The sequence below is a fragment of the Triplophysa dalaica genome, chromosome 17, assembly GCF_015846415.1.
Source record: "Triplophysa dalaica isolate WHDGS20190420 chromosome 17, ASM1584641v1, whole genome shotgun sequence".
NCBI classification, from domain to species: domain Eukaryota; kingdom Metazoa; phylum Chordata; class Actinopteri; order Cypriniformes; family Nemacheilidae; genus Triplophysa; species Triplophysa dalaica.
In genome coordinates, this window is record NC_079558.1 from 11,540,442 (window position 1) to 11,802,463 (window position 262,022).

Below are 262,022 nucleotides of genomic sequence, written 5' to 3' on the forward strand. Positions count from 1 at the left end.
ACGCCATTTTTAACTTGCATGTTATAAATGCTAAATAAATGTATTTACTCATTATTTATTTGCAAAATAAGTTGTCAGACTTGAGACTGTAGGGTATTTTGTTGGTTGAGTTTTTCAAAATCTTGTACTCTGAGGCCAGCTTGATGGCCCATTGGAACATTGTTAAGACCCCCTGGTATGTCTTTTAGATTCGGCCAGTGAAGTGCTCGTAAAGTTAGGTTATTTTGACCAATGATCTACAGCTATCTGTGCTAGTGACAGGACAGGCATGTCGGAGGCCAATCAGATTGTACTGTACACTGACCCAGCCCCTGTACCTCCCCGTTCCCTGTGTAACCGAATAGGCTACCTTCATTAAAATCAGCTGGAGCTTTAGAATAAACTCTTGATGTTGTTGTTCATCGCACAGATGACAAAAACAGACAGCATGAAAGGCTTTAAATACTAACCCTTACTATCACAACAATAAGCTGCAGTATTGACACAAGAAAAGATGAATTTGTAGGAAATCTCAATTAGCCTGTGGAGCTTCTTCCAAGGTTGATCCTTATCGAGCTGAACCGTCTTATCAGTGGGAAGTAGGAAGTGATTTGTTATAAAAGATGATTTAAAACGTTTGTGTCGAAATTCAATTATGACGATGCCCTGAAGATTATACAAGCTTTGATTAATGCAATGTTGCTACAAATGGGACATACACCAAGCCATGGCAAATCACTTTTGAACCACAATTAACTGCCTAAAGTAATGGCGACAAGCACGTCCTTTGCATACAAATGAACACAATCCAACAAAGATTAGCCTGCAAGCATTTGTCCACAAGTGGTTTTAATCAGCCATGGTCCAGTGTTGTTTTCCAAGTGTTTTTACTTGCATTTGCCATGTATATTCCATTAACGAGGTCCAGCAGCTGTTACATCAAAAAGCGATCAGCCCCCTACTGTAACCCGGCCTGTGACATGCCGCTGGTGGACACATGCCAGCCGTCAACTACAACAGCCTCTGTGTGTTACTGTGGAAGCAGCAGCGTATCCAGCGGCATTTAGACAGGCCTGGAGAACAGCTCTATCGGTTCATTCGCTAGTGTCTTACCTCATGGTCTTTCTTCTGATGCAGGATGCTAATGAGAGTTAAATAGATTGTCTTCCCCTGCCTTTGTCCGTCCAGGAAACTGACAGCTTATGAATCTCTATGGCTCTGATGAGTTAGTGACCATAGTTAATGGTAATTAATAAAACTTACTTAAACTAACAATGAGATAGTCATTGTTAAATGTAGTTCACTCAAATACAGTTCATAGGGTACTAGCAGCTTTGAAAGTCAGTGGGTGATTTTTTTCTTCTCTAAAATGTGATAGTTTTTTTGGCAGGTGACAGGCAGCCTATCAATATAATATTACAGGGTCACATGTCATGAAGTTCACTGATTTCTGAGCATTTTATTAACATTGATCGGTTGATGGCAAAGTTCAAAAGACGTTTATTTGGTACAATGCGCACAGCCATGACCATACTGAGAAATTGTGCCCAAAATAAACCATATCACAATCTTCAATATCTCTTCAATATTTAAACATCAATATTGTATTATTGGTCCTGTGTTTTGTATTATTGGTCCTGATTGACATATTGCTTATGGCTCCCAGAACTCTCTGCAAGTCGCTTTGGATAAAAGTGTCTGCTAAATGACTAAATGTAAATGTAAACAAGCAATGAGTTCCAGCAAGTCATAGGAGTGTTAAATACTACTTATAAAAAGCTTTTAAAAAATGATTATTTCTTGTCAATTCAGTTTGTAACATTCTATAATTTAGTTAGTGTATTCAGTAGGTTGCTTCTCAGGCATAGCATTGTAAGTATTACCTACAACAAGGCAACAACAATAAAACAATGCATCGAGCAATTGATTCTTAGTCCTTTTAAAAGCAAGCTTCTTTACTTAAGTAAAAATCTATCTTTTCCACTTTTATCTGTGATATGGTAAAATTGGACCAGTAGTATTTGTATATGATGTATTTGAATTGATGTATGTTAGCCATAACTAATGTTACTAAATGGAAGCTTATTCTTAACCTAAATCATACTCAAAATATGTGACCCATCTGTAAAATCCATAAACTAGTCGCACAATCCAATTATGACCTTATAAGCTTCACAGAAGTCAAAGCTATAAAATTACATAATGTTCTCGCTGCAGCAAATGATACAGTAGAGTATTTATTATATTGCAATATGCATGACTCAAATTGTCATTTGTAATATGATAAATAATAAAATTAATGATTTTATTGACACCATGTTTTATTATTTGCACAAAAAGGAGGCTGAAATATGGCTTTCTAAACTTTTCTAAACATTTATTTCAAAACATATGTTATAAGTACTGCGTGGTTTCTAAATTTGGTGGTCTGGATGAGAGCAGTCAAATTCTGTAAAATTTTGAGTGAACATTTTAACTGTGTATATCAATAATACAGATTATTATCACCATTATTCTTAATTAATTGCAACAACCCCACTAAACTGTTGTCACAACTTTTTCTCAATGCCAAAACCTGTTTTATTTACTAACTGTCAATAATCCAGTTGAACTATGTGTCGTGCATGCGTCATTGTATTCAAATTACGTGATTCTTAATGGTACAAATGAGACTTCTTTATCTGCAAATTAGGCATATTTTAGTATGTATGTTATTCACCAAAATCAGCACTCTTTGCCTGACTCAATTACCATTTTGCTGCCCACATTAATTCATGATGGAGAAGAGTGTTCTAGACAGACAGCACATACTAGCAGCGCACAATTCATTCATAGTGAATTCCCTCTGTGGATAATTTGTATTCATGCAGGAATGGGCCAAAACACATATGTGTTAACGGCTTACTCTTCCTTTTTAATTTATATATTATTATATATATCTAAAGTCAATGCCCCATATTTTTTGTTATTCAAAGAACACGTTAGTAATATGCGGATATACAGTAGGTGGGTGCACAGCATGCATACATTCTGCTAATTACACACAGAGGGTTCACGCAAACATGCCAGACATTAAAAAAATAATTGGATTACAATGTAAAGGATTACTAGTAAAATGAAAAGACCTGGCTTGTCCTTCTGATTTTCTCTCTGAAAAGGCGTCCAGTCTTTGAGCTTGCAATGTAAATTGCAAATCCACCATAGCTCGAACGCAACTTGCTCTTAAAGGGACTGGAAGATGAGACTCTGATTGGTTTCGCACTTGCCCCCTTTTAACCATGCACTTAAATTGTTAAAATTGGGTCCAATGTCATGGTAATTTTTAACTATTGCTTGTACGATTTGCTTTAGTGCCAGTGACTTTAGGTTTAGGGGTGGGGGTAAGGGGAGGGTCTTATAGCTTTTTTCTAATAACCGTACATTTTTGTACGACTTACATAGTAAGAATTCATACAAATTTACCATTTCGTAAAATAGTCATGTTCCTGTGAGATCAGGCTGGCTTATATCTATATTAGTGCAGTCCTAAAGGTTGTCAAAGTTAACCCTTAACAAACATACAGTATGCAATTAAAATGTACCTTAATCATTGGTTTAAGTCATTATTTTAAACACAAATATGCCTCCTTTTTGTCATATAGGAACTTAAACCCCTGCATTATGTTCCAATGTATCGTGCTGTATCGTACTCTTTTAGAAAGCGGTGTCCAGTGTGTGAATGCTTCCAAAGCAATAAATAGTATCATTGTACCTCATTTTTTTAAACCCATTATTGTTTAGGTGCATAAACAGTACTCAAACACCTATAAAGGTAGGCAATACAGTATATAATTTAAGGATTGCATTAAATCAGTTCACCAGTGACTCCAATGCTTTTGCATAGCAAACCAAATGATAGATATCTGCTTGTGAATGAGACAGTTGGGCAGAAAAACAGCTCTTAAGGGTGAATATGAGAGTTTCCAAACCCGCAACACATTCATTAGAGACTAGCAAACCTCCCCATTAGCATCCACAGGCAGGAGGGAGATGAGCTGGGCTATGAATGGATGCCACATTTTACACAGTCTTTAATAACGCTCTTTCACTGTTGCAGTGAGTGCCTGTCTTCTTTCGTGTCTTTTAAATATACGCCAATGCATCATTCTCTTAGAAAGGCTGGCCTATTAACCCTCATTAAAGGACACCCTTTGTACATTCCATATTCGTACAAAAAGCTTTCCTGTTGCTCTTTTTAGTAGTAGACATGTGTGAACCCTCTGAAAAAATGCCTGTTATTAAAGGTGCAGTATTTTTGGACATGAATGCGGTGATTCATAGCTGACATCAAACATAGTAATATAAACAATAATATGTTGATATTTACTAAGCGAGGCATTTCATATTGATATCTTTTACATGGATATACAGACCTTCAGATGTTTTTCAGTATTATGAAAGTAGGAAACAGGAAACGAAAAATAACACAATCTTTCATCCCTGAAAACAACCTTGATGAACATCAAGTTGTTCCCTTTCTGTCGGTCTCTCGACGTTGTGTCGAACCGACTGATGGGGATCGCCCTTGAGAACCTATCACTTCGACCGGTTTTGAAACAGGCCAAAGAAATTGGCAAATTAAATTTGCATGCCGGACTCCGCCACCTGATATCCGGGTAAAAAAGGGAGATGGCGTGCTGCATTCATTCACCTTTTGTTCTTCTGAGCCTTCGCTTATGACTCAACAACAGATCTTCTAGCAAAATACTGCTGGATTCTCTGACGTGATGCAGCAGACTGTCCCTCCCTGCAGCGACTTCCCCTGGGCGTCTCGGCAGTTCCAGAAGTGTTCCAAAAGAGCAAATTTCTCCAGCGTGGCATGTCCCGCTGTTCTCATGGGTGCAATACACTCATCGAGGAGTGGGGACACACACGCTGGGGCAGTTGTTGTGGATCAGTTCTGCCCGCACTGCGGGCGGTTCTCGATTCAGACGTTGCGTCACAGGCGGCTGTGTTCCCACGGGACTCATCCGTCACCTCGTCTGCTTCCCGTTCTGTGACAGCAGTAGCTACGGCCCTGCCGTCCACTCGGCGAGCAGCGAGGGTGATGTGAGGATTACTGTGAGCGCTAATCCGTCAGCCACTGGCTCGCGGACCGTTCGCACCTCGTCTCGTCTGACCGTCTCGCTCTTCAACCACGTATTGGAAACGGTGCGTGATGATGAGGTGTCCCTTGCAGCATCGGGGGGTTACTTACTGGCATCTGACTCCTAAGATTCCTTGCAGCTCCCTTCTCCGGGAACGAGCTCAGGAAGAAAAGGATGTCGAAATGTCAGCCATGTTTTCCCGGGCCGCCGTGAGCATTGGGCTGCAGTGCACCTCACTGCCTCTACCAGTGCTCGTGGCCGGATACCTCGGGGTTGAGGTACCGTCCCTGGTGCCGTGTTTCCCGGAAGTGCATGAGGAACCCCTCATCCTGGATGGGATGAGGAGATCCTGAGTGGCCTACCCCCAGCGCAGGTTGAGACCATTACTCAGGCTAGGGCCCCGGCCAATAGGCGGCTATACGCCTATAAGTGGCGCCTCTTCTTATCCTGGTAATCTTCTCGCAGAGAAGACCCACGGAGTTGCTCAATAGGGAATGTGTTGTCCTTTCTACAAGAGAGACTCGAGACTAACTTCTCCCCTTCCACACTAAGTGTATGTAGCCGCGATTGCCAGTCATCACGACTCAGTTCCTGGAAAGTCTCTGGGACAACACGACCTGATCATCAGGTTCCTAAGTGGCGCGAGGAGGCAGAATCCGCCTCGCCCGCGCTCCATACCCTCTTGTGGTCCTTGTTGGCCTTAAGAGGCCCCCCTTTGAGCCCCTCATAGGCGCAGCTCTTCCTCAGTTAACGATGAAAACCGTTCTTTCTTTTCTTTTGCTTCACGACATGGCTGTGGCAGCGACGATACAATTTCTTACATCTTATAACACACATAAGAACAAAGAAAAACACGTATTCGCGCCATATGACCCCTTTAACACAAGCCCTTAGCAGTTAACTCTACAATTATCCTATAACAAGATTGGTTGACAGGAAAGCTGATTTAGGAATATGTCCGACTTGGAGAAACAACTTTCACCATCTTTATATGATTATATATTTTCTTTTCTGAGATATCTTATTATATCACCAAGTATTTTGGCTATTCCGGCTGTCTCACAGGCCTAGAGAAAGAAAATAGTTGTCCTCTAACACACACAGAAAGAATGTGTAAAATGTTTTCAACTTGAACGTGTAGCAACTCTGACTCATTCTGAAAACCGTTTCTCATTTATAAGAATTGAATGATGTACGTACAAAGACACTTCCAAACCAGTAAAGTATGTTTCCCCCAAAATCCTTTAGAAAAAGAAATAAATAAATGCGGTGTTGTTGCAACAGCAGATGCACAATGCAGCACAGCTAGTGGGCTGAAGTTAGTCCTGGGATTTAGAAGCCCTCCCCTCTTTGAATCACTCTGCTATCTCTCAGTAGATATCTGTATGCTAGGCCTTGATAAATGGCTGAATCCCTGTAATCTATTTTCATTTATTCCCTTTTTTTCTTTCCAGTGCCTGTTCCCTGCCCTGCATCCATGAGTCCATGTAAGGAACAACCTGATGAAAGTCTGCTCGCTTCAAAACTCTCCTGTGAGTATAGTCATTTACCAATATATTATCCCAGGACAGGTGGAAATTGCTGTTTACCTCTCGAGGGCGCTCCAAAGAGTTTAGGTTTAACATGTTGGACGTTTAGAACCTGATATTTTTCATATTGACATTTTTCATCTATCTTCTCATATTCCGAGCGTGTCTCCCCTTAAGGAAACATTATCTGGTGCCTCACTGTCTGACAGCAAAGTTGTACAACAACCTGAGTTTTTATTATTTATTTTTCATTTGGTATGATAGGCCAGTAAATGGTGCTTTGAAGGCTACAGGATCCTAAAAATACATGAATTCTGCGGATGATGTTGAATTTACTAAATATCATTTAACACAATAACACCCATCACAAGCAAAATCAACATTATGAAATTAAGATTTCCAGGTATATAAGTCAAGAAAAGTTTCACAGACCTTGAAAAAGTCAGAGTAACTCCGGCTGGCTGAGCAATTCCAGGTTATGGATGTGACATTTTCTCAAAAAAATATATATCTCAAAGAATGTACTTTTTACCATCTGTTTAAATTACTCATCAAACATCAGACAAATATCAGTCTATGCACTAGTTTTCTATTAACAAAAATACGGGAAAAATGATGTTATGGATGTGACAAAAATGGTGCACTTTTTGAGTGACAACATACTTTGTAGGATTTATTTGAATTAAAATGTGGAAACCAAAAGCAAAAAATGAGTGTTACCTGACCGGGTTGTACATCCTGACCAGATCCTCGACAGACCGTCTGCGTGGAGGTCCTGGAGCGCAAGGAACCACCTTGTCACCCTGGCGTTGGTATTCTTAGCCTTGGCCATCCACTGGAGTGGTGCGTGATCAGTCACGAGTTTTTAAGGTCCTTCCCAGGAGATAATAGCGCAGCTCCAGGACTGCCCAGTTTTTGGCCAGGGCCTCCCTTTCCACCGTGGCATATCGGCTTTCTGCTGGGGTGAGTTTACGGCTGATATAGACCACGGGCTGCTCTGCTCCATCCCAGGTTTGGGATAATACTGCTCCTAGTCTGGTCTTGGAAGTATCCGTCTGGAGGACGAAGGGGCAGCTGAAGTCCGGGGCATGTAGCACTAGGGAAGAAGATAGTGTCTTCTTCAGGGTCTGGAATGCCTGTTCCGCTTATTCACTCCATTTCACCCTCTCTGGCTGCCCCTTGCTGGTCAGTTCGGTCAGGGGGTTGGCTATGGACGAGAAGTTGTGGATAAAGCACCTATAGTACCCTGCTAGCCCTGGGAAGGCGCGTACCTGGGATTTGTTGAGGGGTCGATGGGCTTCTTGAACAGCTTCCAACTTCTTTGCCTAGAGTTGGATAAGGCCTACTCCGACACTGTACCCCAGGTACTGGGCTTCGGCAACTCCAAGGTGGCACTTCTGTGGGTTTGCCGTTAAGCCTGTCTTCCGTAGGTCCACCAGCACTCTCAGCAATCTTTCCAGGTGTTTGTCCCAGGTCCCCTTGCGGATGATGAGGTCATCAATGTAGGCCGTGGCGTAGGCTTGATGTGGCCGTAGTAGAATGTCCATCATTCGCTGGAAGGTAGCAGGTGCCCCATGGAGTCTGAAGGGCAGCACCCGGTACTACCAGTGTACTGGGCTTCGGCAACTCCAAGGTTCAATTCAATTCAATTCAAGTTTATTTATATAGACTGGAGGGCCAGATCCCCTCTGACGTGTCATAGCTGCACTCAGACTGCTGACGTGTGGTTTAGGTTTAGCATTTAAAACCAAATATTGTAACTTCAGCATTAATAAGACAAATAGTCCGTCTTTGCTCTTGGTTGGGGATGTAGTGGTCTGAGCTGGGATGGTCCGATGGTCATATTTCTCTTGGCAGCTGGTGGAATTGCCTTAGATGGAGCTGGGATGGTCAGTCAGTCTGCAGCTGTATCTTGTGTAATCTCAAATTGGGGATGGGCATCTGTCGGTCGTCTGGACATGGTGGAACTTCTTCCTACCTCGGGATGGGCATCCCGAGGCAGAGGCGGAAAGAGAATAAAGAGAATAATTAGCGTAGCTGCTGTTCATTAACTATGCATTAAGTGAAAGCTTGGCTGAAAAGATGTGTCTTTAATCTAGATTTAAATTGGGAGAGTGTGTCTGACCCTCGAATAGTATCAGGAAGGGTATTCCAGAGTTTAGGTGCTACGTATGAGAAAGCTCGTCCACCTTTGGTGGATTTTGTTATTCTAGGTGTTGTCAAAAGTCCTAAGTTTTGAGATCTCAGCGAGCGTGATGGGTTGTAACGTGATAAAAGCTTGGTTAAGTAAGTAGGTGCTAAACCGTTCAGGGCTTTGTAAGTAATTAAAATAATTTTAAAATCAATGCGATACTTAATGGGTAGCCAGTGAAGCGATGATAAAACTGGGGTTATGTGATCGTATTTTCTTGACCTAGTAAGAACTCTGGCAGCTGCATTCTGAACTAACTGTAGTTTGTTTATCGATGATACAGGACAACCACTAAGTAGAGCATTACAATAGTCAAGCCGTGAGGTCACAAATGCATGAATAAGCTTTTCTGCATCTGCAACACATAAACTATTTCGTAATTTGGCAACATTTCTAAGGTGGAAGAAGGCTGTTTTTGTGATATTTGAGATGTGATTTTTAAATGACAGGTTGCCGTCTAATATAACGCCTAGGTCTTTAACTGTATTTGTTGGAGTAACAGTGCAGCTTTCAATTTGCAGGCTGTAATCGGAGATATTCTGTTTACTTAATTTTGGTGCTATAAGTAATATTTCTTTTTTGCTAGAGTTTAAAAGGAGGAAATTACTAGTCATCCAATGTTTTATGTCCTCGATGCACTCTGCCAGTTTGGATAGCTTAAAGGAATCATCTGGTCTTGATGAGATATATAGCTGAGTATCATCTGCATAACAGTGGAAGCTAATTCCATGCTTTCTAATAATGTTGCCGAGGGGCAGCATGTATATGGAGAAAAGCAAGGGTCCTAAAACCGATCCCTGAGGTAATCCATAATTAACTTGCGTAAGATTTGACGATTTCCCATTTAAATGGACGTATTGTTATCGGTCTGTTAAGTAAGATCTGAACCATTGCAGTGCCTGTCCCTGAATACCGATATAATGGTGTAAACGATCTAGTAGTATTTTATGGTCTACAGTATCGAAAGCAGCACTAAGGTCAAGCAGGACTAATAGTGAGATGTTACCTTTATCTGAAGCAATAAGAAGGTCATTTGTAATTCTAACGAGCGCAGTTTCAGTGCTGTGATGCGGTCTAAAGCCAGACTGAAACTTTTCGTGCATGTCATTATTTTGTAGGAAGGTACACAGTTGAGTTGACACTACTTTTTCTAGTATTTTAGACAAGTACGGGAGATTTGAAATCGGTCTATAGCTTCCAAGTTCATTTGGGTCTAAATTTGTTTTTTTGATAAGAGGCTTAATTACAGCCAGCTTAAAGGGTCCTGGGACATGTCCTAGATTAATAGAAGAGTTGATTATGTTACAAATGGGCTCAATTACAGCAGGTAGTAATTCTTTTAATAAAGTAGTCGGAATGGGGTCTAATAAGCATGTCGTCGGTTTGGATGTTGCAATAATTTTAATTAAATCTTCCTGATTTATAGGAGAAAAACACTCTAGCTTTTCTTTTTGGGTGACGGTTGAAACTAATTCTTCCGACAAACTTGGAGGTTTGGTTTTAGCTATGTTGTCTCGTATTATTTCGATTTTCTCGCTAAAAAATTTCATGAATTCATTGCTACCAAGGTGCGGTGGAGTCTGTTTGTTTGTTAATTTAGCAATTGTACTAAATAAAAACCTTGGATTGTTTTTGTTATTTTCTATGAGGTTACGGAAGTGCTCGGCTTTTGCTGCTTTTAGTGCCTTTTTGTAACAGCTTGCACTCTCTTTCCATGCAATTTTAAAGACCTCTAATTGGGTTTGTTTCCATTTTCGCTCCAGTTTACGCGTTTCTCTTTTTAGGGCGCGAGTGGTGTTATTATACCATGGTGCTATGTTCTTTTCATTTATCCTTTTTGACTTCATAGGTGCAACCGCTTCTAATGTATTAGAGAAAATAGTGCCCATGTTGCTGGTCATGTCATCGAGCAATTTTATATTCGTTGGAAAGGTTATTAGAGAAGTCAGATCTGGCAAGTTCTTTACGAAACTATCTTTAGTAGTTGAGGTGATTGTTCTACCTTGTCGATAACGAGATATACAACTGATTTCTGCAGTGCGCAGTGTACATGTTATAAGATGGTGATCGGAAACATCGTCGCTTTGAGGTATAATATCGATATTGGTTAGATCGGCTCCGTGAGATATAATCAAGTCTAGGGTATGATTAAGGCGATGAGTAGGTCTATTGATGTATTGTGTTACACCACAAGAGTCTAGTAGTTCTTTAAACGCCACAGCTAATGGATCGTTAGCACTGTCTACGTGGATATTAAAATCTCCAACAATCAGTACTTTATCGACGTTAACCAATAGATCCGATAAGAAGTCTGCAAACTCTATCAGAAAATGAGTGTAAGGCCCAGGGGGTCTATACACAGTAACCAATGTAAGAGAGACCAATGATTTTTTACTTTTGTTTGGAACTGTTATGTTCAACGCAAGCATTTCAAATGATTTAAATGTATGCATTGTTCTCTGAGTAACGGTAAGAAAGTCTCTAAAGATTGTTGCGACACCACCACCTCGACCAACCGGACGTGGCTCATGAATATAACCGTAGCTTGGAGGAGTAGACTCATTTAGACCAAAATAATCATTTGGCTTAAGCCTGGTTTCAGTGAGGCAAAGTATATCAAAACTGTTGTCTGTGATCATTTCATTTACAATAACTGCTTTTGGATTTAGTGATCTAATATAAAGTAGCCCAAACTTTAGGCGTTGGTTTTGCTCATTAAATATATTGTCTTTTGGTTTAATCATGATAAGATTTTTTCTCTGACTTTTAAATAAATTATTATTTGGTTGTATTATTCGGGGGACAGACACAGTCTCTATGCATTTGAAAGCAGTAACATTCTTAACAGTTGGGTGAGAAGAACACAGACTGTAGTTAAAATTTGTACTTACTAGTCAAATGGTGCGTAGCGTCTTTGAGATGTTGTCAGACAGAATTTCCGCTCCAATGCTGCTGGGGTGCAGCCCGTCGGGGCGGAAAAGCCTAGGTCGCTCCCAGAACAGATCAAAATTATTTACAAAGAGCAGCTTCTGTTCAATACACCATGACATTAACCAATTATTAAGCGTAAATAGTCTACTGAACTTTTCGTTCCCTCGTCGGTAAGTAGGAAGCGGCCCTGATACGATGATCCTCGCCGTGGGCGATGCGTTGCGAACAGTATCGACCAGACTCCTGAAGTCCCTCTTCAGGATCTCCGACTGCCGCATTCTCACATCCGCGTGCAGAACTACGGCTCCTACTCTTGCATCCTCCTTCAGAATCGCAGTTACCTGCGCAGACACATCGAGAACACGGAGGCCAGGAAAACAGTGAGTGCGCACCTTACCTTCATTGAAGGAGGCGCGTACGTTCCGGACGATTGAGTCTCCGATGACCACAGCGTTGGATTTCGTCTCGCAGAGGGCGGCAAAGCGATTTCTCGTAGAAATCTCGAAGACCGGTCGCGGCGGTGGGGGAGAGGTCATCGCTCCGGTCCTGGATTTCGCCCTTCCGCCGTGTGTGTGCAGGTGCAGGAGTGAAGTTCATTTCGGCTCGTCGTGATCTTGAAGCCTGGGCTCTGTGCATAGAAACACACGGAGTAGAAGTGATAGGAGTATTACAATCACGTCGAACACTTACCGCAGCTTTGCGAGCGTCAGCCCGGGATGTTTCCATCGCCGTTTTACGTTCTCGCAGACGTGTTTGCCTCTCGAGTAGATCGTGGATCTGCTTCTCCAATACTTCCAGTTCTGACTGAAGTGCGAAGAAAGATTCATCATCTGCACTCAAAGGTAACGTTAAACACATATCTGAATCATGAGCCATTAGTGGTGTCATAATGAGAACAGTGAGTTAAGCAGTAAAGGCAATATTCAGAAACTAAAGGCTGGGAATGCTAACAGCCTGAGTGCTAATAGCGAATGATCGTATAAAACAAATCTATCTGTGCGTTATATGACGATATTTGGTATGGGATACACTTAAGGATAGGTTTAACCCTCTGTGAGTTATCAATTACAATATAAATATTAAGAAATAACAGGAATAAACGATATATTTAGAAAAAGTTTGACGGAGCTCTGTCTCAAACCACGCTCTCTCAGCAAACAGGAAGTGATGAGGTGGCACTTCTGTGGGTTTGCCGTTAAGCCTGTCTTCCGTAGGTCCACCAGCACTCTCCGCAATCATTCCAGGTGTTTGTCCCAGGTCCCCTTGTGGATGATGAGGTCATCAATGTAGGCCGCGGCGTAGGCTTGATGTGGCCGTAGTAGAATGTCCATCATTCGCTGGAAGGTAGCAGGTGCCCCATGGAGTCCGAAGGGCAGCACCCGGTACTACCAGTGTACTGGGCTTCGGCAACTCCAAGGTGGCACTTCTGTGGGTTTGCCGTTAAGCCTGTCTTCCGTAGGTCCACCAGCACTCTCCGAAATCGTTCCAGGTGTTTGTCCCAGATCCCCTTGTGGATGATGAGGTCATCAATGTAGGCCGCGGCGTAGGCTTGATGTGGCCGTAGTAGAATGTCCATCATTCGCTGGAAGGTAGCAGGTGCCCCATGGAGTCCGAAGGGCAGCACCCGGTACTACCAGTGTCCAGTCGGGGAAGCTCGAGACGGCACGGCCTGATGCACCGTACAGCCCGCCAACCAAGCAGGAGATCCGGCAGAGGGTCGGCTTGCTGGGCATCGGTTCGTCCGGGGATATGGTGGCTTGGGGTCTTTGTACTGGTCTCGAAGTACCCTCCTGCGGTCGCCAATTGGGGTTTCCCCTCCGGGGCCATGCTGGGGCTCTCTCTGCCGAGGCCTCAGCCAATTCCACCGCCTCCTCAATCTCGCGGAGAGTAGAGGGACCTCGCATGCTGACGGGCATTCGGTAGCGCAGGGGCAGAGCTCTAAGCAGCCGGTCCACGACTACCCGCTCGGCCACTTGAGAGGCTGAGGGCTCTCCGACTAACATCCACAGGTGTCCCAGCCAGGATAGCTGGGCGACTTGGGCTCTCACCGGCACCTGCTCTTGATACGTCCACTGTTGGAATTGTTGTGCTGATGTGTCTCTAATCGCCGCGTATCTACGTCACTAGATATAGTCCCCGCCTACTTTTTGCTGGGACTGCCGCGAAAACTTCACTGTCTCCTCCCCCAAAACAATGTCGCAAGTTCGTGATGCGTGTGCCTTCTGAAAGCTTTGTTCTACGTGACGAAACTAAGTGAGTCTTATTTAAACTACCAAAGGAAGAACTTCTGAGGAAACAATGGTTACAATTCATTTTCAAATGATACAAAATGAGTATAACCCCAGGGTTTTAGCGCGCGTCATTTCACGGAAGATTGCTTCAATAATCTTGGCACGTCCACTGCAGGATATGTTAAAAGACTATCCTTGAAAGGGGGAAATACCAAGCTTATTTGGACCTGTTAGCTCCACCGAATCACAACCTGTAAGTGTGACTATTATTTTTGTCTGAACTTCAATAAATTTTATTTGTGTACCTTGTGTCTGTGATTAGCTAATGTATATAACGCTAACATTAACATGTACTGTTATTTCCGGGGTATTACAATTTACTCGGTATTACAATCAACTCGGCTAATTTAAGTGTTCAATCTATTATCGTCTATCTATTATCTACTATCATCTCCGGATTTTTCTTCGTCAGACTCAGGCTCAAACTGGTAAGGTAAAATCCCGCCATCCCTATTTATAATATATAATATATAACCTGTAAACCGTAATCCAGCAATGATGGTAGGCGTTCAATTTGCGAACACGCCTGTAACAAATTCAAGGAATGGGAAGAAGGAGGCGGGAACTGACGAATGTTCAACAACTTATAATTCGTTTTCATCCCGCCCTGCTCGTTACAAATGCATTTGACCAATCACAGCAGACTACACCATCTGACAAATCACAGGCCATTGGCTAACAGATAGAGAGTCATTTGAGAGTCAGTCAAGGAGTAAGATAAGAATAATTACCTATTATTACGACATAATAGTGTTTTTACAACTTCTATGTACATAAACATGTTGTTGGACAATCCATAAACCAGAGTAGGACCTTAAAAATCATATGCTACTTACTCTTTAAAAACTTTGCGACTTTACATGGGTATATAATCCACCACATATTTAAGTTTCAAGATTGATTATTGTCACTATATAAGTACAGCGAAATTTTATGCATTTATATCTGACGTACGGTGGTATAAGTATGGTGAAAACCTTTGGTATAAACTAAAATTTTTCATCTTAAGGTTGACAATTGCATTGAATTGCATGGCTAAATACTGTATGCTTTTTTTACCAAACAATGTTTTACTTGTATGGTTTAAACTCATTGTAACACGGTTCAATAAAAGGAAGGAAGGAGGCGGGAACCGGCGAACATTTAAACAAACTATAATCAATATAAACAAACAATAACACGGAATTAAAAGACCGGCAGCCACCTCACGGTCGACTGCCGGCCACAAGAACATAAACATAAACTAAACACATGTCCGGGCCCGGTCCTCTCTCATCAGCAGACCGGTCGCTCGTCCTCCATGAGATATGCGGAACCGGTGTGCGCACAGGTGATTCCAACTATCACTAATGCCACCGGCCCCGCCTCCCGGCTCCCGTCCCGCCTTCCTCACCACGCTCACATAGTTAAAATCTCTTAGGACTACTTAGTCCTGTTTTTGTGTCCAAACCAGTGCACGTTTTTATTTACGCTACTTTGATACACCATCTGTCCAACATCAGAAGCTTGATTATCCTAACAGCATAACTCTTACATGCGTATGGGATAATATACAGTCATCCACTCAGTATTGCAAAATAAAACCTAAAAAGATTTCAGAATCAGAATCAAGTCATCCAGAAAAGTGTGAAATAAACTTTCAGGTGAATATCTCTGTGAACTCCTATATACAGTATATCAATATAATATTTCTGAAACTGCTTGGCAGTCAAAGAGTCAATTTCATTCAGATAATTTCTGTAAGCCAAATTTCTCAGATTTGTTCGGGAGGAAAAAAGCTTATCACAAAAGTAATTTTTCATGGAATTTTCTCATAGGCCACAAAGTATGACTAGACACTGGGTAGTAGAAATTCGTGTCAGCACACAATGTACTAGAAACAACATTCTGTGTTATCGGTCAATTATTATACCAATAGTCATGAGGATATTTATTTGTCCAGTTTTGTCACATTAGTTATTTTTGATCAATTGGTAAAGCATTGCATTATGCACAAAGGTCATGGGTTCGAAACCCATGGAAGGCACTGCTATAATGGAAAAAATCCATAAAAGTGAAATGTAAATGTAGATCTTTACAGCATATCTGTAGCTCGAATAAAAGAGCATCATGCACACTGCCATGGGTTCAATTTAAAGAGGATGCACATGCTAATGAAAAGCATAGCTTGAATGATCTGTAGGTTGGTTTGCAAAGTGTCTGCCAAATGAATAAGATTTATATATCAATTCAATTTAAACTCATCAACTTCACATATTCAAACAATATAAAACCCACAATTACACCACAGCTGTTCGACTTTGAAGTGCCCCATAGCTCTGTATTTATGCTGTTATCATTACTGACTCACAATAGGAATATATAATGACTTATTTTCACTGTAAATTGAATAATGACTTGCGCATGTAGCATATCGATGTGTCTGTTGACCACAGTTTGTCTTGAACGCTTCAGAAGAATTTTAAAGTGTTGCCGAACTGTTTTAATGAATGAGCTTTATTGCTATGGAAATAAGTCCTGCTACATACTGATTGTTGACTCGGCTAAACTGAAAAAAATTATGTCAGGAGACGGTGCTTGGCAGCCTACCAGCTTTATGGCTAAGCGGTGTAACTTAGCCTCCTTGAGAACTTAGCCATACCCAGGCGCAAGGTCAAAATGAAAATGATCCAGTGTTCACATTTTACCAGCATTCCCTACTGCTTGCCTCAGGCTAACCCGCTACTTCTCACAAATGTAATTTTGGTGTAACTAAACCAAAGTACATCATGTCTTCCCTATCCAGCATTAAATTACTTAGCACTCTCTTCACACCTCAAAAGCTGCGAGGACAAAGCATCTCATCGTTTGCACAGCGGTGTGTGACGTGTCTTACCTAATGCTCATTCAGCTTTTTTTTACTCTTGTGTAACAATGAGATGAGACAGGTCAGGCTAATGTCACTCTATTTCCATTTGGGAAATGTAATGTTTCCACTCCAAGCCCACCCACTTCACACTCCTCTCTGTAATCCTCTCGGCTCAAATGGGAATGTCCCTGTGAGAATGAGATGGAAGAAGAAAATGGCACATTAGTTTTGTTCCTGGTTGTTTATTACAGATAAGCTGTCGCATGGCACCTTCTTCTCTTTCGTTTGCCTTGCAGCATCTCTACGGCTTTGTAGTTGGCAACCACTTTATTGAAAACTCCTCCCATTCTATCGTGAACTCTGGCTGTTTAATCTCATTTAGATTTTTACTTACCATTTTGTTCTCCTCAGTGTCTTGGATAATTTATTATAGTTTGTTTTGCAGCTCTTCTGTAATAATTCATGCCTATTTTTCTAAGAAAGACCTAATCTGTCACCCTCGAAGCGAATCACTGGTAGAGAAACACTCTTCAAAGATAGGGACATCAGGATTGTTCACAGATTTAAGAATGAAAGGGAATGACTAAGTTCCAGCACTGTTTTTAAACTACAGTGCAGTTCAAATGTTGTTGGACAATCCATAAACCAGAAAAGGACCTTAAAAATCATTTGCTACTTACTCTTTAAAAACTTTGCGACTTCACATGGGTATATAATCCACCACATATTCAAGTTTCAAGATTGATTATTGTCACTATATAAGTACAGAGAAATTTTATGCATTTATATCTGACGTACGGTGGTATAAGTATGGTGAAAACCTTTGGTATAAACTAGATTTCTTCATCTTAAGGTTGACAATTGCATTGAATTACATGGCTAAATACTGTATGCTTTTTTTACCAAACAGTGTTTTATTTGTATGGTTTAAACTCATTGTAACACGGTTCAATAAAAGGAAGGAAGGAAGGAGGCGGGAACCGGCGAACATTTAAACAAACTATATTCAATATAAACAAACAATAACACGGAATTAAAAGACCGTCAGCCACCTCACGGTCGACTGCCGGCCACAAGAACATAAACACAAACTAAACACATGTCCGGGCCCGATCCTCTCTCATCAGCAGACCCGTCGCTTGTCCTCCATGAGATATGCGGAACTGGTGTGCGCACAGGTGATTCCAACTATCAGTTCAAAAAGTTGCTTTGGAAAGTTCTTCTTTTGTTTTAAAGCGTATAGATTTTATGTCACAATAGCACAATGCATCGTAGGAAAATCATTCTTTCCCTCTCCACGCACATGAGCTAAAAGTGTCGAACGGTGCACACGTTGTTTAATCAAACTCCTGTCCTAACCTGAGTTAACAAAATTGGCACGAAAGTCAATTTCTTTGCCACAAAGAGTGCACATGCTTTGACAGCTCACAGATTTCCTCAAACCTTTACAGAAACGGAGGATTGTTTCTCAGTACATTGGACTGTGCTTTAATAAATCATATCTATCAAGCGGGAGAGAATCTCAGGAGAAAGGCTATGTAAGTAATGAGAAGAGAAGCCAATCATCCATACAACACCGTACCTCCAGTTAGAAGGCTGAAATTAAAGAACCAAATCATGCGTGCACTAAATTTTCCCTAAATCTCCAGGGCTGTCCTGTGTTGACTGGAATCAAACTTCTTTCCGATTAGCCCATCTGCCTAAGATGTGCTTAACATCTCGGCTACAAGAGGAAACTTTTATTTTAGAGTTGCACTCAACTTTATTGCTTTCAAACAGCTCGAGCTGTCTGGACTCATTTGAGGAGGATGAGAAGAGGGAGAAATTACCCTGAACCACCCTTCACAAAACTTTGACAGCCCGGTAAAGCTTCTACAACGCTTCTGTTTTAAAGAGCGGCCCCACTGCTGGCCATCACACAACAGTGGGTTGAGAATCAGACTGTGATAACTGACATCTAAACCCAGAGGAGCATGTCATCATGCATTTTCCTAGACAGTAGGAATAGTCCTCCGTTGGGTTTTAGCCAGGAAGAATCTAAAGTATAAGAATGGGTTGTGAATCTAATTAAATGATCCAATAATATGTTTAGACAATAACAATTACTAGAACTTTCTAGAAGTTAAAGGTGCTGTGTGTAATTTGTTTTACAGAAATACATTATAATATATATAGCTATGTCTTCAGAGGTGTAAAAAGACCTTACATAATGAAGAGTTCTGTTTTTATTACCTTAGAATGAACTATTTCTATCCACGTAAACCACGGGTCCCATTTTATGGAATTCACCATGTTGTTTCTACAGTAGCCCTAAACAGACAAACTGATCTACAGAGTGCATTTCGTAAAAACGTTATCTCCTTTGACAAAGAAGCGAAAACCCGATTACATCTTTGTCCTGTGTCAGTCACTGTAGTGCTTGAAAAGGGAGGAGGAAGGCTTTGGAGTGAGTTGTTGGTTGCAATTCGCAACTTTAGCAATAGATGCATACAATTAATGCACTGGATGTTTAACTAGAATTTAAGTAAATCCTTTCATCTAAACTTAAACCTTAACAAAAATCATAATTTTTAGATTCTGTATATTTCCATCCAAGCGTGATGTCAATAAAGTTTGCAATAACACAAGGAAAACCTCATTCGAAATTTGTGCGTTTTCATGAAGTTTCTCAAGCGGACATGGTGGTTTGCTAACCTAGTAACCAAAAAAAGCTCTGGAATCCAGAAAGACACCATCAGTGTTAGTCTCATAGGTTTATTGTTCGCTACATCAGAATTTATTTGGCAAATGCGTTTCCATCTTTCGTTATTTGCATCAAATGTTTTTGTAAAACAGAAAAAAACATCTCAAGCGAGCCATCCATCCATCCATCCATCCATCCATTTTCTTCCGCTTTATTTATTGTTATACTATTACTAATTATACAAAAAATATTTAAATTCTTGTTGTGTCATCGACATGACACATCAGATTATTCATTGCTTTCCGACAAGTAATCGTCATTGAGAAGGTAGAACCATCATCTGACTTGGACAAACATTGAAGCAGCCATTTTTGTATTGCCTGTCTCATGGTCAGATTGAATGATTTACTAGATTTACTGGAATGATTTACACAGTGCTGGTTGTTGCCGTTTGACAAACTACAAGGGACAAAATGATTGAGTCTTGCATCCCAAAAAATATATATATTTATATGGAGTTTATGTTGGGATTCAAATCATTCACTTATGAGGCCCTGGCATCAGCACTTCGAAGGCAGACAGAAAGCAAGGCACCTGTTTTTGGAACAGATCATAACTGTTTTCATTAGATGTGTTGCAGCCATAAATTCAACTGAACCTGGAAGGAAATTCCAAAGTAGGAAAGCTGTTAGTTTAATCACATGGCTCTAGTTTTGCAAGTATTCAAATAATTTCTTCAGTTCATTTCATGTGCCAAATACCTGTCCCTGTAACAGTTCAATGTCTGCACATCCTCATCACCGGACTACACTTCCCATAATCCCTTGCACCTGTCTCACCTGATCCTCATCACTGAACATTAGTTGTTAATCCCCATCACCTGTGTATCACTCATCATGTGTTGTATTTAAGTTCTCCCCTTCCTAGTGTTCTTTGGTCAGTATTTTAAATGTATTGTTATGGTTTGGTGCTTACCCCCCAGGTTCTATGTGGATTAAAATAAACACACTTTGATACTTGCTTGTTGTGAGTATTCCCTGCACATCCCCTGAAGGTCCCCCAGCAAAATACTTAATAAACTGTTGTTTTGTTTTACTCAAAGTTTTAACCAATAGCAAAGTGTTTGCTAAATTTTTTGCATGAATTCTGGAATATATACAGGTGAAACAGCAATGCTCTAATAACTTAACAATCATATACATTTCAAATCATACAAATTAACATATTACATGAAATTATAAATTTATTGAGTATTTAGATTATACTTGACAAAAGTGTAAAATAACTACCAGGCCAGTAATAACTGCACTGAAAATGGTAAATATATAAAATATTAGGGTAAAATTATTATAAAAAAATCATTAAGGACAATGAAATTATCCTCAACATAAAACATATATATATATACAGTTGAAAGAAAAAGTATGTGAACCCTTTGGGCTCACTTGGATTTCTTCATAAATTGGTCATAAAATGTGTTCTGATCTTCATCTAAGTCACAACAATAGGTTAAACACAGTCTGCTTAAACTAATACCGCACAAACGTTATACGTTTTCATGGTTTTATTGAACACAACATGTAAAAATTCATAGTACAGGGTGGAAAAAGTATGTGAACCTTTGGGTTTAATAACTGGTTGACTTTCCTTTGGCAGCAATAACCTCAACCAAACGTTTCCTATAGTTGCAGATCAGACCTGCACAACGGTCAGGAGAAATTTTGGACCATTCCTCTTTACAAAAGTGTTTCAGTTCAGCAATATTCTTGGGATGTCTGTTGTGAATCGCTCTCTTGAGGTCATGCCACAGCATCTCAATCGGGTTGAGGTCAGCACTCTGACTGGGCCACTCCAGAAGCCGTATTTTCTTCTGTTGAAGACATTCTGTTGTTGATTTACTTCTATGGTTTGGTTCGCTGTCCTGTTGCATCGTCCATCCTCTGTTAAGCTTCAATCGGCGGACAGATGGTCTTAAGTTTTCCTGCAAAATGTCTTGATAAACTTTGGAATTCATTTTTCAATCAATGACAGTAATCCGTCCAGGGCCTGAGGCAGCAAAGCAGCCCCAAACCATGATGCCCCCTCCACCATATTTCACAGTTGGGATGAGGTTTTGATGTTGGTGTGCTGTGCCTTTTGTTCTCCACACATAGCGTTGTGTGTTCTTTCCAAACAACTCAATTTTGGTTTCATCTGTCGAAAGAATGTTTTGCCAGTAGTGCTGTGGAACAACCAGGTGCTCTTTTGCAAACTTCAAACGTGCTGCAATGTTTTTTTTTGGACAGCAGTGGCTTCCTCCGTGGTGTCCTCCCATGAAGTCCATTCTTGTTTAATGTTTTCCTTATTGTAGATTTGTCAACAAAAATGTTAGAATGTGCCAGAGATTTCTGTAAGTGTTTAGCTGACACTCTAGGATTCTTCTTCACCTCATTGAGCATTCTGCGCTGTGCTCTTGCAGTCATCTTTACAGGACGACCACGCCTAGGGAGTGTAGCAACAGTGCTGAACTTTCTCCATTTGTAGACAATCTATCTTACCGTGGACACATGGACATCAAGGCTTTTAGATATACTTTTGTAGCCCTTTCCACCTTTCTGTAAGTCAACAATTCTTGATCGTAGGTCTTCTGAGAGCTCTTTTGTGCGAGGCATGGTTCACATCAGACAACGCTTCTTCAGAACAGCAAACTCAAAACTGGTGTGTGTTTTTCATTGGACAGGCCAGCTTTAATCAACACATCCAATGACATCACATTGATTGGACCCCAGGTTGGCTGACTCCTGGCTCCAATTAGCTCTTGGAGAAGTCATTAGCCTAGGGTTTCACATACTTTTTCCACCCTGCACTATGAATGTTTACATGTTGTGTTCAATGAAAACATGAAAACGTATAATGTATGTGCGGTATTAGTTTAAGTAGACTGTGTTTCTCTATTGTTGTGACTTAGATGAAGTTCAGAACACATTTTATGACCAATTTATGAAGAAATCCAAGTAAAACCCAAAGGGTTCACATACTTTTTCTTTCAACTGTATAATAATATAGAAGACAGCTGCCTATGTAGACAGCAAGCAAGGCAACTGTTTTTGGAACAGATCATAAGTGTGGGTGTTGAGAAAAACTATTGGTAAATATGACGGATATACTAAAGGAGAGAGGTTTTTAAAATGTTATTCATATGTATTTTTTAAAGGCAAGAGAGTGAGATAGCGCAGAGACAGAGGAGTTTTCAAATCATAGCCAATTAAATTGTTTATCATATCACCACCTGTTTAAAGGCGTCTTGTGTGTAGGCAGTGTTTGCACTTCCTCCACTGGATAAAAGGCAAGATCTGCATAAGTTAAGAAGGTTTCATCATTTCTGAGTTAAGTGTCATTTCACATTATGTAAAATCTCAGTTGCATCATCCATCCTTTAAAAACGATTTTGGTATACATACTATTTTGTTGCTGTACTGTATACTGTACTCCATACTGTACTTCAACCAAATCCAATGGTTACCTTTGCTAACAAGTGCCACAGTCTTCACTGAACGTTTTATTTGTTCTGAGAAACAATGCCAGGCATTGCATAAAAAACACAGTTTTGTGTTTGACTGGACCCAACAACACTGGCTGAGTAACAAAAATATGAACACCACACAACGGTTAACATGAGCCTTGAAATAGCTGAATGTGGACAAATTTCTGCTCCTCCAACGAACAAAATATTTCATTATATTTTCGATTTTTATTATTCATTTGTACAATTATCATAATGATTTTTGTACATTTCTGCACTACACTACATATTCACGTAGCATGTAGTGTGCACAACGTCTTAAATGATCACATTGAATTACAGACTATTTTACCACATGGCCTGATGCTGATGTTGCTATAGTACAGCAGGACAAATGTAATATTAAAGTGTTATGAAACTGTGTTCATGAATAATACAGTGCTGGGAGCTCTGCTGACACACAGTTGTATTAGCATAGTCAGCACCAGTCAGCTCGAAAGTTTGCATAAGGGAAATAAAAATATGTCATGGTTACATAGTCATAGCCTTGTTTGGAGTGAAAGAGCATATTTATGAACTAGACATCCATTTGAAATCCAGGGAGTATTGATGTAATAAAAAATATATCGCTCTATTTTTACAAGTTCATCTACAGCATTCCTGAAGCTTAGTTGGTTGCTAGCAATACCAAGATAATGGGTTTGATCCCAAAGGAGCAAATATAAAATGTATACCTTGAAACCAAAATCCTTCAAATAATAATGAATTGGGAATATTTTTGCTAAAGATACACACTAGATTCTTGTTGTTTCTTATGCTTCCCGTGAGCAGATCCACAGCTTCGTTCAATGTCGAAGAAACGCACAAGGTGACTGATGCTCAAAAAAAAACTTTGATATGCATCAATGAGAAAAGCAATAAGCATCTTCAATCTAACAAGAAAAAAGCATTAGTACCTGCCGTGCCAAGACGTTAAAGCGAGGCATTGGGCTTGTGTGTTTTGTCCAACAAAAACAGATGGTTGGATTTGGCAGTCAAGTAAGGTGGCTAATAAATTCCTCCTCGATTGATTTGCCTATTTTTCACATATTGTCTATGAACCTTGTGAAGGGGAACCAAAACGTATGGAGAAAACGCCAAACTGTGCTTTACTGTGGCAATTTGTTTCAAGCCATCTGTTTTTATTACATGTGTTGCAGCCATAAGTTCAACTGAACCTGGAAGGAAAGTAGGAATTCCAAAGTAGGAAAGCTATTAGTTTAATCACATGGCTCTAGTTTTGCAAGTATTCAAATAATTTCTTCAGTTCATTTCATGTGCCAAATGACTGTCCCTGTAACAGTTCAACGTCTGCACATCCTCATCACCGGATTACACTTCGCATAGTTCCTAGCACCCGTCTCACCTGATCCTCATCACTGAACATAACTTTTTAATCCCCATCACATGTGTATCACTCATTATCTGTTGTATTTAAGTTCTCCCCTACCTAGTGTTCTTTGGTCAGTATTGTAAATGTATGGTTATGGTTTGGTGCGTACCCCTGTTTCTGTGTGAATTAAAATAAAGACGTTTTGATTACCTTCTTGTTGTGAGTATTCCCTGCACATCCCCTGACAGTCCCCAGCAAAATACTTAATAAACTGTTGTTTTGTTTTACTCAAAGTTTTTAACCAATAGCAAAGTGTTTGCTAAATTAATGTATTTTTTGCATGAATTCTGGAACATATACAGATGAAACAGCAATGCTCTAATAACTTAATCATATTTATTTCAAATCATACAAAATAACATTCCATTCCATTTTCTACCGCTTATCCGAACTACCTCGGGTCACGGGGAGCCTGCGCCTATCTCAGGAGTCATCGGGCATCAAGGCAGGATACACCCTGGATGGAGTGCCAACCCATCGCAGGGCACACACACTCACTCACTCACTCACACACTCACGCACTCACGCACAAAATAACATAATATATGAAATTATAAGCTTATTGAGTATTTAGATTATACTTGACAAAAGTATAAAATAACTACCAGGCAGTAATAACTGCACTGAAAATGGTAAATATATAAAATATTAGGGTAAAATTATTATAAAGAAATCATTAAGTACAATGAAAATATCCTCAACATAAAACATATGTATCATAATAATACACTAATTGTAAATGATACTAATACAAATAGCAATGTTTTTATGTTAATTCTTGATTGTGTTTTTAGTACTTTACAGTCATTATGTTTTGTTATAATGTGCTTAATTTTGACAAATTAGTAATAAAAAGATGTGTCATGTGAATTTCCAATTGTCATACTAATCTTTGAAATGAACGCATTTCAATCACTATCTACATACAATAATGCAAACAATGCCGTGAGATTTGAATGCGTCTCAGAGTGTCGAATCAGCTGGTTGGGCCGCTGCGCACCCCTATAGGAAGAGCTCTTGCTCCTCTCACAACAAACGCTTTACAGTTATCGTCTGTCAGTATTCACCACTCAATGGTGCCATCTCTGGGTATTTATATCATCCCCTGGCATTTTAAGTTCGTCCGTATGGAAGTGAACAAGCATGAAGCGGAAGAGGTGTATCGATATCTGAAGATTTCAAGGTCCATAGTAACATGACACCCTGTTTTAATGAAGGCACAGCAATCACATACCTTGAGTATCTGTGACAAGGCATCTGTTAAAGGTGCCTTTACTTTTACCATTAGTTCTTTGATTAAAAGTGACAATGCAGATTTAGGTGCAATGGTCAAGTGATTGATCCGTATAGTGGATGGCCACTTTTGTTCAAATTAGTCACAAACAAAGGATGAACATTGAAAAAGAAGGAGCTAGGGTTTTTAGAACCACCTCAACAGGTTAGGATTTGTCAGATGACAGTCACCTGCAGGGTCAACCTTATCTCCAAGCAAAGGCTCATTTATTTACCAATGAAATGAATTGTATATAAATAGAAAATTTTTAGAAATTAATACAAACTATAGCCATGCTGTAAAATGGTAACAAAATGCCACGAGATTGTGTTAATAACGACTCCACCTAATAAAGTTTCTGTCTATGTGCTTATATTTTATGCAGTATTGAATTTAACTATATTTATGTAACTTAATGATTTAGAATTAAACTTCCTGATGCTGAAACAAATGCTGTAATTTGGGTAAATTTAAAAAGATTTACATTTATTTTAAGTTGGGACTGGGTCATTGTGCTTTGCAGGCCGAAAACATAGTACAGCACATTAAGTTGTTTTGTAGTGCCCGTTTTTTCCGAAAAATTGTTGATTTGACAAATGAAATTGACAATTTGCCTGAATATTAAAACAAAACTAAACAATTTTGAATTAATTCTCAGTCTGGTATGTCTTGATTTATCATAAAAAAATCATGTTTAAAACAGGGACCAGATCAGTATAAAACGAAAAATATTTCTGCGATTAGTGCACCATTTTAATGACATGACATTTTCAGCTGCATGAATGCCGCAGGTAACATCATATGTTTGAGTAATTTAAAAACCGAGGTATACACGGTTTACTATAATCACTGCATTGTTGTTTGACCCCAGATATTTCATTCACTCCCCACTGGCTGGTGAGAGAAAACATGCCCTGAGTGATCCTTGAGCGAAAGAGTTAAGCAGAAAACAAAGCAAAGCACCCTATCTTGACCTGATCAGAATGAAAGTTCGTCAGGCACACTTCATTGATAGCAGATGCATGTCTTAAAACCAAGCATTCACATCTAAAGCTTGATTATAGCCAGCGTGGGCTATGATGCCTAGAGAAATATGTGTTATTTATGTAGTAATGACATTTATGAACAGAGGTACAACATGCCAGTCAGTCAAACCCTGCCGTTATTATTCCACATTTATCTGTAAATCCTTATACCTTTATTTTATGTATCCTTAAATGAAATTGACAGACAACAATGAATTTGGAATGTTGTCAGTCCTGTTTATAGCGCAACGATTTTCCACTATACATAGGCGAGACATTGACGTTTCCGAGGACAGTGCACAGTCAGCATTTTGCACAATAATGCAGGACAAAATGTGAGATTTGATGTTTTGCATTCCATATTTGTTTGTTTTTTAGAGAATTCTTTTCCCATCTCAAACAAGAAGCAACTCTTTCTCCTGTGCAAGAGTTTTTCCAACTCTTTTTTTCACACTAAATCCCAAACTTCTCTTGTGTCACTGTCTGTTCTTATAACAAGCACATATGGTGGAGTGTTGATTATAGCGCTTATGTTAAATCTGATAGAAATGATCCATTTTCAATCGTTGAACAACTGGCACACATAGTTTTGCATGGATGCGCATGAAGTACCGCATCAATATAATACGTGGCTTGGATGTGACAGATTTACTGCAGGTGAGAAGTGGTGTGCAGTATGTTTTAGCATAAGCGATGTCTCGGTTGGACCACTTATTTAATGGCTTTACTGTGACAGGCTTTTTTTCTGGCAGAGTTAAAAAGGTCAAAACTTGGTAGTACGTCTCTTGTGTGTTGCTGACACAAGGCCCAGCTGTGTGGGGTAAATGAAAATGTGTCTTCATGCGGAAGAGGTTGGTCATTGGCCTTGCTGTTGGCCAGAATCTCTGATCTTCCATCCATCATGAAGGTTTCGAGCCATGATGTTTGGGACCCAGCTTTTTAACACTTATGCTGCAAAAATGCAGCATTGCTATCTGATGTACAGGTCCCAGCAGGGCAATAATTGCACTTTTTGAATAAATAGCATCTGTAGATGTTGCTGCCTGTTATGTGTTGTATTTAATATGATATAATGTACAGACTTTTAAGTTTAGGTGTAGGGGTTCGGTCGGGTTACGTGCTAAAATGCGTCTAAAGTGTGCGCACAAAGTAATGAATGTACACAAAAAGTAATAAACGTACACAAAATACCATGTACCTTGCAGTACATTCTTACTTCAAAATAGACATTTGCACAGCCACAGACACTTTATAAATCTGGCCCTAAATCTGTCATTTGAATTTGAAAAATTGTAGAATGAAACGGTAAAATTAATTAAAAAAAAATTTGCATTCCAAAATGAGAGATACACTCAAAATTTGTTGCGTTAAAGACAACACATTTTATGCTAGTTTTAACTCAACCTTGTGTTGTTCCTTTTATTCAATAAACACAAAACCAACATATTGTGTTGAAATGACATTAAAAAAAAATATGGTATTATTAAACGCATCCTTTTCAAAGTGTATATATAAAATATTCAAACTTTCACTTTTTTGTTAATTGATTGACTGATTATTGAAAGCCGCAATCCATAACTTGTGCCTCTCTGTCAGCAAGTCTGGCTGAAATGTAAAACTGAAGCTTACTTTACGTCTGTTGTTAAAGTGGCAGTCTGCAAGTTATTTTAAGTAAAAATTTGCTAAAACCAATTATTGACCAAGTACATTAAAGAACGGTGTATAAAACTATGTCAACCCTTGCGGGATTCACCACGGAAAGCTTGTAATAATGGTTTGTCGTCTTTCCGATCCTTATTTGGTGTATTTCGTCTATGCATCATTTCGTCACATTCATACACAGAATTAATATTGGCAAGGTATTTCAAAGGTGGCGTGAACTCTGTGATCTGAAAGGATTTGAAACGGATGCAGACATCGCTTTATTTCTTCTGATCTGGTAAGACATTTTAATATTTCAATAGATAACACAAATCCGTAGCTCCCTTGTTTTTTAATAGAGAAGGGTACAGTTTCATCGGTTGTTCTTTCTCTCTTTGTTATGTTCATTATAATAAATGTAATTTAAGACATATTCGCACTGGATTAGCATTATCCGCGGACCTCGTGTGATTTAGAAATTACCGCCCCACATCTTTATTTCATGTGACGCGAATTAGCACGGACAAGTGAAGCATGTGATTTTACTCAATTTACAGACTTATATCCCAGATATGATGGCAAGGCTTTTCATATAGTATATATAGTAGTATGGTGTTTAATGATTTTTGACCATGCCTGTCAGCATTTGAGACCAGCGTTGAGATGCGCTTACTGATGTACAGTGAAGATTCTCACCGCTGCACTGTCACAGGCCACGACTCATAATACCAAACTCATCGGCGCAGTTGAGCAGTGCCGAATCGCAACTCACGTGAAGAAATACCTCCGTACATCACCTGCAGTAGCAATTACAAACTGAGATGGCGACAAAGAGGCCAATCCTATGGACTGCCGCTTTAAGTCAAATGTGGCAGGAATGTGGCAGGGAAGAACCCAGATGCAGGCAGCGGTTATTAACAAACAAGACTTTAATTAATGAATAAAAATTTAATCTCACGAAGGGGAAACACGATAACAAAACAAGAATTCAAAGCAAAGTATTTCCCATGAGGAAAAAATTAACTAAATACAAAGAATGACACAACGTCTTACAAGGCAAGGCAAGGCAAGGCATGCAGGGCAAAGGTAGGTTTAGGCAAGGCAAGGCAAGTGCATGGTAACAATGCAAAGCAAACGAGCAAAGACAATAGACACAATAAAGACAATAGAATGACGTTTGAATGTTATTATAAGCTCACTAAAGCAGGGTAAGCAAGGACAATTTCAAACAATGATTTTTTTAAGTACTTGCTCAATGACTTAGTATTTTCCTTTTAATATTTTTTTTTATTATTTAGAAAAAGAAAGGATTAAGTAAAAGCAACTTGCGACAAATTCAAGCTATGCATTTAGAATGCTTCTGTTATCTGGGATTCAAGTCTGTAAGTTCCCAGTTTTTCAGTTGAGGTACCTTAATAAAAGATTAAATCACCTTTTGTCATTCTCTCTAGGCCTTAGTCTGAACCCGAGTTGGCATAGATATCTTCAGTTGATCCCTCCCAAAAGAAGCTATAGGCAACATGAAAGAAGCTAGAGGCAACATGAAAGCATTGTGTCCTGTTGGGTAAATAAATGATTTAACGATCTGCCCCGAGTTTCTAGCTCTTTTTACAAAGATGTAAAGCCGTAAGGCTAATATGCGTTTTCTGTTCTTTGGCCAGCCGTAGAAAAAACACACAGAAGCTGAAATATGTGCTCGTCTTAGCAGCTGTGACCCACTTAATTCATTCATCCCACAACCAACGTCAGGAAAGAGGAAAACAGTGGCAGCTGTAAAAGTATTCCACAGAGACGCACATGATTCATGTTCGCCTGTAGCTATTCCTATAACTCTAATGCTATGTGGTGCTTTAAATTTCTTTGGCTCTCCGTCACTCTTGGTATAGAGGGAAATGATGGGTGCTGTGAAAGCCTGGCCAAAAGGCTTTAAATAAAGACGGATTGATATAGAAAGGGAGTGTTATCTGTCAAAGGTAAGCTAAGATATTAGCAAACTGTCTTGAGTCATAAAGGGACAAATGTGGACACATCTTTCTTATATAAATACATTGCTGTTTAAAGTGACCCTAACACACAGGGTTTCTGCAAATCTCATATTAATCTTGAGTACCTATAGAGTAATATTGCATACGTTGTATCTTTGAAGAGAATTTAGTTTGATCAAATTTATAAAAGATAGATACAGCTGTACGATTACTTCTGAAATCAGACGGCGCATGCGGGGGGAGGGGTAGGCTGAACTAAAGCACATTGTCAACAAAACACAGACATCAGTTTTGCATGTTGTTCATGTCCGGCATCTTCTAGCACTGGGACGGCTCCATATATCAGTTTCAAACGATCACCAAACCCAGCGTTATATCCACCGTTTATGTAACATTCATCAAATAAATGTTGTGAACAAACAAACACCTGAACTTCGCGAACGTATGATGTCTCTCTCTCCTGCTTACAAGTGAAATTGACGTCTGTGTATGCTCCTTCTCCTGCTCTCCTTCTCGTGCTCTGGGCGTGCCGCGTGCTTTTCTGGGAGAATTGGCCAATATAGCACTAAAAACATTTGTTACAAAACAGTTTTATATGTTCGAAAAAACTTTCCTAGACCTGTATGATCACCGGGGGAGTGTATTGAGCACAGAAATACTACGTAATACCCCCAACTCGTTTTTTGAGAAGTTGACCATGTTAAGCATGTTCAACATTGTAAAGAAGTCAGAATGCATGACAAATCATTGCAGAACCCCTATAAAATCATCAAAGCACTTTGTATTGGTTAATCTGCATGGTCTATTTTTCTTTTTGTTTTATTTTCATAATTTATATTAATGTGATATTTAGAGAAAATATATTATGCAACAGCTCTGTATATTACTTAAGGTCTACACGATGTCTTAAGATATATAGCATTATGTTAAGTCCGCAGTGTTTAATAATATGGTGGTGTTTAGGTTGTATTGCATTGAGATTCGAGAGATACGTTCCCATACAACAGACATTTTCTGAAAAGTCTCTGTTTTGTTCACATATAGCAAACTTTAGGTATGATTCTTTCTCAGTGAAAACACTTTTAAAGAGGCTGAACCTGTCAAAGGTCATTTGAATTGGTGACATCTTGACAGTTTCTTCTCTTTCAACCATAGAACTGTAAAAGCCTGTCAGCACTTAGCTGGCCTCTTGCTCACTTCTCTGAAAATTACCCTTCTTCTCTGGTCACTCAATTTGGTAGGTGGGTCATATTGTTGTACTGTCTTTGTTGAGTGTTGCCATCATTTTGTTACAATAGTATAGACATCTGTTCTAGTAAGGTATCATGCTTCGTCAAACATTCTTTGTACTGAAAACTTGATTTTGATGTCGGTTGTCATGACATCAGGGCTGATCTGATATGGAGTTTCAATCCTCATTAAGTCAATAAAATGTTTTAAATCGAATGATTATACATTATTTTTATGAAGTTTCTGCTTGAAAACATATTTATTGTTCTAAAAAATTAACAAAAATGTATACTCCAAATTAGACTTTTAAATCAAATGGCATGAATGTATAAAATATATACAGTCCAGTATTTTTTCCAATGTTTATTTAAAGAGTAAAATGTATTCCAAAAGTATTCTGTTCACATGTATATTCATAGTGCAATAAACAGTAAATTGTAGTGTAAGTAAAAGGTTTTGGGAGTAAGAGAAGAAACTTACGTCCTAAATAAACATTGTTAAATCATATTTTATACTTCGCATTATTTGATGCAGCTTGATTGAAAATGATGCAAAATAAAATATTCTGTTCACAAGCAATATTTGTCTTGATGTCTCATATTTTATATCAAGCATGCTCATCATTAGCACTGTATTCTTCTTAGTAAACAAGTAAGTAACTTTTAAAAACAACTTTTATGAAGCGTACAATTTTTTGTTTGTGGTAGAAATTATGCCTGTGGGACAATTGCTGCTGTGGAAAAATGAAAGTTTTCGCATTAAAATAACAATTCTTTTAAAATGGATTTTCATTGTAATGAAAGACTGGGCTTAGAAACAGAGCCATTTGTTATTTTCAACATTTATTATCTCCGTCATATCCTGTTCATAAAGCCTGGTCATGTGAAACTAAAACACTGTAGATAAGTGGTTCTCAAAAGGGGGGACGTGGCCCACAAGGGGGCCCAAGCTGACTTCAACCCTCTTAAAAAAGTGCTTCAGAGGTTATTCGATGCCATAGAAGTACCTTTTGGTTCCATAAAGAAGATTTAACATCATAAGAACCTTTTTGTTTCACAAAAGGTTCTTTGAGGTGAAAAAGGGTTCTTTAGATCATAAAAGTAAGAAAGAGATGGTACTTTGTGAAACCAAAAATATTTCTTCTATGGCATCGCTGTGAAGAATCTTTTAAGCTTGAGAACCCCTGCTGTAGATAGAAGTACCAGAAATGAGTAATATTTGCTGGGGCTTTCCCTTAAATAACACTTTTAGCCCTGCGATTAACCCAAATGTTAAGTCACTCAGGCAAGACACAAAGCTAAAAATTATGTGCACAGCTGAGGCCAGGTTGCCTTGACAACACCTGTGACTAAGAAAGATCTCACTTGACTGTTAGAGAAGATTAAGCAAGGTTTATTGGTTAAGGCTTGCCAAGAAAAAACAATACATAAGTACATAAAATATGATAGATTTTTGTTGACCATCAAAGCATTATTAATATTGTATATTTTCTAACACATGAAGTACTGTGAGGTGTTTTCTTGCATGCATATCCTGAGCATATCACTTGATGTTATTTTAACACCTATATATCTGTGAACTGTCACAAGAAACACAAACCTGTCAGGGGGTGTAGACTGACACCATGTCTTTTTCGAGATGTTTGGAGAAACATTTTTGTTTAAAAAATGTTCTCATAAATCTAATATATTGCAGGAAACATCATAAACAATAGGTTTTTTGACTATTGGTTGACAATCTGCATTTTTTGTCCCCTTCATTTTTAGTCATGCTGCCTATGATTTCAGATTTTTTTCAGTCTTTCATACCCAATATGTAAGAAATAAGACAGTGGAGAGATTTGTGGCATTTCAACCTTGACATTTGCCACAGAAACTATTTAGCAGAAAATATATTTCAAACCCACAAAGACAGGAGTGTTTCAGGAGAAGTATAAAGTGTGATGTTATTTTGTCTGTATTGTCATTTGAAGGCAGGCTTGATGATTTTATTATTGGTTTACAGTTCAGTGATGAGCAAATTATATCAATAAATCTATTAAAAAAAAACACATTCATCAAAAACAAATATTGTACATAAAAATACACAATATATCTTACTGTACGGTACTTCATAAGCATCAAAACTTAAAAACAGAACCATATAGCATAAATTCAATTTTATAAGAAATAGACAAACTGTAAGGGCAGATTGAATTTGTTCTAACATCTTACTAAGAATAGTTTAATTCTACAAAACAGGCAGTTTTCAAACCTGAAACCTTATATAATATGACGATTTACATTTAGTGAACCTGACACGACTTGGCTTGTGATTTCTCCTTCCTGCCTCCGGCATTCAAGAAATACAGTTTGAAATTCTTGACAAAGCACTTTTGCTATCAGAGACACATGCAGAAACAGAGGGGGACAGTTCACTTTAAAGTGCTTCTTGAACATGCACACGTGCCGTAATCTGGAAACAGTGTTTTCAAAGGAAATTGGGTCATGGTAATGACAGAGGGATGTGAAACATTAAAAGGACTGCAACCCTTCAAGAGAAACACATAAAGACACAAGCCCATGAGAAACCTTCAAAAGAGATCCGGAACATTCATTTTCGTCAGTTGTAATAGCAAAGTCACATAGTGCCGAAATATTTTATGAGGTTCTGTTCTTCAGATGACAATAGTTTTCCATGTAATGCAGCGCTTAAAAATCTAATTTTAAGAACTATTTATAAGCCACTATACTTGAAGCACATAAGATACTCATGAACTCTCTGTATATAAATATCACAGTAGTATATCTGAAGTGCTGTTTAAAATAGACCTTTGAGGTACCTTTAGATTCTTAACTCTTTACTTAATGCAATGAATAAACTCAGTTAATTTGACACAGTATGAATAGCCCGTGGGCTTCAGTATATTAAAGTTCACAAAAAGCTTAAGAAATGCAGATACAGGATCTGCAGATACAGGTTTCAAGCAAGAAGACAATTGGCTGGACAGTTGTATTTCTACACTGTGCTACAACAAGATTTTCATGCTGCCAAGTTTTTGATGTTTTTTATTTCCGTATCAAGCAATAACACAAATGCAGAGCATAGAGCCAACATCCATAAAAATCAACATTTAACAAAGTCCATAAGTATTCAAAGTCTGTCCACAGATGATTGCCAGTGCTAATTTGATGTCCACAAAGGAAACAGATATTGTTCATGAATATAATCCACTTATGATGCAATAGCATTTTTAACGTTTGCGTTTGTTTTCCCATTCATATGTTGATTTCCTTTTTTAATCTAGTTTACATCCCAAAGCATGATATTTGTAACATGAGTGCAATCCACATTTAAAGGATGCAATTCTAAAAGCTCAATATATCTCTTAAAGTCCAGGGGAGAACTTCACAAGATAGGTTTAAATATTTCATTAGAGAAACTATGGATGGCATCATAAAAAAGGAAAAAGAAAAAATAGAACAACTATGAAGCTGTAACTTAGCAACTGCTTCCCGGCATCATAATCAGATGATTGTGTAGGATGTTCAAGAACTTAAAAAAATCTTCTGAAAATCACAAATATTTTAGTTGTCCAATGTTATCCCTTCTTATTACTTTTTGATAATTGAAAAACAATATGCTTGAGTTTCTTTTTGCATAGTCATAAAGTGCACAACAGAATGAATCAACTGTTAAATGACTGGGAAATTAAATTATTTTATCGAACTACATTAAAAGCTCTAATGAAAGCAAAGGTTTGCAGTAGATTTCAACATCTATTCAGACATTTTAAATATTAACTATACCTAGCCGAAAAGCCACTAAGCTCTTTTAATAAATCTTAATTAGTTTGATACCTGCATTACTATCACTCTACGTCAGTCAAAACCTGTGTACAGAGTAAAATGTAGTAATGAATGTTTCATAATGTGTTTAGCTCTAAATCTAGCTGTATGTTTTATCTAACCATAAAGCTATTTAAGGGATGCATGGAGTAATCCATGGTATGAGAAACAGCTCAATACTCTGCATAAAGGCTGGAGCATGGTTGGGGATTTGTTGGGGCAGGTATGGCTGACATTGTTCCAGGGCAAGTCATAGCTTCTTATTCCTTTCTTGCTGGAGCAGAGGCAGACAAATTGTCACATAACAACCTTTAATGCTATAAGTGATTTCCTATGACAGCTGTTTCCGAGTACTTGCAAAAAGTCTGCAGGAACTGAAATCAATGAAACAGTGAAAGAGAGAGCGAGAGAGGGGTATGCAGAGATAGAAAGAGGAGTAGCCGATAAAGGCTGTTATTGGAAATCTATTCAATGCTGTTTGCGGATTTGGTTCGGCTCTTTCCTCACACTGAATGAGGTCTGACTAAATGGCAGTAAAAATCTATACTGTCGCATATTTAATACCTTCAAAAGCCGTTGGAAACAACATTGGATTTGATTGATGTTATGGTATGTTTAATAAAATTACATAAAATAATGAAAAGGTGTGGTAATCTGGGCAGGAAGGAAATGAATACCATATTGCCAGAGGGAGATGTATGAATCGGAGCTGCACATAGACGGACTGTGACGCCAGCATTTGATGTAAGAGAGAAAGACGGTAGGCGGACCGTTCCACGGGTTTGTTTCGGGATGGGATACTGACTGTCACTTCACCTTGGCACATCCAACACAGCCGATTAAACCGTTAAAGTGAAGGTAAGTGCTGACTAAAACGAACTGGTCTATTTTTAATTAAATTAAATGTAACGACAAATTGGCAAGCACGTTGTAAATGTAGACTTTATAAAGGCTAAACACATTCAATTGTGTTCGATGGAGCATAAAAAAGCTTTTATTAGATGTGTGTGGGTTGCACTTAGATGTATTTTTTATGTAAAGTGAATTCATTGTATGGGTGCAACGTGTGTCTGTGAAGCACCGCATGAACATGGAATTGTAATTTAAGGAGATTTATTTTTGAGAATAGATCATGTGCGACATTGTTTGGAAATGTGGGTTAGCCATCAGGATGATCAATTTCTGGAGAAATGCGACATTTCTTTTTTTTCTTTTGTTTTTATTTCTGTTTAATCTGTATTTGCATCACTAATGCACGTTTGAGCTTTGCTTTTGAACCATTGTCAAGGTTAAGTCGCTAAACATTCTATTGACGATAAAGTCTTTACTTTTTCCAAGAACAAAATGGGAAGGGAGATGTAAAGCCTCGTTTAACAGGAGTTCGTCGGAATCCCAACAGTGACGACCGATTGACTCAAAGAGAGCCAGCGATGTTTTCCTAACAAGCATCTGCCTCACACAAACACGATGGGGCCAACATATTTCAATTAAACGAATGGCGTTTGTCATCATCATCTCTACATCATTAGAGATGCGGGGAACAGCTGATCTCAGAACTGCAGCGACTTTATAGCCTCCAGAGCGCCGAAATCACAGAGAGCTGTCAGGGGTCCTGAAGACGCGAGCGAGCATGGGTATACAACACTTTCTGCTGCTTTTGATTTTCCTGGATCCGCTGAACGTGCTTTGTACGTTGACCGCCAAACGAACCAAACTTGCGCCCAAAAGGACTCAGAAGCCCAAAGAACTGAACAGCACCACGGTCGCTCCCACGGCGGTCACGCAGCTGAGAACGCAGGTGCGTCCATCGCATACCCATGAGACCTGCCTGGGTTACTACGACGTGAGCGGACAGTTTGATAAGGAGTTCGAGTGCAATAACACCGACCATCGCTACTGCTGCGGGTCGTGTTACTTGCGATTCTGCTGCCAGTTTGAAGGCCACCACTTGGACCAGAGCACATGCAAGAATTACCACAAACCCGACTGGGTGAAAACTGTGCCAACGTCTCCTATTCCAACAGGTGATACTTATGATCCCAGCATGGACCAAACGAACACCGCGGTTTACATTACCTGTGGTGTCATTGCTTTTATTATAGTTCTTGGGGTTTCAACAAAAGTCGCGTACGACAAAGCGACTCAACCGCCTCAGGAAATGAACATTCACAGGTAAGCAGCGCGCTGACAACCTCACATCGTCCCACACTTTTAATTGTTATTGATAGTAATAAGGCTTTCTTAAACATGATGTAAGGGTAATTTGTGTCTGATATCAAATGAGAACGTATATATGACGCTTTCCAATTAAAATAATTGCTGTTGGCTTGAAACTTTGTAATTCAGAAGTTTAATGCAGTGATCTCAATGATTGATAACATTGCAATGGGTTTGAAAACAAGTCCTCTACCCAGATGCAATATCTGCAGCTCTTTTTATTTTGCCTGTGGCCCATGTGGAATATTAAACGTGGTAACAGTGGGTTGTGATCAAAATCCCAAGCAGAATTTGAATACTGGTGCACAACAAACGCTCCTCATTTTTGTGTTTAGGCGAAAGTGTTTATGGTTGGTTACAGACGCTTCAAATTTACCCTTTATTTGATGTGCACAATAAGTGCAAATTTCATAACAGTGTCCTGTCTGGACACAGTATTATATACACACCATTTGTGCAGGACAAAATGATCTTTCTGATGGGGGTTCGGAACAACGTAAGACAACAGTTGCAATTATCAATTGTTTGATATAGTAGTTGTTGTGCAACCTGCCCAATATTTTCCTTCATTTTCTCAGTTTATCTCACAGCATACCCATAAACCAGCACTTTACCTCTCAGCCCTGCAAATTCTTTTTGCATTCCTCTCACCACCCAGTCTCCACCTCTTCTCTTCATCATACTGCCTAGGCACCTAAGATCAGACCTGAAGTGTTCTTTTATGGACAGCAAACTGTCTGCCCTTTTCCAGAAACTTTATCTTACAGAATATGAACATGTGAGTTTATTATAAAATATTTACCCAGACTTGCTCCTGCTCTGTTGGTGGAACAAATATCTGCTGCAACTGGCTGTCTATTGACTTCACTTTACGGTGCAGATAAACACCAACAAACTGGAATGCGTGTAATAGTAAAGCACACTGTTGACTTTCTTTGTAAATTCAGGTATTGCAGGGTAATTAATGCAAAAATAATTCAATTTCACAGGTAAACATTTACAGAGCTACCAGTAACACCAGGCTTACATAACACATAGTTCTGAACTTTGATCCCCTGGGCCACCTATATAAACCAGGTGTAACTGTAGGAACATTGAAATGAGGTTCACTGGTGATTAAACATTTATATATATAGACCTTCTTTCTTTCTTTCTTTCTTTCTTTCTTTTTTTTCCTTCCTTCCTTACTTTCTTCTTTTGTTCGTTCGTTCTTTCTTTCTTTCTTTCTTTCTTTCTTTCTTTACAAATCCAGTCAAAGTTAGAACAAGTAACTGGAATAAATCTTGAGTTGTTGTTGCTTTTTCATATTGGACATCAAGGTTATGGGTTTGAATCCCTGTCAACACACAAGTTGATCAGATGTGTACTGTGTTACCTTAAATGCTGCGAGTGTAAAAGCAATTCTCATATTTTATCCACAGAGCCCTAGCAGATATTCTCAGACAGCAAGGACCAATTCCTATATCGCAGTATGACTGTGAGAACTTTGCGGCGATGAACAGCTCATCCAAAGACGACACGCCACAGCGAACAGGCTCGAAAAACCACTACACCCCTGTTCACAGCTCAAAGTCAAATCACGGTAAGCAGTCTAAAATTTTTGAAATAACGTTTTAAAATGTTGTGTTTTGATCTTGTAACGTTCCAATATATGCCATTGATATTGATAGTAGGCCAAGGCGTGTCAGAAGACTGTCAGTCAGGTGGCTCATAATACATGTTGATGTAGTAATGTCTAATTTCACAATGTGTGTCAGACATGTGTTTCTGCCCGTCGCTGTGTGATCTGCCAGGTTAACGCTTAGTAGTCATTGACTTACATGCTGCATTTAAATGGGAGTCAATTACAGTTGAGCCATAAAGCTTCACCTCCCCCCTCTGCCGGTTGGGAAATGGAAGGCTGTGCTGAATTTCATTATATTCAAGGTCAGGAGCGACTTTGGAGCATTGTTGAAGGCTCTCATGAGTTATTATCGCACGTAATGACGTTTTTGACTTGAAGGGAGATAAATGTCACTCATATGGCAACAGCGTCCAAAATATGATGCATGAGAGAAGTATATTTAACACATATTGCTGTGTAAGGTATGTCGTTCTTGAGTCTTACCCTTCGTGTGATGCTTTAAGACCTGCACAATCAAGACTGCTGTGTGCAGAGCTGTGCTGTGTGACTTTGTCAGCCATCACAGAGACTAAGCACATCTCAGTGCTATACTAGGTCAACACTGAGGTACCCTGACAGCCTCTGTAGAAGATGTGTAATTGGCATACAAATTGGTGTGATATGTGCTGATAGCATCTACTGAACCAACTCAAAGAGCAAATGTTTATTCACATGCCTTGATTTACATGGGTGTTTAGTTTTCATCATGGAGGGAAAGACATTGGTCTACAATGATGTTTCTGTTTGTGACGTATAAACTACTGGTTTTCACAGTCTGACAGAGAGTGATCAGGGGTGATTTCATAGTATGAAACAAGATTGGACTCATATAGTTTTATGACGGAAAGATAGAGGGTATTGCCAAACGGCACCCTTGACATTAATGGATAAAAGGGATAGTTCACCCAAAAATGAAAATTCTGTCATCATTTGCTCACCCTCTTGTCATTTCAAACATAACTTTCTTTCTTCTGCAGAACATAAAATAAAATTATTTGATGAGATGAGGGTGAGTAATGGATGAATTATATAACAAATAGCATTAAAGCATTTTTGGTTTAATATATTTTTTATCGGCAAGTCATAATAATTTTACAGCAACATTTAGCAAAAACATATGGCAGTAGTGTCTAAACTCTCTAGAAGATAATATCATCAAATATCACATGAAATATTATGAAATACTTTTTTGATAAGGCATAAAAACAGTTATTCACTCTCGTGGCATATTGACCCCCCTGTTGACACACTGTATGTAAGGCATTTTTTTGTCAATTTACGCTGTATTTTTCCCAAATTCTCTGCTTAATTTCTGATGTTGTTCACATATAACTCAGAAATTATAAGACACTAGGCTAAGTACATGCATAAAACAAGTCAAGAGTTGAATTATGATTTGACAGATGAAAAAATAATAATAGACAATTTCTCCCAAAACAATGTTCATGTGATGCAAAAAGACATTTTAAAGGGATAGTTCATCCAAAAAGGAAAATTCTGTCATCATTTACTCACGCTCATGTAATTTCATACCTGTATAAATGACTTTGTTTCGATCAAACAAAGTAAGATATTTGGAAAAATGTTAGTCATTTTCAGTTTCGGTACATCATTGACTTCCACAATAGGAAGAATTAAATGGTAGTCAAAGGTGCCCGAGAAAAAGATAATCAATAATCTTTTTCCTACTATGGTAGTGGATAATGTCCCAGAATTGAAAATTGCTAACATTCTTCCAAATATCTTTCTCTGTGTTCATTGGAATAAAAAAAATATTAAGGGTTTGAAACAACCTGAGGGTGAGTAAATGATGACAGATTTTTCATTTTTTGATGAACTATTCTTTTAAGTAACTATCCTTTTAAGTAATGAACATTGTTTATTGCCATGTGTGTGCATTTGTTCAGAAATCCCTTCAAGAGATCAGTGTTGGATGCATTTGTCTGGGTTATTAGACTATGATGTAATTAGTTTAATTATGATGTTGAATGCCAATGGGCAATTTCATAATGCTACAGCACAACACAATTATTTATTTGTATTGCCTCTACATTTTAGACCAAGAGATTAAGTTGGGCAGGCTATAAAATCCTATTCAAGTAATGACTAAGATCCTCCCTTCTGTCGGAAAAGTCTTAGTTAATTCTTCATCTGAGAACAATCAGAGCTAACCGTACTAGCATTTTCCCGCCTTAATACTGTATGTGTCAAAACGCAGCATCACCCTGACTCTCTTTACTGGTCTCTGAAGTTATCATCATATAAATGCACTTCATGACTAAGTTTAACAGCTTTTTGGGGATGTCCTGAGGTGGCCAATATAACAGGCTGTTAATTTCAGGTACATTTTCAGGTAACAACACATCATAATCATAATGAGACTATTTAACAGACACAGAACCGTGTCTGATCTTGCACTCACCTGCACGCTGTTTCGGCATGAGTTGCCCTTTTATTTATTTTTTAGCTCTTTCTAGTGATCCAAAAAAGCATTTTTGAGGTTGGAACGAGCAGGCTCTCAGTATGAGAAACTGGCAGTGTGTAAAGCCTCAGTAAACAATGTATTAACATAGCAATCCCTGCTGCTCAACCTTTTGATTCGCTGCCCGCAGAGCTTTTGAAGCAGGGGACCGTGTGCTTGTATGTAAAAAATGTAGTAGAAAAAAAACAGGTGCATTTCAAAATGTGGTAAAAGAAAAGAAAATATAACGTGTTCATCTTAATATGAGATTTGTTTTCTCCAAATTATTAAACTAAATGTTTTATTTTTATTACTAACTCCGTTTCTTTTTGCAGTAACAACCGACAACTGAGTGTACATTATTCTTTACATAATAAATGGGGTAAATTGCAACTTGTTAAATGTTATAATATTACTGGAACATATCGTGCCGTCCATCTCCATATTTCATGATTACATTTTTTGTCATAAATCATTATTATTAGTCATCCGTTAAGTTTGTCACTGGGTTTTGCAAATATCTAACCAATAAAATATCTTAAAAAGTGCTTGACAACTTAATCATATACAAAGTACAATGTTTTTTTCTATTTCCTGAAAATCAACAAATTTGGACATCCAAGGTATGAAACGTCCCTCAATTAAGGTGACAGGAAGCACCTTTCCTGGGGTTGCCAATATGGCCACCAATAGAAATTTCCCTAAATGGACATTTAATTTCTTTTTATGTGGAGTATTTACTTTCAGATATTAGAATTTTAATTCTTAAATGGTGACACGACCAGATTCTTTTTATGTAGGTTAGTGCCTGAATCGGCTTTTGAGCCAAGGAACTTCAATTTTAGCCCTATATTTGAGTTTAAACTCCCAGATGGTGTTCAAGGTGATTTGGTCTAACGTCGACATGTACACGCTGGTATTTCACTGATAATTAGAACGTCAAGAATAAATATAACACCTCCGACACTTGCAGCATCTAATATTCAAACAACAGGAAACAGTGCATGTTGTCAAGACAAGGTGACTTTAGTTTGGAATCATGGAAAGTCATAACTCTTGAAATAGGTTGGGAATTTTACTTGTTATGCTGATGGCTGTCTACTTCGGAGGCAAAGTGCTATACAGGAAGCTGAGTGATATTCCTCTGTCGCTCACATGTAATCTTCTGGTGTCCATTTCCAGGAGCACATTACTCGAAGGACAGCAGTCGCGGTGGCGGCCATGACCTTCACAACTTCATATCTTCTGGCTTTGTGACGCTTGGCCGAAGCCACGCAAAAGGTAACATGATTCTTTGTCTCTGCTTCGTGATACTTAAAACCCTTCATCCATGACACGAGGTGCAGAAAAGAAATCAACCATCAATCTTACGTTTTACAGCTCACCAAACTAGCTAGAAATTCATAATGCAGTGTGCTCATCGGCCAAGATTTTTTTTTGCTTTAAAGTCCTTCATCTAAAATAAACCTTGTTTTTCTTTTTTGTTATTCACTACTACTCCAACACGAGGTTCATTTAAAATTCAAAGCACTCTACCACTGACATGAGAGTCTCTTAACTGGTTAGAGAGGCGGGTAGCAAAACACATTTCCGTTATGTTTCAACAGATCTATTGGCATCTCAGTCTATATTCCAACATAACAACACAACATAAAGTATGTTCTATAAAAAGATTGTGGAGAGTTTGCATCTGCAGTGTGATTTTCATGAATTTGATTGTCTCAGGTACACTCCTAAAAAAAATGTGGGTTCAAAAAAGAACCTTTAACATCTTCAGATTATAAAAAAGCTTAAAAAAGATGGTCCTTTAAAGAACCTTCGACTGAATGGTTCTTTGTGGAACCAAAAATGGTTCTTCTTTGGCTTTGCTGTGAAGCCCTTTATTTTTAAGAGTGTAAAGGTCTGGGTGGAGACGTCTCCTCCCAGAGATTTACAGAGTTTCAGAAAAAAATGTCAACAGGGTCACAAATTTTGTTCAGATTTGAAAAAAATCCAGTCAAAAGGCAATATTATTGAAGATTTCATCATCAACAAACATTTCCTATCAAATTTGTTGGATTATTTTAACTGTAAATTTATCTAAATAAATATGCAGCCATAGCATATTTACATGTATTTCAATAATGTCTCTTTTGTATACTGTTTTTATCTCTTCATAGCAATTTTACATGAAATGTTGAGACAAAGGTGGAAAAACATTCCAGTACATATCCTGAGCTTTCTGAGAAACTCTGAGAAATAGCTTCTGGGTAATCATTTATAAATCTTTCTTGTGTCAGTTCTCACAAGTGATGCAACCATTAATATCCATGTGCCGACTCATAACAATGATTCTACTCAATCATACATATAAACAATACATTGTTGTATATTAATTAAAATTTTCTCTTTCAAGAACACAAAAAGGTAAGGAGCATGTGTTTTGGCAGCACACAACTGTCAAAGTATCATCATCACAATATTTCACAAATAGAGATCACAAAAAGAAAATTTATATTTTCAATAGCAGTGATATTAAAAAGTTGATACAAAAAATTAAATGTAACGGAAAACACAGTCTCTTTAAAATATTTGAATAAAAAAATTCACTGAGTCGTTATCTGTATATCTGTCATACTGCCATCTTGGTCGGAACTGCACCCACATTTTTCACCTACTGTTGCACTTGTGTATATGGTTGAGTGAAGGGATTTTGATACTTGACTGAAAAAATGCCACGATAAACATGTCACCAACTATTCGTTCCTTTTTCTGTCCAGAAATATTTTTGACAGAAGCATTTGTGTAAGTCTGAGCCTATACACCCAACAACTCCCTGTAAAACATCCCAGGTCAGGGTAATTCTGAGAGGACGGAACATCGAATATGTACTGTGGCCAATCTCCATTAGGCCTGCATTCTTTCTGCCTCCCTGAATTTCATTTCCTCAGATACAACGCTTTGACCTAAAATCCATTCTTTTTTATGCCTGCCTCTAACCTGCATAAGACACTTGTTTCTTTCTTTTTTTTGTTTTGTGTCTTTAGTGCCCTTTTCTCGATAACCTATTCAGCCATCTAGTCATGGCGGAAGGGTCAGCTATTTTTGTAAGCGGCTCATGAAATATGAGCAGAAGGAATCTAGGCACTGCTGCAGGATAAATGTTTTCCAGACTGTTGCATTCAAACATGACAAAACACCTTTCCTTTTATTAGAGGGGTGCTGAAATATGTACATTTGTGATATTTTTTTTATTTTTATTGTATTGTTTTACTGTTAACACTCAATAGATGCATTTCTTATGAAATTAAGCTTTCTGTCCTTTTTTGGACTGTTTTCCCTGACAGACTTTTGATGAGTTTATCTCATTGATTTAAGTTTATTTGATCAACTTTAGGAGGACCTCAGCATATTAACTCATAGACATAGGCTACAAAACATAGGGTCTGTTAGGGATGAGATGCCACAATCTCCCCAGAGAGCACACTTTGTGAAAAGGGCACGATCTATAATGTGCCTCATTTACACATAAAGGAGGCATGTTTTCACCAATTTACAGTGACTTAATTCAAATACTCATGGCAGGGCGTAAGTTCCACTGGGGACAGGGGGGACATGTCCCCCTCACTTTTCAAAATCCTGTTCGTGTCTCCCTCACTTTCCAATTTGTTTGCTATGATTTTTTAACCACACGCTGTCATCGCCACTGAGAAGTACTAGGATCGAGCAGTACACAGAGAGTCTTCCTGTGTCTATGCGAGTGTCACATGCACAATAGATCATGGTTCAATCAATTTAAACAATCAAAAACAATGCCCAAAACATGGGTATTTTTAATTTGTGATAGGATTCAAATCATTTTGTGTGTACCCCACTTCTCAAACCGAAGTTACATCCTTGACTCATGGTATGTAGCTATTTCATCCCATTATTTACCAAAATAAAGTAAATTGCGAGTGGGGGGGAATAAATGTACCACAACACAAAGTTATGTTTTAGTGAATTTGAAACTAAAGCATAAAGAGCAGTTCAACACTGACTACATTCGCAATATTGTTGAAAATGGCGGGTCATTTCGGAAAAACCTTAGCCTCATCAGCCCAAGAATAATAGTATTTAACTCGCATAACAGAGGACATATTTCTTGTTTCTTTTGCCACCACAATCAGACAAGGAGCATCAGTTCAATCCTCTCAATAGCCTTTCACACCTGCTACAAATTGTCTTGGATTACCTTTTGCTGTGAATGTACCTCATCATCTACACACACTCGCAATGGCTTTCCGTCTTTTATCAGTATTTCTACCATTCACACATCAGCACCGAAATGTCTTGAAAACTTAGATGTCATTTGGTGGAAATATTTCTGAGGGGGGAAAAATTTTTATGTGGGAGAATTTCATACAGTATATACTGTAAGCGAATCTCACTGTTCCAATAATCTGTTGACTAATTTCTTTATCCGTTCTCATAGAGAGTAGCACTTTTGTTGTAGTGTCTGACAGCATTTTCCACAACACAGATAATCGCAGTGTTCAACACCCACATCATAGGTTCAGCAGCTCCTTCAGAACGTTGTAATTGGCTCAAACAATCTGACAGCACTTCTCAGACATCTGACATTAGGACATCCTCACCACACACAAACTCATTCTTTAACTTAACGTTTTTTTTATAGCTGCAGTCTGTTACTTTGGCCTCTATAGCGCCATCTCTTTTTAACCTAAAACTGCTATGTTACTGTTATATTTTGTACTTTTTGTCAGTTTAAGTCAAATGACCCAAAATCATACACTGGATGCTCAGATCATAATTAATTACAGGCTTACAGTTGTAATACAGGGTAAGGAGAATGTTTTAAACTTTTACTGTTTTACTCAATAATTAAGTTTTGTTTATTTTCATGCAAAAAAAGTTTGTAAAAAAATACAGTACATTAATAATTTTCTGCCACTGTTATTGCTCGAGAGTTTTGACAATTGTCCAGTTCACATTTGAACATTCAATCAATTACATTTATGGAAAAGTGCCTTACTGTGTGGTCACAGAAAACACAAAGCATTGTGTTCCTTGCTCTATTACTTGGAGGATTACTTGTTTTTTCATCACTCATACCTCACGAGATGTGTCAATAAGTTTGTTGCGCGAATATTCAGCACGAGTTGACATTTTCAGTTTAAAGTGAATGTTGTGCATGCCCAGATATTGGGATGCTCAACTTGTGCCATTTGCAACACCCAGTGCAAATGTACGTCTATTGGCATCTTTACATTGATTTTGTATGTGATTTACTCGCACAAATAGTTCAATTCTTGAACACACCATTAGATCAAAAGTGTACGAGTTTTAGTGAAGTATTATTCATCCAGTATTATTAGTATTATCAGTGATAAATTGTGGATTTATGCACTATTCTTTGCCATATTGTAGTATAAATAGTGTTTCCCATTAAAATTAAAAAATATATATTATTATATATATATATATATATATATTTTAAGTACCCTGATGATGCACTTATTTAACCCAAAATATGAAGTATGACACTTTATTCACTCAACGCTTGGAGTTTAACTTAAGTAGCTGAAGTGAGGCGGGGATATCAGACAACACATAAACAAAGTTCTTTGGTGGAATGATTATGCTTCAATTTTAGGTAAAAAGTATATTAATAAAATAAAAATGTAGAAATTGACTTAACCGTTAGGTGTTCAATTTGGGGAAAAAGCGACCCTTCTTAAATTTTTACACTAGAATGTATAGTGGTTAGTTTAAATGCTTTGTGAAAAGTATGTGATTTAAGACAAAATTTGTGTCTTTCATACCTCCAGTACACTGTAAAACATCTGTAAAAAAAAGGGAACATTATACTATATAATTATGGTATTATTATTTTTAACAGTGTACCCAACTTTATATTTCAGAATATTCTGCAATTAGATTCACCGTGGTGATTTAAAGGGTCACTGGAAACGCAAGTGTTTTCTCGTTGGTGCGACATGTTGACCGTCGAGTAATCAACCATCCATGCTGGTGTATAATTAAAGAGACTATTTCTATTATAAGTCATGGGGAATACCAGTTGATGTACTGAAGCTCTACGCTTCACATATGGCTGATCAACCAATCTTCCTCTTCTCACAGGTTTAGTCTTTCATTATAGCATGTATCTTTATATAATCCCAGTTCTTCATGTTTTTAGCCCCTTAGGGCTCTACTAAGAAAGAAATGTTTAAATTGAGTTTCTAAAGTTTGTGCTAGGTAAACTTGCATTACAATTTCTTATAAATTAGAAGTCAAACAGTATTACCCATCGGAACTGAAATGCCCGAGACAAACAATCCAGCAGATATTATTATTCATAAATGTATGTAAAAGAGATGAACTCCTGCATACCGTTATATCTTATTTCAATTTCAGATGAAACCCCAAAGTCATTGTTCATTCACAAGTCTCATTCTTGTACTGGTTTGCACGGACTGCTCTAAGAAAGAGAAAAGGCAGCTATATGTGATTGGTTTTCAAGGCTCTGACCTTTGGTTTTACTCCACTTGAATATAGAGCAGTTCCCCAAAGAAATGCAGACAATCTTTTCACATAAACCTCTCAATGAGTATAAAAAAAAGATGCCCCCATAGTTACATACTGCCAGCTTCGGAAATTCAACAATTCACCCTTGTGGGTTTCCCAATTGTCCTGCTTCGTCCTTAAAAAGCAGCACAGTGTAATTCAGGGGCTGACTGTCACAGTTCACGGTAATAGACAGAAATCCCTGAAGTGCAGACAGGTTAGATTCAATAAAGAACTTCCATTTGTTGTATGAGGTCTACTGGAGCATCTGGACTAACATTTCCTATATTTCAGTCTCTGAGTGAAGTGGTGCATCACATTTTGCATCACATTTTAACCATCCATAAATGTTTAAGTAATATTCCAGCTCAGCTGTGTTTTTCCCTTATAGGTTAATAAACTGTCTTGAAATTTCTGTTGCAGTGAAAAGCAGTCTTTCTCATATTAAAACATTCATATGGAAATTCTCTTGCTGAGAGCTCATTGGCATTTTCTCCCCTGATATGTTATTATAGTTTTGACATATTATTGCTTTGAAGAACCAACTGACTGCAATCTTTGATTGACAGCATCCGTATGAAATGGAACAGTCTATTTTAATATATAACCAGAATTAAAATTCAACCTGAAATCACCAAAAGTCTCTTCTAATTGTCCTTTTTGTCTGAGTCCAAAGGCAGGGAATGATTTCATCTGAATACATGCCCCTGTTTGATTGACATGACAACATAACTGGTAGGTGGACAGATTGGATATTAAGCGAATTATCCGTGACTGAGAAGTTATTTTCATGCGTCTAGTCGCTCATATGAGCAACGTCAAATCGAACTGACTGATGCCTGATTGCAGTTTATTTTGCCGTGCCATTTCATTCCAGATCAAACCACACCTGTAGAATGTGTTGTCTCTTGAGGTAAATGTTTTCTCCCAAAACAAGCAGACTTGTCAAGGATTTAGAATCTGGTAGTGAGACAGAATGGAAGTCGCATAACAGCAATAAATAGATTTGGAGCTTACGATTATGTAAATAGAAGTTAGACTTGGAAAATAGAAATAAAAAGAAAAGGTCGGACTTCTTTGCGTTTCCATGGCATCTTTAGCTCCCTATTGTTATATAAAGGTGAGTCTGTGGTAGTGATTAAGATCTGTGGGCAGGTGACCTGCCTGAACCCTCAGAATCCTTTCCAGCAAATTCATTAGTGTGACAACAAACAGGAAGTGCCTCCCACTGTGTCCATAAACAGCAAACGTCGCTAAATGTCAGCCCCGTCATCCACCAGCTCCTCTGGTCCAGCTGTCGCACTCAATATTCCCCAGGTACTGTGGGCCCTGTCTCTGAGGCCGAGGAGGAAGAAGCAAACTAAAGTAATTTCCAATATCCATCCAGCTCTGTTTTGTTCCTCATCGTGTCCTCTCGCAAAGAAAGGAGGGTACAAATTGAGGATATTACAATTGTGGCAAGCAATTATCTAGCATGAAGGAAAGAGAAGTTGAAATGAAAGTTTAGATTGTGTGTGCTCTATAAATGAACATGAAATTGAGGGCCAGAGGACAGTAGTTGAATTATTAAAGGAAACATGATAATGTCATGATCGTGTCTATGCTTTGGAGAAGTTGTCTTTCTTAGACCAGGGAGAGAATGTCTTTATTTTGGATTGGTGGTGTTTATCTTGATCTATGCATGGCGCTTCAAAATTCTTCTTATGGAATGTGCTGAAGTAGTTCTGAGCGAACCCCTTAAATTTATATTAGTCGGGTCAACATGTCTCAGAATGTAAATGAGATAAAAGTCCAAACTCAACATTTTTCTTCAGTAGGTGTAAAAGAACAATATGAGGGTTAATATGTCTAGACGTTCATTCAATAAAATCAATAGTCAGAAAAGGGGGACATTTGTGCAATCATGGTTCCTTTATATGCAAAAGGACATTTATGTTAATTTACAGATCTTTCAATGAAGTTTAGGTTAAAATTAATTTTAATAAATTAAAGTCTTCATTGGTTCCTTTATTATGCATGCAAAAAGAGGATTTCTGATCATATATGGGGCACTCAATATGAAACTTTATCAAAAGCTTTTTTTATAGCCCATAAGTGACATAATAAGGGATTTTGTGTAGTTTATTAACCTCAAGTGCACCACAATGGAGATGTAAAGCTGTATCTTTACAACGTTTAGGCATATTGGCATGAAACTTGGGCTGTGTCACCATAACCACAACATGATGTTACACGCATTGTATTGAGATTAAAAGTGACTTTAATAACTTTTGATTAGTTCAGTAAAAATCACAAGGCTCGATGAAATACAATAGTTAACATATGCAGTGATGTCTCATGAACGTTGGTATGGTTTATTTGCACCATGTCTTGAGGGTTTGGGGTCACTAGCTGTGTCTCATTACAAAGGCTGCATTCTCCGAAGTCAGCATTTTTTTTTGCCGCATACTTCATCAAGGATATTTTATTTAGTTAAAAAACAGAAGATCAACATTTATTCCCCATAAGACGTAACCGCAGTATTTTTATTCATACCTGTAAATGTAATGGTTGCTTTTCTGAAATAAAACCTGATATAAAAAACCTTGATGACATATGAAGCAGACAATTGCAAAAAAGCTTATAACTTTGGCTGAGATTTTGATGAGATCATCATGTGACTGCAGTCTTCAATATTTATGGGTTCATGGTGAATAAAGCGGTAGACCAAATTATTCTTAAATTTGGATGATAAAGTAGTTGTTAAGTTGTTTAGCTGTATCATTATATTTGGTGTATTATACATATTTAAATGTGTGTAATTGTTTAATTTGTTGGCAGCTCTTTGTATGGTGAGATAAGTCTTTATTTATCATTTTGGAACCGTTTTTCTCAAAAATCTCATTTGTGATATCCAAAACTACAGATTTTGTCTTTTGGACATTGGTATGCTTTGATATTTTCCATCTGTGGATACTAATTATTTATTACTTTGTTGATTTGATGTCATTTAACATTTTGATTCAGTTACACAGTTGATTCTGTTGGTTGTATTTTGTTCATTGTATATCATTGTATCGTTGTATATTGTTTCCAAAGTGGTCTACAAGAAACCTGTTTTGTCCATTTTTGTCTGTGATTCCTGTGAAATCTAGGCAGTGTAGACACTTTATCAAAATATCATTGGTGTTTGTAAGACCTTTCCAAATCATTTAAGTTCCCAAGCTATTTTTCTCTCCATTGTGTGTACTTCCACTTTCAGGAAAAAACAAATACACGTTGTTCTCACTAATGAGCTAAAAAATAAAGCAAGATAAATGGAGAACAAAGGAAAGAGGGAACTTGATGAAACTTGATGGGTGTGATACTCGCTAATATACAATATCAATCAGCCCACTTTCCCCAATTGGTGAAGAATTTTTATATCAGAGCTCATTATAGTAAGTGCTAATATTTTATGCATCACTTGAAATGCCAAGAGTTCCCTTTCTGTCGGTCTCTTGACGTTGTGCCGACGAATACCCCTCGGGTTGATGCACATGAGACCGCTTCAACACTGGCTACAGAGTCGAGTTCCGAGGACAGCGTGGCACACCGGCAGCAGGCCCATGGTGATGACGCCCTTCTGCCGACGCACTCTAAACCCTTGGTCTTCCATGACTTTTCTCCGAGCGGGGGACCCCCTTGGGCAGGTTGCGAGGCATGCCTTGGTGACGACGGACGCCTCCCTGCAGGGGTACGTTGCAGTGTGTAACGGGCACGCAGTAGCGGGGCGTTGGACGAACCCCCGCCTGCGTTGGCATATCAATTGCCAAGAGTTGGGCTGTGCTACTTGCACTGAGAAGGCTGTGGCCTCTCGTGCGGGAAAAGCACATGCTGGTCCAAGGACAGCACTACAGCTGTGGCGTACATTAATTGTCATGGTGGTGTACGCTCACGGCGGCTAACAAGACTTGCTCGACGCCTCCTCCTGTGGAGTCAACAGGTGATCTGCTCCCTGCGGGCCACACACATCCCGGGCAAACTGAACCAGACAGCCAACGCGCTTTCTCGTCAGTATATGCCTCTCGGAAAGTGGCGACTCCACCCCCGCAGTCTAGCTCATTTGGATGCTGTTCGGACAGGCCCAGGTAAACCTGTTCGCCTCCCGCAACATCACCATTACCCGCTTTGGTACTCCCTGTCCGAGGCCCCCCTCGGCACGGATGCCCTTGCGCACTGCTGATCGTGGGACGGGTGGAAACACACCTTCCACCCCCCTGGAGCCTCCTTGCACAGACACTGTGCAAGGTCAGGGAAGATGAGCACCAAGTGTTATTGGTTACACCGCACTGGTCTAACCGCACTTGGCTTCAGAGTTGATTCTCTGGACAGCGACTCCCCCTGACCCATTCCCCTGACAGAGGACCTGCTCTCTCAGGGGGAGGACACGTTCAGGCATCCCAGATCAGACCTCTGGAACCTCCATGTCTGGTCTCTAGATGGGACGAGAAGATCCTGATATGGCCACTTCCCCTCTATGCCGGAGACCATCACCCAGGGTAGGGCCCCATCTACTAGGTGGTTATACGCCTCTAGATGGCGCCTCTTCTCGTCTTGGTGTCTCTCTCAACGAGAAGACCCACTGAGGTGCTCTATCGGGATCGTGTTGTCCTTCCTAAGAGATTGGAGACTAACATCTCCCCTCCACACTGAATGTGTATGTAGTCACTATCGCCACTCATCACGACTCAGTTTATGGAAAGTTTCTAGGGCAGGCGGAATCCACCTCATCTCCGCTCCATACCCTCTTGGTACCCTAACGTGGGTCCTGGGGGGGCCTCTCTGGGCCCCCAAAGAGCCCCTCGGAGGTTCCGATCTTCCTCACCTGACGAGCAAGATGGCCCTCCTGATGGTGCTCGCTTCCTTCAAGAGGGTAGGGGATCTCCAAGCATTCTCTGTGTCCCCGGATTGCCTTAAATTCGGCCCTGGCAACTCTCAATTTATCTTGAGACCCAGGCCCGGATACGTGCCCAAACTTCCCACTTCTCCCTTCTGGGACCAAGTGGTGGACTTGCAGGCGCTCCCCATGGGGGAGGAAGACCCAACCCCATCCATGTTGTGTCCTGGACCGCACGCAGAGCTTCAGTTGCTCTGACTAGCTCCTTGTCTGTGTTGGAGGACAGCAGAAGGGAAAGGCTGTCTCCAAGCAGAGGCTTGCGCAATAGGTTGTGGATCTTAATACCGATCTTAGAATCTCCCATGCCCATTGGCAGTGAGGGCTTACTCCACACGGGGTATAGCCACCTCCTGGGCACTGGCCAGAAGCGCCTCTCTAGCAGACATCTGTAGAGCTGCGGGTTGGGCTTTGCCCAAACACCTTCGCAAGGGTTAACAACCTTCACGTAAACCCGGTGTCAGCCCACGTCCTGCGTGGCGACATGTAGGACTGGCATCCGGGGGGCGTATGCCTGCGAAAGCACCTTTCCACCCTCCAGTAGGTTGGGTCAGTGGCTATCTACCTCTCCTCTTACCCAAACATATGGCTAAGAACAGGTATCTCACCAACCTTCCTTCTTACCCAAACACTGGTTAGAACAGGCATTACATCCATCACTAAGCAAGCACCCCCTGGGGGTTGGCTGGGCAGTGCAGCCTTCCCCCTTAGGCCGGGATACCATATGAACTATCACAGATAGCTCTAACCGGACCTATTGCTACCGGACGTCTGTAACACCCCCTCCGTGGGCTGTTCCGTCTGATGTATCCTCATGAGAATGGTTCCCACTCCTGGTAACCCATGAGCTTCCCCAGGTGGACCTCCACCTTGCGGTTAATTACTCAGTCCACACGTTCCATGCATTCTCCTCCAAGGACGAGACCATACCTATGTCCACCATATTCCACCCCACGGGTAGGAGTCCTCTACTGTGCATCCCTAATTAAGGAAGCTGCGCTTACCCGGTGTAAACCCAAGCCGGACGGCCTCTCGCCAGTAGAGAGCTAAGGCCTCTGTCCGTGAAAGGTTACCGGTCAGGGCTGTACCCATCTTTCTCCAAGAAAGCTCTGGAACCCTCCGACCACCACACTGGAAGGTTATAGTTTCGCGAAAGCTTCGAGCTGAAACGCCCAGGCCAGTTACCGTCGCTTCGCTAGAGATTGTGACGCGATACAGCGTTGTGGCGTTTTCCATTGGTAACCCCATCTGTCGTTCTCGACACAACGTCGAGAGACCGACAGAAAGGGAACGTCTTGGTTACGTCTGTAACCTCAGTTCCCTGATGGAGGGAACGAGACGTTGTGTCCCTAATGCCACAAACACGTATCGTATTCTGCTGCAGTCGTGAGAGGCTCTCAGGCTCTTCAGAACAAGAGGTAAATGAATGCTGCACGCCGGCTTCCTTTTATACTGGACATCCGGGGGCGGAGACCGGCATGCAAATTTCATTCGCCAAATTTCATTGGCCTTTTCTATAGTAGTCAGAGTTGATAGGTTCTCAAGGGCGAACCCCCTCTGTCGTTCTCGACACAACGTCTCGTTCTTTCCATCAGGGAACTGAGGTTACAGACGTAACCAAGACGTTTTTCACGCAAATGCCCTCCTTTTAGATATTTATTATATTTGAAGAATCTGTATAAGAAAGAGAGTCTATTGTCGGGAATTGGCATGTAACGTTGAGTTGAAGCAACTTGGCATGCCGATGGACCCAAGCGAGAAACCTCAGAGGGCAGATTTTTCAAACGCCATGGAAAAAATTTCACGCTGTGCCATGCTGATTAATTCCTGCGTGTCGCAATTGATTACTGCCTCTTTGTGCTCTGTAAATACAACATAATGAAGCTGCTTGATTGTAAACCCTCATGGGTAAATTGGTGAATTATTTTTTTATAGTATGGTACAAAGAAGATGTGTTCATTCCAAACCTGAATGCTGATTGGTCAATGTACTCCTCCAGAGACATAAAAATCCACAATATAGAAAAAGCAACTACTGTATAATGCAATATTTTTAGTGATCCACAATGCATATGTGACCCTGGACCACAGAACCAGTCATAAGTAGCACAGGTATATTTATATAGCCAACAATACATTGTATGGGTCAAAATTATATATACATATATATAGTATATATATATATATATATTATGGCAAAAATCACAAGGATATTAAGTAAATATCATGTTCAATGAAGATATTTTGTAAATTTCATACCATAAATATATAAAAACCTTATTTTTGTGGGTGGATGCAGCAAAATCTCTCTCTGCTGCCCGCTCTTTGGGTATTACCCCCTTAAGTTTGGTGTCTATGTAAAGCTTGAATTTCTGGTTTCGGGTCGACAACATCATATCACTGGTAAGCCAACAGAGAGCATTAAAACTAACCCTGTTTCTTCTTAGCAACGGCCTGCTACAGCACCTTCGATGGTAAACTTGAAAAGCAATTTTCTCAATATTTTGATTTTTACGTACCATCAGATTCCAGAATAGTTGTATCTCGGCCAAATATTGTCCTTTCCTAACAAACCGTAGCTACATCTATGGGAAGCCTATTTATTCACATTTCAGATGATGTATAAATCTCAATTTCAAAAAAGTTACCCTATAGGTCGCAGATAAAAGAGCTCAGATTAACTATATGCTAACTTCATTATGTATTGTGTCAGTTCACAATGACTTTTTCTTTCAGTGGTTTAAAATACTAAAGATATACGTTACTATTAACCCCATTGTGGTTATAGGTTTTAGGATTTTACAAGTCGCATGCCGGTTGACAAGTGTGTTGGTTACTTCTCCCAGCACTAATCTCAGCATGAAACACGCACATCCGAGATTAACCAGCATGCCTCTGTGTTTGACAAGAAATATGAATTTACAAACCCCTACTAACATCGCTTTCATGAATACATTACAAGATAAAAGGCTAAGCAAAGAATGAGACAGGAATTACAATACTGTTTGCAAATGGAATGTTTTGTGTGCGGATGGACGGGTTTATGTTCTCTCTTTGAACCGGTCAGACCCTGAGATAAAGTAAAGCACCTCACATAAAATAACTCCTTTTGCTGGATTCATGTAGTTTACATGCAGGATTTAATGAGCTCACTCCACATTGAATAACTATCGGATACGCAAGGTGACCTATATACCGTTTTATTACCCCTTCGCTCATGCAGCGTATAATTTCACACCGAACGGCTTGATGAAGCAAACGTAAGTCGGTAATTTTCAAATTCGAAAATATAAACACTAACCACCCCCCTTACCGTGCTTTCATGGTCGTTTTTGCATATTCTTGACACCTGCGATGCAAACGCTGGTTTTCATTTATAATCTATTATTCATATGGAAGCTGCAGGGATGAAGACGGTGGAAGTCAGAGTAAACCTGCCCCCCAAACCCTCCACCCAAGTCCTTCCATATCCTATTCTCGTTCGGCATTGTAAAGTTTCTTTTTTTTTTAAGGTGGAATGAAACGTTCAGGTTGTAAAACACTTTGAGTGCACAATATATGTCTTTCAGTTATGTTTTGGTATGGTAGAATCACATTTCCTTTGAACCCCGAGGTTGCAGTAATAATGTCAGTTGTCTCAAGCAGTATATAAGCACTGCACTGCACTCACATGCAGTTCTGTGTTATATTTTTCAGCTGTGTGAGGGAAGAGGCTGATGAGATTCAATAAAAAAGGCTGACACAAACAGTGTAAGGAATATATGGGTATAAATTCCTGCTTCTGTGTGGCAGATTGTTCTGTGAAGCAGAAAGGAAAACACTGTTTGTGTATGAGAGCAGCGCAGTGTGTCCGTGAGCCTCTTCCGTGCCAGCTGTGTATGGATAATTACCTCATTACTGTTTTCGATGGTGCCCATTTAGAAATTGCACAAAACGTGTGAAAGACCTGGGAAGGACAATGTGCAACGTGGAAAAAATCACTTACACGCCAATGTTATGATAATAAGGGCAGCTAGTTTTTAAACGTACTTTTCGCAGGTTGCACATCTGCAAATGTTGTGTAATATCCCTCATGTTCTGTTGAGGTGACGTTCTTTGTCTGAAGTCCCAGAGACTCCAATGCTCTTGGTGTTACAGCCAGTCTGCTGTTCAGACTCCCGCTGTGAGCCACTCAGTAGAGTATATGTAGGCTAATGGATAGAGGGTCCTTTATGTCATTCTACAGTAGAATGAATGCTTACAGATGAGACACTCAAAATAACCCAGATTTTGAGAGGTTAAGTGCAATTAAATGGATCTGAAAGATCAACACTGTCGTCACTTTGGATAAAGTTTACCAGATGTTCAGAAATTTGCTTTGGTCTGGCTCAGGCATTTAATATTACAGGGATGTAATTTTTCCGTATAAATATGGATTTCCATATTTTTGACTGCTGGGATCACCCGCGTAAATTGCAAATACTTGATTTATTTTCATTTGTTACGGTATTGAGGGGTGTGGGTTTGGGGATGTGCGCATAGTCATCATACACACGGCCAACATGATCCTTTCTACGCTCTCTACGTCACACACATGCTTGTTATAAATCCAGAGCGACCGCTCCATTCGGAATTGTAAGAATGTAAACTTCTTACGTCCCCTTGTCTAAACAATATTCTACGGTTAAAGAATGTAGTCGACGGAAAACAAAGAGTTTGCAGATCTGGAGACAAAGTTTGACACAGACACCAGGTGCTTGTTCAATCAGAGTCCAATGTTTATTGTTAATGACTAATATTTATAAGCTTGCATCAGGAGGCGTCATATAAAACCACCAAAACAGTGGAAAATCACCAGACTTTCTGTTTAGTCTCATTCCTCCTGAACAATCAGATATGATTACAAAGTACATATTCAATATTGCAGTATCAAAACAATTTGTCCCTAGATATCATTAGGAACCTTGAGATGGAGACGAACAGCTACTCATCAGCATGACACAAGGTTAAACAACAGGAAAGTAAGGAGCAAATAATATGCATAGAAGTGAATAATAAAATAAAGGAATGAATACATATGATGAATATTGTAATAAACACAGATGCAGTATTTGTGGAGGACGAAATCCAGATTCTCACAGGAATATACTGCGAGCTATCTTTATGTACCCAGAGGGTCCGTGAAATATATAGACGCCAAACACAGTTGTTTTGGTAGTCAAAAAGGCTATCTTTCTCTCCAACGACTCTCTGCTGGAAATTATCTCCATAGATATCTATGAACATCTCTGCTTATAGCCTTTGTAACACGGATCGTAACGTTTCTCTGCTGGAAAGTCTTAGATTAGCACAGGTCCTAGCTCCTGCTTGACTTTTATCCCACTTTTAATACTTAAAATCCAAAGACCTTTTATTTTATGTAATAAATAAGACATCGCTCTTTCTACAATGTTTCTAATGAGCGCATAATCTCTTCCTTGCATCAACATGAGATCGACATCTTTTTTTACTAAGGTGGCCACCGACGAATTTGGAGAGAGCAATTCGTTGCAAATCTATAATACAACGCTAGTGGCCGCTGTAAATCAAAAACTGCGCCTTTAAGTGTGGGAACTGAACACCATTTTGTAAAGTTGGCCTAAACAGAAAATCCCGTGTCTGGAAGTTGAGACGCCCATACGATATGCTTCAACATATAAAATAATATATACATTATCTATATACAGAGACTAAAACAGGCCTGTAACGAGGTTCATTAAAAGGAAGGAGGCGGGAACCGGCAGACATTTAAATAAAGTTTTAATAAAATAAACAAACAAAAACTGCTCCTCCCTTTTATACGGGGGACGGCAGTAGGCTCCGGCACATGGCAGACGGCCACTCCTCCGCTCCCTCACCTTCAAATGCAGCCATCCCACCTCGGCCCAGGAGCGCGGCAGCGAGCTCTCCGTCCCAACTGAATCTTTACTCCAGCACCACCGCCTCGGTCAGCCGCTGGCGGACGTCCTTCGTCCGTGCTGACCGAACTCCTCAGCACCCCGAGAACCGTCTGCAGTGGGGAACTCAGACAGCATGTCTCTCCTTCCTCCCGGGTTTCCGCACCAATGTAACGAGGTTCATTAAAAGGAAGGAAGGAGGTGGGAACCGGCAGACATTTAAATAAAGTTTTATTAAAATAAACAAACAAAAACACGGAAGTAAAATGCCGGCATAAATAAATACAAATAAATACAAACGTAAAACATGTCCAGGCCTGGTCCTCTCTCGTCAACAGTCCCGTCGCTCGTCCTCCTATGCTCCCAATCTCCCCCGTGAGATGCGGGACCGGTGTGCCCACAGCTGATTCGTGCCCCGCCTCACGGTTCTCGTCACGTCTTCCTGACCACAAGGCCATTCTGCAATTTAATGGCTTGAAACTATGGTAGATCTAGTCACTGTCTAATATATAAACGCGTTGAAGTCTCCACTGAATGCATACATTTAAATGAACTAAAACCGCAACATGCAGCATTTGCAAATACCTTTATTACATGCGGAATAATACTTCATGAATGATGTAGTTGCGGAATCTATTGGCTGTGTATGGAAGTCTGTTGCATGAATAATTCCTAATTACAATTAAAAAAAAACTTCTAATATAAACTAATCAAGGGGTGCCATTTGTTAATGCCATGTTATTTGACATTAGCATTAGATATTTATACAAAGCATCAAGCTATTTTATTAAATGTTGTTTAGGTGACTGTTAAACTGATAAAAATTTGAACAGATATTTCCAAAATTGCCAGTCAGAATTGGGTAATTATAATAGTTTGTTTTTGTGTTGCTAGGTGAAAAATATATATTTTTGGCAAACAGTTGTTAATAATGTAATGAATTGAATTTTTGTAATTTTGTCATTCAAGATTGGCAGTTTTATAGTGGGACAGACAAGGTAGTTTTATAAATCTTAACATATAATCATGAAGTCTATTATTCTCCAAACTTCATGAACTAATTCTTGTTAAAGGCTTATTATGAGAAAATCGTCGTAACATTTTTACTTTATTCTCAAAATCTCATTTTTAGTAAATGTAATTATGGCACTAAAATGGTGTCGTAAAATCTTTGAACAGTGTGAGTTTAATATTTTATCCAGTATATAAAAGCCGTATATTATGGGGGCATACCCTTATTGTACGTGCAAACAGTTACAGTGCGAGTGAGCGAGTACGTGAGACGTGTAACCTCAATGTGAAACACGATTGTTAAACAAGACACAAGTGAACTGTGGAAGCTCTCAGTCTAATTTGAATCTTTTGGCAGAGCCCTTGAGTTATGCTACGATAGTCTCATAGAAAATGAAGATTTACTATATTAATATTGAGTTGGTGGCACAGGATAGAAAGACTCAGTATACAGATCTGAGAAAACGCATAAAGAAGCTGAGTAATGAAAGGAGTGGGGATTTTGTAAGAGGAAGTCCTGATGAACCGCACAATACAGCTGAGAGAGAGCTTCATGTCAAAGCTGGAAGCCTCTCAGTGGCTACATGTTACTGATGCGTCTGGTCTACAGAGAATTGTGGTGCAGTGTGGACATGATAGCTGAATTTTATTCTACGGCATCTTTACAGAATCAGAAGTTGGATTTTATTGCAAATGTTGTGTGTAAGTAAATGTTAAAGCTGTTGGTCCGAGAAGTGAAAATAAGGGTCACCAAATGGGCATTTTGTTCGTGCAGGATTTGTGTGTCTAAACCCAACTGGCTTTTTGTTTTACTCAAATATTGAAAATAACAACAATATGAAGAATAAAAACACAAAACTTAAACACTTTTTTTACAATGTGCAAAAGCTGAATATTATTCTACCAAGTAACAGCTGTGGCGAGCAAAGCACGAAACAGACACACAGGTCGATGCAAAATCCCTGTAGCACAGTTTATTATGTAGTGCAGTGGGGATAAGTGTGCAAAACAGTCAGTCAGAGGTTTCCTGGTGTAGGTCCTGTGTGGGGGGAGTGAAAGGTTTCGTGTCGGTTCCTCTGCCGGTCGTCCTCCGCTAGTGCTTGTTCAAAAACAGAGAGAGACAGGTTGTATACACGTGTTAAACATGTGGAGTGGTAGCTCACCGTCCTCTTCCCCTCTCCCGCCTTTATATGGCCCGGGAACGAGCTGCAGGTGCTGACGACCGGCAGGTGTGAAGGGTTGGTTGCTCCTGTTACCCTGGCGACGCTGATAAGGTAATGGGTGTCTCGCCACACAGGTCACAGTTACCATGGAATTCAGATACTTGGTCATTGTCAAAATGTATCTCTTTAAATCTAAATGGAATGTATTTAATGTACATAATACGCATTCTATATCGCACACTTATACAACATTGTCCCTGAAAGACAGTTTTACTTTTCACATATCTAAATATTACCTCTATACGTGAAACCGCACTGAATCCAGAAGCTTTTTTCACCACACATCTTTAATGTTAAACTTGTGTTGTAATCTTCCAAACAAAATGGAGAACAATGCAGACGTCTCAGAGCTGTCTGTGGGTGAGTGTTTTTATATCAGCTTGCATCCCTCGAGTGCTTTCCTCCTCTCCCAAATACAGTGACCTCAGGGGCCTAGAGAAGTAGAGAATCGAAGAAAGAGACGCTCACAGCCACATTCACACTGTGCTTTCCATTTTCCGAGTCTCTTCTACAGAACATGGACCAGAGTGCCTGACACAATTACACTTTTAAAGATGTAAAATGTTGAGGTGAAGTAGTGATGTAATATAAGGTTTTAAACGGATATAGTTGAGTTGAAATGAAAGTCATGATTGTAATACGAACGATAAGGGAAAATGTATTTCTGTGTTAGAAAATGGCCACCATTTTCTTTTTATTTTAAATCGTCCCGCAAAAATGAATACATTTTTCATGCCATAAAATATTCAATTTAATGTGAAGTCGTAAAAGATGAAACAAATGTACAATGTCACACCACAGTTCAAAATGTTTCATGTCAACATCATGTGATATGTCTATGGATTAAATTAACATTAGTGGGTTAACTTTTTATGTGACCATTCATTTCAATGCTTTACAATATTATGTAAATTGTCTCAGAAGACACGGCACTGATTAGCTAGATGTGAATTTTATATCTTTGTTCTATTAATACTGCGTCTAACTCAATTAAAATCCTTTGGAAAGCATCCTACCACCCTCTGAGAGAGGTAACAGCACACAGAAAATGTGTAATCACAGGTACAGACATCAAAATGTTGCGAAACTCCTCTATAATCTGTTGCTTGATAGGAACAACATTTGATAATCTACGCGAGAGTAAAGTAAAAGTCATTTAAAAAATGATCAATATAGTAATAATAACAACAACAACTTGGGGCAGTATACTGTAGCAGTTTTTACAATTACTGTGGTATTAATCAACAACAACATGATTATCAATACCGTTTTAATTCTACACAATTCTCTCTCTAATACCTACTCTCTGTTTTAAAGTGTGTTAATATTGTTGCTACACAGCCAAATCGCCAGTGTTAAAAAAGGTAAAATTAACTCTAACAGTGTATATATAACTCACAGTTTGGATTATATATACAATGTGAGAGTTAATTTGACCTTTTGTAACACTGACAAATTTGATGTGTATGAATTATTTTGGTCACAATAACCATGAAGTGAACATAAATAATGAACAACAAAAACAATAATAATAATGATAAACAACAACAACAATAATCATTATAATGCGGTGCATCCACTCCTTCAGTGCTCACCTGTGGTTAAAAGGCTTTTTAGATTTGTTTTGCCTTTGCACCCAATAACCACAAATATACTGAGGCACAATTTTGAAGATAACACAGTAGCAAACTTGAGAGCATGTAGATTTTAGGTTGGGAACTTGTACAGTTAGTATTTGTACCCGTTCACTAAAATGTACACTAACAGCCCGAATGTGAAAACTTGTAAAATAAAAAACTTAAGTTGAATGTTCAGATTTCCACTCGTGATAAACATTCACAAATCTGTCTTCTGAATTGAAGTTGCTGAAAAATAGTCACAAATGTGCAAACTAGCATTTACAAAATAAATTGGAAGATACAAATGCATAGCACATATCTACACGTTTTCTTAGATTCAGAATTGAATTGCAATCACAAATAGGCATCCAAAACCTCTCAAATCTGTCAATGCAGTTGCAAATCTTCCTGCCTTGACATTTGCTACTACTTTCGCGATAAACTTGTTGCAAAACTAACTTGTGCACTTGAAAGCTCAGAGGTAGAGAAAAAGCGGCATTTGAAGACATAATGCGGCTGAGCCACAACGCCCCTAATGGCTGGAAAAATCACACTGAAAAGAGTTTTAAAAATCAATAATACAGTATTTAATTTAAGGTGAAACTCTATATCAATAGATACATCTACCACTTGTTTTACTATAAATTCACTTTTTTATTTTATATTTACTATAGTATATATTTTTCTGTGACTATCTTTCTGCAACTTCGAATTTGTGAGTTTTGTCCAAGAGTGCAAATCTCAACATTCAAAATTCAACTTCAGTTTTTTCTTTTTCAAGTTTTCACTTTAGTAGTAATAAGCAAAATGTAAACAATGCACACGCAAGGCGAACATGCAAACAAGCAAAACAAACGAGCACAGGACAATAGACACGAGGATATTATATAGGGGGACTAACAAGGGATAATTAACAAGGGACAGGTGTAGGGGATGAAACACTGATGGAAAGCTAACGAGGAACGAGAGGGCGGGAACAGAGACCGGGGAGAGCATATGGAAGGCCAATTGGCCAAACTGTCTCTCTCCACATAAAATCTAAGACTTTGCAAAGACTCTGCCACAAGACCAAGAAAGACAGGACATGAAGTCATGACAATTTTAGTGTACAGGTGCAAAGACTTACTTTAGAAGTTCCAAAATTAAAATCTACATGCGCTGAAGTTTTGCTACTGATTTATCTTCATACAGAATGGGCATGTCTGCCATGTTTATATAAATGATTTATGTCTGGCCACTGGATTTTTATAAAGTCCCGCCCTCAACTGTGGGTCATTACTCTTTATTGTTTGTTAAAATAAAAATCCTATAGCTGCATCCCTTATAATAATAAAAAATGATATTAAATAGCATTTAGAACACCAGTAAAGCAACATAGGATTCAATTATAAGTCTCAAGAATGGAAAAGTTAACTAATGCAATCTTAATGCAATCATCTGCATATTAAGCATTATGCGTATAGGTTTAGATCTTAACAGCTTGTGCCAAGTATATGTTAATGCCAAACACGTATCTGAGACTCATCTCCCGTAGACAGAACAGTACAAGTGCAATTATCATTTAATGTAATTATATTAACCTTCTGATGAACAGCTCAAAGCTCGAGATCCAGCTGTCTCACAGTGCGCTGCGATCGCTTTGTCAGCTCGCAAGAAAAATCCAGGCGACACTTAACTTTTACCAATCCAGATTTCTGTAAGAGAGACAGCAGTGAAGTCAAGCATGAAAACATTTAATTAAATTTAGCAGAGTCAGCCACGCATCAGTTATCAGGAGCTCTGGGAAGAGGTGAGCACTAGATGATAGCTGTGGCTTGTTTGTCACTTCTTTTTGGACCCTGAAGCGATACTGAAATTTTCTGTATAGATACCATGTCTTCCAAAAGTACTATGTATCATTGATGGTGCGTGAGCTGAATTGAGATTACATGACTACATGGTTATGAACTTATTTTCAGCTTTGGTGGAAATATTATGCTGATGACAAAATAACCATGAAATTTAATCAAACATATTGTATGTAGTATAGAAAGGGGTTTTAGGGGTTTACGGTTTAGAGCGGCAGTCCATAGGATAGGCCTCTTTGTCGCCATCTTAGTTTGTAATTGCTACTGCAGGTCATGTGCGGAGGTATTTCTTACGTGAGTTGCGATTTGGCACTGCTCAACTGCACGGATGAGTCTGATGTTTTGAGTTGTGGCCTGTAATAGTGCAGCGGTGAGAATCTTCACTGTACATCAGCAGTGCAAAATACTAATCCCATGCGAATAGGTATTTAGTTACATTTATCATAATGACCATAACAAAGAGAGAAAGAACAACCAATGAAACTGTACCCTTCTATATTAACACAACAAGTGCACAATGGTTTTGTGTTATCTATTGAAATATTGAAATGTTATAACTGTTCAGAAGAAATAAAGCGATGTCGGCATTCGTTTACAATCCAATCAGATCACCTTGTTCACTCCACCTTTGAAATCCCTTGCCAATATTAATTCTCGTTTTCACATGAGTCCATTTTCGACTGTAAAACAGACAGTGTTTAATACAAGCGCAGACTTACTAATAAGACTCAGAAAGACTTTTGTCAAAAATTCTTACATAATAATTGTTTAAAATGGCTGAATTAACAGAGTATAATTAAAGTAGCCTTCGATTTTTATATAATGTGAATCAATGGTTTGCATTCTATAAAGCAGATACATCCTTCTCAATCTGTTTCGAAAGGGTGATATTTAATCACAGTCTATTTAGTAAATTACTCAATCCTTTTAAATAAAATGAATGTATCGGCTTCAATGAATGAAAATACACCTAGGACTATACAATACATTGATCAAATACTGGAAACAGCATAATGTATTTATGGGAAATATGGGAAACTAAATATGAAAACTATGAGGCTGATAATCCCAGATGCTAAACCTTTTTTGAGTAAATAAATTAATTTTAATTTTAAATTACAATCATTTTAATAAATGAATTGGTTTTATTGCTGTAATTTAACTAAGCAAACAGAGAAGCGGTTACGCTCATTCAAATTAAACTCTCTTTGACTCCTCAAATTAAATTGCAATACTAATATTACAAGGGTGGAAATCTGACTGTGAAAAACATGAGCCCTGAATCTGTTTCGTATATTCTATATATATATAGATACTGTTTCTGTCTTTATACATTTGCATAACATATACATTTTCCCTCACAAGCTTCCAGAGGTCTTAAATGCTTTGTGATACAAAGATCTTTATAGAAGCTCAAACTATCGCATGAATTCAAAGCTCAATCCCCCAATATTTTGTGATGTTTGATTTGTATAAATGCATGTGGCGTGTAGGAGGTATGTCACTGAAACAGTAGGTGGTCACTTTTCTGCCCTCGAGGATCTGCACAAGAGGATGGAGGGCTTTTCATCCTTTTTTACTCGTCAACTTTTTTCATGTCCCTGTGCTTGTCCAGATGTATTTATTAACCACTTATCAAGCATGCTGCACACTGTTGTCATTTTTAATATTATTATGCGTTGTGTTCCGCTCACCGATTTAAACTGTGCCTTTCAAGACAAATTACCTCTACTGTCTCCAAGATTAATTTTATAGATTTTCACTGTCTTGCTTTTGGCCTTTGAGCTCATTATGATTTACTTGGAGATTTTCTTCCGGAAATGATATCTCAAGTCGCTTCGTCGTCACCCCCCGTCAAGACGTGAGAAGATAATGATATTGTCAAAGAATCCTGCTGTTCTGTGCATTGCAATATGTACATTATTATCTGCATGCTAGTGTTGTGACATCAGTTGCTATAAATGTGCCCTGAAAACATTAATTGGTATGTGTCGGCAGGTGCATTGACATAGATGTCAATAGGAGTCTCTTGCAGGATATTGGTTTCCATGGAGCCTATATGGATATTTTCAGGCACTATATTGATTGACATGCTTCCTCTCCATTACAAGGCATGAACAATAATGGCTATCAGATCATTGGGACAGTGTTCAATACCATGCACTGATCTTTAAGACACTTGCCTAGCGGATTCACTGAATATGAATTACACACTCTGACAGTGTGGTTTATTTGCACATGCACATGGTGTCTGCATAGTTTTGTACAATATTCACTAAAGGCATTATGCAAATAAGGTAATGCTGCAAAAAAGGCCCAAAATGTATCACTGAATGCAATTTGCACAACATAATTCCCCAGTTTGCAGAGTGCTAGGTTATTCTGAATACTGCATATTATCTGGGACTGTTCATCACGCCACCACTGTGATCCAAGCACCAGGAACTGGCTCTGTTATATGCAAAACATCCATTTGTGCCTTTGATCTATATGGTATGACGAACAAACATGTACAAATATTACAATGTCCTATTTGAAATTTCTGTGCCATATTGCTACTACACTCCTAAAAATAAAGGTGTTTCACGATGCCATAGAAGATCCTTTTTTCTAAATGGTTCCATAAAGAACCTTTAACATCCGAAGAACATTTGTTGCAAAAAGGTTCTTCAGATTTTGAAAAGGTAGGAAAGAGATGAACCTTTGACTAAATAGTTCACTGTTGAACCAAACATGGTTCTCCTTTGACATTACTATGAAGCACCTTTATTCTTAAGAGGGCATTTATGGTTTGAAGGGATTCACCCAAAAATAAAAATTCCAAACCCGTATAAATGTCTTTGTTCTCACAGAAAGATATTTGGAAGACAGTTTATAACCAAACAATTCTCTGTTCCTATTGACTACCATGATAGGAAAAAAATTGTTCTGTTGGACAAAAAAGAGGGTATTTTAAAGAATGTAGGACAGCAAACAGTTCCTGGGCACTTTTGACTACCGTTGTAATTTTTCCTACTATGGTAGTCAATGGGGTACAACAATGGTTTGGTTACCAGCATTCTTCCAAATATCTTCTCTGTGTTGAACCAAACAACTGGATGTTCGGTAAATAAAACACCAATTATTGCACTGAAAGGCCACACACAAATTTTAAGCTTGCATCAGTGCTAGTGCTATTTCATCTTATCTGGTATTGACCGTCTCATTGCAAGTGGCTTAGTGACACAATGTTTGACTTTTATGAGCGGCGTACTCTGTGTATTTTGATTGACTCAGTTGTGGCATTTGTAAACACATTGCCTATGTGCGCTGTACGCTGATTTCACAGGCGCTGTGGGATGTTGTGAGCCCTCATGTTTTTGTCAGACTTCAAAATGGCTTCATGTGCCCAGGGAAAGTGCATTATAGCCTCTGGGATTGATTGGGATGCAGGGAACTTTGTGCACAAACATCAGAGGTCAACACTACATTCTCTACATTATAGATCCAATGCCCCTGCTGTGAGCGAAATATTTTTTGACTGAAGAAAGACACTCTTGATGAAATTAATTATTTCATATTTATCAAAAGTATTACTAAAATGCCCTAAATAAATCAAAACTGTTATTGCTGTTATAGCATTGGCATTTGGTTTGTAAACAGTTTTAAAGGAGTTTCCATCTCTCATTGGCTTCGTTTTCTCCATAATTTGGTCCAAGCCATGCATTTGATTTTTTTTCAAATTAAATGTTGTTTTACATCAAATTAATTTAATGGCACAATTTTGTCAGACAAAAAAGAGAGAGATACAAAAAGCTTGCACACCCATGATACGTTCTTGATCTCAGCTGTTTTGAATTCGTTTTCTGAGCAACCAGGCACTAGACGGACATCTGGTCAAGACACAGTTTTTTTTGTGTATCGCACCAGACTAGCAGGGCAGTGTTGGCTTGCTCACTGGGAGACTGCATTATTTATTTATTAATTAGATATTATTTATTAGAATGATCTTGCTTGTTCTATAAACACCATGCACTGTACTGTGTTTTACCTTTTCTGTTTTTCCTGTTTGCCCCTGTAAAGCTGCTTTGGAACAATGCACATTGTGAAAAGAAATAAATAAACTTGAATTTAATTGACTGCACGCCACTCTGATAAGATGTAGTTCAATTTTTGAAAGCGTGCTTCATGACATATGCGTTCTGTTTCATTCCATTGCACTTCCAAGCTCCCCTGTAAAGAGTGAACGCATTTTATATATTTAACTTTATAGATCCTAATTATTGCTAAATACAAATGTTTTTTTCCTTTAATTTTCCCCTTAAAGTCAGCTTCTCTATCATGGCTGTTTATGTCGGCGTGCTAGTTCCATTCATGGTTTGGATGTTTTTATTGGTTTTGTTATTATCTAAATTACACTGTTTGACTAATCTTTTCTTCGCTTCCTATTGCTTTTGTAGTCACTGTTTCTATTTACTGCTCCACTTCTGCTTTTCGACTTCTGGTCTTGTGGTTTTAGCTAGATAAAGCAACATGTGCTGTTTCATTAACTCTGATTTTAACGTATTGGTTTAATGACTGTGTTCATACACAGATATTGTTAATAGAAGAATATAAAGGTATGAAACATGTTTTTTTCATTTACACTCTTGAATTTGGAAGACGCTTTTATCCAAAGTGACCTACACACATTGTACACATTTTAATAAAGTTGTATATATTTTCTAGGAGTTGAACCCATGATGCTTGCACTTTGCTGCACTGTTTTAGCTCTAAATGTTCAAGGTGATACACTAACAAAAGCTGAGGTTGAAAGCTGTATACCCCTGACAGGCAAAACTGCAACAAAACGAAATTCGGTTTTATCAAAGCTGTAAAGCAACGACAAAAACCAACAGGCAAAACTCACAAATTAAAAATATTTAGCCACGTCTTTTGTGTTGTTTCTTTTGTTCATGAAAAGGCGATCTGAGAATTGAATCTCCCAGTGAGTATGTCAAGATTCTAATTTGATGTTCCCCTCTTTTGTGGAAACAAATTCTAATTCATGAACTCGTTTCTAGCGAAACGTGACATCTCATGCTTAAATCTTTTATTTGAGCCCAATTCGGAGGTTTGAATTAAATTAGTTAGGTTATCTTGACCTTCTTTGGGAGTCAAGTCCCTTTTGAATTTGAAACCATAAAAACCATTATATCCTACTTGATGACAAGGGACAGTAACAGAACTGAATCTGACCTGATTTTTTACATCATGGGAACTTTACATAACACGTCAATATTTTCTTAGTTTTGCATAGCAACATTACTTACTGGATACAAAGGAAGTTTGGAAAATTCTAGACCCTTAAGGATTTTTTTTAAAGATATACATGCATTAGGGTTTCTTTGGGTGCTCTTGGACAAGACGCTCTCATATTACAATCACATGCCCGTTTCGTAACTGCTGATGGCTAAGGGGAACGAATTTGGAGAGGTCAGACATGTTTTTGTTCATTTTGTTCACATGCAATCGTGACTTGCCTTGAGAAATATTTTTGTGCTTCATCACGGTGCACAAAGAAAAAAACACTGGTATACATCAGCAGGCCCAAACGTAGATACAGCAATGACTTTTATGATCAGTGGTGTCGTTTCATCTTGCCTCCCAGGGCACTTTTTCCTCTATAATGAGCTTGTCAGCAAGCAAAAAGCTGTCATTTTTAGAATTAAAACCACCTTTTAACATTTGGTCATGTAGCTCAGTGGAAAGTGCAGAAATAACATTTGCCATAGCACATTACGCCATACCTGTCAACATACCTGAGAAAAACGTGAGACTCCCATGAAAAACGGGAGTGTAGACAGGAATGCATTACACCTCTTTTTCTGTTACTTCAGCTTCCTTCTTTTTCTCTTCTCTTCTTTATCTTTTCTCACTCCTTTACTTATTCCCTGGTTCTCTGGTTTTGTTCACACATCAGTAAAACATTGTCACTTCTGTTTGGAATGCTGTCATTAGTTGAATACATTATTCACAGTTATTTTGATAATATTTACCTTTGGTTATTTACCTGTATAAACATAACAAATTTGAGTAACACCTTGTAGTGAATAGGATTGTAAATTCCCAACCCTATGTGACTATAGCTGTTAGTTGTCATCGCAGATTGTTTTTCAGAATATTAATGTTATCAGTATTTACGGAGGCATAGCATGTATGGTTTTTCAGTCAAACTTATCACACTTCTTGACATGCACACATTCATTACAGAGAAAAGCATACATAATTCTGCAAATAAAATTAGTATGGTAAATAAGCACTATACCCAGAATATGCCACCAAACAACCATGCCCAATTAAACTGCTCATGTTTAGTATGCAGAATACTACGGATTCACACAGTGCTTTCTTTACTACAATGAATCATCACAAGCTGTGTGCCCTAATATAATATAATTAACTTGATTAAATTCCTGAAAGCAGACTTCTTGTTTTATCTGTTGTGTGGAAACTACCATGTGCAAAGGTTTACAGTTTCCATAAACCGCTGGATTGTGTGTTGAGGGTTTTGTGTACCACATACCTCAATGACTGACTTTTCAACCTTGTCCATTCTTGTTATACCAGTACATCATCAGAACTCTAGGTGTGATTCTTGCTTCAGTGTAATAGGTCTAGGATTCAGATCTTGGATGTGCTTCCAATCATTATAACCTTCCTATAGTCTAGGAAAGAAGCTTGCATAATTTTTGATGTTTTATTATATTTATAAACCTTGGCAAACATGACAAGAAATACTCCCCCATTCACTTGTACGTGTTTATTGAGCAGGCTTGCAATTCCTAATTTTGTGGCGCCCTTGACCCATCACAGCAACAGGCCAAAGAGCTTAACACAGCACCTATGTATTGTTATTTCCAAAATTGCTCCTTCACTATTCCCTATATAGGGAATGACATTTGAGTCCACTATATGGGAAAAAGGTCAAACATGAGGATTAAGTGATTTCAGACACGGATGCATTGGACAGTACTGTAGCGGACATTCGGTAAATAAGAGTGAAGAGTAGAGATTTCAGACACCACTCCTAAATGTTGGACACACAATATAGTGCACTACATAGGAGAGAGGGAGCGGTTTTGGACACGGGTTATGTCTGTGATTGCTAGTACTCAGCCTCCCGCTGACCAGACGGGAAAGAGGAGTCATCAGTGATGTTTATTGATCACACCTGTTGTTAATCAACAGAACCGGTGGAAAGTGGGAGGAGTAACACAAAACGAGGATAGAGAGTAGGATGTAAAATTAAAAATAACATGCGTGGATCTTATAATACTAACATTAACATCCACAGTCACATTTCCAACAACGGTCACACCAGCTTCTCCTCCACTTTACAGGTACAGTCACATGTGCATACAGACCCGGATGGCAATTGATTTGGTTTGTTAATATGCTAATGTCAGTGAGGCTCTGTGCTCGGGAACAAAAGGCCCCCTGTGAGTGAGCCGCTGTGCGGGATGTTTAATTAATGTGAGTTATTACTCCACCCGAGTGCTTATCGCAGCAAGTGTTGATTTTAGATACTTAGGACGGCGATGCATAGACAAACGAAGCTCGTAAATAACAAGCTGTGTTTTTAACTTACTGCAGTGAGACTGGCTGGGCTCCGGTCGCTGGCACGTTCACTGTACCGCTGAGGGGGTGTCAGGAAATTGAGACAGAAGTGGTTTGTGCATTTTTCCTGGAGTTGTCTGTATGCTAGCAGAGAAAGTGGTGCTTCTATTATTTCGAATTGAAGTTGCTAAAAAAATGCCATGCTGTGTTCTTTGTGAATGAGTTGTTTGTATGTTTAAACAATATGTTTTTTACCTTCAGAGTAAACAGAGTGCTATTATATTGTTTCAAGAGATGTTACGTGACCCTCTAAGAATAAAAAACAATCATTTTCAAATTGTTTAGCCTTAAAGGTCTAGTGTATGAAATTCAGCTGCATATTAATACTAAAAACATTTATTTATAATCTTAAATGTGTTACATAGTTCTATAAAATAAAATAAACATTTTACTAGATGTCTGTCTTCCCCACCATTAAAAATCATCCTGCTTTTTAATTACATTAGTTGTATTTATAACTCACAATAAATAGTTTTCAGTAAATTTTAAATGTACATAATTGAACTGCATATAAATAAATTTCTATGAAATACAAAAGCTAGATCAACTTAGAAATTAAATTCAAACACTTCTTATTGGATAACCACAAACAGAAAAAATCAAGAAAATGTTGCAGTCAAAATTGATTTTAAGGAGTAAAAGTAACATCAAATGAAAGCAGAGTTCTGTTTACCTAGGGTCACAATCTAAATGAAAATCTCTGTGAACATTAACTGCTGTGAATGAATCTGGTGGGCAGTTGGAGCACACAGTGTTCTGTCAGCACCTCAGTGACATCTTTGTGTTGCCTTGCCTCATTGGGTGTCTGCATCTCTATTGCAATTCTTGCCAAACGGTTCTCCGATTCAGACAGGCACTGCCCTCCACAATTGTCAGGCAGGTGTCATTCCACAGCCCGCAGCATCTGGCATTCCGTCTGTGCGGGGTCAGGTGGGACACCATCAAACGTGCTTTTGGAGTTTATTATTTTTAGATTGAATGGCCCATACGGGTGACTTTAATCTTACCAGGGAAAAATGCTGCTGTATCATAAAATCACAACTTTTCACAAAACCACATAAGCTCTGTTACAGAAAGAGTAAAATTACAAGGTGCTATTGCAGTGGAGATGTGGCTTAACGGGTCGTGCACATGTTCTGATACATTGTTAGGTGTGACTTGTCATCATATTGGGGATTTACCCTGTTATTTTTCACATGTACTGTGACATATTAAGCGGGGGTGCTCACATGGAAGCATGATTTTAAATCTGGCTTGCAACATAAAAGATTCCCCCTCTGCAATAGATTCTCTCCTTTTTGTGTTTTAAATAAATAAAAACAGTCTATAATGAAACTTCAAACAATCAAATCCAAAAGGATTTCTGTTGCAATAAGTTGTTAATATGCATCATATGGCTTTATAGTACTGGGACTCACAGATTGTACTTTTACACTTAACAGAGCATTAAACTCATCTAATTCTGGTGTATGTCAAAAATGGTTCTAAAAAACCAAGCCAGATGTTTTATGAGGAATGCAATACATCAACATCACTTTCTCCATCTAACAATCTAACACTGTGACCTGTTCTTGAGCAAAACTCAACACCTTAAAAGAGATTTCCGGTTTTAACCTCCTGTAGAACATTGTCCGCTTACAGCAGGACAAAGTCAACCGGAGTGGGTTGCCGGACAACGCCATGCCTCTGCAGTTTGAATCTCACCGAGAAATTCAAACCCCTTTTTTCTGTGCTTGTGAGGGTTGTGGGTTAAAAAAGGCTGATATTTAATCAATAATGATGGATCAAAGCGCTACACATCTGCTAGCCTGTGGTAACAGCGCACTACTGTTTGCTACATCGCTGTAGCTTTTCATCTGATTCCTTTTTTTTTTTTTTACATTTTTTCACCTCATTTTTGATCACTGTAAGGACAGCGTTAACCAAAACCTAAAGCTTTTGAAAAAACTCATGAAGCCAAGTAGGAGCTTTGGAAAGATATAGTTAGCTGAATGGGAGCTTCACTTTGATAAAATCAGTTATATCGTATGTATGGCCACACGATAGGTGACTTGCCGGATATTGATAATGGAAAGAAAAAGGGGGTTTAGACCATGATTCAGGGTGTTGTACTGGTGAAATTGAATTTTCCTGCCACCTCAGATTTGATGTGAATGCTGAAGTCAACTATTATCCTGCCATAAGCTAGGAGCAGATTACAGGCCTTTCCAACTCTGACAGTCATTCTGTGCCACAAAGATGGGAATAGACATGTTACAAAGAGAAACTGAACAATACTCAGAATATGAGACGTCAATCCAAATATTTACAAAATATAAGGTGAAAACTTTCAAAGCATTGACATTTCTGTTATTTTGGATGTAAATGTTGTCCGATACCTTCCTTGTCTAATATGAACACATGATTGTATGAATTTTTGTGCAAAAATGTACATTCACTGAATGGAAAAAAATGTATATTCACTAAAAGTGACACGTGTCCATTGATAGCACGTTTTTTTGCGTTTACGCTGTTTAAGGGCCCACCAAATTTGTGCTTAAAGTGGAGGTAACATGCCATTTCATGCATTCTGACATCTTGCACTGTTAAACGAGTTGAACGTCTGACATCGATTCAGTCTGCCAGAGTTTGTACAGGTTTCGGAAAGCTTTTTTCCAATGTATATTCCCATATTGTAACAAGGGTTCTAAGTCCCTTGTTGGAAATTCTCCCGGAGCGTGAGAGAAAATACCATATAGAAATAACCGCACAGTATCTGTCTTTTATAAATTTGATCAAGTTTCAGCATCTGTAGTGCCTGGTTAAAATGGATTACGAGTTTCGCAAATGAGAAGTGGCGCCGCCGTTAAGTGAATTCACCCCTTTGTGTTCTAATGTTTATTCAAATGCATACTGTTTCATGCTCGCAGAAATAAATACAGCATTTTTCAGAACGCATTCATTTAAATGACGCATTTCTTTCACCACGACTTCAATCCCTCTTGCGTAGCTGCACAGTGATTCATTCTTTCCTAATTAATTTTGTCTAAAGCCATTGTTTGCCAAGCGGAAGGACAACTTAGACATTAATCTCTTCTCGGAGTGACAATTCTTAAAATAAATGGTACCCTCCCCTTCCCAGAGATCACATTATTATGGATATTTCACTCCCTCACAACAAAGTGTGCTTGTATTTAGTGCCACAGTCTCTTCTCATTCATTCACTCACTCACACCTTCACTCTGCCTGGTTGTGTCTTCTAGGGGAAAAGCAATGGCCGGTCCGCTCTCAAAGTCATCATGGTAGGAATGCCAATTTTGTGTAGTTGACTGTTTCTTTCCTTCGGCCTCTGTCTACGCCCTTTGTCTGTGTTTGTGGTGGATGTGTAAGTCTGTGTAAAACTCACTCCTCACCATGTAGCTCTGTGGAAAATGGTTGATTAGAGCTTTGTTCTGTAACGTCTCTCATTGAAAGCCAAGCATTCTTTTCCTGCTTAATCTGCACCCCTGCAGTGTCTTTGTTCCTCTGGACTTTGCTTCTTTCTCCATTGCTTCGGCTTCTGAGCGCCTCTGGCTTCGTCACACAGAGGAGCACACATGCTAGCGCAGGGATAAAGACAGTTTTGAATGATGTTACTTCTTATTAATTAAAGGAGACATCAGGAAAATCTGTGCTTATCCCTGTGGGCAACGTGATGATGCTCATTGCAAAAGAAGACTTCGGCTGGCATCAACGAACCTGGTATGTGCAAGAGAAAAAAGGATCTCTTTATAATTTTGTATATGTATTTTGTTTTTGTTTTTAGAATATGGACATTTTTTTGAAGTGAACTGTTGTTATTACATGCTTGCTACATGTTGTTACAAGGTGACTACAAAACACACATATTATAAAATGTATGCTTCTGTGAAATAAAACCAATGTATCACTCTCACCAAAATTAAAACACATGTAAAATTTCTGTAATTTATTATCATTATCAGTTGCTCACAGACTCTTTAACGTGGTGTTTAGCATCGACTGCACGCTTCTGGGTATGGGTCAATGTCCGTGAAATTGCTGGATGTCTGTGGTTTTGCTATATGAGTCAGTGGAGTACTTTTCATTCAGATCCCAATAAAGAAATTGTATAATCGCTTGGAGAGCCAAATCAGTATGCATTTGTCAATGTACAAAAAACTTTTAATGCCAAATACAGCTTTGCTTGAGGAAGTCTGTTCATGAGTAAATATAATTTAAATGATAAAGAACTCTTTCTTGCAGATGATGTTACTGGTTTGCTATTATATGTCTCAATGACAGAACAGACCTGCATCATACATTTTTGTCAGGATAGCTCAAACCTTGGACAAAAATGACAAATTACCTTAAAATATCTATAGGGCAAATTTCCACACATGTAGAGCTGTGATGGCATTTAACATTTCACAATTAAATGTTAACCGTTTTTGTCAGTGGTTAAATGCCAAACCCTAGTGGCATTGCGTTTGTCAAAAACAGAGAGGAAGGGCAAGCCATTTGGATTCAAACTGTCAGCAGGTCCGTTGGGGCAAACCTTGTACTCCCACAAGACCATTAGTGCCCGAGCAGCTCTTCATGCACTGCTTTGGTAATAAAATACCATTTAAGTGCATTTAGAGCAGGTTCATAAGCAGACACAACTTCTGGAAGGGAACGTTGCGTTCTTGTTCTCAAGCCCTCCCACCTTCTCACGTCGACTCTGTCTCAATCCCTTCCAGGCCTCTCATTAGTCTGAACAGCATCACCTCTTGAGAGCAGAGGGGAGTTGAGTGTCTTCCAGAATATGCGTCATTCTCGTTGTTTTTGTGTTTAATATGATTGGGGGTTTTGTGACGATTTGTGTGTTTTTCTTTGATATTTCTAATGTGTAAGGCCAGCTCTTGTGACAAAACAAAATATGTACTCAAACAAGCAAATGTATTTGTTTTTGCTGTATGATGTGCTTGGCATGCCGAATACTTACTGACCTTACTGTGAGATATTGTATTCACGAAGGATGCTGTTAATTCTTGACAACATGAGGCTGGACTGAGACATGAGGGAACATTGCACTGGAGGCAACACAGCTGTTCATGCAAATGTTCTCACATGACCTTGTTTCCTCTTTTCTTGTTTTTTTTCTAACAACTTTTGATGTTATTTAAACTTCAATTAGAAAAACGAGTATGCTTTGTTCATAAATGAACTACATTGAACTTGTATATCTGTAGGTTTTGTCTAATTTTACATACTTTTTTTGTATTGCTGTTTTTATTGTTGATTTTCAGATTTGTTTTAAAGCTCACAGAATAATGCTGATATCTCAAACTATTTTTTAACACAAGCTCAGTTAGAATTTGTAATTTTATGCTAGTGATGTGTGAAAACGTTTCAGGAATGTGTGTAAAACGATGACAAAAGCTACCACCGTCGATGATGTTTAAACATTTCATTCCCTAGTAAAAATGCAACAGAAATGTCAAATTACTGAATCATTGCTGGGCCATCTGGACATTACTATTCATACTGGAATGAGTGTTGTTGTCAGGTTATATCAGATGTGAAACAGGAGTATGTGCAATGTGACGATTTATCGACTGTAGGCATTGGGATCAGTTTGCCAGCCGTACTGATTTTGTTGCAAAAGACCACATCAACATTTGTGGTGTCTGATTCATCCAAAGTGCATTTCTTCACAGAACGGGGTGGATGTTAAAATGATATACAGTTAACAGCTTTTTAAACCAACACACACTCGCAGCTCTGGATAACAATTATATCATCATCTTTAAAGGTAGCTGATTTTATACACCAAACAAAGCTAACATTACATCATATTACCTTGTTCAGAGAAATTAACCCAAATTTTCTACCGATGAAGACCACAAACGATATCCTCTCCTCAAGCTATTTATATTCACCATTAACCTCGCGCCATGTTATAAGCAATCCACTCCAGCCCCATCTTGTTGACTAAATTACTTTAGAGATTCAGGCCGAGAAAGCCCAAATTGCACATATGCTGAGAGGGAGAGTCTGACAGAATACCGGTTTGTGATTGGCTGAGAGAGCAGACCTCCTGGCCGGACTTCAACTAACCGTCTCCTCAAAACCTACTAATTGGTCCCCAGATTAAAGCAGGATCATTGAACTGGACGATGCTTCTTATTAATTAGAGCTCACGGCTGAGCTTTGAGCTCTGGCTTTTCATATGTGCCGCCGTGAACGCAGTGGACCTGAGACGATTTTGGACAATGTAACCCCATAAATGGTCCTTAACTTTTACTTTGTCAGTTTTAATCAGGAATTTGAGATTTAAAGTGTAAAATTCGGAGTATGGATTAGGTTTAGCCTTTTTTTCTTAAACATGTGTTTTTTGTACCTCAGGGAGTCCTTAAAATGACTTTACTTTGCTGAGCAAATAAAACTGAAGTGGTGAGTTACGAATTAACATTTGTTTACATTCGGTAAACTAGTATTAAATGAGTTTTAAGTAACACCGTTCTTGAGGCTTTAAAGGAATGTCAGGTTAGGGAATGTACTAATGGACCCTGCTCTTGCTCTTTTGTTATATATACTCATAAATAAATGTTTTTCAAACGTTTTTGGTAGGGCTGTCAAACGATTTTTTTTAATCTAATTTATCAGAAGGTTTCTTGAATTCATTTTGATTAATCACAATCCTAAAAATAAATGAAAAATTCACATTTTCTGTGTACTGTTCTCAGAACAGAAAGATAAATGACAAGAAGCGGAAACATTTGTTTTTTTGTTTTTATTAATGACAAATCCAAAAAATAATTTTAATTCTAAACAATGTTGGCAACTTAGCCATTGCTCTTAGCAAATATAGGAATGGTGTATGGAACGTTTTTGTTTTTGAACAAACAACTCGACTTTCACACAATTGCATGTGGCCCTTTTATCTTTAATTTATTCATCTTTTAGCCAGTTGCTAAGGCAATCTAACTGGTTAATGCCCTGCATTCGGTGAGGGTGGTCTGCCACATGGTGACGCATGCCAGGCTTAACACCTGAAGTTGAAGCCCCAACAAATGAATGCTTGGCGTTAAGATGATACTTAAGGCTCGAGTTGCTTTGGTGAAACGAAAAGTCCTTCCTGCAGTGTGAGCAAACCACAAAATGTTTGTTTACTGTTCCATCTTTGTTTTTTTTATACTCTAACTGTCCATCCAGAGGGCCAACGGGTTCTTCGGACACCTCCATCTCGCTCGTGTCAGCCATAATGTTTATGCGACGAGGAATGAACTCTGCAGGGTTTGAATTGTGGGTAAAACATGGTGGTAATGCGTTTATGCGTTAATTCCAGAAATTAATCATCTCGTGTTAACGTGTTTATTTTGACAGCCCTAGTTTTAGATAATTTCTATTTAATGTTATCAATACTAGTTGCAAAGTTTTACACAAAGTATATTTGTTATTTCGACATCCTTGGGACTTGAAATCCATTGAAAGGTTAATATAATTTAACACCCTGTCTTCAAATCTATACATAATGCACAAACTACAGGGAAGCGCAAACATCCTCATCACATAGAAAAACAGAAGCAATTGACTCCGATTCTATTGAAACGGGGGTCCTCAGTCATCAGAGCTGCTTGACAGATGTAAATGGATGTTAAACTAGTCACTCTAATGCATTTTTAAACAGGCACAACAGCAGATATCCAGACGAGCATGACGCTGTGCTCCCTCTAGTATTCATCCATTTATCACGCCGCTTCATGAGCACATCTTTTCCAGCTCGGAATAGCTGTCATTCATCATTGTTCGCCACACCGCGGTCCTCACGCTGGATGCTGCGGTAGTCTGTCTCAGCATCCTTATGAGCACCCCATCCCTTTGGCTGAGCTGAATACTTTCAGCAGCGTTAAAACATGGCTCTTGCGGATTCACACTCTTGTGGCAGACTTGATGACAGATGACAGAGCTACTTTGGTCCTGCAATTCAGAAAGGAGGGAAAATATAAATGTCGACTGGTGACCCTGCGTCAACGTGAACTTTAAATTACATGCTTGATGATGATAATCACTTGTGTTTTGAATATGTGGAACTAATATATTAGTTACTAACTAACTAACTAGTGTTTTCCACATTCTCATTACTGCGGCAAGATTCCACCAATAATAATGCATTCTGATTCCCGTAACTCTTTTGGTTGTAAAATGAGTTGTTTGTTGCTGATGCATATTTCCACATATGGTTTATTTACACTACATGGCCAAATGTGTGGGGAACTAATTATCAGGTTTGTCTACGTCAGACGAAACAGGTGCGTTAAATGAAGCACATAGCGCTGCAATTCTCTTAGCCAATTTCTGTTCCAACAATACCGTTCTATGCTCATTAGGGGAAAAGTTCACCCAAAAATAACAATTCTATCATCACCTGTTTCTTCTTTGAGAAACAAAATAATGTATTTTGAGAAAGAACAGTACAAATATAAATACAAATAAACAAATTCTAAATATATTTACTTGACAAGAAAAGTGACATTATAATTGATATTATAAAATATAGTGAGTTCATGCCTCAGGCTCCCCGTGACCCGAGGTAATTCGGATAAGCGGTAGAAAATGGAATGGAATGGAATGGAGTTCATGCCTAAAAAAAGGAAAAATTTCTGACGATTGAAAGAAAAATAAATTTAAGTACTCAATAAAGAGATTTAAACTTAAAACAATTCTTCGCCCACTGGAAAAAAAATGAGTTTATGCTTGTTACGTTTAAGCATAAACTCGCTTAACACAAAAAAGAAAATTCTGTCATCATTTACTCACCTTCGAATTGTTCCAAATCTGTATACATTTCTTTGTTCTGATGAACACAGAGAAAGATATTTGGACAGATTTTGCCCCCGATTGACTCCCATAGTAGGAGAAAACAATGGTAGTCAAAAGTGCCCCAGAACTGTTCGCTGTGCTACATTTAAAAAAAAAATCCTACTATTGGAGTCAATGGGGGCGGGGGGTTATAAGCATTCATCCAATATATTTCTCTGTGTTCATCAGAACAAATATATTTATACAGATTTGGAACAATCGAAGGTAAGTTAATGATGACAGAAAAAATACTAAATATGTTATGTCGTTTCGCTTTTTGACAAAATGTAGTTTATTTCAAGAATTGTTAGATATTTGATCTATAAAACAAGACATTAAAACAAAAAAAGCAAGAATTTTTGTTTTTTGCTGTGAAGTCAATGGGAGTCCATGTTTGTGGTTACTAACTATCGTGTTCTGCAGAAGAAAGTCATTCCAGTTTAGAAGGACACAATGGTGATTAAATAATGAAAAATTTCAATTTGAGGGGAAACTATCTCTTCCAGTCCATAAAATAACTATTTTATTAGGTTCGAATTTAAATTCTCAAACATCATTGAACCCCAGGTGTGAACCAAACACCATCACCTGACATCAGTACCTCACCTTTCTGATGTTCCTGCACTTGAATGGAAGTAAATAACCAAAACATCCGTTTCAAAACCTTCTCAGAATAGTAAAAACTCGTAAGGCAGCAAATGGAAGAATGCATTTGGTTTTATACTAAGATTACTTTTTGGCCATGTAGTGTATTTTGTGACATTTCGCTTATTTCGCTATTAATGTGTACTCTTTCTGCTAAAGGTCATTTCTTCCATTTGGGCATTCACACTCTGGTTTAAAGCACATAGTCGGCCATGATTATGTTTACTTTGCCACCAAATCAGACATGTCATTGCTTTTTCTGCAGGAGCCCATCAACATAACCATCTTGGTCTTTCTAGCCCAACTCGAACGCCTAAAAATGGTAAGGACCATGTTTCTCATTTATCAGCACCATATCACACAATCCTGTTGTAGGATTATTGAAGCTTTCACTGTCATGAAGTATTCACGTGCCTACAATAGTGATTGGTCCTTTACACAGATCAATGGCATTGATCATTTTCATCACTATGAACACTGAGAAAAGATGAGAACCTTCGGTTTGACTTAAAGAAAGATGAGCGATACTGATTGTTCATGCCCTTATATGGTTTATTAACCTTCCAGATGCTGATGGTGTAATGTGGGGGGCTGTAAAGGTTCTCAGTAGTCAGCAGCAACCGCTCGGCTCGTTAACAATGATTAAATCATTGCTTTGGTGAACCAACTGGGATGGGGGAGGATGAGAGTCGAAATATGTATAGCTCTTTCTCCCAACAAGCTTTAAACCTTCCTTTTGGATCAGTATTTAAATGACAAAACCTGTTAATGCATTCACACAGAGAAGCTAATTCACCGCATGAAAAGAGATTCTCTTCCTACATATTGTCATTTATAATGACTTATGTAGCTTATGCATGTTTCTCTGGTCTGAAGCATTACAGGGTCAGCTCAGCCTGCAGCCGGGTTTTGTCACCAAGTCTGAATCTCTTAGCATCCAAGCAGGGATCCAGTCACTGGAGCGCGTACCAACAAAAACCCCTTGTGCCCTTATACTGCCATACACTAAAAAACCCTGTAATTTTACAGTTAAAAAATAGATTTTTCATGTATTCATGTACCTGTAATTTTATAGAATTTTACTGTTATTTTATAAAAAATGTTCATGTATAATGTAAAAACCTGTAATTTGTAAAAAAATCTGTAGAAATCTTTATTGGTAATACTGTCAAAACCCGTCACATCACAGATTTTTTTTTTTACAGTGATAATTTTACAGTTATTGTAACCTATCTATTTCTGGCATCACAGCTGCAGGAAAATTTCATTTTACTATTATAGATTTATTTTTTTGGCAGATATACAAGAAGTGTTGCATACATTTTTAGTAAAGCATGATGTCTATCAAGACAAAACGAAGAACATAAGTTAACACAACACCGAAAACCTGTCACCCTCCCCTAAAGGCCACCATAAAAATGAATGAAAATGAAATTTGTAAATAATAATAAAAAAGTAAATAAAATAAACATACACATTTATAAATTAAAGTATCAAATCACAAAAATAAGTAAAAAATGGATACTAAAAAAAATTCATTTTTTAACAGGATTTTTATACATTTTTATTTTGAAATGCTTCAAAAATGTGAAAACGATTGCAAATTTACTAGGACAAAATGGAAAATCTATAATTTTACAGGAAATACTGTATTTTATGTTATATTTAGCTGCCCCGTCTGCCAAATTTTTCCTGTATTTTTCCTGTATAATCAGTGATTGTTTTTAGTTTTGAATACTGTCCTTTAGAACCAAAATGTTGAGTCAAAACCTATGGTTCTAGATAACACAAAGCACCTCCCCCATTTCCATTGAATTTTCAACACAATGATGTTATTGAATTGGATTTGTTTTTCCTTGAATTGACCAGCTCACAGATCCCTAAGACACGGTAAGTCATATTCACGATCGTTATTGATTTGCTTTCTTTTCTGTTTATCCTTTTTCTTCCAATTTATGTTTTTCACCTCACACACCTCAAAACAACTAAATCCCATGGCATGTACAGAGCAACTGCAAAATGGAGTAAGAGCTGTATAAACATTGCTTGTCCTTCGTATTTACCCCACTGCAAGCACGCCACAAAACCACCCTCTCACTCACCAGCTCCCTGGAGTTTTTGTTTCATCCTAGCTCCTCTATTGCAGTGGTACTCACAGCCCTATTTTTAACCAGGGCTTGATCCCTGCCCTCTGTTCCCCCTGGTCCGATCAGGCTCACACTGGCGTGATGGGCACGTAGCCGCAGGGACAGGGGACAGGGAGCCATAGCACTACTCCCACGTCCACATCATATCACATCAGTCACTGAACCAGGGTCCTCCATTATCAATGAGACAGCTGATAGAATGTGATCGGTCAGGCCATGACCCAGCCCCTGTGACACTGTGACGTCGATTAATAACCACTAAACCCCTGTACAAATGTTCCCTAATTCTACACACTAGTGTCCTGATGACGTTAAAAATTGCAGTGTCCACAAATGTTACATACTATTACAGGGGTCATATCGTTTATCACATTGACCTTGAATTCTTAAATGGAAACGCTTGGTAAATATGCACAATAGCTTCTTATATAAGAAATTATTTATTCCACTTTGTTCCCCCCCCATATTGTCAATGTCATTCAAATCTGATGTTTGAAGTCACTTCCGGAACATTTAAGGGATATGTTCTCAGTATGTATATCCCCTCAGACTTCCACCCATGAGCTCCAGGATCAAAGAAAAGAAAACTATAAAAGATTAAAATGAGGCAATTTTTACTGATCCTGGTTACGTGTAGCACCTGCAAAGGCTTGGGCTGTTTGATCCCTGATCATTTTCAAACCAAAATGCATTAGTTTTAACACCTGTAACAAAGTGATGCATTGCAAAAAGCGTGATATTTTATGACAGTTAGAGACTGACAAAGTTACAGATCATGTCTAAGCAGCTCATCACTGTCTGGGAAAGGTGCATGTCTTAAAAGCCCAGCAGCCAAAACAGGATCAGAGACAGGGTGGAAAATGGTTATAAAATACTTATTTTGCCTCAGTTTTGAAGACATTATAAATCTAGGGAAGAAGTTTAAGCTGAAGTGTGAGATTATGGCACATTAAAGTACCAATGGCTCACTAATAGTTGCATATAATATCTTAATATCTTTAATTATTATCTGCATATCATCACTGACCGTCCGAAACCTCAGATGTCCAAACTCGCTGCTTTTCAGGAAATGGAAAAACGCTTTACTTTTATAATGATTAAATGCTGTGTTGTCAAAGTTGACAAGCACTTGTTAAAACTTTAAGGGCTGTCAAATAATTAATTGCGACTAATCGCATCCAGAATAAAAGTTTGTGTATACATATATCTGTGTGTGGTGCATATAATTTTTTTATTTTTAAACGAAATAACATTCACATATGTATACATATTTAGGAACTATAAACTTGCATTTATTTATATTTACAAATCATTTACAAGATATATAAATGTTTGTTCATTTTTATATTTATATTATTTAAATATGTGCATGTATTTGTTTTATAAAAACAAACTCAATATGCACAGGACACAGACATATATTATGTAAATCCAAACCGGGTGTGATTTATCGCGATTAATCGTTTGTCAGCCCTATTTTTATTGGTTAGACATTTGCAAAACTCAGTAAAACTGACAAACATACTCATGACTTATAATAATGATTTACAATATGGAGATATGGACAGGTTTCATAAGGACAGCAGCAATATTTATAAAATAAAACTTCAGCTTTAACTAGTAATATACAGTTGAAAGAAAAAGTATGTGAACCTTTGGGCTTACTTGGATTTCTTCATAAATTGGTCATAAAATGTGTTCTGATCTTAATCTAAGTCACAACAATAGAGAAACACAGTCTGCTTAAACTAATACCGCACAAACATTATACGTTTTCATGTTTTTATTGAACACAACATGTAAACATTCATAGTGCAGGGTGGAAAAAGTATGTGAACCTTTGGGTTTAATAACTGGTTGACCCTCCTTTGGCAGCAATAACTTCAACCAAATGTTTCCTTTAGTTGCAGATCAGACCTGCACAACGGTCAGGAGAAATTTTGGACGATTCCTCTTTACAAAAGTGTTTCAGTTCAGCAATATTCTTGGGATGTCTGGTGTGAATCGCTCTCTTGAGGTCATGCCACAGCATCTCAATCGGGTTGAGGTCAGGACTCTGACTGGGCCACTCCAGAAGGCGTATTTTCTTCTGTTGAAGCCATTCTGTTGTTGATTTACTTCTATGCTTTGGGTCGTTGTCCTGTTGCATCGTCCATCCTCTGTTAAGCTTCAGTTGGCGGACAGATGGTCTTAAGTTTTCCTGCAAAATGTCTTGACAAACTTTGGAATTCATTTTTCCATCGATGACAGTAATCCGTCCAGGGCCTGAGGCAGCAAAGCAGCCCCAAACCATGATGCCCCCTCCACCATATTTCACAGTTGGGATGAGGTTTTGATGTTGGTGTGCTGTGCCTTTTGTTCTCCACACATAGCGTTGTGTGTTCTTTCCAAACAACTCAATTTTGGTTTCATCTGTCCACAGAATGTTTTGCCAGTTGTGCTGTGGAACATCCAGGTGCTCTTTTGCAAACTTCAAACGTGCTGCAATGTTTTTTTTTGGACAGCAGTGGCTTCCTCCGTGGTGTCCTCCCATTAAGTCCATTCTTGTTTAATGTTTTCCTTTTTGTAGATTTGTCAACAAAAATGTTAGCATGTGCCAGAGATTTCTGTAAATGTTTAGCTGACACTCTAGGATTCTTCTTCACCTCATTGAGCATTCTGCGCTGTGCTCTTGCAGTCATCTTTACAGGACGACCACGCCTAGGGAGTGTAGCAACAGTGCTGAACTTTCTCCATTTGTAGACAATCTGTCTTACCGTGGACACATGGACATCAAGGCTTTAAGATATACTTTTGTAGCCCTTTCCAGCTTTATGTAAGTCAACAATTCTTGATCGTAGGTCTTCTGAGAGCTCTTTTGGGCAAGACATGGTTCACATCAGACAACGCTTCTTCAGAACAGCAAACTCAAAACTGGTGTGTGTTTTTTATTGGACAGGCCAGCTTTAATCAACACATCCAATCTCATCACATTGATTGGACCCCAGGTTGGCAGACTCCTGGCTCCAATTATCTCTTGGAGAAGTGATTAGCCTAGGGTTTCACATACTTTTTCCACCCTGCACTATGAATGTTTACATGTTGTGTTCAATAAAAACATGAAAACGTATAATGTTTGTGCGGTATTAGTTTAAGCAGACTGTGTTTCTCTATTGTTGTGACTTAGATTAAGATCAGAACACATTTTATGACCAATTTATGAAGAAATCCAAGTAAGCCCAAAGGGTTCACATACTTTTTCTTTCAACTGTATATGATATGAACCCTTTGGTGTTTCCACATCCATTATTACAGTGGAAATGTTTGAAATGCATTATTTTGCCTTTGCTTGGTTACAGATAAGATGGTTTCTCTTGTGTCGCCTGCAGAGAGCACCAGGATGAACAGTATCCTCACCTCACAGACCGAGCCATACGATCTGTCCTTCTCTCGTTCCTTCCAGAGCCTGTCTCATCTCCCCCCTTCCTACGAGTCTGCCGTGAAGGCTGACCTCAACAAATACTCCTCACTCAAGAGACTAAGTATGTGCCAGCCTAACATCTTTATTTCTGCTAAGCATGATCTCTATTTAAAGTCCCAGCATACTCAAGGTGAAGTTTGACGGATGCTGCCCACACTGCTCTGGGTGGGGTTTAAGAGTAGCATTTACATGACTAATTTAAAGAAAAGTCAACAAAAATCTGAAAAGTTTAAATGATAATTTATTCACCCTTGTAGGTGTATATGACAAGATCGGAGTTCTGTTAAATAATATCTTGGTTCTTCCTAGGTTTGTAATAGCAACGAAAAAAAGCTTGAAATACCACAAAAAGCTTGAAACAACACAAACATCCATCATAAGTAATCTATACGACCCCTGGGGATAAAAAATGTGTTATAAAATGAAACGAAATGCTTGTGAGAGAAAACTAGTAATATTTTAAGTTAATTTAGTGATCGATACATAAATGTAAACATCATACACCTTTGTGTGATGGAAATAAATACATTATGGTGCCACAAAAACGTGTATATCTCATTAATTCTTATATTTCATGAGCAGTCGTTGTATGCATTTTATCACGATGCAGCTAGAAAAAAAATTCATCAAAGTGAACGGGGCCATGTCATACTCACTTGTTTTTTACCTGCCTCCTAACCCCATATGTTTAATTGGCAATACAACGTTTTTTGAAAACATTAAATTTATTGGTTCTTGTGGTTTCTGCGTAGTTTAATTCGATTTGTAACAGTGCATTCACGAGACGTTCAAGAAACAAAAAAACAAGTGGGTGGAGCCATGACATAAAAATTTTTCATGGAGTTGTTCGCTGGTGAGCTTTCTAATTACCAAACAAAACTCGAAACCACTTTGTATTGGCCATATTTTGTACAAAATTACATCCCGTTCATTCTTTGATTTCGCTTGGGGTCTCATGTCTTACTGAGGAGATCAGGGAAGTTCATGCTTTTCCTTAGCCAGCAAAGATTTCTTTCTCCTGCCATTTCATTTTGAAACCCCTAAGTAATGATTTTTCATTGTGATAGACCTGTTATATTGATAGAGTTTTGCTGTGTAATAAGCTCTCCACTCATTATATTTCCCTAAGTGAAGAGTAAACTCCCCGAGGGTTGTGCAATTGCATAAAGAACGCACCAGCTCACCGCCATGCCTGAAATCCAAGCGAGGGCTCTAAAATTGACAGACCTGCTCATCTACAATTCCTCCACAATTGCTGAGCCTCCACCAGCGAAAACGTGCAGTCATACACTAAACTATTCATGGCACCAGACCCTCCTAAATGTTGTCCTGCGGCGGTGCCTCCTTCGTATCTCAGATTTGCCTCTGTAGCAAGTTTTTGTTGTAGGGAATAGCCAAAAGGCTTAGCTGTTTCCTTTGAAGCTTTGGTGATGTTCTGCAGTGACAGATCTAGCTGGATGCAGCCGGACAGGAAACCGTCTCGCCGATTTCTGCATTCTTGGTTCCTATTATTAACGTTCTAAGCATCCTCATCCATTTCGTGTGTTGATTTTACTAATATACACAGACCATCAAAGGAGACTCCTTTATGAAGAAAGATTAATTTAATCTTTAATCACAATAAACAGATTATGTGCCATTAATTTCCCCAAATAACGTAGCTTTCGTCCTCGCACCGAGCGAAAGATAAATGGAGCTATTTTTCTCTTTTATCTCTTAACCAACTGGATCTAATCCCCGCAAGAGATACGCTTTCTGATGTCCCACAAATATGTCTGCTATAACCTTAGGCTCTAAATGACGTGCCGTGTTTTATTTTTTCCGCACCTCTTGCAAGGGGTCTCGTCGTGGTTATTTAATTAATTCTCACTTAAAGAAAGATTTGTGGCTGTAATTTTGTTTGATACACTGCTTTATTGCATTCCACCATGATACGCTTCAAAATCATTGGGCTGTGAATGTGTGGAGAAATCTATCAAGTGTAACTGAGATCCCAAGGACATGAGCTCGCCCAGAATATTTTCAATACACCACGGAGCAAAGGATGATTTCATTATTTCCCGTTGTAATCATGCAGTTAGTTACAGTACAGTCACTCACTGTCCTGACTCGATGTGTTTGTGTCCTGAAGTTCTCAAGCTGGGGCATGAATTTCTTTGAGAAATTAAAGTGTCTGATTAGAATTTATCAAGCTTTTTAAAGTTATTCAAAGGCTTACAATATTATTAAAATCCTCCCGTTGACACAGCGGTGGGTCCAATATTGCATCAACAAATCTATAAGTAGTGAAGCACAAAACTAAACATTTATGGTACTGTGTCTTTTGAAGTGTGAGAACCTCACCTTTTTATTACCAGTCCCATCAATTGTGATATTACAATAATGACAAAATGATAAGGTCACAATCTTCTCAAAACCCCATACCCTGTGAAAATCCCGCAAATATTACATGTCATATTTATATCTTATATATTCTATTTTATGTTTATAAATCACAAAACATAGATGAGTTATTTATTAACTTAAAGCACTCGCTGTCAAAAATATATCACTGTATATTTGAATGGTCTATCACTTTAGAGATACATTTATGGGGTTTTAGACAATTAAAATTTTTTACTCCAATGTATGTTGGTAAGGCAGAGTTCAGGTAAAGCAAAACATGCACCAGACTTCATGAGTTTAAAAAAGATGAAAATATGAATTACTAAATCAAAATGTTTTTTTATCCTGCAAATAAACAAAAGTTGAAACGTTTTCTTTTTCATATAGTTATAGTGAATCGAGCTGTCAGGCTCCAAAATGTATGTAAGTATTGTTTTAGTAAGAAACAGAGAAATGCAAGATATAAGATCTTATCCGAATATTTTATCTTTAATAGTTATTGGCACATTCTAAAGAGCTTGAGAGGTGTAGAAATGTTTCTAATAGATAATAAATATGTATTAAAAATAATCGCTTTATAATACTTCAATGCTTTTTCGTTTTGAGCTTGACAATCAAAATCCTTATTAATTGACATTTTATTGAAACTGTTTAATAAATGCTGCTGTAGTGTATTTATTGTTAGTTCATTAGCTAATGCTACCTTACTATAAACGGCAATTGAGAATAATATATAGAGAAACGCATTTGTATAGAGTTGTTGTGAATCGTTTTATTTATTTACTTTACACATTTAAGACAAAGAGTGGCTTCTTTTAAGGTGCTAAAATGTAAAAAAAAAAAAGGATGCTTTTTGGCAGAACACAGGGCCGTCCCAGGCATGTGCAAGTTAAGATGTGGGGCCATACCTGGCTGGCGCTTTTTCTGTTGGTGTTCCATTGGTCAAATACGCAAATAGAATTTCAATGCTCAAAGTCAATAGTAGTAGCCTTTACATTTAGGTACATGCATTTGTGAGGGGAAACGATCTTGATCTCTCTTAAATTAATGATCTGCTTTCAGAATACAAGTCCAAGCAGGCTACAAGAAATTAAGTGTGCGAAAACATAGCACAAATCAAAGTTATATATTACATCAGTAAAACATACTTATTAAAGAGGTTCCCCTTCAGTCTGTCTCTCGATGTTGTGTTGAGAGTGGGGTTTGATCTTGGAACCTATCATCTCCGAGATAAATTTAAAACGGCAATAGGCTTTTGCGAATGGCCCGCCCACGCCAGTCTCTGCCCCGTACATACGGGTATAAAAGGAAGATGTCTGTGGTCATTCTCTCATCCTTTGTTCTTCGGAACCTTCTCGGTGTATGGTGTTGAGTTTATCTCTTCGAGATTCTCTCCTGCTGGACTTACGACGCAGAGCAGCGGACTTCTCCCTTCGGAGGGCAGGTTCCCCTTCGGTGAGCGGACTCTTCCCACCCAGCGGTGGACTTCCCCTCTGGAGTGCGAACTTCCCCTGGGCGTCTCGGCAGCGAGCTACAAATCTAAAAGAGCAGGACCTTTTCAGGGCCAATGATTTCTCACAGTTTTGACACCTGAACTGCACGTTGGGGTTCCAGCATGCAGTGGCACGGTTTGTCGTTAGGTGTGGCGGTCACAGTGGCTACATTCTCCGGAATGTTGCCGCAACCCGTCAGCTTCCTGAGCGCGACTACCGCCTCGGCAAGGTCGAACAATGAAACGGCGTGGGTGATCGGGGGTTCCTGTGGATGTCACTCCGCCAGCTTCGGCTCACGGGTCATCCATGCCCCGGCACGCTCTCCTGGCTCATCCCTGATGGGCGGCGGTGTACCGTCCCATAGCGGGCAAGACTCGACAACGTGCTCTGTCATAACATCTGATAGCTACCTCCGGTCATCGAATGCGAAGCGTGCTTCCCCGGGCTGACCCGGATATGTACGTGGAGCTCACTAGACATGGAGTATGCCGTTCGCGGCATGCTCCTCTCTGAAGGGCTCAGGGAGCTGTTACTTTCCTGGACGGTGAAGCAGCTACCACCTAGGTGGACTAGCAGCCAGGGTGCACCTTGGATGCTGCCACTTGGAGAGGTCGACCAAGTCTCCCTTCCAGGGCATGTAAGCTCTTTGACACTCGTGTCGAGGAGTTATGATGCTGTGGGTTAAGCTGCTTTTGCCCTCCACGCCATGGCGGTCAATAAGGTCCAAAATGTTATGGCGACCCTTTGGATCATATGCCAGAATGTTTGGATCTGGTTGATGGGAGGGTCGACCTGACTGCGCACCGCCACAGGCCTCTCGCCTCGGCGACGAAGGTCATGGCGAGTGTCCTGGGTCCATGATAGTGGTCCAAGGATCTGTGGCTCAATCTTGTGTGATGAAGCTCAGAAGGTCCCCCTTCTAGGGCATCGAGCAAGCAAGGCTGTATTGTGACACTGTGGAGATTTTCTGTGGTGAAGAAGCAGACTGTTCCACCGTGACCCGGCCACCTATTGGTTGCACAACGTCGAGAGACCGACTGAAGGGGTCATGCTACAACGCTTTGCCAATCCCCTTGCAACCGGGAGATACCTCTCAGGTTCCTCAGCACAAAGGGTTAGTGATTGACCGCCACCATCTTCCTTTTATACCCGTATGTACGGGGCGGGACTGGCGTGGGCGGGCCATTCGCCAAAGCCCATTGCCGTTTTAAATTTATCTCGGAGATGATAGGTTCTAAGATCAAACCCCAATCTGTCTTTCAACACAACATCTCGGAGGTTACAGACGTAACTGAGACGTTTTCCTCATAAATATATTAAAAAAACATAATGTAAACTTAAGATCATTGTGATGGTTGTACACAGCTTTGGAAGCCATGTGTGCAAGTGACGGAGATGGCTATGGCAGCTGGTTCAGTCGTGCGGAGTCCGTGCCACAATCAATACTCCACCGTACAAGACAGCCCGGTTTAAAATAATGTGCAGTCAGCAGTTCGCGTCATGCTTTTCTTGCAATTTCCTCTTATGGGTTCTTTTTTTGCAGGAGAAGTGTGTTCAACGCCAACGCGCAAGCATTTGCCGTTGTTACAAACAAGAATACCTGATTGTGATAGCGAGTAAAAAGATTCTGCATCAGAGAACTGAATACAGAGAACAAAATGCAAGTTTTTAGATGTTTTAGATGACTTACATATAGCTCAGATAATTATTTAGAATAAACTCATACTTAAATAAAACAACTTAAATCAGTTATTATTCATATTTTTCAAGTTTCCCCTTGCCGCAGGGCCCCCTAGAGGTCTGGTGTGGTCGCACCAGTTGCACTACCCAAAGGACAGCCCAGCCAGAACATAATTCATCTTTGCTTGGTTTCACAGACAAGCCTTAAGGCTAGTCCAGGATTACGAATGTTTAATACATGTATGTCTTAACTGCAGATATCTTGCCCTGACAAAAAAAAGATGTTAATACTGTTGTTTTTATTATTATCTCAAGATGCACACCGGTAATGTTTTATCTAAAGCATTTTTATAAAAGAGATTTAAATATCCTCATTTATCTAAAGTATAGTTTTCATATAAAACTTTTCTCTGAAACTGGGCCATAATTACAGAATTCCCTAGTTCCATAGTTGATATTACTATTCTTTTTTTTTTAAAGTTAAAAATAATGTATTTAAAACTTTTGAATACTAGTCTACTTGTGGAATTTACTGGATTGTGAGAAGTGAGGTTTAATAACCAGAATAAAGCCGGATAGTGAAAGGGGCAAAAAGTATGATGACGTGTGATGTATAACAAAAAGAAAAGCCATTTCAAAGACAAATACAATCTATTGCACTTATAAACTAATATACATTAAATAATATACACAATGCACACTGTTAACTGATTAACTGATTAACTTGAAGAAATATATATTAAAAATGTCAGTTTCTGACATTTTGAAGTTTCTTAAGTTTCTTATTCTGAAGTTTCTTTTTTGTTGTATTATCTTACACAGCAGATAAGGACGTGGATGATTACTACACCAGAAAGAGGCACCTCCCAGATCTGGCAGCACGGGGAACTCTTCCCCTACACATGATAAAGATTAATCAAGAGTCTCAAAGCAGTCAACAGGTACAGCAGCCGCAACAGCCGCCCCGCCAACGCCCACGCAAAGTTCAGAGAGCCATGTCCCAGGATCGTGTGCTGTCCCCCGAGCACGGCCACGACAACGACTTCCCCATGTCCCCCTATGACACGTCTCCTTACGGCGGCCGAATCCTTTCCGACGAGCAGCTCCTTTCTGCCGAACGCCTCCGTTCTCATGAACGCCTGATCTCCCAGGACCGGCTCCACGCTCAGGACCGACACTACTCCCAGGACCGCATCCACACGCAGGACCGTATGATGACCCAGGAACGCCTCCATTCGCAGGACCGCCTCTACTCCCAAGACCGTCTCTACTCGCAAGATCCACTGATCTCCCCCGAGAGGATGATGTCCATTAAGCGCTCAGGGTTCCACAGCGAAAAGTCCATTTCCAGAGCCATATCCCACACGGATGTGTTCATGCCCACCACACCCATCCTGGACCGTTACAAGATGACAAAAATGCACTCCCATCCCAGTGCCTCGAACAACGGCACACCAAACACTTTGACCATGAGCCAGAACCAGACAGCCTCCAAGAGACAGGCCTTCGCCTCTCGCCGCACTCAGACCGTGGAGCAGCTTCACTATGTTCCACAGCAACACCACCATCACTACCGCACAGGCAGCAAGACCGAAGTAACTGTTTAACTACCTACGAGCTCATGACCAATGAACCACGAACCCCGGCAAAAGTATACATTAGCCAAAACTGGTCACGGATAACTGACCCAGCTCCAGCTACTATATATTTAGAACTGAGACTCTTCTGTGTGCATAGCCACTCATCTATATGTGTTTGTAGATCACAAAGAAGGGATGGACACATTGGGGATTCATAAGGGCCTCGCACGGTGACTCGCAGAACGCGAACAATAACAGCCGGAAGGTGTGAAAGAACGTACAACGAACGGTGTGGACGTGTAACAGAACTGTAGAAATTTATATACATATATAAATACGAATACTGTTTATACTTCCAGTCCTAGTCAATAGCTTTAGAAGTTCTTATGATATCCGCACTTCTATCGGTGCCTCTACGAAAATGTTCCATTTCAACGATGAAGTGGTTTTGTGGGTTGAAAAGCACAATCAAGTAAAAGTTGCGTTGTTTTTCGTTCTTTTGTTCAGTTGGTGATGGCTGGCACATATGAGTTTGTTCCTAAGTTAATGGCCGGTTATTTTGCAAAGATGATTGTAAATATGCTTGTTTAGCCACAGTAATTGGACAAGTCTGTTCTGGTTGCCATTTGTATCACTGTAGTTTGTTTTCTTTAGAGGTTCAAGAGTACGGACTTAAAGTATAGACCCACTAACCCAGTGTTAGATCATTTTAAGTATTATGATACTGTACGTGTGTCTTTTCAAATGTGTTTGTAGGAAGAGATTGGGACGAATGCTGTTGAACAATGACAACTGTTGATATCTGGCTGTAGACTGTGTTGCAGTGACTCACAAGACAAATGAGTATATTATGCTTGTTGTACTAGCTTCAAATAAAACGTACTTATTTTTCTAAACACAAACATTCATGTGCAAAAAGAATGATATGCTTCAAAAAACATTGGAGGAGACTGGAGTGAAATGTAGCATTTTTACATTTTCCTACGCAACTCATGGATATATAGTAAAAACATATTTATAGTTATGCATTTTACTGACACGCATAGCTCATTCAAGCATTTTATCAGAATGTGTTTTCCCTGGGAATCAAATTTACTGCCTCTTATGGTAAGAAACCGTTTTGTGTGCCAAACTGAACCGTTATTAGATTTATGATGAGAATATTAAATCATAAAATGGGAACAAGACAAGAAGTCAGACTGTTTGTGGTAACGGTTGAAATTTGTAATACAAAGTAATATTTATTATTGCTTTCTATTTATTCATTCACAACCAATTTCATCAACAAATATCTGTACTGAAAATCTAAAGTAATCTGTTGGTGTTTACTGTTTGACTGCTCTTTGCAAACACTATACAATTATGTTTGGACAGTGTGGAGTTTGCTAAAAATAATGATGATTTCTTTACAAGATTGCATTTTTAATTTCGGGCATACTTTTTATTACCCAGGTATAACAATTACCTAAATTTCACATGTACCAATCTGTATTGACATTCATGTTAACCATCAACCTAAATAAATTACATAAATAAACATTTCAGTCTCAATTCAAAGGCAGTTATATATGGAAACCCGTTTCCGCCAGGGTTGGGATTTTTTTTAGAATTAGTAAGTCATAATAATGACTTAGTATCTCATAATAATGAGATAAGTCGAAATTTCGACTTAGTAAGTCATACTAAGTCGAAATTTCGACTTATTAAGACATAATAATGAGATACTAAGTCGAAATTTCGACTTAGTAAGTCATAATAATAATTAGTATCTCATAATAATGCTGCTACATTCATTACGAAAGTAATTCCCGCGGCTCATAATGATTTACATCTTATAAAGCGATTTGATCGGTCAGTCCAAGAAACTTAATGTTATTTACAATCAGCAGTGCATTGCACAGCCACAGGCAATCGGTTTGCGCACGCGATAGATCGCGTTTTAAAACGCGATTCGTGCCCTTGAAAGTAGGTTAACTGTAGGAATGGTACATCACGTGAGCGGTTGTCTAAGATAAGAGAAAAATATGTGTTGTTTGCATTCATTATGTATAACAGCTATATTTAAGAAAAACAGCTGTTCATCTCTCCCAGAACTCGCACTATGCAAAGAATATGGCCTGTAAGTGCGTGGGGCACATGAATGCGATTGGATTTCACCCGAAGATGTGATAATAGCGTTCAGTTTCTTGCACAGATCCATTGACTCGCTTAATAAAACCCTAATTTAACGTCACGAGTGGCAGAATTACTTTTGAAAACCAAAATAGCTTCATAAATATCTTCTTGAAAAAATAATTGCATCCACATATTGGGCAAATAACGCATCAAGGAATATTAAACACAATTAAAACGCCAAATAACCCCTATTAATTTAAAATCATGAAAAGGCACAAATGGATGTAGCCTACTGGAAGCAATATTTGTGTGCATGTTTTAATATATGGCCTATAAGTAACAGCAACAAAACAGTATAAAAGGAACAAAACGCAATAAATATTAGAAATGCAAAATGACAGAATAAATGAAGATATAATCAAAAAAACGGCCTGCATCCAATTTATACTTTTGGAATCTGGCTCTCAAAGAGAAGTAGTTAAAGACCCCTAATGTAACGCAATGCACACGTCACATACAATCACCCCCCCCCCCCCGATTATTATTTAACACACCTAATATTATGTGATGGGCGCTCTTATAACTATGGAAGCCCGTTTCCGCCAGGGTTGGGAATTTTTTTAGAGTTAGTAAGTCATTAGTCAGATACTGAGTCGAAATTTCGACTCAGTAACTCATTATTTTGAGATAATTAAGTCATTATTATGAGATACTAAGTCATTATTAATAGTAATTTCGACTTAGTATCTGACTAATGACTTACTAATTCTAAAAAAATTCCCAACCCTGGCGGAAACGGGCTTCCATAGTTATAAGGGTGCCCATCACATAATATTAGGTGTGTCAAACGATTTATCACGATTAATCGCCATCAGAATAAAGGTTTGTGTTTATATTATATGTCTGTGTACTGTGCATATTTATTTTGTATTTATAAACGTACACATACATTTATATATTTAGGAAATATCTGCATGTATAAACAGTATAATTTTAAGTAATATTAAATGATACACAGACATATATTATGTCAACACAAACTTTTATTTTGGATGCGATTAATCGCAATTAATCGTTTAACAGCCCTACATAACTACACTTGAAACATACTGTAACAATCCCATGTTCACAGAGAAAGGGAGAACAAACGAAACAAAGAAAGTATTGCCACTAAAGCATTACTGTGCTTTAAGAAATCAAAGGTAAATCTCCCATAATAGTAGTAATAGGGGAGAGTGGGGCACAACTTAACGTTCACACTTTTTGATTGTAGATAGATTCTTAGTACTTATTTACAGAAGCAACATACATATCTCTGCTATTAAATAAAAAAATTAACACTTAAAGGGATATTTCACCCAAATTCAGTCATGATTAACTCACCCTCAACATTAACTCACCCCCTGCTGTGTCATTTTTTTCAAAACCTAGTAAACAGTTGCTAGGAGTGGCTGACATCTTTCAATATGGTGTTATATTCGTAGACAAGAGGACAGTGCTTAAGATGAAATAAGGTTGAATTTGTTGACCTACACACCAAACATAAATAAACATATGATGATGAAATGTCTGTCCAATGTTTCCATGAAACACATCAAAACTTCATATGACTATCTGGCTATGAGAAAAATACAGAAAGCACAAGTCTCTCGACCCTTTATAACTATGTGAAACATCGATTTTACATTTAACATTTAAGTGTGTGCTCTGCTAATGCCTATACTGTTTACATAAGCATTAACAGAACAGAAAATAACTTTACAGAAGATAAGCCTTTCTTTATAGAAAAGCCCCCTTACAATGGAACGCATTACCTTTCACATGATCTACTTTAGTTGTCCCCCTTTCTCTCAAACATATTGTTACTGTTCAACATTACAGTCGCTTTAACAGCCCTGCCTGAAATTCACTTTTAAACAATTTTTCATTTGTACATTATCTTCATAAATCCAACTATATTTTAACTTTGGAAACACTTTGTGAGAGTTTGAGAGAAAAGCAATTACACAACACCTAACATTCGGAACAGCAGGAGAAATTGTGGTGTCATCCCGACAGAGCTCTCACGCAGAGAAAGAAACTAGTGTATCTGAACACTAACCAAGCAAATATGTAACTTGGGGATCTATATTGGCGCTTTTCTGGACATGTGAATTAATACCTGCTGTTTGCATACCAGCAAACGTTGTCAAACCTTCTTGAAATTCATTGAACTTCACGGGTGAAAACGCAATTTTCGCATACAAACAAGCCTTGCGCATTTACATTCCGCATTTGCTAAAGCTTTAAGAGCGAGACGGACTCGGATCTCACACCTTTTCCCTGTCACTTCTTCCCTCAGCATTTAGATGGAAAATATGACACTTGAATTAAACAGAGTCTGTGAGGAGTATTGGTTAAAGTGTCGGAAACCAGAAGCAAAAGGCAGGCTAAAGCTTTCGCTGTTCGCAAATGGTTGCTGACTAAAACATTTGTCCATATAAAATAATGAAAAGGTCTCCACTTCTGAGAGTAATGTCTTGTTCAGTCAAAACTTTTCCATGTTAAATTTTTTATCCTGGCCAGGTTGGGGGTTTGAGGTTCTCTGCCAGAATCTGCAACATGAATGGTTAATTATTTATTTTCTGTCTGTCAGAATGGGCGAAGACTGAGGTTTTTTAATGCATTGTTGTTTTAAAAACGGAAGGTTTAGCTTGCTGAAATGGTTGTGCCTAAACACTTAAAATACACTGCCTTCTGTTACTCTTATAAGAACTCCCATTAGGATTGAACATTATATAAATCTTCATTTTACATTTAAAGAATGCTGCATTTAAAATCCTTGTACAGAAAAAATCTGAAGTGGCTTCAAGCACTTCCATTAAGTTTACATTTTGCGCTCGTCTCAAATTACCATATTTCAGAAAGTGAAAGTGATATGTTACAATTCTCAGGAAATTTGCATACAGCCTGCTTTGCTTTAATATTACATATACTGCGCCATTGCCTGCTCTCACACAAGTCATTTCTCAAGACTGACCTGTAGCCTAGCAACCAACATTTCCCATGGAAAATGATTAAACCTACCTTCTTTACATTCTGAGCAGGAGTCTTTGATAAATTTCTGCCTTAGCCTGACACTTTGCCCACCACTTGTACCCGGCAGCGCAAACATCAGCCATGCAATATAAAATATGAATAGTCAGCCTGCATTTGGCCTCTTTGAACGGTGACATGACTGCAGGATGAAGGTGTGGGAAAGGATGGTAATGTGTTGGGGGCATTTGGGTCTCTGTGTAAATATTTGGTTTATTGTGGAAATATATAAATGGCCAGGTTTGTTTTATTTGAGGTCTTATAATTGGGTTACAGTACTTATGAAAATGTTGGTCGTAATTTGAGCCCTTCTGTTTCTTGTTTTCTCTGATAATATCAACGTCATCTATTGTGAACTACTTTTTAGAATCTTTTATAGATTGTGAGATGATAAAACAAGCATACAATCAAATATCAGCAAAAAAACAACTGAGGTTGAAGAAATTGATGTATTCCATTGAACTCCTTGTTTCAAGCCTGCATACATTTCTTTATTCTTTGGAACTCAAAGAAATATATTTGGAGGAATATTAGCAATTTTCAGTTCTGTGACATTATCCAGTAACATTATGGAATTTATTTTATATTTCTTTGTTCTATTGAACACAAAATAATATATTTTGAAGAATTTAGAAAAAACTAACAGTTCTGGGGCACCTTTGACATGACGTACTCGGTTACTAACGTAACCTTGGTTCCCGGAGATACGGGAACAGGTACTGCGCAGCAGAACGCTATGGGGAAACTCCTTTTCTCCGATGACGGAAGCTTTACAATAACGCAGTGAATACTGCAGGGCCAGTGGTGGGTGCAAAGTAAAACTACGCCAATGGCAGCAAAGCTGCATGGACGTATGGCGATGGCGCCCGCCAAAAGGGGAGGGGCTTATGGCTATATAAAAAGACACAGCGGCGTAGGTAGATCCCATATGGATACAGTGAGGGGGCGAGGGGTGCGTAGCAGCCTGGAACCCTTCAAGAAGCAAATGATGAAGTTGTTCTTTTCTACTACTTGGCCCTTATCCAACAGCTCTTGCAGGAAGGACAGAATTGATGATACGTCACAGTATATTCTGTGCCGCGAGTTGCACACCAGGCGGAGAAGACAGACCACTGGGTATAGAGCTCTGGCTGGGGGTGCCAAATAGTGTTACCTGCCTGAGAGAGGAGGGAAATTGTCCATGGGGCTGCTACGAGCAACTAAGACGCTCTCTCAAAAGAAAGCTATTCGCGAGCGCAGAGAGGAGAGACTCATGCTCTCGCAGTGAGAGCATTCCGTCTCTCTGAGTGCGTCTTGAGCAAGGAAAAGCTCCCAAGCAAGAGACACACTCGCCGTGATCGTCAGCAGCGTAAATTGGCCATGGGGCTTCTACGAGCAACTGAGACAGAGGAGGGAAATTGGCCATGGGGCTGCTACGAGCAGCTGAGACAGTTCCGCAACCCAAGGCTGGTTCTTCCAGAGTGGGGCTATGAACAGCACCGTGTGCGTCTGTTCTTTTCTCCTGATCATCTGTGGCATAAGAGTGATCGGGGGAAGGCATAGAGGAGCCGGTTGGGCCATTTGTGGGCCAAGTCATCCATGTCCTTCGAAAAATACAGTTGAAAGAAAAAGTATGTGAACCCTTTGAGCGTACTTGGATTTCTTCATAAATTGGTCATAAAATGTGTTCTGATCTTCATCTAAGTCACAACAATAGAGAAACACAGTCTGCTTAAACTAATACCGCACAAACATTATACGTTTTCATGTTTTTATTGAACACAACATGTAAACATTCATAGTGCAGGGTGGAAAAAGTATGTGAAAGCCTAGGCTAATGACTTCTCCAAGAGCTAATTGGAGCCAGGAGTCAGCCAACCTGGGGTCCAATCAATGTGATGAGAGTGTTGATTAAAGCTGGCCTGTCCAATAAAAAACACACACCAGTTTTGAGTTTGCTGTTCTGAAGAAGCGTTGTCTGATGTGAACCATGCCTCGCACAAAAGAGCTCTCAGAAGACCTACGATCAAGAATTGTTGACTTACATAAAGCTGTAAAGGGCTACAAAAGTATATCTAAAAGCCTTGATGTCCATGTGTCCACAGTAAGACAGATTGTCTACAAATGGAGAAAGTTCAGCACTGTTGCTACACTCCCTAGGCGTGATCGTCCTGTAAAGATGACTGCAAGAGCACAGCGCAGAATGCTCAATGAGGTGAAGAAGAATCCTAGAGTGTCAGCTAAACACTTACAGAAATCTCTGGCACATGCTAACATTTTTGTTGACAAATCTACAATAAGGTAAACATTAAACAAGAATGGAGTTCATGGGAGGACACCACGGAGGAAGCCACTGCTGTCCAAAAAAAACATTGCAGGACGTTTGAAGTTTGCAAAAAGAGCACCTGGATGTTCCACAGCACTACTGGCAAAACATTCTGTGGACAGATGAAACCAGAATTGAGTTGTTTGGAAAGAACACACAACGCTATGTGTGGAGAACAAAAGGCACAGCACACCAACATCAAAACCTCATCCCAACTGTGAAATATGGTGGAGGGGGCATCATGGTTTGGGGCTGCTTTGCTGCCTCAGGCCCTGGACGGATTACTGTCATCGATTGAAAAATGAATTCCAAAGTTTATCAAGACATTTTGCAGGAAAACTTAAGACCATCTGTCCGCCAACTGAAGCTTAACAGAGGATGGATGATGCAACAGGACAACGAGCCAAAGCATAGAAGTAAATCAACAACAGAATGGCTTCAACAGAAGAAAATACGCCTTCTGGAGTGGCCCAGTCAGAGTCCTGACCTCAACCGGATTGAGATGTTGTGTCATGACCTCAAGAGAGCGATTCACACCAGACATCCCAAGAATATTGCTGAACTGAAACACTTTTGTAAAGATGAATGGTCCAAAATTTCTCCTGACCGTTGTGCAGGTCTGATCTGCAACTATAGGAAACGTTTGGTTGAGGTTATTGCTGCCAAAGGAGGGTCAACCAGTTATTAAACCCAAAGGTTCACATACTTTTTCCACCCTGCACTATGAATGTTTACATGTTTTGTTCAATAAAAACATGAAAACGTATAATGTTTGTGCGGTATTAGTTTAAGCAGACTGTGTTTCTATATTGTTGTGACTTAGATGAAGATCAGAACACATTTTATGACCAATTTATGAAGAAATCCAAGTAAGCCTTAAGGGTTCACATACTTTTTCTTTCAACTGTAGGTTGGGCAATGAGTGTCGTCTTCTGAGTCAAAAAGGTCAACTTCTGCCTTGCCGAAGACTTCCCAGATTTCCTTAACCGACCTGGGGTGGAGCGTCCATTACTCTGAAGGGACGTTGCTCCGAGATAGCATATCTGCTCCCTGGCTCAGTCTGCCCGGCACTTGAGTTGCCCTCAGTGAGGGATTGCACTGGGCCAATTCCAAGAGGCAAAGTACCAGGGAAAAAAGGCGTCTTGAGGAGAGGCTCCCTGGTGATTTATGTAGGACACCACTATCATGCTGTTTGATCGGACTAAGACGTGGCGGTCCCGTAAGACCGTCAGGAAGTAGCAAAGTGCCAGCCATACTGCCTGCATTTCCAGGTAGTTGATGTGCAGTCCCTTTTCCTCGAATTGAAGACCGCCCCCCAGGAACGATATTTGTTGGCTGGAGGACAGAGAGCTCTACGCAAGGTTGATTCTGAGCCCCAGGCAATCTAGATGGCTGAGAAGGTGGTACCTGTGGGACCTTAGCTCTTCCTCTGATTGTGCTAGAACAAGCCAGTCATCGTGGTAGTTCAGAATGCGGATTCCCGTATGCCTTAGAAAGTGCGAGGAGCTAGAGACAGTCCAAATGGAAGGACCATGTATTGATATGCAACCCCTTCGCAAGTGAATCTCAAGAATCGTCTGTGATGGGGAGCTATCTGGATGTGGAATTAGGCGTCTTTCAGATTCAGGGAGAAGAACCAGTCCCCTGGGCATATTTGCGAGAGGATCTGTTTCAGTGTAATCATTCTGAAGAGCCGTTTCATAAGGGCGCGGTTCAGATGTCTGAGATTGAGGAAGTAGCGGCTCTAGAAGCTTGAGTTTGATCTGGAGCTCTTTTGAAGGAGGTCCATCCACAGCGTGGTCCCTTCCTCTTCCTACCTCGGTCTCAGGATGGTGCCTAAGGCGCAGGGTCCAGCTTGATCTTTGGCCGGGATACCTACTGCTGAGGGTGGGGGATACGTCTCCCAGAGCGTGAGCGCTGACACATCTCATCACCTATTGCCTTCTGAGCAGTGGGCTGCTGCTGAGTCGGGGCTAGCTTAGGGCGAGCCGACGTAAGTCTGGATCAGGGTCTCTTGGGCAGGAAGTGCTTCATGGCCTGCAAAGACTTCTGCGCTGCCATGAAACATTCTGCAACACCCTCGACTGCCGGTCCGAAGAGGCCGGTGGCGGAAATCGAGCTTGTGCACTTCCTTGATCTCCTTCCGCGTCAGCCATAGATGGTGCTCGAGGACCACGAGACTGGCCATGGATCTGCCTATCGCCTAGGCCATGGCCTTGGTGGCGCGTAGAGCATGATTTGCCACGCTCTGCAGCTCTTCAGCTCTTCAGGCTGCAATATCAGTACCGGACTCCTCCATGCCCTAGAGGAGTTTGACCTGGTATACCTGGAGCACTGCCATGGAATGCAGTGCTGAAGCCGCTTGGCCTGTGGACGAGAATGCGGTCCAGGTGGTCTTACACGGCTTGGAGGGATGAGCAGCGTTATTGTAAAGCTTCAGTCATCGGAAAAAAAAAAAATGCCCCATAGCGTCCTGCTACGCAGTACGAGTGAAGTATAGGGAACCAAGTGCATGAGAAGCTTTTATATTTTGTGTATAGTCCTACATAAAAAATTTAAAACAATTGACTGAATTTGTTTTCATGAGCACCAAAACCTTAATCGTAAAGCTAATCCATAAATACATGAAATATGTTTTATAGACATTGGGAAAATTATACCTCCATTGTTCCATATGAACAACTAAAATGTATTCAAAAATATAGTATTCTGAGTGGTTTGACAAAAGAAAGCATTAGAACCCATTATAATTTAAACGCAAGGCGACACAAAAACCAATCAAGAACAAGCTGTTTGTCGTGTCATGCTGTGCCATTTGCGTCCGTTGTAGACATTATGTAAGAGAATGCCCAGAATACACACAGCTGAAATCTTTACTAAGGCTGTGAAAAGTTAGAACAGGATTTTATAATTTTGGTCACATTACTCCCATACTCCCTTTTGCATTATTTCACTTTTGATGAATACTTTAATTCTAACATATGGGAAATACAGTAGCCATAGTAATGAAATGTGGCAAAACAATTGGCTTGTACTGTATATTTCATATATATTTCTTTAACTACATCACTTATACTGGTAGAGTACACCAGAGAAATTAATAGAAAGAACATGGGAGAAGCTTTGTGTAACACAAACCAACATTTCCCGGTGCTTCGTAATTGGATTCTGGATAGATTTATTGCTTTTCTCCACATATTCGCGTTTCCCGTGGCCCTGCGTTTCATAGCTCGGTCTCTGTACGTGTTGTTAAGCTTTCTCAATAACAGATATAAGTGACCCAGGAGGCTCCTCTGCACTGCTGTGGATTCACAGAAACACTGTGCTGAGGTTTTGTCACTATCTACAGACAGACACAAGAGTTTCTCAGGATATATTTCAATATGATACAAGAAGGTTGAGATTTGTACTTCTCGTATACAACTTGCAACTTACATAGAAAGTCACAAATCTGAACAAATGCACAACAGTAGAAGAATTTATTTTGCAAAGTGCTTTTTAATCTAACTGAATGCACACATTGTTTTTACAACCATTTTGTTAGGAATCTGTGCATTTGATGCAATTACTACTAAATATTTTCTAATATGATTTATAGTTTCTATATTTGAAGGAGAAGAGCAACTCCAGCTAAGGTCCATTTGGATGGATTTTCTTTGGTCTTCAGGTTAAACGTCCAGACGTACGTGGGTCCACGCTGTCTGGTCTTGTAGACAGGACACTGGTACACATTCCGTGTTTCCTGTTTGTCTACAGGGATGGCTCTGATGAAGATCACAGGCATTGTAGGTGTGAGCTCTTTTAGACGGGCATCGACCATTATTCCAGCCTATAACGTACAGAAAACATAGGTTTAACATACAGTCTACAATGTTAATCAATCTATGTATAAAATATGTTTTAATGGCTCTTATATGTATATGCAATTGAAAAGTACCCATTTAGATTCGGTTTTGTTTAATGAAACTGTTGTAGGCAACACCACCACAGAATGAAGTCTCTTGAGAGCACCCTGCATTATTCTCCACAAAACTAGTTTTGTTTATGCAGTAATGCCCTAGCCTCCCTAAACAAGGCAAAGTTAATGCAGCTGAAGTTTTAACGGGCTTGCAGGACTCTTTCTTATGGAGAGCTAATTAATCCTCTTCTGCTCCACAGATGACAGACAAAAGTTGAACATTGCAAAGTATTAAAGGGACAAATGCAAATAATGTTGACATTGCAGAAGCCAATAGAGGACACGGCTTATGTTTCCCATCGAATTACCGCCCTGTCTCGTGGCAACAGTAAAACTTTACAATGCTTTTAAATACTGACTCTTAAAAAACCCACAAATCTAACAAACACTAAAGCTGTCTGTGTAGTGTCTTTTATACAAAGTTACAGGAAAAAATTATGTGAAAATTTCAAAATTATTTTCATTTTTAGTTCCACGTAAAACCATTTAGTCAAAGGTTCCTTATAGTCTTTCTTATCTTTTCATAATCTGAAGAACCTTTTTTCGCCACAAAAAACAGAAAGGTACTTTGGATGTTTAAGGTTCTTTATGGAACCATGTAGACAAAACATTTTCTTCTATGGCATCAAAAGAACCTTTTGAAGCCCCTTAATTTATAATAGTGTATTTATAGAAATATAATATATATAAAATAAATATAAATATATATAAATTTCAAATAAAATTATTGTTTCTATTTGCATTTATAAGCATAAAATGAAAACTGGAGAAACAGGTCAAAATAACAGGAAAGATGCTCTCTATTTTCCAGGACTCAAATGCAGCAAAAAAAGGGGTATATTGACTTTAAAGCAATATTTAAGTCTAATTTCATAAATAATATGTATTTACTTTAAAGCAATATTTGTACAAAAACTCAAAAAAATGTTTTATGTGAAAGCTGGATTTTTATTACAGTTTTGTCATGCTGTCAGTCTTTCACATTTCTGTTGGATGACTTTAAGTCACTCCTGAGGTTTGATTTTGTTTAAATTCAACAAATACTGCACTGGAAAGGCCAACATCTAAAAATGCTGATTAAATGAAAATTTTAAATGGTCTCTTAATTTTCCCACGGCTGTATACTGGTTATGGTTCTCAGTTTGGATAATAGGCTGAATCCGATGTCCTGACCAGGCAAGCTTGACAATCAGAATAATTTTCTTGACAACTTCACCAGAACTGCTCCTGGACCTAAAAACTGGTCTTTGAACTATTTGAAGCACATTACATTAAATCATAAGCTAAAATATTTTTTGGACTAAAGCTGCAAACTCTCATCACCAAAATACGGACTGTATGACATCATGAATAATTGTTATGTATATGGTTCAGCACGATTTCCTTGATATTCTCTTAATCCGTTAAGTCTCATTCATAAATAAGGGAGTTATTATAAATCTCACTGGTGTTGTAAACTGTGCACCTGGGCTGGTCTTGGGGTACAGAAGTTCTGTTTCTATGTGCTTTCACACTTGGATAAGCTGTGTAATAGCTTTTCCCAAAAGCCAAAAATCCATCTAAAACATACATGAGCAAAACCAGCCGGCCACAGTGATTCAAATCATCCTGTGTCATTTAAGGTCCAGTGTATGAAATTTAGCGGCACCTAGCGGTGATGTTGTGAATGGCAACCAATGGCTCACTCCCCCCTCCCTTCATAACTACGGCAGCAGACAAAGGACAAAGATGTCATCATATTTTCGCTTCTTAGCTGAAGGAGATAGCGTACTTACGAAACACGCTCTTAGAGAAGTTTTTTTGCCGTTTAGGGCCACTGTAGAAACAACATGGCGAATTTCATTTAAGGGGATTCGCTGTGTATGTAAATAGAAATAGCTTATTCTAAGGTAAGAGAAACATAACACTTCATTATGTAAGGTCTTTATACACCTTTTTATATTGCATTTCTGTCAATAGATCTTCCAAAAAACGACACATTGGACCTTTTAAACAGGCTTTAGAGAGATCTGCATTGGCTTAAATTCATTTGAATTACTGTAAACTGTGAAGTGAATGAGCTTGTGTTGATTATGCATCAATGTTGGTAAAAATCAGTAAATAACAGCTTTTTTATTAGTAATGCAAACTGCAAAAAGGAAGAGAAAGTCTGTGTTCTTATTATATAGTCAATATTGTTGATTTATTTATTTTAAAGACATAATAAACAGCGACAGATCTACAATATTAGGATGCATTCACCCTGAACCTTGAGAGTTCTTTAGAAGGCATTCACACAAATATGCAGCCTGTCAAAAGCATTCGGCTGTCAGTCAAACAATTTGTGGGAACCAAACCCAGTCTGACCCCCTTAACAGAAAGATATTTACCTGTATATCCCATCTTGCTCCCTCTATGAAGAGCCCATGAATGTAGGCGCCCTCCCTTGGCGGAGAGCTAAAGTCTTCACGGTTTTTCTTGGTGACGTCACACTGCAGGCACATTTTGTCCAGCGGCCACTCATTGCGGCGGGCCATGGACTGCATGATGGCTGTGAGAAAAGACTGAGGGTTGAAGAAGCCGGCTAGCCAAACAGCAGAGGGCAGGGTGAAGTCAGTGGTCCAGGTCTCCAGCTCTTTGATGCGACTGAGGAGGTCTGTAAACCAGATGGCCAGACTGGAAATGGATGGATAGGCACGCTTGGTCCAGGAGTCAGGCACTTGATCCAGATAAATGGCGTTTTGTAAATTCTCCATGTCATTGGTCATTGTGAGCTCACCCTGTGAGGTGACAGTAAACATGATGAGATGCTTAAAGGAATAGTTCACACAAAAATGAAAATTCTTTGTCAGCTTTATAAGACTCTTTCTTCTGTGAAACACAAAAGAAGATATTTTAAGAAATGTGTCAGTTGTTTGCTCCCTACGAATGGAAGTCAATGGGGGCCAATGTTGTTTGGTTACCAACACTCTTCGAAATATCTTCTTATGTGTTCTGAAGAAGAAAGAAAGTACGACAGCTTTGGAATGACATAAGGGCGAGTAAATGATGAAAGAACTTGAATTTTCGGGTGAATTATCCCTTTAACCTCCCTCCTTTACAGGTTGTAAATAAATGTGTTCTGTAGTCCCACATAAGTACCAAGTAGCCTTTTTAACTCATTTCAATAGGGGTTACAGGCTCCACACAGCTTTGAATATCACCTCAGTCACTCCCTGTTGAATCTTTACTAAATCAAAACACCTTCAGCCAAGGCCAATATGCTTCATAAGATAATGACAGCCATCAATTCATTAGGTTTAACATCACTCAAGGATTATTTCCTATAAATAGATTTCAAAAGAGCAGTCCAGTCACTCGACTGCATGGTAGTGATTTAATGCTGCCGTTACCAGAAGGTGTGAGCCTACCAGTAGGAGTGGGAGAAAAACTTGATGCATCGCGATCTATCGATTCAGAAAAAATTCTGTATTTAGTTCAAATTGCCACTGTGCGCGGGCGCGGAATAGAAATATCCGTTGACAGATGAACATAAATGTGCTGTCGTAGTTGCTTCGTTTAGACCACGATGGACAAACTACGACTTGCTCCATCAGATATGTAATCAGCTGTGTGGCAACACTTTGGATTTTGTGAAGACAAAGAGAAAGGTATCGTTGATAAGAACGATACTTTGTGCAAAGTCTTTGGGGCCAAATTAAAATATTTCGGCAACACGACTAACATTAAGAAACACATTACACGGTTTCACTCGGAGCTGTAGAAGCAGCATTGTGTTTGAGTGGTGAGTTTTATCACTTAAGATTTGCGGCATTACTCTGTCTTGGATAACTTAGAAGCTTGCGGCTTGTGTTCTGCAAACACATGCCTTGAATGAAAGTAACACAGGCGCGAATATAAATTAAATTCTGCACAATTTTGCAAACAACTGTAAAATTGAGAACAAAGACTTTGTTTTGGTGAGTGACAAAGCCTCTCACATGGCTGTTATAGCACAGCTTGGCAAGTTTCCACAGGTGAGATGTTATGCTCACACACTCAATTTGGCTTCTCAGCTAGCGCTGAAGTTGCTGTCAGTGTCAAGGCTTTAGGGAGGGTGAGGCGGATCGTTTCGTTCCTAATGATTGTTATTTGAATGAAACATGGAAAGCCATACCACTACAGAGCTTGTATGTCCAAAATGTAATTAACTTTTTTTGGAAAATATATTCATTTTTAAGATAGCAATACTGTCAAACAGAGATTCTAACTACAAACAAAAAGCATAGAAACTTGGTTAAAATGTGAAGGTAATGTTTTGCACAGCAGAATAATTAATTACCAAAAAATGTATGTTAGGAATCGTTTTGGAATCAAATAGTTGCTCCCAGAATCGGATCGGATCGTGTCTAAAGATTCCCACTCCTACCTTACAGGCGTGCAAAGAAAGCAAGAACTACCTTCAGCTTTTAATAGCGAGGCATAATAATCATGTAATTTGATCCGCATGTGTTGCGACAATGGGATCAGTACACGCACAGCAGGCGTATTTTGTGACACACGGGAGTAGAACGGTTTTAACACCGAAGGACTTCATTTAAGATGAGATGAGTTCAAACCTTCAAGCCCAGATTGAGTTCTTTTAAAGAGCGTCTGATCTCCTGCGTCAGGATGTTCATTCGTTCGCACTCCTGGAGTGCCACCACGATGTACGGCGTCCTTTCCTCCACCTTCCCCATCAGCTCAGTCAAATTGAACTCGTCCGGAAGCTTCTCCAGAATCTCATCAAGTACGACTTTCACCTGAACACACAAGAGATGGAATTCAAAATCCTAAATGTCCTCCAAAAACAACTCTGGTGGAGACTGTGAAGGTGGCAGAAAAAAAATCAGCTTGATGTTGGGCTATTTAATCACGGTGCACTCGGCAGATCTATTTGTCTATGTCAGTTCCATGAACGGCTCAATGCAAAGTGGTCATTGCTTACAAATCCCAATGTCCTGACTAAAAAAGGTCAGCTGTCATAATGCATTGGACCAGATTTACACAGTCTCATATCTTATCTTTGAAATGTCAGAGAGGTACAACTGCTGGGAAATTAGCTCACTTTAAGCTCTTCAGAGACAAGGAGCTTCAAGTGTCTTTCTCAGGACATGTGTGATTATGGTGAACCTTTTCAGAAAGTAGAAGAGCCAGAGCTTAGTTAAGCGAGTTTAATGGGATTGAATGTTTATGTTGTTCCTTTGAATCCTTCTATAGATTTATTTGAGAAACAAAATTACCTATTAATATAAGATATAAGACTTATTTTGTAAAAAAAAAAAAAAAAAAAAAAACATACTCGAAAAACGGTCTGTGGGGCACGAAAAATAAAAAATAGTTGGGTAGAAAAATATAGAATAAAAAAAGAGATCTTACACCACCTACATTTTCACTGGCAGTCAAATTCTCTCTCAGAAAATGTAACATATTGATTAAAAAACACTAAATTTTTCACACACATTAAGCAATTTATGATGTCCTATTTCATAGTAAAACATATGCCAATATGGTCTATAAACCCATGTGTGGGGTTCAGGTCTGTGGAACCCAATTTAAAGGAGAAGTTAACCTTTGAAATTAAACTTCTGTCATATTTACCCACTCTCTTCTCATTTCAAATCTGAATGACTTTCTTTCTTCCGTAGAACACAAAAGAAGGTATTTTTAAGAATGTTGTTAACAGCCATTCACTTGCACTGGTTACAATAGAAGTGAATTGGGAGCTGTGCTGTTCTGTTACCAACATTTATCTTATTTTTTTGTGTTCTGCAGAAGAAAGAAAGTCATGCAAGTTTGAAATGACAAGAGGAAGGTGAACTATCACTTTTGTTTACCAAAAAAACTTTTTTTCTAGATAAACTTGTCTCTAGGGCTGTCTAATGATAAATTACGGTTAATCACGTTTGTGTACTGTGCAAATTATTTTTGTATTTATAAACACATAGACATACACATACATGTAAACATTTTAAGGAAATATTAACATGTATTCATTTATATTTACCACAAATTTAAATTATATACAAATGTTTATTAATTTATTTTCTCAAAATGATGTTAATGGATAATTATAGATTAACAAAGTTCGGGAGAAGCCAGAGCATATAATTAAGACCGGCTGGTTCGCAATCAGCAATCATAGACTCCAACCTATCAGCTCAAGCGAACAAGCACTTAAGTAGACCAAGATTCTTACCTGAAGCCATCTCAAAGGATTACACATCTACACATCAGGAAGGACGTAAAGTATTCAAGGGATCATACGGGTTTGCAATCGATGCAGTCACGCAGCAGGGCCGATCCGTGAGGCAACATTTCCAATTACATCTTCCCGCAGATTAGGGAAGCGTTTCCGTATCCCCACTTGTTTACGTCGCGCAAGTCACCTCGTTCGTTCCCACGTGCAATTGCTGCCGGCACGCTAGCTCGCTGCTAAACGCCAGCTCATTGCAAACGCTAGCTCGCTCCTAAACGCCTGCTCATTGCAACGCGAGCTCGCTGCTACACGCCAGCTCATTGCAAACGCTAGCTCGCTCCTAAACGCCTGCTCATTGCAACGCGAGCTCGCTGCTACATGCCGGCTAATTGCAAACGCTAGCTCCCAGCCAGCGTTTGCTCACTGCTAACGGGGAACGAGCGTGAAGACGCCGGCCCCAGCAAACATATGCTAGCACGCCTCACAAGATCGCCGTGATTCGACCCAATCCAATAAAGATACGCTCAATGACAACACGTCAACGTTTCAATGGCTGTGCAATAGATTTTGGTGAAAACGATTCACTCTGTCGTTCCATGCAGCAACGTTGACTCTAATCAACCCCAAATTCCATGACTCAGTTCCGATAATTCACAATATATGAGAATGTACATAATTATAAACTGACTTACTAGTGTTGAACAGCCGAACTCTCTGTCACGCAAGAAGCTGGGTGAGTACAATCTTTTAATACATTTATATTTATCCACTGTCATTCCGCGGCGCCACTGCACTCAAGATTGGCATATCGCTGGCCAGCACGGAACCGTGCCGTTCAGCGAACGTCAGTCATACTATTGTAAACTTCCGGAGATTAGTAACATAATCGGCACTTCCGAAAGGGATTGCTGGTTAACAAATGTGTCCGTATCCAACGGGATACGTTTCTACACAGGGTGTCATTCCCATTTACATCTTGCCCAAATAACGCACGCACCCGTTACAGTTAAAGGTGCAATTTGTAACAATTTCGCAGTAAACTATCACTAAACCACAAGCAAGTGTTTCATATAGTAAATACTCCGTTGAACACAATATATATCTCAAATTATTCTTTCTACTTGTAAATCGTGTTTGTCACCGCCTTCTGACGTAGAAACCGCATGACCACTGTGTCTTGGACAAAGGTGGAAGTAGTGTCCAGCGTCTAGTTAGCCACAAGCTTGTTACAAGCAGTAACTTTATATATGGACCACAAATATATGCAATATAACCATAAACTTCATTGCTCTACTCAATACGCTAACATGATTTTGCGTTCCCGTCTGATCGATGGCAGTCAGCGGTGAAGACAACAGATCCCATCATTCCACCCGCCTTCACAGCGTCAAGCTACGGCCTGTTGTTTAGATCGTGCACCATGTAGTGGCGGTTATTACAAACTGCAGGGTTAAGCTACACAACAAGGGCACGCACCAGCATATTTACCAGTTGCTTAAACGCAAGATCTCTATGGTATCTCGTCTGCCAACCTGAACACAACCACATCTTGGAATCGCAACGCAGTCACAATGTTACCTCTGAAATAATTCATTGTTTTTTTACCCACACAGTGCGCACATCAACTTAAAGATACATGAGCATTCCACAAGTCGGCTAGCCTAGGCTGCGCTCCAGGTTAGCCATTGTCGATGCCAGTTGGGGGCAGACGGGACATTTCCCGCTCCCTCGCACGGCAACCGCCAGCACAGCTTGAGCTGGCCTGCAACAGCACTGTCCGGTCCGTTTACCCGCTAAACATCACTCCTCCACCTACCCAAGCACCCGCCTCATGGCCAGCGGATCCACTACTAACAGCCGGCGCTTGCCAGGATGCCGTCACCGGCCTGAGGCCAGTTGGCCGCTCCAGCGGAAGCCACAACTACCCTCATCTCTGCGACTCAGGCAATGTCTCAGCATTCTTTGGGGACTGCTGTCCCCTCTCCGATGCCTTTAAACGCTCCGGTTCTGGAACCTCCTCCAGTCTCTAAAAGCATCAGGACGCAGATTTTAGCAGAAATTCAGGCTGCTTGCACCAGAGGCAGACCAATCACCAACTCCGGTCCCTCCCCTTTCGGCCTTAATATTCAACTAAATCATCCTCTAAATACCTTGCTAACAGCCTCCAGAAACTCAATCATCCATGCCGTTTCTGACAGGACCCAACGGACATACCTCACGCCTTGGAGGAACTTCAAAACGTTTCACCTCTCATACAACATCCCCTTCCCGGATTCTTCCCTCCTCTCCATCATGTCATTCATATCCTTCCTCAACACGAAACATCTCAAAGCCAGCTCAATCAAAGGTTACTTGAGCGGGATCCAATTTTTTCACAAACTGATGCACAATTCACCTTCCCCAGCCATAGAAAGTCCTCAGACATCCCTGCTCCTCAAGGGCATCCAAAGAACCCAACCTCCTCCTCGAGACGCCAGGCAACCCATCACATTAGAGATCCTAACAAAATGCATCTCCACTCTTCGCAGAGGCTACCACACAAAGCACACCGCACGCACCCTCGATGCCATGTTCATCCTGGCGTTTTTTGGTTTTCTCAGAGGTTCAGAATTCACCACTACATCTCACTTCAATCCTTCAGCTCACCCTTCCATCGCTGATTTGTCCATAATCGATCATGAAACCATCTCATACTTCATCAAGCAGAGCAAGACAGACCAGGCCAGACGTGGTCATCCAATTTACATCTCCAAACTCCCTTCACCGATCCAGCCGTTCCAAACATTAGCAGCATACCTCCACTCCAGGACATCACAGGCCTCATCTCCATCTGACAATCTCTTTGTGGACGATTCAAATCACCCTGCATCACGTTTTTTGGTTCCAAAAACACCTTAAACTGGTCTTATCACAATCGGGCATTCCGGCGGATAAATTTTCCACCCATTCCTTCCGCATCGGCGCTGCAACTACGGCCGCCCAAAAAGGCCTTACAAAATCACAGATCCAAACACTCGGCCGCTGGTCGTCCGACGCATTCAAGAACTACATCAGGACCGACCGTGCCCACATCAGGAAAACACACCGGACCCTCCTCACCCACCTCGTCAAGCATCAGCCTGCGTCCACCCTTCAAGCATCACCCCCTAGATGAGGCATCACCAATGCGCCTCCCCGCACCAGAGACAAATTCACTCCATGCCACCCACCCTTTCACGTTCTGCCATAGCAGAATGTCTTTCTCTCATTCATTGAATCCCTGCATGTCTCCCTCACCTCTTCCTGGAAGTATTGTGCTTCCTCCCTCACTCTGCAGCAGCAGTCTCAATCACTTTCCTATCACCTCCTCGAAGCCAGTATCGCCGCAGCGACCGCCCCCCCAGGGCTGTGCTTCTTTCCGTGTTCTGCAGCGCAGTCACAATCACTTTCCATCCCTTCCAATCACCTCCTCGAAGCCAGCATCGCACCACGCGACCGCCCCCGCAGGGGCCCGAGCTTCATCCCTCACTCTGCCGCAGCAGAACGTCTCTCCTCCACTTAAAATCGAATCCCTGCATGTTTCCCTCACCTCTTCCCGGAAGTATCGTGCTTCCTCCCTTACTCTGCCGTCACCACTTTCCTATCACCTCCTCGAAGTCAGTATCGCCGCAGCGACCGCCCCTGCAGGGGCCCGTGCTTCTTTCCGTGTTCTGCAGCGCAGTCACAAAACACTTTCCATCCCTTACAATCACCTCTTCGAAGCCAGTATCGCAGCAGCGACCGCCCCCGCAGGGGCCCGTGCTTCTTTCCGTGTTCTGCAGCGCAGTCACAATCACTTTCTATCACCTCCTCGAAGCCAGTATCGCCGCAGCGACCGCCCCCGCAGGGGCCCGTGCTTCATACTTCTCTCTGCCGCAGCAGAATGTGTTTCCCCCATTACTTGGAGCCATTGCTTCAAACTCCCCCCCCACCCCCCCCAACACCAGAAGGGGACCATGGCTTCAAAACTTCTCTCTGCCGCAGCAGAACGTGTCCCACACCCGCACCCAAGCTACAAGCCAGTGTCACCGCAGTGATCACTCCCGGGTTCCAACAATGGCTCTACAGCAGTTAACGTCAAACAGCACGTAGACAGCATCGCGTCAGCGAACACCACCACAGGGGCACATCGATCTATACTTCTCTCTGCCGCAGCAGAACGTGTTCCAAAACCCCCACCCATGCCAGAAGCCGGAGTCACCGCAGTGACTGCCCCGGTCTTCCAAACCATGCTCTGCTTCAGCAGCCGACATGCATTTCGAAGCCAGCATCGCTGCTGCGAATACCCCCACGGGGGCCCATTGCTTCCCACCCATGCCCAGCAGACACCATTCATCCTCAAAGCCAGCATCGCCGCAATGACAACGATGCTCGGCCACAGCAGACGTCTTTCATCAGGAAGCTTGCTTCACCGCAGAGTCCATTTCCACAGAGGCCATGTTTCCTTTCCATTCACAGGCCATGCATGCTCATGCCAGAATCACGCAGAGACTGCCCCTGCAGGGGCCTGTGGTTCCAACTCATGCTCTGACGCCATGCATTTCGAAGGTAACTTTGCTGCAGCAAATGCCCAAACAGGGGCCCATTGCTTCAAAATTTCTCTGCCGCAGCAGAACGTGTTCCACCCCATCCGTACAAGAAGCCAGAGTCACCGCTGTGACCACCCCGGGTTTCCAATCCTCACTCTGCCGCAGCAGATGTCACACATTTCAAAGCTAACATACCTGCAACAAATACCCCGCAGGGAACCATTGCTTCCTACTCACACTCTGCCTCAGCAAACACCTTTCATCCTCAAAGCCAGCGTCGCCACAGCGACCGCCCAGCAGAGGCCCGTGCTTTCAAACCATTCTCTGCTTCAGCAGACGCCTGGCATCAGGAAGCTTGTTTCGCCGCAGAGAACAACTCCACAGAGACCCGTGCTCCCAACCAATGTTCTGCCACAGCAGACAGGCAAAAGTTCCACCTTCGTTTCGCCCCAGGAACATGATCCCAATTCACGATCACAGAAGAACTCCCTCGGAAATTCACTTCCAGAGGACATGACAACATCTGCTTCATCAGGACCTACACGACCCCTCAGCCCATGGCGACCGCAAGCCACCATCCAGGAAGCCTTTCTCTCAGCGGTTCTCTCAGTGGCTGCTGTCCAACTCATATCCTTGCACTTTGGGGGGTGAGTTCTGGGTTCGGCCGTTTCCGAGCTCGGCGCACTCGCCCCTATTGGGGGGCGGGAGCGTTCCGGGATCGGATGGAATCGGCGAGCTCGGAGCCTGCCCCCCGGAAAGCACGCCAAACACGCATACTTTTACTACCCCTGCTATCTTCATTATCTGCTCAGGTGAACTCGTGAAATGATGTTAATGGATAATTATAGATTAACAAAGTTCGGGAGAAGCCAGAGCATATAATTAAGACCGGCTGGTTCGCAATCAGCAATCATAGACTCCAACCTATCAGCTCAAGCGAACCAGCACTTAAGTAGACCAAGATTCTTACCTGAAGCCATCTCAAAGAATTACACATCCCACCACCTCCCCGGCTCCTCTACTTGAGCTCATGTCGATAGCAGAACTCCGGGGGGTGAGTTCTGGGTTCGGCCGTTTCCGAGCTCGGCGCACTCGCCCCTATTGGGGGACGGGAGCGTTCCGGGATCGGATGGAATCGGCGAGCTCGGAGCCTGCCCCCCGGACAGCACGCCAAACACGCATACTTTTACTACCCCTGCTATCTTCATTATCTGCTCAGGTGAACTCGTGAATATATGCATTATGTGTGTACTTTTAAAAATACTAAATTAATATGCACAATTCACAGACATATATTATGTAAACACAAACTTTTATTCTGGATGCAAGTAATTGCGATTAATAGTTTGATGCCCCTATTTTTTTATTATAACTCATATCAGTTTTTTTAATAAATGTGACTTAAAAGGGGTCAAATTTTACCCCTATAAACTGACGTTGTTCGTCATAAAAAATAAACACAATCAAAAAAGATGTCTTAAATAATTTGTGTCATGGAATTTTCACACATGATAGTTATTTGGTTATAGATTATTTGGTGTTGATTTTGCATTAAATATATAAAACAGACAACAAAAGGTTGTACTATAAGTAACATAAAATGTGTCTACCTTAACAAGACACAGAGATGCATTCATTAAGGACAGGTGTTTTACACAACATTGCATCTGAAAAAGTATTGTATTCTTATTAGAGGTCGACCGATATGCGTTTTTCAGGCCGATACCGATACCGATTATTTCCATGCAAATTAGACCGATAACTGATATTTTGAACCGATATATATATATGGTGTAAAAACGTAAATTTATATAGAAATTAAGAACACATGCTCTGAAACATTTGAAATATTTTTAATTCTGACTGAGAAATCTTAATCATAACACTTATATTAATAGTAATAAAAGAAAGAAGGGAGCACCCAGCAGAATTCTGTGAACATTTTGTAAACCACAGTAAAGCAACACAGTAAAAAACAGCAAGCAACAAATGAAAAAATGAATTGAATGTAACAAATTATATTTATTTATGGAAAAAAAATATGTTCTGATGACTTTAACATTGCATACAATACTTTTCAATTAATCATTATGCTAATCATTGGATTAACTAGCACAATTTGAATTTATATATTAAGTGTAAATAATTGAATTGCCTTCATTACTTTTATTGTGTATGTTGTTGAAAAGACCGCAATATTTTCATGAAGCTATAACATGAGCATGAGAGCGCTCTGACTGAAGACCGACGATTCAAGTTCTTTATGCTTTAAAATGTCTTGTATTTTTGAAATGGCGTCATTTTAAGTGACGTGCAAAACGCCAGCTCGATCAATTACAAGAAACGCGTGTGCAGTGTGCTGCTCGCTTGCAGAGCAAATCATTGTTAAACTGAGGATGTGAATTATATCTACATGATAATAATGCGTAAATCCCGCGGAACCTGCAGGAAACCCGCAAAGCTGCTCCGAAATTCAGGCACTTATTATATTGAAGTGTTTTGCATCTTCAGTGCAGTGGATTGAGATTTATTTCAACGTCTGATGCTGCTTTACCTCATAGAGCATGAACCTGAAGCACCGCTTTCGGTGACAGTGAAAAAAGACTTTCTGTTCCGCAGCCTCCCGTGTTGATTGGCCGGACTCGTGACTTAGTCCCAACAAATCAGAGGGGCAGTGGGCGGGCGTTACTCTAGGCAAACCCCTAGAGTGACGTGTTCCGACTGCTCTCACTAAATCCTTGGCTGCGTCAGAGCCAAAAAGCGCATTTCAAAATTAAATGACTTTATCGGCAAATCGGCCTTGAAAATGATCGATATCGATTATCGGCTAAATCCTTAATATCGACGCCGATAATCGGCCAATTCGATAATCGGTCGACCACTAATTCTTATGGCTGTATTAATTTAAAAACTGACTAATGATGTACGTCCACTAGACCCACGAACACGTATCAAAAAACATGAACACCATACAAGCCTTACGAATTTCACCTCACAAAATAAAATGCATGGGAAAAAGAACATTAAATCTTGTGCTTTATGTCAAGTGTGAATATCTGTGGTATCAATGCTATGCCTATGTGAGTGTAATCCTTAAGAACCTTGTCATCACGTGAGCCACCCGGGCCCTCCCCGGAGCCTCCATCTCTGGGCTGCATTTCCAGCACGGTGCGGAAGAGCTTCTCTGACGTCTGCGTGAGGAAGCCGATCTCTGCATTGGGATGCAGGCCGTACAAGTAGGGTGACTCAGCCGGAATAGCATCATCTATGTACTGAAACAGACCCAGAGAGAGAACAGAAAGTGTGATGAGTCCTGGAGCCGTAATAAAGCAAGCAAATATAATATCTTCTCATAAACCTCCGTGGTACAGCGATGATTCAGATGCGATCATCTATCCTGAAAATCATTAGACTGGTAGGGGGTGGTGTCAGTACAGAAATACACATAAAACAAACTGTGGTGAAAATCACTATTCTGGTATGCATTAAGATACACATGAGCACTGGATATATTGAATCCACTGGGCCTCTAGTTTAGATTGTGGCTCAATGTGGTTTGTTAGGAACAGCCGGGAGGGACAGAAAGAGAGACAAACTGTTCATCTTTAGCCTCAGAACCACTGCAGGCATTTTTGTCTACTAACACATTTAAACACAAACAACTCTCAAACATGCACAGAAATGGAAATTCAAATAAAACCCTCAAAGTCTTAATGATGAAACGTAGCATGATGCTTTCTGGGGTGACAAATATTTTTCTGTTATTGGAAGACCCAGCATTGGGATTAACATTTTTGCATTTGCATTTACATTTTTGGATGTACTATCCGCTTAATCTGTGAGTCACTCTGTAATTGAATAGAACTGGTATTCATAGTTTAATCACGCAAAATGACACAAGCATGCTTGTGGTCTTCTAGTTTAACTGGTAGTCCTATAACACAGGGGTTTTCTAACTATAGGTCGGGACCCACTTGTGGGTCGCACAGTGACATAAGGTGGGTCGTGAAATGTCACTTGGGTTTTCAATGACAAACAAAAAAACAGTTTAGTACAGTTAATGACTGGCAATAACAATAGCTTTGATATTTTACCATTAGATAGTTTGGTATTGCAGCTTAAATTTCATTTAATGTATGTGTGGAAAATAAATCTTCTCTCAAAATAGATTATACCTGTCTAGGTGGGTCGTGGAATGAAAAAGTTTAGGAATCGCTGCTATAACACACCGACAAAGAAAATATGCCCTCAAATTATATTTGTTAAAAAGAAATCAGCTACAGTACCTGGTGATAGCCGTTGTAATCCATGTTTCCAGGCAGAGGGAAGCCAGGGGCCAGACACAGCTCTCCCTCCATCATCTCCGACTTAATATACTCTTCTAAATAGGTACGACAAAGTCTGCGGTCCCAGTCATCTGTGATGTGACCTCCGTACATGATCTCCCCAAAGAGATAGCGCAAATCATCATAGGGCACCTAAAACGGCCATCAAAGTATAGATGAGAATAAACACACCTGTTGTGATATAATTGCCTAAGTACTTTGACTTTTCAGAGATGAGCATGCGACCTAGTTTTTTTGTCACAAAAAAAAATAAAGTGTGTTTGAAATGTGCATGTGAGACTACATTGAAAAGTGCAAACAATTACATTATTTTGAACAATATTAAACAGAGAAATTATTAAATAAATAAAAAATGTTCATGATTCGGAACTATTTTAGAATTTGTAATATTTATCTTCCATTGCACAAAGAGGTCAATTGATGATCCTTTATGGAACACTGTACAATTAATTAATACAATTATCTTTATATTGTGCTTGCACAAATTTGGATTAAAGGTTTAGAAAACAGAATGTATGGAATTAGAAAACATAGTATTGTTGCAATCTTCTCAATACAATGTCTATTAACGAAACTTAATTTAAATGTTTTTGTAATTGTGTTAGGAGAGACTAAGTTTTTGCGCAAACTACATCTTTACGGGAGATGTACAGTACCAAACACTCAGAATTAATTTACACTTGTAAAAAATCGTTTAAAAAATCTGTAACTTTCTGCCAGCTGGTGCTCCAGAAAAATACTGTGGAATAAAAACATCACTTAAATATTGTTTTTCGTTGTTTTCTTGTAAATATGAATTCTTTTTCTGCAATTTTATGTTTTTTAGCATATTTCAATACTGTGTGAAAATCTGAAACTGTAACATTCAGTGATTTCTTTTTTTTTTACAGACTGTATTAAGCTATTCCGCCTTCTTTGCCAAACATTTAATTTTTGCAATGGAATTAGCTTCCAACAACAGTAGGTGCAATGTACAAAATACCAAACGTGCTCATATGTGTGCAGCATGTTTTCGCGATTGAGTTGGTGCTGTACCGTTGCGTCTATGAAGGCATAGAAAATATGACTATCTGAAGATCAACTGCGCATATACGTTACAAGATTGCAGTGCGGTTTCCAGACATCTCCGCACATTGTACCTTAAAGGGGAAGGTCAACCAAACAACAGCGGCACCCATTGACTTGCATTGGTTTTGTGTCCATATGATATAAGTGAAAGGGTACTGACATTGTTTCGGTTACCAACATTCTTTAAAATATGTTTTCTTGGTGTTTTGCGAAAATAAGTTTTGAATACAGGTTTGAAATGACAAGAGGGTGACTAGATGATGACAGAATTTTCATTTTGGGGTGAACCATCCCTTTAAAACCATGAGAGATAGTGACCACCTGTATATGTACAATACAGTGCAAGTTCTTATTCTACAGCTGTCAAAATGTCAATTCCACGAGAACTGAAATGCTGGTTGACTGTAGGTTACACCTCACGCAATCCAGCCCCTCAGGACGTCTCATTATGGCTGACTTTGTGTCTCTGCTAATACCAGTTACAGTGGTTCTCTGTTCCTTACGTCTCCTCTCAGGCCCTGTGGCTCCGAGTAATGTGATTAAATTAATGTGGGAGTGTGACGGGCGGCTACAGTAGAGCCAGATAAAACCAATCCCAGGTGAGAGGATGTTAATTTGACCTAAAGAGATGGGGTGTGGGAACTTCGACGGGAGCTTGACATTTTGTGGAAAATCAAAAATGCAGAAAAAATTCTTGATATATTGTACACTGTTTCTCTCTTTGTTTGTTTGCTCTTTTAGCCGTAATACATGTTGTGTCTGCTCAAATGTGGCCTAGTATTTCTTTCATGCCCCGTTCACATTCGACAACTGAGTTTATTTGTCATGTCCAAATTCGGTTATGGAATTAGTAGGGTTGCCTGGAACTAACTCAATTGATATTCCTCTAACAACACAAATCCTCCTGTGACATGCAAAAGGGGATGATAGGCAGAATGTACACGATTCTGACATATTATAAAAGTGAGAATTATACTGCTGAGCTTCAAAAAATTTGTATTTTGTTATTTTTGGAGATTGGCATCTATAATCTTTGGTAAAAAAATCACTAACCACTTTCATAATACTTTTATCAAAAACCTAAGCCCTGACATTCTGCTACTCTCACTGGTTGTGACTATCTTGCATGTATTTAATTATTTATTGCACTGCACAAGTACTGAGTGTTTATTCTTGTGTAACCATTTGTCAACACCATGTGTACCGAGTGTCATGAAAACAACAGAGCAATTCTGATACAGGATTACCTAAAAACTATAGTTCTTTTGTGTTGCTAGAGCTGGTATTTCTTTCAGGAAGTGCAAATCTAGTTGGAGTCTGTAGCTCTTTTGTATTATTAAGGTTTTGCCATAAAAGCAAAAGCTAATGGTTGATAGCTTTGTGTAATGAAGGGCAGAAATATTAAATAGTGAGCAGGTTGTTGTGTAGGTGGGGGTGAGTAATTCTACACGCTTCAGACCCAGAATCATTATTTTTTAACATTTCATTCTATCTTCAGATTATAAACATTTAAATAAATAAATAAACCGGGGAGACAGGGGATACTTGTCATACAGGGGGAAGTTGTAGCAAGCATTTTACTCATACCCATACACTGATAAAAAAAGTGTGACAATTAGCCCTGTTCTCTCCTATGTACAGAAAAATATTTATATTTTCAGGTTTTGATACTAACATGACCTCTTTTTTCTCACCTTATTGTTGGCCTCCAGATAGTTGTACAGCACGTTGACTGAGATGGTCAGGTCTCCTGTATTGAACGGGTAACTTCTATTCCAACCCTGAGGGCCGAACTTCCTCCTCTCCGCCACCACGGCGTGGAAATAGCAGAGAGCAAAGAGAATGCTTTTGAATTCGTTCTCACGGGCGCACATCTCCAGGGTATCCTGTCAATTAGGACACATTCACTACACGTTTCAAACACTGCCAACACATCTCTGCTTTAAAAACAAAGCGACAACGTTGAAAGTTAAAACCTTTGCCATTTCCCGCTGCTGTACTCTTGTAAGGGTTCCCAGCGGACGTGAGGCATTAGGACAGACAAAAGGATGACTAGATTTCCAATATATTTAGGAGCTGAGATACTTTTTTAATTGTCACCGCTTGTCAGGGTTTTCATCCTCTGGCTCATTATTTCAAACAAATTAAATGAGTGGAGGGGGTCAGAGCAGTGATGAAGCCAAATGGCATTTGGACCTCAAGGGATTCATATATTTGTACAAGCAATCCAATAACGCTGTTGAGCAAATATCCTGTGCTTATGAATATGTCGCTAGCAAAGGGAGCCCTTATAGGTTATTCATAAGGACCCTGTGCTGCTGACTTAATAAACTTTAACGGAGGAGCTGGTGTTGGAGCTCGCATCCAGACGCAAGCTTATTAACATTCAGCACATGCCAGTTACGGACTCAGCACAGCATACATCCACAAGCCCACCACAGCTGACAACTCATAAACCCAAGGCTGACGCTAACACTAATGCTAATGTTATGTAAATATTGAAAATCCCTTGTGTGTGTGTGCTTTGTAAAACGGCTTATGAATACTGTATGAATGCACACACAAGCAAATCATATAAAGTTAACAAACATTGACCATGAGAAAATAAACATGGCTTTACAACAGAACTAATGGTAAACCATAAAGGTTGATAGTTTAGTTACTTTTCCAGCAAGGCCTTAATTTGATGACACCAAAAGGAAGAAATTGATCTAGCTTTTGGCTAAGACCTGTTAGGTCAATTTGAAAGGTTCTGTCGTTTTCTAGATAACTTCTACTTACTAGAGTTTGAGAGCTGTGTAGGCCATTTTTCTGCCATTGATTTGCTTTCATAGTGCGCACATGACTAGAATGTGACTCTTCCAGCCATGGAAACCTCCTAGAAAGCTACAGTAGAGCTGTGCTGCAACAGCACTTATCTGGGAGATAGCCATCAGCACTCCAAGCACTAAATTGACCTAGAGTGAGCTGGAAATCATGCCAAAGATCCTTGATAAGACATGCAGAATTGAATTAGAGCTACCAATGCAGCAGCAAAAACAAAATCAAATTCTTAAATCAACAGGAAACTCTCGGACTACATGGCATACTAAAGAGCATGGATTGAAAACCATTTCACATTCCATCTAAATAATTTAGAATCCCATAGTTTAAACGTGTAAAATCATAGTACTTAGGTTTAAAATAGTATGTTAAAAGGTGATGAAATGCACCTCTTTCAGCTCAAGTCAACCTCACAAAATATAACTTAAATTAATAACAGCGAGAAAAAAAAAAGGGAGTGGGCGGGACGAGCAACTGTCATCTATCAGTGACTTACAATGTCTGTGTTCTCAATGTATTGGTACAAGGTCCATTTACGAAACTCGTGCCACTCAGCAGCCATGTTTGCAACGCCTCTGAGCAAGTCAAGTAGATATGCTGAGACTGAAGCAGCCAAAGGGACAGCGGCTACAGTATATACCGGGGAGTCGGGACTCCTGGGTCGCTATTGCGATTGGTCTTTCGGTCCGACAGATGTGGTGCAATTGGTGCTTCCGCAGTCTTGTTTAGAATTCCGTAAGTGCCCCGTGAAGTGGACATCACTGGAAATTCTGCCGTGATTCCAGTTCGTAAGGAGCATAAGTAGTATCTTCCATTCCAAGGCATTTACTCTGATAAACACACATGAACAAGCTATTCAAAGGCTTCAGGAATAGACGCGTTTGACTTAATGTGGGACCGCGCAGATTACCTGGGGTGTCACATTAAAGGACCGCGAGAGCTATTCAAAACATACAAAGCCGTTTGCACTAGAAACGCTCTTGCGGTACTTTAATGTGATACGGGATGGATCTTTTGATCTGGGTTGGGACTGACCTTGTTAGGAAAGTGGATCTCTCGGGCCAGAGTTAAGAACCACTGTTATAGACGGCTCTGCGTGTCTCGTCTCGTTCAGTGTGCGACCAAGCTTTAATTTGAGGTTTTGTCTGTATTCTTGTGCAGTGTCCGAAATTCACTTCTGCCATGTTATGTAGCTATGGCATGCAAGGTATAACGTTAATGTTTTAATGGCGGGAGGTCTTTCTTGCTGTCCAATAAAATTCCGCCTTACATTTACTTCAAATGGCATGTGGGAGAGGGGGTATATCCTAAAACTGAGCTGAAAAATATTGGTTGCCCCCAAGTGTGTACTGTCCAATTGCATTTTTTGACTCGATTGACAAATGGTTAAAGAAAAGCATTTGGCAAAACGACAAAGAAAAGCATTTGGCAAAACGACAAAGAAAAGCAATTGGCATTTAGAGAGAGAAAAAAGAAATTGGCAAATGCTTTTTAAAAAGCTAATTAAAATTTGCATTTAAAATGATTTATTGTTGAACTTTTTATTTTTTACGTTTTAAAGCATGAATTAAAAAGTTTTTACATTTATCTATTTATTTATACATTTAAAAATAAATATAAAAAAAGAGTTTAAATAAGTCTATGAATCTCTCAATTTAAAAAGTTATTTATTTGTTTACATTTTTATGTTGTGATTATTAAATTGATCAATTGATTCTTCTTTTATTTCTAATCGGCATTCCCGGACCATACTTTTTGTACCCCACAAGCCATGTGGTTACAAGTTAAAGATTAATAACGCAGAAGTATCTTCCCTTATTGGACAACTGGCTTACTACATGTACAATATGTACTCCATCCATGCTGTATGTAAGCTAGTAGCCATTTAACAGACACATTTATCCATGTGACAGCTCATTGCTCATTCCTTGCAGAGTTTTAACCAGCAGCCCTCCACTTTTTCACCCTGAATGTTAAGCACTGAGCCAATTGGGATGCAGCCCATTGCTTCCTCATGATGACAGAATAAATGTCAATACTGGTAGCTGTGGGAATGCGTGTGGCTCACTATACCTGATTGAAGTTGTCCAGGGCTTTGTGCAGGTTGGCTTGCATGCCCATAGGCGGTTCATTTGTGATTTTGATGGAGTTCTCCAGAATGCCCTGTGGAATGATGTGACCCTCAGGCGAAGACGATGGTTCTGCACTGATGAAGACCCTAAAGTTCTGGTGGCTACCCTCACCGTGCTGTTCTAGTTTCTTCTCCAGAGTGCCCAGCCATTTTGCTACTAGATGGATGTTCTAGTTTAAACATAATATAAACAAGAAGTCACTGTAAATGAAGCTCTTTCTTATGAAACAAACAACTGCCACATTTACTATGCACATATGATGAAGATAACAGGAGCGGATTTAACACAATAAATTATCGTAAATTGCGAAAATACTGTTCACAAATGTGCAAATTCGGTTACACATGGAATGCCGTTTTTTTGGAGGTAAGACCCACGGCAAACACATGACGTACCACTTACAATAAGTAATGTAATGGTACTTTTTGGTAATTTTATGACTTACCAATTGACAACGTATTGCACGTCCCAGGCACATAATAGTATTAACATTATTAACAATTCACAACACGCCTTTACCGTTTCCTAACATTGCAAGATAATAAAAAAACTGTAAATTTACGCAATACCAGGGCTGCCAACTGGAGTGACTCTATAGACTGTTTTCTCACATTCACACGCCACACATCCATTTTCTCACCCACGGTCACCCCAATCTTTTTCTGTGGTGTGTAATTAAATTTGTGCAGTAAGGTTTTCCTCAGCGGTCTATCAGTGGACCTCGATGTCAAAATAAAATCGCCACTGGCCAATCAGATATTGGAAGGCAGGAGTAACTGTTTACCGAGCCATTGTGGTGACCAATCAAATTAAAGAAGAAAGTTAAGGTTCCAGTGCAACGCACAACGTTAGTGGCTAAACAATCAATATTTTACAACAATAGAAATGTTGAGCGCCAGGATCCACTGATGTAAACTACAAAACGCTGTCCATCCATCCATTTTCTACCGCTTATCCGAACTACCTCGGGTCACGGGACAAAACGCTGTTTTAAATGGAAAATATGTCACTTCCATGATTCATGTAACATTTTAACTTGGAACTCACAACCTTTGTCCCGCCAACAATGTAATTACTAAAATGCTAATGTCTGTCACTTTGTTAGATTATAACATGCTAATGCTAAACTATATTGAAATCAATCATGAGTCAAGTTCTTCATTTAAAGAGGTTTTGTGTGGCACTCAGAGTTTTTTGGCCAGTGTCAAGCACTCCAAATTACTTGCGTACGAGGTTCCACGAACTATGGTTAGGCAGTTGGCAGCAATGCAACTTTTGTAAGAGAGAAAATTGACTTTTAATGTAGGAGCAGATACAATTATCTCCTTAATGGTGTTATATAACATTGTGCTGAGTGAACTGTCACAGTGTTAAAATCACTATGACAGTAGTATTGATTCTGAGAAAGATTTAAACGAAGCAAAACAAACCTCTAAATGATATCAATATTGCAATTGGTTTCTAATGACTGCAAAGCTGCAAGGATGAGCTTAAAAGCCATGTGGCATTTTAACTTCCAGCTTGTCAACACAAATTAAGTCCTTCTTTCTCAAGGGCACAGAGAGAGACATGTTTTCTAAGAGGAAACAACAGCCAAAGGAGTGCTTCTGAACTATCTTTACAGGTTCCTGATGGGTGCTAATGCTGTGCACTTGTTAATGTTCAAGGTGAAATTCTGTCATCGCCTGCCTTTGCAGGGAGTATTTAGGGATGCTGTGGGAAGGCATCAAACCATATCCAAAATCGATGTTTGCTTAACATGCTTTCTGTTAAACTGTGTTTGGACTTTAGCTCAGATTTTGCTCTTGAAGCATTTTTTATTTGGAAAAGAATAGATTGCAGCTGAACCGTTGTGTTTAGGAGATCTGAAGTCTCTCGGCCCAATGGTGGAAAGCAACATGTATGTGTTCATCTATCCATTAAAGTCATTGACTGACCCCAGTAATTGTGTTTTCAAAACTGCATACGTACATTGATCACGTTCATGGTTTGTTCAGATTGTCTGAATACATCTTCACCCTTCATTTTACCAGGTGGCTGTTTGTAAACCAGTATATCACATTGAATTACAATTCGGTTGTCAAAGACTTCAAGGTTATTTAAATGATGCCATTTAATCATATCACGTCCGTGCAGTAACTGGCCTTTACTGACTCTTTGTTTTCACTGGACTCCACTTTACTACTGAATCTGGCAGAAAAGCTTGCTAACACGACTCTAAAACACATGGCTGTTGTAAAAGGCTGAATGCAGCATATTCCTTCCAGAAAAGTCATTAAAGTTAAACACTATCCCGGCGGCCACTTTTCAAGCAATAGTCGTCCCTGAGCGAGTTCAACTTGCTCTCCTTGTCTTTTCTCATTGTGTATCTTAAAGAGTACATTTCAAAAGGGAGGGGTGTGGGTGCTCTGGTCAGTTTAAGCCACTTGACTCCCAGGACTGAGGATTTTCTGCTTTAGTATTAGCCATTGATTGCCTCTTTACAGTGAGTGGATTTCTGCATTTCTGGAGACGGGGCGGCGTGTGCTGCAATACAATTAACCTTCACTGGAGAGGAACTTTTAATTGACCCACAAGTTCCCAGGCAAAGTCTGAACATCGGCTGAAGAGAGGGGCCATGTTGTCAAGCCAAGACCGTGTGGGTGAGATGAGACAGCCAGATGAAGATTCTCATCCTTTGGATCCATTGATTTAGATACTGTACGTCCGATCAACTCCTGGATTAGATCAGGGACATTTGCATTCTGCACGTACTTCTTCCTGTCCTTCTGCAAGTCATTGTGATTCAGTGCAGGTGCCTCTTTAAAGAGTAAAATACATTCCTGTCCTCTTCAGATTGGGATCAATGATGCAGGTTGATTTCCGTGGAGATCTATTTCTACAACCTGGCTTGTGGTAGAATCATTTAAATTCAAACCAATTCACTACTTTCTATCCGCTTTGACATATTGATCGCTACTTTAATTTTAATCAAACCACATCTATGGCTAACTTGTACATTTGGGCAGGTACTGGAAGATGCCCAGATTAATAAGTGTAATGAACAGCTGCGGTCGTAGCACACACTGCCTTAAGAATGACATTTGGATGAAATGGAAGCGGTCTAATGGACTCATTAGTGAAGTGCGGCTGTCTCCCCTGCGGTGGGCCAGTGGACTGGCTGGGTGTGGGGGCATTTTTTTCCCCTCTCGTTCCCAGCAGAGAACAACAGGTCATTAATCACCAGTGAGGAAGAGTCGCGAGGCGAACGCAACCCAGACATTTACTTTGCCAGTTCAATGCAAAATGTACAAGCAACATTCTTTACCTACAGTAGGCGTGCTCATTAAATAGGTTTAGGCATTTAGGCATTAGAGGGTGCACATTATTAAATGCTTATTAAAACAGATTAAATGAGTTTCAGGGCGACTGCTTCAAGAATTTTTTTGGTATTGGTGATGCGTGATTTTTTGGTAATAGTTTTATAGTTTTAGGCATAAGGTATTACACACCAGTGCAATTTCGTATTACCACTTTCAAAACCACAACAACACTATATATTTTTATTTAACATAACTATTAGTATGTAATAAATATAATAAATGATTCAAATAAATACATTTAAAAAAGCAAAAAATGGAAATCTTAATTTAATAATAAATAAGTCCCCATGTAATCAAAATTTAATTATTTAGGTTTTAAGTATGTATATGTTAGCCTTATCTATAAAAAAGTGTGCTTTATAACAATGACAAAACTAGCATTTACATAGACAAAAGTTTTTAAAACATCACATTTCTTATACTCATTCACTTCTATTGTATGGAAACATAACCAATGCACGTGAATGAGGTCCGCCGTTGTTCAGTTACCAACATTGTTCAAAATGTTTATTTTAAATGGCGGGAAGAGCAACTCATTTCTATACTTCAGCTGAAATTTTGGCAATGCATGAAAAGAGTGTGCAAACTGTATCAATTCTCACTGGGTCTTAAAAAAATAAAAGAAACCCCTTCAATTAATGATAAAACATAGGCAGTGACCTTTTTTTTTAATAATTGCTTGCGCATTCAACCAAAATGTGCTTTTTAAACAAGAAGTGCCTTTAAACATCCCCCCATACAAATGCACATGCGCATATTGGCCACTTCTAGGTGTGAATGATGTATAACTTCATTTTACCTGTAAAATGACCCAGTGTCCCTCTTTTGCAGCCAAATCCAGAGCCTGTTCTGCGATCACTTCCTGCCCCTGGCCCAGTGACACGTTGTGGAAATTTTTGTTGTCGAATGTATATCCTAGTTTCCTTCCTGCAGTGCAAGACACAAAGTATATAGAGTATTACAGTCAGAAATGAAGTTATCTGAAGTGTGGTCACTCCCAGAGAGGTGATTTTATCTCAGTCCAGCTCTCCATAATTGGTTGTGAGATTTGATAAATCGATCTCAAAGGCATCTTTAATCTCTTTTCCACAGAAGATTTATAGAATCTAATCCTTCAAATTCAGAGATGCATGGACAGCCACTATTAATTAACTTTTTAATCTCTCTTTGTGGAAAAAAAGGAAAAATACCAACAATTTATGAAAAGAGAGCATCTCAACACATTGTATGACAGGCAACCCAAAATATTAGTTTTAAAGGGAAAGTTTACCCAAAAATGAAAATTGTGTCATCATTTACTCACCCTCTTGTCATTTCAAACCCGTATGACTTTCTTTCATTTGCAGAACACACAAAAAAATATATTTTGAAGAATGTTGTTAACTCACACCCAAACACTTGCTTTGGTTTTATGTCCATACAATACAAGTGAATGGGTGTCGCCGCTTTCTTCAAAATATCTTCTTTTGTGTTCTGCGGAAGAATGAAGAGGGTGAGGAAATGATGAGAGAATTTTTATTTTTGTTGAATTATCACTTTAAGACATCAATTTACCAACAATATAATCTTTTCTGTGTAGTTACCCTGTAATATTTAGGGGGTAAGTTTGCAATATAACAAAGTGCGATTTAGAATAGCTTAATAATGCCTTAGCTTTAAAACCACAGTTAATTACTAAAGCTTTTCAAAGATAAAATGTCGCAGGGAATTTCCTCTTTAAAGTAATAGGTACCGTGTTTCTCCACTTCCTTCAGGGGGTCCACCCCTGGAGACAGGATGAAGAATATGGGTGTGGCGGCTCCAGACTCTTCAAAAGAGACAGCAAAATCCACCGAACGTCCCATCACATATTTACTGCCAAGCTTCTCCTCCACAAAATCTCTATATAGATAAAAGGCAAGATTTCTCAGAAATTTCAGACTTTAAAAATTAAGTACTGCATGCATATACAAAATCATCAAAACTATGTTAAAGATAAAAGAATGAATCAACAGTCGTCATTACTGTTTGAGACACTAGCATACGCTGTCTTTTTATATTGGAATTGCCTAAATATCAGGCACTAAAGAGTCTGCATAAGCAACAAAGAACTACAATCTAATGCCAAGAGAGCACTGTGTATGTCACAAAATTTGGCTATACAAAAGAAAAAGTATATTTAATGAAACTTTTTTAAATGCAATTAAATAAAACATTCTGTAAACAAAGCTAACTGACTTTTGCATCTGACACCTTAAGGCTCTCACTTCTCACTTGCCATGTCTATCAGACATATACTTGCTTTAATACACTTTTAACTACAATATCCCATACTTCTTTAAAACACAACTTTAAAGCTCAAACATCAGATAAAGGTGATGACATAGATAAAGAATCTTGTCATCAGTGATTTATAGTGGATTACAAGATTGGAATCTGACCTGACAGCGTATGTCATTCTGTCAGGACGTAAAGCTCTCATCATGCATAGCCTCTGAAGAGCTGTTTTATTCTTCCATTCCTGAGGAAATTTCTCCTTCTCTGGACACTCAGACTCCACAAACTTCTTCCAGCGTTTAACCGACCCTTCAATGTCTCGGTCAAGATTACGAAACTCCTCCATATTACAGAGAGCCTGCAATAAATATCACATCAACCTACTGTAGATGATTTATGGTTGAGTTTGCGTATTAAATAGTGGTGGGCATAGATTAATTTTTTGTAATCTAGATTAATCTAGATTAATTCCAAGATTAATCTAGATTAATCTAGATTAAAATGGCTCATTTGAATTCTGCCGAAGGCATTCAGAATATGTGTGCTACCCAAATAATGACTAAAAGTAAGTCTTTGAGAACGGGTTTCTCAAGCCAGGTGGCGCATTAGACCAGGGGCTCATCTCCTGTTTCCAAAATGCATCACAAACTGCTTGAGAAAGCTGTTCTACTATGATAATTGGTGATGAAAATTAAATTATGTTCAATAAGATGAACTTGTGTTTACTTCCGCATTAGCTAAGGGATGATTTGCGTTTAGGTGGTACTTGAGACTGGAAGAGCTCCTACAGTACATTTACATTTAGTCATTTAGCAGACGCTTTTATCCAAAGCGACTTACAAAGAGTGAGGGAGCAACAAGCGATATGTCATACAGGAGCCATAATACATTAGATCTCAATACAGAGTTACTGGTTTCAACTAAAGCTAGACCACTACCTGTTGAGAGAAAGTGTTTTTTTTAAACCAATTCCGCATTGCACAAGGTGCAAACAACCTTAGTCTTGTCGATGTTTCTATTGGGAAGCTTCTTAAAAATTAATATTCCCTGAAGCAAACCCGGCGGCTTCATAGCTGCATCCATGTTAGCACGTCACGTTTGATGCGGTAATTTCACAGTAACGTTATGTTGTGTTCAGACCAAACGCGAATGGCGCGTCAAGCGCGAGTGATTTATGTGTTAATGCAAACAGGCAATAGACCTACGTGCTGCGCGAATCACGCGAGTTGAAAAATCTCATTCTCGCCCCGTACAGTGCAGCTAAGCTGGTATACATCCGCGCTAAAATATCAAGGTGAAAGTCATCATAGCTTGCGTAGTATAGACCCAGCTCCCAACCCAACTTTGAGAATAGATTAACAGCGACATTTTTTTTATCCCGCGATAAGAGTCTCTCTGCGTTAACGCCGTTAACGGCCCACCACTAGTATTAAATTGTTTTAGGAGAAAATGTGTGAACACCAAAAATTCTTCACTTTAGAACAAGAAATGTAGGCTGTTTATCAATAAAACATGTATGTTTCATTTAGTATGCTTTATTGTGCAAGTATAGGCATGTTGCAAAGTGGACACTGTGCATTCTTATCAGAAATAAAAAAAAGGGTTGTGGTGTCAGACATAAAAGCCCTGCAAAGAATAAAGAGTAATAATCGGCACCGTCAGGGTACTAATCACATCTAACTACAAAGTATAGTGTCTTATGCCACAAACTGCTGAGTAAACATGACTGTGTTTCTTCATGAACTAGACCTGCAAAAGTGCTTAGGCAGCAGAAACCAGGCATTCCAATCGCAAAGCTATATTTATTTTCTCTTTGAAGAACACCACTTTGACATATGCTGGTCCTTTTCATATGAAGACTTCAGCTCGACCCGAAGGTGCAGAAAGCAGCAGGAGATGATGATTCATAATCCCAAAAAGCCTTGCATATGGGAAATCCAAATGGCACATATGAGCACATTATGGACTTCCTCTCGCTGAAATAACATAAGGCGCGTTCACATTCTTACCATTGACAATAGGTGTGCTGAAGAACAGCAGGGGTTTTCTCAGCTTAAGGTAAATCTAAGTTAGTGGCTCGGGAAACTAAGGTCAGTTTCACATTTAGTTCGATTGCCTGGTCCGAACCCTACACTCTAAAAATGGCTTGGTTATTTTTTAACCCATAACGCTGGGTTGATTCCGTTGGGTTGTTTTGTTGGGTTATTTTTTCACATGTTAAACACTTTGTTTTAGTTTTCAAGGTGTTGGGTTAAGCCAGCTGGGTTAATGTGCTGGGTTGTTTCTGCACTGCTGGGTTGTTTAAAGAGGCTCACGCGCTTCCCGCCCTGAAGTCGTTGAGTATACTACGCAACTTTCATTTTTATAAAGAACAAAGGAGCAAAGCCACTGGTAGGAACAATATAATGGTATGTTTTAAGTTAATATTTATTAATATTATGACTCGCGATATGCGACACTGCAAATTAATACAATTTCAGTTAAGTGGTGTAATTCATAATGTCATTTTTTGTTTAGTCAGTAAATCAAATGGATGCTTTTGTGGGGCAAAACTCAGTCTTATTGACAAGTTTAAAGGTAACTTTGTGTTAAACTTGCATATATACCTGATGTCAAGATATAGCGCTAAATGTATCAGAGTATTGATATTTTATCATGTGTTTTTCTTATTTATAGATTGGAACAAACGTTGATGGAATTTCTTCACCGTACAGAATTAACAAAGCCCTTTCATTTTGTCCTCGCGATGGAAAACATCCGGCATATACAGTATCTCAGGCTTTTGACATTTTGAATGGACAAGCTCTTGGAATAAACCACGCTGCTTTCAGTTGTTGATGTATGTTTCAAAGCATTTTATGTGTTTGGGAATTTCTCCAGACTGTTGTTTTTCAAATGGAGAGGAATCGTCTGCTATTTGATTTCTTCGCTGCTCTTTGCTTGCTGAGGAATAACTTAACTTGCATTTTTTTCCTTGATGTTTTGTTAATATCTTTAATCCTTTCAAATAAATACAGTGAAAGTATACATGTGCACATTCATGTTTTTAATGATTCAGAATTCAAGTTTGACTGATTCATGAATGATTTTAATAATTCACTGATAATTGTTCTAATTGACATGTGACATATGTCTGTTGGAACATGTTATTGTGCAGAATTTTATTAATTTGTGTTATCTATAATGCTATTGTTTTATATTAGCCATATTTTTTATATATTTAGTTATTTTTAATGGCATTTGTTGCTACATATTGTAGAAAATGTTTATAAGTTATTTATAATGTTATTTATTTACATGTTATTTCTTTTTATTTATCAGAATTTAACTATTTTCTTTTATTTAAGCAAATCTATAAATATTGCTGTTACTAGCTGTAAAAGTTTACATTTTTATTAACAATTATTTTCTCAAATACATATTTTTTTTTTAATGTCAATTGTTTTGATTGACAATGAAGCACAGCAGAAATTAACAATAACCCAGAATCAAACACATAAATAATTAAAATGACTACATTTTGGGTTTTTTCAATAACCCAGCATGCCGACATAAAATGTGTAACCCAGTGTGCTGGATTACTTTAACCCAACATCTGTTCTGTCCAATATTTACCCAGCACTGGGTTGCCAAATGGGTTGTTTTTAACCCAGCCATTTTTAGAATGTAGATGTAACAACCGCGGGTCATTTGCGTCATCAGCCGGCAGCTGTTTACCCTGTCGCATGTAACGACGAAGCAGGAGAAGGCGGCAAAATGCATAACTTGCTTGCGTCACTTTTATATGTTTTTGAACCGTTAGTTTTGTTTCCAAAGCTTTGAAGACAGCGCTCACATCACCCAAATGAACCCAAATCTGACGTCAATCGAACCGGGGTGCGCACCAAAAGTGCTAATGTGCAAACACTCTAAAAAGTTGAAGGTATTCAAAGGCACAGCGGTAATGGGGAAGCTACAGTTTTAAAGGATTTTCAATTGCAGGGATAAATCAAATGAACAGAGAATAAATGGGTTTGGGAATTTTCGGTTACACTTTATATTAAGGTACACAAATTCATCATTAACTACATGCTTATTGATATGCATTTTGGTTGTGTATTAGTACCTATAAAACATTTATGCCTTATTTTACTCTACCTTATTCCAATAACTAAACCTAAAAACTACCTTGTTAATTAGGAGTATATTAAGTTTAAAAGACATAGTTATTTAATAGTGAGAAATGGACCCTAATCTAAAGTGGGACCGAATTTTCATTCATTATTTTGAATTGCATTTCTAGATGCATTATCATTAAGCTCAGAAGAATTCACCATTATTGTGTCAAATCGTTTCTGTCATTACAGCATGTTTAATAGATGTCTATGGCCAAAAAAGCCTCCATTATCAGAATTTAAAAAACAGACGGCCACTTTAAAATTAGTCAAGTTTAGAGATATGACTGGTCCTGGTACCTGCGATGACATTTTGCTTTTATTACATATAAATATTTGAAAGGAAGCCATCGACATAATGAAATTAAGGAGTATATAATTCATAACTAACTTTAATTCCACCCCAGGAGTGATTTGACAGGAAGTCCACGGGTGAGGTCAATCCAGGTTGGACCGGGTACCTTAGAAGGAAGTCCAGCTCACTTGGATTGATCTCTTTACTCATGAGCAAGACCTGAATGGAGATGAATACATCCATTTAAGAGAAACAAGCGGAGACATGGCATATGTTACGGTCTTTATGACTACTGCTTGTCATCTGTTAGACATAATGAAATAACGGCTCACTTGGAAGGCAAGCTGGGCGGTGTAGGTGAGTTTGTCACACTCAAAGAGCCCGCGGGTGGTGTACTGGAACACTGAGGATGTGATGTTGTCAATCAGATTTAAGACCCGTTGTTTCAAGGTCTCATCTGGGGCGGCTTTTAGTACAGCATTTTGAAACACGACGTTGAATGCCTGGACGTGAGAAGCACACAGAAGCAAGAGAGAGAGAAAAACAGAAAGACTGCGAATTTAGCTTGGAGCATTTTAATACAGTTGTGTTTTCTTCCTCATTTTCTAATGACACATTTTTCTAACTGGGAAGATCAAGATTTTTTTGCATATATTTGTACAACAGGGAAAAGGCAATTATTTTTTGATAGCAGTAGATTGTATCTTATGAGCGCCATGACAGGAAAGCACGAGGAAGGAAAAAAACAGCTATGCGTTCCTAATCTTTATTCCATTATTAGAAGGCAAAGCTGCTCTTCACATTAACATCGAGAGCTTTCAACAGATTTCTGTTGTTGCAGCAGGAATCGAAACAAAATAAAAAAAAAATAAGCAAAGAAACTATTACAATTTAATTTAACTCTGATCACAACATATCATCTATTTTGCTGTGGCGCTGTACATTAAGCTGCAGGAAATCCTATTGTAATCGCTGTGCTGCACAATGTTTAAGCCTGTTTTATTAAAAGTCGTAGCTCACAACCATTGCACGGTTGGGTTAGCATGGGACTAAACATAACGCAATAAAAGAACAATTGAGCCAGGAAACAGAAAACACAATAAACAACAACTGTGGTACAAACATAGAGAATGGGGAAATAAACAACAGGTTTTTAAAAGAGGCTCTGGTTCAGGGTCAACAGTCAGGAGATACCTTGAGAGAGAACTGGTACATGGGGTGGATTTTATTGAGGTCGTTCATGATAAAATACAGAAGCGATGCTCGGGCCGCTGCCGGACGGTAGTGCTCTCTCGCGGTATTGATTTCAGCCTCAGTCACCTTGGCTTCCTTCACCTATATAGATGCATACAGAAATCTATAGCTGAGCTGAGGGTCATGCTTGTTATTAATATGCCAATAAAGGGTTTTGAAAAGGTCAAAGTTTATTGACAACCAAAAACCATGTTCTGTATTGCAAAACATGGCTACAAATGTTTTTATTAAATAAAAACCTATGGCTGTAACAACTGAATGATGAAATAGTAATAATGCAGTAATAGTACTTGATTTAAATGACTATATGCAATGCAAGTATCACAGAAAAATAATCAGATTACTTTTTTAAATTTCAGAATTTTACTGAATTTTTACTGAATGAATTTTATCCAAATCTTGGATTTGTATCTGTGTTCACTTCATTTTAGTACAATTGGTTAAGTAATGTGTCAGCAACACAAGTCATGGGTTTGATTCCCAGGAAACACATATACTGATTAATTTTGGATTTGGATTAAAAGATCTTCCTAGTACAAATGTAAATTGAATAATATTTATACTTTGTTTTTTAAACTGTTGGGCAATAAACATTTCCGTATCTGAATAGTCGACAAATACAAGCACATTTGTCCTATGGTGTGACAGTATAAGAGAAATTATCCTCATTCTTTTTTTTCTAAATTGTTTCCGTCACACCTAAAACACAACAAATAACAATAAAAATAACAGGACAAATACATAAATGTGAAAAATGTAATTCTTAATTTTTTTTATTAATATTGTATAATATATTGCAATATATGTATATATATACTGTGTGTATATATATTGTGCCCATTAAATTAAATTGTTAAATTAAGTTAAAATATTTTTTTAGTATGAATATGTTATTTGTTTTATGTCATGAATGTTATAATATCTATAAACAAGTGTGTTTTATAAAATTTGCTTTTTGCAGTTTTTTATTATAAGTACTCAGTAACATAAAATAGAATATTATTAACATTTTGATTTCAAAAATTTTGCTGCCACACCATTATTGTATTATTATAACTACCCATCTGCTCTTTGTAATAGACCACTTTTAGCACACAAGGTATGCATTAAATAACACTGATTACATACGCCCTAATTCGTAAATTGAAAGTCAGTAGTTAGCACAAAATAATATAATATATTATCATTAAAAACATCAGATTTTTATTTGTATATATACAAGAGATCAGAGGGGTAAGGCCACCGTACATTGTATTATTATTTCTCTCTTATTATTGGTGAATTAAATGAAAGAATTACAATAGCTACATTGTTCACAAAACTATTGTAATAAAATTCATACTATATTTTTTATTCAATATTTTTACATTTTGATTCAGCCTAGGCTACAGATTCAAGGCTCAGAGTTTGGGTAGCACCTCAAACAGATAACGTCCAAGGTGCTAATAAAGATATACCGCACCTTATCTTCAATATCTGCTGCTGTTCGTTTGGTCGTCTCCAAGTTCTCCACCAACTCTATGTCTCCGAGGAAGTTTCCCGAAGCAGAGGACAAGCGTGAGAGAAGGTTGTCCTCCAGAGTTTTCAAAGTGATTTTGAAGCCGTTCTGCTGCTTTGTAAGGTTTGACTTCAAAGTAAAGAACAAAGAAAGGCGTGTTTGGAATGATGTGCAGACCAACAATGATTCATAAGAACAAGACCCACAGGGTATAAGACTGTAGAAGAGCCAGGGACATTAGAGGGCATCTTAAAGGCTGCAGAGATCAATATATTCAGCATCTGCCAATGGGAGACATGAAGGTAGTATTTGGGTGGATTAACACAGTTCCTCTTGGCAAAACACATCAAACGGCAAGCACTGAAGTGTGATAGGATTGTCAAAGCTGATGGATCCATTTCACACGTTTATGAAAGAAAAAAAAACACACAACAAGCATTTGCACTCTCACAACAAACATACGGCTACGGTGATATAACAAACGCTGTCAAAGCATAGTGATGCATTTTAATCGCTATTTGGAATGTCATCTCCAAAAATCACTAGTGTGACATATTGAACCGTCAAGGCGAAATGCATCCTTGATGAGGTCGATTTGTGAATATGAAAACGTAAAATACTGCAGGCAGTGACCAATAACCCGGCAACACACAACGTTGTCACAATGTAGCGAACCTTTTAAACATGTTGTAACAACGTGATTGAAAGGTGGATGTTTTTACGTTGTGTGGTGAAGTTGTCACAACGCTGTCACAAAGATACCTTGTAAAACCTGCATGCAGTGCCATTGTTTAGGTTTTGTGCATGCTGTATGGACAAACAGCAAAGAACATTTAACCATCACTGTAGATAAGCATGAATATCAGCCTTTTGAATTTCAGGCAACAGTTGGGCTGGAGGTTGGAAGAAATATTGATTTTAATTTCTGTCTTCTAAACAAGTAAAAATTTTGAGGGTTTCTTTATCCTTAATATTTTTTGTGACTTGGCCCTATGGAATCCTAATTCGTCAAAAATTACAAATAAATACAAAGAAAATAGGAAAGAAATGTAAAACTAAATACATAAGTAAATAAATTAATATTTGTGCATTTATTTCTCCATATATATACAGTTGTACTCAAAAGTTTACATACCCCTTGCAGAATCTAGAAAAATCTGAAACTTTTGGAAAATAAAGAGGATTTTTGAAAATTAAGGTTTATTTTTAAATGAAATGTAAATGAAAAAATAAGATGTATAAATGAAACAATAACAATTTACACCAAATCCATCTTCAGAGGTTTACACCACCTGACTTTAAATGAATCGTGTTGACTTTGTGGGCAGCACGGAATGTTTCTATATATTGTAATAGTTGTGTATGAGTCTTCTTGATTGTCAAAATGTTGTCACAACGTTTATGTGTTTGTTGGGAGGGCATTATGAGATAAATCACAAATAAGAACGGAAAAATGACGATCACATGGTTTAAAGATCTGGACCTTTCCTTGTGACCCCTCATTGGAAAAGCTACAACTACTGTATATAATCCTTATGGCTTAGTCATTAATGATTAAATCTCCGTTAGCATCTTGTGAATCCAATTAACCTGGACCTAGAAAACAAACAACTGACTAGCCAGCAAAATGCATTATTGTGAGGAAAGTGCAATTTACTTGAACAATTTCAGGCAAGTAATTGTGTGACGTTGAATAATATTAGAATGGCAGAATTCTGCTCATTAGCCAAGAAGACTGATGTCTAACAATATCTTATTGCCACGGATCATACTGACCATATTTGCAATTCCATGCAATAACTAAAAAATAGCACATATACTTAAAAATATGGAATCTGAAAAAAGGAGCAATCCCTGTGGTGTTATTGCGTAACATCTAATTATAACAACAGGGCAATGTGTAACTAATAGCAAGTGAAACGCCATCGTGTTTTTTGATGTCATGACAGGTGCTGAGGGATTCTCACATTCTTCTTGTAACTTTCAACGTTAATTAAGATGATAAGAGAGGCCTGTATCATTATTTTCGTCCTCAGGATCTCAGAATGAAATAACTAATTAATCAAGCTTCATTAAGCAACTTTTCAATTTTACAGCAAATTCAACAGAGAGGATCTAGACACAACCGCATTTTATTCCTGTCGGTCATTAAAAATATTTTTTCTTTTCAGAGTAATTTGTTCACAGATGAAATCCTTCTGTTTTCAGCTAAGACAGACATGTTAGAGATGAGTGAGAACAATAAAAGAAGCATCTTAATGAAATACTGACACTGTAAAAATCTGAAAGTAGAACAGTTCACCTATAACAATTAATATTTTGTCTGGATTTGCACATTCCAAACCCATGTGACTTTGATGCTTTTGATACCAAAGGAAATGCTCGTCAGTATGTTCATGCTACTTTTTTCCCATACAATGACAGTGAATAGTGACCACAAGCTAAAACAGAGCCAATGACCTTGACATAATTGACGTCAAGCCTATGTATTAAGACTTAAGGGAGACAAAGAGCCATCCAACCTAACTGAAGACTTGTAATATACATTAGTAGCTAAATGTGAACCTGAGGGGTTATAATAAACGCAAATATTGCGCAAATATTTGAGTCAAACAAAAGCTGTAGTCACCATTTACTTTCATTAAATTGATAAGAAAATGCATCAACATTTTAATACAGCTCTATTTAAATCTAAAGAAGACAACAGAAACGGTAAAAAGAGTGTAGGTAAATGGCAGAACTTTCATTTTTGGGTGACCTATTCCTTTAATCCTGCCATTAGCTTATGCCTTATTTTCCTGAAAGAATAAATGTGAGTGAATTAGAAGTCATGAAAACTTAATCAAAAATTAAATGGGGTCCAATCCAGCAGCATAAATACTTCATTGAGCATTCCATCTAATTACGTACAGTAAGGTAAAACTAAAATATGGTCCATAATAACAATTTCACATCTGCGTTTCCAGTGGCTGAAACTCAATGGTCATTAGTAACAGTGCTCGGGGAACATGTGGGAAGACTTTGCTAATTATATACACAAAATGTTCAAAAAACCAAACCCGTCATTAACCTTTTCTAAGTAAAGGTGAGAAAACAAAGTAGAAACCCGGAGGTAAAAACAAGTGGCAATTCCTATACCATCAAATATTTTAATTCGTATCGCAAAACCGGCGTGATTGCCGTCCTGTCTGTCACAGTACAATGACTTATTATCGTCGAGTTCGACCAAACTAGACCTCAGAAACTGATGAATCCAATTAAGCTGGAAAACACCTTTCAAAAACCCTCCAATTAGACAGCATCTACTTAACTGTCCCTGCAATTAAATGCAGAGAGAGTGATCTAAATCTCAAACAGCCTGTCCATTTCTTTAATGAAAGCCGGGCTGGGATGTTCCTTAGAGTGAGCATTTAAAATGAGACAACATATTGGTCCATCAATCTAATTGAGAGAATTCTGGAGTGCGAATGAATGCAAGCGATGCTTATACCTTCAGCTCCTCCAGGTCGGGTCTCTCCATGCTGACCACAGCCGCCAGGAGCTGATCCTCCAGTCCGTCCCGTGTCACTGTAAAGTTGATCAGCGTGCATTGAGCCTGAAGCTCGGGTTGGTAGTGAGGGTTCGCCAGCTTGGTGTGAAGGATCAGGCGAAAATCGGGGTTGTATTCACACTCCTTGTCGCCAATCTTTATGTAGCTATTGTGGATACAAATAAAAATTCAAGCGATATTTCACCCCGAAAATTTTTAATTCTTACATCATTTACTCATCCTCATGGCAATCCAAAACTGTGAGACTTTTTTCTTCTGCAGAGAACAAAATAAATGTTTAGAAGAATGGTGGTAACCAAACAACAATGGCCGCAATTGACTTCCATCGTATGGACACAAAACCATTGATATGTTTTAAAAATATCTGAGTCATATGCAAATTGTAAATGATATGAGGATAAATAAATACTAGGTAGGGATGCACCGAAATAAACATTCTTGGCCGAAACCGAATACAAATGGTGTAATTTAAATTAAAATATAAAATGAGACAAACCAAGTCAATAAAAATAAAAATATTGAGCCCTCTCCTTTATCCAATGAACTAATTGACTGCAGAAAGAAGGTAATGTACTCTGTTCGCCTACGACAAAGTAGTTAATTAAAAAGTGTAATTTAACATAAGCCAACATCCATCAAAGCAAGGCATGCTGAGGCTGACTGTCAACCATTTCAGTTCACTTCTCTATAAACTCATCCCACAAAAGCTGACTGATTGTTCTCTCAGAAGGTGTACTAGGGATGCACAAACATAGCTTGACATTCCAAGTTGTTCAATACAGGGAACTGTGTGCACGATACCACTGTGCGAAGACAAAGGATCCTGGGAGTGGCTGGGCTTCAGACCGCACGCTCCTGTCTGAAGAAAAGTCTATTGGTAACAACACTTTCGTCCGGAAATTTACTCCCGCTCTGCAGGTCCCATGTCGTGTCTTTCTCTGACACTTTAAATTGCTTCCACACACTGCCAACATGTTTGCTGCATTAATAAAGTGTGTGAATCTCTCTCTCCGCGTTGGTTGCTGCTTGATCAGCTGCTTTGTAACAAGGAAAATTGTAAAAAGGGCTATATAAATAAAGTTTAGTTGAGTTGATCGCATCAGATGTCATATTGAGTAAAAATTCGGTGCATCTCTAACGATAAGACATTTTTTGGGGGGTGAACTATCCCTTGCACACATATGTTAGACACGTGTGTGCTGTTATTCTCCCAATGGAAAGCAAATGTGGTTAATCTCCACAAGGCTCCATACCGTCCCATAACAGTTTAGAGTGACCATGATTGTCTACAGAAAACTCATAAAGAGTGGTCAGATTTGTCAAAAGTTGTGTTCCAGGAAAACAATCCCATACACCATGCAGTACAAAAGAATGATATTCATTTATGCATAAAATGCTTTGAAACACTCTTACCGTCCTTTCTTGATTGTTTCACGGCCAAGTAAAGGACTAAGCACCGGATCAACATTCTCTTCTAAATTCTCGATAAGGACAACTTCTCCTACAGACAATGCCCTCTCAATGGAGTCCAAATAACTGCATTAGATGATACAAAAACAGCAAATAAACAACCTTAACATGGCAATCCATAATTTTTTCTGGTTAAATATACACAAAGCTTATTGAGCAAGTACATACTGTAAACAATGTGTTTAAACTGTCTCATCTTACACCGATTCACAGCAGTTATACGCTTATGAGCTTATAGTGATGTATAAATTGAGTGCTCATGTCAGATTTAGTGGAAAATGTAATTTTTTTCCCGAACACATGTAAATATGTTTCATAACATATGTTTATAATAAAAGGTATATTTGAACCTTACCCTCTTTGTCCGATCCTGATGATACGAAGGTAGTCTCCGTATTTGTTTTTGATCCATTTGATTCCCTGCAGCTGCGGATCCACCATTAATGGCCATCGTTCGCAGCTGGTAAGGATGGTGGCGTTCTCTGTAGACATTCGGTCAGCTGGCAGTCCTTCGTTCTGCCAGACTGCGATGTCAGCATCATCCGTCAGCATGGTCAAGGGGTCCAGCCCTTCAGTTACTGGGATCGGCACCTGAGAGGGGAAAAAGAGAGCTTTGAGTGACTGACTCAACCCGAAAACTCTGAATTAAAAAACAGATGGAATTTAAAAAATAAATATTTTAACTGACATAGACATGACTATCCAAATTGCATCTTCATTAATAGTTTTAACAATACAAAAGCACTGATTCCTTTGCTAAATAAACAGGTATCTCTAATCAGACCTTGAGCTGGCTGAGGTAAGGCCTCCAGGTGTTGTCCATCAGCTCAAGGCGGTACCGTTTCGTGAAATATCCAAGATAAGAAACAAATGCTGTTATTAGGAGCACATCCCCACACAGAGTCCTCTCCTGAAGCTTGAAGTTACTGACCGCCACAGCCCAGCGCACGTTTTCGGATGCTAAACCTCCAACCTAAGAGCAAATACATACGTTGATAATAAATATTACACACTGAACAGAACTGAAAGTGATGAGATTATAAAAATAGTTTACGTGATGTTGATATCTAAGGTATAATGTACAGAGAGCCGGGTGTTATCGCAGAAATAAGCCCCAACAGTGTGATCTTGTATAACACAGTTGGGGAAATTTGAAATATTTTATTATTTGAAACATTTTTACCGAAAGCAGACTTTCCGCGAGGAAAAGCTGTTCTTTCGGTTTTAAAGTAAGAAACAATGTTCAAAGGTCACGAACAGGCAAATTTGTTTAATCATTTGTAAATATAATGTCATATATGTTATAAAAAGACTGTATTTATAATTAATTTTTGTGTAATATTAAACTGCCCTTCTCAAAATGATTTGCAGCATCCGGTTTACAGGGTGTCATTAGTTTTAAGCGGTTGTCATTTGAAAATAACAACCCTTGGAATGTTGCAACTGGCCAATCAGAATCAAGCATTCAAATGAGCCATGTAATAAAATGTGTTGCCAGACTACGATAATTAAAACAAGATAATAATTAAGGATAGAAACTCGAAAGACAGCAGCACTGTTTTCAGTGACAACTTTCCAAACCTTTTTATTTTGTGAATGGCTATAAGGTCATTTTCAGCGGTACACTGTAGTTTGATTGATCTGTCAGCAGTTTGCTCATGCTGTGTGTGATGATTTTCAGTCGGTTTACTTTATTTAATGAGGATTAGGTGATTAGGTGAGTTGAAACTTGTCTTTAAGAGTTCAACTTTTCTTGACCTACTGTCACATTCATGGTGTGATATGATGAAAAACCACAAGATGCGATGCAATGGCACAATACTTTCATCTGTACATAAGAGACCACTTCAAATTTGCTTTTAATGAGCATTTCTAGATGTATGTGTCTATTCCATTCCAGTGTTTGTTGAGTTCCAAAAAACAAACCTTAGGAGTGACAAAGACATCTAACAATAAAAGAGAATATGATCAAAATCATTTTGTCATGTTGACTAGCTTTTTGCTATTTATTTGGAATATTTTTTATATAAAGTAAACTAAATTAAAGGGAAACTCCACCGATAAATGAAAATTCTGCCATGAATTACTCGCCCTCAAATCGGTCGACAACCCAAGGACATCTTCGCAACACAAATTAATATAGTTTTGAAGAGGTCTATGAGCTTTCTGACTCCCGCCAATAGACAGCAACGTAACTGACATTCTGCGCTAGGGTTGTCGAACGACTTGAGGGTAATTAATGTCTTCATTTTCAACAGAGTTTTCCTTTAAGTTAACTACCTACCTTATACCCATAAATAGGAAAATAATTTAGCAGTGTTTTTTTTCTAGAGCTGTATATACCAGTAATTACACAATAGCGGGAAAATGTAAATAGCATAATAGCAAAGTCAACATATCATTTCATTAAAAAATTAAGAATTATTGTCAGATCAACCAATAAATTACCTGTGATAGTGTGCCTATAGCAAAAACTAGCATGGATGCGATTGTTTGTTTGTGTGAACTGACTTTTGAATGTAAACCATCATTTATTTTTTGTAAGGGTTATCGCTGCATGTTAATTATAATTGTTTTTTTCTTTTTAGCTTGAACTTGTCTGGTTTTCTTTAGTAATTAAAATACAAAACGTTAGGCAAAGGTTGTATTTGAATGTTTCCAAGAGAGATGGGAGCGTTTGTGTGGTGGGTGGAGACTCACAAGGCGGTTGGCGAGAGAGATGGTGCGTGCTGTGGTCTCAGCCTCCTGTTGGCACCTCAGCTTGTCTGCTGTAGCTTTCTCGAACTTCGCAGTCAGCTTTGCCAAGTTCTCATTAAGTTGCTTTAAGGAGAAGCAGAGGCACAGAGGATGTGACATAAAACAAAATAACAAAACAAAAACAGGTAACTAACTAAAAATTTAAAACCAAAGACATTGATTTACGTTGATTTTTGCTTTGATGACAGAGAGCTTCTCTTGAGCAGCGGCGAGCTCGGCGTCGGCTTTGTTCAGGGCTTGTCTCTTAGGCTCCACCTCGCAGTAAACCTCGTAAAACTTCACAATGTTGATGACCCACGAACAGAGACCGGCTGCGGCATTTGACTTTGCTGCTATCAGCTCGGGCTTAAACTCCGGATCCGCCAGGTATGGCTGAATAGCTTTGAGACAATTCTCATGGATGTTTTCCTTTTTGAAACTAATTAACGCATCTAGGAAAGCGTCGACCTTGGCCATCATCCCCTTTGCAGCCTTCCAGCTGCGGTCCTTTGGAACTCGACCCCCGGGGGCCATGAGCACCATGACAGCTGCTGTTACGTTGGTTACTGCAACTACAGGAGCACCAAAAGACTTCAGCTCTGTCAGATTGTTCTGTAAAAAGGAAACGGAAGAAGTGAACATAGAGTTAGCAAACTAAATATTGATTCTTTCTTGGAATCTCAATGCGTGAAATTAAAAAGAAATCTGACCTTGTTAAGTGTATTTAAAGCCTCCTGGGCTGCTATGAGAGCAGGTTCAGCCTTAGCCAGGTCTTCCTCACAATCACGCTGCTTCCGGGTCACCTCCTTCGCGATGAGGGCTACCTTCTGCTCCTCTTCATCCGCCACTTTCTTCTCCTTGGCCACCTTTTCTGTCTCCACACCAACCACCTGAATCAGTTTGTCTGCACTCTCATTTTTTAGCTTCAAGTCCGCTTCCTGTGCAGCCAGTTTATTTTTAAGATCCTCCACCTAAGTGTTTGCCAAAGGATGCAAAGGATTATTACATGTGGATTATTACATTATTACATGAAGGCTCATTTATCCAAAGCAACAACGAAAGCAACATGAAAGTCACCACAGTCATATTTCATTCATCTTACAAATAGTTATTATCTTGAAGTTGCTACTGTTTTTGACATAACTGTTCTGGATCTAACTATCACATAATTTACTACCTTTTAGCTCTGTTTAAAAGACATATTCTGTGTCTGTTTCTTTCATGTTAATTTTTCCCTTGCCTCAGAGCTTTAATCCTACTGTAAACATTTATTGTCAAATCATTGTTAAGCACTTTGACAAAATGATTAATGTGATCATGCAGGCCAGTTGTTAAAAGTCTGTGTAAAGAGAATTCCAGGAATTGTTTGCAAATACATTATACATTTTAGAAAATGAAATACTGAAAAAATTTACAAAGACTATGAACTATGTAATAATGAATAGTGGAGTTAAACCGTTAAACCAATTCTGTATTCAGGATGTTTTTGGCGGGGCTAAAACGATAACGCTACAGAGCATCCATGCATGTATGGCCCCTTCCCTAACACAAGAGTGCATTAGTATCAGTGTCTGCTCAATCTCTCACTCACACACATTCAGGCTCTCACCCTCTCACTCTGCCCAACTTAATAAATCTTGCGCCAAATAACAAGCGAATGGTAAAGCAGATGCGAATAGACGGCGGGAAATAACGTGAACAGCGAACGGATGGAGATCACTGTACTTGATCGTGCTTCAGTGATTTTCTAATGATGAAGATCGGGCATGTTGACTCACAGGTGTTTGAATTCAAATCCTGCGGTAAAACTCTGGGAAAGAAGTTTGAAAGAAGTGAGTGGCCGTGGCTTCAGCACCAGCAGCGGACACGCCCACACCATTTGAGAGCAGAAAGTAATGCTCCGTTTTTCAATATTTTGGCGGGTTTAATCATTCATTTTTGGTTGAATTGGTTATGAACACATTCTACACGCACTCCGAACACATATTTAATATTGGTTAACACGGAGAGAAATCTAATTGGATCAAATCTTTAAAATTGGGTTGTTAAAAAAAGTATTGTGAATTTGGATTCGATCACAAAATCCGATCTACAGTAGGTTTTTAATCTTGATCAAATCATCACATTGTATTATTAACTGCAATGTTACAATACATATCCACCCAGTTCGGAACTCCTGGACCACCCTATCAGGGTTTATTCTGGCTTTTTATTACTGACACAGCCTGTAAATTGTTATCATATTATTTTATATGCATAACCGACCTAGCACGTACATTATCCAGTATCACAGTGTACAGAGAAAATAAATTAACTAGCCGTTATCATCTAATTTCGTTGCCACCAGGAGTTTATTTTATGCTCGTTGATAAATCGTATGACTGGTTTTAGAACAGAAATCAACAGTATGAACTGATAAATAACATCTAGAACTGAAAGGACTGAAAAAACCACTGTTCGCAGAGATATGCTAGATTAATTTATTTTTATTTCAGAACAGATTATGCTATTGTCACTCATTTTCTGCACCAAACATCAAGCTGGAAAACCTCATCAGGCCCGAGAAACAGGAAAGAAAAGGTGAAATATGCAATTAGCTGTTGTCAAATACAACACCAAACAACATGATGTGACTCCTTAACCAAACAAATAGTCAAATAAGGCATGTAGGGTAAAAACTGAAATCTGTTTCCTTCTTCCAGCATCCAAATGAGCTGATTAGCCTTAAGAAAAAGAGACTTCAGGGATGAACTGCCCTCAGGGTAGGAAAAGCGTACCATACCCACACAATCAGTCGCCATCATGTGGATAATTAAACTGATGAATAGGAGGTAAAGATTACGGAGTACTAATTGCCTAGAAAGCACAGTTAGTAAGAGCACTACTAAAACCCCTCTTCATCGAAGTTTGTTCTCTCTCTGCTCCCAAACTACATGAAACCGCTATAATGATCCCTCTTCAGTCAGAAAAAGGATACTTTGAAAATGAGCATCTGCGCGGGGACTTCACAAGTCTGGATCAAAGAGTAGAAGCTTAATCTTACCTTTGTTAAATCACTGTAGCATATTTTAAAAGAGACATTTTGAGACTAAACAAAATCTTTGGATATTAGACAATTACATTTGCTGTGAAGCACTGGCGTGTCAATATCACTGCAGTCGGAAAGCGTGTTGTTATCACACAAAATTACAACATTTTTTTATTACAATGTTAAATAAATTACTCACAAGATTAATAAATGAATAAACTTGCTTATTTTAAGTCAAGACAAACACAGCCGCCTCTGTGAGTTGCGCAGTTCTTCATTTACATACTCAACACTTGCTGTAATGAGTGACTGTAAAACTAATAAAACCCAAGCACCCCGTCCCATCCCCTATGCCCTCGGATGTGGGCAGAGACCAACTAGTTTGAATTAATATGCACTAATTACATGTTACAGGGGTCCCACCTTAATAACGCAGCTTCAAGCAGCACAATAAACTTTCTGCCTCATTAGCAACTACTTTTTATTTTGACTTCTAGCCAGACCCGCTGTTTCCCGTCCTTGGTTCCTGAACCGTAAATGTAAATAGGTTGTTGTGGTGGGCGATCTGCACAATAGGATTTCAGTCGTACTTGTGAATTTGGATTTTAGGTGTTTTCTCCACTTATTCCTTGCAAGTGCACAAATGAGCTTTCTGATAGCTTTTCCGTTTAAAGGGTGGTGGGTCTTGAGCCCTGAGGCCATTACCTGAGGATAAAGAGTGCATCGGCAGGTCCGTGCCTGCGGGATAAACGCACACACTTTTAATACTAGCTGCTTTGTATGAGCATCCGGAGGCATAATGCGGCTCAAACAGAAGGACACATTAGATAAGTCATAATGCCTCAATCGTAATAATTAGCAAAGTTGTTAAGCAAAGGCGTTGCTGAGAACGCAATTACTGGTTTTAACTACTTTCTTGCATTTATAAAAAAATGCTAATGATTTTTGTGTGGGTGGTTGACGGGGTATTCTGATGTGGTCGCTAAGTTGTTCCAAGTTACATAATTCGATGTGGTTGCTAGGGTATTCTGAATGGTTGCTATGAGGTTGTAATGGGGTTTTTGACAGTTGTTAGGTGGTCTCTTACTGGCCCTTAACATATTCTGCCCCCTAGAAATGTGTTCAGAGGTGTATAAATCCCTAATGAAGCATTGTGTATTATTACCTTAAAATGAGCTATTTCTATTTCTATACATCGTGGGTCCTTTTGCATGGAATTCACCATGTTGTTTCTACAGTAGCCCTAAACGGACAAACTGCTCTACAGAGCAAAAAAAGAAGTAAAAAACACAACAACATCTTGTTGCAAAACACCCTGTGCAGCCACCTCACTGTAACAATACATGTTACCAGTAAGAGCACATCCTTCACACACTTTCGGTGTATCTGTATGTATAAATGTTCCTGTTTTACCCATTTTTTAACATCTCTGCAGTTTTCTTCCAACTATTTAATATTTAATATTAGTAAGTTATCTGATAGTTGGTTCAATAGCATGTGTATGCATTAGTGTAGTCTAGTTTTTTGTAGTGAGTATACTCTGATTCCCCCCCAACCTACTCATCCGTCCCAGGTCGACAACCCATGAGCACCACCACACTCACGAATGCAAGGATAGAGTATGCCTCTATATGTAATCAAGAAAGATTTATTGCAAGCAAGATTTCGATAGCCAATGACAGCTGGGGGGACTTGTTGGTGTTGTTAATCACTGTCTAAATCAGTCAGTTAAGAGTTTCATTTATGTATACAGTCCCTAAAGCACAGGTTTTATCAGGTGGCAATTTTCAATGCACATTTGTGATCCATGTGAAAAGCTATAAAGTCATTATTTGTAATGTACTATTTCTACATAAACCCACCCTGCTAAATATAGTATTACATAAATTCTAGTGGTTTCACATTTCTTTATAATTTTTTTAATTAACGCTTTTCTATTGATTCCCATCTGCATCTCTTGTGTTTTGGGCAGGGTTGCACCTATAGTTGCTGGTAGTGTCTCTGGCCTGACTGTCACAAGGCTTGTAAAGGAGTTCTCATCTCTTATCATCTAAAGCAATTATGAACATTGTAGAATAAGATACCTCTCCCTTTCTCCCTCGTGTATTGATTCAACACACAAATTAACGTTTGTGAAGTTGGCTAGTTAGATACAATTTAATATGCCAACAGTTGCAATATGACTTACAGTATTTATACAAATATGCTCGTTTTATTAAAGACTACGCAGTGAGTTATAGGCAGAAAGTATAATACATCGGCGAACAGTGTGCACAATTGCGACCCCGGAACACTATCGAGAGGAATGGGGACCCCGCGTATAGCATCGCATGAGCCTCGTCGGGCTCATTATCTGTAACACCTGCTGCAGGGGGCTAACGATAACACTGATAGTGGAAATGCTGCCTTTCATGATCTCCTTTGGTATCATATCTCCCGGTTGCAGCAAAAGTGCGTCACACTTTTCTGACACAAACCGATGTTGTTACGTATCCTTGCGCATTTTTAAGTGGATATACGGAAATTCTTGATCTTTTCTAGAGGGTAAACGGTGTACATCTGCTTACCGGCTGACTACACCACTGTGTGTATGCAACAACACTTTCTTCCATTCTTTTTGAAGATTGACAGCCTGAATCCTTAATCACTTTTATTACGAGGTGTTGATCTCTAATTGTGCTCCATGGAATAAAATTCACTGAGGTTTGGACAGACCAATTCATTTGGTACATGATTTGGCAAGCGTGTGAGTCTATATGAGGCTAAAATTAGTCAGATATTCTGCCATTAACTACTGTATGCAATGCTTAGACGATAAATCTAACCTTGTTTCATAATTCAATGTCTTAAAAGCATGAAAGGCCCATAACAAGTGAAGTGGTCCTGATTTTTATTAGACACATGACAAGCCGCACCTGAGTCGTGGTGGTGTTGAGCTTCTCCAAGCCATTTTCCAGTCGTTCCATCTTGGTGGAGAGATCCTTTTTCTTAAGGGCCAGCAAGTTCTGATATAGCTTGATCTGCTCCAGGAAGGACTTGGGTGTAGTGTAGTTATACCGCCTCTCATTGGCTAGGTAGTCCCTCGAGGTCTTGTTCACGCTTATATGCACATAGGCCATGAACTTACTCACCGAATCCTTCACCTCTGGCTAGATGTGGGAATATTAACAATGCAGTAAAGATTTTTTAATACATTAAACATTACAATCATAGAGCCACAAATGTCACATTACTGGGGCCTCATTTTCTTATGAAATATAATGTGAAGAGCGACTGACGCCTTCCCAAATTTAATTATTTTCCTCATGACTTCAAGCGGCCAACACTTACCAAAAAATTACATTTGGCATTGAACGGCATTTGCACCTGAATCCAGTCATTTTCATTCTGAGATCACATTGAGATGGATTACTGCGGCAAGAGGCCGCTGGAGAAAATCACTAACCTCCTGGGACTTTTCAATTTGATCTCAGTGCTTTGGATTGAGGGAATCGGAAAGAAATGTTGTTTCTTTCTAGCCCAGGTCAAATGTTCTTTCGCCACCCTGTTGATATGTGTTTAGGTGGGTGGCTCACCTGGATATGCTCTACTTCCTGTAGGAACCTCAGACTGACTGACTCCAAGGCCTCCTGCGGCCACTCGTGGAACCAATCGATGGCAGTGCAGTTGACCACTGCTGGAAATTTTCGACTGCGTACCCTGAGCTTGCTGCCCACCGGTGAGAAACACAGGGCCACCTGCAGGAACAAAACATTATGATAGTAAAATGCTCACATAGATTTAAGGGAAACATCTTTTTATTGCAAGAACTGGAAACTCAATTTTTTGATTCCTGACCAAAAAGCATTTACAGAGGGTTGTACATAGCTTAATCGTTCCCAAAGGCTGTGGGCACAGTGCCGGTTCGTGAATCATTCTTGCTCACTTTGAGTTGCCTACGAACGCGGTCGATGAAGAACTTCCAGCAGTTTTCCCTCGTGTCCGTGAGACCCAGGCCACGCACTTCATTTCTTAAAGAACCGATGATGTTCTCCACCTCGTCATCAGGAAAGAGATCAGGGATTTCACCTATGACCAAGGCAAAAGAAAGAAGCCGATACAAGGTTGTTTAAACCCTGTGCTGACACTAAAGAAACTGAAGTGTTCAGTGTGCCATCGGTCTTAAAGCAGATTTGGAGTACCAGCATGATAAAGCACTTAAAAAATTGTCTTGAGGCAAAAAATGTGGGAATGGCCAATAAAGCTGAAACTATTGAATCTAATCTATGACATGTCATACAATATGCCCTAAACCGTATGTGCTTTGAAATATCTTAAAGGTACGTTCTCCCAAAAATCTAAATTCTGTCATCAATTAATACTATTGCAGTTAGTGGTGGCCAAGAACTGTTTGGTTACAAGCATTCTCCCAAATATATTTCTCTGTTTTAATGGGAAAAACCCTCAGATTGTTCCAAACCTGTCATAGTAAGAAAAATAAACACTATGGGAGTCAATGGGGGATGAGATGAAATGAAAGTTCTGTCATCATCTACTGAACCTCAGATTGTTGCAAACCTGTATAAATGTACTTGTTCTGCTAAACACAAAGAAGGATATTTGGAAGAATGTGAGTAACCAAACACATCTGGATAAACTATCCCTTTAAAGAAAGAATTAAAAGAATTCAAAGTAAAAATCGAGATACACACAACTAAGCCATGTTTCCAGTTTTGTACTAAAAGAGCATAGGTAGGAATTAGATTTAATCTATAACACTTTACAATAAGGTTGTATCTGTTAACATTGGCAATTTTTTATCTCTTAAACCTTTCTAAAATAATGTCTATTGATTTTAGAGGAAGGAAATTATTACATCCTAAGTCATGCAGAGCCAATACAAACAGCCACAAATGACTAAATGCTCCCAGTAGTGTTTGAACATACACTTAAATGGGATTTAATGGGATTATATAAAGACTCAACGGCGAATGTATTTTTGAAAAAAATACTTTCAAGGTCCACAACAGAATGCTTTAGATATTTCATGACGCCTTTATTGAAAATGTTATAACATTCTGTATTACGTGTTGGTATGGTAATGCTACTGAGGTACAGTAGAAATCATAAAGAAAAGTGGGAACTTTGACAACCGTGATCTATCTATCTATCTGTCTGTCTGTCTGTCTGTCTTACTGTCAGTCTGTCTTACTGTCTGTCTGTCTGTCTGTCTTACTGGCAGTCTGTCTTACTGTCTGTCTATCTATCTATCTATCTATCTATCTATCTATCTATCTATCTATCTATCTATCTATCTATCTATCTATCTATCCATCTATCTAGTGTAACATACAACTGTATTAGACACTATTAAACCTTTATGTCCTAACATGAACATACTAGTGAGTCATAAGACAAGTAGGGATCAGTAAACCAGTCTAATGACCCTGTCTTTAGGAAACGGCCTAATGAAAATAAAATAAAATTATCCCAATACTCATGATGTTGAAAAATGAAGACATCCAAAGCGTATCATCATCTTGTACAGTTTCCTAAACCTGGCAGACAAAGCACTACTTGATGCCACATGGGCTCAGACAAAGCAAGCCTTACCAGATGCTAAAAGGTCGTTCACCAACACTAGGAACTTCTCGTCTGTGACCTGGGCATCTGTCATGAGGAACACCGTGCCAATATTCTTCACACCAGCTTTGATGTACAACGCTGCCAAATCGCTCTAAAATTACACGAAACAACATTCAAATGCCACCGAGCTCCACTTCCATGGAGAAGTCCCTAAAGAGCACTTGAAATAAAACTTCATGCGGTATGTACACAGTAATGCGCAAAATGTGTTCAAGAGGTCCTCTGTGTACTTTTAATTATTTCAGTATATTTTAGACTGCGTTTTCATGCATAGACGGTTTAAACTCTGATGAGTAGCATTACAATAAATCCGGAAAGGGCAAAAAGCATGCCTTCGCATGTCTCATGAATGTGATTTAGAGAGATATAATGTAACTGATACGCAAGTGTTGTTTTGTGTGGATGCTGTAATTAACGGAGCGTTAATCTTGCCGAACCTTCAGATCAGGGATGGAGTATCCTTTCTTCAGAGTGATCTGAAAGACCTCCAGGGAGCTGATGAACGCAGCGAGCCTCGTGAGGCTCTGCTTACCGCTGCCTCCCACTCCCACCAACAGAGCATTCCCCCTGGGACACTCCAGGATCCGATTGATACGGCAACTGAAGCAGGTGAGAAGAGTAAAGATAAAGTTTCAGGAAGTTAAATAGTGGAGTATCAAAAAGTATAATGAAGGATTTATACTTATTAAAAGAATAGTTCACCCAAAATAGAAAATCATGTATTTACCTCTTCTCATTGTAAACCTGTATGACTTTCTTTCTTCTGCAGAACACAAAATATATTTTGAAGAATGTTGGCAACTGAACAATAGTGGTACCCATTCACTTCTATCGCATGGAAACGAAACCAATGCAAGTCAATTGGTACCGCCATTGTTCGCCTAACAACATTCTTCAAAATATCTTCTTTTGTGTTCTGCAGAAGAAAGAAAGTCATACAGGTTTAAAATGACATGAGAGTGAGTAAACAGATTTTTTTTTTTACAGATTTTTAATTTTTTGGTGTGAAAATATATATCAGCCATTCTTTGGCATCATTCTCAAGCAAGCTAAAGCAGTGCCATGATCTCTCAGCAGTGACGGTTTCTGCGATTTTCTTACATATGAGACATGGCATCCTCGAAGAGAACAAGGTTCAGAGCTGGATTGACTTCATTGTAACTGTCAAGGGCTTCCAGCAGGGTCTTGTTGAGGCTCCCCCAGGACTGAACCGCCATGTATTTGGGTTCAGCGATGCCCGTGGCAAAGTGGCAGTACATATTCATCACCTTGGTTTCCTCCAGGGTCCCCTCCATATCCTGGTGGGAATAACAACTGGCCTTTAGAATTCCATAAAATATTAAAAATTGAATAACCAGTGTTGCTACTCTGGGAGCGAAATCATGAAACTGTTTTAAAATGAACAGCCATCCTGAGATTTCAAACCCATAGAGTAGCGAGCAGCAACCTACTGTTTGTAAAACCAACATAAATTCTGTGTATTTCTTGTTGATCTGGCTTTTTTTGCAGTAGAACGTGTCAGGGGTGACCAGGGAGCGAAGCAGGATTTCTGTTTGTGTGATGATTAGATGCTTCTTCAAAGGAATGCAGCAGTGGACTATTTCTCTCCTTCACTTTCTTGTAGACCGCTCTGACATAAATCTCATGAGTTGGGGGGCAGCAAAAAAAAATATTTCCCAATTTGCTGGACTGATGGCAGGCTGAGCTGACATGGTTTTGCTCTGATTAGCATGAGCTCTCAGAGCAGCGGCCTATCCGGCCTCTAATGACTCCCTCCATAGCGGCAAACCTCTCACCTCATAAAACTTTTTCACCATTTCCGACTGGAGCTTGTCAAACGTGGCAAAATCTTTGTCGTCCACCATCTTGTCGCGGTACACTCGGTTGGACTCGTGAAGGTAGATCTTGATCAGGTCCTGAGGAGTCCGCAAACACTCACTGGTGCAAAACAAGATGCCCTGTAATGAAACAAACAAACTGTTTTGAAGACAATACCATAGGCCTAAGGTTTGGATGAAAACATGGTGTAGGTGTGTATCGAATCGACAGTACATTTTTCCCAATAACGATATATATTTTTTGTATCAGCATTCGGTCTTAAAGTGACTGTAACCTATAAAAAGTCTTCTTTTTGTTTTTCTGGACCTGTCAGGAAATAGTTGTGAAAATGAAATTGTTCTTATTTGTGTGATTTGTGTGAAGTCTTTTTGTTACCAAAGCATTTGATAGCAATACAGTTAAAATTGAAAAAAGAAAACATGATGAATAATACAGTGGTTCATTCAAACTACTGGTCTTTGTTTAAAAAAGGTTATACAAATGTAACAATAATCATCGATATGAAACATTATAGATGGTTTCAGCGGTAACAACATAAATAAATATTATGTGCGCAAATTTTGATTCCGGTAAATCTCCGCAAAGAATCAATAACTGTTGGAAGATGTTAATAAAAATGTAATATACAGTAAAATAATAATCTACATTAATATTAATATGAATTTTATTTATTTTTTTAAGCACAGACCGGAGTTCACTTAGGGTCAGGCGCGTATGTCTAATTATTTAAGGTCTATCGCCGAGTCCTACAACAAAACCTTTATCAGTTTTATACAAGCATTTCAATTGTCAATTAGTTTCCATTAATGCTTTTAGGACTGTGGCAAAGCAACTCAACATTGCTACTCAATTCAACTAAAGAGCACACAAAAAATTTTGTGATGAGTGACAAGAGCAACCCAATTTATCTGCAGCATGGTTTTGGGCAGGAATTACATGCTCTGATGTGTGCCATATATCCCACCACAGCCCTTTAATATCTGCAATTACCCGAAGTGACTGAAATTAATCTATATTGTTGACCAAACCATATTTGGCCATGTAGCCAGTACAGGCTTCCAGCTGTTACGCATTCATTGTTTATGAAAAAGCATAAACGCCTTTTTATGTGTCTAAAGTTAACCCTTTCTATACATCGCCATAAACACTTAATATCAACAATTAACAGAAGTGACTGAGAGATTTTCCAAAATAAGAAAATCGATCGCAACATTGACTCGGGAACTTGGCCTAGACCAATAGTCATTCCTAATCTGAACGCATGAATGGATCCCTGAAACCATCATCTTGTTTGATCCACAACTCGCTGGTGCTTGCGCCTCAAATTCATATCGATTAGCTATCAAGAGGCAAGATAAACAGCCTCTCAGTTGTGTGGGCCAACCCTTATTCCATACACAGCCCTTGATTTACAACAAGCACCTGTCCAATTTCTCTGCACCGTTCATTCTGACATTTTGAGGCTTCCTCTAACTTCTATATGCATGGCTTTGCTGGAGCACTTTGTCATTCGGAAAATTAGCTTCATTCTGGCATAAGCTTGGACTGAACTCCATCTGCCATATATTTAGTTGCCGTCCTTCTATTGTAAATATAAAGTCTAGAAAATATATAACAAACCAATTTATTAGTAAATTATAGTAATATTTAAGGAATAATTGTGATGGTTCTAGATTACAGTAAATGCTGGATCGTAATGTACTATCAAGCCATCCAGCTTGTCCAGATGGACATATTAATTATAATACTATACATGATGATGAATGATGGAGGTTTATTAAGATATGGGCTTGGTAAACTTATAAATAATAAACAACCATAAAAACACATTGCACGTTCCTGCTGCTAAAGTAGTTTATTTAATGTTAAAGTCACCATTTAATCAAAACTGCCCAATTGTATTTTTATAGCGTACTACAGTGTTTATTATAAATATTCATCTGTGCAGGTCACTTTTTATTTATTCATTATTTTATATATTTTTATTAGTTAATGTACATACCTCTTTGAATCTTTAATAATTTGTCAAAAAGCCAGGCTTCCGAATTTCATTGAAATGTTTTTTTTGATTCAAGAAGCTATTTCATTTGGATATATTGTATGTAAAAAAATGAAAAAACCTAATTGCAACGTCCAACTTTAGCAGTGAGAGTTGTGACCCTTTATCACAAATTGTCATAAATTTTTCATAATTTTTATTTTGTCACAGTTTTTTAACAATGTTTTAAGATGTTTTATTATAGTTTTTAAATGTTATGATATTTATAATAGTTTTTATAAGAGATGCACCGATACTAAATATTTCAATCAATACCCACAGTGGATTAAGTGATGTCTGCAATACCCATAGTTTGGTATTTATATTAACTGGCATACATTCTGAAGATTAAATTAATATTTCTTAACATTCTGAATACTATCAATTCATATGACTATTCATATTAAACATCAAACTGGTTATGATTCTTAACATTTACTATATACAGAGCACAAATTCATTGCATTTTCATGTCCTCTTTTGATTGACAGGATGTTTCGGTCCGATCATAGGCTGATTTTATTTAACTATATGGGCAAATTACTTTCATAGGCCGATACAGATAACTTGCTGATATGTCGGTGCATTTTGACATTTAAGTTTAAAACCTATCATAAATACATTTCAGGTCTAAAAACGTACCCCCTTAACTATATAATATTTTAACATAAAAATATTATGGTGTATTTTATTCACATGCTAACTGATGTAAAACTGACGATCCTTTAGAATTCAGGTACATGTGATCAGTCTGATGGCCATCATCATGAACTCTGCAGTCCTCATTTTCTAGCGCACTGCAGGCTGCAGTCAAGAAACATTGTCTCTGTCAGGCATGTGGCTCTTCAAAGATGCCATTGCCTCAGTGCCCTCCTTTGAAAACAAATAAATCAAACTGATTGCCCATCGCCGCTCTGCGAGATATAGTCTCGGTCCCTCCCTGCAGTTACGCCCGGACAGTTCCCAAGGAAATCTGTTATGAAAACATACAGAGCTCTGAACATTTAAAAACACAGTGTTGTCTAATCACAGTGTTGTCATTCCAACGCACAGCGCCCAAATGACTTCTCTATGGAGCCTAATTATCTCACACAAGGGCTATAAATTAATGACTTTATGCCAATCAATGTATTGAAATAAGTACCTACCGGCGATATCTGAATGGGAAAGTTTTTCCCAGAACTTTATTAATAATGTTTTAAGGAAACTTTCTTTTGCTGACGGGTAAATAGGCTCCCTCACTTCCTTTCCAATTTTTTTTAAGTTCAAAAAACAAACTGGATACGATTGTGCCTTTGGGTCTTTCTTTATGCAACAGGAGACTTGTTATACAGTGTATCTGGAACCAATTAAATGGGTCTGAGTAATCATGAAGCAATCATGAAAGCTTCTCCAGCCACTGCGGTAAAAAACATAACTCAAAGATGCCAAGAACGTAACTGGATTTTTCAGTAGTGTGACTATACTGTCACTTTTCCTAAAGTATAGACTGATGGCAGAAGGTATGGACTCCACAGTGGCATTCATTGACCAAAGAAAAACAACCAATCATAGTTCGGCTTTGTTTCCAGGTGATCTGATAAAGAAGACAACACAACATGTAACACAATTCTCCCAAAACCATTTCATTATGTTGCATACAACTGAATGAAGAATAATACATTTAGTATTGTTTCACAATATTTTCTATTAAAAACCCATTTGAAATCATTTTTGCTTTAAGATCATTTAAAGGGATAGTACACCCAAAAAATAAAATTCTGTCATCATTTACCCTTAGATTTTTCCAAACCTGTATGCATTTCTCTCTTTTGCTGAACACACAGGAACAAATATGAGGAAGAAAAGAAAAGCAATTTACTGCCATTGTAGGGGAAAAAATACCATGGGAGTCAATGTTCGGGTGAGGGGGTTTGTGGTGTTAGATTTGACAATCTTCCAGATATCTTCCTGTGTATTCAGCAGAACAAAGAAATGTATACAGGTTTGGAGCAATCTAGCAATCTGAGGGTAAATGAGGACCAAATTTTCGGGTGAAGTGTCCCTTTAAGTCATAAAAAATCAGCGGCTGGTTGCACCAGCTGTGTATAAGTTACAGCTTAGCCTAGTACTGTGCATTTTTTGTGTTGCACCATTACCCAGCAAAGCCTAGGAACTAAATAAATATTTACAGAAGCCTCCTATGAAGAGTTATGGTTGGATTAAAACAGCAGACTGACTAAACTAAACTAATAAGCTTTTGTGTACTTGACAGACCTCAATTCTGTAAGTTTGATAATAATGATATTTAAATGGTCAAATTACTTCTATCACAAACCTGTCCCAAACAGTCCCCTACATCAGTCCATGTTGTGAATGTCTAAATAAAATGATTCATTAGTTGAAGATCAGTATTTATTTATTAAGCCTTATTCATTTTAATTGCAGTTATTGAAAGTTATTTTTATAGGCCTAGGATGACTGGAGGTAAACATCATATGCATGTGCGCATTACACACAGCCGATTATGTGCGGAGCAATTATTTACTTACAGTAAATAAATCTGTCCTAATGCTGTTTAAGCCTGTCACCTTATTATTCCAGTGCCAGGTAAATACCGCTGTGATTGCCAAACATAAACAAATACACATTACACAACATGTTAGTGGTTGTAGTTACCTACTTTTTGTTACTACCTGTAGAAACTTGACTGTATAGTTTAACCATAAATTTTGAGTACCTTGTAGCTTAAAAGTTTCAAAGCAGCTTTCTCGAAGGTGTTAAATACGGAATAGACATTTATAATAAATAAAGAACTAAAAGCGTCTGGATGAAATCTTTTCCTCTGTGTAAAGATTCACAGAGAGAGAAAGTGTCTGGAAATGCAAAGTACTTTGAGGGTGTCGTGCGGAAACGCTCTCCTCCCTCTCCTTCTGTCCTTAGGCAGCTGAACTGTGAGTTGAATTAGTAAGGCAGAACTAAGGGCCGTACTTCAAATGTTCCTTCGGCTGCGTCTCATCTGTTCCCTCTCTCGCTCTCATTTTGCTTCATTACTCCGACTTCACCCAAAACAATGAGAGGTTCAGAGGCCACCCTCGACTTTTTCTTTCTTTCATCATCGACAAACCGAGGAAACGTAGCCCAATAAAGCCACTTTAAAACAATTGAAATCCAAGGAGCGCTTGTTTAAGTCACCGCAATAACAAGAAGCGGGACGGCAGTGTGGCTCTTGAAAGGTGGCCGTGCTGAATTGTTTATGCGTGAGCATCTGGCTAATGATGTTGAGCTCCTAAACTAGCTCGAAAATGGACGCGGCGTTCAGGCGGAAACCATTTAAAATTGGCCACAAGCATGTCCGACCGAGATGCTTTTAATTAATGGATATAATGGAATTTTACCGGCTTGTCGGAAGTTAGGTAACTTCCATCAGAATGCGCTCATGAAAAGGATCCATGGATGAATTATTTACTTCAGCCTGCAAAGAGAAACAAATCAGCGGCTGATGGGCTGCCTTTCTGACAGAGATTTAGCCCCGAGGGTCCATTGTCAAATGTTTTTTCAGATATGAACTGAAATTCTCAGTTGTAGTCTGTAACTACTTTTGGATAAAAAAACACAAGAAACAGATATTGAGCGAGTACATCAAAAATCTGCCTTTAAGTTGAGGTACAATTTCAAGAATTTGGTCTTCATTTATCTTCAACCCAGCTAAAGATAAGAATGCAAAACTGCTGGAAAACAATAGAACCTTTCCCAAAATACACTAGAAAACTGAATGGATGAATGGTCATAATAGGATTTGTAATGGATTAAATGAAAACTATACTAGCAAGAAACACCTAAGGTTAAGAAAACCCTTAAAATTGCAAAATAGACTAAAACTAAGTAATATAGAGGTGCGCCATTGATTAATGTCACACACAAACAAGGATGACGACAAATGCAGCTCTGTCTAATGCAGCTGTCAAACTGTAGTGAAGTGAAAGTGACCTATTAGTCAGGTATGGTGACCCATATCCGAAATGTGACTTCTGCGTTTAACCCATCCAGAAAGTAGTTAACTAACCCACCGCAAGTTGTGAACAAACTTACAGACGGAGCAGTGGGGAGCTATAACTCTGCCTTGCTCAAGAGCACCTCAGTCGTTATCCGCCAGCCCTGAGAATCGAACCACCAACCTTCTGGTCACAAGTCCGACTCTCTAACCATTAGGCCACAACTCCCCCTATCTTTCAATCTACACTGGCTAATTTTCTCTTTCCAAAGAACATTTTTTGTAGCATGTGCGACATATATGTTGCACTGTACAGCCCTTTCTTAAATGCAAATGATTATGCATACTGCAAAGAGAATTTATTTGCACTGTTTTGAATACAAATATCTGAGAATTCTTAAAAGTTTGTTTCAAAAGCAATATGAGATGATGAAATGGCTTGCTTTCAGAGAGAAATAATCAAAATTAAAAAAGTTTGTGCTTAAAACAAGGGAAAATATGCCAGGGGGGTAGGAAAAAGGTAATCATTTCCTCACCCTCAGGTTGTTACAAACTTTCATAAAGTTTGTTGTTCTGTTGAACACAAAATACGATATTTAGAAAATAGTTTGTAACCTAACAGGTCTGGGGCATTATTGACTACCCTAGTAAATAACACAACTACTACATAGTCAATAGTGCCCCCGAACTGTTGGTTACAAACTTTCTTCGAAATATCGTTTTTTGTGTTCAACAGAACAAAGAAATGAATGCAGGTTCGGAACAACTCGAGGATGAGTAAATGATGACAGAATTTTCATTTTTGTGTGAGCTATGCCATTAAGATTTTTTTTTTATTTTTACTTTAAAGAGACAAAAATACAATTTTTTTAAGTGCAGAATTATTATAAAGACTATTAATCTTCCAAAACTAACATAACAGCAAGTTATTTCCCTCCCAAAGACATTCAAATAGTGCAGAGACTGTCGGTGTGGATAAACTGTTTATTACAAAAAGATCTTTTCAATCTTTTTCAGAGTGAGCAGACCTGAGGCTTGAACACCTATGAGTACCTGAAAAATGTTGGAGAGATCACGGAGATTGAAGATGTAGTGGAATTTGATGGCGGTTGGCAGGAACGTGGCGGTCAAACGCTGATGGAATGCCAATGCCAAATGTACCAGCTGAGAACAGCTCTTTTGCAGAACTTGTGGGAATCCCTCACCACGGAGGTGTTGACTTAAGATGCTGCAGTAGATGGTGTTCAGGGCGTCCATTCCGGGGAACGAGAGAGCAAATATGGAGAAATGCCTCTGAAATACAATATTTTCAGTATGAACATGTAGAGGCTTTATGTAGTGGGATGCAGAAGGGGAGAAATGTGTTTAATTTGCAGTTCTGAGCGTGTACCTGCAGTCGGGGGTTGATGGTGAAGCTGCCTGAGGTGGGGTTCATGCAGGACACGTACTGCACATTGTGGATCTCCTTCAACTGCAGCTTGCTCCTGTCGTACCTGAGAGGACACAGCGTTCCGTCATTCACAATGATGCCACGCACACAAAAGCACGCACGCTGGCTGCTCTGTATGCATGCTGCGTCTATCTTAAATCAACTGCAGCTCAAAGAAACACACTGACTTTGGCTCTGATCTACACGTCGCATAGACAGCGAAACTGAGGCATGTTTACTTTCGATGACAAAACACAGCCTCCAGTGACTAACAGCGGAGATAAGATAAACAGAACCTCTTGTGGCCTTGCGCACCGAACGATCGCCAACGATGTCAAGGTTCCTAACCAGATAAAACCCTTATGTAACAAATCCATTACTGTAGTAATTAAATTCTCTATCTGAGCAAAGGTAGCAAGGTGTCATGGTCCTAACTAGCGTGTCCATTGTGTAAAACAGCTCTTGGGAGAATGTCTCTATCCGTGAAATCGTATTATTTGGCTGTTAAGAGGGACTGTTTAATAAATCATGTTGATGTTCAGGGTTATTAGCAAGTGTTGAGTACCAGTGGTTATAGTCCATGTGCTGACGGATAAGGGTGTGCGGCTGAACGGTGCCGTACGCGTCCACCTCTGGCATGTTCATGTCATCAATGAAGTAGATGAGCCTCTTGCTGCCGGGTGGCCCGTAGTTCCTCCCCGCCTTCTTCTCTAAAGGTTTTTCCAGAACAGCTGCGGGGAAAGATGGCAGAGGACAGACGGTTTTTAGAATTGTTTGCCAGCACATTTTTTTTCAGAAGCGAAAGCAGACGCATTTACATAAAGTTAATGAGTTTATAGATAAAGCCTCAGCAACATGAAGTAATGCAAAGAAAGAAAATGAAGAGACTTTCTTTGAAAGGGAATGAATTCTTTATGATTATGATAGCAAGGAACATTCTTAATTCTTACATAAATTATCATCCTAACCACATTTGTCAAGATGGTAACGTTAACTTTACATTAAGGACTCATTCACTTATATTAGTCACAGACTAACAACAAACAAATTATTTTGATCTAATTTATCATTGTTGTCGATAATGTTGGTCGATACAAATACATAGTTTATTCTAGGGATCCACCGAAATGAAAATTCTTGGCGGAAACCAAAACCCGAAAAAGAGGAAACCAAGGCCGAAAACCAAAACACCGAAACAAATTAGGCCAATTATTAGTACCATTGCATGACCTTGTTCTAACTTTACTTAAATCAAGGCATTGCAATTGCATAAATTAATATTAAAGTTTCAAAGAATAAATCAATTACAAATTATGCAAACATCTATTTAGCACATTGCTACAATGCACAGTATAAAATAAAATTCAAGCTTAAATGTTTAACTTGACCCCACTCATTAAATAATGTACAGCACTTCTGGGGAGGGTTAAGCTTGTCATCTGCCTGACATTTTAGAAAGATTTGAGCTAGTGTATTTAAATAGGGCCAGTGCAGAATTAACATTTTTATCAAATAAAAAAATATCTAGCAGAAATATGGCTACATTCTTATAGTCATATAGAAGCCTAAGAACAGAATAGACTACCTATTATTTGAGGCACTTTCTTGCAGGATTTTACTTAACATATCAGACAACGAGGGTGCATGTCCCTCATCTGGTGCAGATAGACGAGTCTTTTTTTTTCTGCGCTCTGATCTCCTTCTCATGCGCTTTGCGCTTCTCCGTTTGCACGCGGGTTCTCCGCATACATCGCGGCCCGCATCGCGATGACCTTCTTGCGATGCGATTGACGCGAATGTTGAAAAATCTGAACTTTGGCGAAAATTCGCCGCATTAATCAATCAGGAGCTTGCTCTAGTAGGCCGTAAGTGCGGCAGAAGCCCCTCCCATGACGCAAATTCGCGTCTTTAATGAAGCGAATTTGACGCGCGAATGTTGCGAGTAAACTCAAAATGTTCAAGCGTCCACACGCGAATAGCGCGATTTACAGCGTTTGGTGTGAACAACCTATAAGAGTATTTAGGAGATTTACTGAAATACGTCCACACCGCAGACTTGTCGCTTCAGACAAGTACGTGCAGGTCGCGGTTTCTGTTTGCGTCATCACAATATTTCGGCCGTATTGTTTCGGTGATAAAAGTCTTTCGGGCCAAAACCGAAAATGACCTTTCGGGCCATTTTCGGCCGAAAATTTTCGGAGGCCGAATATTCGGTGCATCCCTAGTTTATTCAAGTGAAATTTAACACATTTTGAGAGATACTTTAAATAGGGTTAAGAAAAATTATAAATTTCTTTGTTCTGTTGAACACAAACGAAGATATTTTAAAGAATGTTGAAAACCAAAAAGCTCTGGGGCACCATTGACTACTATAGTATCCCCCCCCCCCCCCCCCCTACTATAGTAGTCAATAGTGCCCCAAAATGGTTCAATTACAAGCATTCTTCCAAATATATTTCTCTGTGTTCAGAACAAAGAAAAAACTGAACAGGTTTGGAAAAACCTCAGTGACAGTAAATGTTTGCATAATTTACTCACATAAAAAATGTTGGATGGGAACACCAAGATGTGCATAGATTCTAAAAATGTGAGTCGGATAATAGTATCTGATAAGGAATGTGCATTAACTACAATGGAAACACAAATAATAAATTAATCATAAGTTTGACTGTAAAAAAAACAATGGCTTCTTAAAGAAACTTTCATTTTCTACATGATGTTTTGAGACATTTTTTTTCTCTGTGACTCGCTGGATGAAGGTGGTACTTTATTTGCAATTGTTTTATTCAGTACACCAATTTTTCGCATGAGTTAAATTCACAATTTGGGATGAAAACAGCTTCTGCTACCAAAGTTACTCAAATAAAAAAATATCAATAACTAAAAACCATTATTTGGTTCCAAACTAGCTATCCCCTACTGAATAACATATTCCAGTTTTAAAGTTTCCCCGTTGTGGCACAAAATGTGATTTTAATTGAACCTTTGTTGCAAGAATTAAACAAAATCAAGCAAATCAATATGTTCTACACTGCATTTAACTTTCGAAAAGTTTTATACCCTACAGAAAGTATTGACTGTATACCAATGCAAGCATTTCCTTCTGATCATACAACAATATAATAATATAAACAAGTGCTTGGTCTATTTCATTGTGAATAAATGCTGGTGAGACAGAAAGGAGTACGCAGATGAACACTTGGGTGAGCATGCTGCCGAGTGATAAATATCAAACCAACAGATTGCAAAGACAGTAGAGGACACCAGCATAAATAAAACAGCTGACGCTCGGAGAAATGTACCGTGGGTGTATGGATCAGATCACAAAAAAATCTGTCAACGTCCAAAGGGCATTCAAGTTGCACTTTTGGAAGTGATTTCGCTGTCAGTGACGTGAAAAGGGGGAAAGACTTACATACCCTGCAACATGGCTGAAGTAGTGTAGTAGTTGAAGGGGACATTTTTGATAGTGTATTTCTCAGGGTCCAAGGAACCGAGTTTGTCTCCAACCAGAACAGACTTTCCAGTGCCAGCGTTGCCTACCAGCATAACTGGTCGCCTCCTCTCCAACAGACAGTCCATGAAATAGCGCAAACGGATAGTCTCCGTAGTGTGGACGAGACAGGCCTGGAGGAGAAACACCCTGGGTCAGTTCCAATCGACTTTGTTTCAGCTTGAGTTGAATTGGAGCTTTCCGGCTTGTATGAAAGCCAGAAACAACATTTTACAATATAGCTGTCATGACAATGGCGACATTTGTGCCAAAGCATATCTAAGACACCGTTTTTGGTCAAATTTTAATGCAGCATTTCATATGCAATCCCTTTATGCATTGCAACCAGCTTTGAGATAAAAATCTATCTATAACAGGGGCAAAAGAAATGCCAGTTAACTCTTAAGAAATAACACAGATATACAGAAATACAAACACATCAATGCAAACCTGGAGAGGTATGTCTGGATCCATCTCAAATTTCGGGATCATTTTTGTCCACGGTTCAAATTTTTTCGTCTCGGGATCGATGTAGTAATCAAATACGGTGCCTTGAGCCGGGAACTTTATGGTTTTGAACTCCGTCACCCACCACTTACTGAATTCCACCCTGTAATCCACGAGCTGCGGCGAAAGTTTACAGAAATTACAGGTTGTCGACGCTCGCAGTGTGAAAACATTCATTATTCGTTTCCAAATAAGGTGGAATTAAAAAAAAGATTCGGTTCTGGAAATTCTACACACGTAGAGAGTGGGTTGAAATAGTTTTTTGACTGAAGTTACATAAAATCCCACCTGATCCTGGAACATGGTCCCTCCGAAGGCCCAAACAGCTGCAAAGACAAAGTAGAGCTCATAGAGATCCTTATGGCAGTCTGGAGGAGTGTGTTCCGGGATGAGAAGACACTCCAGGAGGTAACACAGCATCTGGACCATACTCTGCTCAGGTATCGGAATTATCTTTTTAAATCTGGAAATAAGAGATATAGAATCTTTGTTACTAGAATTTGCATGAAGTGAAATTCAGACGTGAATTGAAACAGCCAAGGTACAAGGCTAACTCGACGGGGGGGGGCAATCATATATTGTAATTGGGCAGATATATAATCATAGTTCATTACATACACTTTTTTATTTTTCTGTGATTTCATTGACAGATCATTAGTTAATAGATAATACAAATAAGACATATTTATTGTTTTATTTGTCAGCTGTAATTGTTTGGAGGGGCAATGCCTCCCCCAGACCCGGCCCTAGATCGGTAACATGTCTGAGCTACAGAGAAGGAAAATAGGACTATTAAAGATGTAGTGTGTACAGTTACTCATACACAACCATTGTGATCTAATAGAATTCTCAAAATAATGATTGCTCAAGTTTTACACACTTTCTTTAAATACAGGAATGTTGATATATCTTTAAAATTGTTTTTTAATTTAATTGCTTTTCAATTTCAATGTAGAACAGAAGAGATTTTTGAGTTTTCACAATTGTGATTAATTAAATGCTTAAACAACTATTATATTGCATTTCTGGTAATAATAGATTCTGTCAATAGATTTTTAAAAAGCATTGAATGAGTTATCTGAATGAGTTATCTGTCCACGCAGCCTGGGAGGAGAAATAGAAACCGTTTCTTAAATAAAAACGTACGTTGCTCATCGCGCAGCGCTGTCGCGACTAGATAGGACAACACCTCTGATTAACATGGAAAACGCGAGTTGCGTTATGTTAGGACACAGTGTTAAAATTTAATTTTTGATCTTTGTAACTTCAGTTTAACATTTCCTATTGTTTACACCATATATGATCTGCAAGTAAGCTGAGTTGTCTCAGTACTGGTATTAGCAGCATTACTGTTCTGTGAGGGAAAAACCACACATCACGAGCTCTCCCATAACCTAAGCACAAGCACGACTCTTCTGAACGATGGAAACCACGACCTCAAACATACAAATAGAACATCTTCTAAATCTAAAAGACAGCGGAATAATAAACACTATCAAGTTTTTAATTTCATTGTAAATCAAAATTTTCAAAAATAACTTTCATAATGCTGTCGCATGCAAAGCATGCTGGGAAGTCTAAATTCATTGCTCAGTAAGTGAAATTAACTAAAAGAATGAATGTGTCCCACGACTCCCACCACAAAATAATTAAGTATAGATCCTTTTTTCAAGTTTAAGTGGGTAGAATATGATAAAATCTAAGAACAATCGGTATCAAAGGAAGAAACACTACCTTGACCTAAGAGTATCAAGGCACGATGGGAGATACTTGTCGAACAAAATGGTCAGATTGGCCTTCTCTGACTGGACTTCTCTCCTGTCAATCCAGCTGGACACCGGTGGATTCCAGCCTAAATCTGCAGGGTTGATATACAAAATGCCTGTGGGAAGAAACAGCCAAGTTTGTGTTTTGCTTCTTGCCATCTCATGATTTATTGCTACAGTTTAGATTCAGATTTTCCACTCGTTTCCTGGAGTTTGTTTCTAATGTACTGGTTTATTGTAATAGCTGCGAGGAAGGCAACAGAGGAGAAAGTGGAGGCGAACACTGACCAGCTCTGGAGACGGTCGCTGGCGTGGCAGTGCGTAGGTGGCTAATCTCAAACACCAGCCTCATGGTTGGATTCAGCGGGATTCTCTCATTACTTGCCAGTGTCAGCACCTACAATATTGCACACACACAGCCTCAGAACGCAGTCAGCTCAACAAAATACAAGAACAAAGTGCACCTCTAAAGGTCATTTTTTGGAAGGTGAAGGTTGTTTTAATGTGTTTCAGTTGAATGCGGCCGAATGCTTTTATGAAGACATTCGAATGCACTTCGATATTGAACTTGAGTTGTCTTGGCTTTACCTTGTTATCATCCATTACTGTGTTCAGTGACTCAATCCACATCGGATCAATATCGCCATCCAGGACAATCCACTTGGGTCCGCCGTGACCGATGTTAGCCAGCTCACGCATGATATTAGAAAACAGCCCTGGGGGGAGAAGCACACACGTTAAATCTCACATTGCAAACCAATGTTATGGAACTGCAGGGGAAAAAAGAGCATCGGCAGCTCGTACCATCTTTCCAATCGCGCGTGGCCGGATTTATAATGCCAAAAAGCTCATCGTTGGTGACTGCTTTGGGGTTGAGATCAGCCCACACAGGTCTGCGCTTCATATTTTGATATGTCTTGTAGAGAGACTTGAGGACCTGAGATTTCCCGGTTCCGGCGTTGCCCACCACGAACACGGAGTGACGGACGGCCAACAGCTCCTCCAGCTGAACCACCTGAGAGGTCGGTGGAGAACACAGCTGAGTTATGTACACAGTACAAGGTCATAAAGTTGCATTTTTTTTCACTGTGAAACACAACACGGGAGAGACAAACAAGCTTGTTTGGCTAAAAGCAGCTTTTGCAGGATCCTATAACTGTTGTGGTTCGCATCACGCCACACAATAAAAACAAGAAAAGTTCTACTAAATGTTTTCCCTGTCCTCTGTTTGTGAGTTTCAGTTTCAAGACAATTGTATTCTCACCGCACAGTTATGGCATGGAAAAGAAGCAAGATTAGACATCTGCATTCCGGTGGGATTCAGAATCGTGTGAACAAATGATTTTTTTTTAACAAATGAAGTCATTTGTTAAGTACTGCATGTGTGAAACATTTACGGGAGATTATAGAGTTATGGATGTGACTTTTTCTATTTTCTTTTGGCCATTTTCCTCTTTATATAAATAGGACAGTGGAGAGTGAGACAGGAAATTATGGGATGAGAGAGAGGGAAACGGAAGCCTGGAAAGGACCACAAGGACCACTTGGCGCCGACATGGATGTGACATTTTCAATCAAAACTTGAAATATAAACTCTCAAAGAATATATTTAACACCGATATATTGAATCATCTGTTTATATTTGACTAAACCATGTTGATTGAGTACAGAAGTCTATGCACAACTTTTCTATTTTAAATGAGAGAAAACTTAATAGGTTATAGATGTGTCAAAAAGGACAAACAATACACTTTGTATGATTTCTGTGAATTGTAATGTACAAACCAATGTGTTTAATGTGTTATGATGTGTTCTATAAAACATAACTATAGTTTTATTTTCATGTGCCCATATATGAGGAAAATAGACTGTTATGGATGTGACAATTGTGTTATGGATGTGACTATTCACTTACCTGACTATAGACTAACTATGCTTTAAAGAGTAAGTAACATTAGATCATTACAATTACATTTCACGCAGTCTGTTATGTTTCCGTGTTTTAAAGTAAGCAGTCTGCCAAGTTTTAAGTCTGAAGGTGAATAAATAACAAAGTTATTGGCTTGTAAAAAAGGGAGTCAACTGCCACGTTTACACAATGAAAAACGGAAAAGTTTTTCTTCTGCGTTTTTGAAAAGTTTCACGTACACAAGACAACGTTATCAAAACAATCCGCATTTACACACATCCGTAAAAATGCCTAAAACGCTGTATTACGCATGCCACGCCAGTAGTTGGCGAAATCAAAAAAGTTTTCCAACCATCTACTCGTCCTCCCGGGTCTGATCCAGAACCTCCGTTTAAAAACCCTTTGTTGCTGTGAATGCGTGTTGAGATTTTGCAGTTGATAAATAATAATATAATATTAGTATAATAAATAATTTGTCTCCGCTGGTGGTTTTAGCACTGGTGTAGTAAATCTACACTTTGATGGAGAAGCATTAACAAACTATTGAGCAGCACAAAAAAACCCATGTAATCCACCATTGTTGTATTTGTACTTCTTCTTCGTTGTGTTTTGGTGTACACGCGCATACCACACCCCCACACCTAATACGGATGTGCACGATGTCGTTTTCACATTATTGCGTACTTCGGGGTTTACACGGAAATGAGAATGGTGTGGTTTTCAAAAACTTGTACTTTGAAACCAGTTTTCAAAAGTTTGCGTTTTCAGTGCCCTAAAACGCTGTTTCCATGTAAATCGCATAAATTGTTTTGCGCTTTCACTTGAAAACAGTCTCGTGTAAACTGCCCCTTAGTCAGAGTCTCTAAACGGCGCGTTTCTACGTCACTAGAAATGGTCCCCGCCTACGTTTTGCTGGGACTGCCGAGAAAACTTCACTGTCCTCCCCCAAACACTGTCGCTCCTTTGTGATGCATGTTCATCATGCCTAGAACATGTGTTCTACGTGGTGAAACGTCTTGGTTACGTATGTAACCTCAGTTCCCTGATGGAGGGAACGAGACGTTGTGTCGAGAACGACAGATAGGGCGAACCCCATCTGTCGTTCTCGACACAACGTCGAGAGACCGACAGAAAGGGAACTAGATCTTTATTTAAACCACCAAAGGAAGAACTTCTTAGGGAACAATGGTTACAATTCATTTTTCAAAGGACACCAAAGGAGTATAACCCCAGTGTTTTACTGTGCGTGTGTCATATCACCAAAGATTGCTTCAATAATCTTGACGCGTTCACTGCAGGATATGTAAGACGACTATATTTAAAGAGGGGGCAATACCAACTTTATTTGGACCTGTTAGCTCCACCGAATCACGACCTGTAAGTGTGACTATTTATTACAACATGAACGTTAAAATGTACCATTATTTCTGGGGTATTACATTTTGTTTATCTAGCTATGAACTCATTTAAGTGTTCAATCTACTATCGTCTATCTTTTATCGGCTATCGTCTTCGGATGTTTCTTCGTCAGACTGGGGCTCAAACTGATATGTTAAAATCCCCGTCATCTCTATCTATACACTGTATATAAAATCCAACCACCTGTAAATCGTAATCTAGTAATGATGATAGGCGTTCCATTTGCGAGACACGATGAACGCGTTTGACCAATCACAGCAGTCTCCAGTAATTATGATAGGCGTTCCATTTGTGGCACAGGCTGAACACGTTTGACCAATCACAACAGACTACACCATCTGACCAATAACATGACTACACGGATGGGAAGGGATTAGACAGATGAATTGCGGAACAAATCATTTGAGAGTCAATCAAGAAGTAATGTAAGAATAACTGCCTATTATTACGACATAATAGTGTTTTCACACCTTCTATCTACAAAAACTTGTTGTTGGACACTCCATAAACCAAAGTATGTCCTTAAAAATCAAATGTTACTTACTCTTTAAAAACACACAAACAAAAAATGCTTTAAAACTTTACATGGGTATTTAAATCACTAAATATTGACATTGGAGTATGGTAAAAACCTGAAGTACAAACGTTTTACAGTATCTGAAAAGTCTTTCGAACATTTTGCTTCCAGCCCCAATAAGATCGGCCAGTATTGAAATCATCTTGAATAAACAACCTATCGTATTGTTCCAAATCTAATTTAATATTCCAGCAATCCAGTTTTCATTTAAGTTTTCTGTTAACCTTTGAACACAAAAACGATCCTGGCATTTAATGTAGGTTCAAAGCATTCATCTGTGAAACATTCATCTGGGCTTTGAGATTTAATTTATGGTGCTTAATGGGAAAAACTGCAGCCAAGAAAATAGTTTCATGTCACTGGCCAAATTTTTCTTTAATGCACTTAAAAGTATGCGATTGCAGAAAAGTTCATAATGTAAATGAAGTTGGGACGGGACGGACGCAGCTGTGCACAACTGTGTGGGACGGATGTGCATAAGTGGAATGAAAATATCAGTTGTGGACAGACCTCAAGTACAATTTCATAGTCACTTTACACACCATTACGCTCTTACATTCCCGGATTTCCTGAATATTTCATATTGAAACGTAAGTGGAAAGATTGCACTCTTGCTGGTACTGCCGTGAACATCCACTTGCTTGCAGAGTGTCGAATCACAATTAAATCCTATCTTATAAACATTTAAACAGAGAGTAGCTTACTTCTTAGAATCTTCATATTTTCCATTTGGAACTGATGGTATGTTCAATCAATGGCATTGATGTAGCCTCCTGCCGGGTTCCTATGGCATCACAGAGGGTTTCTCTGATTGCCGCTTTGATCTGATATCTGTCAGGGGCTGCGGTTAATGGTAGACCAGAACTTAATCACACATCTCCCTCTCTCTGGTGCACCTGCCAGACAGGACACATCCCGTTGACCACGGCGGTCTGGAGTCAGATGCGTGTTTCTTCTCATGCCATGGCTGGGGTTAAATACCTCGATGGGAGTCGGGCCTCCCTTGATGGAGCGCTGTTATGTTGTTTCTGTACCACTATGACCTGTCTGAGATTACACTTATTTCCCCTGGCTCTAGCGAACGGAAGAGCTGATATCTAGATCTCGGCCTAATGCTCAAAATTAGAGCTTTATTCTGCACCTGAGGCACTATTACACTGTAATTCCTGCTATCTTTGATTTGTCCAATATATCCACTTCCAGACTCCTTTGACACTAATGTCTATTTGCTTGAAACACAACAGCGCGTTTATGGCTCGTAGCGGAAGATAATGTGCACCAGAAAAAGAGGTGAAGTTGAGAAAAAACGCAGCATCAATCAGAGCTGCACATGTGGTGGTGGAATTGCTCTGGGTTATGTTGAACCTCTGTTGCTTTGGACTGTCTGTCAATCACAAACTGATGTGAAGTGTTGAAGACCACAATACAAATACACAATAAAAAAAAAATGGATCTTTCCTAAAATATGCTTATTTTGAAGACTTTTTGAGACTTTACAAAACATTTGATCAAAAATAACCTTAACATATGATTTATTAGATAAGTACCTAACAGAAATTTAACTGGTAACACTTTAATGTGAAACTAAGAAGGAATTACTGCAGAACTAATAGGTAATTCCTTATTAATACAGACATCTGCTCTATTAACAACTAAGGAAGATGTGTCAACTTATCAGTATGGAGTAGCATTTTATAATTTTGTTAAGGAACAATTAATTAAACAATAGCTTTCGATTTCACTCATTCCTCCTTAAGAACTACTATTTGTTACCTACTAATTTAGATTCTACATAAATAACTTTGAAGTAACTACTAATAAACAGTCAAATACACAATTGACCAGCACAATAATCAAGCAGTAGACATTTATTCATAATTACTATAGCTAGTACTACTATTGTGGAAATGCACTAATATTTCCACTATTACTACTACTTTAATAGAAATGCAATATGCATTAAATGGAATTCTTGGACTCCAAAAGAGTCATTACAACAAATTTTGTTTTGTTTTCAATAACCAGAAATCAACTCCCCCACTCCAATTGCCTTGTCATAATTAGCCACTTACCTCAAAAAGGTTTATGATCTTCAAATATAGTATGCGTGTCTGTTATCCACAGTATATATCACGTAACCATTGAGTATTACCCTGTATGTAAGGCAATGACTGGTGGAAATGAAAATACAAGGAACCGTCTTGGTTACGTATGTAACCTCAGTTCCCTGATGGAGGGAACGAGACGTTGTGTCGAGAACGACAGATGGGGTTCGCCCTTGAGAACCAATCAACTCTGACTACTATAGAAAAGGCCAATGAAATTTGGCGAATGCAATTTGCATGCCGGGCTCCGCCCCCGGAAATCCGGTATAAAAGGAGGCCGGCGTGCAGCATTCACTTACCTTTGTTCTGAAGAGCCTGAGACCTCTCAAACTGCAGTAGAATACGATACGTGTTCGTGGCATAAGGGACACAACGTCTCGTTCCCTCCATCAGGGAACTGAGGTTACATACGTAACCAAGACGTTCCCTTTCTGTCGGTCTCTCGACGTTGTGTCGAGAACGACAGATGGGGTTGCCTATGGAAAACGCCACAACGCTGTATCGCGTCACAATCTCTAGCGAAGCGACGGTAACAAGCCTGGGCGTGTCATCTCGAAGCTTTCGTGAGACTGTAACCTTCCAGTGTGGTGGTCGGGGGGTTCCAGAGCTTTCTTGGAGAAAGATGGGTACAGCCCTGACCGGTAACTTTCACGGACGGGGCCTTAGCTCTCTATAGGCGAGAGGCCGTCCAGATCAGTTTACACCGGGTAAGCGCGACTCTTAATCAGAGAAGCGCTACAGAGGCCACCTCCTACCCGTGGGGAGGAATATGGTGGATATAGGTATGGTCTCGTCCTTGGAGGAGAACGCATGGAACGTGCGGACTGAGTAGTTAACCGCGAGGTGGAGGCCCACCTGGGGAAGCTTCTGGGATACCAGGAGTGGGAACCATTCTCATGAGGATACATCAGACGGAACAGCCCACGGAGGGGGTGTTACAGACGTCCGGTAGCACTAGGTCCGGTTAGAGCTATCTGTGATAGCTCACATGGTATCCCGGCCTAAGGGGGAAGGCTGCTCTGCCCAGCCAGCCCCCAGGGGGTGCGTGTTTGGTGATGGATGGAATGCCTATTATTAACCAGTGTCTGGGTAAGAAGGGAGGCTGGTGAGGTACCAGTTTCTTAGCGATGTGTTCGGGTAAGAAGAAAAGGTAAATAGCACACTGACCCAACCTGTTAGAGGGTGGAAAGGTGCTTTCGCAGGCATACGCCCCCCCGGATGCCAGTCCTACATGTCGCCACGCAGGACGTGGGCTGACACCGGGTTTACGCGAAGGTTGTTAACCCTTGCGAAGGTGTTTGGGCATAGCCCAACCCGCAGCTCTACAGATGTCTGCTAGAGAGGCGCTTCTGCCAGTGTCCAGGAGGTGGCTAAACTCCGTGTGGAGTGAGCCCTCACTGCCAATGGGCATGGGAGATTCTGAGATCGGAATGCCGTCGTAACGGCGTCCACGACCCAGTGCGCCAGCCTCTGTTTGGAGACAGCCTTCCCCTTCTGCTGTCCTCCAACAGACACGGAGCTGGTCAGAGCTTCAGAGCTCTGCGTGCGGTCCAGTACGTACTGGACACAACACTAATCGGGTTGGGTCTTCCTCCCCTATGGGGAGCGCCTGCAAGTTCACCACTTGGCCCCGGAGGGAGTAGTGGGAACTTCTTGGGCACGCATCCGGGCCTGGGTCTCAAGATAACGTGAGAGTTTCCAGGGCCGAGCTTAAGGCAATCCAGGGACACGGAGGATGCTCGGTGGTCCCCTACCCTCTTGAAGGAAGTGAGCGCCGTCAGGAGGGCCGTCTTACTCTATGAGGAAGATCGGAACCTCCGAGGGGCTCTTTGGGGGGCCCTGAGGCTCCCCAGGACCACTTAGGGTCCCAAGAGGGTATGGAGCAGAGATGAGGCGGATTCCGCCCTCTCGCTGCTTAGGAACCTGGTGACCAGGTCGTGTTGCCCTAGAAACTTTCCACCGACTGAGTCGTGATGAGTGGCAATAGCGACTACATACACTTTCAGTGTGGAAGGGAGATGTTAGTCTCCAGTCTCGTGAGAAGGGGAACACAATCCTGATCAAGCACCTCAGTGGGTCTTTCTCGTTGAGAAAGACACCAGGACGAGAAGAGGCACCGTCTAGAGGCGTGTAACCGCCTAGTAGATGGGGCCCTAGCCTGGGTGATGGTCTCAGCCGTATAGGGGGAGTAGCCATCTTAGGATCTTCTCGTCCCGTCTAGAGACCAGACATGGGTGTTCCAGAGGTCTGATCTGGGATGCCAGAACGTGTCCTTCCCCTGAGAGAGCAGGTCCTCTGTCAGGGGAATGGTTCAGGGGGAGTCGCTGTCCAGAGCATCGGCTCTGAGGCCAAGTGCGGTTAGACCGGTGTGGTGTAACCAATAACACTTGGTGCTCCTGCTCCCTGACCTTGCACAGAGTCTGTACAAGAAGGCTCCTGGGGGGGGGAAGGTGTGCTTCCGCCCATCCCACGGCCAGCTGTGCGCAAGGATATCCGTGCCGAGGGCAGGGACTATCAAGCGGGCAAATGGTGGTGTTACGGGAGGTGAACAGGTTTTACCTGGGCCTACCCGAACAGCCTCCAAATGAGCTGGACTGCACGGGGGTGGAGTCGCCACTCTCCACGAGGCATAAACTAGCGAGAAAGCACGTCGGCTGTCTAGTTCAGTTTGCCCGGGGTGTGTGGCCTGCAGGGAACGAGTCACCTGTTGACTCCACCGGAGGAGGCGTCGAACAAGTTGTGTTTAGCTGCTGTGTGCGAACGCCACCCTGACGATCTGTATTCGCTACAGCTATAGTGCTGTCCTCGGAACAGCACGTGCATGTCTCGCACGAGAGGCCGTAGCCTGCTCAGTGCAAGTAGCATAGCCCACAACTCTTGGCAATTGATATGCCAGCGCAGGCGGGGGTTCGTCCAACACCCCACCTGCGTGCCCGTTGCACACTACACCGCACCCCTGCAGGGAGACTTCAGTCGTCACCACGACCTGCCTCATAACCTGCTCAGAGGGACCTGAGTCCGTCGAAAAAGTCATAAAGACTAGGGGTTATGGTGCGTCAGCAGCAGGGCGGCATCACCATGCGCCTGCTGCCGGTGTGCCACGCTCTCCTCGGAACTCGACTCTGAAACCAGTGTTGGAGCGGTGTCATGTGCATCAACTCGAGGGGTATTAACCCGCGAGGACGCCATGTGTCCCAGGAGCCTCTGAATTGTTTCAGGGGGACCGCTGTCTGCCTAAAATGTTCATTTCAGACAGTTCAACACTGGTTGGGCACAACTGCGGACAGGTGTGCCGACATGGTGACAGAGTTGAGTTCCATACCGAGAAAGAGGATGCTCTGCACTGGGGAGAGCTTGCCCCTCTCTTGGTTGACCTGGAGTCCCAATCGACCTAGGTGCCGGAGCACCAGGTCCCTTTCTGTACATAACAGATCTCGCGAGTGTGCCAAGATAGGCCAGTCGCTGAGATAGTTTAGTACCCGCTCGCCTTCCTCCTCTCAGGGAGAAAGGGCGGTCAGGGACAGACCGAAAGGGAGGACTCTGTACTGATATGCCCGCCTCTCGCACGCGAACCGTGGGAACGGCCGGTGTCGAGGAGGATCGAGACATGAAAGTAAGCGTCCTTCAGGTCGATTGCCACGAACCAATCCTGACACCTCATAGATGTCAGGACGCGCCTCTGTGTGAGCACCCTGAATGGCAGCTTGTGAAGGTGCTCTGTTCAGGGTACGCAGCCTTTGGGGGCAACCCGCCGTCTTTCTTGGGAACGATGAAGTGCGGGTGGTGACCCACTGAACATCTTGGTTTTGAGGGACGAACTCGATGCCTGTTTTGCCAGAAGGGTGGTGACCTCTACCCGAAGTACGGAGGCGTCCCTGCCTCTGACAGAGGGAGAGATGATGCCCCGAAACTTGGGTGAGTCTCTGGCGAACTGGATCGAGTAACCAAGACGGACCGCCCTCATTAGCCAGCGAGACAGTGTGGGCAGCTCTCGAGCTCCCAGGGACTGTGACAGGGTGACCAAGGGGACGGTCTGCTTCATCATTCCCACGGGGGGTGGTTCGTCGGCTGGCGGAGCTAACCATGTCGTGGGGAGTCCCCGGAGGGAAGGTTTGCTCCGCCTACTTACCTGCCTGGCGGGACAACGGCACGCACTGTCGGTTTGAGAGTGGTGACGGCTGTTGTATGTGTACGACCTCACGCCTCGCTAGGGTGTGAGGTCGGTTCGCCGAGCACAGTCCAGTGGAGTGTGCGATCGGCTGCAAGTAAACCCGGGGAGAACAGAAAACTCAGTGAGTAAGTGGGCGCCAAGCCCTAACAAGGGCCCGGCTTTGGTGACGAGGCAGGAGTCGTCCCGTACCGACCGATCAGAGCCGTGGCTGTGAAGGTTCGGGCCCGATGTTGTTCTCCCTGGGGTCTTCCCGTCAGTGTCCCTTCTCGCGAGGAGGTTGCTGACGGGGTGGAGGTTTCCCCCTCGACCTCTGCTTCCGGGGTGCCGCCTGTGGGGGCACAGGAACCGGAGCCGATGTCGAAAGGGTCCTGGGTTGCAGGGAAGCAGACGTCACGTGAGATCTCGGAGGCCTGTAGGCGGCCGAGTCGCGGCGTGAAAAAAATGTGGTTAAATGTGCCACTGTCTGCTTCGCCGTCAAAAAACTGCTGAGCGCAGTCCTCGACGGTGTTACCAACAACCCACCCTGCGAGATGAGTGCATCAAGAAAGCGGACTTCCTTGCTGTCACTCTTCTGCACAAGGTATAGCCGGGGGTGTCTCTCCTGGACCACTACCGTGGACATCGTCCGACCCAGGGCCCGTGCCACCGCCTTAGTCGCCCGTAGAGCGCTGTCAGCGGTGGCACGGAGATCCTGCATTATACCCGGGTCGGCCTTACCCTCGTGGAGCCCTCTCAACGCCCTGGCCTGGCGGACCTGCAGGATGGCCAAGGCATAGAGAGAGGAGGCAGCCTGGCCCGCAACATCGCAAGCTTTCGACACCAGTGATGCCGAAGTCTTACGTGCTTTGGGCGGTAGGAGTGGTCGATCCCCCCCCAGGTGGTAGCCGTCCGCGGCACAGGTGCACCGCAGGCGGACGTTCCACCCGGGGGATCTCGACGCAGTCCTTGGCTGCCTCACCATCGAGGGAAGTAAGGGAGCCAGAGCTGGTTTCACTGGAACGGTCCGTGAGTGGAGCGTTCCAAGTTTTACACAGCTCCTCATGCACCTCCGGGAAAAAACATGGCACCCGGGGTGGGCGCGGTTTGCACCGCGCACCGACCTCGGGAACCACGTATCCCCGGGTTAGCACGGATGACATCACTTCTGCTTCCTCCTGAACTCGACCGCTGGGGGTGGAGTTTGGATTCGGCAGAGTCGGATGCCAGTCTCCCTCCGATGCTGCGAGCGACATCTCATCTACGTCACACATCGTTTCCGAGTGTGTGCGTGAGGATCCGGACGGTATGCCACCGCCGGTTGGGGAACGTTCAGAAGAGCGAATCGGGGTGCGATCGGCCCGTGAGCACTTGGCTGGCGGGTTTACGTTCGCAGAGTTCCCCATATCACTAACGCTGCTAACGTGGGTGGTCATCGGGGCCGTAGCCACAGATGTCACAGCCCGGGTAGCAGACGAAATGGTGGCTGGTTCCCGTAGGAAGACAGCCACCCGTGACCGCAACTTCTGAATGACAATCTGCCCGCAGTGCAGGCAGATGTGTCAACGAACGCTGCTTCAGTGTGCTGGACGCCCAGACACCTAATGCAGCAATCGTGTCCATCCCCCTCCTCGATGAGGGTGCCGCACCCAAGAGAACAGCGGGACATGCCGCGCTGGAGAATGCTCAGTCAGTCCTGAAAAGGACTTTTAGAAAAAATCTCTAACACCTCCGGAACCGCCGAGACGCCCAGGGGAAGGTCGCTGCAGGAAGGGACGATCCGCTGTAACACGTCGTAGCACCAGCGTGTAGTTGTAGAGGATTGAATCCTGAGTTTTACTCATGAGCGATGGCTCTGAAGAACAAAAGGTAAGTGAATGCTGCACGCCGGCCTCCTTTTATACCGGATTTCCGGGGGCGGAGCCCGGCATGCAAATTGCATTCGCCAAATTTCATTGGCCTTTTCTATAGTAGTCAGAGTTGATTGGTTCTCAAGGGCGAACCCCATCTGTCGTTCTCGACACAACGTCGAGAGACCGACAGAAAGGGAACCATTATTAATGTATGAAGAATTACTACATAATTTTGAGAGAATTACTGGAACAGAATTCTAAAGTGGAAATGTAGGGAACTTTAGAATCGCCACTTTAGAATACTTTTCCAGGTTCTAAGTAATTCTCTTCACATTAATAATGGGTTCCAATGCATTTTAGTAGTAGTAGTAATAGTGGCAAAAGTAGAGCATTTCCAAATAGTACTACTAGCAATAGTAAATAAGAAGAAATGTCCACTGCTTGATTATTGTGATGGTCAAACGTGTATATGATTATCAGTACCAGTACCACGGCACATTAAGAAAACAATATTCTAAATTGTTACCATTTAACTTGGCATGAAAATTGCCACATCGAAGATCTGTACACCTGGTAATTGGTAATTTTGGTCCTTTTCAATCCTAACCCTTAAATCTCTTCTGAAAACACCCACAACAATCTAATTTGTAATTAATTGTAATTAAAACAAAGGTTATTACTAAAGTTTACTACTACAGTTAACTAAACTGAAACTATGAAACATTTGTTAATTAATATCAAATCAAATATTGACCTTAATGTTAAACTAGACTAGAATTACTAATTTACTGTTATAATAATTAATAAAATAACAAAAAATTAAACTAAAATTATGAAAACAGAAAATATCATTAATAATAATTAGAAATAAAAAGATTATAACTAGAAAACTGCTAAAATATTATAAAACTACAATAAAATTAAAACAACTCAGATTGAAACGTAATTTAGGTTATAACAAAAAACTAGCCCTAATTTTTTATAATTTATTTAGGCTAGATTAATACCTGGATATGAAATTGCATTGAATTATCAAATTATAGTATTATTGTTTTTATCTTTTTACCTTCAATTGATAATTTCCCTTCATCTCAATTGCTTAGAAATAACAAAATCACACAAATCTGGGGTTTAAACCTATCGCTGGGTTCACAACAAATGCGTATTTAGAGATACGAGTAAATTACATGCAAAGTCAATGCAAAGACGCGAATAGACACAAAATCGTGGCAGGCGATGCAAATGATTTCTCGAGCGAGTCATTGACCTAATGTTTGACCTGTCTGGACGCGAAAACACTTTCCTTCGCGTAATGATTTTCGTGTCACTCACCAGAAAATAACAAACTTCCCGAGAGTAATAAAGAGCGTGATAGGAGATTGATCATGTTTGGTGTGAACACATGGCCGTACACAGGGTTTGAAAATGTGTAAGGTACAGGTTGGGGTGTCAAAATGTATACCTTATATTACCAATAAATGCTATAAATGATTCAACTTGAATAAATATAATGATTAATAAAGTTAACAAATTATAAACATTAAAAAATATAACTATGAACACGACAATACTATGGCTAGTGATTTTCCAAAACAACTATTGTAACTGGTTCTACTCGAAGCAACGTCGATCCAGACTCCAGTAGTCTACGGGAGAGGGGCGCTAACTAGCGTTTATCAGCATTTTCACTGTCAACAACTTTGTTTTGGGGAAATTATTTTATATCATTAAAGTTAGCAATGGCATGCTGTGAGATCGAGTGTCGGAAAAAAATTCCAAAATAAATAAAAAATGTTGCCATATGGAACTCCTCAGTATATTAACTTCCTAAAGTGTGTCATTTCGTGAAAAAACGCACGCACTCTCTCACAACTCTATCAATCTCGTGATCTCACAAGCCTCCCGTGAAATTGAACCGAAATTAATCCATTGTTTACACAGACAATAACAACGTTGTTAACTGTATTGACTAAACTAACGCAGACAGAAGATTTTTGAACTGCTGATTATTTATTCAGAGCTTCACATTTTTTATATAAAAAATATTTTTGGTTAAAGGCTTGACTAACTTTACATTACAATTCCACTGACATTTTGTTTGATTTGTGAGATTTGTTTCAAGATTTTCATGCCATATTTTAATATCCTGTTTGTGGAAAATGCTTCGAGATGGTGTCCTGTGATATGGAAAGGAATGAACAGTACGCACCCATCATGTCCATCTCCTGTCTCTCTTATATCAGGGAGCCCTCAAAGAGTTTGTATTTTCTATCCAAATTTACCTTTAGCACAAAGTTGTCCTCAGCCTGCAGTTTCAGATCCAACACAGACTGCTTGACAAATTTCTCAAAGTCCATGTCCCTTTTTCGAGGCACATCTAGAGCCGGGAAGAGGTCCCCGATGAGGCCCATGAAGACAGGCATGTCATCGGTCACGATCTTAGGGATGTTAAAGTCTCTCAGGGCTCTCATCAGCACCTGGTCCTCGGGCCTGTCAGGATCGCCTCTCTTCAGTGAACCTGCTACCACCAACACCGATTTAATAGCGCGCAGTCCCCAGTCATAGTGATCCTAAGACATCAACATATAGACAAATATACAAAAAGAATGCAGCAAATGGTAAAAACATTCCACTACCGCAGGTGAAAAGCTATTACACACTATTTAATAATAATTGATTCAGCTGCACTTTGTCTGTATCAAATGTAACCAAAAACAATTTATATAATAACAGCATAAGATAGCAGTATTGACGTCAATTTTATTAGAAAACGATTGGGTTTCTCATAACGCTGTAATCAAATAAATTCTCTATGACAGATAAACATTCCCCAAACCAGCAGAAAAATGCTAAAAGGAAGTTAAAGCTTTTATAGGAAACAGGTCTTCTAAAGTAAGAAAAATGTATTGGTTCTTTTTGTACATTACAAAATGTATATGGTGGCAATAATGAAATGTGGCTGTAACATCAACATATTTGTTTTCATATTCAGGAGAAACTGTTTCATTAGACCATATTGTTGCTCTCCTTCCACAACCTTTGATGTCCCGGATGTTTCAGGAAATGTTATTATTTAACGTATAAATTCTGTGTTGTCAAAGTTGACAAGCACATTTGAATACTTTCTATGGGTTAGATATTTGCAAAACCCAGTGACAAACATAAAGAGTGACTAATGATTATGATCACGAAATATGGAGATGTGAAGTTTCAGATGGACAGCAGCGATGTCACAGACCGAATACCAGTAATTGTGAACTAAAAATGACTAATGCAAATTGCAGACATATTCAGCAACACGTCATATGGTGGGGGCATGGTTTATAACGAGTGAAACATATCCCTCATTAATACAACATTATTAAAAGGTTATGACAATGTTATTACAATTACTATATAGGGACAACATTTAAAAATTTGTTTTAAATACATACAATCATAAAAAATCATTATCCACAACCTGTTCTAAAATTTAAAACAGCATGTAGATAATAAACAGAATATCTGATAAAACCTAAAGTGACCTGACTGATGCGTTCTGCGGTATTTATGCATAACAAAGTGATTTGGTGACATTTACTTTATATTCTCTCATATATTATTTATTAAGTTATTCATTCACTGTCATGCATTTTTGTTTAGTCACGGAAACTTTTTTGTGCAAAAAGAGTTTTTCCTGGAAAGAGCTAGAAACTGTGGTGGCTTATAATACATTTGATGAGACATCATGAGGGATGTTGTAATTTATCTTTATGAAGTCATTCTAAACCCGCCCAATTTAAAAGGATTTCAGATTAAGGCATTGATTTATATAGCGTAATAGTGGAAACCTGTTTAGATAGCAACTCCTTGCAGAGCTGATATAGTGTGATGAACTTTCTGGCCAAGAGTCGAGCCTCAATAAAGCCTTCAGCCACCAACATGATCTCGCAGATGAGCTCAAAATCTGGCACGACCATCGCACATGGCCTGAAGAGTAGAAAAAATGACCATTTTAGGATCAGATGAAGAGATAATAGAAAAAAGTTTTGCAGGCATTAAACACATCATATAGTAAATTTTTAAGCATTCCTGAAAATCAACTTAAATGATGATCATAATAAAATGTGCTAAGCATAATCTAATTGAAAAACTTTATCGCTGTAAATAGCAATATTTCACAGTTTTAGTCTTTAAAATTGCTGTCATAAAAAAGCCCAGGAGGCATCATATCTCCTAATGAACAGAAACCAAATTCGATATCTTAAACAGCGGATTCTCCTTTAAGACCAAACATCATTTAATAACATGCAAATCCTAGGCTTACCTAAAGAGAGCCTTGAGGTTTTCCGGTAGCTCAGTCCTTCCAGCGTATCCAGGGTTCATAGTTATAAAGATGCCCACCGACTGAACCAGGTTTACATCCTCACCCATGAAGTTAAATCTCTTCTTCTTGTCTCGAATAGCATCTTGAATACTTTTCACCTGATGGATCACACGTTCTCAATATAAATGTAAATGGTACAGATTTTTTGCACTTGCTGCTCTTAATAGCAAAACAAGAATGCCAATGCTCCACACATCTTAACTTTTAAAGATAGACCTGACATTAAATGATAAAAAATTCTGTTCATATTTGAAAGCCAAATTCCTAGCGAGAAACTACACTACCCATAATTATGAACAGAGCTCCACCAATCAGAGAATTCCCTGTTACCATGGAAACAAATATAACAGTAGACTTTTAAAAGATCTTATTGGATGATACCATCACATTACCAGGATGATTATATCATTAGCATCAAATAGTTAACCTGTCTAGCGTTGTGTGTACATCAGTTCGGTGTGTGCATAACACAAATGATTCAGACGCTCGCAGCATTCTGACACAGTCTGATAGAGTTCAGCCTTTTTATCTGATAAACACTGACATATAACATCAGGTATGAGTTACAAATTGCTGAGTGCTGATAGAATACGTTATGAGGCTTTACTTTGCCGTGGCCTTGAACGAACTCCCCATCCTAGAGTATACAATGCCTTCATGAAGTTTTCTATTGTTCTAAAGCAAAGCAGCTAAGCCAAGCGAGGCAATGCGTTAAGACAGACTGAAACGGCGGCGGATTGGAGCATCTGAGCTTTGTTTGTGAAGAAATTCAGGGAGGTGGTTTAAGCCATATTTAGGGGTTAGGATTCGAGAACGGGTTCTAGATAAAAGCATCTGCCAAAAACATGAATGTTAATGCTGCTAGGGAATATACAGTAAAATGGCAGATGAACAAAGTTGTGATCTTGGAGTATGAACTGAACATGAAAAGGTTAAAAGAGTGTCACAACATAAAGAAAGACAGTAAATAAGCAGCACATCTTTTTCTGTTTTTATGTCCTCGCTGGTTACACACAACAACAAACATGGAAGCAAAGTTGTTCAGAAGAATGACTCTTATGGGTCAGTTATTTTATATAAGTCAACAAGACTCACGAATCAAAGTAATGGGGTAACAGTTTGAATCATTCTAATCACTCACTCTGTGATTCATTCAGTTAATTGTGATTCCTTTACTTACTCAATGAACTACAAGTCATTATTTGTATCATGTCTACCCATGCAAACCTGCATTTCTAGCGAGATATTAGTATTGTAGTTTTTAATTATGTGATTAGTTATAGCAAAGACGCTCTCTGTTTATAATTCAATTAGACTTCCGTTAAGCTGCCTATCTGTTTCTCTGGGCTGCCTTCGTGCACAGACGCTGCCTCTGAAGTCATGGCGTTCGGCTGCTATTTGTAACCAAATGATGCCAGTTTTTTTTAACTGCATCTTTTTCGATTGGGAAATCCTGCACACAGGTGACTCTCACTCTGTGACTGCTTGCAGCAATTGGAGGGGGAGGGGCCATGTGACTCGTTACGATCTTCGCTGCACACAACCAGAGGGATTCCTGCACTTTCCGTCTTTGAGGACGAGGAAAAAACAGCGACTAACACAGGAAGAGTATAACGGGAAATTTTGGTGGTTTTGACACCGCAGATTTTTAAAACCGTGGTATATCTTGAAACCGGTATTCGGCCCATGCCTATTCAACAGAAGCCATAAACGGACAAACTGTTCTACAGAGCACGTTTCATAAACATGTTTTCATCTTAGGCAAAGAAGCAAAAACGTGATGACATGTTTGTCCTATGAGAGCAGAGACCCATCCCTAGTAAATTTTAGTGAAATTTTGCAAAACTGTTATATTAACTTAACTGCCCATGTTGACAACAGTCTCCTACCTGGTAATAAAGAAGATGAAAACAAAGTGGATCATCTTTGGAAAAACTATTCGGCAAATATGTTTCCCCTCCCATAATGAGCAAAGCTTGGCTAGTTTGTCTCAATATTGATACGTCTGGAGGCCATTCTGTTTGTTTTATTTTTATGCGAAGGCAAAATTGATTCAATCCATCTTTGTAAGAATACATTTAAATGGCCTGTATCGCCACAAAATATCCTCCTGCTTAAAATGCATCATCAAACTCTCGGCAGTTAAACGGATGCCACTTTCTGTCAGATGGCTTATAAGAGGGCCTGACAAGCGCTTCGGTATCATTACTTTGATGTTCCGATTCACTGTAAATTGTTCTTTGTGACGGGTGCTCTTAGAAAACACTACAAAAGGAAATGTAATTCATTTTTCATCACAGCGGAGAAATACCTTTCAGTGTCCTGACATTTCAGGAGAGCTGCGACGGAAACAGCCTCATTCAAGGGAACAAGTGAGGAGTTTCACAGTTGGGTCCTTAAAAACCTGACGCTATGTATGGCAGCCAAACGCCTCGAAAGATGAATGCGCAACTGAACATCAAACTCCTTTATAATCATGAACACAATCACCACTGTGAGTAAATTACATTTGGCTGTGAAGATGATTGATACAGCACGCATTGTCTGCAAGGAAGCGTTATTTAAATGCCGGTTCCCTTCTAACCCTGTGTGTAAACTGAAATGCATGAAAGGTCAAAAGAAAACAGCAGATGCCAGGGCATATGAGATGATGTGACATACAAGCGGATGATATAATTGTTTGGTGAATCATTAAAGCAGAAGTTTCCTCACTTAGTGTTTTCCCTCTGCATTATATATATATATTTTATAGCTCCAAACTTCCTACAGTTGTCAAGGTTTCTAAGCAGAGTCTGACTGACTGTGAAATTCGGCATAGAAATCTGTCCTGGAGCCGAATATCTGTAAACGTGTCATGATACTCCTTAGAAATGATAACTTACTCACCTGCACAGCCACCACTGAAAGCACCTCCACCGATATCCTGTTAAACTCATCAAAGCAGCCCCAGGCTCCTGTTTGTGCCAGGCCTTTGTAGATGTTGCCACAGGACTGAAAGAAAGATCAAGTGAGAGAACAGTGAGAAATGTGAGACAGGTAAAAAGAGATTGGGAGAGTTATGAGCACCAGGAATGGGATTCAAAAAGTGAATTTGATCATAATGCAGAATTGCAATTCAGTTCTAGAGAAATTTGTATGGCGTAAGTATACTGTAACACTAGAATAGTAAATATAAATTATGACTGGAATTACTCGAAAATATGCAGACGCATTTCCGAACATATACAGATGTAAATAGTCTTGAAATGTTTTAGATGCCTTTTGTTTAATTTATATAAACATTGCTATTAATAAACAACTTACTTAGAAGTAGGGATATCATCCTCCTGATATACTTGATATTAAAAACCATTAATATCAATATCATGTGTATACCACACATATGATAATACTGTAAATAATTTTGCCTCGTTTTAAACGTTTGCTCTAAGAGTCACAAAGGTTGTAAACTCCCTATCTGCTTCTCTACACTTGTTTTTTGAGTGTGATTCAAAATAAAACAATCAAAAATGCACATAAAATACCCAAATATAACCCCCCAAATAAATAAAGATGAGTTTGACTTATAGATTTATATGATTCTTTTTGAAACCTACATTATGTAACGCTGCTTTTCAAAAATGCAAAATTGTGAACAGTGCTATATAAATCATTTAAATTGAATTAAAATACTTTGATAGATATGGCAATAATATTGTTAATAATATGATAATCTTGTCGTGAAAATCGGTTCCGTTTCTGTCGGTCTCTCAACGTTGTGTCGAGAACGACAGATGGGGTTCGCCCTTGAGAACCATTTAACTCTGACTACTATAGAAAGGCCAATAAAATTCGGCGAATGAAATTTGCAGCATTCATTTTACCTTTTGTTCTTCAGAGCCTTCGCTCATGACTACGAACAAAAATAATTCAACAAATTATTCTTCTACATTGCCGGATCTACGACGTAGAGCAGCGGATCGTCCCTACCTGCAGCAACCTTCCCCTGGGCGTGTCGGCGGTTCCGGAGGGGTTAGAGATTTTTTCTAAAAAGGTCCTTTTCAGGACTGAGCAATCTCCAGCGCTGCATGTCCCGCTGTTCTCTTGGGTTCTCTTGTTCTCTGTTTAATTCACCCTCATTGAGGAGGGGGAAGGACACAATCGCTGCGTTAGGTGTCTGGGTGTCCAGCTCGCTGAAACAGGTGAAAATCACTGGTGCCGAAGCCTTGCGCTGCCGCGGGCCAGGCTGCCTCCTCTCTCTACGCCATGGCCATCTTGCAGGTCCGCCAGGCCAGCGCTCTACGGGCGACCAAGGTGGCGGCACGAACCCTGGGTCGGACGATGTCCACGGTAGTGGTCCAGGAGAGACACCCCCGGCTGAGCCTTGCGTAGATGCGTAGCCGCTTTCTTGATGCAACCGTCGCAGGGTGGGTTGTTGGTAACACCGTCGAGGACTGCGCTCAGCAGTTTTTGACGGTGAAGAAGCAGACAGTGGCGATTAGCCACATATTACAGCGCTGTGACTCGGCTGCCCAGAGGCCTCCGAGATCTTGCGTGATGTCTGTTTCCCGGCAGCCCAGGACACCTTCGACATCGGCTCTGGTTCCCGTGCCCCCACAGGCGGCACCCAGGAAGCGGAGGTTGAGGGGGAAACCTCCACCCTGTCAGCAACCTTCTCGCGAGAAGTGACACTGACGGGAAGACCCCAGGGGGAACAACATCGGGCCCGACCTTCACAGCTACGGCTCTGATCGGTCGGTACGGGACGGCTCCTGCCTCATCACCAAAGCCAGACCCTTTTCAGGGCCTGGTGCCCACTTACTCACAAAGAGAGTTTTCTGATTCCCCTGGGTGCTCCTTCTAGCCGATCGCACACTCCACTGGACTGTGCCCGGCAAACCCGACCTCACGCCCTGGCGAGGCCCGCCAGGCAGAAAAGTAAGCAGAGCTAACCTTCCCTCCGGGGTCCCCCCGCGACATGGTTAGCTACGCCAGCCATCAAACCACCCTCCGTGGGAATGGTGAAGCAGACCGTCCCCTTGGTCCCCCTGTCACAGTCCCTGGGAGCTCGAGAGCTGCCCACAGTGTCTCGGTGGCTATTGAGGACGGTCCGTCTTGGTTACTCGATCCAGTTCGCCAGAGACTCTCCCAAGTTTCGGGGCATCATCTCTCCCTCTGTCAGAGGCAGGGATGCCTACATACTTTGGGTAGAGGTCACCACCCTTCTGGCAAAACAGGCATCGAGTTCGTCCCTCAAAATCAAGATGTTCAGTGAGTTACAACCCGCACTTCATCGTTCCCAAGGAAGACGGCGGGTTGCGCCCCAGAGGTCTGCGTACCCTGAACAAAGCACCTTCACAAGCTGCTGTTAAGGACGCTAACCCAGAGGCGCGTCCTGACATCTATCAGGTGTCAAGATTGGTTCGTGGCAATCGAACTGAAGGAGTCCTCCCTTTCGGTCTGTCCCTGTCTCCACGGGTCTTCACGAAGATCGTGGAAGCCAACCTTTCTCCCTGAGGGGAGGAAGGTGTGCAGGTACAAAACTATCTCAACGACGGGCCTATCTTGGCACACTCGCGAGATCTGTAATGTACACAAAGGGACCTGGTGCTCCGGCACCTAGATCGATTGGGACTCCAGGTCAACCGAGAGAAGGGCAAGCTCTCCTCAGTGCAGAGCATCCTCTTTCTCGTTATGGAACCCCATCTGTCGTTCTCGACACAACGTCTCGTTCTCTCCATCAGGGAACTGAGGTTACATACGTTACCAAGACGTTATTGTGACATCCGTTTAAATATTGGGAAGAAATAAAAAATTATAATTGTATAATAATCCTTTAGAACATTCAAATTTTGTCAACCCAAATTTTGTCATTTATATTCTAAATTTATTATGATTATTCTTTATTTCATAAAGTTAGTTGGAAACCTGACAAAAAGTGAAGAGTTCAATTATAAAAAAACAATGTTTTTACTGTACATTTCGATTGATATCAATTAAACTGCAGTTAGTGCAATTAAACTGCTGATTTGATTAAGTAATAATAACACAAAACACATAATAATAACACAAAACAGAGTTATCTGTTTTGTCAATAAACTCTTCATATTTAGCCAGGTTAAAAGGATAATCAGATACAAATAAACCAATACAATTCCTCTAAGCCTACATCATAAACCCCAACAAACAAAACTAGTGTGCTATGTAGAATTATGCAGTGCATTGTTTGTTGTCAAAAGCCGTGCTCACCAGACTTGCTTCACTGAAGTTCAAGCTTATAAAGAACAACAAATGCTAATCAGGCATTTTCCATTTGGATGGATTGCATTTCCTACTCGGCATTCATATTCTGTACACCCTCTCTGTCTGCTTTCCCACACGAGTCCCCAGAACACAGACTTTTTAGTGGACTGAATACAAGTAGAGCCTTCTAGTTCTCACTGACACAGATGAGAGGCGACCTGGGGATTGATTGTGGGTGTCTGTGATCCTAAAACCCAGAGTGGGAAAAAACTGTGTCTACCTCTTTTCCTCTCAGTTCACTCTCTCTCTCTCTCTCTCTCTCTCTCTCTCTCTCTCTGCAGTGGTGAGCAACAGCCAGTAATGATGCAGCAGTCTCAGCAGGCAGGTACAAGCCGGATGAGAAGATTAACACTGCGTCTCTACTGACCACCACATTATATAGCTTTTTCTGTGCCGGCAGACGACTATGGCAGCGAGCGATGATGAGGGAGTTATACTGATGAGATGGTTGACATAGCTTCAGAGGTAAATAAACCCGGGCATCAGAGCCTTGCTAATCTGCGGGACGCCGTGTTGGGAAAAGACAGCCACTAACAATTTGATAAACAGCTTATAAAATGAATGACATTCAGACAAGAAATTTAAATGTATACTGCAGCAATTTCAATCTTGGGACTGAGATACAGGCTCATCAGTAGAAGCTTGCTGTGAACTCGGTGAACTTGATTCAAATCAACTCCAGATCAAAACAATACTGTGGCTGTGTTCAGAATAGTACAGTATTTCACCATACAGTATACTTATATCATGGCTGCATTATGTACATTTTTAAGTGACTGTCCCTTTAAGATCTACAATGGTAATAAGTTCTCTATGCCTTCCTACACTCGTATTTTAAAAATGATTCATTGGCAAAAAATTTTTTTTGACTAGCAGCTTTATTTTTCTTTTTTTAATCCCTGTAGGTATCACAAAAATACTGTTATCATTCATTTTTCGGGCCACGGTAATTGTGAATGTGAACTACTTGGTGATGACATCACCATCAGTTGTGTTAATGTAACCAGAGTCAAATGAAAAAGCAAACGCTAAAAAACTAAATTTTTAATCTCTGCCTGCACTCGTCACCTTGTAGTCCATCTGTTCTGAGCAGTTGAAAACGTAGACCATGATCCCGAGGGCTCGGCCCAGGTCCTTAGTGGTCTCCGTTTTCCCCGTGCCAGCCGGACCAGCTGGGGCTCCGCTCATGACGAGATGCAGTGACTGGGTCAGGGTGATGTAACATCTGTAATGGATTGAGAACACACGTATTAGCCCAGCTAATAACTCGATCACTTATTAAACCAAAGCACGTCCAACGGTAATGACCTGAGAACAGATCAGTGAGCTGAGTTTACCAATGCTATTATTAATAGGACAAACGAAGTTTATTAAAAGTCCCTATGTGGTCGATAATTTTATCCCGTAAAAATAAACCTTGACCATCACATTTACATATTGTCATGATCTCTCATGGACATGGCGTGGGAACCCAAGTGCAGGCAGACACAGACGGTATGGATGGTAACAGATATTTATTAAACAAATAACAAGACTATAAAATGACAAAACAAAACCCACGAGGGGGAAAACAATACTGGGAAATATATAACCTTTAAGAACAAACACTGACTTACTAAACTATAAAACAAACACTGGAGACAAACACTAAACTGACACTTACTATACAACAGGAAACAGGAACAGGACGAAGCAAAACGGCAATGGACAAGAGAGCACAGGTACAAGGACAAGAACAGCAAACAGCATACAATGCACGAGCACAGGACAATGAAACATGAGGACTCTTTATAGGGGAGACAGACACAGGATCATAACGAGAAACAGGTGCTGGGGATTAGCACTAAGGAGAGGCTGACGAGGAACGTGATGCAGGGAACAATGACGAGACACGAGAAAGAACTATGTCTTTCTCACATAAAACCATCAGGCAATGCCATGGCTCCACTTGAGACAGGAATAAAACATGACATGGTTGTGGAACCATGACATAAGCCCCCCCTTTAATGAGCACCTCCAGGTGTTCATCAAGGGGTAACTAACGGGACAAGACCGACTGGGAAACAGACAAAAACCAGACAGACAAGGTGAACTTGACAAGAGGCATACACGACATAATCACAAATGGGTTGGGGTGAGACAACAAAAATAACAAACAAGGGAGGGGGGGCGGGGGCAAACAAGGAAACATAGGGAGTCCAGAAGGGGCAGGGCTGGGAGGGGGAGTCCTAGCCCTGGGGGACGCGCCAGGGCGCGGAGCCCCATGAGGCTTGACAGGGGTAGTCCTGGGGTGAACTGTCCTAGTCCCCTGCAGGACTGCTGGGCTAGACCAGGGATGGAAGACCGACTGGATCGTAGGCTGGACAGGGTTGGATGCTGGCGGCTGGGCAGCCGGACTTGACGGCGGCTGGGCAGCCGGACTTGACGGCGGCTGGGCAGCCGGACTTGACGGCGGCTGGGCAGCCGGACTTGACGGCGGCTGGGCAGCCGGACTTGACGGCGGCTGGGCAGCGCCCTCTGGCGGCTGGGCAGTGCCCTCTGGCGGCTTCTGGGCCGGGCTCGGTGCCGGACGGACCGTCACCTCCCCACAGCGCCCCCCCAAAAAATATTTGGGGTGAGACACCACAGGAATCGGGAACTCCGGACTCGGGAACTCCGGACTCGGGAACTCTGGACTCGGGAACTCCGGACTCGGGAACCCCGGACTCGGGGAACCCGGAACTGTTGCCGGTTGCTGCACTGCTCTGCAGGACAGCAACTTAGGCCTGGGACGACCTCCACCTGGCCTTCTCCTCCCTCTACGGTCGGTCTGGCCCACGGCTGACTCAGCCGGGCCAGTGGGGGACCGAGGGAGTACCGGGAAGGAGGTTTCCCGCGACGTTATGTCATGATTCCACTATCATGTCATGTTTATTTTGTGTTATTTGAGTGGAGTCATGGCATAACCTATGGTTTTATGTGAGATTGAATGTTTCTTTCTCGTGTCTCGTCATTGTTCCCTGCATCACGTTCCTCGTCAGCCTCTCCTTAGTGCTAATCCCCAGCACCTGTTGCTCGTTATGATCCTGTGTTTGTTCCCCTATAAAACACCCTTGTGTTCTTTGTCTTGTGCTCGTGCATTGTACATGTATGCTGTGTGTAATACCTGGTCCTCGTCTGAGTTGTTCTAAGTGTTCTAAGTAAGTGTCAGTTCAGTGTCTTAGCAAGTGTTTGTTTTTGTATCCAGTTTTAGTTAGTCAGTGTCCTTGTTTATTGTTAAAGTTATATATATCCCTGTCCTGTTTTACTCCATCGTGGGTTTTTGTTTTGTTTATTGTTTAATAAATATCTTTGTTAACCCCTTCATCCGCCTTGTCTGTGCCTGCACTTGGGTTCTCCTGCCATGTCCATGATCGTTCATGACAGAATGCACGAGCCATCCAGAACCCAGCAGGCAGTCAAGGTGAACTGCTTGCGGTCCCGCCAGGCACGCCACCTCTGCGGTATCCATCAAGGTAACGACGACCTGGGGACCTACGTTGATAGGTTCCTCGATGCCGCAGAGGAGGTGGTCTTTGGGGAGGAGGAGTTGGCGGTTTTGTTCAGCCGCGGCCTCAGGGATCCTCTGTCGCCAGCGGAGATGAGGATGCTGCGACAGCTGGACTTCGATGTCGTGTGGCGGTATGCCACGAACAGGTCGGAGTCCAGGGTCCCAGTACAGTCCTATTTTCCATCTCCGCTGGTCGCAATCCCGGAGGGTCATACCCTGCAGGTCGGGGTTATGGGCATCACCGCTCCCTCCGCCTCGTCCGCAGCAGCTTCACCACCTCCATCTGGTCTCCGTGGCAAGCGGGGGAGGAGAACTTCTTCGGGGTCTTCCTCGGAGGCCTCAAACCCCGAACCAGCTTTGCCCTTCACCTCCTTCCTTCAGCCGACCACCAGACGGGTGGCTCGGCTGAAGAAGAAGAGACAACGGAGGGTGGTCCCGAGTCCGGTGGTCCCGAGTCCGGTGGTCCCGAGTCCGGTGGTCCCGAGTCCGGTGGTCCCGAGTCCGGTGGTCCCGAGTCCGGTGGTCCCGAGTCCGGTGGTCCCGAGTCCGGTGGTCCCGAGTCCCAAATATTTTTGGGGGGGGCGCCGTAGGGAGGTGATGGGCCGAGCGGCCAGCCCGGCCCCAGAGTCCTTCCAGGAGCCGGCACCAAGCCCGGTCCAGCAACCGCCGTCAAGTCCGGCTGCCCAGCCGCCGTCAAGTCCGGCTGCTCAGCCACCGTCAAGTCCGGCTGCCCAGCCGCCGACAAGTCCGGCTGCCCTGCAGGGGACTAGGACAGTTCCCCCCAGGACTACCCCTGTCAAGCCTCCTGGGGCTCCACGCCCTGGCGCGTCGCCCAGGGCTAGGACTTCCCCTCCCAGCCCTGCCCCTTCTGGACTCCCTATGTTTCCTTGTTTGCCCCCGCCCCCCCTCCCTTGTTTGTTATTTTTGTTGTCTCACCCCAACCCATTTGTGATTATGTTGTGTATGCCTCTTGTCATGTTCACCTTGTCTGTCTGGTTTTTGTCTGTTTCCCAGTCGGTCTTGTCTCGTTAGTTACCCCTTGATGAACACCTGGAGGTGCTCATTAAGGGTGGGCTTATGTCATGATTCCACTATCATGTCATGTTTATTTCGTGTTATTTGAGTGGAGTCATGGCATAACCTATGGTTTTATGTGAGATTGAATGTTTCTTTCTCGTGTCTCGTCATTGTTCCCTGCATCACATTCCTCGTCAGCCTCTCCTTAGTGCTAATCCCCAGCACCTGTTGCTCGTTATGATCCTGTGTTTGTTCCCCTATAAAACACCCTCGTGTTCTTTGTCTTGTGCTCGTGCATTGTACCTGTATGCTGTGTGTAATACCTGGTCCTCGTCTGAGTTGTTCTAAGTGTTCTAAGTAAGTGTCAGTTCAGTGTCTTAGCAGGTGTTTGTTTTTGTATCCAGTTTTAGTTAGTCATTGTCCTTGTTTATTGTTAAAGTTATATATATCCCTGTCCTGTTTTACCCCATGGTGGGTTTTTGTTTTGTTTATTGTTTAATAAATATCTTTGTTAACCCCTTCATCCGCCTTGTCTGTGCCTGCACTTGGGTTCTCCTGCCATGTCCATGATCGTTCATGACACATATTGACACATGCTTTGTCTTGAAGCACATTAAAAACACCACATAAACTTATTAAAAAGATTTTCACTACAGGGGGTCTTTAATTGTATCATAGCAAAAACTGCAACATATACAATAAACTACAATTGGGTTTAAATATATAGACTTTTCTAAAAAAAAAGCTAAAGATGTAAATGTAATTTATTTTGCTACCGTTTATGTAAATGAAAATTATATGTACATTCAATTCAACTTTTCAAAGCAAATGATTTGTGCAAAGAAGTCAATGAGACTTCTGTGTCAATACCCTTAAAATAAATAACAAGCAATATGTCCCGTTTATGAAACATTACTGAGTAAAAAATATCCATAACATTAATAAAATATAACTGGAAGCAGCAATCACCGGGTTTGAGCAGTCTAAGGGGAATAAGGACGACTGCCTTCGCCGACTAAGCTCAGGAATCGCACCATAACACATCCCCAACGGATGACACTCACCCATAACCAGAAAAATGCAAGAGATGGTCAGCAACGGTTAATACAGACAACGCATGCTTACACTCATATGCAAAACAGGTGTAAACCGATAATACCTAAGGGACGAGTGAAATCAACCAATTGTCATGTCTCTACAATGTTCTGTTGCAGAGAAATAGATCTTGCTAAATGGTTGCTAAGTTAACCTGTTTGGTAGCTATGGGCGTGGAATGGCACCTGCCAATTAATACTCACTAAACCACAAGTCAAACGAAACAACATTCTAGTGCAGAGATAAACGTCTAGCTGACATGTTGACATGTTTACCATGTCTAAATGCCTAAATGCATTGTGTTACAGCGTAGGGAATGGCTGAGTAGAAATTAAGGCTTACATTTAATTGAACTGGTGTACCTTATAAAGGTGATTGTTATGTGTAGCATCTTACAACCAGCCAGCCATGTGTAAATATGGAGCAAACTTTTAATGTTTAACATGTTTAACTCTGTGGTTCTGTCAGAGTATAGCATAAAACACAGACACACATACATGCACACTCTCATTCACACATGACACACAAATGTATACAGCGCACAAACACCCACATAATGCAGAGGGACATAGATGCACACAACACACACACACACACACACAAACGCACAAGCTTACAGTCACAGAGCGCACGTGCACGAATCACAGGCACACAACAACCACTCAGTGAACAGAAAAAATTGCGGACAGAAAACAGACACACACACATGCAAGAGATTTGAAAGAGACTGAAATACCACATATTACCAAGAAATGTTTTGGTGCAACGTACACTTTGCAGATGTTAGGACTGCACTTTTTTTTAAATCCATTCATCATATCTATGCACTGATTGTGCTGCTGTAACATCCTTACATTGACTATTAATATAATAGTACAACAAGATAATATGGCAAATATCTCCCTCACCAGAAAAACTGTATTGTTTCAAAAGCAAAACAAGTTAATTACATGATAAATTCAGAAACTCTTTCTATTAATCATGCACATTGCACATCATGTTGCTTTCGTATGATCTAAGCGGATTTCACCTTTTTGACTGTTATGAATGCAGGCCTCTTCCGATCAGCACAAGTTTCACGTTAAAATAATTAAAAAAAGTCCCCTTTAATGGTCACGCAAATGAAAAAGTTCAACATGTTTTTGATAATTATTGATCTAGAGATTGTACTGTGGTGGATATTTTGAAATAACTTGAAAGACCTAGTAGTAGTTTGCAAAAATAAGTAACCGCAAACGGTTACACATATAGCCCAAGCCCCATGAAGATATCTCTAAAGGTTCACGAGTAATGGCCAATTTAGTAAAAACGCTACTTCTGGTCCGGACGTTTTTGCACCGTCTAGCAACTGCGGATCGAAATTTCAACTTTTTTCAATGATTATTTACATTCATACTCAACAGAATTTATCAGCGTTGGTTTGGTTCCGATCGGGCAAAAATCCAGGGACTATCATAATTAAAAAATGCAAAAAATGCAAATTTTTGAAAAATCTATCATGACGGATTCCAATGATATAAAACACTTGGGTGTGCGACAGTTAAAGGGTCTGTCATCCGCGTTCGTCATCGCTATAGTGCCCCTTAGGGTCCGACATGGCTGGCTCCGTGTATCTGAGTAGCGACAAGGACTACTACCATCTGACCGAGTCTCAGCTCTTGTCGGCCTTACGGTTTGGGCTGCACAATCAGTTTTATAATAATAATAATGAGAAGAAGAAAAATACTAACAAATACAATAGGTTTCTAGCCCTACGGGCACGAACCCTAATTATTTCAAACGACACCAGTAAAGCCTACTCTGCACAATACTAACTTTCAAAGTCCATCATAGATTAATGAAGCCATCTGTGACACCAATGGCATCTTTTTTCTTGCGCACTCTCATTTCAGTGTGAATGAAAGACAGAAGTTTGACACGGTCAGCAGCGCACAGCAGAGCCCAGAGACTGACCACATGTTCAGGAAGTTGCACTGGCATTTATTTCACTATCAAACAGGACCGTCTCTACTTTGTTATTGTTTAAAAGGGCTGAAAGACTGCTTGTGACAGACCCATAATAACAGCATGCTTGAGCAACCTGCTGTCAGAATCCCAAAAGTACATCAATTATACATTTAAATATAATATAGGGCAGTCGTGGCCTAACGGTTAGAGAGTCGTGACCAGAAGGTTGCCGATTCTCAGGGCCGGCGGGTAACGTCTGAGGTGCCCTTGAGCAAGGCACCTTACCCCTACTTGCTCCCAGCTCGGTTATGCTCCTTCCTCCAAAGGAATGACATTAATTTTGAATTCCAATCTGGATTTCGAGCATGTCACAGTACAGAGACTGCTTTGATCAGAGTTACAAATGATCTGCTTTTAGCGTCTGACCGTGGCTGTATTTCGTTATTGGTGCTGCTAGACCTCAGTGCTGCATTTGACACCATTGACCACAGCATACTTCTACATAGACTCGAAAATTACGTCGGCATTAACGGAATAGCATTGAAATGGTTTAAGTCTTATTTATCCAACCGTTTTCAATTTGTAGCAATAAACAATGAGGTGTCCCGCAAATCACAAGTCCAGTACGGTGTACCACAGGGCTTAGTCTTGGGACCCCTGCTCTTCGCATTATACATGCTACCTCTAGGAGATATAATAAAGCGACACGGAATTAGCTTTCACTGTTATGCTGATGATACTCAACTTTATATTTCCTCGATGCCTCATGAAACCCAGCAGTTTCATCGAATAAAGGATTGCATAGTTGACTTAAAAATGTGGATGAGTAACAATTTTTTACTACTAAACTCGGACAAAACAGAAGTGTTACTTACTGGAGCGAAAACTGCTATGCGTAACAACCAAGAATACTGCTTAACGATTGACGGATGCTCCATAAAATCCTCGTCATCAGCTAAGAATCTTGGCGTTGTATTCGACAGTACTCTCTCATTTGAAAGCCATGTCGCAAACAACTGTAACATTGCATTTTTCCATCTTAAGAATATATCTAAATTACGTCATATGCTGTCACTGTCAGATGCAGAGAAATTAATTCATGCATTCATGACATCAAGACTAGATTACTGTAATGCACTTCTAGGTGGTTGCCCTGCGGGCCTATTACAAAAACTGCAACTGGTTCAAAACGCGGCAGCTCGAGTTCTTACACGTACAAAAAAGTATGAGCATATAACCCCGGTTCTGTCAACCTTGCACTGGTTACCTATAAAGCATGGCATTAACTTTAAGATCTTGCTTATTACCTATAAAGCCCTACATGGTCTAGCGCCGCAGTATTTGAATGAACTTCTATTGTATTACAGACCTCCACGTACATTACGCTCTAAGGGGTCCTGTCAGTTGGTAATACCTAGAATTTCAAAATCAAGTGCAGGTGGTAGATCCTTTTCTTATCTAGCGCCTAAACTTTGGAATATTCTTCCCTGCACGGTCCGGGAGGCAGACACACTCTGTCAGTTTAAATCTAGACTAAAGACTCATCTTTTTAATCTTGCATACACTACACCTCCATAATATTAATCCTCAGAGGATTTAGGCTGCATTATTTAGATCAACCGGAACCAGGAACACATCCAACAACAAATGATGTACTTGTTGCATCAAAGAGTGCAGAACAGTACTCTACTGTCAGCCAGTCTTGTCTCTTTGTTCCAAGGTTACCGCAGGATGCAGTTAATGCCCAGACCTGATGGCAGAGCTGAGAATGGGAAGCGGTGACCTGACAAGTGCTAAGAGGATAGAGCTGGATAAAGGACGCGACAACTTTGTTTTTCCTACAACATTTCAAATGCTATTAGATTGTTATTGATAATCTTTAATCCTTAATTTTTATATTTTTATTAAGCCTTATTGTGCAAGCACTGTTGAGCTTGTGCAGAGGCAGCAGCTTTTGCCAGAGGGGAACTGGAATCCCCTGGTTGGGCCTGGGTTCCCCTGAGGTTTTTTTTCTCGATGGGAGTTTTGGGTTCCTCACCACCGTTTGCATATTGTTTTGCACTATCTGCCTGGCCGGGGGGGCTGCTTTAGAATTCATACTTGTATTAAATGTGTCTCATGTACAGCTGCTTTGTAACAATGAAAATTGTAAAAAGCGCTATATAAATAAAGTTGAGTTGAGTTGAGTTGCACTGTAATTTCATGTGCATATTTTTAAATCGTAAATGTAATGCTGTCAAGGTGACGAAATTTCCCTTACTGTGATTTTAGGTGGCTCAATACCGCTGTTTGCTTTTATTACTTTGCTTGTAACAATGTCAAAAAGAACGAAATGTTCTGAGAGAAGGATTAAGCTCAGCCAGTTTACGAAGATAAATATGATCTGTCAAATGAAAATAAAAGCAAATTGTTCAGGCGTGGCGTCTTCAGTGCATTTCTACAGAGCCTCAATACAAAGTACATCGGAATCTAGGGGAGTCGTAAAGTAAAAATGAGCTGGTATTTTTGCAACTTCAATATAAATGGCACAGAACATTCGATCTGTGCCACATTGGAGGAAAAAATTGGAATTTGGTCACTTGATACATGCGGTGTAAATGCAGCCTAAGATCGCCCAAATGTATGCACAAGTAAGGTGGGGGTACCATCAGTACACTTGCTTTGCAACCTGATGTTCCAAATATGGTAAGAAGCGTGCTGGCAGTATAAGACCAATCACTCTGCACTGGTTAACTGGTCAATCATAGAATACCTTGCTTTTCAAAGCAATGAGCTTTGTAAAAAATCAGCACGTTTCAGAGAGGCGGGCTAAGAGGAGATACAAACATGCACGGTGTGGGAAAAATACAGCGTTTTCGAACCTTAAATCGTGTATACACATTGCAATACATCTAAAACAAACGATAATATTAGTTTTAGCCGTGTCATATAACCCCTTTAATCAGCATTTCTAGATGTATTGTGGCCATTCCAGTTCAGTGTCTGTTAAATTTCAACAAAATCAAACCCCAAGAGTGACATAATTGAGGTGATAAATCGAGATTATCACCACTGATCTATATAAATGACTCGATTGCTCATGATATCATTATCCACCAATTGGTTCTATTAAATAAATAGGAAGATATGACATATTAATTATAAAACCGTACCTTACCAGTCCCCGTTTTTATATCTAAAGTCTTAACAGTATATGTTCTTTAATTCATGAAGCTTTATTTCTAAACGTTTACAAATTTGTCATAACAACAGTGTGCAATACACACTCACCTAGATACATTGATTTCTATACGTCGCTATTCTGCCTAAAATAAACATTGGAAAAACATCAGAAGTAACGATTTAAACACACATTTGAACTAAAATCATATTGTTTGCCTAATAAGCTGAAAAACTAGTTATTTTTGATCAGGTTATTTGATCTAAAATAACAGTTTATTTTAAATTAGTCATTTTGAGATTTTTAATTCAATGGCGTTCTCTGTCAGTTGGGCATACCAAGATGGTGGCGCGATCGCTAATAGTTCACCTAAGATTACTTTTTTGATAACTTTTACTGTCATGGTGCATTCCCCCCTTCTTTGTATAACTGACATAAAATCCAAACACTGTTATAAATATAATTAAATAAATTTTATCATTAAAATCAACACGTTTCTGCTTCTGAGATGGCTGCTGGAAATGTTTTGGCAAGAAAAAAATATTTACCAGTTGATTACAGAACCTTATTACATTTTTTGAGGTAGGGTGACCACCCGTCCCGCGTAGCGCGTGCGCGCACAGCGTTGAAGCCCAATTCATGCGTCCCGCAAATTGAGACCGTGTCACGCATAATCAATGTTTGCTCAAAAAAAAGTTGGTCGCTCTGTATCCTCGAGCCCCAGGCAGCCAAACGAACATTACTTGACAGTTCAGCACGCTACTGTTGCCACACCCACCCCTCAGTTGAACTGCTGACTAGGTTGTTGCGTTGTTGTCATGACAGCGCGCCCACATGCACACATACTGGGAACATAGTTTCCAAGTCCGCTCATAATCCGCGACTTTGGGCTTGTTTTTTTATCAAATCGCGTTAAAAAATCATAAGTCGCGGGTAGGGTTTTTTTGGGCTTATTTAAAAAATATTTGTTGCTTGTTAGAAAAATGCTGCCTATCCGTGCCTTCGTGAAACCAGGCTCTGTATCCTTACATGATTGTGAGCAACATTTCACTATTCGTTATCTCCCAAACTAAAAAAACAAAAGCAACTATACTTTTTCAAAAGGTATAAATATTTATATAGATAATATTGATAGAAAATCAATAATGATTAAAACAGTAAAGCAGTATCTTGTATTTTTTTTACAATAATCTGTTTTTAGAGAATCTCTTTTAAATTCATACTATCTGTGTGTGTCTCCACATTATTATTAAAAAAATACACATTGGTTGGCCTTTTCATGAGCATACATCAGCAATTACAGATGTTTAGGGGAATAGGACATTATTAATATACCATGTAAGGTGGTATGTGCTAGAAATGGGTAAACCACTATCAGTTTTTCTGGGGGATGGGGGCACCGCCGCGCCAGTGTCCCACATTGTCCCTCAGAAACATACCCCTTGTCCCCCCTTGGGGTTATTAGCAGGTGGTCACCCTATTTTGAGGACAGTTTAATTCGTAAAAGCATTGTGATATGTTACTGTTTATTTAAGAGCAAGAGCAGGCTTGTGTTGTGAGAGAGGTATGCAGATCACTGACAACCAGCAGAGAGGAAAATAATAATTTGCAATGTGCATGCTAAAAAGTAGAACACTTCAAAACCCTGTTTCAAAGGGCAACTCACCTGTCTGTAAGCGGCGTGATGACTAATCTTGGAGTATTGCCCAGATACTCATATGAATAGAGAAACTGGGCATCGCAGATGTTGGCGAAGCAGTGCTTCTCGTTCTCGCCCCAGCGGTGGCGGAGTTGGGACAGCCAAACAAAAGCCTGAGAGTTGTCCACCTGGGAGCCAGAAAAACACACTGAGTCTGGCTAATGTGAGCAGCAGGAGGTGGATGAATATGAAGGATTAGCAACAATAAAATATAACACCCAAGCTAAAAAAACACATGATATGGTTTCCAAGCCACTCTACGGCGTTTTCTCAGGACTTCTAATCTAATGAACTTTGGGCCTTGAAACCGTGAAACCAAAATATGAGCAATCCCCTTAGAGCATCGTTATTATGAAACCAAGTTTTGTAAATAGAACATTGAATGTTTTCTCATTGAATGCCTGATGCAAAAAAAGAGTTTTTCAATGGCAGTTGAAACAGTTCCTAAAACATAAGACATGGAGAAAAACAGTGATACCTTTTGAGCAATGATTTTGGCCACCACGTCTCTCGCGTGGACGTCAATGGTGCAGATGGTCATAACTTTCTGCCTGTCTCCAGGGTTGAGCTGGCCGATAAGCATGGTGATGAGGGTGTTTAACTGACTCACTTGCTTTTTATAGTATTCTTTCATTGCGTTCTCAAATCCCTCCTCCAGCCTTGAGAATGCAATACCTACATCTGTCGTCCAAAAGATCTGAGTGCCGGTAAGAGCGACCTATCAGAATACATAAAAAACTGATGTTCAGTCTTGTTTAAAAAATCTTTCAAAAACCCCAAACCCACTTCAATGTTTAAAGCAGACAAATATCCACATTTCAAATGTAGTCACATAGACCCAACTGCATAAAAAGTGAAACGGACAGGCAGCCGCTGAAGCCTCCCTGGCAATTAGCAAAAAAAAACAGGACATCATGAGCTTTCATTCTGTCAAGCCATACAGACTCACCCTTTGGCTCATGAAGTAATACTTGCAGAAATATCTTTCAACATCTTAATTCCCGACAATACATTTGCTTCCCTCATAGATATTCTCTTATTCTGTTTACAAGCCCTCTGATCGTGCATGACGCACAACTAACAATAACAGAAGGCTGTTAAGTACCTGAGCCGGATAGTCAAACAGCCACTGTTCCCTGGGTTTCTCTTCATAGGCCATGACAGCCTCTGTCATCTCATGCCGTACAGTGGCACGCATGGAGTCCAGGACACGATTCAGCCACACCTCGACCTGGAAAACCACAGGATGTCTTGATACACAGACCCATTTTACTGTATATCAGACTTAAAGCATGTGTGGAGATTTGCCAGCATCCCTATATAGTACATTAAGTTGCCTTAAAATATGCATGCATGTTGCATATACGAGCAGATGTGTTAAAGCAGCATAAAAGATAAACTCTGAATGCAGATCTTCAAAGGCTGGATTATACTGTGATGTACTCCATAACACTATATTGCGGGACAGCCGAAACTGTAAAAATAACTATTTTTACATTTGCAGTGGATTCTAGGTAGTTGCTTGGTTATTCAAATCAAAAGAGGCATCCTATGAAGCCTGTTTTGTAACCGTTTTTAAGCTGAATAGTTATTGCCTCTCTATCGCCATCACTGTTTGAAACATACAATTTCTGGTTACGTTACGTGGGTTGAAGTCAAATGATGTCAAACAGAAATTATCCGCAAAATCCAACCTTATCTCATGGGAATTTGTCAATATTTTACGAGGTGGCTAATTCGCATGAATTTGTACGATATGAATTATTATAAATGTATAAGATTTATTAGATTATTAGGAAAAGGCAATACTGCAGCCCCTTCCCTAACCCCACCACAAACCTAATCCCACTGGCGCATAAACAAATCACACTTAAACATTTGAATAAGATTTTATGAATTCATACAAATTAGCAACTATAAAATACATAGAATTCCGGTGAGATTTTGTTGGTAAATCGGACCAGAATATGTACTTGCTTAATAAATTATTATCGTTTATTTGTTTAATCTCATTTTTAAATCATTTATTTTTTACATGTAATAAAAAACATCTTAGAGATACATCAATTTCTCGACCTATACAGATAGCCGATTATTCAGAGTGATATCTGCTGATAACAATACCGATTCTGATCATTAGGGCTGTTTTTAAACTATCACCTGATAGCATGTGAAAATTTGCTTTTATGGATCAACACCTATAATTGGCCAATATATTGGTGCATCTCTATTTGATTGATAATAAGAAATTATTTAAAAATGAGATTAAAAATATTTAAAATGTGTCTTCAATCAGCTGACCAAATTCTTAAACTCAAATGGCTACCTGGACAATTATCAGTCTGGTTTCCATCAGCATCACAGCACAGAGACAGTGTTCATAAAGATAATAAATGATATTCAATTGAATTCTGATTCAGGCAAAATATTAGTTCTGGTATTACTAGATCTCAGTACTGCCTTTGACACTGTAGATCACACCATACTCCTGCATAGGCTGGAAAACTGGGTTGGGCTTTCTAGGACGGTACTTAAATGGTTCAGGTCAAACCTTAAAGGGAGAGGTTAATATGTGAACATAGGCAACCATAAATTTGACTGGAAACCCATGACTTGTGGTGTTCCACAGGGCTCAACTCTTGCTCCGCTCCTCTTCAATTTGTACAGTGCATCCGGAAAGTATTCACAACACTTCACTTGACATAATGACATTGTGAAAGAAGTTTTTTTTTTTAAATCTTTTCAAATTTATTAAAAATAAAAAAAGCACATGTACAAAAGTATTCACAGCCTTTGCCATGACACTCAAAATTGAGATCAGGTGCATCCTGTTTCCACTGCTCTTCATTGAGATGTTTCTACAACTTGATTGGAGTCCACCTGTGGTAAATTCGTTAAGTGTTTTTTTATGAAAGACAAAACTAAAGCTGGAGTTTTTTTCACTATTAAAAACATTATTATTCTTTACATTCGTTGACCTAACATATCTTAATGCAGGTAAAATATGACTGATACCCGCCTATTATTCATAGAGAATTAAAATAAAATGCATGAGGTCCTAAATTTGTTTGTGTTTTCTGTTGTTTTTGTTTAATAATAATATAGAAATGGTATTCCAATTATGTGTTGGTTGGAGATCTTCTCTTTTGTGATGATGTGTGTAGTGTAGCACATATTTCCTTCATTTGTGTGTTTGTGCTTTTAGTACTTATGATAAATAGGGACATAATATGTATAAACACACAAACACAAAAAAGTTTATGTATTTCATGGCTACAAATTAATTATTTAGGTAAGCTCTGATTTATAATTTCTAAGGCATAATTTATTATTATTCATCCATTTTAAATGCAGTACTGTGAAAGCATATTTTATGTTTAAGATTTATTTAGGCTACTTCTGATAAATATGTAGGCTATTTTTTATGTGATGTGTGTTTCTTAAATTATTACATACTAATTTAAAGAAATCGTATACAATATTTATGTCTGTGTTATTTCGGAACACTGCTTGGCTAGCATACGTACCTGAGGACGTGGATGATGAACTATTAGCTAGCAGGCAGTCGAAAACTTTGCATTTATCAGTCTGCACATAATGCACTTTAGAGATATGTTTAGCCAGATTACTTGTGTTTCCGCTCTTACTAGCAAAAGTCTTGTTGCACTTATTGCAACGCGCATTATCTGCATCCATCTGTGTAATGTACGCGCGAGCTCTGTGTAATGTACGCGTGAGCTCTGTAGTGTTGCACAGACGGACATTTCGCGTGCGAGATTGCGAATATCAAAAATGCAGGTAAATGTCTTTATTATTATCGCAAATTAGACATGGTTTGTCAATTAAAATATGCTAGTTTACGTTTATTTAGCAATAAGAAATAGTAAATGTTTTTCTTAATTTCTCCAGTACCGACAGCAGAACCGTTAACGTCAGAGGTTATCAATACTTCGGTCTTTTATAATTTAGCCCCGAAACCGATAAAGTACAGAGTTTCGGTACCCATCCCTAATGAGCACAGTGGCCTCCATCATCTGTAAATGGAAGAAGTTTGGAACGACAAGTACTCTTCTTCGAGCTGGCCACCCGGCCAAACTGATCGATCAGGGAGAAGGGCCTTAGTCAGGGAGGTGACCAAGAACCCGATGGTCACTCTGACAGAGCTCCAGCATGTCTCTGTGGAGGGAGGAGAACCTTCCAGAAGAACAACCATCTCCACAGCATCTCCACAGCACTCCACCAATCAGGCCAATATGGCAGAGTGGCCAGACGGAAGCCACTCCACAGTAAAGGGCACATGACAGCCCGCGGGGAGTTTGCAAAAAGGCACCTGAAGGACTCTCAGACCATGAGATACAAAATGATCTGTTCTGATAAAAGAATAGCAAGTGTCATGTCTGGAGGAAACCAGGCACCGCTAATCACCTGGCCAATACCATCCCTTCAGTGAAGCATGGTGGTGGTAGCATCATGCTCTGTGGATGTTTTTCAACGGCAGGAAATGGGAGACTAGTCAAGATCGAGGAAAATATAAATGCAACAATGAATGCAACCTAGATGAAAACCTGCTACAGAGCGCTCTGGACCTCAGAATGGGGCGAAGGTCCATCTTCCAACAGGACAATGACCCTAAGCACACAGCCAAGATAACAAAGGAGTGGCTACAGGACAACCCTGTGAATGTCCTTGAGTGGCCCCGTCAGAGCCCAGATTTGAACCCGATTGAACATCTCTGGAGAGATCTGAAAATGGCTGTGTACCAACACTACCAATCCAACCTAATGTAGCTTTAGAGGTCCTGCAAAGAAGAATGAGAGAAATTGCCCAAAAATAGGTGTGACAAGCTTGTAGCATCATACTCAAAAAGACTTTAGGGTGTAATTGGTGCCTGTAGTAGAGTAGGCGGGGCGAGACCGTGGTTCGAGTCCGGTGAGTATTTGTGAATTAGCGCCAGCTGTGCGCACACCGGCCTCGAATCACGTAGGAGATGGGAGCATATAAAAGGAACGAGCGACCGGACCGTCGAGGAGAGAGGACCGGGCCCGAACATATGTTAAGTTTATATTTATGTTCTTGTGTTTTGTTCGCCGGCGGTCATCCGTGAGGGGCCGCCGGCTGTTGTTTTACTTTATTAAATGTTTAAATGTTTGCCGGTTCCCGACTCCTTCCTTCCCTTTTATGGAGATTTATTACAGTGCCAAAGGTGTTTCATCAAACTATTGAGCATAGGCTGTGAATACTTATGTACATGTGCTTTTTCGTTTTTTATTTTTAATAAATCAGCAAAGATTTCAAACAAACTTCTTTCACGTTTTCATTATGGGGTGTTGTTTGTAGAATTTTGAGGAACATAATGAATTTAATCAATTTTGGAATTAGGCTGTAACGTGCCAAAAAGTTAAGCGCTGTGAATACTTTCCGGATGCACTTTATATGCTCCAACTTGGCCAAATAATAATAAAGTACCAAATTGACTACCACAGCTATGCAGATGACACTCAGATCTACGTAGGTTCTCTCAGCCAATGACTCCAGGCCTATTGAGTCTCTTTGCCAATGCATTGATGAAATTAACAGCTGGATGTGTCAAAACTTCCTTCAGTTAAAAAAATAATCTGAAGTAATTTTATTTGGTAACAAGGATAAAACTAACAAGGTAAACACATACCTTGACTTAAGAGGTCTAAAGATATACAATTTTGGTGTCATTTTAGAGTCGGACCTTAGTTTCCTATTGTAACCTATCATTGTTGTTGCTAACTTATTTATAACTTGATTCTAAAATAAAATTGATAGTTAACTTAACGCCGTTAGCATAGCATTGGCGTTTACACTGTGGAATATCATCTTGCCTCTAGTTTGTCTCTGTGTGCAAACTGTTTCTCTTTTTAAGCATATATTCTACGATTCATCAAACAACCTTGGTAAGTTAGAATTGCTCTTCAAACCCGTTGAGTTATGGCTTCTATTCCTATTATTGTTACGTGCACCTCATGTCATATGTTTAGCTTAGCCTTCTCTGTCAGCGGCGAGGGTTTAACATGCGATAAATGCAGGAAAATAGTTAGACTGATGGAGAAGATCTTAGAATTAGAGTCTCGCACGGTAGAAAACATTTTGGATGCAAGCAACGTTAGTGCACACAGCTCGGTTCCGGTTGAAAATCCCCGCAGCTGGGAAACTTTGTGACTGTGAGGCGGCATAGTCGCAGGACAAAACATCACTTAACCCTTCCGACATAAAGTAAAATTTAAATGTGCTGGCTTAGGCTAATCGTAAATTCAGTAAGAATGTTATTCATGTCGGCACAAATGATGTTAGACTCCGTCAATCGTAGATCACCAAAGATAATATGGTGTGTGAGCTCGCAAGCACGATGTCAGACACTGTAATATTCTCTGGCCTCCACACTGCTTATCGTGGTGATGAGATTTATAGCAGATTATCATCACTAAATGGCTGGTTGTCTGAGTGGTGCCTGGAGAATGATATAGTTTTTATAAATAACTGGAAGAGTTTTGAGGGCAGACCTGACCTGTTGAAACGAGATGGTCTCAATCCCTTCTGGGACGGGGGGTGTCCCCTTCTAAAAATGCAGAAGGGGGGTGTCACTACACTTTACAATAATTATTTTAGCATCTCCCAGAAGTCTAATTTTAATTACAATTCATTTGAAGTCATGGTACTTCATGCATCAATACCTAATACTAAGGACACACATTTTTTTAATTTTATTCTAGCTATTGTATATAGGCCTCCAGGGCACCACACAGATTTTATTAAAGCTTTTGGTGGGCTCTTAATAGAACTATTACTGGCCGCAGATAGAGTCCTTGTCGTTGGTGACTTTAACATCCATGTAGATAAAGATGCAGAGGCCTTAGGAATGGCTTTCAAAGACACTCATAACTTCATGGGCGTTTGGCAACATGTGTCAGGACCCACTCACCTTCGTAATCATACTTTACATTTAATACTGTTTTACGGTATAGATGTGTACAACGTTAAAATCCTTTAGCAGGGTGAATACATTTCGGATCATTATCTGATATTATATTTGCTTCACTGGCCTACAGCTCCAAATCAAACTCCTTGTTACAAATATGATAGAACAATTACTTCAACTACCAAAGATGCTGTGGCAAGGGGGGCGTGGTTTAGCACGGTCTGCGAGAGAGGGCGTGTCGGGAGAATGACAGTGAGTAAGCAGATCAACGCTATAGTGAAAACACCTGCTTCTCGTCCTAGTAATTGGCGAGGAGACGCATTTAAGGCACGAAGGAGGTAGCGAGAGGAGAGAAACCGGCTGGGAAACCACGATACTCGGGAGACATAGAGACGGTGCGTCCAGGATATCCCCGAGCAGAGAGTATTGAACCGAGGAGTTCGAGAAAGGACGAGTCCCTAAACCCGGAAGCTGAACCCGGAAGCTGAACCCGGACGCTGAACCCGGAAGCTGAACCCGGAAGCTGAACCCGGAAGTGTGATCATTTTGTTTTGAATAAAGTTACGTGTTTCCCAGCCACGCTGACCCCGCCTCCTTTCTTCCTACCTTACACTGGTGCCGAAACACGGGAAGAAAGGAAGGAGCCGCCACCTTGCAGTCCCCGCCAGGATCGCCATTTGCGGAAGTTATCTCCTCACTCGCTGGTGTCCATCAAGAACATCATCAGGCCCTGTTGGCTCTTCGAGTAGATCAGGAGAGACGTTTCCAGACACTCATCCAGACCCAACAGGAGGACCGCGAGTCATTCCGGAGCTGGTTGGGCCAGGAGAGAGGCTCCTACTCATTGGCTGCATTCTCGACGGTACCGCTGCACAAGATGGGAGCCCAGGATGAGCCGGAAGCCTTCTTGGACTTGTTCGAGAGGTCCGCGGAGCTATCCGGATGGCAGCCGGATGCTTGGGCAGCCCGCCTTATCCCATTTCTGTCTGGAGAGGCCCAGATGGCAGCCCAGCAACTTCCGGTAGCGAATCTGCTCCAATACGCGGACCTTAAGAAGGCAATCCTCCAACGGGTGGGCTGGAGTCCTGAGCAGCACCGGCAGCGGTTCCGATCCCTGGAATTCAGGGAGCACTCCCAGCCTTTCGCCTTTGCTCACCAGCTCCAGGATGCCTGCCGCAGATGGCTGATGGCCGGGGCCACTACCGTCGATACCATCGTCGACCAGGTGACGCTGGAGCAGTTCGTGGCGCGGTTGCCTAAGAAAACTGCCCAATGGGTCCAGTGTCACCGCCCAACGACGCTGGCCCAGGCCATCCAGCTGGGGGAGGACCAATTGGTGGCGTGCCCTGGGGTCGGCGCGACCCCATCATCTCTTTCTCTCTCCCCCTCTAGATCCACCTCTACCAGACCGGTGCCACTTCCCAGATCAAGGGGGAACTTCTACCCGCGTCCGGCGACGCGAACCCGGTTCCCACCGGAGGCGGGGCAATACGGAGCTGTGAGGTCCACGTGGAAGGACACCCCCACCGGACGGGCAACGGTCCACAGACCTCTTCCTTTTCGTCAGCCTCTCCTCGCCAATTCGGGGGTCTGCTTCCTGCCGCTGGGGCGGCGGGGGCTCCTAGGCCGGCCTGTTGGCGTTGTGGGGACCCCGGACATTTTATCGACCGATGTCCTATGATGGAGGTCGGTATGATGATCCGGGTTCCCTTCAATCCTCAGGCTGCCCTCGGTCACGACGGGCTGTACCAAATACCTTTGAGTATTAGAGGGGGTACATATCAGGCGTTGGTGGATTCAGGGTGTAATCAAACCTCAATTCAGCAAAGCCTGATTCAATTTGAGGCAATGGATACGAGCCGCGGGGTTAAGGTAAGGTGCGTACACGGGGACGTGGTGAACTACCCTTTGGTGCCCTTGACCATACAATTCAGGGGACAAAAACATAGTGTAGAGGTGGCTGTTAACGAGCATCTCCGGCATCCGCTAATTTTGGGAACAAAAATTTTGGTGTGCGTCTTGCCCTGAATGCCAGCTGGTAAACCCACCGGCCACTCCAAGGGCACCATTGTGCCCACTTCCTCTTATTCAGGTCCCCTTCGAGCGAATTGGTATGGACCTGATCGGGCCGTTAGAGCGATCTCCACGAGGACATCGATTTGCATTGGTCATTGTGGACTATGCAACCCAGTGTTGCGAATCTCCCGTGTGGGAATCCCGAAGGAGATTCTCACAGATCAAGGTACGGCGTTTATGTCACGGACACTCCGCGAACTGTACGGATTACTGGGGATTAAGACGATTCGAACCAGCGTCTATCACCCACAAACAGACGGGCTGGTCGAACGTTTTAATCGTACGTTAAAAACCATGATCCGGAAATTCTTACACGAAGATGCCAAAAATGGGGATAAGTGGTTGGACCCTCTGTTATTTGCGGTCCCCCAAACCTCCACGGGGTTTTCCCCCTTCGAGCTTCTCTATGGTCGCCAGCCTTGCGGGGTTTTAGACGTCCTAAAAGAATGTTGGGAGGACGGGCCTTCCGCAAGCAAAAATCAAATTCAGTATGTCCTGGACCTGCGAACAAAACTCCATACACTGGGGCGGCTCTCTTTGGAGAATTTGTTACAGGCACAGGACAGACAGAGCCGACATTATAACAGAGGCGCCAGGCTACGTAAATTTTCACCGGGAGAGAAAGTGCTTGTATTGCTCCCAACGTCTAGTTCTAAACTACTCGCCAAGTGGCAAGGACCTTTTGAGGTCACACGACGAATAGGAGATCTCAATTATGAGGTAGTACGATCGGACAGGAGCGGGGCACATCAGATTTATCACCTCAACCTCCTAAAAAAATGGAGGGAGGCGAACACCGTGATGCTGGCGACGACAGTGAGTAGAGTAGATGATCTCGGGCCAGAAGCCAACATCAAAGTGCAGTCTTTCGCTCTGGCTCCAGGGGGAGATCATCTTTCGTCCTCCCAGCTTACGGATGTTGCGAAGTTACAGGCAGAATGTGTTCTCGCCCCTGCCCGGCCGCACAAATCTTATAGAGCACCACATTGAGACAAAACCGGGTGCGGTAGTGCGCAGTCGCCCATATAGGTTACCTGAACAGAAAAAAATTGTGGTTCAGAAGGAATTAGATGCTATGCTGGACATGGGGGTAATAGAAGAGTCCAATAGTGACTGGGCGAGCCCGATAGTTTTAGTACCGAAGACCGACGGCTCGGTCCGGTTCTGTGTGGACTATCGCAAGGTGAATGTGGTGTCTAAGTTCGATGCCTATCCAATGCCTTGAATTTACGAATTACTTGACCGGCTTGGCAAGGCTCGTTTTTATTCGACATTGGATCTGACGAAGGGATATTGGCAGATCCCCCTATCTCCCTTATCCGAAGAGAAAACAGCCTTTACTACGCCGTTCGGTTTGCACCAATTCGTCACACTTCCCTTCGGCTTATTCGGAGCCCCGGCTACATTTCAGCGTCTCATGGACCGTATTCTCAGACCTCACGCGACATATGCCGCAGCCTATCTTGATAACATCATTATATACAGTAATGATTGGCAGCGGCATATGCAGCACTTGAAAGCGGTCCTGAGTTCGCTGAGGAGTGCGGGGCTGACAGCTAACCCGATGAAGTGTGCGGTTGGGCGAGTAGAGGTAAGGTATCTGGGCTTCCACTTGGGTCACGGAGAGGTGCGTCCCAAAATTGATAAGACGGCACCAATTGCAACCGCCCCGAGACCCAAGACCAAAAAGGAGGTGCGGCAGTTCCTGGGGCTGGCGGGATATTATAGACGGTTTGTACCCAATTATTCGGACCTCTCCAGCCCGCTGACTGACCTCACTAAAAAGTGGGAACCAGATACCGTCCAATGGACGGAGCAGTGTCAGCAGGGGTTTACCCAGGTGAAGGCTGCTCTGTGTGGCGGGCCGTTATTGCACTCTCCCGATTTTTCACTCCCTTTTCTGTTGCAGACTGATGCCTCGGACAGGGGCGTGGGCGCGGTCCTGTCCCAGGAGGTAGAGGGGGAGGATCGCCCGGTGCTGTACATCAGTCGCAAATTGTCACGGACTGAGATGAGGTACAGCACCATCGAGAAGGAATGTTTGGCGATCCGGTGGGCGGTCCTCACTCTCCGTTAATATCTCCTGGGGCGGGAGTTCACGCTCTGTTCGGACCACGCGCCCCTCCAATGGCTCCACCGCATGAAGGACACCAACGCGTGGATCACTCGTTGGTACCTTGCTTTGCAACCATTCAAGTTCCAGGGGATCCACTGGCCGACTTTCTCTCCCGGAGGGGGGGGGACGATGCTACAGGCCGGATGGAGCCTCGGCCTGAGTCGGGCGGTGGGGGTATGTGGCAAGGGGGACGTGGTTTAGCACGGTCTGCGGAGAGAGGGCGTGTCGGGAGAATGACGGTGAGTAAGCAGATCAACGCTATAGTGAAAAAAACCTGCTTCTCGCATTTAAGGCAAGAGAGAAACCGGCTGGGAAACCACGATACTCGGGAGACATAGAGACGGTGCGTCCAGGATATCCCCGAGCAGAGAGTATTGAACCGAGGAGTTCGAGAAAGGACCGAGCGAACGAGTCCCTAAACCCGGAAGCTGAACCCGGAAGCTGAACCCGGAAGTGTGATCATTTTTTTTTGAATAAAGTTACGTGTTTTATTTAACACAGTGGCTAAATTAACAAAAAATAAATCGTAAACGACTTCAGATTCTGGATATCAGCATAACAGTAATGAATTTATGAACTACTTCACAAGTAAAATCCAAAATATTAGAGAAAAAATTATAACAATGCAACCAGAAGTGAAACCCGTTGAACAACTGAGAGAGATGCTTCCAGAAATTATAGATCTTCTTCTTAGTATGATTAACTCATCCTGAAATAAGGACATGTGACTAAAGCATATAAGGTGGCTGTTATAAGGGCCCTTGTCAAAAAAAAAAAAAAACTTGACCCTAGAGAACAGGGAATTATAGGCCCAAATCGAATTTACCTTTCATATATCGATTTTTTTGAATTTTGAATTTTAATTTTTTTATTGAATTTACTGAACTAGGACAAAACAGAAGTGTTACTTTTTGGACCGAAAACCGCGGTACATAACAACCAAGAACACTGCATAATAGTGATGACGGATGGCGGTTAAATAAAAAAAAACATTCTGATCAATTGCGGGTGGATGAGATCATATAAAAATATTAACTATATTTCTCTAAAAATATGAATGTGTCTTAAATGCATTTTTCATCAGGCAGAAACTAATTTGCACTAATTTAAAAGAAATATGTGCGTTCCGGTGGAAGAGAGGGGGGTCCATTTCTTAAAGCAGAAATGGTGAAACAGATCCGGGAGGGTGGGAGAATTAAAAACAAAACAAAAGGAAGGAAACAAAGAAAGAAAAGTACCGTGTGTGAGCGTTTTAGCGAAGTGGTTAACGAGGATGAATCAAGTGCTGGGTATGTAATATGCAACGACGGTGAGGCATTGTGAGGGGTATATGAAAGCCACAAGACCTTGAATATGGTACATCATGTGTGTGCTAAATCTAAGGATAAGATTAAAGCATTTGCAGACAAAGACAGTGCTAGAAAATGTACCGTTATCCAGTTTTTTAAGTGTGCTTGTGTGTTGCAGTGACAGAAACGGTGATATTCAAAGTCTGAAGGTAGTAAAGCCTGTGTTTATTTTATTAAGAAAATGTAGGCTAATCTGGCCAAAGACAAACTTTTGTTTTATAAATTAATGTTCCTTTAAAAGCATTTTACGTTCAGCGTATTATTGTACCATCAAAAATTGGCAGATTAGTTCTAACGTCACTGAATCTGATAACATCATGCTCAAAACAAAGAATTAGAGTAATTAAAGTGACGATCGGGTGTGGATATCTATATTAGAGAAAATTATACATGCGGGCGGGTGACGGGTGGATAATTTATTTGAAGCAGTGGTTGCAGGTGACATTTTAGCTCATCCACGCATCTCTACTGCATAACTATTGACGGATGTTCCATAAAACCCTCATCGTCAGCTAATTTTGGCGTTCTATTCGATAGTAATCTGTCATTTGAGAACCATATCGCCAACACCTGTAAAATAGTGTTTTTCCATTTGAAGAATATATCTAAACTGCGTCATATGCTGTCACTGTCAGATGCAGAGAAATTAATTAAGATTACTTAATTAATCTAGACTAGATTACTGTAAGGCACTGTTAGGTGGTTGCCCTGCGGGTTTATCACAAAAACTCCAATTGGTACAAAACGCGGCAGTTCGAGTTCTTACACATACAAAAAAGTAGGAGCATAATAGCCAGTTCTGTCAACCGTGCACTGGTTACCTATAAAGCATCGGATTAACTTTAAAATCTTGCTTATTACCTTTTAAAGCCCTACATGGTTTAAATCCGCAGTGTGCATTAAGCTCTCAGGCATCCTGTCAGTTGGTAATACCTAGAATTTCAAAATCAAGTGCAGGTGGTACATCATTTTCCTATCTAGCGGAGAATGGGAAGCGATGACCTGACAAGAGCTGAGATGATAGAGCTGGATAAAGAAAATCTTTAAAGTTTATTTCTTTTTTTTATTTAGCCTTGTTGTGCAAGCACTGTCGAGCTTGTACAGAGGCCACAGCTTTTGCCAGAGGGGAACTGGAAACCCCTGGTTGGGCCTGGGTTCTCCCGAGTTTTTTTTCTCGATTGGAGTGTTGGGTTCCTCGCCACGTTTGCATACTGTACTGCACTATTTGCCTGGCTGAGGAGGCTGCTTTAGAATTCAGAAGTTTTACATAATTAATATTGCATATAGGAATTTATTTTCTGTTTAATATTTGACATGTGATTCTCTCTCCTATATCTCAAACGTGTCTGTCTGTGTGTGCGTGCATGCTTGTCTGTGTCCGTCTGTGTGTGTGTGTCTATGTTGAAATGTGTAAGTACAGTTGTGTTCAAAATTATTCAACCCCCACTGAAATTGATTGTTTTGGTCGGTTTGACATTGATTATGATCATTCAGTCATCCTGCGTACAATTAAATCAAAGAGGCACGTGTAGGTCAGACAAATATAACATAACATTTATAATGAAATAACCACAAATGTCTTTTCTGAGCTCACATCATTATCAGTTTTATTCAACCGCCAAGTGACATTCAATCTTAGTACTTAGTACAACATCCTTTTACAGTTATAACAGCTTTTAAACGTGAAGCATAGCTTGACACAAGTGTCTTGCAGCGATCTACGGGTATCTTCGCCCATTCATCATGGGCAAAAGCCTCCAGTTCAGTCACATTCTTAGGCTTGCGCACTGCAACTGCTTTCTTTAAGTCCCACCAGAGGTTCTCAATCGGTTTTAAGTCTGGTGACTGCGATGGCCACTTCAAAATGGTCCAGCCTTCCTGCAACCATGCAACCATGCTCTAGTGGACTTGGAGGTATGCTTGGGATCATTGTCCTGTTGAAAGGTCCAACATCTTCCAAGCCTCAGGTTTGTGACGGACTGCATCACATTGTCATCCAATATCTCCTGGTACTGAAGAGAATTCATGGTACCTTGCACACGCTGAAGCTTCCCAGTACCTGCAGAAGCAAAACAGCCCCAAAGCATGATTGACCCCCCCGCCATGCTTCACAGTAGGCAAGGTGTTCTTTTCTTTATAGGCCTTGTTCTTCCTCCTCCAAACATAGCGTTGATCCATGGGCCCAAACAGTTCTAATTTTGTTTCATCAGTCCACAGAACACTATCCCAAAACTTCTGTGGTTTGTCCACATTACTTTTGGCATACTGCAGTCGACTCTTCTTATTCTTTGGGGACAGCAAGGGGGTGCGCCTGGGAGTTCTGGCATGGAGACCTTCATTACGCAGGGTGCGCTGTATTGTCTGAGCAGAAACTTCAGTACCCACATCTGACAAATCTTTACTCAGTTCCTCAGCAGTCACACGGGGACTTTTCTCCACTCTACGCTTCAGGTAGCGCACAGCAGTCGAAGTCAGCATCTTCTTTCTGCCACGACCAGGTAGCGTTTCAACAGTGCCCTTTGCCTTGAATTTGAGAAAGATGCTTCCTATGGTGTTCCTCTTGGTATGTTTAACATCTTTGCAATCTTCTTATAGCCATTGCCCTTCCTGTGAAGAGTAATCACCTGCTCTCTTGTCTTCCTGGACCATTCTCTTGACCTCACCATGTTTGTAACCACACCAGTAAATGTCTAGAAGGAGCTGAGTATCACAGTAATTTTAAAGCTGCCTAATTGGTGCTTATTAGGCTTTATTGCTGATCCCTGATATCCACAGTTGTTTTCAATACCTGATTGAAAACACTTCATTGAACCTCTGTTCTTCAGAGTGGTAGTCTTTAAGGGGTTGAATAATTATGTCAATGAAGAATTCACAAAATAAACATTTACTACTGTATTACAAAACTAATTGATGTCATTTTAGTTGCATATCGTTCTTTAAGAAGTCCTTGTAGGATTTCATTCTGAATACAATTACAAATGTACACTAAATTCCCTAAAACCATTTACAGCATTGGGGGTTGAATAATTTTGAACACAACTGTACTTTTAAATCCAGATTAAAAACAAGCTTGTTTAGCTGTGCATTAACAACGTGAGCACTGTGGCTGTTTAACATAAACTGCACTTCTTTTTATGATTTCTTTTGTTTTTATTGTTATTCTTTTTATATATACACTCACATTTTTAATACATTTTATTATTGTTTTATTGTTTTTTAAAATCTAAAGTTGTATTTGTGATCTTAAATCATTAGCATTTTAAAGATCCGTCTTATTTTTCTTTGTCAATCATTTTATGCAAAGCACTTTGAATTGACCTTGTGTATGAAATGTGCTATATAAATTAACTCGCCTTGCTTTGCCTTGATATTTACTTTTTCACTTTAAGTTATGGATTGCAGCTTTAATGTACAGCTCAATTGTCTGATCATTTGGAAAGCAACTCCTTAAACTTGCCTCATGTTAATTCATAGTGTTCTATATGAAATCTGAAGAAATGTGTTGTACCTGGCCACTGCAGTCACAAGGCTCATTAAATGGAACATACTCGTCCTCTTTACTGAACATGCCGAGCCCTGTTTTGGTGGGGTTGCCGTCTGCGTCCGTTTCAAACTTCATCTTTGCCATATTGTCAAACAATTTTGACAGATGCCTCTGAACCTGAGGGAGAAAACGAAAGTCTTGACAGCTGCCCAGCTGTTATTTTGATTTAAGGTTCTTCTAGTATGTCATTTGAAAAACTAGATGGAATTTGCCTCCAAGACAATTTGCCAACAAGTGACCAACACTGCCATCTAGTGTGTTAAAAAGTAAAAAATTAAGGATATTTTTGCACTTCGGCTTACCTTTACTTTACAAAAGTTAAGTTTGTATAATCTTTTAGAATAGCAATAGGGTTTACAAATTGGGGGTAAATTGTTGCATGTAAAATTGTATCCATAAACAAGGACATTTTCGATGGTTACATCTTTCATATGTGCTACTGCTATACCTGGTGAGGGTCAGTGCCATTGGAGAGGATGTCCAGCAGGTCTGCTGAGGAGATGAAGTAAAATCGTGGAAAGGCCAGACGCTTGGTGTCCAGATACTCAGCCAGGGCTTTCTCACAAAGAGCCAGTCTGCAGGAACAGGTACATTGACCATCACACTCTCAATCTGACAGATGTTCAGTTTAGAGCAAAGCATTTATGGAACACTGAAAACAGTTTGGTGTGCATTTATGCACCTACTAAAGGAAACATCTTCTAAATGAGCGTCATTAAAGGAATAGTTCACACCTAAGTTAAATTAACTTTTTCCAACCAAGTATTTATCTCGTCAGTAATACGCTAAGGACATAAGGCAGAATGCCCAAGCTTAAGGTTTGCAAATAACAATGGTAGATGGTACAAGTTTATGGCAAAGTTCCTTGAAGTATTACAAAAGTAGTGAATAATGGAACAGTCAACCAGTCATGTGACTTTTTAGATCTTGGAAGCACTGCCATAAGCTATCCTTATATTGTATGCATAGAAGTGGCTTAAAGCAATAGTTCACAAAAAAATGAAAGATCTGTCATCATTTACTCACCCTCAAGTTTTCAAACCTGTAAACATTTCTTTGTTCTGCTAAACGCATATAAAGATATTTAGAAGAATGTCAGTACCTAAACAGATCTCATCCCCCATTTACTGCCGAAAAATAAATACTATGAGAGTCAATGGGGGATAAAATCTGTTTGGTTGCTGACATTCTTCAAAATATCTTCTTTTGCATTTAGCAGAACAAAGACATGTTTGCAGGTTTGGAACAATCTTAAGGTGAGTAGATGATGATAGAAATATTTTTCTTTGGTAAACTATTCCTTTAAAGGGACACCTCACACCCCAAAAGAAATTCTGTCATCATTTATCCACATTCGAGCTGTTCCAAATCTGTGTAAATTTCATTGTTCTGATGAACACAAAGAAAGATATTTGGAAAAATGCTTATCATTAGACACATTTTGCCCCCCATTGAACTATCTTAGTAGGAAAAAATACAATGGTGGTCAAAAGTGCCCAAGAACTGTTCTTCTACATTCCTCAAAATGTCTTCTTTTGTGTTCAACAGGACATAAAAATTGTAATTTTTCCTACTATGGGAGTCAATGGTGGGCAAGAGCTGTTTGGTTATAAGCATTCTTCCAAATATCTTTCTCCTTTTTCATTTTTTGATGAATTGTCCCTTTAAGCAGTCGATTTTTTCACAAAGGGAAATACGGCCGGTTATGACCTGTTTTTGTTTGTGTTAACTATTTCTTTAGCTCACAGAAAAGGCAAAGAAATACAGAAACCAAGCCAAACCTGCTCTGCATGTCTTCTAGTTTGCTGTAGAGTCCAGGTTTGTTGGTAGCCTCCACAACATTAGGCGTTTTATTAGCATCGTATGAAAGTTCTTTAAAACCAATATCAATGCCTTCAAAGCGTTTGGAATCCTGCGGAGAGATTCATGAGAAAATGATTTGATTCAATTTCATTCGCCAAAAAAACCCCACACATTCAGAAAAACATCTGTTTCTGGCCATGGGCGCACAACAGTAATTATCCAAATGTTTTCGACCCAAAAGCATAAGATGGACATTTTTATCTCTCATCTAGCTCTATGAATAATCCGCCAGAGGGCAGGACAAGATGATTCACAAAACATGAGATCCTGCTTTACTCTAAGTTCTCCATTAATACATATTGAAACAATAACTTATCTCAAATGTCCGTATAACATTTTTTGCTTTTGTTTTACATTCTATTATCTGCAATTTAAATTTCACATTTGGTGAGAACAAAATCATTGCATATTGATCGTTCTGTTAGCATTAGCATAGCTGACCTCTGGTAGCTGTGAGCGAATGTCATCAGAACCTATAAAGATGCTCTCCAGGTGTGACCAGGTCCTCTGCACTTCGAACCAGATAGAGATCACTGAATCAGCCACCGAGAGCTTTCTCTGCCACGTGGATACCTCCTCCAGGAAGAAAGCGATGTATTTGGACGACATGAGGTTTTGCAGCTGCACCTGGTTGTCCTCCAGCGTTTCAATAAGTTCCCCATCTGACTTCAACAGAGGAATGTTGGTGCGTGGATGTGCCTCATAGCCAAATGCCATACTTGACCAGGTGGTGTCCAGCTCATTTAGCACCTTCTCCATGCCCATTTCCTTCACTGCCCGGTCAACAATGCCCCTGACCTCATCTTCAAAGTGATGCAAGTTAAGGCTAAGTAGGTCAGCCAGCGTGGTGTCTTGGTCCATGGTGAAGCGCACTCCGGTGGCATTCATCAGGTGCTGCCAATGTCGTGGACGGATGGCTGGATTTTGAAGTTCTGCGACCGCCCGTAGGGAAGTGAGTGTGTTCTTTACGGTACTATCCAGCCCTGTAAAGGCATCCCATGAACGTGCCTCTTTATCAAGCGTGCGAATCTCTTTAGAGAAACGTTTGCACTCCAGCTCCATTTCATCCACATTTATGTCACGCCACGGAGTGGTCTCCCATGCATTTAAACTGGATTGGACTGCTAAAATCATATCCCACAATTCCTTGAGAACAGGCAACTCTTTTCGACACTGCTTGAGTTGTCTGTAGTCTGGTACGTTGATGTCGAAAAGTTTGGCTGACTCGATAAGCTCAGCCATTGTAGCTTCCAACTCGTGAATTTGGTTATGGGATGTGTCAAGCCTCTGATGCGGATTTAAACAATCAAATCTGAAAAGATTTCACGAGTTAAGACAACACAAGACAAATGTGTGGCAGGAAATTGACTTACTGACTGGGTAACGGTCTTGATTACGGTTATCCATCACTGCTGTGACACTTTCACAACATTACAATACTAACATGAGATATTTCTCTATGCTCTATCATGCACTGTACCTGAAAAAGCCTTTCTTGCGGAACTGCTCCCGGAAGGTATGTTGCTCCACGTCGAACGTGGCACATTTTCTGCGCAGGTTTGCCACCTCATTTGCCTGAAGTGGGGCAACTTGCTGCTTTACCATCACAGCCTGCTTTTTCACGCTGTCCCATTTCTCTGGCAGGTCCTGTGTGTCAAACCCAAACAAAGATGCTTCATCTGACAATCTGGATACTACATAGACTAATCATTTTAAAACATGTTGTTACATTTGTATAAATTGAGCTACCAAAGCTTTAAAATCATCATGAAACAAAAGTTATAGTGTTGTTTTCATTGTAATGGTAACATATATTGGCTTCTGGAAAAAGGTAAATGTAGGACGGGGCTTAATTTCGTCGAATAATTGATTGAATTTTTTAGAAAATTTATTGGAAATTGGAAGCCTGACCTTTGAAGGTTAATGTTTTAGATGAAAGATTATGAGGGCATTTCGTAACAAATCATTTTCAGCATTGATTTCACAGTGGAAATAAGATGATAAAATATATTGACAATTTTTATGTGTATTTAAAATGTACAATATTTATTTTCCAATAATATTGAAGCAGTATTGATGGTCCTGCAATATGCAGATTTTTGTCCAATCAAAATCTGGATAAAAATAAAAAAAATCCTTATCCTGTATAACAATAGAACCCTGCCCAAAACACAACAGAAACAACATTTAATGGTTAAATGTGAACTGTATCAGATTTAATGTAAACTATAATGATGTCTATTGGTTTCAGATGGATTCTATTGTTAGGATGTTATCTAGCAGAACCAATAGAACATAAGAATACCAACAGAGCATGTCGGAGTAATGCCCAAAACATACTACAAAAGGAACTTTATAATGGTTTTAATGGGAAAAACTAATGATTCAAAATGGTATTTTAATGGAAACTATTAGAAGTGTACTGCTGGAAAAAACTAATAGAGACCATCACAGAAATTCTAATCATTTCCATTTGAATACCCTTACAATCCAATAGCTTTTTCCATTAAAACCATTTCAAAATTCCTTTTTGTAGTGTGTTTTGAGAATTGTTCCACCAATAGAATCCATCACATACCAGTACAAACCATAACAGTTTTCCTTAAAACCAATAAAAATCCCATTAAAACCATCACATCTTCTTTATCCGACGAGCGATAGGAAGACCCGTTTACAATAAAGATTGGCTGCGTTGCGTCAAGATTGGCTGCGCTGTATGCCTGCAGCTGGTTACTCTTGAGATATTTGAAGAAGCTGAGGTGTGTTTGTTTGTTCATGGCATTTTAGTGATGGATGTTATATAAACGGTCAATATAACGCTGGATTTGGAGATTGTATGAAACTGATAGATGGTGCAGTCCCAGCGCTAAAAGATGCCGGACATGTACTGCACGCAGTAAGTCAAACTGAGTCATCTGTGTTTTGTTCGCAATGGGTGCACACATGCTTTAGACTGATTGCAAACACTTACCTCCAGCTGTTTGTATACTGCATCTGGTAGTTCCTGCTGATATGTCTTTAGCAGATCAATGGTCTGCTTCAGTGGCTCGAACATATCATCTGTAGTGCTCTGTCGTTCTTTTACCGCCATCAGGTTACCCATGATCTCCACCAAACCTTTGTAGTCACCCTCCTCCACTTTCTTACCGAGCCCACTCTCAGTCAATCTGATGAAGTCCTCCAGGTCAGACAGACTACAAAAACAGATCAAACCAGTGTTTTCAAGAAAAATTAAGAGTTTCTATAATTATAATTTATAACATTACCAAACTAGGTTGCAGAAAGCACACTTTCAAACTGTTTTTTAAAAACATTGTCCCGCCCTTATTGGTTGTCCCAACGTTGCTGTGTTGGGCTGTACAATCTGTATTTTAACAACATTACAGAGCCATAGAGTCTGTACATGTACATGTACATGTAGAGGTCATATACCTGTGTGTTACATGATCAATAAGGTGCTGTTTGAACATCAGGCTCCACTTCTTGATGATATTGAGCAGGGCATTTTTAAAAGCTCTTGCATCAACCCGCATCCAGCCCTCAAACACATGGACGGGCTCCAGCTGTAGAACTTCCATATACAAGCTTTCGTATGAATCCGTCTGCTCCCGGAACTGGTTGAGAGTCGGGGGGGTTTCTGGAACCCCATGTTCTGCGTAGGCCTCTAACTCTTCACTCGTAAGAACGTGACCATAGAGCAAGAACTGACGCATGAACTCCTTTCTGTCATCCACGTAGAGGTAGGCGTAGCGCTCAAAAGTGTCACGGTACTCACAGCACCTTCGAATGATTCTTTGCATTCGCTCCATGAGAAGCTGCCTCATGTCCGCCAAGTCAGTCATGTCCTCCATATCAGCCTAATGGTACAAAATATTTTTCTATATAGATATTTCCTCTTTTAATACATATTTGTGGTCTTATTCTACAGAAAGACTTTCAACATGACTTGAAAGAAGATATATTGGCAGTCAAAGACAACACAACACAGATCCCCATTGACTTCCATAGTATGAACACAAAACCATTACTACATTTCTTAAAGGAGCCAGTCTTTGCTGTTTTTGAGGCTTTGATTATGTTTTTTGGGTGTTTAACAATTGATGTTCATGTTTCTAATAAAAAATCGCTTTATGTTTCAAGTCTTTTGTTCGCTGCTGTCGCTCTTTCAACAAAACGACTGGATTTCCTCCAGTCTATATAGAGTCCCTCCTTCTGAAACGCTCTTCTTGGTAAAGCTGACCCGGTCTGTCGTGATTGGTTCACCTCTTAGAGTGTGAAGATGTCTCACCCATACCATATCAGCGAGCTTCCGCTTCTCAGGCTGCTGCGATTGGTCATATTCATAAACTTTGTCTTTGAGCATAAACAGTAACAATTGCGTCATCTTCACTTTATCAGTTAAAAACATGTGTATCCATCGAAGTGTAAAGGAGGTCTGCTAGTGCATGTGCAAATATCAATCTTTGTTAGAGATCACATTTTTTCACCTACTATGGTGAGGGAATTGGCACCAGACCGAATGGCGTCCGATCGGCTATATTAACACTAATAACAGAAGCGTTAGTTTTGCCTTTTTATATTGATCCCGAGTTGGATAACCAGATAAGCTGGATAAGCAGATTGACCAGGAGACATTTGCAAGCATGACTTCAAAGGATGTTTCATAGAAGTGTTTAAAGGAGGCATGAATTAAAATCACAATTTTAACCCAAACTTTTGTTATATAAGAGGGAATCATATTCACCAGAACATCATAAAAGTGTCAGAACTGAAAACGCCCTTGTTACTGAGATTACATCTGTTATTGACACCAGGCCCAGCGAACGCCAGGTTCTGGAATGCAACCATCTATGACGACATTGATAGGTTGATCACCACCTTCATAGAAAGAATATCAACGACTTCTTCTCTAGCCCCGCCCACTGGTTCGTGGATGACACTTCTGAAGTAGCACAAGTGGCGCGGAACAAGATAGAGCCATTAAAGATAGCTAAATTTTGAGCCATCCCTGGTTGTGGAAGAATACAGTGGCTACAAAACCTTGCTTCAGATTCCGATATTAGGAATGTGGGGATAATGTTTATTTTTAAAGACCTTCCAGATCATGATGGAAAAACATGGAGCATTTGTTTGTTTCATTTCTCAGAGGATTCCTTTCTGAACAAGTCACTGGATTTGTGGAGAGGCTAAAATTAAAAAGTTGTGCGGTCAATATTGGATCCCATAGGAATGGTGCATCAATCTTATGTGAGTAAAACATTTTTGTACTATGCGTCACTATTGCTTTGTTAGAGATCGCTTGATGTGCCCTAAGCACTATTTGCACGAGATTAGTAAAACCTGGGGACCTCTAGTCAGTTGTATTAATTGCAGAGGATGTCTATGATCTTAAGCCTGTGCGAATCGGGATCTCTGTGATTTGGCGGGCTCATATATAATTTTTCAAAGTTTTATCCACCATTTGCAATTAACGGAGGCTGTTTTGAAATGTTTTGGTATTATTTCGGGTGCTGGGTGATATTCATAAATTACCGGGAGTCTCCCTTTTGTTTATTTATCATGGAAACTCTGCGATCCCAGAAAGTCCACCATGTTGAAATGTAATGTCATGTTAAAAAAAAATGAAAATTCTGTCATCATTTACTCACCCTCAGATTATTCAAAACTTGTATAAATTAATTCGTTTTTTCTGCTAAAGAAAAAGCAAGTTATTTGGAAGAATGTCAGTAACCAAACAGATCTCATCCCTCATTGACTCTTATCATATTTATACTATGGCAGTAAATGGTGGATGAGATCTGTCACTGACAATTTTCCAAATATCTTCCTATCAAAATGTATACAAGTTGAGTTAAATGATGCAATTTTTGGGTGAACTATCCCTTTGGGTTGACAGATGAATATTTTTCTACATGATTGTCAAAGCTAAAGTCAGATAAAGTGACAACTCTCGGTACCTGGTAGTGTTGGAAACCACTGTGTTCAGATAGTCGTGGCACAAGAGCGGAGATCGTAAAAATATTGTTGATGAGACATTCCACCAGCTCATAAAAGCCTTCTGAAGCACTTAGTTCCAAAGATGGATGAAATACAATCTCAGGAACCTGCAGATGTAGCTGGACTTCAAAGAGTGGGGCTAACCCAGGACCCTGGTCTGTATCAGAAGACAGACATTAGTATTAAGTGCAGAAAACCATTTGCAATGCAACAAAAATTTAAGAAAAGCACACCTGTGTTGTCTAAAAAGAATTTGAGGGAGCTCTCAATACCACTGAAGTAACCATCGATTAGCATTTCATCAACGTAATCCACATAAGAACACCATTGTGCAGATGAAGATTCAGCTTTGAAAAGTGACAAGTTTTCCTAAAAGAAACAATTATGATCAATTCATGACATGCATGATTTGGTCATTTGTAATGTTATGGAATTCCCAATGGCTTTATCATTGCATACTTTCAGTAACACGTGAATCTTTGCTCCTGAGGCACGGATCTGGCCATACGTTCTTTCCAAGCGCTCAGTTTTGTCATCTAGGTTTAAGAGAGCGTCCTTCTTCCCCTCTTTCCTTTCAAAGATGGGGGTAGCCCAGCTCTTCATGATGGTGTGTATCTCCTCCACGTTGTTTTTAGTCCTCTGTAGACGTTGTTCCATGTCATAGACCGTCTCACGTACATCCTGGATGTATTCCCAAATTCCTGATACCACATTAAATGTGTTTTGTATGACTAAGGAACACACTGACAGCTATAGACGGTTTCATAACAACATAAACATACGTTACTGCGTATGTGCACTTTTGTGACCCCAACTGAACATCCGGTACACATTCACAAACTGTCTGTAGATAATTTCTTATAACAATTAAAAGAAACTGAGAAGAACTGTTACGTGGCTAAACTTGTCTCTCCAATATTTTGAAATTAAAGTCCAATACCAAGCTAAACCGCTAGATATCAATGTACCATACGGTTTTTTTAAATGCGACCGAACTATAGCCATTCAACAAATTGGTTATTTATAATAACATTTTATAAATTTACTATACAGTAAAAAATAAATTAATATTAACATAAATTAAAATAAAATATAAATGGTTATATTCTTAGACACAAACCAGAAGTTAACTGGGGGTCAGGCACATATGCGTCTGATGAAACCGTCTATAGTAGATTTTCATTCAGGATTAAAAGAATACTTCACCCAAAAGTGAAAATTCTGTCATCATTGTCTCAACTTCAAGTCATTTTAAACCTGTATGACTTTTGACTTTTTATGATTTCTTCTGTAAAACACAAGAGAAGGTATTTTAAAGAATGTTGGTAACCAAACAATGGCTGTACCCTTTCACTTTTATCTATGGACACAAAACCAATGTCAATGGGTGCCATCGTTGTTCGGTTCCCAACATTCTTCAAAATCTCTTCTTTGGTGTTCTGCACAAAAAAGAACGCCATACAGACACCAGTGAATGATGACAGAATTTTCATTTCTTTTTCAACAGATATCCTACACAAATGTTGTACCTTGGCTCGTCCAACAGAGGCTCTCCTCAGCCTCTTTGAGCTTGGCATCAATATCTCTCAGCTGGTCCTGGATCAGTGGAAGCTCAACCTCAAGCACAGTGCCCATTATTTTGTTGTACCAGTTGGCTGTTAGTTCCAGATTGGCCACATACTGCCACAGCAGCTCCCTGTTGGAATAAATGTCAGCGGCCGATTCTGGTATGACCTCAGCCTGTCTAGCCTCCAGATATTTCACCTCTCGCAGAAGTGACACCAGCTAGTGAACAAAACAAGAGTTACATTTGAGAAGCTGGCCTCTAGATAACAAAAATAACACAAACATTTATAAAAAGCAAAGCAGCCTGACCTGCGGGCTGAAGTTGACAGAGATGAGTCTTGTACTAGAGTCACGGGATATCAATGGCTTCTGGAGATTATATTGTGACTTCTCAGTTACAGACTGAGTCCAGACATCACACAGTTTAGATGAGTATCTGGTCATAACAGCAGGGAGAGAATTATTGATGTTACTTGTGATGTTTGAGTTTAAAGAAATAATCCATCACAATTTGGCACTATTCAATTTGGCACTACAACCATCCAGAACAGGCTTTTGGAGATTTTGGAGTAGTCTGACAACAATCTGACCTTCACGGAACACAATACAAAGACATCGGTCATGCCTATTTGCAATGTAAAAATAACATAAGGAAGAACAAGCCTTATATGACAAAGCATTCTGCACAACTTCTTGTCCAGGGCAGGCTCTTTGTCGATGTCTTTGCAAAGCCTTGTATGTCCGAATTCGCTGTTTGAAGGAAACTGTTTTTAAAATATTCAATGTGTTGTCAGATAACAGGCCCTCGTTAATACTTTATTGGATAGATATTTGAAAAACCCACTGACAAACATAAAGGCGGACTTATAGTAAATGTTAAACAGAAAAAAAAAATACGAAATATGAAATACAAGGTTTCAGAAGGACAGCAGCGATATGTCTTCCATGAATAGTTGACAGGAACATGCTTACTGCTCTTCATTCAATCAGATATTCTGGTTGGGAAACATATTTTAAGTACTATAATCATAATCAGTTCATTGCATGCATTAAATTGACAGGTCATTATTTAATACATTTTACAAATAAGGAGTATTTCATGTTTATTTTTGAATGGTCAACTGTATCTGAGTGCCAATGATACATTCGTACCATTTAGACTACTCTGCACAATAATCATTTCAAAACATTTAACTATGCAGGACTACATTTTGGAAACACAGGGCGATTTGGCATTTTGACTCCAAACATAAATAATAATTTTGACACCCCCCCAAAAAAAATTCTACCATTGTCCTAATAATTTAAGATTTTTGGAAGAATGTTTGTTATTAGCCATTGAGTACCACAGTAGGAGAAAATACAATGGTAGTTAAAAGTGCCCCAGAACTGATTGCTTTTCTACATTCTTCAAAATATCTTCTTTTGGGTTCAACAAAACTAGGAAATGTATAAAGCAATTTTCCCTACTATGGTAGTCAATGGTGGCCAAGAACTGTTTGGTTAAGCATTCTTACAAATATCTTTCTCTCTGATCATCAGAACAAAGAAATTTATACAGATTTGAAACAATTTAAGGGTGAGTAAATGAATTGTCATTTTTGGATGAACTATTCCTTTCACAAATTAGTGCATTACTTAGACATAGTTCTTAGAATCTAAACTACTAAATAATACCTTAGTAAATATTTAGCTTTCTTTGTCAATTAATGATTTAAAAAAAAAATCAAATGGAAATTAGAACACTGAACTGTTAAAATAATCTCTTTAGACGGATTGTAAGAGACACACTAGTACACACTGCCTCATATTTAATTTCTGTGCACTGAGTATAGGGCTTGCTTCCTTCTTGTTATGGTTGCAAAGCTTCAGGTCATGAAATAAAATATGTCTTTGCTTCTCGCAAGTAATCTGTCTCAATGTCAAAAAGTAATGACTCGAGATACCAATAGCATCTCCGACTACATGTATATTGCATTTTTGCAACACCAGTGATTACCATCATCTAACAAGAGGGCTTAATTTCTGACTGGAGAGAATGCAAGTCTGGTTTCTTGGGAAATATTTAATTTCTTTCTCATATGAAGTGAAAATGCATGCAATTTGTTTATGGAAACACGCATTCTCTGTGACACATACACACTAGCAAATGCAACATTCCATGGTCATGCGTTCTTTTATTAGCCACCCTTCCGGAGCTGTTGTTCATGCAACACTATAGGCAGATTACATATAATTGGAGAAAATGAGACTGTGAGGTTATAATCTTCGATACAGAAGCTAGCTTCCTAAATTAGTAAATATATCATGTTTATGTGCTTATTACATGTAGGAGGGGTTAAGGTCCCCCAGTTTCTCTCTATCTATCTGATACACCCTGCTCTTCATGCCTGCAGCAGAATCATATAGGACAAACAATAAAGAAGCTCTGGTATTACGTAATTCAAAGAGATCTATATATTGACAAATCTGTTCGACAGGGATTAAAGTTATCAACTGGGAAAGACACATTACAAAATAAACTTGATAAGTAACAAGGAGCAAAATCAAATATCATTTAAAGTGATGGTTTACCCAAAACATTTGTTAAAAAAAAATCCAGAAAGAAAACAGCATCATTTGCACTTTGCAGACAGATTCAACTGACCGTATAAGTAGCTGCACCAACTCATCGTATTTCTGGATAATTTCCTTTCCATCCACAGACTCCAAACATCTATTAAAACAGAAATAAAACTGTTATAAAACTACATTGTCCAGTGCTTTTCGATCAAGCCTCTATGAATCCTAAAATATTTACGGGTGATTGATGAATCGGAAGTTATTATAAGGATTCTGTATGCGTTCCTGCAATTGCTGAATGAATTTCAGGCCTCCAGCAACAGCAGGCATGTTCTTGGAGATGGGCATATAACCTGGAAGATCAATAACCAGCAAACAGTGAAGATATACTCAAATAAAAACCTAAATGAAAAACAAACGTGGCAGGCTGTACTTTAACTAAAGCATTGATGATGTTATTTATTGGTTATGAAGAAAAAAGACCTCACCATCGGCTTCCTCAATCTGTATCTGGCTTTTAAAGAGTCTTCTGCAACATTCCAGTTCATTGTCAAACATTGTGATCAGTATTGGATATCTTGACTGAGCTTTGGCTGCTATTAGGGGTCGTTCCAACAGACTGCCAAACATGTCCAAAACCTGCAAGGCAGAGTCTTTGAAATATGCTCTGCATTGTAATTCATAAAGTAGATTTTATAAAAAAGACAGTATTCTTTATAACATCACAATGTTTTCCCCCAACTACATCGAAAAACATGATATACTTAGAGATAGTTACGTATTTTTAACAAAACTTTATACAATGTAGCAACAAACAATGATGCTAACTTTGATGTAACCAGACTGCCATTTACGTTTGACATGTTGTCCTACTGTAAATACAATGTGTTTCAAAATACGTTACAGTGACACTTTTGGTTTAAGCATTTTTGGGTGGGTCGAGATTTCCTTAAATGTCATTAGAAAATAAACACAAATCAGCTGTTATTTGGTAGTATGCAATTACAGGATTGTGGAAGAATTGTTTGCATCTGCAAGGTGCCATTATGTACCTGTTTTATTAATAAAATAAATGGGGCTGTTCGTTTAAGCATCTGCTTTTTTTTACTTTACTCCTCCGTTCAAAAGTTTCAGCTGTTTTTTGTTTGGCAATCAGTGTGTACGTGCACAAGGTAAACAACACAAACTTTTAGTGAATTAACAGTTATGCAGGGATAATGGGATGATGTATTGTGTGCTCGTGCTTTAGTTCCAACCCCAACCCTGCCCCACACGTGTTTAGGAGGTCATCAGTTTTCGAAATAAGCATACAGCTGCATCTGTCTGTTATAGATGTGATCAAACTAAATAGCTTGTGTATAGCATCGCCTTTAAAGCCACGTCCAGTTTTTCCGAATTTACTATTTATAGGTATGTGTTTAGGTAAAATTATCGTTTTTATTTCTTTCTTTGAACTACTAACAATATTTCTCCCAAATTTCAAATAAAAAAAAATGTTTCTACTTGCATTTATTTACAGAAATTTAAGACAAAGACAAGAGAAATTGGACTGGCCACAATACATCTAGCATTGCTAATTAAATGAAAATTTGGAATGGTCTCTTAATTTTTCTTCGACTGTTTGTGTGTACATAAAGTCAGATATATTTTAACAAAAATCTTTGCAAGGTACTGTACAGTATGCAAAAAGACCAGTGATGCAAAAGTGTATCAAGTACAACTGACTACAAAAATATTATATAGATAAAATATTTTAAAAATCTTTTACTATGCTGTAAAGATTCCAACTAAACTCTGTTAAAGATCATAAATCTTGGGAGATGTGCTTCCCAATTTAAAAATTTGGCTGCATTCCTGGTTTGGACTGGATAAGGTGCAGATACCTTCAGTATAATTTATTAAGGACATAAAACAGCATTCAAATCTTTCTTTGTACAGCATCTAAAGTCTTTGTTATTATTTGGAAAATGAGAGCAGCTCCACACCAAAAAAGGCTTTTGGAACATAATTCTATTTTCACAGTTACTGCATCACTCACCTTGAATGCATGCTCCAAATCAGAAGCATCATCAAAAACACGACAAAATATTGCACCCAAGCGACAGTCAGCATCATCGACCTTGTTCTGGAACTTCATGAAATCGACCTCGAACTCCTACAAAGAAACACGTTTTCTTAAAGGATCATCAACTCTTTGTTTTTTGTTGTTCTGATTTTAAGTTTTTACGTACCACATTACTAACATCAAGGCAGTCATATGTCTTCTCAGAGAATACTTTGTAGGTCTCCAAGAATTCCTCATGTAACCACTGGACCTGCTGACTGAGAGATTTCCCCTGGATGCCTCCGAACTCAAGCTTTTCCAACTTCATCATATCAACTACAGTCAGCAGCAAGGTCTAGACCAAAACAATAAACAGATGCTACAGTATAACCAAACAATGCTGTCTTTAGTACCCTCAATATATTTCCTGATACACAATATTTTTTTCTTTTTTAATAAGTATTAAAGGTCTAGTTTTCGATATTTAGCAGCATCTAGAGGTGAGGTCATGAATTGCAAAAAATGGCCCACTCCAACCCACACTTTTAAATTAAATAAATTAAAAATTAAATCACTTTCGAAGCACTATGGCAGCTGACACAGGACAAGATGTTGTCACATTTTAGCTTCTTTGCAGAAGGAGATAACTTATTTACGAAACACGCTCTGTAGAGCAGTTTGTCCATTTAGGGGTACTGTAGAAACAACATGGTGAATTCCATGCAAGTGGACCTGTGTAGTGTGTAGATAGAAATAGCTCATTCTAATGTAATAAAAACATAATGCTTCATTATGTAATGTCTTTATACATGAAGACATTGAAAGTTTTTTTTGACAAATTAAATATAAATACTGTATGTCTTTTGATAACATATATGACATAATATTTACAAATGATTAAACCAAGTGGCCTGTTCATGACATTTGAACGTCTTTTGTTACCTTAAAAAAATGCAAATATTTCAAATTCACATTTCATGTCCAGTTTTTCTCTCATGTGGCAAGTAGTTGTGATGATGTACAAGGAGCTGGCTGTTATCGCGACATAAGCCCCTTCAGTGTGATACAAGACCCTATGCTTCGCGTCAGATCCTGATAACACTGTCGCGGCCTTTTTTTTATAAAGGATTGAATTCTATGAAAGCTTTTCTGGAACAAAAAACACTTACTTCAATTGTTCTTAGTCTCTTCATAAAGTGATTGAGCCCAGCAAACACCATGAGGGGGGAGAAATCCCATGGTTTAACCTCCTTCTCATTTTTTTTTAACAGACTCAGGTTGGCTTTTTGTTCCTCATATGTGCTCTTGAAATGTGTGAGAACATCTATAGCAATTTGTACTCGTGAGAGGCTCTCCATCACGTCACCTTTCAGGATGTCTTCTGGGTTCAGGTAACTCCGAGCCTATCAAAAAAGAAAACACTCTTATGTAAAGCCTTATCATCCGGCACAAAACATTATGTTTTTGCACTATTTGCCTGGCCGGGGGGGCTGTTTTAGAATTCAGAAGTTTTACATAATTAATAATGCTTATAGGAATTTATAGTCCATTTAATATTTGACCTGTGGTTCTCTCTGCTTTATCTCAGATGTGTGCTTTCATTGTGCGTGTGTGCGAGTGTGTGTAATTATGTATGCATATTGTGTGTGTGTGGAGCATTTGTATGTTTGTCTTTTGTGTTTTCACCTTTTTCTTGTTTTTACAGGTGTATGACTTTAGTTGTTTTACTTGTAGTCAATGTGTCTCATATACAGCTGCTTTGTAACAATGAAAATTGTAAAGTGCGCTATATAAATAAAGTTGAATTGAGAAAACAAAACCGGATCTTAGGCTTCAAAGCGTTTGTGCCTATATTGCTTTAAATAAGTAACAGAATATTAAAGTGTCCGAAGTGACCAACGTGAGACAAACTTGAGCCTTAACACAATACAGAAATTACACAATACAGAAAAACTGCGAGACATAATAGCATCTCTAGCAGCATTACTCCATGACTACAATCCATACCTGCCGGATGAGGAGGTTGCAGATCTCCTGTAAAAGCACAATGATTCTGGCTGGGGTGTTGTAGTATTTGGAGTTCGCCCAAATCAAACACATGGTGTGCATAAGAGGAGCAATCCTCCCCTTTACCTCATTGAATTCTACGTTCTCCAGGTCTTCTACAAGTCTCGCTATCGGCTTGAGAAAGACACTGATCTCTCTTGCCTCATTTCGAGCTGAATATAAACATAGTAATACATTATTAACATTCATTACACGTTGTAAGACTGAAAGTGACATTTTTGCATGTTATACCTCCAACAACATCCTGGAGCATTTTTTCAAAAGCAGGATAGTAAATGCTGTCCACAGCAAGCAAAAGCTCAGTCATTTTCATAATTTTGGGAGACTTGAATTGGCTATGTATGCCCTGAAGATCAGCAAATCTATAACAGAACATAAAAATGAAGAAGCAAGGTAAGGAATTCAGCTTTTCTGAGCAGCATCACATCAGAGCGACTAAAATTTTTAAAATGTGACATTAACCTGTTTTTCCAAAAGCTGATCTCCACATGCGGAGTTGGGTTTTTGCCTTCGAGCAGTGGCTCAGAAGAATCTTTCTTCAAGACTTTATAGATCTGATTACTCCAATCGATCACAACCGTCTCCATAGAGTGTATAAGGCTTTTATCCATGAGATGTCCACTGCAAAATATGAAAGCATTATGGAAAAGCATTGGCCTAAAATATGACCACTTGCTTAGTGAAAATAACAAAAACATGTTAATTTAAATTGTTAGTAAAAAAGCACTTTGGTCGTATTTGGGAATGTATTACCTCTTTTCTCTATCATAAGCAGCTTCCTCAAATCTATCAGATCCTGCAGGTAGAGGAAGTACAGTTTTGCCTTTGACCACTCCCATAGTAACAAACACGCTGTTTTTAAAAGGATGGACATGTCGAATGAGGTCCTGAGAAACAACTTGAGGCAAGTTGTGGTGGTTCCTCTTGTTGGACAGCATTGGTACCACAACCTGTAATGAAGTGGTAAATGGTAAATAATCTCAGGTTACAATTGTGGAGATGGACAATAGTGAAGTATTTTAACTCTACTCAAGTATTTTTTAGATAAACTTTAAACAAATCTAGTAGGAATATAACGATTAATTGATTATAATATGTGACGATTCAAGTGGTTCGAGATGTTTAATGAATCTCAATGCATGTTTTGAACAGCATGGGCCGCTCTGTCTGCTGCAAACTTAGAAAACGTGGATATGCTGATATTTTAATTGTAATTGTAAAAACAATCAAAGAAAAGCACAGACAAAGTCTTAGTTTGTTTATATTAAAGATACTTTTGTATTTTTCATTTTTTATTTAGTAAAGTAACATTTTTCAAGTAAAAACAAGTAAAGTTGTTTACAACAAGTAAAAACACTTGTTGTTTGTGTGTAAAAAAAACAAAATGTTTTGTGATGTTCCTACTTGTTTGTCAAAACTAACAGCTAACTAACACAATCAAACACAATAAAAACATGATAACATAATAAAAAACATGATTTTTGTTTTCTCATTATGGAACCAAACTCTTCTTATGGAACTATGACTAAGAAAAACAAGTAGGAAATCATGGGTCACATAGACACTGCTATTTCACAAGTTCACCTTACCAGTTTTAGTTAAATGGAGAGTGGTGTTGAAATAAAAAGTTGAAGAGAGTTTGGAGGAACAGAAAGATTAAAAATCTTTTTCCACAAATAGCCATTTTCATACATCATTTCCATTCAATGTTTTTTGTCTAGGACTGATGAATGGTTGTTTTAGTAATACGACATCATTACTGTACAAAATGGTGCAAAGCTAAGAGCTGAAATAACTTGTCTTGACTCCTCCGTGACGTTCAGGTTTCACAAAACACATTCTCTAAAATGTAAGCTTTCTGCAACTCTTCCTGACTGGACTAACAGGGACTTTCATTAACCCACTGTCTCAGTAGTAACTGATTGTTTACATCAATCAACCAGCTGTTGCTATGAGATGAAGAAAATGCCAGATCTTCTCATTGGTTTGTGGACTATTGCTTGGAAACTGTTTAGAGTTTCTGTTGTTATGTCAATAGCTCAAATTTCAGAACAGGCAAATCTGAGTAATCCATTAACAATGGTGAGTTTCAGAAACAGGCCTAAATTATATAGGGTTTTCATATACCTTACACAGCCGCACCAATTATTCATTAACATCTTTTATTATTAGGTCAGTTTAGCAAAACTTAAACTGAATCTACTCAGCCACATGCCATAAACCATGCAACAAACAATAGCAGAATGTCAAGCGATAAAAAGGGTAAAAATGCTTATGTGCCATAGTTTTCGTGAGAGTAAATTTTATTTTGATAAGAGTCCAGACATCAGAAAAACTTCAGTCAGTGACCTCACAGCGGTACCTTAAGGGGATGGGCAACGGTGTTTCATGCATTCTGACCTCTAAACGTGCTTCCTTCTCATGCTTGACATGGTCAACTTGTCAAAAATGAGTTGGACGTATGAAGTAGTATTTCTGTGCTCAATACAATTTCCCCCAGAGAAATTGAGGTGTTTGTTTGTTCACAACATTTTAGTGATGGATGTTATATAAACGGTGGATATAGCACTGGATTTGGAGATCGTTTGAAACTGATAGATGCCGCTGTCCCACTGCTAAAAGATGCCAGACATGAACTGCACGCGGTAAGTGAAACTGAGTCATTTGTCTGTATTTTGTTGGTAATGGTTGCGCAAGTGCTTTAGTTCTGCCCCCCCCATGTTATATGTTTTCAGAAATAATTGTACAGCTGTATCTGTCTTTTATAAATGCGAACAAACTAAAGACTCTTCAGATATTTACAGTGTGGGATACTTTTCTGTTAGTATGAGTTATGGCCACTTTACAGCACCAAATATTGACATCTGAGCCATCAGTATGGTGAAAATGTTGGGTAAAAACTTTATTTTCTTCATGGTAATGTTGACATATCTCAACTGTTCACAGAGCCTCTCAACAGTTTCCGGTGACCCAGGATGCTTAGAGGTCTCAGATGACATCTATTTATCTGGTAAAGCTTTCTGGTTTGGGTCTCTTTTCTCTTTATGGGACCCCTACTCCCTGCAGGTTATGAAGCCGTCCCACTACTGGATGCCCTAATCTTTTGAGTGGGCTGCCACAGCTTTTAAATAAAAAAATGACAATAACATTTGCAAACATGTTTTTGCTAAAGGTAAAAGTAAAAAAGTTAACTTCCTTTCAAAGTCCAAACATTTCATTGTAATTTTAGATCTGACTGTGTCTGTGACTTGAAAACAGCGTCAGTGAGGTGTTTAAAATAACAAATATATATGCTATTTGCTTGCTATCTTTTTCTTGGTTTGTTTGAATGTTTTTTCAAAATAAATTACCAAAACAAATATTTTAAGATTTAAGAAATTATATTATATACAGCAGAAGACTTCAATAACAGTCGATTAAAAAGATGTCATGTATAAACAGCACAAAACGTTTTGATTTCAATTCATAGAATTCGTGTTCTCAAGTTGTGTTATTCGCAAACTGATTCAAACTGTTTTTGCTTCAAATGAACCGAAGCGTGTGCTGAGTGTGGTGCTACCATCCTACTTAAAATTCACATGACTTGAATGTTATCAGAAAACTTTGAATTAGATAAAATACAGAAAACATCTACATGTTTACAAACAGCGAAGAGCTGAGAATTTTGCGACTATTTTCCATTAAAGTTTCTGTAGCCTACTTGATTGTTTTAAACGCGAGTCTGTGTTCCAGTTTGGTACAATCGCTCTTCATCATAACACACTTATGTTTTAAGTACTAAGTTGGTCAGATAGGGGCTGTGTCCACCAGCACTGAGCTCGGGAGAAAACGTCAACTGATGGCTTTTTAAAAGCGCGGCGTTTCCGTTGAAAACAATTGAAAAAAAAACACGTCGGCCGCAAGCGTAACGCCTAGGTGGACACAGCCCCATACTGTGTCCTTAACTCTTCTGTGAAACAAAAATTGAGTCAAATGTTCCACTATTAATGATTTCGACCACATACACATCTCATCGCCAAAAATACAGTTTGCACTCACAATCGCATGCGATGAACCGAATGCTTCGCTTCAAACTAATGATTCGGCTCAAAAGAATGATTCGCGGCAAGAACCAGATCGTAACTGAACTTACCTCGTTCACCACTTCGGAGAAATACACCAAAGGAGAGTGCACAATGTCTCCATAGATTAAATCCGTTTTTATTGTATTAACAGACAATGTTTTGTTACTCCGCTTAGAAAAATATATTGTTCTGTTCTTCTGGGTTTCTACAAACCCGAATGAAGCTATCAGCTGTCCCGAGGAGTTTAGCGTAACAACAAGAGTTGTAGGATCTGATTTGTCCAAAAAGTCTTGAATTGTTTGTCTTTGTTCCTCATTTGCAAGACATTTTTGCCAAATGTCAGATTTAAGTTGAAACGTTTTCAATACGTAGTTCCCTAAGTATTCAAATCTTTTATCAACTTTTTGTAAATCTTGCTCTTCCATTTTGGCGCTGTGTAGAGATGACTGACCGGACTGACCGAGACTCCCTCAAGCCACTGGTACCATAGTAACCCATTGTTTGTAACCTGCTGTTGCTATGGGAACCGAGACAATGCTTAGAGCTGAATGTCTTCACACAGGTGGATTTTGAAGGACTACAATTAAGCCCAAAACAAAAGTTAAAGGCCTGTTCATAAATCAACAATAAAATCCTACTGTTCTAAAAGTAATTTTAAATTGCAGTGTAGTTGTTTTCTTTGAATCAATTTGCAAAAATCATGTGATTTGACAGATGCAAATAAATACATTGCAAATATTTGTAACATGCAAATAGCCTAATAATCAAAGTCCTGTTGTAAAACTTCTATCAAATATTTAAATAAAAAGCATAAACAAAGCAAATCAAAACCTTTCGGTTTCAGGAGGCCAGTCCAAAATAATAAACACCAAAACAGTACAAAAACTCCCCCAAAACTAAATGTTGTATCAAAAGAAAACAAAAGACAACATGTGCTTACCTTCCCCTTTCACTAAATTACTTTAGTAAACTGTTTAATGTTTAGATTTTTTTTGTCAATATATACAAATAAAATATTTACAAAAGCCAGCAATAATGCTATTAGATGTCAACAACAGTTTTTCTAAACAACAACACTGAAGCTCTCTCAAACACAACAGCTCCCAAACATCAAACAAACCTGTAGAGTTACCCGTACTTCCTTTTATCTTTTTCAAAAGGTCAAGTGATTGCCATCAGGGAAAAGGGTGATGTATCCAATGGTGAATATCTGAGATGTGACAAATAAAAATTATGTTTATTTTCCATTTGCATATGACTTTTACAATAGATGCATTATATGCGCAATTGCCCTTTTTATGTTTGGTATCCTCTTTAGAAAAGTGTTAAGAGAAAATAGGCTAGTAATATGCCTTTATACCGTATAGAAACTAGTTATGAGTGCAGTAATATTCAAATCCCACTAGATGGCAGTATAAGAGAACACAGCTGGATGTTGCGCATTAAACATTTGTATTAAACTTTTGCAGTGTTACACTAAACTTCAAACAGACTTTCTTCTCGTGTTGTTCTGCAATAAATGTTTAGATTAGGCCCTCGCTTATATTTAAAGTAACTTTAAGTGCATACAAGCTAAGAGTTTGGTTCCAAAATGAGATAAATCCGTTTTTACTGCAAAGTAATAACTTAAACAAATACAGCTAACTAACACAATAAAACATGATATTTGAACATTTGAGTAGGTGAATGAAGTCAGCATCCCCATAGAGCTTGTCTGCGAAAGGAAGCATGAAGTGCTCCAAAATATCCTGGTAGACAGCTGCGTTGACCCTGGACTTAATGATGCACAGTGGAACTAGACCAGCAGATGACATGGCTCCCCAAATCAACACAGACTTTGGAAACTTCACACTGGACTTCAAGCATCTTGAAGTGTTTGCCTCTCCATTCTTCCTCCATACTCTGGGTCCTTGGTTTCCAAATGAGATGCAAAATTTGCTCTTATCAGAAAGAGGACTTTGGACCACTGTGCAACAGACCCGGTCTGGGTAAAACTTTATAATAACTGCACGCTATGAATCATTAGTTAAGCATCAGTACATAGTTAATTAATCATTTATGAAGCATTGGCCCCACATTAATAGACATTAGTAAGCAGTTTTTAAATACAGCTATAAATGCTTTGTTCTTGATTTATAAGCATGTATATAATATTTTCATACTTTATAAGGATGAATTCATCATCTCTAAATTAAGGATTATATTACTTACAAACCAGTTAGATGGGAGTTGTCAGTGGTTCATGAGATCATTTAAAAAGTGTAAGTAAATGATTAATAAACTCTTTGAATGCACCTTTATACATCTTATTATTCTGACATTTAGTAACAGTTACTTAATTTGTTAATAAATGCTTTTTTAACACACATTCCTGCTGTAATTCATGATTAATTAAGGTAGTTATAAAACATTTACTAGTTGTCAGTTAACTATTTTTGTGAGCTCATCTAAAGTGAGGACTATGTATGCCTTGTCAATCATTTAAAAATGAGAGTTATAGGCTCAGTTATCTTCTAAACAGAAATAGGAAAAACACAACAAAGAGGGATACAGAACATAGAAATATTTATTTCAAGATGCAAAAGAAATTAAACTGTACAACTCAACTCAACTCAACTTTATTTATATAGTGCTTTTTACAATTTTCATTGTTACAAAGCACCTGTACATGAGACACATTTAATACAAGTATGAATTCTAAAGCAGCCCCCCCGGCCAGGCAGATATTGCAAAACAATATGCAAACGGTGGTGAGGAACCCAAAACTCCCATAGAGAAAAAAAACCTCAGGGGAACCCAGGCCCAACCAGGGGATTCCAGTTCCCCTCTGGCAAAAGCTGCATGGATGCTGTACAACTGTACATATTAATGAATATAAAACGATTTAATGTAAAATAAAAAATAAAAATGCTGCAAAATTAAAATTGTACAACCAAACATATAAATTAACATTAAATGAATTGATATAAAATGAAAAATAAACTTCTGAAAAAATGTAATTCCTGCACACCTCCAGAAAAAATATAACTGTGAAGTGATATGCAACTCTCATTTGTAAATGCTTTACAAGGCATACATAGTCCTCACTTTAGATGAGCTCACAAAAAATAGTTATCTAACAACTAGTTAATGTTTTATAACAACCTTAATTAATCATGAATTACAGCAGGAATGTGTGTTAAAAAAGCATTTATTAACAAATTAAGTAATTGTTACTATATGTCAGAATAATAAGATGTATAAATGTGCATTCAAAGAGTTTATTAATCATTTACTTACACTTTTTAAATGATCTCATGAACCACTGACAACTCCTAACTAACTGGTTTGTAAGTAATGTACTCCTTTATTTAGAAATGATGAATTCATCCTTAATAAAGTATGAAAATTTGATTATTAAGCATATTATATACATGCTTATAAATCAAGAACAAAGCATTTATAGCTGTATTTATAAACTGCTTACTAATGTCTATTAATGTGGGGCCAATGCTTCATAAATGATTAATTAACTATGTACTGATGCTTAACTAATGATTCACAGCGTGCAGTTATTATAAAGTGTTACCCAGGTCTGTTTTTCTTTAGCCCAGGTAAGATGCTTCTGACGTTGTTTGTTGTTCAGGAGTGGCTTGATGAGAGGAATATGACATTTGAAGCCCATGTCCAGGATCCGTCTGTGTGGTGTCTCTTGATTCACTGACTCCAGCCTAAGTCTACTCCTTGTGAAAGCCCTCAACATTTTAGAATGGCCTTTTCCTGACAATTCTCACCAGTCTGCGGTCATCCCTGCTGATTGTGCATCTTTTTCTTCCACATTTTTCCCTTCCACATAACTTTCTATTAATGTGCTTTGAAACAGCACTTTGGGAACATCCAACTTCTTTTGCAATTACCTTTTGAGGCTTTCCCTCCTTTTGGAGGGTGTCAATGGTGGTTTTCTGCACAACTGTCAGGTCAGCAGTCTTTCCCATGATTGTGATTCCTACTGAACTAGACTGTGAGACCATTTAAAGGCTCAGGAACCCTTTTCAGGTGTTATGGCTTAATTAGCTGATTAGAGTGGGAAACTTTGAGCCTAGAATATTGCATCTTTTCACAATATTCAAATTTTGTGGATTTGGGATTTTCATGAGCTGTAAGCCATAATCATCACAATTATGACAAATCATGGTTTTAACTATCTTGCTTTGCATGTAATGAGTCTATCTCATATATTAGTTTCACCTTTTTAGTTGCATTAGTAAAATAAATGAACTTTTGCACGATATTCTAATTAATAGAGTTTCACCTTGAATATAACAACATCCAAATATTTGCTTTTCTGTTACATTTGTGAATAGTTTAATAGAAAGTATAAAAGTGAAACAACACGTCATCTTAATTTGTATGTTAAGTTTAAATCTGCTATAAGTCTTGACCAAATAACTTATTTGCTGTGCTAATTAAACTCACTATAACATGTTCCACCTTTACAAGCCTACGATTTATTGTACCTATTTGTTTCACCATGAGTCTCTGAAGTCATTATTCTGAGTTTATCTCATTGTCAATAAAAAATTTGCAATGATATCATTAATGGAATATGGAGCTCTGTCCTAAAGGTTAATTCCCTTCCATACCCAGACAGCTTTCTCTATGTCAACAAACATGAAAACAGTCTTGCTTCTCCAGCATCCAATAACCTCAAATAAATATGCTGAAATTATTACTCTTCTGCAGTTTATCTTCTGCTTGTCACCTCCTCAGTTATTCAATATTAAATTTGACCCCGTGAGGGTCAGATATTTAAATTAAACCATATTTCTTTAAACCCAACAATAACTGTTCAGTTTTTGAGAAATAATCTGTTATCAGTGTAATGCGTTGTCACGGTGTATGATGACACACAGAATCATTTATCAACTTTATAAGAGGCTAAATTTGGAACAGCAATACAAGGAGCAATTCGTTTTATTATAAAAGATGCATCACTTCTGAAGAGATGGATTTAGTTACTGTCTATAACCAATGGAGGGGGCTAAAGCAGCACATTTGAGATAAAGTTTGGAATAAGACCTTACTTGGGCTTATATAAAACAATGGACCTTAGAATATGGATAGTGAATTTCCACCATTTTGGTATATCTACAAATAGTATGAGCTGGCATGTATCCCCTCGGGCAAAGAAAACATTTTACTAAATCACACTTTATATTGATAGGTCGTGGTGAGGTCTCTCAAAGTCTCTCAATCAACATTTTTCTGTTTTAAGCATATTTTTCAAATTCAGTTAAGTGAATTGTCACATCCTTAACAGAATTTTCACTTCCATAACGGCCCATATTCCTAATAAAAGGGCAAATTAAAATTAAAATAACTATTTTGTGACAAAAGCAATAAAAAATTGAGAAGGAATGGCTCCTGATTTGTATTTTAATTCATAAGTGTGTTGTCTATCAAAAACGTTTCTTTTTTGTCACCTCCATAACGCATTTAATTTTTTACTTATTTTAAAAAACAAAAGTTTTGCATTGACTCATGTTTTTCTGATGTCTTTACTCTAGAACCAGGCTTCAACAAATATAAAAAGATAATTCAATAATAAATACATTGTCTGAGATTTTGACTGTAAGTGTCACATCCATAACGGTCCTCGTGGGCACATGAAAATCAAAACAACTTTTTTGTGATCTATGTATGTGGAGCCATCCTTTATTCACAGAAATCCTACAAAGTATGTTTTTGTTATTTTTGTCACATCAGTAACGCATGAATTTTTCTCTTTTTTTGAATTAGAAATCTTGTGCAAGTGTCATATTTTTCTGATATTTGGACTCTAGCACCAGGGGTTTAGAAAAATATAACCAGATGATTCAATACATTGGTAATTAATACATTCTCTGAGAGTTAATATTTTAAGTTTTGACAAAAAAATGTCACATTCATAATGTTAGAATTGTTCAGCTACAGTCAAATAATTTTGATGTCTACGAGTGCCTAAAATATGCTGAACTGTTGCATTACTGCTATTAATCTTTTGCTTGTCATGTACTGTAAGAAATGCCCAGTTAACACCAGCCTAATATTATTAGTTTGATTGTAAGCATGGAGTGTATTTCTAAGCTAAATACAGTTTGGGTTCATCTCAGGAAATCTTGTTCTGTAAGGCCTGCTGTAATGGACTTTGTTTCCACGTCCGCTAACACAACATGTCAAATCTATTTCTGGCCTAGCCATACTCCAAAGGGGCTTGACACATTTAGCGCTGCAGGGGAACAGTTCAAGCCTGCCAGAATGAGAAATGCTGATAAAATGCCTGGAGGAAGTGTGGCCTGTTTATCTATGCCCGAGCATAACTCCACAGGCCATTGTGGTCAATGAAATATGTAACATGGCGAATAGCCGCAAATATAGTCCCATTTTGTGGCACACTCTCTTAGAGGGCTTCTCTTAAACACATGTGCAAGGTCCTGGAACATTGGTGGTTTCAAGTGCTTCAGGCCATGACTGGACAATTTTCATACTTTCACGCTTTGGTGAGTAGCCAAGACCAACAGGCTAAAGCAAGGCTCACTCTGAAACAGGATATTAGGTTCGTAATGGCTGTCTAGGGACCCTTCAAAATGACATAAATAGCGGATTTGCTCGGTGTATTCAGTGATCTAATGGAGTCCTTTCCAAATTTCACACACATAATTCTATTCACCAATTAGATGTTTTAAGGGTTTTAATAGGTTTTGACAGCCCGCTGCCACTCACCTCAAACTGGATGTGCTAGTATACGAAGCACTAAACTAAAGTCTTGCTACCATCTGCTGTTCATTACTATAACAAGAGCTTAGGGCTTTTGTACTTATTGAAATCGTGTAAATGTGAGCTTAATGTGTTCACCTGTCACGACAATAAACATATTAAACCTAAACAGCCTGGTGTGCGTGAAATCACTGCATCACGTGAGTTGTTCACAGTGCTCGTCGATAACTTCGACTCAACACATGATGTCACTTCTGATGATTACACCAAAAGCTTACCTAGAAGGTTCTGGAATCACAAGAATCAGTTTCTGTTTCAAATTCCCTGTGCATTATGTCAGCGAAAGCGCGTTACAAATGCTTTATTTGATTTTAAAACAGGGCCTGTATGAACAGTTGCCCAGCATGATCCAACTTCAGTTAGGAAATGTTTTACAAGATGCTGGAACTTACGATAACTATTTCTGTTGGCCAACAACATAAAATCTTGTTTTAGTTCACAATAATCCGTACTATTTTAATCAATTTCTTGTTCTCAATATGTAATCATGTTTTTTGCAACCAATCAAAGTAGATTTAATTTTTTCAATTTTGTGTCTACTCAACTATTATTACATTATATGCACTTTGAATTTGGAAGATCAATTAAAGTGTGCATTACTCCATTAGTTTCAGTACATTTCTGTTTGAACCTTCACAGTGTTACTATACCTTTTTATTCTTATACTTTGTACTATACAGGCTGATTGTAAGTTCATTCAAGGTATCATTTGATCAATTGTGCGTGTTCCTTGAAAATCAAACCCATGACTTTGGCATAGCGCAACGCCATACTTTACCAGTTGAGCTACAGGAACATCTGTATCTCAGCTTTAAATAACTAAGCTTATAACCTTTCAAGTACACCTTCATGCGTTTTATTCATGATAACAGCCAGCTCCTTGGAGGCTTGGAGAGTTGTAGCACTTTTTGAAAATTAATCACATACGTTTTATTATGCCTATGGGGTTTGGGGGATGGTAAGCAGACATTTTAAAAAGTCAGGTACAGTTGAAGTCAGTTAGGTCTGTTAGTGAAGTCGGTTACATCTGTTTGTTTGTCTTTTTTAACAGAATACACAGTTCTTTTCAGCAGATTTACAGACCCAAAATGTAAATGTACTTAGAGCCAGACTGTAACCACACCTGCTTCCACGTCAACCACACCCCCTACGTCATAACACCCTCACAGCCTCTCCCGCTTACTCTCCCCAGACTTTTGATTACAAACACACCTTCACCTCGTTTTAAGAGACTATTTATACCCGCCCACTGTTTGCTGTGTCTTTGTCTGTTATTTATGTCTCTAGTGTTTCCCCGTCTGAATTTCCCACTATTCGTTGTTATACCAGTTTGGATTACCTTTTTATGATTTTTGTGGTTTTGTGGATTACCCGATGGCTATTTTTCGTTAACATTTTGGATTATACCTGTTTTTTGAGGATACCTGTTTTTGTGGATACCTGTCTGTTTGTGGAGACTTGTTTTCAGTTTTAGTTCCTGTTCTGTTCTTCCTGTGTACCACAATAAAGCCTGCTTACTGGAACTCTGAGGTGTGCTCTCTGATTCGACCCCGAACATGACAGAAGACAGATCCCCAGAGAGTACAGGTCATTCCAGGATGTGTTCTTCAAATGCCGCGCTACAGAACTTCCCCAGCACCGGCCATTGGACTGTGCCATTGAGCTGCTGCCTGGAGCCATCATGCCCAAAAAAAGGATCTACCCACTTTCGATCCCGGAATAGAAGCTATGGAGGAGTATATCAAGTTGGCATTGGAGCAGGGATTATTCCGACACTCCACTTCCCCTGCCGCATCCAGCCTTTTCTTTGTTGGGAAGATGGATGGGAGTCTTAGGCCTTGTAATTATTACCGGACACTAAACCTCCACACCAAATGGTGTGCTTCTCCTATCTGCTTCCCCTGATTCCAGCCGCACTCAAACAGATCTGTCACGCCATCCTGTTCACCAAGCGCGATCTTCGGAGTGCATATAATCTGGTTTGGTTTCTACCCGGAGTGGACATCACCCCCAGTGGACATTATGAGTATTGTGTCATGCCCTTCGGACTAGTCAATACACCGGCGGTCTTCCAGAGCTTCATGAACGAAGTATTCTGGGATCTACTAGGGAAGTTCACCATGGTATACCTGGACAATATTCTAATGTACTCACGTACTCCCACCGACCACATCCAACACGTTACCACTGTACTAAAGAGACTCCGGAGAAACGATCTATTTCTCAAACTCGAAAAATGCCAGTTTCAACAACATACGTCTCACTTCCTGGGAAAAATCATCACACACAATAAGGCGTGTGATTGAATGTGTCCAAAGTCAGTCTTGTGTCCTGTGTCCTGCAAAGTTTAGCTTCAACCCTAATCAAACACACCTGAACAGCTTATCAAGGTCTCACAAAGCAGACTAGAAACTTCGAAACAGGTGTGTTGAGCCAAGTTGGAGCTAAACTCTGCAGGACTTCGAAGCTCTACAGGCCTTTCAACTCCTCAAGAAAGCCTTTTGTACCACTCCACTCTCTGTCTACCCGATCCAGAGCTACCATTTATAATGGAGGTAGATGTTAGTAGTTCCTTCTACTTCCGCAAACTGTCCCAGGCGGATTTAAATCACGACTTATGGAACAAGGATCTCTTATCTATCAAACTGAATATTCAAGAATGGAGACACTGGCTGAGGGGGCCAAGTATCCGTTTTCTGTAATCACCGACCACCGGAACTTGGAGTACCTAAAGGACGGCAAAAGACTGAACTCCAGGCAAGACGTTAGGCATTGTTCCTCTCTCGTTGTGCCTTTTCTGTGACTTACCGCCTTGGGAACCAGAATGGCAAGGCAGTCCAACGATGATCTCAGAGCTTCTGGCCCAGAGCCCAGACTCCCTCCAGACATGTTCGTCAATCTATCTAATGGTCGATCGACAAGGACATCAAGTTTTACCACCATCCCACTCTGCCAGGAGGTCCCGAGTCGTGGACTCAGCACACTCTGTTCTGGGATCAGGACAGACAGGCAGTCAGCTCACCCTCTCCACCCGGTACTGGTGGTCCGGAATGCCTCAGGATATCTCCCACTTTGTCAAGGGTTGGTCAGTCTGCGCGATATCCAAGACTCCACAATGTCTTCAGGAGGGTAAACTGATGACATTACCTATTCCCCGTGATCCCCTTTTTTTGTAGTTTTACACAAATGTAATATAAATCATAGGGATCCACATAATGTGTCTGGGAAGTTTTAGCTCAAAATACAACACAGATCTTTTAATATACCATGCGCTACATGCCCACTTTTGCATCTGAGGAGAAACTCGCTGTTTTGGTGTGTGTTCCTTTAAGTCCAAGTGAGCTGCTAGTCTACGCCCCCTTTTCAAAAAACCTGCTGTGAGCCTGTGCTTCCAGCGACGAAACAATAAAGTATTTTCACTAGTGGTTGGCCGTTAACGGCGTTAACGTGCTGCATTAACGTGAGACTCTTATCGCGCGATAAAAAAATGTCGACGTTAATCTATTCTCAAAATTGGGTTGGGAGCTGGGTCTATACTATACAAGCTATGATGACTTTCACCTTGATATTTTAGCGCGGATGTATAGCTATCTGAATTGCACTGTACCGGCTGAGAACGAGATTTTTAAGAAGCTTCCCAATGGAAACATCGACAAGACTAAGGTTGTTTGCACCTTGTGCAATGCGGAATTGGTTTAAAAAAAAAAAACATTCTCTCAACAGGTGGTCTAGCTTTAGATGAAACCAGTAAATTTGTATTGGCACCTAATGTATTATGGCTCCTGTATGACATATCGCTTGTTGCTCCCTAACTCTTTGTAAGTTGCTTTGGACTAAATGTAAATGTTACTCGCGAAATAGTGGTGTCGCAATGGGGTGGAAGGGTTAAGAACAAGGGGCGGATATTTTATAATAAGAATGACTTTTTACGTCATTAAGAGACGCTCGTTTTCTCAAAGGCTTGCAGAGATAGGCTCATTTCATGAAATCACTCTTTTAAATGTTCATCTCCAAAAACAAGACAACTCCATTCCATTCCATTTTCTACCGCTTATCCGAACTACCTCGGATCAGGGGGAGCCTGTGCCTATCTCAGGAGTCATCGGGCATCAAGGCAGGATACACCCTGGATGGAGTGCCAACCCATCGCAGGGCACACACACTCACTCATTCACTCACGCACGCACTCACACCCTACGGACAATTTTTCCAGAGATACCAAGCAACCTACCATGCATGTCTTTGGACCAGGGGAGGAAACTGGAGTACCCAGAGGAAACCCCCGAGGCACGAGGAGAACATGCAAACTCCACACACACAAGTCGGAAGCGGGAATCGAACCCCCAACCCTGGATGTGTGAGGCAATCGTGCTAACCACTAAGCCACCGTGCCCCCCAACAAGACAACTCAGTTTTTAAAAATGTTAAACAAATGTTTTTCATTGTGCATCCAAGTAATGTCAATCAAACTGCATTTGCTGTTTTGATTAAGTAATAATACCTCAAAGAATAAAAAACATGGCTTTTGAAAAATAAGTTTTTTGCAAATGAACTCTTGACCATGAACATTTGAACTGTGTGAAAATTTAAGACATTTAAGACCCTACCTTCGAGACCTAGGACAAAAACTGTTAAAACCATCTCCAGCTTTCCCTATATGGTCTGAATGTGTACCTAAAGTTAAAGATCTGAATGTAGCTTTGTTCAATCAAAAACAAATGTGTTTTATTCCTCTGATTACATTCACGGTCGTAAATTGAAAAAACACAGAGTAAATACAGTTACTGCGCATGATAAATGACATTGCGTGTAGATTATGAGAGAAAATTGGATGTGTGGAACACAAGAGCACAAAAAACTATAGGAACATACTGCTGGCTTATATCAAATGAAGAATTTTGATGATGGGTGCAGCAGGGCTGTAGAGTGATATTTGTCAGGTATAAATTTTACCCATACACTAACCTTCCATCTCTGCTACAGTTATGCAGAAATATGGGCCACAGGACATCACACAGGTGGACACCTTACTCATTACACAGGAGAGTCTTGAACACCTAACTTTTAGTACAACTTATAGTGTACTACTGTAAGTGCTTGCGTTTCTTTTCATTGAACTTCCACTATAGCAATAAAATCAGGACCAATTAAAGCTCAATTAAAGCAAGAAATCTGTTCATGAGATCACCTTGGAGAAAGTTTCTGGACCAAACCCAGCTGAAAGTTTTTTAAAACCGATTTTGGCTTGGAATGAACAAAAAGTTCAGAAGCCTCATCTTTAACTGTGTTGCGGTGTAAAATATAGTCAAGTTTGAGTTAAAACAGAGGTGTTCATGATGAGTGCTTCTGCAGAATCTGGTTTTCAGACTCTTAATATACATAGGGATGCTATGTGACAGATGATAAATTGCAAGGCAAAAGCAATGCTTGACGCAGAATATAGTCAAATATAGTGCATACCTGTAAGAGCATTGTTAAAAGAAATCCTTAGTGGTTTTCTAAGTTTACTTTAGTAGTGGAAAGGGTTGTCACAATATACCAATATCGATAAAAGCTGTGATATAAATGTGATTATTAGGCAAATAAAGTGCCATTAATACTTCACAAATAATAGTAGCCTAAATAATTGAGAACCTGTTAAAAATTTTGCCTCAGGAGCCTTGATGGTTACACACAGAAATGTGTCATGATCAGTGGCGATTGATGCCTCCTCTTCAGGGCAAGCAGGAATTCAAAATAGGTGTTCAGTGCTTCACGTGAAACTGTGTGCATCACGCATCATGTCAAAATATGTGCCTGCTGCAGATGCAAGCGTCTCTTACAGCCACGTATTTTGACATGACGCGCCACACATTGACATTTTGCCGAGCTTCGCATTACTGCTTCCCCTGAAGAGGAGTCACGGATTGCCACTGGTCATGATCCTGTCCTCTTTAAGTACATTTATGGTTCTCGCCTCAACGTTCCCCTCACACTGCGGGGATGGTCTTCACAAGCCATTTCGAGTTTGTGGATTTAGTGGGCTTTGTCATAAATCGGGGCTTTCTCGGGTGCTATCGGGAGTCCAGCCGGCATGCCTCCAAGCGCTGGTCCAGCCGGCATTTGGCCTTGCCGGCGGCCACCCAAGGACTCCCCCCCCATTCAACCCCAGCTATGTTAGGCCATTCCTGTCCTGCCCCTGTACACCTGCCCGCTCCAAAAAAATAGCCCTATCCCCTCCCAGGTCTCCTCCCCACTTCCCACCCATGCCTAGTTCCCCCAGATTTGGGCTTCCAATTACCACTCTCCCGTTAATGCTATTTTTATTGGCCCACCCAACCACTTTATTGTATCCTCCATGTACCCCCTCCTAGATCCCCTCTGACGTGTCATAGCTGCACTCAGTGACCCCGACCAAAAGCCACCGAGCAAATATCCACGAGGAAGAGGGAGAGCCCACCATCTGGAACCCAGAAAGTCCCACTCACCGAAAACCGTGCAGGTTCAACCCGGTCCCACTCCATGATCGACACCAGAAAACAGAGGAACAACCAGCGAAAATAGTAATGTCATGTTGTAACTTTAGTCCTCTGTTGTCCGACATCGACCACAAAACAAGGCCAAACCGGACCCACAGAGACCCAGCAGATGAATCCCCACAACCAACGACCCCCCCCCACTCCCCACAAACACCCACCCAACAACCTTCAATCAGGGCCACTGAATGCAGCTATAACTTCAAACTGCTGACATGTGATGTAAGTTTAGCATTAAATACCAAGTATTGTAACTTCAGCATTAATGTGACAAGTAGTCCGCCTTTGCTCTTGGTTGGGGATGTAGTGGTCTGAGCTGGGATGGACCGATGGTCGTATTTCTCTTGGGTGGTGATGGAATTGCCTTAGATGGAGCTGGGATGGTCAGTCAGTCTGCAGCTGTAGCTGGCGTAATCTCTAGGTGGGGATGGACATATGTCGATCATCTGGACCTGGCGGAATTTCTTCCTACTTCGGGATGGGCATCCCGAGGCGAAGGAGAAGAAGAAGAATTAGCGTAGCTCCTGTTCATTAACTGTTCATTAAGTGAAAGCTTTGCTGAAAAGATGTGTCTTTAATCTAGATTTAAATTGGGAGAGTGTGTCTGACCCTCGAATAGTATTAGGAAGGCTATTCCAGAGTTTAGGTGCTACGTATGAGAAGGCTCGACCCCCTTTAGTGGATTTAGTTATCCTAGGTGTCATCAAAAGTCCTGAGTTTTGAGATCGTAGAGAGCGTGATGGGTTCTAATGTGATAAAAGCTCAGTTAAGTAAGTAGGGGCTAAACCATTTAAAGCTTTGTAAGTAATTAAAAGAATTTTAAAATCAATACGATACTTAATGGGTAGCCAGTGAAGCGATGATAAAACTGGGGTTATGTGATTGTATTTTCTTGACCTGGTAAGAACTCTGGCAGCTGCATTCTGGACTAACTGTAGTTTGTTTATTGATGATACAGGACAAACACTAAGTAGAGCATTACAATAGTCCAGTCTTGAGGTCACAAATGCATGAATAAGCTTTTCTGCGTCAGCAACACATAAAATATTTCGTAATTTGGCAACATTTCTGAGGTGGAAGAAGGCTGTTTTTGTGGTATTTGAGATGTGATTTTTAAATGATAGGTTGCCGTCTAATATAACGCCTAGGTTATTAACTGTATTTGTTGGAGTAACAATGCAGCCTTCAATTTGCAGGCTGTAGTCTGAGATATTCTGTTTACGTGTTTTTGGAGCTATAAGTAATATTTCCGTTTTGCTAGAGTTTAAAAGAAGGAGATTACTTGTCATTCAATGTTTCTGTTCTCGATGCACTCTGCCAGTTTAGATACTTTGAAGGAATCATCTGGGCCCGGTTTTTCAAAAGTAATCCACTAGGATTTTGTATAACGGATTGGATCAAATCTTGAAAATGTGTTTTTCAAAAGAAAAAACGGATTACATAATCTGATTAGATCACGTAATCCAATTTGGTTTTGATCCGGATCAAACCTTTAGTTTGGGTTTTTCAGAACTTTTTTGTAGGATTTGGATCACTTTGATCCAAAAATCTGGATTAAACTGATCCCATCAGAAGGGTGGATTCAGAGTGGATTCAATGCCCAAAATGTAATGAAAACTTTAAAAATGTATCAAATAATACTATATTTGGATCATGCAGTATTTTACAAGATATCCTATTTATTCATAAGGTTTTAATTTTATTTGTTCATCCGTCAGGCTACAGTGATTAGGTAGGCTTTAACGTATTCAGCCTTTCAGTATAGGCCTACAGCAAAATAGAAAGAGTTTGGCCTCATAAAATAATCCTCCAAACAGCTGTCAAAATTGACCAAAAACAATACATTTTATTCTGTCACTAATTGCTATATATTCATCACAATCGAAAATATTTTTGTTTTTAGAATATTTATTAGTGATGCATGCAATGATTACAGAATAACCACAAAACTGCAAAGAAGGGCAATCACTGATTTTTGAAATCCAAAACAAATCCAAATCAGAAATAGTGTCTAACTATTTCGTCCCATGTTGCACGTCCTGTTTGCTCATTTTGGCAGAATGCAGGAGGTTGGTTAGGGGCTCCAAGGGGCTCAGGTGCATTATTGTCAGCACAGAGAGGGACATTGCGCTGAGTAGCGATGTTGTGCAGGACAATACAGGCAAGGGTTATGTTGCATGCTTTCCGTGGTTCCGCTCTCAGAACTCAATTTAAACGCTCAATTGCTCGATTGTTTGTGTTGTAGGTCTCAGATGAGCGGACTGCTGGAAGAGAATGGGGTGGGGTTTTTTTTTTTTTTTTTTTTTTAATGTGTATGTTTTCATTTCAAATAAAAATAAACTTATATTGACCCCACACTGGCTATTCTACTTGTTGCTCTTTACATATCTATAGTTCTCAACTCAACTCAACTTTATTTATATAGCGCTTTTTACAATTTTCATTGTTACAAAGCAGCTGTACATGAGACACATTTAATACAAGTATGCATTCTAAAGCAGCCCCCCCGGCCAGGCAGATGCAAAACAATATGCAAACGGTGGTGAGGAACCCAAAACTCCCATCGAGAAAAAAAACCTCAGGGGAACCCAGGCCCAACCAGGGGATTCCAGTTCCCCTCTGGCAAAAGCTGCTGCCTCTGCACAAGCTCAACAGTGCTTGCACAACAAGGCTTAATAAAAATATAAAAATTAAGGCTTTAAGATTATCATTAACAATCTAATAGCATTTGAAATGTTGTGATTCTACATTGTGATTTCCTATCCTGTTTGAGCACTGGTTATCCAGCACTGAATATCCAGAATTGGTGATCCTGACAAGTTCCTATCCGGATCAGATTGATCCAATCCCATGTTGCTTTAAAAACTGGCTCCAAAAGTAAGCTGGATAACGTGATCACGGATCGCAAAAAAGGGATTACTAAATCCGGATCAATTTTATCCGGATTAAACCTTTTTAAAAAACCGGGCCCTGGTCTTGATGAGATATACAGCTGAGTATCATCTGCATAACAGTGGAAGCTAATTCCATGCTTTCTAATAATGTTGCCAAGGGGCAGCATGTATATAGAGAAAAGCAAGGGTCCTAAAACCGATCCCTGAGGTAATCCATAATTTACTTGCGTGAAATTTGACGATTCCCATTTAAATGGACATATTGATATCCGTAAGTTAAGTAAGATCTGAACCAGTAGTGCCTGTCCCTGAATACCGGTATAATTGAGTAAACGGTCTAATGGTATTTTATGGTCTACAGTATCGAAAGCAGCACTAAGTTCAAGCAGGACTAAGATTGAGATGTTACCTCATTTGTAATTCTAACGAGCGCAGTTTCAGTGCTATGATGCGGTCTAAAGCCAGCCTGAAACTTTTCGTGTATGTCATTATTTTGTTGGAAAGTACACAACTGAGTGGACACTACTTTTTCTAGTATTTTAGACAAGTAAGGGAGATTTGAAATCGGTCTATAGCTTCCAAGTTTGTTGGGGTTTAAGTTTGTTTTTTTGATAAGAGGCTTAATTACAACCAGCTTAAAGGGTCCTGGGACATTTCCTAGATAAATTGACGTTTTAATAATGTTACAAATGGGCTCAATTCAACGGGTAGTAACTCTTTTAATAAGGTAGTCGGAATGGGGTCTAATAAGCATGTTGTCGGTTTGGATGTTGCAATAAATTGAATTAAATCTTCCTGAAATATAGGAGAAAAAAGTAGCTTTTCTTTTTGGGTGATGGTCGATACTAATTCCTCAGACACACTTGGAGGTTTGGTTTTAGCTTTGTTGTCTCTATTGGTTAGATCGGCTCCGTGAGATATAATCAAATCTAGTGTAAGATTAAGCCGATGAGTAGGTCTATTGATGTATTGCGTTACACCAAAAGAGTGTAGTAGCTCTTTAAACGCCACTGCTAATGGATAATTAGCACTATCTAAGTGGATATTAAAATCTCCAACAATCAGTACTTTATCGACTTTAACCAATAGGTCTGATAAGAAGTCTGCGAACTCTATCAGAAAATTAGTGTAAGGCCCAGGGGGTCTATACACAGTAGTCAATGTAAGAGAAAGCAATGGTTTTTTAGTTTTGTTTGGAACAATTATGTTCAACGCAAGCACTTCAAATGATTTAAATGTACGCTTTGTTCTCTGAGTTACGGTGAGAAAGTCTCTAAAGATTGTTGCGACACCACCACCTCGACCAACCGGACGTGGCTCGTGCATATAACCGTAGCTTGGTGGAGTAGACTCATTTAGACCGAAATAATCATTTGGCTTAAGTCAGGTTTCAGTAAGGCATAGTATTTCAAATCTGTTGTCTGTGATCATTTCATTTACAATAACTGCCTTTGGATTTAGTGATCTAATATTAAGTAGCCATTAAATTTGCTCATTAAATATATTGTCTTTTGGTTTAATCACAATGAGTTTTTTTATCTGACTTTTACTTAAATTATTATTTGGTTGTATTATTCTGGGACAGACACAGTCTCTATGCATTTGGAAGCAGTTACATTCTTAACAGTAACATTCTTAACAGTTGGGTGAGAGGAACACAGACTATGGTTAAAGTTTGTTCTTACTAGTCAAATGGTGCATAGCGTCTTTGAGATGTTGTCAGACAGAATTTCCGCTCCAATGTTGCAGGGGTGCAGGCCGTTGGGGCGGAAAAGCCTTGGTCGCTCCCAAAACAGATCAAAATTATTAACAAAGAGAAGCTTCTGTTCAATACACCATGAAATTAACCAATAATTAAGCGTAAATAGTCTACTAAACTTTTCGTTCCCTCGTCGGTAAGTAGGAAGTGTCCCTAATACGATGATCCTGGCCGTGGGCGATGCGTTGCATACAGTATCGACGAGGCTCCTGAAGTCACTCTTCAGGATCTCCAACTGCCGCATTCTCACATCATTCACCCCCGCGTGCAGTACTATGGCTCCCACTCTTTCGTCGTCCTTCAGGACAGTTTGTCACCTTTCGGCGAAACTCTCCGTTTAGGATCCAAGATGGGTCATTATTGTGATACGTGTAGATCCAATGAGATTTTGAAAAAGGGGGGTGAGGGGGTCTGTGAATTTTTGGACAGGGTCGCGGTGAATGAAATTATGAGAATCATGTCCAGGTATTGTGGTAACGATGTCAAATTACTTGCCAGTTTGCGGGTTATGTTTTGAATGCTGCGCAGATTGAGCGCACATACTCAACTCATGAATCAATATTAGATGAAGTCAAGTTACAAAGCAACTCGACTGCTCATTTCTGACTTACTTCAACACAACTGTCACTAAGCAACAGGTAAAGGCGCGGGTTTGTTTGCAATGAAAGGAATGGAGCCAACCTAAGAAACACAGAGCCGATTTCCAACTTCTTCGTAATGTTTTGTACAGCCGATCTAACTACAGCAGCGCTACAGTATAATGTGAAATAAGTCTACAAGCCATCATAGATGCAACAATGCAACTCCAGATTTATTGTACAACATACTGTACCATGGGAGGGTTATTAGTACAACATTGCTGATACTATCACACCTAACGTTGTTACAATGCAACTACTTGTGTAAAAATTTAAATCTGTCACTATGATTACAGGCATGCTGTGCAAATAGTGTCACGTCACGAGTTTGACAGTTCATGTGTAGACTAGAGATATAGCTGTAAGCTGTTGTGTGAACAAAGCTCCTTGAAGTAAATGTGAAGAGTTAATTTGCAAAAACAGAACTCTGTTTTTGTTCATTTTCATTTACTATGTTTTTTTGTGAAATCCAAGTAAGATCATTTAAACAGTTAGATTGTTTTGATTAAGGAATAATAAAA

General features: G+C 39.7%; 2 protein-coding genes across 13 annotated transcripts; one reads left to right on the forward strand and one right to left on the reverse strand.

The window, feature by feature from the left end:
- The first annotated feature begins 36,257 nt into the window (after positions 1 to 36,257).
- On the forward strand, positions 36,258 to 96,254 carry LOC130439343 (protein shisa-6). Of its 12 annotated transcripts, XM_056771925.1 has the most exons (10): positions 36,258 to 36,351; positions 36,832 to 37,517; positions 37,596 to 37,665; positions 39,132 to 39,292; positions 43,017 to 43,115; positions 75,793 to 75,831; positions 82,284 to 82,340; positions 83,888 to 83,908; positions 87,504 to 87,686; positions 94,006 to 96,254. In XM_056771925.1, the coding sequence occupies exons 2-10, from the start codon at positions 37,124 to 37,126 to the stop codon at positions 94,788 to 94,790; spliced, it is 1,809 nt and encodes a 602-aa protein (XP_056627903.1). In that variant the 5' UTR covers positions 36,258 to 36,351; positions 36,832 to 37,123; the 3' UTR covers positions 94,791 to 96,254. The 12 variants fall into 12 exon arrangements, with proteins under 12 accessions (XP_056627903.1, XP_056627896.1, XP_056627898.1 ...); XM_056771918.1 differs by having other exon boundaries at positions 36,832 to 37,665; XM_056771920.1 differs by having other exon boundaries at positions 36,832 to 37,665; positions 87,534 to 87,686.
- Positions 96,255 to 105,456: 9,202 nt separating this feature from the next.
- dnah9 (dynein, axonemal, heavy chain 9) lies at positions 105,457 to 243,431 on the reverse strand. Its single transcript, XM_056771917.1, has 69 exons — positions 242,969 to 243,431; positions 239,590 to 239,786; positions 239,299 to 239,457; positions 239,068 to 239,198; positions 238,777 to 238,988; positions 237,939 to 238,172; positions 236,957 to 237,124; positions 236,764 to 236,880; positions 235,214 to 235,364; positions 234,964 to 235,078; positions 234,811 to 234,879; positions 232,473 to 232,599; positions 232,127 to 232,382; positions 231,057 to 231,298; positions 230,831 to 230,966; positions 230,558 to 230,754; positions 228,033 to 228,457; positions 227,572 to 227,794; positions 226,081 to 226,247; positions 225,042 to 225,912; positions 224,519 to 224,649; positions 223,186 to 223,312; positions 222,702 to 222,854; positions 207,812 to 207,937; positions 207,185 to 207,424; positions 206,674 to 206,834; positions 195,328 to 195,484; positions 190,864 to 190,968; positions 187,918 to 188,075; positions 187,442 to 187,580; positions 185,894 to 186,181; positions 172,406 to 172,616; positions 172,190 to 172,317; positions 171,890 to 171,998; positions 171,570 to 171,717; positions 170,124 to 170,298; positions 169,779 to 169,952; positions 169,255 to 169,462; positions 166,401 to 166,566; positions 165,797 to 165,899; positions 165,460 to 165,699; positions 158,353 to 158,514; positions 157,658 to 157,854; positions 156,994 to 157,156; positions 156,524 to 156,647; positions 154,857 to 154,999; positions 154,507 to 154,668; positions 153,847 to 154,080; positions 148,614 to 148,874; positions 148,090 to 148,515; positions 147,868 to 147,987; positions 145,952 to 146,140; positions 145,523 to 145,758; positions 145,111 to 145,233; positions 143,638 to 143,842; positions 140,112 to 140,276; positions 138,590 to 138,730; positions 137,728 to 137,898; positions 137,492 to 137,614; positions 133,111 to 133,304; positions 132,423 to 132,571; positions 131,490 to 131,617; positions 127,270 to 127,497; positions 124,068 to 124,259; positions 121,246 to 121,437; positions 120,061 to 120,231; positions 110,794 to 110,976; positions 108,586 to 108,975; positions 105,457 to 106,087 (listed from the first exon to the last, which is right to left on the reverse strand). The coding sequence occupies exons 1-69, from the start codon at positions 243,323 to 243,325 to the stop codon at positions 105,860 to 105,862; spliced, it is 13,401 nt and encodes a 4,466-aa protein (XP_056627895.1). The 5' UTR covers positions 243,326 to 243,431; the 3' UTR covers positions 105,457 to 105,859.
- Positions 243,432 to 262,022: the final 18,591 nt, after the last annotated feature.

What these genes read in the sequence shown, in the direction of transcription:
- LOC130439343 (XM_056771918.1), top strand. Translation starts at nt 37,124, where the DNA reads ATGGGTATACAACACTTTCTGCTGCTTTTGATTTTCCTGGATCCGCTG. An exon ending in CCGCTCTCAAAGTCATCATG is followed by an intron (nt 75,832 to 82,283) that starts GTAGGAATGCCA and finishes CTTTTTCTGCAG; the next exon opens with GAGCCCATCAACATAACCAT. An exon ending in AACTCGAACGCCTAAAAATG is followed by an intron (nt 82,341 to 83,887) that starts GTAAGGACCATG and finishes TGAATTGACCAG; the next exon opens with CTCACAGATCCCTAAGACAC.
- dnah9 (XM_056771917.1), bottom strand. Translation starts at nt 243,325, where the DNA reads ATGGAAGAGCAAGATTTACAAAAAGTTGATAAAAGATTTGAATACTTA. An exon ending in ATCAGCTTTTGGAAAAACAG is followed by an intron (nt 239,199 to 239,298) that starts GTTAATGTCACA and finishes GTTCTGTTATAG; the next exon opens with ATTTGCTGATCTTCAGGGCA. An exon ending in ATTACAACGGCTATCACCAG is followed by an intron (nt 120,232 to 121,245) that starts GTACTGTAGCTG and finishes GGTCTGTTTCAG; the next exon opens with TACATAGATGATGCTATTCC.